This window comes from Falco peregrinus, chromosome 1, assembly GCF_023634155.1.
Source record: "Falco peregrinus isolate bFalPer1 chromosome 1, bFalPer1.pri, whole genome shotgun sequence".
NCBI classification, from domain to species: Eukaryota; Metazoa; Chordata; class Aves; order Falconiformes; family Falconidae; genus Falco; species Falco peregrinus.
This window is the reverse complement of record NC_073721.1, coordinates 88,929,245-89,199,740: the sequence shown is the minus strand read 5'-3', so window position 1 is coordinate 89,199,740 and position 270,496 is coordinate 88,929,245. Positions and strand designations below refer to the sequence as shown.

The 270,496-nt window shown below is 41.7% G+C and overlaps 2 protein-coding genes and 1 long non-coding RNA gene across 8 annotated transcripts; 2 read left to right on the top strand and 1 right to left on the bottom strand.

Annotated features, from left to right (window-relative positions):
* Positions 1–53,112: 53,112 nt before the first annotated feature.
* Positions 53,113–107,540, top strand: PRIMA1 (proline rich membrane anchor 1). 2 transcript variants are annotated; one of them, XM_055817099.1, is made up of 4 exons: positions 53,113–53,421; positions 59,742–59,892; positions 83,462–83,591; positions 103,054–107,540. In XM_055817099.1, exons 1-4 carry the CDS (start codon positions 53,329–53,331, stop codon positions 103,151–103,153), a joined length of 474 nt encoding a protein of 157 aa, XP_055673074.1. In that variant the 5' UTR covers positions 53,113–53,328; the 3' UTR covers positions 103,154–107,540. The 2 variants fall into 2 exon arrangements, with proteins under 2 accessions (XP_055673074.1, XP_027649019.1); XM_027793218.2 differs by lacking the exon at positions 53,113–53,421 and adding an exon at positions 58,294–58,466.
* A 28,603-nt stretch (positions 107,541–136,143) lies between these two features.
* On the bottom strand, positions 136,144–254,316 carry UNC79 (unc-79 homolog, NALCN channel complex subunit). 5 transcript variants are annotated; one of them, XM_055796057.1, is made up of 52 exons: positions 254,192–254,316; positions 248,539–248,659; positions 242,560–242,864; positions 238,933–239,103; positions 235,852–235,944; positions 234,479–234,534; positions 233,715–233,844; positions 232,101–232,165; positions 230,220–230,308; positions 229,028–229,068; positions 227,741–227,769; positions 226,455–226,684; positions 225,950–226,121; positions 223,356–223,586; positions 221,168–221,358; positions 220,146–220,269; positions 218,713–218,853; positions 217,180–217,401; positions 216,351–216,578; positions 214,801–214,942; positions 214,312–214,391; positions 214,079–214,227; positions 212,860–213,017; positions 212,337–212,518; positions 210,859–211,060; positions 208,964–209,143; positions 207,841–207,906; positions 202,600–202,886; positions 198,717–198,899; positions 197,743–197,905; positions 194,643–194,795; positions 191,955–193,172; positions 189,661–189,768; positions 185,277–185,393; positions 183,214–183,297; positions 180,734–180,836; positions 178,805–178,945; positions 174,011–174,049; positions 172,959–173,071; positions 172,787–172,872; positions 171,679–171,852; positions 169,808–169,876; positions 169,091–169,201; positions 161,896–162,000; positions 156,060–156,137; positions 153,497–153,586; positions 148,858–149,033; positions 147,033–147,219; positions 144,847–145,044; positions 142,578–142,655; positions 137,935–137,976; positions 136,144–137,201 (listed from the first exon to the last, which is right to left on the bottom strand). In XM_055796057.1, the coding sequence occupies exons 1-52, from the start codon at positions 254,211–254,213 to the stop codon at positions 137,001–137,003; spliced, it is 8,124 nt and encodes a 2,707-aa protein (XP_055652032.1). In that variant the 5' UTR covers positions 254,214–254,316; the 3' UTR covers positions 136,144–137,000. The 5 variants fall into 5 exon arrangements, with proteins under 5 accessions (XP_055652032.1, XP_055652055.1, XP_055652042.1 ...); XM_055796080.1 differs by having other exon boundaries at positions 242,560–242,705; XM_055796067.1 differs by lacking the exon at positions 153,497–153,586.
* Positions 148,951–221,008, top strand: LOC114013415 (uncharacterized). Its single transcript, XR_008745814.1, has 6 exons — positions 148,951–149,040; positions 156,488–156,677; positions 216,469–216,598; positions 218,784–218,985; positions 219,802–219,926; positions 220,772–221,008. It is a non-coding gene; the product is annotated as an uncharacterized LOC114013415 (long non-coding RNA).
* Positions 254,317–270,496: the final 16,180 nt, after the last annotated feature.

Here is a 270,496-nt window from a genome sequence, read left to right as displayed (position 1 = left end):
TGATACTAACCATGCTTCATTGGCACAGGACAATGTAATACGGGGGACCAGGCTAGCCTACTTTTAACCATTCCTCATCAGAGCCTTTTTTTTTTTTTTTTTTTTTTTTTTTTAAGGGGAGGATGATGTCAGAAAAAGGTAGGAAAGGAACAAATCTCTAAAGAGATGTGCAGATATCCATGGAAAGGGAGCTTGAGCGCTCAAGAATCTTGTCTTTATGTTTGCCCCCTCAATTGAGTTACACAAAAGCTGAATTACCCATTCAAACTACCCGGACAAAAGGATGGAGTTGGATAGTACTCTTGCATCTGTAGTCAAACAGTTAGAGACTTAAATCGAGTCGTCATGATGGAGAAAGAGTTAGACAAAGCCCATAGAATTGCCATCAGCAAACATTTTCCTGTGTCATATTAGTGGGTCTCCATGACTCCCCCTGGCCTGGGGACAATAGCACAAGTTTGCACACTCGACTACTGTCACCCTGCCAACGCTGGCAAGGAGCAGAAACAGGACAATCCTTTAAGGGGAAAGCATGCCCGCTGCAGGGAAGGTAAGAAGAGAGGGAAGAAAAGGCGTGTGAAATGCTAATTGAGCTGCTTCCTTTACTGATCCAGAGTTATGTGAGCCCTCCGCCTTCTCGCAGGCTTGTCCCTAAGGGGTGGCAATAACTTAATAGCGCAGTAAAAACAAGAGCTGGAGGAAGAGGAGAGCAGAAGGACTGCCCTCGTTGTGCATCGGCCACACCGACGACACAGAGCTGGCAGCAGCCTGTGTGCCAGCCCAGGACCCACTGCCTCCCACAGCTGGAGCAGTGCTGCTCCTGCTTTCCAGACTTCAGCACCCTGGGTCTGGGAAGAGTGGAGGGAGGCCCAGGACCTGTGCATCCACCTTCAGGAAGATGCTGCTAGCTCTGGATGGAATACAGCGTGCCCCAGGGGAAGCAGGGACAGAAGTCCAAGCCATTTTGCAAGCAAAATCTATCTTACTGATGTGAGGCACCAAAGGCCTGAGCACTGCGGGTTAAAATCAGCTACATTTTATGGTTATTTTACTGTATTTCTATTACTCCAGTTTTCCTTGGAGGAGGACAAGATCCAGACTGTGCCATTACACCAAGCTCGGGGCAGAGGTCTCAGGGACTACTCTTCAGTGTCCCTAAACTGATGCACCCAGTGTGGCCATCCCTATTCACATCATTTCTCCCAGTTTGGCCTGAGTGACACATGCTGGTGCTCAGACGCTCGTATTTCAGGTCTAGGGAGACTCCAGGGCCAGGACATCCTGCAGCAGAATGCGCAGCAGAGCCTTTGGCACCATGGTGGGCTGTAACACAGTTGCTGATTTGTCACTGCAGGTGTGCCTCTCTCTTCCCAGTTTCTTTTTCAGAAGCAGTTCACTCCCTGGGAGAGCTGGGGCAGGTAGCTCTGCCCGCACCCTCTGTCACCTACCTCATGCCAGCATGCAAATCTCTGTGCAATCTTATCCTTTCAGATCATTTGCAAGGGGCAGTTTCCAGTCACCTGCTTGAGCATCTATTGTGGCATGTGCTAGCCAGGGCCTGGCCGCTCTGTGACCTGTCACAGATCCTTTTGTGCAGCTCAGGCTACAGGGAGAGGTTTTGCCTAGCTCATTGGAAGAGATGCACACCAAGGGATCACATGTCTGCAGGAGCAACCTGCCTCCTGTGCTTGAGCTTTTGAACCCAACCTGGACACCATGTTGCACAGTGCAATCTCCCAATAGAGCTAGTTGGTTGCCCAAAGGGGTGAGCAGGAGAGACAGGGTGACATGGGACAGGTGCCTGGGAGCAAAGGATTGTCTCAGGATGTTAATGAACTGTGTCCTCAGCGGCCTGGGAAACTCATGCCTTGTATTATGAGACTTTATATTCAATCATAGGGGCTCAGGACTTCTGGGCTGTGCTCTGAGACTGAGGGCTAGTGGGTGAGTTAGATTGAAGAGGGTGGATATGGCTTGCCTGCTTATCAGAGGATAAGGGACACACAGCACCCCTCTAACACACCCATTGCAGAAACCACCTCCAAGCCCCCAGACTCCAGTCGTGCCCGTCCCCTCCTGGAAGTATGCTTGCCCAGGATGTGGCTCCCTGGGCACCACGTGGCAGCGGCAGAGGGGCTCCCCATGCCTCCCTGCACCCCCTGCTCCGGCATCCTGTTCCCCTGCAGCTGGGTAACGGTGGGGAGCCTAAGGGGAATGAACTGGCAAGCAGGATTTAAAAACCAGAGCAATCCACCCTTTCAAGGTCAGACTCAGGTTGAGCTGCACAGGGTTTTCTCTAAGAGGCCACCGGAGCCCTTTTGTTCCTCGCTGCTCTTGCCATGTTCATCCCAATGTACATGTGAAAGGAACAATTAACAATAGGGCACTCCTCTCCAAGGATCCAATGCACTTTGAAGTGTCCACCAACCAAAGGCTCAAGAATGATACATCATTTTCCACTGTGAACGTGTCAAACTAGTACAGCAATTGAAAAAATGTCTCCACATGCCTTCCCAGCATGCAGACAGGGACCAGCTGGAGAGCCACTTCATATCCGACATGTCACCCCCTGACAGCTGTCTTCTTGGGAACTTTTGGTATGCAAAGCTTCTAACTCCTTTTTTTAAGTAAAGCACAAGAATAAATTCATATCACTTCAAAGTTGCAGCCAGGCTTCTCCTACACACGCAGTATTTCCTTCAAGACTGAATAAAGAGAAAGAAAAGATTTTCTTACACAATAATACCTGCAAAGTGTTTTTAAAGTGTCACTCATTGTAAGCGATGTCAAGCTTTAGCCACTTCTACATCAAAATCTCCCACAGCTTATTTCCAGGCTGAGGGGCCCTTTCAGCAAACATATTTCAGCATCAGGCCAGCCTGGACCGTGCAAGCAGACCCAGTAACAGCAACGCACACCATTAGCTGGGTTGGGAATCCCTCCACTGGAAGTGCTTTGAGCAGTTCAAATAGCATGAACACCCAAATCACTGCTGTTATTTTAATGCCCTGTAAAGCAAAGAGCAGTTCAGTGAACAGCTGAGTGCTACAGAGATGATATAGAAGTCACTGTTTTGACACTAAATTTACTCAAAATTATTTTTCCTCCCCTAAAACAGAGCTTTTTCTCTCTCCTAGCCTGAGAAACAGATGTTGTCATAGGGTTCACGCCACTGTCAGGATAAAAACTGCATAAGGCATAGTACACTTTCTGGACAGGCCTGGACTGAAATCAGCTCTTGGTGGTTTCTTGCCCTCCAGGTGTGGGATGGCTGTTTGAGGTATGTGTCTGTATGGCAAGCACTGTTATCTGCATCTCTTCCCTATGGGTGTTAAAACTAGGTAATCTCCATTCATTTAAAAAAAAAAAACACAAAACCTTTCAGATTTTTACTTGCAAAATAAGACTTCTTAACAATGGTCAAAAGTTTTTCTTTTAAAATTCTCTACAGATTTTGCTTGTTTGTGTTGAGAGAAGAGGCGAGGCTAGGCAAGGTGAGGAGACGAGGAGAGGAGAGGAGAGGAGAGGAGAGGAGAGGAGAGGAGAGGAAAAAAGCAAATTTCCATTGTTTTGTGGAAAAATTCAGCTATTTTTCCCCATTTGGGTCACAATCCTAAGACTCCTTGTTGAGCTTAATGAATGTGCACTTTGAAGCAAAGAGAAAATGGAGCTCTAACTGTTTTAAAACATAAGAAAATAAGCTAGAAAATTCCCAGATGGGCCACCTGTGAATCATCCATTTACTCTGTCCATTAAGGGCAGATAAAAGCAAAGATATTTCAGTTGCATGCTATCTTTTCATTCACCTGCTGTTTCCTAAGCCTGTGCTCTGCCTTCACACCCAGAAAAAGAGAGAGCAAGAGTTTTGAGGAGAGCCAGGAGCCTGAGGGGAAGTGATGATGGCTCATGGTGAAACCAGAAGTATTGGCTTGGAGAGAAGCGTTGGGATGGAGGAAGACCACTAAAGCTTTTCCTCAGGGGTCCTGATTTTAGATTTGTTGTTGACAGTGACTGAAGTGGAAGGATGTAAATGATGTGCTTATAGCATAAAAATCAAAGATGTTATTTAACATCATACTGCAAGAATTGTGTGACCTTAAGAGTGAATGCAATGGGAGAAGAAAGGATTTTAGTAACTGAGTCATATGCCTCAGGCACTGACAGTAGGAAACTGTCTGAAAATTTCTGCCATGAGGAAAGATGTCACTCTGGAAATGAGAAGGCAAAACAGGTCCTAGGATAAAACTTAATAGCCCCCCATCCTGTCTGACCTTCAAACATGGGGCACTGCTGGTGTTCAGGCATCCAAACAGGTTGCCTTCTGGATTCAGCCTGATCCCAGCCTGTGATGTGAGCCTGCCCATCCCAGGACCTGCAGGTTCATTTGAAAGAGAAAGAAACCCCTATGTTACCTCCATAAATATTTCTGAGGATGAAACTGATCTGTGAGAAAAGTGTGGGCAAAGCTAGCAGCCTGGTCCTTAGTCCAAGGACGCAAAGGTCATCTGGGACAGGCAAATGGTGACAATGGTTGCAGGTCTGTCATCCCTTCCACCATTCCCCGAGTGATGTCTGACAATGTGTGCACAGTGGCACAGCCAAAGCCCTTGGCACCCCTTCCCACACTCCAGCACACAGGAGCTGCAGGCAGCAGCAGGGGCATCTAACCCTGGCACTGATCCTCACACAGCCTGGTCCTGCCCTGGAGCTGAGTCCTCTAAGCTCAGGGAGGGAAGAAGGAGGGAGAATATGGGATTTTTTCATGGATTCATGCTGTGCAGTCATCCCCTTTGCTCTCCCTCCTCATCTCCTTGTTGAAGCCAACACCTCTTTGCCAGGAGAAGAGCAACCTGGCACTCCCCCCAGATGAAGCTTTGACTCTTCCCACCCCTCTCTTTTCATTCCCCTCTTGACAGTCTGCTTTGACCTGAGTGACATCCTCTCTTTGCTTTCAGTCCCAGATTTTCTGCACTTGGGGACAGACTTTGAGCAGGCACTAAGTGTTGAGGCTGCGCAGAGGCAGCAAGGGGGGCCACGGCTGCCCCACAGCCTGCCATTCAGGCAGATGGTGGAGGGGCTGATATGAATAGCTCCTGTCAGTCTCATAGAGCGAACTTTACAATTGTGCTACGTGTTGGACTGCACGTGACTAATGCCATTCTTCTGCAGGCTGCAGGCAGGACACAGCTGCTTCTTTAAGGAAAATTTTGTTTTTCTGGTCACAATAAAACACCCATGGCAATATTGTATCCATTTATCCAATATTACACTCCATAATCAGGCATGATCAAAGCCCATCCTGCCTTTCACCACGTCCCTTTCTGGTAAATCAGATAACGTTCAAAAATGAGCCTGGCCTTGGTTTGGTCCTGCTGGAGGTTTAAATCCTGCCTCCCCACACAGCAGGTATGCACTGAGAAGCAGCAGCAGGGCCAAATATAGGTTTCTTTAAATAATTCTGGAGTAATTAAGTATTTCAAGATCAGTGATGAATTCAGTGACAAACCCTACATGGACCTTCTGCTGAGAAATAGTGCTGCAAAAAGGATTAAAAATATACAGACACGGTTATAAGCATGTGAAAAGGTGAAGCCCTTCTCTTAAAAGCTGCCAAAAGAGAAATGCACAGTGAGCTCTGGACAGGGGCTGAGTCTGGATCTTGAGCCTATGGTACAGAAGAGCCATGCCAGACCAGAAGGGTAGTGCTCCTCCTGCCCATGATTAGGTCAGACTTGCAGCCCTGTTCCCTGCTCCACTCTCTTGGACGAGGCTTCTCCACACTGGTGTGGTTCACTGCAGTGAAACCAATGCCAGACCCTCCAGCTCAGGTGAAGCCAGAGACACAGCCCTGTCACTCTTGCACCTACATTTCCTTACCAGGGGACATGCCCCTGACCCACAGCCCGGCTGGGGTTTCACCTGCAGCTGGGCAGCCCTTGGTTGTGGGGCGATGTTGCGGGCGGCCCCAGGCAATGCAGCGGTCTGCCCAGGAGGCTGCAGGTGGGCAGCTGTCCAGCAAGGCACCAGAGTGTGGTTAGACCCCTAACATTTCCTTGCACCTGCCTCTCTCGTTGCACTTCCAGACACAGCCTCTGCCCACCAGCGCTGCTGAAATGCCCTGCGGAGTGTGGAGCAGGCCAAGAGCTTTGGTTTGGCTGGTTGTGGTGAGCATCACCCGCAGACCTGTGGGTGCATCAGCTCAGTACAGGCCGAGCTTTGCTTAAAGTGCCTTTGCCATCCCCTCTGAGGCTGAGCCAGGTGTTGTCTGAGCAAGAAGGGTATCTTTGATCTCCTTTCCCTCCTCGCATTAATGGGCCACAGAGGCTGTAATATACTGTGTTTCTGTGGCATTGCAGTCCCAGCTCAGACTGCATGATTGCCCTTGGACCCACACTTGTTTGAGGTACTTCATACATAACATCGATATAGAGAATAAAAACTAACTCTAGCTACTATTTTAGTTTCTCTCTGTTGAGAAACAAAGTTAGAATTTTGGTCATTATTGTCAAACCAAAATGGTGACAAGAAATAGCTGATGAACTACACCCTTCTTCTTGGATCAGGTCTTCAAACTCTCCTGGTAGTTTGCAATATGGGAGCTACCAGGGAGCTCTTCCAGCCCCAAGTGTCCCTTCCAGAGGGATGCTAGGATGAAGACTCAGTGTCCAGCCTATATCTGGGCTGAATTAGCCATGCAGAAGCCCTAGGAAAAACTCTAGAGAGACCTCTTAATCTTCTCTGTGCTGTCAGTTGTCTTGGCTCTTAGCACTATCCATAGTTCAGGGAATCTGGCCACCTTTGGCAGCTGTTCCCCCAGGAAGTAGCACCAGCCTGAGTTCAGTGTCATCCCTCCATCTGGATTTTGGAAAAGACTTTCTCTAAAGTTGTCCTTATGTTATAAAGGAGTGTGGAGGGGTGGCAAGGGCTGCAGCTGCTGATCAGGCTCACCCCAGGAACCACTAGAGGGGTCCCTGGAAGGTGAGTCCTGGGAAACATGAACAGCATGCTGCACTTGCCAAGCGACCTGGGAACAAGGAGCCTTGTCAGGCCTGCTTTTCTGCAAGGTGGGTAGATGGAGAAGGTTCCCCAGAAGAGGCAATGGTTATCATATGGACTGGAGAAAGGGTCGTTTCTCTGCAGCGTGGTCTGCTGCCATCTTCAGTGCCCTTACAGTGCCCAAACACGCACCTTTGTGCCGAGCACCTCGGGGCTAAGACGCTATGCCAGGGTCTGCCCCTCAGCATGACACGTTTGATGCACAGGCTGCGGCAGCACAGGTACGTGGCCAGCAGCTGGGGAAAACGCCTGTCCGTGCAGCCTCCGCTCCAGGGAACGGCCGTGCGCTCTCTCAGGGGTGCCCTGATGTGCAGCCCAGGACGGAAGAGCGCTCGTGTCCAGATGAACCGGCTCCGGGTGAGGCAGGATCGTGGCGTTTCGGGAAGAGAAGGTGGGCACGGGCTCCCGAGCCGCTGGCACAGCGGGATGCGCACGCCGCGGTGCCACGGCGGGAGCGGGCGGGAGGCTGCGGGAGCGGGCGGCCCCAGCCCGGGCTGTGGCGCGCCGCCGCCGCTAGAGGGCGCTGCGGGAGCCCGGCGGCGCGGGGCTGCCCGCGGGGTCGTGCCTTGCCGGGCTGGGGCCGGGGCGGCAGCGGGCGGGGCACGGTGGCGCTGCGGCCGGGAAGGCCAGCGCCGGGGGTTAATTGTTATTTATAACTGACCCGGTGCGGGAAAGGTCCCTTACGCTCTTTTCACCTTCTACACCGCGGTAGCGGTAGGTGTACGGAGCGTCCCTGCACGGTGCTGCTGCTCACGGGCTGCGCGGGCGGAGAAGGCGCCGCAGGCAGCCCTGAGCCTCGGTGTGCGGGGGGCCCTGCACCGCGGAAAGCTTCACAGATGCCTGGGCAAAACCCTGAGCAGCCTCAAAGCTCCCTCTGGTCAATGGTGCCTGAGTGTGCTCAGCACCTTCCAGGTGCTCAAGGCCAGCTGTTTGGGACCAGTCCTGCATTCATAAAGCATTAGGGAGAGTTTCAGAGGAAAAGGCAGTACATCTTGCAGTGAAGAAATGAAACGAATCACAAAGCCAATATTAAGCGAAGCATCAGTGATCAGAATGAGTCTCTGCTGGAGCTCAGGTGTTCTGGGCTCAGTACTCCCACTGAAGCCAAATTTGAGGTGGGTGTGAATTCCCACATGTGCCAAACCAAGTTCCCTTATGAGGTTTCCATTAAAAACACAAGAGCTGGATATTTGGAGCAGATTAGCACTCACCTTGTTTGGGATATCGCAGTGTTTATTTCCACTGGGATGCTATACATGGGTGTTGATGGGAGGCAGCGGGGTTTGGTATGTGCTGGTGCAGAACGTAAAGGACTTAGGACAGGAGGCAAATATGCTAAAGTGGAAAAAAAAATCGATTGCTTATTGGCCCTAACACAGTTTCTTCAACGATCTTTTGCAAAGAGAATGCTAATAAAGAAAGAAAATGGATATTTTGTTTCTTTATGACAAATAGCAATAAGAATATATCATCCAATTTGGGTGGTCGCACCAATTTTTGCAAGACTGATGCCAAGTCTATCATTTGTCATCTTTTCTTTCCGCCCCCAGTGGATCTGGTAGATCAGGAAGTCTGTCACTGTTGCACGAGTTCGATCTGTGCATGAATCTGCCAGGCATGTGCAGAGCTCCACATGAAAGGCAGTGGTATTGGGGAGCCTGGTCTGATCCATCATGGGGACCACAGAAATCAATCCAGATAGATGATGCTTTAAAGTAGCACCTTACTCACAAAATTCTATGATCAGTGTCTCATGGTGAATAAGAGGTATTTGTAGCTATTTCGAACAGTAGCTTAAATATCTATCACTTGCAGTGTGATTTGCACTTCAGCAATAAAATCTTATAGGCTTTTATATCTGGGGAACTTTTATATCTGAGGAGGCTTTTATACCTAAAATACTTTGTCAGAATTTGTATTATTTTCTTCATGAAGTATATTGTGGAGCCAGGCTGCAAGGACAGCAGAGTGGTACAAGGAATACTTTGGCTCAACCTTGACGATCCTTAACTTAGTGATTGCTGTTTGTTCTAGCACAGAGGAATGACACAAAGTAAACCAGAAAAGAACAGTGGCTTACTGGCTTGTCAGCCTGACTGAAGCAAAGATCTGCATCTGCTTATCAGAGAAAGATCTGTAGATCATTATGCTGCCTGCACTGAAAGTAAATGGGAGAAGGAAGGTTAAAAATGCAGCTTGCTGCCCTTCTAGGAGTCTCCTTCCCACCTACAAGAAAAGGTACAACCATACCGGTCTGTTGCTATAGATCCCAGTTCAGGGGAACTCATGAGCACAAGCTTATGTGCAACACTACAGATGTCAACACAGACTTACTCAGATGGACCCTACTAAATTAACATTTGATTAGCAGCAGCCAGTTCCCCCTACCCCTCTTTTTTGGACAATAGTTCTCAGAAAGACATCATTCCACTGTGTTACATGCTCAACAATGCTAAAACCCAGCACTCTGGGTTTACAATGTGATATATTTAAAACAGTTCTCCAGTTGTAACTGATAGAACTTAAATTTTGGATGCTGAAGAAGTCCCCAGGCTGCCGATGGTGGATAAATCACACTCAAAGAGCTTAACCTGGGTGTACAGGGCCCTTCTTTTAGGGATTAGTTTTGCTGGAAGATGCAAAAGGTCGACATTTTCTGATAAACAAGTCATTACACCTGCATTATTCCCAAAGTTGGAGCTTTGATGGTGAGGTGGAACATCTTTGATCACAGAAGCACAGACAGCCTCTGGGAAGTAGATCTTCTTAGACAAATTGACCTGGATCAAACCATGAGGACAAGACGGCATTCAACTAAGTGCTAAAAGAGCTCAAATATGAAATTGCTGAGTTGCAAATGCAGAGCTTACAGCAGCCTCCACCCCAAGGAACAAAGGCGGGTAATATGACTAACAGAATAGATGAAGAAAGATTTCTTGTGGACTGGAGGCAGATTTACCAGAGGAGTACCCCAAGGGCTTATGCTTGGTACTGTTCACATCTCTGTATGTGGCATGTCAAAGCCAGTGAATACTGGCAAAGTTTGCAGATGATACAAAATTATTCATAATAATCAAAGCTAAAGCTGACTGTTGCAGAAGGAGCTTATAATATCAACTGACAGTGAAGTGCCAGATGAAATTCAATATTGACAAGTGCAAAGTAAGGCACTTAGGGAAAAAATAACTCTACTTATACATCTACGGTGATGGGCTCTATCTAGCAACACTCAAGAAAAATCTTGGGTAACTGAAACTAAGGTATGACGTTTGTTTCTGAAAATCACACTTATTGCCCTGCAACACTCAAAAGGCAAATGGGATAGCAGGAGTTGCTGAATGAGACAACACAATAAAATACAACAGAAAACAGTATTACAGCACCAAGCTAATAACTTTTTGGAAAATACAGAACATGTAGCAAAGATGATCAGAGTTTTGGAACAGTTTCTTTTTAAGGAAAGGCTAAATTAGACCTTTTCAGCTTGGAAAGGAAAGTACCTGAGGGGACTTGATATATATGTATGAAAACATGAATGACATGGAGAAGGTAAAGAAAACACAAGGTTAATTTGTGTTTTTCCAATGCAAGAATTAGGGGTAACAATTGAATTAGTAGAGCTAAACCATAAGGAAGGAATTTTCTGCATAATGCATTAAACCATGGAACTTGTTGCCAAGTATAGATGAGTTCTAAAAAGACTCAGAGAAAGTCATATAGGACCACTATTCAGCTGTAAAATCCACCTTCAACTTGGAGCTCAGGGACTCCTGAAACTGTTGGTTGTCAAAAGCCAGAAGAGGGTATCAGGTGCAGATCACTGTGCACTTCTCCTGTCCTTGTGTCCTTCCTTAAATAGCCACATAAACTGCTATCTGACGTGGGATACTGGACTACAGAGACTTTTCATCTCATTCACTAGAGCATTTTTTATCTGAAGGAATGGGAAAATACATCTTGGGTATGACTGTGCAGTCAAGACAAGGAAAGGGTGTACTAGAACCATGTGAAAAACAAAGTCCCATTTCCTTCCACCTACTATTTACAAGTTTGTTTGGGGCTATTCTGCATTCATAGCAATTTTGTTTTGATGCTTATAAAAGGAAGTCTGCAACTCGGAAAGATTTACTTATGATGCTTTTTTAGAAGAAATATGAGGTTGCTCTAAGGGGAGCTAACATAATTCCAAGTGTCAGCTATCATGAAAAAATATGGGGTTTTTTGGAGAAGATTTTGTTTCGGTTGTTTTATTATGGTGTCAGTCACAGCATCTTTTCTTACACCAGAATATACAGTACTGAGCCCATCAAAACAAAAGCCCTCATCCAGTTCTGAAAACAGCCACAGACGTGCTTATCTGTGAAGCCTCTCTCCAGCATGGCTGGAAGTCAGGATGGCCATACATTTCTGTACACACGAATGTGCATGTACTTGTAGATTTGAGGCCCAGGAGAAAATCCAAGTCAGAGAGAAATATAGAGGAAAATTACATTCTTTCTTGTTGCTGGTTTGCAGACCCCATCAAGGGTTCAGATACACTGGTATCACAGTGTCTGCATCCAGGGCTGACTATGGGTCTAAGGCATAAACAAAGTAGGCTGTTGTTGAGGGCAATACACAGCTGGCAGCAGCCAGCTGTGGGCCTGGTGGTAGGAGCAGCCAAGCTCCATGTTCATGGGGCAGCACAAATTCAATTTTGCTCAAGTTGCTGCTGAGATTCAAGCTGCTCTGCCTGGTTTGCAAACACAGGGGAGCCATGCTCCCACTGGAGCTGAAAAACACTGAGATGGGGCTATTCCTGCTGTCCCATTTTATTCACACAGATCTCATGACCGCGTTTGAGGACATGTTTGATACATAGCCAAAAGCCAAAGATTTTGAGATTTCCCAGGAGTGAGACAAATACCCATCCTCAGACACATGAGCCTTCAGATACTGCAATGAAGTGTTTGGTAGGAAAACTTTGGTTGCTTTTTGCTCCAAACAGCTCAGCTTTGATAAATGCAGCAGGATTGATCTGCGCTGTGTGTCCCTTTACTGAGTTATGAAGTATAATCCTCCCTGGAACAGAACATTTACATTCCACTGACCTAGTTGAAAAAATGCATTAATTTTAATTTATGTAAAATTCTCCCAATAGAAGAGTGAGAGGAGAGAGGCAATGTCTTATTTGCAGTCCTTGCCTGCTTGGAGCTAGAAGTGAAGTCCAACTTTTTAATCAGGATTTTTGAAAATGCTGAAGCATTTCAATGGGTGACTTGTTCATGTAAATCCAGATGCACCTTTATTACCTTACCTCCCATTTTAGCTCACGGGATCACAAATAAAAAATGTGCCATCAACCTGTCTCCTCCACTGAGGGGTGCCTCTCCTCCTCTGGGGACCCTGGGGCGGTGGGGCACTGGGGGCAGTTTAAGACAAGAGAGAGAGCAAAGGCTTCACCCAGACACCTCATTTCAACTCCCGCTGTTGCACACCTCTGTGGAGGCCGATCCCATAGCTAGGGAATTGGGGAACTTTGTTGTTGAGGGAGGAGGTTAATGGTGCACCTTCCTGCATCAGTGGACCTGAAGAGCCCAGAGAGCTGGTTAGCCCTCAGCCCAGCCCCAGTGCTGCTGTGCCTACAAAGGAAAAATGGCCAGTAACGCCTGTGAGACTTGGCTGTGTAGCCCAAAGTTTGGCTGTAGCATCACTTCATCTGCCTCAGTGAGTCAAACACCACAGGTACATTTACAAAAGGGACGGAGCAGAGGGTGGTTTTGTATTGCTTCAGCATGAAAAAACAGATGGAAAGATGTCTCATGTTACTGTTCTCTCTAGTAAGAATTACTTGCAGGGCCTCACTGTTGTTCCTACTCCAGCCAGCCAGCCCTGTTCCCACATGGGAGGTTGTCAGAGCAAGGAGGTAGCAGAAGCCATAGTTATTTGCTCAGCAGGCTCTTTGGCTGCTACCAACGTCACTGTAGTCACTGTAGCCAGTGCGAAATAAAGCCAATTCAGGAGCTTTTAGTACCAAAATGGCCTAGGATCAGGGGAGCACAATGACGTCCAAGTCATCTTTTTCTTAACTCCTGCATAAAGAGTAAATTCGAGGCAGGTGAGTGTGGGGTCCTTTCTCTACCCCTGGAGGCTCGGGCCCAGCCTGCCTTACTTGTGCTGGCAAAAAAAAAAGTAAAAATAGGAAAGAGGAAAAAAAAAAAGTAAAAATAGAGGTATCTGCGTACAACAACCATGTAATTCCTACATCTCCGTATCATGTAGTACCCCTGCTGTTTACAGTCCTACATGTCTCTCTGGTTCAAAATCATCTCTGTTATAACTCCAGGAATGAGAAAAACTTCCCTTGCAGGGGCAAGTAAGCATCTGTGTCTAATGAAGATATTGCAGGGATGAATTTGATTGCTGATGTGTAAGGGCAAGAGCCACTGTGCTTTCAGGAGGCCGCTGCTCACCTGACACGATATTTTTTCTTGGTTGCTGGTATCTTTAGCTTACAGTAAAGCTCATTTCAGATGGAAAGTACTGTAGATGTTTTCCTCATTACCAATGGAAATGCAATGGTGTGTTCTCAGTAAGGCTCTAAATGTGCTTATCTCCAGCTGTTTAAAGACATGTTTGCATTGCTGAAGAAGGGCAATCCCTATGCTAGACTGCAGCTGCTCAGAGAGATATAGTATCGTAAAATGCAGACAGTGATTTGTGACAATGGAGAAATTTTTATTTTTCCCAGCCAAAAAAGCAGTCATTTTGCACTCTACCTTATGCAACATTAAAAAGCTATTATGAAAAGTAACCTTTCCCTATTTTCTAATAAATGAATACCAGGAACATCAGGGGTACAGTATCAGGCAGGTATAAATAATTAAGGGCAAGGAAAGCAGGAGGAATATTGTCCACAAAAAGAAGAACCCCGTCAACTCCTAGAACATTTCCAAAGATTTATTTGGTAATGAAACCAGCAATATTCATTTCAAACATTAGAACCCAATTGTCAGCTTTTCAGGCCTAGAGAACTTACAAGCTGTCAGATCTCCTTCCAAACACACTCATCCCCTCACAGACCTGTCTTTTTCTGCAGCTGGACTTCGGCAGAGTCTTAAAACAAATGTTTCAAGGGAGAGGAATGATTATGCAATGACTTTCACTAAAGAGAGAGAAAAGAGAAATAAGTAATATCAATGAAATAATGTGCATTACTCTGTACTGTTTAAGACTTGAGAACTCTGGCAGAACAGAGGGAATTTTATCAGCCATTCTTCCAGGTATGGAAGTGTTGAGAAGAGACAAGAGTTATTCCCTAGCATGAGTAGCCAAGGCTTGGTAAAAGCAGTCTGCCGGTTAAGATATTCTTTCAGCAGAATCTATATTTTCCATGGGATTTCTCATGTTCTTCACGAATTTGATTTACTCAAGAGTTTGTAAGGATTTGCTATTATTAACCTAGTTTGTTTTCAGAATCAACAACATGTTAAAGACAATGTCTGCTCTGCAATTCTGCAATGTCGCTCTAAGGGCAAAGCTGACGAGGTTTTCTGACAAAGAAGATTGTTCCAAGATTTTGAACACACCTGGTATTTTGTGCAATCTAGCAGCCATTGCATCCAGATACTTGCAAAGAAAAGCAGCACAGATATGTGAGTGTCCCACCTCTGTCACCACACAGGATTGCTTCAGCTAGGGGTGGCCCACCATGCCAATACCTTGGAGTAGACCCTCTGTGCAGGGTCTCCACCAGTGCAAGCAACTCAGTGGACCAAACTGGAGATGCTGCTAAATGTGTTTCGAGGGAAGAAGCAATAGATATATCAAGAGTCTGGCAAGGCTTAGTCTATCAGCTGAATTGGCCTGGTGTGATCCCAGAACATCTGGGAACAAAACTGCCTCTGAATAATTTTTGTTGTTTAACTTTTGTGTGCCACCTTTAGGACAGGCTCGGTTGAATACTACCAAGGATTTCTGGCATGGTAGCCTTGGTGGCTTGGTGCAGATACATTAGCCTCTTCCTTCTCTTCTTGCTACTACTTTAGTTCATATTTATGCAGACATACTGGTCAGAAAATCCTTGAAACTAAGATAAAGCTCTTTTTCTTTCTAAGAAGTAGTCATTAATTATCCAGTTATGATTCCCTGGACCATTTAGGTAACTCAGGTTCCAACTAACTGGTAATTCATTTTACATCAGTTCAGCTGTGTCACATTGTGTCATTTTTGTTTCTTGATTGGGTGAATGAAACCTTTAAAATGGGATGTAGCAAGTAATGAATACCCTGTTCATACAGTAGAGTAATTCTTGTTTTTGTGTGTGACTGACTACACAAACAAGATTACATCCAGGCCAGTGCAGCCAGCCACCACGGGGTGAATGCAGCACGCCAGCTGCACAGGGAATAAGTGGAGTTTGAAAACATCATTGTAGACCTGGTCCAAATGCTCTGAATGGAACATCCCCCTTCTACAAAGCTTTTGTAGGAAAAAAATTAACTGGCCCTACCAAATGATCAGCTCTATTATCTGTTAGGGTTTTTTATTCAACGGTGACTTTCTAAAACCTTTAAACACTTGCTGTCACTACTGAACTGAGTTGAATTTTGTTATGTGAATGCTGTTCCCAGGAATAGCTGTTGCCAAAAAATTAATTAAAATAAAGGAAAACATAGTAAAACAATTTTAAATTGAACAATTGAAAATTGAACAAATTCAGAAGGATTTTTTTTTCTAAAATTGCTTTTTGTATTTTAATGCACAATCATGCCCACCAACTCAGCATTATTTTTGCAACTCAGGTGCACAGAAGCCTTAACATACCAGGATCTCATTGTCCGTTGCTTTAGACTTCTGTACAGGCTGAGCTTCAGTCATGAAAATATATTTCTCCAACAATTATGAAGTAGGAGGGTGGAATTTTCCAGAAATATCTCAAAAAGTAACTAGTGTGTGGATCAGGAACATGGACGAAACCAGCAGTGCTTGGGGGTTTCCACAAATATTTACAAACACTGCTTGCAGAGTGCAGGCAGCCCTAATCACCAGTACAAAAGCCATATCAGCCTGGTGTTTAGCAACTGTGGTGAGCATTAAAAGCCTGAATGCTTGTTGGCTCTGGAGAGATTGCTTGGTAGTGGGAATATTGATTTGCAGGCAGAAGATTTAGATAATCCATTTTCAGGAAGGCTTGTAGAAAAAATAAGTTCTGATTGCTGTGTATTTGACATGAAAGCAGGCTGCACCTTGTTTAGTTGCATCTGCAGTTTAGACATCAGAAGCTGAAGAGCTTTTCCTTAAAAACTGCCATTTGCCAGACTTCACACTGTTCTGCTTCAGGCACATGGAGGCAAGGCAAAAGGGTATAGAAATCAATTTTATCAGTGCAACTGATACGGTTGGAAAAAGCAGGTAAGCTTTTGAACACACAGATGATTCTTTAGGTCTGGAACAGGCATCAACCTTCAAGTGAAGTTTAACTTAGTTATGGTAATCGATTAAACAACAGTGCAAAGGCTGGTTGGTATGCATGGAGCAGGTGAACGGAGCAAGAGGAGGTATGATGAAGTCCTGTGGCCCAGGAAGAAATAGCTGATCCCAGAGGAGCTTTGTGAGAGGAAGACAGGAGATAATTCTATACCACAAAACTGATGTCTTTGCTGAGTTGGTAATACCTAAGCAGCAGCAGAACTGTGATTTATTTTTTTTTAGGTAGGTGAGCTAACCTGTTGAGCACGCATTATCTGCTGTTGACAAGGAAAATGGAACAGATCCTTCACAGTGTTATATCAAGCATATTATATTAAGTGCATCTGGTCAATGAAACACATCCAGGCTGTCTGACATGTCTCTCAAATGCTGAGATGTTTATTGAGAACAAGATTGTGGGGCAGAATGAAGACCAGTGGGAATATATGTGGCTAATATTGATTCGATTAGGAGCTTGCTGTAAAGCTAAACACAACAAGCTTCCAGGGAGTTCAGCTGCCTGTCTCTGTGTCCCAGGCCCTTCAGCGTTTCTGTCTATTAACAAGTGTCTTGTAACTTGGGGTGAGCTGCTAAAAAGGCTGCTCTGGGTTAGGGCTCCAGGTCCCTCCTCCTAATCCTCCTCTGCTCTCCTGTGCCAGTATTGCTTTCTCCATGGGTCCTTCTTCTCTTTGTATTTTCTTCTGTCATAGACTGATATTATTTCTATCATGGTCTTGCTAGCAGCTCCTGTTTAGCAGTAGAATAAAGTAGGATCTCTCACCCATGTTTATCTTGCTAATGGGAATTATCTGAATAGAAAATGAGCACAAGCAACACTCATTTACCATGAAAAAAAGCAAGCTGGAAAGCATCAGAGAGATGCAATGAATGAACTCCTCTTGCTAATGGCTGACTGGCCTTGTTATTAATACAGATATAATAATGTTAAGCTTCTCTATTAAGTCAGCAGACCGGGACTACTGGTTACACTTCATTTCTAAGAAACAGGGTCATTTTTCAATTACATTATAATTCATGGTGTCTTTAAGGGCCTGGAAAATGCAAGAAGTTCAAGAACATCTCACTAAGGATGCTGCAAAGTTTCACTAAAACAAAAAACTCCGTACAGAAAAACCACATTTGTTGGATTGTGATTCACTTTCTCCCTATTCCAAGATGAAGGAAAGAAAGTGATTACACCTATGCAGATGGGGAACCAAAGTTCATAACAGATAAAGCTGAAGGTAAGCGAAGATCATCTTGACGACATGACTAAAGTCTGCTTAAGACCCTCTGCCAGAGCCCTCCAAAACTAAGTTACCTGGGTGTGCTCAGCAGTCACATACTGGTGTGCAGCTGCAGTTTTGGAGTGCCTGGTGAGGTGAAGTGAAAGGTGTTAGAACATCTTTATCTCTTCCTCTTGCCCCTGTGCTGGTGGTGCAAGCACTGGGTTCACTTTCAGTCCCCGCCTATTGCTGGGCATAGACTGGCTGGAGTTCTTCCTGGGGCTGATGGCCATGCAGGGAGAGCAGGGCAGCAGCACCCTCATGTCTCTCAGGTTTCTGGGTGTGCTGGGAAATAGCGTTACCCCAAGGATGCTCTTGGACAATGATGAAAGAAAAATTCAGGCCGTGCTGTTTGCATCTGAATCACTATACATACACACCGCACATACCTGAGCACCCAGCCTTGCCCGGGTCTCAGCAGCACTATTGCTTCCCCTGCTGCGCACACAGCTGCAGGGGGCTGGCTGTCACGTATAGCCTGTCCCACAAGGCCCGCTCAGGAAGGACGCAGAGTATTCTTCCCTCTCAGTGTCCTGGTTTCCATCTGTTCATTTTAGTGATGTTTTGACATCTAGGAACTGGGAGTCCCAGAGGATGCTGTATTATCTCGGTTGGAAATCTTGTGTGAAGGAGAGGGTTAATCATTGCCCAGGAAGGTGAAGCATGACAGCAGAGGGAACGGTTGGCTCCAACTTAAGCGACAAAGACAAATGTAATGGTGGTTGGCAGGAGAAGAGCATTTCCCTTGCCAGCACCCTCCCTTTGCCATTGCCTGGGGCACCAGACCACACACAAGGCCTTGCTGGGCCTCCTCAGACCTCTTGGATACATGTATTCCTGGGGTGTCAAGGGATGCCCTCCTCCCACTGTTGCTGGCAGAGGAACCTGGCCCAGATCGTTGGAGCTACTGCCTTACTCTCATTTAATTTCAGTAGCAGTAGCTTCCCACATGCTTTTCGCTTTTTCTCACAGCTGAAACCCAGGCCACACTAAAATGCTGCAAACTCCTTAGGTGCCTTTGAGGTCTCAGCATCCAGGGCAACCCCCAGAAAAGACTTCTGCCTCTCCTGACCCTTGTGATACCAGTTCATCTCTCCCTCACGCCACAAAAGCTGCTGCCCTTTGGCTTTGCCCTTTGCCCATCCAGCTGCCCTTTGGCTGCTTTGCGGACCTTCATTTGGCAGAGCTAAAACACTTGTAAAGGTGCCCTGGTCATGGGTTGCCATATTCTCAAACAGGAGATCCCTGTTGCTGTCTGGGGTTCGTGGGTTATCTGGTTCAAGCTCGCCTAAGGTAAAACACAAATAAAGTCATTGTTCACAGCCTCAAAGTACACAACAAATTCATTATTTTTGCAAAAGATGTAGAATAAGATAAAGTTAATTACCTACCTGGTTTAGTTATGCTAATATTAACTCAAGAAGGTGTCTTTCTAGCTGTCTAGCTCTCAGCTGGACACAGGCTGCAGTGGCTCCAGCACTACACCCCAGACCTGGCCGCCGCAGAACCTGCCCAGCTCCCAGCCCATGCCCCGGCAGCCTGCTAGCCTTTGGGAGGGAAAAAGTGTTTGGGGCAGAGAAAGTGCTCACACTTCACACATCAGGAGCAGCTGTGTGAGATCAGTTCATCCTCATGAAATTCAGATCCCTGTAATGCTGCCAAGGTCAGGGAGACCTGCCTGGCTGCCTTGGGTTGAGCAAGGGACAGTCAGGCAGAGGAAAGCTGCCTCTGGGTACAGCTAAGGGCTGCATCTATTCTTCACAAGATACAAAGCAATACTAACAATAAAACTATTAGTATGTGAGCAAACAGTGTGTGCTTGCTCTTGCTGAGGAAGATCCACCTGTTTTTCTGCTCGTGAGGTCTCCTGCACGTGGCTGCACATCTCCTGCTCCTCCAAGACTCCCAGTAGTCCCTTGGAGGTAAGAAGTGGCTTTTGCCTCCCAGCCAGGAAACAACAAAGATCTGTTCCCTAGTTCCCATGGGGATAAGCACTCTTCCAAGGGCCTATTAGAGGTGCTGAGAAACAGGGAATAGGTTCACTTGGAAACAGGGAATGACCCCATAGTGATAGGGGAACAGTGAGCTCCAGTGGTTAAGCTGAGCTGCCCTGTGGAAGGTCCCAGCACTCAGCATCCAAGGAGCAGAAAACAACCATGTTTTCTCTAATTCCTTTTTTATAAGTCTCCTGAGTCCCACCCCAGTTGCACAAGTAGGCTTTATCCTTATGTTTACCTCTATCTTTCTTTCCAAGGCAGCCAAGTCCTTTCTAAAGCTGAAGCTGGCGTTACTCCCCCGCAATGCAGGAGGAAGAGACTGAACTTTGAGAAACCATTGGACCAGCCACAAGTTTAAACTTGAAGTTGATCCAGCTGCACAGCATGTCCATCAAGTACTTATTCTTTGCAAACATGCATCGCAAGTAGAAAAATTAAATATCTGCTCTACACTACTTGGGAGACCCAAGTGGTGGGTCTTCGTCAACCACTGGCTGCTGATCAAAGGCAGTTCAATTTCTTTCGCACTCTTTCTCACTCATTTTGTATTGCTCCAGCGAGACAGTTCAGCTCCTGCCAGCACAGCAGTAGTGTTTTACTGCTCACATTGTGGGTAGGGACAGGGCCTGAGATATGTCCCTTATTCCCCCATCGCTTGGTCTTTCATCACCAGTGACTTGCACTGCACTGCAGACACAAGCACACCTTTTCCTGGTGTCCACCTCAGCGAGACTTACAGTAAGAGACCCAGGCGGTGGCGGCTGTTGGTCAGCCAGTGATCCGCTTTCATTTGGGTGTGTGTGGGTGTCTACGATAACACTGAGCATCTCTGACACACTCGGAGAAGAGCATTGGCTGCAGAGGACAGCCAGCGACATTTTATCTCCCTGATTAGGAAGAAGCAGCCTTTTGAATTTGAGAGTGACTGATGTTCATGACCTTTTCCTTTTAGAAGTGAAGGACTGTCTTTAAAACATGCTCCGCCTGTGTCTGGGGATGCGCAGCGAGCTGAGCTGCTCTTGAAAACAGGACTTGAAAGGACTTCGCTTCCCAGGGTCTTGGTCTGGGACCAAGAACTTACCCTGTGAAGGGAGGGGAGATGGGGTTTTACTTGGTCAGGGTCAGAAATAACACGTGAGGGTTCACTGGTAGGCAGTTGCACTTTCTATCTTGCTCGGCTATGCCTGGCACCAGGCACTCTGCAACACAGGCTAGTGACAGCAGGAGGGATGGCTGGCTGGAGGAGATCTGCTAGAGCCCGAGTGCAGGCTCCACCACAGGACTGCAGGGCAGGACCTGTCCCGGTGCCAGGTGACAATAGTGCATAGCTTGTTGTCCTCCCAGCGTGCCTTGTGCTGGCATTTTGTGGTGGGAAATGTTTCACCCACCAGGAGGCTTTGAGAGCTAATGCTGCCACCAGCTTGTCCCACTAACGGACTTGAAACCCTCGTAGCTGCCACAAGCGCCTGGAAAGCTGAAGCCACATTTTGAAGATCCACCGAACTGTTGCAGTCTACAGCCTGTGCTCTGCTTGAGGGGGAACCCATGCGCTCGGTGCACGGGATGAAAATGATTCCTTAGCACAGATGAAAAATTACATGAAGATACAAGTTATCTCCACGCACACACTTATAAAAACAACATGCACAACTGAGCAAGGGGGTGGAGATCTTTATTTCCTATATACCTGTACAGAAAAAAATATCTGAAAAATTATAGTCTGATTCTGGTTCCTTGTAGGAAATAGCAATGGCAGTATTATTGCCTGCAGCCTTATCAAAATTACAGCAAGATACAATTTTCTATTAAATGGTTTAAAAAAACTCAGCCAAACAAAAAATAAAACCAAGGAGTCAGTGAAGATGATTGTAGAAATCTTATGACCACAGTGAACCTTCCAAACTTTAAAATTATGGTGCTAGAGAAAGGTTGTTGCCTTCTATGCAACACAAAAAAAAAAAAAAAAAAAAAAAAGTCTGCTCATTGCTACAGCATTATTCTAATCATTAGCACTAGTGATGCCTAAACCAAGGCAGTTTGTTTCCTGTCTACATAGTGGAGGGGAAGTCCTGAGAACTGCAGACCCACAGCTGAGAGTTAAATTAGGCTGAAGATATTTTTATAGCTTTTGGCTTCTTTCAGTGTACCTCCTTTGGATGGATGCTCTTTTCAAGCTGGAGCTCTGCAGCTGTAAGCAGGGACTGGGAAAAACCCAAGGAAACTTTCTCAAATACATGCATTAGCAACAGTCCTGAGGCTCATCTGAGGCTGTTGTACCTACTTAGGCAGTGTTTGAAGAGCTTTCAGATCATAATGAATTCATGCACCCTACTTCATTTAAATACACAGAGACGCCATTTTTCAGTGCAGAATCCCGAGAGCTCCCATTTCATTTTGCACATCAAAATGAAAGTATTCAGGATCAGTCTGACCCCATTCACACCGCCATTATGAGAGAATAAAACCTCCTGCTTCGATGAATTCATGTAGGGGTGACGCCTCAGGATGGACTGTTTGGTGCTGTTGAGCAGCCTCCAAGGGATTAATCCAGGGATCCTGGGACCCAGTCAAGTCGGGGGTGGGGAGCACAGCAGAGGTGCTTTACGTGGCTCTCCCTGCGAGCCCCCCGTCCCAGTCTGTGCCCAGCTCCCCAAGGGACCCAGCCCTACAGCAGGGCAGGGGGCTTTCTGGGCTGCGTCTTTCACTCCATTCATCCATCCACCAACCTTCTGTAGACAGTGGAAGGGATGACAGACTGTTTAGTGCAGATAGATAATGCTTTTCAGAAGGTGGAAGGCTGGGAGAGGACTTTTGCAAGCATGGAGGAGGGTGTGTGTACTGATAGATCAGTTGGTGAGATTCACAGCATCTGGCTCTTTCTTCCAACTGGCTTCCCATCTGGCTACTTTTTAATGTAAGTCTTTCAGCTCCACCACCACCTTGTCCTAGTGGTGGACCTTAACAAGCCCCCATACAGCTTTTGGACACACACTGCTCTATGCTAACGTGGCAAAAAACCTGTCCCTGTGTGTGCAGAGGAGCCTTACAAGAAGGCAAAAAGTTACACACTAGACACACTTTCTGTGCTTACTTATACCTAGACCCAAGCTTTTTATCTCCCTTTAGTGAATAGAGGGGCATCCCCACAAGCATGGGGTGATGTGTGCTCCCCGCTTGCAACTCAGGGCTCTCTGCAATGTAAAACTTATCTCCTCCATGGCAGCCTATAAAGCTGCATGGAGTGTCCCGTAATGCTAGTGGCAGGGGCCTGGTTTGGTGTAAGAAGTTCTGACTGCTAGTTATATGACCCCAAAGATGTCCCATTCTCCCTTTACATCTGAACCTGGCCCAATCCAGACCTCTCCCCAGCAGGGAAAGTAGTAAAAATATGAAAGAAACCCAGGGAGAAGAGATGCCTGGTCCAGAGGAGTTGCAGATGGCCATGGTGTATGGTAGAGAGCTGTCTGCAGATGTACAATGAGCCCTGGACTGGCCTAACACTGCTCCCATCACTGGCAGGGAGTGGTGGGGGCTGATGGCATCTAGTCCACCCTCAGTCCCAGGTGCCAAGCTCCCTGCCTCCAAAACACTTGATTCTTTAATTACTCCTCACCAGACCTTACTGCTATGGCAACTGCGGACACTTCAGACCCACCTGAGTGACTCTAGTCATAAATATTGTTGTTACTAACTGGTATTGTGCCCCTGGTGAGATGTAGTAGTACCTTGGAGTCAGGTAACTTTGAGACGGAGGTGTGCATTAGTATTACAATGAGATTATTTCATCTGAGGAAAGTCATTTCACCACAACAGTTGACTCAGCCATGGACATCTTGTGGATTCTTCGTGCAACAGCTGGTATGCAGCTTGTCAGCTGTGTGGTGCCATCAAGCTCCCGTTCTTGCAGGGAGCAAAACAGAGCATGGCTGTGGTGCCCCCACTCTGCTCCAGCCTCCATCACTCCTATCAGCCTATGCTGAGCTGGCAGGGCGTGTTGCTTAAGGAACCATGGTGATGCAGATTCCGTGCATGCCAACCATGCTGAAAGCGATAGCTGTGTTTTACCCTAAAAAAGCTCTGTAGTACTACACTTCTATTAGGACCGAATATTGTCTGATTTCCCCACCCCACCCCAAGGTGATTTTCCCAAAGTGGTGATCATGGACGGTGAACTGGCTGGAAAAGATGGATCTAGAACAGCGTCAGCAGGGCCCATGCACGATGCTACCAGGAAGACCACTTCTGATCACATACAACCTGCAACTGTTTTACAAAAGTAAGCACAATGGATGGAGCCTAAATGCATGAATCCAGAATTTGCCTCCCCATGTAATTTTATTAGCTGTAAATCATGAGTCACAATCAGGTGTGCCAAGTATTGAGTTCTGTGCAAGCCCACAGAGAGTGGCCACACCTGGAAGACCCAGGCTTTGGAGCTTTTTGAGCACAGTCTCTAAGTCACGTCCATAGCTTGGTCTTTTACACTCAGCAATCTGCTTGAAAAGGTTGTCTCAAGCACAGCAGATCTCCCTCCCTACATGTGCCCTATTGCTCTGCTTTTGAGCTAGTGGCATCCAAGCCTTCCCAGTGTCTTTCAGCACCCTTTTTCCTATCGCCAGGATGAAGGATGGGAAGAAGGGAGTGCTATTTTTCTAGACATTTAGCAAAGCATGTGCATCTTTCAGACTTAGGCAGACTAAAGTCGCCATGCACTTCAGGTGCCACTGTCCGTCTCACAGGTGGACAGATCCAGACAAAGCCTTGTGTATGCAGCTGAGGCTGACATCTGCCCTGTGATGCGACGGGGAACAAGGCCAGGAGATGTGCAGCAGCTGCACTATGAGCTGGCAAAGCAGCAGCAGTGCCAAGCTTGCCCCAGCAAGCTGGTTAAAAACACCTTGGGTACCCCTACATTACAGGGCAGGCGTGCCAGCATCCTTCAGCCTCTTTTCAAAGTGTAGTGGCCTCAGCTTGCCCCTTGGTCCATGCTCTGGTTGCCTCCTATCTAAAGGAGAAAGTCCTTTCACAACCTCCTGCTCCCCTCTCTGCCATTGCCCCTTGCCTGTAGTTAAATAATAATGGACTAATGGAACATGGCATGATGGTAAGTGCTTGAAAGATTTACCTTTGTTTCTTCATTTAAGACATTTTAGTGCAAGCCAGCAGTTTCCAGCCATCATGGTAATTTATTTAAATTCTTTTTGTGGAAAAACAAGACGTTCCACAATACCTCTAAGACAGCTCCTGGAGCGTGGCTGTTGCTGGCTAACACTGCCTATGGGAACCAAGGTACTCATTTGCACCTTGTACTTCACATCTCCGCAGGGGGGTGATTACCCCTGATAACAACACCCCTTGCCAGGGATTTTAAGCATTTCTGCTCCAACAAGTATGAAGCTGCATGGAATAATTTCAAAAGAACAGTGCACAGGAACAACATAGGAAAGAATTATTTCAACAGTGTTCAACGTTGCAAAATGAGATGACAAGAAAAGAAACACCCCCCAGAAAGAGATTTCCCCATAGTGAAACCAAAATGTATTTAGGAACTTTAGAACAAAAACTGGGGGGAGAGGGTGGCTGGTTACTCTGTGGGAGCAGTCAGACACCAGACAGTGACACATTAAAGCTTTCAGAAGCATTGACTGAAAGCAGCTGCAGAAAGTACATTTCTGTTCCATAAAATAGTGGTAAGCCACTCTACAAAAACAAACAACCAATTTAAAGCATCACCCATTGCTTCTAGAACTGCCTGGTTTATCTATCTGCAGAGAAATATTGCCAGTTAAACAAGACGGCAGTGTACTAAAGGCTGACTTATCCCATTTTTGAAGCCCTTCGGTGAGAAATGCCACCCATTCCTCCCTGGACTGCATGCTATGACAGTTTGCAGCCTGGGAGTCCACCACCTTCAGCTTTACTGCAGATCACTTCCCGATACCAATGACATGACACATGCAGCCATATGACTTCCTCATCTGCATGCACCGGGCTGAGGGGACTTTGAGACACATCCTGCTGCCAGTCATGAGTTGCCCAGCTGGAGCCAAAGCAGTATTCAGTGATTCCTGCCTTGCAAAGACTAGGCGCAGGAGCACAGAGCAACGGGCTGGCTTGCCTGGACCTCGTGCAAGGAGGAAGGCTGAGTGGCGTGAGGGACAGAGCCCAGGGTCAGGATGCTCAGCTCACACCCGGGGCACTAGGGAGCTCTCCCATGCACCTGCAGATGGGTGTGCGAGCAAGCATGCTTCCAGTTTAGTGGTGGTGGCACCTCAAACACCGCGTCAGAGAGCCTCGGATGGAGCTTGCTCAGCTCTCCTCTATGCATATGTGTTTTCCGTCCTCATTTCATACCATCAGTGAGTAAATTAAGACCTTCAGCAGGTGCCTGTGACTTTGTTAGGGCCTTGAGCCTGTGCTGTTACAGTAGAAAAGGGACAGGCAAGAGACACTCGGCCCACATAGGGCACTGTGCATCCCCCTGAGGCCCTTCCCAGAGCATCGGTTGCCCGACTGCTGGCACAGAACAAGTGGAGCACAGAACAAGAAGGGAGCATTCAGCCTTGCTTTGCGTCTGCACTTGGAGGCAGCTGGCAGAGCAGGAGGACTAGTCAGAGACCTTCCAAGTATTCAAATGTATTTCCAGTTACTAAGTACGAGTATTTCCCAGATTAAATAAAAAGTTGTTTTTTCCTGGGGACCACAAGGCCTGTTAAGCACTACAGAGGGCAGGGCACGTTGAGTAAATCAGTAGATGCAAAGTCTTGCCACAGACTGTGCCCAAGCAGGGGGTCTCCAGGCCAAGGACAGAGACTACAAGCCTGGGGGGACCTGTCCTTGCTCTCCTGCTCTCTGCTGGCTTCATGGGACTGCCGAAGCTTTACTACTGCAACCTGAGCAAGCTCTGCTGGTGCTGCCAAGGGGCTAACATGCCCTGAAACTGCTGCAAGCATTTGCCATGTGTCTCCCCCCATGCCCCACTGCCCCTGGTCCCATCTCTGAGAAATTTCAACAGAACCAGCAGCAGTAGCCTTGCTAGATAATACCTGTTCCCCAAGGCCACTGCTGATGTGAACCAAGTCAAATATCCTTGCTTCTGGCTGGGGACTCTGTCCCTGACACACTTGCAGTTCAAGCATTTGTTCTCATTACACTCCATAGCATGTTCCACTAGTGTAGGCTTTCACAGAAGTGATTAAGTTTTGATCTAACTCCTTAGCTTTGATGAAGCTGTGGGTTTTGATAATAAAAAACCCAACTCAGAAATAGCTATTAATTATTCACTGGAATAGCAACTGCAACCTCAGTCGCCTCATGTCCCAAACCAATACCCTGGCCAAGGGGGAAGGACTGGGCAGGGGAACAAAATAGAACAAAATCAACCAAACAAATAAAACCAAAAACCAAACCAACCCCCCAGTTTGTTTCACTCTGCTCCACAGCTTATTGAACCTGTGTGCTTACTGCTTCAGCATTCTGGGGCAGAGCTATGTGTTTATCTCTGGCACATCCCAAGGAAGTGACCATGCTGTCACCAGGTAAATGAAATCAGTTGTGTCACCAGGGCAAGCCAGTGCAGGTCCTTGGCAACTGAAGACTCCATGTCAAGGTACCTCAGTTGCAGTCCAACCAATATTATTTGTATTAGCTCTTGCAAGAAAGGAAAGCTCTGAACAAGCTCTAAATTCCCTTGTAGGGACTTTGGGACTGCAGTCAGGCTGCAGTGTTCCTTGAGAGAAATTGGTAAAGGACCATCAAAGCACAAAGGATGAAGTAGTAAGATAGGGAAGAGACCTGACATTTCAGAACCATTCTCCTCATAATATCTCAGTGCACACCGTAAGCATGAAAAAGCCAAAAACCCCCACACTAGTATCTAGCTAAGCTCATGTCCATTAAAAAAGTCAGGATGTGCCAGCAATTTATCAAACTATGGTAGTGAGAAGTGATACCTGCCACCAGGCATTGATACTTTTCTTAATGACTTCTTCTGCATGAGTTATTATCCCTAGTTTAGAAATAGGGAGGATGAGCACTATGAGGTGAAGTGATTTGTACAGATTATTTCAGCTGTTATGGAAAGAAGCAAATGAAAACCACACCATTTAGTTCCCAGGTTGTGTGCCGGTGAGTCTTTGCTCTCTGTTACTGTCCTTTCTTCTAAGTACAGGGAAAGGGAAGGGGGTTGAGGTATGAAGACCTGCATTCTCTTTTTTCATAAGTTTCTTCTAATAAGAAGGGAGGTTTATCCTAGAAAGCAAACTTTAGCCCTGATTATTGCTCAAAAAATTTGCAAGTGTATAGATTTGTTTTAATGTGTTGTGTTGTTCGCTAGTGTATAGAGGGGGCTGCAGGGGTGGGAAATTGTTTCTTTTTGCACAGAAGGCTCCCATGGAAGAAGCCTCCTAATTTAGCCAGAGACAGCAGGTAGAGCTGTACCTGGCTCCTATGGTGCAGCTGCTGCAGAAGCAGCCACCAGCCACAACAGCACCTTTGGTCTTCTCCAACTTCCTCCTACCCCCAACACATTATACTGAGACATTTTCATTATATGCTTCAGAAAGACATTTGTGCCAACTTTTAAGTCTTCATATGCATCAGTCATTCCTCTTGAGATAGGAGAGGGCTTTTGTTACTGATTTAGGGCTTTGTGCTTAAATTTTTTTAGAAGACAATGCTAGGAATATTTGAAAGAGTAAAATATTTAAGTATTTTTAGCACATGGGACCAATGCGGGGGGGGGGGGGGGGGGGGGCGGGGAGCGAGGGAAGCCCACACATCACCGTCTATACTTTCTTACACTTAAGGAAATACTTCTTTACTTAAGGAAATCCACAAATCCACTTAGTGGTCTCTCTTTCTTTCTCTCTCAAGCCTGATTCTCCTGTCATTTACACAGCTGTAAATCCAGATTAATTCCTTTGAAGTCAGAGGAATTTGAGGAGTTCAAAACACATGAAACAGGAGAATAATTGGTCTCTCTATAAACAGAGACTCCCCAGCTGGCCAGAGCCTGATCCTGTTGATTTAGTGGGTATTTTCCATTGTGTTTAACAAGAGCAGGAGGAGCCATTTCATTTAGTTAAGTTACACTTGCAGCCAGATCTGCTGACTCCATGGAAGTTACATTGGTCTCCAGTGCCAGAAAACTGGGGATCTGATTTTGTGCGTGCTGGAGTAATTCAGCAATAATCTGAATAAGCAGGTGAAGTCTAATTTAGGTCCACTATTTGCAATGGTAAACACCTGCATTATTTGTCATAAAAACACTGATTGCTGGTTTATAGCTTGAATTGGGCAAATGACTAGCAATAAAATATCGTTAGGCCTCCAGCTGAAAGTTTGATAGCTGATAGGCAATTTGGAATATTAATTGGTGCAATTAAAAGATAAGAAATACTTTAAGGAGATATCCTACGGACAACTCTGGCCAGGCACCAGAATGAAGTCAATAATGAGGTGTCAAATGGGTACTAAGCAGAAAAGGCAATGGGGAGTGTGCTCAGATGCAGTAATAAAATGACACTCTCTAGAGGCTGGATAAAACCCTAGAGTTCTAGAAGAGAGTATCTTAGGTATCAGAAGGGCTCGTTGATTTCTATAGGTATCATACTCATCTGTAAAATCTACCACCTTTACACTGTTTTTTTTTTTAAGAAACACAAATGCTTTTTTACCTTTTTAAACAGAATTAATCTTTTGTATTTAAAGACTAACAGCTGGTGGAAACCTCAGTTATCTCTTGGAATATGGGCTGTCAAAAAGGTGCAGAATTTGAAACCAAAACATGATTTGTAGAGCTGAGAGTGCTTAGTGTTGTTCCCCTGTCTGCACGCACGGCAGTAACTGACTTTATCTTCCTTTAACACACCACAAGATACAGCATTTTCCTCTCACCATGCTATCTCCTAAGCTTAGATAATACTGGAAATGATGGCTCTTAGAAACTATTGACATGGTCTAAATACTGTGCATATTGTGTTTGCTTTGACCAAACCAGGCAGAAAGTCAGAAATGAAACAAGCCAGTGTGTCTGGCTAGGAACGGGTGTTCCTGTCTGGGCTGACACAACTACTGAAGGGAAGCCCAGCTAGGAGGGATATGGTAAATTCATACCCACAAAAACTTTATAACACCAGCACTGCCATATTGTCCAGTTTGGAAGGAAACCATATAACCACAGATTTGATTGAGCTTCTGCTGGGAAGCCAGTGTAATCACCACCTTCAAAAACAGGTCTGGTGTCTGTAACATAAAGACAAATTGCTTACAATAGCTTTGAGCAGTTCAATCATTCTTACTTACAAAAAGATTGAAAAGAAGTTTCTCGGGGTGCTTTTTGTCTCTTTCCTTCCCTTTGTAGCACTAGCAAGGGTGCTTGGCTTTAGCATGTCTTTTGACTCCCTGAGTGGAGGAAGTTACCCTTTCCAAACAGCTGGAGCCAGGGCTTATTGTGTCCCGTGTTGCTCTACATGGTCCTTTGGCAGCTGGACACAGGCAGGCCAACATGAAAAAAGGTGGCAGGGATCTGCAGGATGTCATTGGCTTCAGCTATTTTATCGGCACATATTACACAAGGCAGAACCTGCCTTGAATATTCTTTTGCTGTTTTCACAGCAAAGGGCTAGATTATGCCCCCTAATATGTGTAAGAAGTTTTTAAGTTAACTTTCTGATGCAAATTATATCATTTTGCATTATCCACTAGTTACCTGCAGTTTGAAAAGTACAGGAGATGTTGAGCAAAGCCTTTATGTCAATTCTCTCCTCACCTGAGAACAGCATCCAAGTAAGCAAAACTGAAACAACCCCATGGTGAATTCAAGTTTAGCTGTAGCTCAAGGCTGGAATCAGTCTGGGCTTTAGAAAATTTTTTAGGTATTTGATGAAACTGGGATTAAAGGGCTGTGTGTGCCCAGCTCAGCACCTGTGTGTATACCTGGTCGGTTCCAGCACATGCATCCTCTCCCCTTGCTAGATACCTATATTTAGGACAGTGCATCATTACACTTAACAGGCACTTCAGGTCCATTAGGCAACAGCCCAGTGTGAGATCTGCCTTCAGCTCTCAATGCACAACACAGAATAAGTTGCATTTGATTGTGGCAACATGCCGACAATGCCAAGGTTAATGAATTAAAGATGTAAAACAAAGAATGCTTAATGAAGTCAAATTATGAGTGATTGATTTATAAGGTGCCATTTAGTATTAAGAATAATCATTACAAAGTAAATCCTCTACCCACCTCTGACTGGGTTCTTGTAGGGATGCACAGCATTTGAAAACACAGCTGAGTTGAGAAAAAGCAAATACTCAGATCTGCAAAGCAACATCAAGCAAATGGGATATTACTTATTGTTTTTCAGGAGCAGTGATAGGAATGTTAGGGAGCAAAGAAGGAACAATATCATGACTCTTTGCCTTTATTATCATAATGTGGATAAGCCATCTTTCTGGTTTTGCCTGTGTTAAATCTCACCTAACTGGCTCCTTTGCAGGTTCAAAGTTTTGTATGTCTATACCATAGCTGGGGACCATAGTCTACAATTATTAATTTAATGGTGGTTCTGGACCATATCTTATTATCTAGTCAGAGATATTAAATTACGACAGAAGACTTCTCCAGAAGTCCACTGAGAGCACTTCCTCAGAATAAGAACACTGCCAGATTGTCCAGCATCTGAGATGGGAAGGAGTGGAGAGGAGCCTTTTCACCCAGTCCCATCTATTGCTCTGAAAGTCTGAGGTTTTGCCAAACTCACACAGTCCTTAACTCATGAAAGCTAGGGAAGATGTGGCTCTGTAGGGCTCTCCTTCCTCCTATACTGAACAACCTACAAGGTTGTAACAGGACCACAACACGCCTAAGACAAGCCTTGACCACACATCAAAGGGCAGGGTATGTAAGGCAGCTGCCAGAGCTGGAAGAATCAATGTCAGCTCCTTCTCTTTGCCAAAAAACTATTGATTCTCTATGCTTGCTGCTGTAACTTGGCTGACAGGTTCTTAGGACAGCAAGAATCTCAGCTAACAACAGTGCAGCTTCAGCCAGTTGTTCTTAATAGCCCTGCCAAGGAAAGATTTATAGACAGGACCTGAACAAGGCAAGAGGATATATTTTTTTTTAATGTAAGTATGTATCTCCGGACAGTTTGCCCGAGTACCAGTTTTCTCATATTCTTTTCCACAAAGGTGCAAGAATACAGTTTCTCTGGAGTGTTTTATGCGTAAGAAGTGATATATGAAGCTGGGGTAAGAGGATATATATAAAGCTGGTTGCTCTATGTGTTCCCTCACATAGGAGTAGCTTACAATAGCATGGGTTCTTAAATCATGACCTTCTAGACTGAGAACTAACCCATTCCCCCGTGAAGTTAATCAGAAATCTCTTGTTGATCTATACAGAGATTATATACTTATCACAGTCAAGGTTTGTCCCTCAGTATGTCCTCTTTTCCCAAAGCCATCAGCTTCTTTGGCTGTTATTGCCATGTGCACACATTCGTCTTCAAAATTAACCAGGTCCTTCCACACGAGCTCTCTGCTTTGTCAGACATCTATACCATGACCTTCTGTTTTAGATACACTACAAAATCTGGCACAGCACACTAGAAACTAAAGGCAATACAATAAAAATGGGAACTAAGGTGATTGATCGGGTGCTACTAGAATATGCGTCAAAAGAAGGAATAAGCCCTGCTGAATATAGGATAGCTCTGATTTACTATGCTTTCAAGCCATACCTTATATACCTTGTGCTTTTGACCATGGTCCATATTATTTTTCCTCTCGCCTTAACATAGTCCCTTCTATCTGTTATCTTTATGTACCCTCTGTCCTCTGGAGGATATCTGGGTAGAAATATATGGGAGCTATAAAGAAGATGCTCAGCAAAAATACATTGATATCTGAGACAGTGCCTGCACATGCTTGATTGTGACTGTGACAATGCCACAAGGTGGAAATAGGTGTTTCTCAAGCTTTACTCATAAAAAAGAAGCAGAAAGAAGCACAAGTTTCATTCATTTAATTTCCTTTTTTTCTTTTTCTTTTTTTGTTCATGAATCACTTTTCAGTAAAACACATGAGTGAAAGTCACTTTTATTTTGAACTTGTTGGGCAACATCAGGCAGATAATGTTTGGAGTACTTATGAGGACTTCAAGTCTCTTGCTTTAACTTCTACAAAATATATTCAATACTGGAGCAAAAAGGCAACATCTTTGACAGCAAAACATCACGATCTCATAAAAAAATTTACCCCTCTTGGATTTTGGCAGTGCACTGAATGGGGAGTGAGCTTTGAACTCTGAGATGACAAGGTATGCCTGGTTAGTTTTAGTACCAGGTTGAGGAAGTCCCCTGGAGACCAAGTATTGCAGGAGGAGAATTCAATTGTTAAGGTGTTTCCAGGCTGGATTAGGCTGAAATACACCCACAGAATGTGATGACAGGTTTCCTCCAAGCAAGAACAAATTATAAAAGAAAGGCCATTTGTTTCTCTAAGTGCAAATCTAATTTCTGGTTGTTCTACTGAATACACAATATAGAAATTAGCCTACTTTAGTAGACAGGAATGGATCCTAAATTGTGCCTTAGCCTCCCAGTACTAAGCAATTATTTTTCCCTTTTTCCCACCCAAAAGCCTTAGGCCAGTATATTAAAAACAACAATGCTGTTCTGAAAGATTTGACTGTCACTTTGCTGAACAGTGTTTTCTGGCTAATAGGACACAGTTCACATTCAACCTTAAGAGGCCTGTGGTAGAAACTATTAAATACTCCAGTTAGAAATATGATGGAGCAGTCCCCTAGGGACCTTTGCTCTCTGATGTTCTCACTGCCACTGGAAGAATAAATAAATGCAAAGCCTGTCATCCTGGCTAATAACTCCCCCAGACAGAGGTTACAATTACGCAATGGGAGTTAGCCCATGTTTCAATGATGTTTTGCTATTAAATTTGCCTCCCTGAAAGGCTTTTTATGACTGCGAGAAAAAAAAGAGGTGGCAGACTCAAAGCATATGACCCAGCAGTCTGGGTTTCATGAGAGCCAGCACTAATCAAGCAGAGACATTTTTTATTTATAATGTACCAGAACCTTTCCTTTGGAGGGCAATATGAATCAGAATTGACCAGTCTACAGGCAGTATGGATGTTCCTCAACAAGGCAACGTCCCGGGCTGCACAGGACCCTCGGGTCCCCAGTAACCACAGCAAGCAGGAACAGGGGAAGGACAAGAATTCAGCATTGCAGTGCTCCATGGCAGCAGACTGCACATGAGGCATTTGAAGACATACTCCTTTTACTAGGATATTCTTCATGCCATAATGTGGTCTTGCTACAGTTTTGGTCACTGATGTATGAACACTCAGATTAGCATCTGATCGGTCATGCTTAAAAACATACATTTTTTGCATGCTCCAAAACTCATATTTAGATAAATGTGAACAAAACCCAGTGTTCTGGGGCTATTTTTTTTTTAAGTGGAGCTGAATTTTATATACATTACCAGAAGACGATGTGTACATCAATTTGGCCTCAGAGATACAGAACATTTAGGGTGGAAATCTTGCTGATGAAAAGTTGGGAAAGGAATTCATAGCTGGAGCCTGCAAGGCTGGGAAGGGTGACGTTAAAAATGTTTAATGCTTTTGAGGGTTGCCTGTATATGCATGAATCAAAGTCAGCTAAGAAGGCAGCCAGTGTTAAAGCCAGTGCCAATTACTAGTTCAAGGAGTTAAGAAACGGCAATGGAAATTAATGATTTAGGACTTTTATAGTGCAAGAAGAATGAGTGAGCTACAGTGCTGGTTAGAACAGCACTGGGTACACTGGGAAGCTGGTTTTAATCAAGAATGGAGGAACTCTGGTTTTCTTACAAATATTTTAATCCTTTACCTCCATCACATGTCTTTTATTAACTTTCAAGTTAAAAAAATGATCTGGATGTTTCTGTATGGACCAAATTGCAGCAGAAATAAACAGAAAGGCAGCTTTACAGTGTGCAGGGATTCCTACTAGCTGTCCTGTGAAGGCAGATTTACAATCTCTGCAACACAGAAGCAACCTAAAAGGGCCAAATCTGAGGATCTGACCCCTGCTTACAAAAAATAATTTGAGACAAGTAAAGTTGTTAACACTTTTCTGGCACCTTCTCCATTTGCAACCCTCAAAGTGTTTTACAAACATAAGCTTAGTGCAGACCCTAGGAGAGCTTCATTACTTTCCCCCTGCTCTCTATTTTACAGGTGAAAAAACAATGCAGAGGTGAAATGTCTTCTCAAGGTCACATACCACCTGCCTTGTAACCACCAGCTTCCATGCTCCTGCTCATACCCCTAGATCACAATGACAAGTTAGTGTGGTAGTTCCCAGTGTGAAATAGTCTCCTGGGAATGAAATGTGTAACCTGTTAAATATACAGCTTGCTTATATTTGCTTACTTCTAGAGTACATCTTTAAATAATACGTTTTCAGTGGACAATTTGAATAGTTCATAATTTATAATATTAAATCATGGCAAGGTGTTTTTTTGAAGTCAAATCTAATGAAATGACTAACTTCAAACAGGTTGAGCCTGTGATTCATTGAAGAGTTTATCTCTGTCAGATTTGTAGTTACACATATTAAAAACTGATCTACTTACCTATATTTTGCTCTAGTTGAAGTTATCAAGTTATAAATTCCGAATAGTTCCCAAGCTTGTGGTGAGTAATACCAATTTTAGGACAATATTTAGAATAACCTTTCTTTTTGCACTCAAATGCATTTTTATCTGCAACCTGCATCTTTAACTTCTGGTATTTCCCCTTCACAAAACACAAAGACTTCTGTTTTACTTGTGTATTTTAGGGATCACTAAGAAGTCATATACTTTCTTTTTCTTTTCCTCAATGAGTGATTGCCTTTGAAATCACTTTAAATGAAAGGCATGAAATGCTATTTGAGTTTACATATCTCTTCCAAAAGCAGTGGAAGTGTCAGGCAAACACATTCAAAATGGATTGGGTTTGAGGTTGTTTCCATATTTAGTTTTTATTTATATTTAATATTTGGTGTTTCCATAATTATTTCCATATTAGCCTGATTTGGGGTGTCTGAAAAAAACCTGATTCAAAGGGTGGATTTTCAATTTGATACGTGTTCTAGAACATCATGTAAATTTATATATGCAGTATGGGTGCCTACGCATTGACCTTCTGAGCGGGTGACTTTTGTTTCTGCTGTGAATGTCCCCAACCCCACTGAATGGAATCAAAATCCCAGATTCCAAATGCTGTATTTTGGTGGGAGGTGAGCTCAGGTGTCCCGTCTTGTCTGGCCATCTGGTGTTGAGCAGTTCTGGGTCACCTCCTAGCTCACAGCTTCTTCCATTCAGAAGAAACAGCATCATCCATGTGAGCATCCTTCATGGGAGATAAGATTTTTCTCTTGCTGCAGATTCCTCCCAGTCTTGTTTCTCCTGATTGTTTATCTCAAGCCTTCAGATTTTTCTCACTCTTGGATCTATTTTTAAAACTTTTTTTCTCCTATAATATATAATCAGCACTCACCTGACAGGAGAGTGTACTCAAGAATTATGAAAAAGCTGCTTTAAGACCACATGATAATAAATTCTCCTTAATCCCAAATATATATGAGATACAGAGCAGGGCCCACAACAACTTTTATAAAGAGCATTAGTGTCAGCAGTTTAAAGAGAATTAAAAGGAAAAGTAACATTCCATCCCTGAGGAAAAATCAAAGCAGTGCATAAGACTAAAAGAAACATTTCTATAGGGAATTGCTTATGAAAGAGATTTTTAGTTCAAAATAAGGAAATCGCTAGGCAGTGCAGGAGGACTATATTGATCAAAAACAGTTTCCTGAAATACCAGAATCCAAAGAAGAGCTCAAATAAAAGACACAAATTAAAGAAAAGTAAGCAAGCCCAAATGAGGAGAAACTCCATCTTTCATTTGCAGCAAAGATTGTGATCAGACTCCAGAATAAGACAGATGCTACATGTGGTTAGGAACATTTGAAAACTGATTTATAGCTATGTTATGATGATCCATAACAATGCTAGATTTATCGACCACCTGCTGTGAACACAAACCTCTTTTTTTTTCCAGCAAAACTTCAGCTCGCCATTTATGAAGTATCTCATGTGACATTTTCACAATTTCCTGGAAGACATGATTGACCAAGGTGCCAGCACTGCTCCATTCCTGCACGTTCACCAATCAGTGCAGATGCCAGGTGAGACTACTGAACCTCCTGCTGAGCTATTGAAAGTGAGCATGCTAAAAATATTTAGAGACATTTATTTGATTTCTCCACATGAATTCCTCTATAATTTATCACTTCAGCTCATACTTGTTCTGTTTTCTGCTTTGTTTTATTTTAGAAGGGGTGCCTTCTCTCCTGGCTTTTACTGTAAGCACATCAGAGGTTTGGATCTATGATGGTTATCAGGGCACACTATGTTTAGCTATCTGTCCTATCTGGTAAACTAGCAGACTTCTCCAGTTGTTTTGATGAGCACAGAGGGACTGAAAAGATACACATTTCAAATGTATACATATTGAGCAATAACGTTACAGTATTCTCTTCTTTGCAAGTATGTATGGTGTCCATAAATACCCAGAGATATGAATGGGCATGGTGCTGGGGCAAGCAGGGGATGGATGCTTATTATTCTGAGCTGCAGAAGCAGCCTGCTTTGTTTAGCTAAATCAATGAAACAGTGAAACAACCCCTGCATCCAGTGTTTATTTAATTTAATCCAACATGTCCCCTTGGAACAGACAGGTTTTCTGTGAGAAGCTGAAAGCAAAATTAAACATGACATTTTGGGGTATTCATCAAAAGCAGCTGAATGAATGAATGTCTGAAAATAAACACCAGGTTTTGTCCAATATTTCAATACCCAGGATTGGAGACATGACAGATTTCAGAAATAAAAAGATTCTTGGGTTTCCATTGTAAACTGCTGACAAATAAAAGTGATCTGTTAAGTTTATTTGAAAACTTGTGTTTACTTAGCATTGTAACACGAAGTCTTATATGTATAGTGGAAAGTCTTATAAGCATAGTAAGAGCCCTGTGGAGTTGTTTGATCCGTGTATGCAGTAACAGCAACTATTTTTTGCATGAAGGTATGTCACGAGCAGTACAGACTACAAAGTGCAAATATGTGGATGAACATACAGGTAGTGGGTGAAGTTGCCATACTGGATGACCCACAGCTGGGTTTCTTACTACGTTTACTAAGCAAGGTTACAAGGCACATTTCTTTCTGATGCTTCTAAATGGACACCAGAACAATGGCATAAGGAATAAACTGCTTGATAATAGACAATGAAATTAATTTTTTACTATAAAGCAAGTCCAAAATGGCCTATCTTATCCAGATTGTGATGTCAATATATATCTAGCTACCTCACAGGTGATTTGAAATAGAAAAAATGGTAGATTTATATGTGCTTGGGCGGAAAATTGTCTGAAAATGTAAGCAGTCAGACTGGTACTGACCTGGTGTAACACCAAAGATCTAAATGATATTCACAAAAATGTTTTGGTGAATGGACTCATCACTGTTTTGAGATATATCCCCAAAGTCTCAATGAAGTTGACACTGTTGTGTTGAGCACTCAACAATGCTACTCAAATTTATCAGCTCTCTTTGCAAATCTTGATCCTTTTATGTGGAGAGCCATTTCTAGGTGAGTGGGCATTTTTTTAAAACAAATGCATATATATGTGTATGTAAGTGAATACATAAACAATTGCATTTATTCCATTCAAGAGAGGGCTGTGGGCCTGTTATTTTTGTCTCCACTGAGCACAGAATAAGAGCCTAAGAGCCTGCGGAAATCAGGGTGAGTGCCCATGGAAAAGGGAGGCAGGCATGGCCTGCCCTGTGTACTGCTTACTGCTCTTTTACTGCTCGGTCCTACTTTCACAGGACTTAACCACATACAGAGATTAAATGGCAAGAGTTTAGACGCTTACTGAACCCATCACATGAAGTAGGACATTTTCTTTCAAATGTGATTTATCTCCTCTATATGGCTGGAGCAATAGATACCCTGCAAATGAACTCCATGCTTGCTTATAAAATAAAATCCACATTACTCTCAGCTATCAGACACAACTATAAATTGAATGAAAGTGAAACAGCGTAAAGAGGGTTTGGAAACAACAGTTCTATCACCAGCAACAAGCACTGGGCAGACATCATGGCAACACCAGCTGAGTTCAGCTGTCAAGAGGCCCCAGAGAACCGACATTTACATCACCTTTGACAAGGTCGAACATGAAACTTCAGGTCTCCATTCAGGTCCTGGAGATGACTGCAGGGAATAATTACCTCTGGTCCAGAAAGGATAGCTGAATTTTTTTGTCACCAAGAAGAGGAGCAAGTCATTGGAGAGAGGGAATAGGGACACAGCAGACACAAATTGTGACACAAGGCAATATCAGTCATCACAGGTCAACAGAACAGACGAAGTTCACCTTATCCAGTTTCTGTGCATGAGTCATGGGTACGCACACACTATGTGTGAGTTCTCAAAGCTCTATCCTTCTGTGGCCAGCCTTCTGGGAGAGTCACATTATTTAAGTCTCCTATCAAAAAATGGTTCTAAATGTCCTTTCTTGGGTTAAAGGTCAATACTGATTTTTTTCAAGCTAGCTCTGAGGAACCTCCCACATAACTAAACATACAGGATTGCCTACAAGCAGTGCCTCCAGCTGACACCAATGGGATGGCATGGATGGAGCAGGGGTCATTCCAGATTTGAGAGCTAGAGGTAAGGAGGAAAAGAGGCAGAATACATTGCTGTTTCAGAGTTTGGGTGGTTATTTTTACTGGATTATGAAATGTGGTGAACTTCCTATCATTTTCTTAGCCTAAGTAAATGTATTCGTCAGGGCCCCTTTTCATCAAAGAATTTTGTAAGCAAGTATCTGCAGGTGCATGGCCCCCTGCATCCTATGGATGATACGTGGATTCAGTGCTAGATATACACTTATAAAGCCTGCTGAACTGCCATCTAAACAAGCATCATCTGCTATCAGATTTGCAGCACTGATATTCTGTGCTCCAAATCTGTCCTGGGCAAATTCCATCCCTGCAGCTCACCCATTTTTCTATTACAGCTAATCCAATTACCTCAAACTCTTATCTTCCTACTAGCAAGCACATATGTCATCTTCCTCATGCAAGTCATCCTGCAGAAAAGTTAATGAGCATATTTATGCGAGACAAGTTATGGACCAAAGTGTTTATGGGCACAAGAGTTTATTATGTTTGTGGTAACCAAGGCAATATATTGAAAGAAAAGATGGATGAGTGTAATTTAAACAAATTAAAAGCAAGCATGAATGAGGACCTGAAAAAAGGCTAAACCTAACCCCCAGTTCAGACTGGAAATAGCACAAAGAAAGATGTTCTTGAAAGCAGATGGTTGACACTGCAGAAAACTTTTGGACACAAATTTTCCTCCTTTCCAAAAGGAAACTATGCAGAGTGCCCATTGCTGATGGACTTTCACACCCTGTAGGTGCCGGTGGGCTCTGACATGCCACCAGAACTCTGCTTAAATCAAGCCAAAGCTAAACCGCACCTAAAACCTGGCTCTAGCTAAAACTGGTTGTGAAGAGAGAAGAATCAGTCTTTTCTTGCACTTGAGCTAGTTACTAGAAATGAGTTTGAACTGTGAGAGACAAAGGATGTCAGCAGAGCTGAAGGTGCCAGAAAGCCTCTGCAGACAGATGGCTTGTGCAGACAGGTCACCCTGCTGAAGCCAGCACATGAAAATGCACCTGGAGAGTTTGTTGGTTTACCCAAAGTTATTCCAACCAAAATCATTTTGGTGTAATTATTCTCTTTCTGCAGCTGTGTGGTGGTTTATTTTCCAATCTGGCAGTGGCGAGTTCAGCTTCCAGATTCAAACAGTGAAATGAAAGCCTGATGACTGAGTTACATTTCAAAAGATAAGGAGGGCAAGACCTGTACTAGCTGAGAGCTAATCATGCTCGAATGCCATAAAATTGGTGAAAAAAAGGAGTAATGCACACCCTGAACTGTTTTGCCAAACCCCACCAAGGAAAGGAGGAAGGAAAAAGGGGGAAGAGAACCAGCCTGTGGGCTCTGGGACCCAAAACAGCTCTTAGCTACGCTAAATAGCTCTGTGTGGGATTGTCAGCATAGTTGATGTTGGATTATTCCAGCAAAAATGAGCATTATGAGAATATATTCAAGTGCAGGAGATGGATGGGATAAACCAGCAGCTGGTAAAACAGCTTTGTTGAGAGACAAGTCTCTTACTCAAGAGTAAACAGTTGTTCCCCAGGCAAGAAGTCATCACAGCTAACATCCCCCATAATGAAAGGAGCCATAGGATATACCATTTTCAGAAGTTTATTTCCTCTCCCACTGGGAGGACACATGGCAAAGACCTTCAAAAGGACAGTGGGTGTTTGTTATGGAAAGCAGCATGGCAGGCTCAGGGCTTCTCCTGGCTAATAAGGTCCTAACTCTGGTCACATCCCTTTTTGAAGGCAACAGGCTCCTGCCTGCAATATCCAGTACGCAATGGCAGAATTATGTTCCTACACGTCTAGGACAAGTGTGTGAAGCTGGGTTTTGGATTTCCAGTTCACTGGACAGTGCTCTACAGGTGTGGGCACACACAGGCTGCTGCAGGCATTTCAGCTCCTCTCCCACAGCTGGGACTCTGCAGGACTGCAGCTGTCACCTGGCCAATTTATTTAGGGGAAAATGGAAAATGGCAGCTAAGGAGCCGATTAGATAACTAGCATAGTGTTTGCAAGAAAAGTTAAGTTGTCCTTTGCAAATGAAGATACTTCAAAGACAGAAAATTCCTTATCACTTTCCATTAATACTTGCATTTTATACCTTCTCAGTGGCTGCCTGTTCTGCTCTTAAGACCATAGGTGTGCTGGGGCATCACTGCCTATTTCTCAGCATTTCACCACAGCCTTATTAAGTGAAGCCCCAATATTAGTTCATCTCTTGGCACTGTAGTAATAAGTACGAGGAAGCAATATTCATATTAGACCGCCACTATATCTTTGGATACAAAGAAAACACAATGGATGTACTTGTTCATAAACAGAGCAATGTTTCCTCTGGCTACTGGTTTCCTCCCTGCTCGTTACAAACAACTGTCAACTATTCCTGCCTATAGGTATATCAAGATTGCTCATCACCAAGTCACCAGGAAGATGATCCACATTGCTTCTGTAACTCAGATTTAGGGTTATCATAGCAGCACGAGACAGAAGGATTAAACGAGAAGGAGGGTATGCTGAATACAGGAAAATATTACATGCAAATTGTGATTATTCATGACTGAGTCACAAAAAATATGTATTCAAAATCTGTCATGGTTTAAAGTTTTAACAATACAATGATTTGCGTTATGTAATGACTTTCACTGGAGAATCTCAAAATGCTTCAGAAGCACTGAGATGAATGCAAAATAACAGTCTCACAGGAGGGCTTTGGGTGCATTTGTTTTCAAATCAGCAGCTAGTGCAGGGTGGTGCACTTGGGATTTGAAGCAAGGGATAAGGCAAAGGACATAGGAAGTGTCGGCAGAGGCCTAGTATTCAGTTAAATAAGACTGGACCTTCAAACATGGGGACAGACAAAACAGTGCCATGGGCAGTCAGCAATGTAAGAAGTACCACATGTTAACATGTCACCTCCCAGAGAGTGAGTGTCCCCAGCCAGCACTTCTGAGACTGTGCATCTGTGTGCTTAGGAGGATACTGTGCTAGGAGAAGCTGAAATGTGTCATCATTAGCAAAGATCGGCTGCTGTTGCCTCAATTATCTTTTAGTAACACCTTGCACACCAGTTATCTCACAGCACAGCATCAGAGAAATGGGTGGGAAGGTTCCTCAAAACAGTGGATTCCAGTAGTTTCTAAGACATCAGAATGTGGAAAAACAAATTGTAAACTTAAAAAAAAAAAAAAGCACACAGACTCTTCCTCCACTTCCTGCAAATGGGACTAACAAGAAAAAAAAATGAAAAAAGTGAAAACATCAACATTCAAAACCTAACCCATTTTGAAATGAAAACCATTGCGAAAATATGACACAGGGTGATACTTGGTGGTCTGGGGAAGAAAAAGCGCTGACAAAGATCGACCTGATCCATCCTCTAGTCTCCAAACAGGTTCAGCCTCTATTGATCATTACAGATAAGTTTCTAATATCCTTTAAAAAATCCAGTGATAGAGTACTTGAAAATAATCCAGCCTCTTTTGTCATTCTAATCACATTCTTACCTACAGGTAAGCAGCGAACAAATACATTGCAAACACAGTAATACCCTAAAAATGTACTCAGTAGCTGAGTGTTATTTGTGCCAGTGAAGACATGATGTGGTCTGTCACTCATCACAACAAGAAATCCTTTCCCCAAAGACAACATGGGAATTTTGCAGCACATTCCCTCATCCCTTTTCACATAGGTTGAGCAGGGATGGTGGAAATTTAAAGCAAAACAGAGTACATCCCCATCTGTGTGGAACAGAGTGTGGGCACTGAGGTTAGGAGACATGGTGATGGAAACCTTAACCACCATCTTCCTGGGACCTCCTGAGGGCTCTCTCACTGTTTGGTGAGACAAAGCAGACTGCCAGAGAAAGAGTACTCCAACATCTATGTTCTTCAGCTGGAGGAACTACAGACTGCCAGGCCCTATATTGAGAACTTTCTTCTTCTATCTAGTGCATGTATTTGTTGCGATGAAGAAGAAAAAAGTATCAGATCAAGGATGTGAATGTGTCCAATAATAATGAAAAATAGAACACTATAGTTTCAGAAAACTAAAGATGGGAACTGAGATTTTATTGATAGAAGACACATTTTTTAGAATGCAATAAAATTAAATCCATTGGCTGATCCAGAGCAAAACCAACGATGTACTGAAAGTGTAGGCTGATAAGTGCCTGCTGATACTGGTGACCTTAGTAAGAAGACACCCTAGCATCCATACATTTTGCGTAAGATTTTGTCAGGGAAGCAATTTGGAGTTACAGTGACAACTTGTGATATAAAAAAAGTGACAGGCAGTGTAACTTGTGTTTGATTTCATTAAAACATCCATAGCAGAGGCTCAAGGTAAATTATTTCAGAACTTACAATTTTTTTCTTAGAACTGTAATTTTCTAAACATGTTTTTGTCTTTATGTCTAGCTGAGAAAATCCTTTGCAATGTGCATACCACCAGCCCTATCCCTGCGGTGAGCCTAGCTCCCAGAAAAATGTCTTCTGACCCTAGAAAATAATCAGAGGGGGCAACAGAAACCCACAGGACAGTGCCTGGTAGGACTGCTTTAGGAACACAAACATGGTTGCTGCTGAGAGAAGCAAAATGCTTGGCAGTACCTTTATTTCTAAAATATTTCATAATGTAGATATTTGGAACTTCCACAGCAGCTTTAATCTACGTCCTTCCAAGGCCAGGCAAGGATTAGTGCAGCAGCTAGCCCTGAAAGACCCCTACGTTTGTCTGTCCTCTGCACAAGGGAGGTGACACAGTCTGTCAGGCGGTCTGTGTGTGTTTGGTAGGGGATTGATAGTCAGTCTAAGCCGCGAGGAACCATGTTCCCAGCTGCTGCTTAATCTAACAACTACTCAGCTGTTAATTAGGCTGGCCTAATCTACCAAGATTCCAGCAATATTTTACCAGACATGAAGATAATCTGTCACCTATGGTCAGCAGGCAGATCCCAGCGTGTCTTCTGCATACCAGAAAGCGTATGCACCAGTTTAGGTGTCTCTTTTTCTCTTTCTTCAGATAGATACAGATCACACAGGATCTAAGAAATGACAGCGGTGGCCAGATGGATTGGCGTGCATGCCTCATGGTGACTTCAGACACAGATGTTGTAAAAGACTTGGAGAGATGTAAAAAAGCCTAGAAAACCACTGCCAAAACTGATGGATCTTCCTTCCCAGCTGCAGATGGAACCACAATGTATTTTCAGGAGAGCACAGATGTACCAGACAGTTTGAATTAATATATAAAACAGAGTTCTGTATTACGTACCAAATAGATGCTGGCTGGGAGAACTGGGAGCTGCTACCAGTAATGCCACTGGGAGCTGCCACTGTTTGTCCCAGCATAGGTTTTTGTTCTCAGCATCCAGATGTCAGAGAGAAACTCTTCCCATTAACCCCAGTGCTATCTGACTAGAGTGGATCTCAGTGGCGAGCTCTGCTGCCAGTGGTGTCTTCATGATAGTCTCCCACCAGCTATGACTAAAACCCAATCGATAGTTCTTATGAGACAGATGGACCCATTATAATATGACCTCCTTGGAGTCTGGCTCTTAACTCTTGACCTTGGCTAATATAAAATATTCACCAAAATTCTGTGTTAGACACTGGCACGACCTCATATTTCTTTCCGTGCTATTAACAAATCTTACACATTTGTCAGTGGCAAAAATTATCGCATCCACCACACCACAATGGATGCCACATTTGTCAAATGGATTGTTAAAGAAACTATAGAATGGCTCTTTACCAAAATCCACTGCCAGCTTATAGGTAAGTGGAAAGAAAAAAAAACGACAAAAAACCAGCCACCAAAAAAACCCAAACAAACCTTGGGTTGTTGTAGTGCAATGAAGCTGGGTTAATTAGCACTGATAATATACAGCTGTGGGTTGGCTTCAGGGGTGGTGGCTTGGTTGACGTAGATAAGGGGCAGCTGTGGCTGGTGCTGTTCAGTGGTTGAGAGCCAATGGAGAGGGAGCAGCCGAGGAAGAGAAGGAGATAGAACACGTGCCCTGGCTGAGGTGAGACTAGGAGAAGGCAGCAGAGGGACTGGCATGAAGAGTATGCTGGTATGAGATGGTAAAAGACCTTGTTGCAGCTTGATAGCCTGGAAAGCGCTGCAACAGGTTGTTTTTCTACTCATATTTTCTTAGAACAATTAATAAGACCCTTGTGATTTCCTCTTGAAGCTGAAGTCAGACACAACTCATGCTGATGAAGTCCCACAGAGTTTAGTCACGCTTTGCTAAATGGCAAAGGGCCCCCATATTGCCTGCCTGAAGAAACGTTGGTTTGTGTCTTTGCTACAGCCTGGAGTGCTCTCGGGAAGGGATTGCTGTGGAGGAGGCTACAAACCCATCCATCTGAAGGGACAGAGGTGGCACTGTAAGTGGTGGAAAGGGGAGGTTGCTCGCCCGGTAGGGTGAGTTCTCAGAGCTGCACAGTCTATGTGCACATTCAAAGCATGGTTGTACATGTGCCACAGTGATTCAAACCTGAAACTCCTTTTACTCAGCTGTCCGCATCAGGACACGCTCCTGCTTTTCCCTGGGTACAGGCTACACCTCACTTCACACCACTTCAGCATCCAAGCATCTCCCGCTCTTCCTGATGAGGCTTTCAGGGTAGGTGGGATGGGGAAGAGTGAATGAAAACATTGTACACACATCTCAAAAAAACCCTCATCATTATAAAATTACGTTTTTTTCAGTGATTGTCCACATATCCGTATACACATGGTTAACTCTCTCCTTCCTCCCTGTACATGGATATTCCTCTCAGAGCCCCTTTGCACTGGGGGTAATCCCCAGGTGAGGGAATGGCCCAGTGCAATTTTGCGCAGGATTTTCACAGTCAACACCCTCTCCGACAAGATGCAGGTCTGCTGTGCACTAGCAGTAGAAGAACTGAGGGAGGCAGACCTCCGAGAACAACTTATCCTTTCCTTCCTAAGCCTGTGCTCACACAGAGGTGAAAGCAGTGACAATCCATTGCTCAGTTCTTCAGTGAACACAGTTGCTCCCTCCTTCTGCCACCTTCAAGCATTAACTGCTTGCTAGCCAAGTCATCTTCTTGTCTTCCTGTAGCAGATTTAAATTTTTTTTTTGCTTATCTGTAAAAGAAACAGCTATTGCCTGGCAATAAGTGAATCCCCCACACCTATTCCCCCATACCCAAATATAGGCAGAGGTGCTAAATCAAAATGGACAGACTTTGCCATCGTGTTTCAAATGTATCTCACTGATGAAAATAATAAGGAAAAAGAAAAATAATGGTGAGAAACTAATTGCAAAGCTTGTTTTCAGTGGCATTTCTGATTATTAAGTATTGAATAATTTCATAAGTTATTCAAGCTTTTCCTGCAGTCTATGCTACCATCAAACACCCTTACACACTGGAATCAATCAACCAGTACCTTGTGCTCCTGCCTCCTGTGTAAATGGTGTGCTTGCACACGGAAGTAGAGAGAGAACCTCTATGTTCCAGGGCTTTGCTTTGCTGGTTGCCGTTTCTCCTGCTACCTTCTGTCTCAGAAGTTCTTCTCGGATTATTTACAGTCACTCTTTTGACCCCACACAGCAGCACGATGGTCTGTATTAAGTGCAGAAGATGTAGATATTCATCAGCTCTTCTCTGCTCTCTTTTATCCTCTGAGGATGTTGTACTGTGTTACTCACCCTCTCACTTGAGTGCTCAGGTTGAAGCATCCCCACAGCCTGGAACCCAGCTATGAACTCAGGTGGTCTGTGTGCTCGCAGCCACAAAGTCAGGTTGGACAACGCACACCTGAGATTTGCAGGTCAACAGCTTTCTAAAATCTGGTTCCTAATTTTTCAGCCTGGCAATCATGTCAATTAGAAACATGGGTAAGAGGTGAGTGAAAGAGAGCAGAAAGAGAAAGCAGTGTTCTGTGAAATGAACCATCTTTCAAGCATGTTTTAGTGAAACATTGTCAGATATACAGACCTGCAGACAATGGTTTTAGCCACCAATTCAATCATTTTTATTTTTTTCTTGTAGCCAATAGAAACTCCTGTATTTGTAGTTTTGGAAAAGATTCTGATGCTTGGGATTCGCTAAACTGACAATCAAAATTAGATCAGCCAGACCAAACAATAAGACCAAAATATGTGCAGGTTTCTACTTTCAAGGGGAGTTAAAAAAAGAATCTATACTGACAGGTTTTTCTTAGAAATAGTGATTCTCTGTCCTTGCCTTTCAGCTGGAACTACTTAAACTCTCATACATTTACACAGCCTTGTCCTTGCCATCTATCCATTTCCGTAACGGTCTGGGCAATCACAGTTCTGCTCTTATTTCATTCTTCATCTATAACAACTTCAAGGATAGTACAGAAACATATCCTTCATCGTAGTATGGAACAAAAACCAAGGTATATTTCCCGGACTTACTAAGGTTTGACAAACTTCTATCACCTCATCAGCCATTTTCCAGTGGAGCATCTACAGACCACAACCTATTAGGCAATTGCACCAGATCTCCACGGCAAAGCAGGTAAGGAATTCCTCCTGGAAATGTGTCACCAGTCCTGCCTTTTATATCAGATCCACAAGGGAGCCAGAGTCCAAAAGTAAATGTGAAGGCAATGTTTTCATATTGTCTTTTGCACATTCAAATAAAAGCATTTAATCTTCTGTAAAGACAGATGAAACCTAAGCAGCAATGAATATTGAGTGTAAAACTGATACAGCACTTAAGCGATTCCTGCAACCTGCAGCTCACTCAGGGTGTAGGGCCTTCATTATAACAGCCACAAGGGACTAAGAATGTAATATATGTAAGGAGAAGCAACATGTAGGGCAAGCTGGAAAAAACAGGCATATTTGGGATAGACAAGCCCTTCCTCTCATCTGGGACTTTTCTGAACACTTCAGTAGCTAATCCCACACATTTTAGCTTTACATTTATAAACAAAGAACAGTGATACTGCTGAGGAAATCCATTTGCTGAAGAGAAGAAATTGTGAGAAACTACCAAAAGTGAGTAAGCAGGAGGCCTGTTTATCACCAAGTGCAGCATTTCAGAGTTACAAAACTGAAAAGGCAAGATCGGGCTTACATGATGCACAGCCGCAGCTTTTCTGGCCATGAATACAAATGTGCTGTGTCCTCTAAATTTCAGGTGCTGGAGCACAAGCTGAAGATTACATGATGCAGCTTTCCATGTTGGTCCTACTCACCTCCTTGCCTAAACTGACGTGGATCCATTGATTTCAATGAAGATATTCCTGATCTATACCAAGGGAAAGGAGACACCCTGCCTTTGTTTTTGAGATGTAGTGCAATAGCCCATATTTATCTGGGAGAAAACGTGAAGATCACTTCCTGAAATTCAGACACTTTTAAAAACTTAAATGTCACTTCCAACATTTGATCAGCTATTAATTTAATATAATGAAAATTAAAGAAACAGTTGTTACAACAATTTATTCTAGAAGTGCTCAAAGTTGGGAATCTTTTTGCACAAGCTGAAATTATTGAACAATTGAATGATCAAGTCTTCCAAAAATCAAATCTGTTACTTGCATGTGTAAATACAGTTAAGGGTTCTCATGTTGTTCTGTACTCTGTAAAATAGTTGGGATCATCAAGAAGAACCCTCTCCGCTCCCTGAGAAATGATGACGGTGTTTGGAGAACTGCAGATTCCTCCACTGTTTCTGCTGCTGTGACCTTTACCAATTTGTGATTTCCTAAAAACTTCCCAATAGGGTGTGGATTAAAAAAAATGCTTTCCATATGTTGAAAGCACTGCTTTATATAGAGAGAGCAATGAAAATATCTTTGACAGAATAGCAACAAAACTATTTTCGGTGCAAGCCACAGTGATGCTGTACATTTAGCAACCCGTTGACGGTATTCTAGACTCAAACCCAAAAATTTATCTGGGAGATACAGTGCTTTCAGGCTGCAGAAGGCTTTGAAATCCCAGTGCTGAAATGTTTATGTTTTGCCTAGCGTTTCACCAGGTCGGACACTCTTCCTGAGTTCATTGACTCTCATCCAGAAATGTCATTAGCAAAAACAGCCTAAATGGATTCTTCCTAGGCCTGACTGACCACAAAGCTTGAGCAGTGGTTGCCTTCACTTCCTTTGCTGCTGGCTCCAGCTAAAAGCCCACTCTGGTGCATCACAAGACACAGACAAATTCTGCCTAGAGTCAGACTGGGGAATACCTATTGATTTTAATGAAGTTTTGACAAGTCAACCTGGAAAAGAACCTTCTCCTGTGCCCTCTGAACACTTCAATACATGTTGTAAACTCAATCTATACCAACAAAATAAATAGCCTCTTAGAGTCCATTATAACCATTATGGCTACTTAGATTAAAGGAGTACGATAATGTTTGTACAGCTAATCAGTGATGCAGTCCTTACTAATGTTTCCTGAGTAGTTGCTGTATTGGAGTGCTAATCATGATTGTTCTGATTATCAGCGATTGTTTAAAAAAAAAAAACACAGAGCAAACAAGATAAACACTCTTCTACAATAATCAAACCAAAGAGGAAAGGGAAAAAGACTAAAGGTCATCATTTTGTGTAACACCATCATTGAGTGTTAATATTCATCTTACATTTTTTGAGACTGCTTGAACGATGCTGTTTGTGCAGTCTTTTTCTGAAAACAAACATAAAAAATCTTTTCAAATAGCTTAAGTTACTATTTTGAACTGTGACACTCATTTGTAAGGCACTTTTCATGTCCAGAGCCCTAAGCCAGAGCATGGACCTGTGTTCATCACACTAGCAGAGGGTCGGTCTGGCATTGGTCCTGATTTCTGTTATGTTGTAAATACATCTTGGCGGACAGGACCCCATTACTGCCTCCACCACCAAACACACTGCAGCCTTCAGATATCTGGATTTGGTCATGCTGTTTTGACAAGCAGGGAACCTGGTGCAGGTAATTTATAAACATGCGCCCAAGGTAGCAGAGGAAGTCATCGCTAGTAGTGGGACTACAACCCAGGAAATCCTGTTTCTGGTTCAGGGATGGCAGCCCTAGCAGCATCCTGGCACTTCAGTAGTATGACTGCTGCAGACAAATCATCATGTCGTTCCTCGCACCGGTCCTGGTGCTACAAAACACTTGTGTTATTAAGCAAAGCATATTTCAAGCCTGTCACTGATTCGGGGCCTGCAGTCTTGCAAGCACCTTAATATTTATCTTCCTTTTAAGTGGGAAAAATTCCTGGACTCTATTATTTCTCCACAGAAACTGCAAAAGAGAAGCCAGCGCAATTGATGGAAAGGACTGGTATCACACGGACAAGAGCAGGGCACATATTCAGCCTTTCTTCAGCCATTCAGTCTAACGGGAAATATGCCTGTGTGCAGACCGCGTGACTGGGGTCAAAGACTAGATTTAATATATCCACACACCAATCATTTCCCCAAGGGAACTGTCAATTACCAGTGTGAAACAGAAAAGATGCTGATCACCTGGGCCAAACTCTGCTCTTGTTTATGTCAGAACAACATCCCTGATTGCACTTGCTTCCGTGCGACTGCGGCTTGAGTTTGGCTCCATCTCCTCCATTCCCTGGGTTGTCTTTGAACCACAGGGACAACGCTTTGAGACGGCTACTTGGACAATTGCTAATGGCAGGAAACTCCACAGTTCTTCTGACATTAAGGCATTGTAAATACAGAAAGGGAAGAAATCTGTGTTGTATTTTTTTGGCGTACAATGCCTAAAGCCTTATCTCTCATTCTGTCAGGAACCAAGAACTATGTATACAGATGGTGCAATTTATTATGTTCTGTACTGTGACCAAGTGCTGAAATACCTTCAGGAAATCACCAGAAAGCCTGAAAAGCTTTGCTGTCTCTTGTGACTCCAGCGCACTAAAACTATAATTGAATGAGCACAATATATTAAGCACTGCATGTTACACAGTCGACTTACAGAAAAGGACGCCATCTTTTTCAGCATCGTTACAGAGAATATATTAGCAGGACAATTACTGCCTATACCCAAGGTCGTAATGTCTCTGCCTCTCTCTATTCTGCCCTTACAAACCCACAAGATGGGGACTTAAAAATGAAAGTCTAGGCTCGATGAGTCTTCCTCAGCTCAGGTGTAACTCCATTAAATTCCGCTGTGTTGTTCTCATTTGTAAGACATTGCTGGGCCTGACAGTCCTGCCATTTAAACTGGTGTCTGTCGGGGCTGAAATGAATGGAGACATGTAGGTGTAAACAAACAGTGGTACGAAAAGAGGATCTCAGCCCTGTGTCAGCTGAAAGGTTAATGTGTTTCCATTCCTGCTTCACTGAGCAGATTTTTATGAAACTGATTATTAAACTTGGCTCAGTGGGTGCCAGAAATACCAAGAAAAACTAAAATCAGTATCCTCAAACTCATTCACCTCTGGGTGTGAAATACAAACCATGGGCCCGACATTTTGTTCAAGCCCATTTGCTTACTACGTTCCAAACACTGAAAGCAGGACCCCTGTGCCACTGACTCAACAACAGGCATCTACGGTCATCCTGATACACACCAAGCCCAACTTGCAGCAACAGCCGCCCATCACAGAACAGCTGTTTCACTCGTTAACTGCTTCACTGGAAGCAAAAACATCTTCATCTTTGATTTTCTGCTCTTCACCTTTGATTTTCCAGTGTTTCCTTTTTGTGGGGAGGCCGGGCTGCGGCACCATGATATTGGGAAGTGCTTTACCCCTTCCCTGCAGGCGCTGCTGAACGTTTCTGCGGGCTGTGTTATTACATAGACACACGAATGCCATGAAACATTTGCCTTACTGCATCCCAGAGACAGCGGGCTGGGGACGCGGACCCGGCAGCTCCCGCCTGTCACAGGACCAGCCCTCGCATCGCTCGGGCGGGGGGGGGGGGGAGGGGAGAGACCCCAAACCCACCGACCCCAAAACCACCTGGCTGCGGTTTGGGATGAGGAGCCTCCAGGGCACGAGGGGGCCGGCTGGCCCCTCGGCTCGGCCCCGCTCCCGCATGCGGGGCGGGCGCGGGGAGCGGATGCGGTGCTCCCGGGCCCGCCGCAGCTGCCCGAGCCCCCGGCGGCCACCCCCGTCCCGGGGCAGCCCGGCCGGGACCGAGCGGAGGGAGCCGCCGCCGGGAGGAGCCCGGGCGGGGAGGGAGAGCCGGGGGGAGCCGAGCGCGCACGGACTGCCTCGATGGGCTTGAAAAATCACTGCAGCAGCGGCGGGCAGGGGGGAGATGCATCTCCCGGGCTGCGCGGCCGCGCCGCTCTCCCCGCCTCTCCCCGCCGGCCGCGGCAGCGCCCGGCCCTCCCAGCACCGCGCCCGGCTCCAAACTTTTCCCGCCGCCCGCTCCCCGCCCCGGGTGTGCGGGAGCCCCGGGCTCGGCGGGGAGCGCCGGCCGGGGAGCCCCGGCGCGGGCAGGCTGCCGGCGGCGGCAGCGGAGCAGCCCGGGGAGGGGAAGCCGGCGGGGCGGGCCGGGCGGGAGGCGGGCCGGGCGGGGGTGGAGGCACGTCTCCCTGCTGAGGGAGCCGCGACTCGCAGGGCGCTGGGTTTTCCCGACCACCCTTTCCCCTCCCCACCCGCCCATCTCCCTCCCTCCCTCCTTCCCTCCCTCCCCTCCAGAATTAAAGTTGGGACGGTCGCGCTCCGGGGATGGGTGCGAGCCACCGCCTCTGCTGCCGGCTCGCTCCGCTCCCTGCCCACACCGCCCGGAGCCCGCGCCCCCGCCCGCCCGCCCAGGAGGGATGCCGCTCCGGGAGCTCCTGGCGCTGCTCCGCCGCTGCTGGCCCTCCCTGCTGCTGCACTGTGCCCTCCACCCGCTCTGGGGCTCCGTCCAGGTAGGGCTGCCCGGGGCCGCGCCGCGCCCGCACGCCCGCCGGCGGGGAGCGGGAGCGGGGGCGGCAGGCGGGGCCCCGGCGGCGCAGGGGAGGGGGCGCTGCCGGCGGGGGGCGGCGGGGTGGTGGTCGCGCAGGCGGCCCCGGGGCAGGCAGAGCTGTTGCTCTGCCCGGCGCGGTGCCCCCCTTGTCGGCGCTGCGGGACGGAGCGTGTACGTGTGCGTGTCCGTGTGTGCGTGTCCGTGCGCGCGTGTGCGCGGGGCGGCGCGCGGCCCGGGCCGCCGGCAGCGCGGGACGCGGTGCGGAGTTGACTTTCTCCGCGCAGCGGCAGCGGGCGGGTTTGCGAGAGCGTTTTGCGGCGCGGCGCGCAGGAGGCGGCAGCACGGAGCCGGGCGCCGGCAGCCGGGCTTGGGCCGTGCCCTGCCGCGGTCGGTCGGCGCTGCCTGCGAGTGGTGGGTGCTCTGGGCGAAGGGCTGGATCAGCTTGGGCCAGCTCCGGCGCTGTGGTGGTGTGTGACCTTGGTTGCAACGTGGGGGGACCGGCAGGATGAACTGGGAGAAATTCCTATACGGTGAGGGAGAGAGAGCGCCCATCCAGTTTGGAGAATCAGAACAACAGCAAAGCTCAACTCAAATGCGTCACTTTGGCATTTCAGAGTTTATTTATAATACGTCTTCAGAGGGGTGATTGATGAGCCAGCCAAGTGCTGTTCAAGAACAGAACAATTACAGTTTCTTTCTTGCACGGTGGTGACTCCAGGGCTTTTACTCCCTGTTCTAAACTTAGTGGCTCCCAAGAGATTGAAGAGAGAGGTTGTTTTATCATCTTGTCCCTTGCCATGAATGACAAAGAGGATTTGTGCTCCTTACAGATTAAAATGAACAGAAATACAACAAAACCAACCTCCTTTAAACCAATGCCCCCATCACAAAAATCTCCACTAGCGCTACCTCACTGTTGTCCTGCTCAAGTATTCAGGTGGCTAAGCTTAAGTTCAAACTGTAATTGCATTTTTAAGGCAAGTGCAACTGTGTAATAAGAGAAGCCACCTGCAACCTCTCTCCTGTAACCAGTCAGTCAATCAAGCAGACCAAAAAAAACCCAAAACAACCAAAACCAAACCAAACTTGCATAAACATCTTTCTGGCAAACTATACAGATGAGCTAAGCCAATCTTTCAAAAAAAAAATGCTTGTAAGAATTAAAACAGGCTGTCAGAAGTGCAAAAGCCAAGGGGCCCATCCTTTCGCTGCAATAATTTGGAAGTTTTGTTGTCCCATTCATCAACTATACTTGTGCTATTGCCTGCTGTTCTGTGGAAGAGCAATCAACAAATCTGCTCATGCTCAAGCTTTTTTCCAGCTTTCCCAAAAATAGGATATCTAAGGTTCCCTTCAGCAGGTACCAGCGGGAAGGGCAGATGTGAAGTGCTCACCGGCATGCTGACCTTACATGACGGAAACTCCCTCATCTTTAAATCCCTCCCATGACTCCCTTCCCCATGTTGAGTTGTAATCCTTGCTCTTATCTTCAAAGTCTAGCTAGCCATACTCTCCTCAACTAATTCAGTAATGTCACAACATGTCGCTCCCCTGCCCCTGCACCATCTATAGCAGCCATCGTGTTTTCTCACATCTCTTCTCCCAGCCCCTCTTCACCCATTCGTCTGTGCGATGCGATGACTTACATGTAGCATGGCCTTCGCTCCCACATCTTTGCATTCCCTCCTCAAGCCCTGCCTTGAGGCACTTAAGAGAATCAGTCAGATGCTAATCAGAGGAGAAGCATTTATCTTATTAAAAAATACAAAAAAAACCCAAACAAACAAAACAAACCCCACAATCTTTTCTTATTAGCATCTCAGCCAGCACTGTGACAAGAAGGAAAGGATGATTCTGTCTGAGGCTTTTGACATAATTAAAAAAAAGAGCAGTAAGTGTCACGATAAATAGCAGGGTCACGTTTTTTTTTCTGGTTTCATAAACATGGATCTGGATTAACTCTGATGTGAATTATGCAGAGCCACCCTGGGATTTATGCAGCGGTGTTGACATCTCGTCTCTGTAGACTGCTTCCAAGAGACAAAGCTCTTGCCACATCAGCAGGCTTTTAGAGGTCCCTGTGCCTTTTCAATCAAATGCACTTTTCTTTTCAAGCATTCCTCCTTTTACCTGATTCAAAAAGTCACAAGAGGGCCACACTCCAGGGACAGTATTAATCCTCTTTTCCCATCCCACTCTGTAGAGCATGCTCAAGGACTGCTGCAGCCCCACGGGACTCTACTGAAATACTAAACAGCTCTGACCAGATGCAGATTTATTCTTCCACTCTATGCAAAGCAGGACTAGGACCACTGTTTCTGAAGGAAATCTTGGATTAAAAAGAAATACACCACAGGCATGAACTTCAACAGAGTCTGCAAAAGGAAACCACCAGTTGCCACGTTCTGTTTGCTTTTCCCTGAACATTTGTGGATCATATTTTCATTTCCATTGATATTTAAACACATTTGTCCTTGTTGCAAGGCATATTCACATTAAACGCACAAATCCATGAAGTCAACTCCATGTGTTTTCAGAGCAGGGCAAAAAATGCGTCAGCTTGAAGTCCAGGCAACATATATGTTCAAACTGACCACCTGCTGAGTGTGTTAAGAAAGCCTCATGCCAAACAAGCAACCAAGTTTTAGACAGGCCAAGCAGACCCCCATGGCATGCCCAGCACCTGGAGGAATGGCTGGAAGGTGCGGAAGTAACAACGAAGGAGCAAGCCCTGTGTGGTTCATCTCTGGAGATGACCCCTTGCCAAGGCCACCTCTGCTACAAACTGCCTGGCAGCCTGGGGGTGTCTGATTACAGTCATTACCTGCAAAGTGCTTCCAAAGCCATTCTGGGGCCATGGTAGTGTAGGGCAGAACAAACAAGCAGTAAAGTCTGAGGCTGGACTTGAATTAGCAGACGTGGTCAGAGAAAGATTAGGCTCTTTCAACATGCCTTTTTTCTGCTGCCATCTCCTGTAAAGGCAGCTTACCTTGAATTGCAGACAGTAAGAAAGAAACATGGAGTAATTTATTTCATCATCCTCTGCCAGAGCAAGATTGTTCCCTAAAGCATATTTTCTAGTGATTTGTTCTGCTTGCCTTTAGAAGACACAAGTAACAGCCTTCATTCCTTTCATGAGAAGGCTAATAGACATCAACAGTGGGATTTTTTTTCTTGAAAAGGAGCCAAATGTCTTTTCTTTTTTTCTTAATTCTATCTTGCTACTGTTAGTTAATCATCTTTATCTATTTCTCTCTTCCTCGAGGCCCTCAACCTCGATTCAAGCCTTTCCCTTTCTTGCCAGATTTCAGCCAACTTACAACATCTTTGTTATTTTAAACTAACCCTCTAAGACAAACCCTCAGTACGGTAACATCTGTGTTCCTGCAGGTATCTTCTAACAACCAGACATTTTACTGAGTGACAAGAGAAGGGAAACAAATAGGTGATAAAGCCTATGCTTTTAAATGTCAGTTCTTTCACAAATGTTTAAAAGTGATCATGGGGATTTTCTATAAAGGTACAGTCTAAGGTATTGAGAGACAGAGCAACTCCTCCTCACCCCCCCACCCCACCCCCCACCTGAAATAATATTTTAAAAATACACAGGAGCAAGGAGTGGCTGGGCATGTATAGGGTTAATTTTGTCTGCAAAGTAATTGAGAAAAATAACCACTGGTTTCTGAGGACATTCTATTACCAGCCTAAGGTAGGAGAGCCTCTAGGGATTTAAAAGCAGTCAATAGCTCTAAAAAAAGACAGAGCAAGCCTTTGGTTCTGGTTGATGTTAAGTTAGAGCAGTAAGTCAAAGTAGCTTTTTCATACCAGCGCTGTCTTCAGACTTACATACACAAAGCTGCTTCTGGTCTGCAAGTGAAGCTGGCTCCAAGTCTGCGCAATGTTACTCTTCCCTGTCTTTTTACTCTGCCATTGCACTAGTTCCTGCGAGACTGTAGCGAGCTGTAGGATTCAGCAACTGGGGAACTAGGTAGGGGACAGTAATTGTAACTAGGAGTAAAGAGTTGCTTTCCTAATCAGCTGCCAGGACCAGCAGAGAGATGTTACCCTGCCTCCTCTATCAGCACAGTAAACGCTGTCACAACGGTACAACTAGGAGGTACCCTGGGTGTGCCACTGCCACCGCATGGAGCAGGCACGCTTCCTAGGGGACTGCTCTTGGGAGAGTCCCTAACACCCCAACCCAGCGTGTCAACAGCACTGGAAGAGCTGAAGCAGTATGGAGGATCTTCAGTTGCCTGCAATCACTTACTTTAAAAAGAAATCAGCCTGTTTAGCAGACAGATTTATTACCAGCCATGAGGGATTATGAAGCTGGACCACTTTGATTCATTAGAGCATTCAGAGAGTTTGTGTAAGTTCCTGGAAGCTGTCTGGGATGGTCTTTAACCATCCTCTTACTGTTACCTGATGGTGGAGGGGAATGCTGGAAAGCACTTGTGCTGAATTTGTTCTTCCCTATGTTTGGTAATAGATTTTGACAAGCTGTTTAAAGAACTGAGCCTTCTGACTTGTGCTGTGCTGAGCAATCCTTCCAACTCAGCTACGTGTAACCTCTTCTGTTCTTTCCTCCCTCTCTACACTATTTAATCAACAAAGCCCTACCTCCATTTCCCCGAGGCCAGAGTAATGCATCTTTCTGCATTTAGAAACCTCCTACGCATGTGAACACATTCCTTGTGCAGTGATGCTGTTTTAATTAGCCTCGCCTCTCTTTTTGGCCAGGAATAGAGGAAAAGATTGTGTGCAGCTTTCCTGCAGCCAAGAGGCAGCAAGCACCCTTGGTGCCCAGCTGCCGGGGGTAGGAGAGGTTTGCTGACTGCAATGTGGGCTGTGGGTTGGATTGAAAGAGGAGAGGAGACAGACTGTGTGCCTGGACCTGACAGGGGAAGGGAAGCAAAGCTTGGGCAGAAGAGAGGAGGGAGAAGACTGCAACCCCGGGTGGCCCTGGGGATCAGCAGGGAGGCAGAAGAGTCCTGCCTAAAACAGGTCAGAAAGCATGGCATGGGGCATCTTCTTTGTAATGACCAACGCGTCATGGAAAAAAGCTAAAGAAAATGATGTTAAGTCAAAACTATTAGGACAATAACCCAATCAAGACCAAACTGCAACAGTTGAATCCTGGCATAACTGTCCTTAGCTTCAGCAAGACACAAGTCTGTCCCAGGTGGTCTCCTAATCCTGCGTTCAAAGTGCTTGTTAGATAACATGCTTATTCATCTTTTAGACTTTGCCTCCTTAAAATTGTATCCAGTGTTTTCCGTCTGGGTATCATTCCATTCAAAAAGAGCTGGCTTAGAGACCTCTGAAGTTAATACCTCTCAGAAGCTCCTGTGATGTTCAGCAAATTTCATTTTCATTAGGGACTTACTCCATTTTGTAGCATTAGATTAGGAATTTTACTGAATATTACTTAAATCCCTAGTCATGTGAATATGGTAAGAAAAATATGCTGCTAATAAATGGTCCTTGTCATGACTAGATCAAGCTATTGAATATATTGTATTATATATATTGTATTGAATATATTATACTGGCTAAATTGGTGTCCATGGCCAAGCGACGCCTACAGCTGGTTTCTGCAATGCCTCATCTTCAGCTTTATTACTAGCCAACACTGCATGTTACGGAGGCTACAAGTCACAGTTTGTGGCATTTCCATTTTGACCGTGTCATTGCTGTGGTCCACAGATGAGTAAATTGTGGGCTCTCTCTCCTTTTGGTGGGAAGTGAAACGCTCTGCGAAATGCTCTCTAAACATCAAAGCAAGTCCAGCAAAGCTGAGGAGAGCTTTCCTTTGGCTTTCAGTTCTGCCATAAGGAAAATGAACATAATCCTGACTCTGTCTTGTCATTTTTGTTAGCTCTCTTCAGCTTGCAGCAATGACCCTGTGAATAATGCATGCTGCTAGATGGCTTTTGTAAGGAAAGAAGACTTATGCAATGGTATTGTCTGCCACTACTGCTGCCTTCTTACCCCATAATAACTCAGAAATCAGCTGGCCAATTTCAACCAAATCTGACAGAGAGGAAAGAGGTCTTCAAGAAATTATGTTAAGTAAAAAAACAAAATAAAAAACTCCAAAACCCCCAAAAAATGGGACCATGTAGGGAAGAGTCCTCCTTGTAGTAGACTTAAGAACATGAGCTTAGTTCTCACTACCGGTCAGAGGTGCCGCTTGGGTACTCAAGTCCTAGAAACACATTCATGGAAAATCAGTTTTCACTGTTTCTACTGCTCATGCAATAACTTGTTTCTTCACAGATCACTCAGGGTGAGCCCCAGAAGTCATGCTCCAAGCCTGTAGCAGAGAAAGTCACAGAGAGCTGCCAGGAAATATGCCAGTGCAGGCCACCACCACCATTACCACCACCTCCTCCACCTCCACCGCCCCCGAGGCTGCTAGTCGTGCCAAGTAAGTAGCCGCTGGTACGGTTGTGGTGTGCTGAGGGAGGGCGAAGCAACAGGGATGCCTGGACAGATGGAAGGAGAAAGAATGTGGGAGAGGGCACAGCTAGTTCATTTGTCATCTTCCACTTAGCAAATGGAGGAAAAAATGTTCTCTGTAGAGATGGAGATCTGCTTTCTGATCAATGAATAATGCTTGGCTTTTGGAGGAAAGCCAGAGAAATTCCCTCCTTTCATTGCATTATATGTGATTCCTTAGCTTTAAATGGTTCCCTGATGCCCTAGCCCTGGGAAATGCTTTCCTACGGAGACATAGGCGCTGTGCTTCCCCCTGAGTTACACAGCCTCCTGTTTCACCAGGTGTACAGCTTGGAGGTCCGGGTACTCCAAGGCAAATTAATTTACAAGCAGGCAAAAATTCTAACACTCTGTCTAGATCATCCTGCAGATTTGGCTGTCTTCAAGGCACTGGAGCTTTACTGGTTTACCATAGCAGTTAATAATCAGGCTTACTGGTTTTAAACTGCTTACAACTGTAGCAAAAGTCAGAGGCATGTCAGGGGTTAACGGCAAGTGAGCAGTTTTCCCCCTAATGTGCTTACAGGCTAAGACTCATCCCTTTCTCTTCACACAAATTGATGCTCCCAAGCCTTATCCAGCCCATCCGAGCTCCCTCCTACTTTCCAGCCATGCATCCCCATGGCTGGCACACCTGGTGCCTGCAGTTCCTGCTGGCTAGCTCTGCCAGCTTCCTTACACATCAGTATTCCTGGGATCCCTGATGCACAGGTCCTTTCTGGAAAGTGATAGCTGTGCTGGTGGTCCCCAGAGGGGCAGTCTCTCCACAGCAGGATGGAGCTTACCGGCACTACCTGGGCTGGCTGGGTGCAGGGACAAGAGCTGGACCCTGCACAGACACTTTTAGGTCCCAGTAATTTGGTATTCCAGCAAAGCTCTTTAACACCTCTATGTTCTTGCAAATTTGTCTCTCCCTAAAAGGCTGCTTATTAGTTCTTCTCCCTGCTTAGATAAACTCCCCAGGGAACAGTGTTGCAAAGTATATCCAGTATCCTTCTCAGCGTTTCCCCCAAGGGAAAAGAAATCATTCAGTAGCATCATTTGGCTGTTTGTCTTTACCAGTGCCATCCCCAGATGTGCAAAAGACACAAAGACGACTTCTGCTAGTTTTTAGCCAGGCAGAGGACAGGCAGAATTTTGCAGGGTGTTTTCTGCCAAAAGCACACTTCGTATTTGTGCCACAATGCAGAAATTTAAGGCAAAGACAGGAAAAAACCAACAGTGAAACACTTGGGAAAGGAAGTACAAAGACAGCTTGGGAAGCAGAGATGAAGGTTTTTGTATAGCAGGAAAGATCACAGTCAGAAAACAAAGTGCTTTGCCATTCTGTTTTCTTGTACGTGGGGTACCCTGTTGCCCTGAGATTGCTTTTATCCACACAAAATGTGGCATAGCACTGCTTCCCCTTCCCAGGCTGCCATCAAGCAGCTGGTCTGAATGTGCGGATTTGTCTCCTGTGAAGCAGGAAGGCAAGCAATCATATCAGAAAAAAAAGAAGTCTGTCACACATTGCAAAAAGAGGAAAGAGAAATGAAATGGGCCTGCAACTGGGATAGCCTGATGCTTACTCAAGCTGGATTGCCAGGTGCTAACCCAGTTCTAAAAATGAGCTATATAAATCCAGATGACTAATATTTAAACAAGTTATCTCATTTCAAATGCAAAAAAAAAAAAAAAAAAGATTACACATTCCTTTCACCAGTAAGCTTCAGAGTAGCAATCAAGTGCCTTATCTTGAAAGATCCTTTCGTTATTATCAGCTGTCTAGGCACTGTGATTTAGCCCACATGTACAGCAATCCCCATCCTTGTCAGAATGAGCAAGCCTCACGGTTAAATATCGATGTTATAGACACCACTTTTAAACAGCATTCAGAGGAGAGGACAGTAAAGAGACAAGACAAGCTATTGTAAAGTAGTTGATGCTAGAGTTGCACTTGCACTTTTTAAGTGGTTGAAATGAAGTACTGGAAAGACCTCTGCAAAAAAGCAGCAGCCCAGGAGCTGCAAGTTTTCTACCTTTACAAGGTACAGTGTCTGCACCATGAGGCACTTCATAAAGGTGCTGGTATTGCTTTCAGAGCTTTGTGAGCCACAAAAGATGGCAGCCTGCTAGGTGCTATCCTTAAAAGCTCTTTTTGCAATCAAACTGAACGTTGTTGGAGGTTTAGATCATCTCTACATCCTTCTAAAACAGCTGCTGTGGTTTGGGTTTGATGGTTAAAGCCAATGGATATAAATTTCCTGTCCATCCAGTTACTACAGACACTGACAGCTTGGTTATCTGCTAAATGAAGCCATCTAGTGCTCCTTGACATGTCTTGTCTGGTCCCCAGCTGCTGCGGTGGGAAAGCAAGGGACCCTCTTTGTGTCCTCTCTCTGAGTCCCACTTGAATGTTTTGCAAACTGTAGCTGGATGGCACTGGGTAACTGTGAGCAGCTGAATCACTCCCTGAGGGTTTTCTTATTGTGCTTGAGGATAACCGAGGACTTTCAGGAACAGTTACAGTGCATTTAATGTCTCTTTAGGCATTTCAACATTGACAGGTTGATCCAGCAACAAATCTTTAGCTCTGCTTCCTGCAGAGAGATTTACACAAAATCTGTTAAATTTTGTGAATTCCGTAATTCATGTATAATAACTGGTAAACGTTGTGTTTACTCTGAGGGATGGTAAGTCAATTCCCTCCACATAAAATCAGTAGAATCCCACACAACTTAGCAGCCAGTCTAAATACATGAGCAGTGGTAGAAACACCAACTTTCCAGACTTTAGGAGACACCTCACTCTCATAGTCATGTATTTACAACAGGAATGTGTGGGGTGTGTTTCAGTGCACCCTGAGGAGGCATATCATTCATTCAACAGTATGAATATGGGAAACTGAATTAGATCACGTGGCCCATATATTTCCAAATGTGGACAACAAAATTACGGACTGGTGAATTCAGAGAATGCCTCTGCCACCGGAACTCCAGGCCACGGGGAAGAAAACAAGCCTGCTTTTGTCCTCCTTCAGCCATGACCCCAGATCTCTTTTTCCCACATCTCTGACTCCATGCAGACCACTGGCATTTCCAATGTCCCTTCCAACCCCATCCTTGCCTTCACTGCATCCGCTCTGCAGCTGTCATGGGACATTCCCTCGTGGCAGCATATCCATGTGCCTCTTCCTCACTAAGCAGAGGACACCTGGTCTGCCCCAGTGAATCCGTCTGCTTTACAGTATCTAAATGAAGGCTAGGATCAGCCACGCTGGTCCCTGTGGGTGCTGGTTCTCTCAATACTGCCAGTTCAGCCTTTTCTCCTTCTGTAAAGTGGGACACGTGGAGCATTTCGGCTTTGAGTTTCTTGAGCTTCATTGCAGGTGCAGTTTGTTGATGGCCTACTGTGATACTGCTGTCTTGTTTGATATAGATGCATACCACACACGTATGTGTTCATAGTTGGACTTGAAGACCTTAAAGGTCTCTTCCAACTATGATTCTATGATTTTACCTTACTGAGGGTCTTCAAGGAGAGGGCCCATCTTAGAAGTAACTAGGATGGTGGGGACTGTGTGACAAAGTGGTGGGGACCATCAGGAGACATGGTTGCTGAGCCAGTTGCAGTTCCTCCAGACCATCTGGCATATTGATGTTTCTGCAGTAGCTCTCCTTATGCCAGTAGCAGCCTGCTCTTTAACCTGTGCCGAGAAAACTGCTTGCTGATGAAGTGAAGGGAAAGCTCATGAGGCTCTGAGGGGCATAAGGCCAGCAAAGCTTAGATGCTGACAGCGAAGAAAGGAGGAACTTTCAATGAAACTGAGTGTGTTCCCCAGATGTGGCTGTAATGACCTGAAGGAGACAGAGATGCTCAGAACCTGGCCTTTAATTAACTGCTGCTTTTCCCCCCCCGTCTGCTTTCCTCCTTGCTTCTGGATTTCAGCCAGGACTAAGGCAAGGTGGATGGAGTACTTGTGTAGGCAGCATTTCTAACCCAACTTCACAGACCCGTGAGATTAGGCTAGTTCAAATGATGTTGACCCTTCAACATCTAAAACACTGCTGTTGTCAACCCTTAAATACTTTGTGAGCATGCAGGTTTCTCCAGGGGCATTGCAAACAAGAAAGGACTTTGTTTGGAAGTAGAAGCTAGGCTTTCAAATCAGGAAAGGGTTAACGCAAGGCATACAATGCAGTCAGTATCAGTTTTACCCTGTGTGAGGTTTGGGGAAAAAACATTTCAGATGTGACTTCCAAATGGTACAAGAAAGAGAAAAGATGTTCAGCAGGAGCTCCTCACTCGCTGGTTAGCAGCATCTGCTGTCTCTGCTCTACCTGTTTCTCCCATTGGGCGAGTTCACAGCACTTCCATCCCCTCTCTGGATGACCGAAACGTCCAGTCAAACTTTGCTTCAGTCCAAATTTAGAGGGGGAAACTTAAATAAAAGCTTGTATCTGAGATCATTACAAGCTGTAATAGTACAGCTGAGTCTGGATACATGAACCAACCTCTGACTCATTGGATGCTTGCACATAGGTACACAGTGACATCTTTGCGGCTCCTGACCTCAGTGAAAGTTTACCCTGAGCTATCAGTTGAGATAAAATACAATCATGTCGATGCAAAGCCAAAGTGAATGACATCACTGCAGAGGACTCTAATCTCCAGGCTGTAATTGTACGATTTTGTTTTTCAAGGTGAAATCTTTTCCTGTATCTTTGGAGACAGTGAGTCTAATTTACTAATTATTTGGGCTAGTGAAAAATGCCAAAATAAAAATGACCAAGTGCATTGAAGGTGCAACTTTTTGGCAACTGTATAAGCACAAATGTGTAGCTTAATTTCAGAAAGTGTCCAGGGTCTGTTCAGTGCAAGTTGGAAAGCTAAGGGCATTTGGATCTTTTAGGAAAGATGGTTACTATGCGTGCATGTAGGCAGGAATCTGAAGTACAGGAACAGTCTGGAACTTCTTAAACTTTGAGTAGGTTTTAAAGCAACTAAAAGTTGCAATTTCGGCTTGCTGACCATTAACAACATAGCCTTTCACAGCAGGAACTTGTGATAGAAATGAAAACTGTATGACTCTGGGACATAAAAGAATAAGAAATGTTTTTTCCTTAGGCTTTTCTGTGACCTAAATCTTGGTGGCAGAATGAATGGTCAGGGTAACCCAGCATGGATGAGTGAATGAGTCTGAGCCCCACACCAAGCACTGTCTCCACATGGCCATCCAAACAGGAGAGCTGGGCATGGTCCTGATGCTCGCCACATTGCTTCTTGTATTACCTGGGTACAGATGGTGATGTGCTTGCCTACACAATGCCAAAAGGACTTTTGTCCTTGGCAGAGATCTGTGATTGTCCCCCAGGAGCCGAGAGGAGGTTGTGATTGCAAACTGACGTGAAACCCTCCTGGAGGCCACCACATGTTTTAAAATATAAGGTGCCAAAGACTTTTCTGCAGGCAGTCTGGTGTAGCTGCTGCAATACGGTTGAGTGTCTCAGAGAGCAATGACTCTGAAGTTTCCCTTTGGGTAGGCTTTTTGTCTTGTGAGTGCTTTGCATCTTTCCAAATGGCTGCGGCAAGGGCAGTTCTGGCCCTAAGGGCTCAGCTGGCAGGGCCAGCTTTTACCTACCGCCCTTCTTCCAGGAGAACCTGTTCTGAGTAGTTTTGAGTTATCTGGGCACACTTGAGGAGTCTTGGATTAACTTCACCCAAGTGCTGATGCCCAAAGGAATTGTTAGCAAACAGATGGGGGTGGTTTTGTTGCATAATATGGGGGAGATGTTCTCCTCCATACTTCATACAACATAGTGACTATCAAAACCAAACAGTAATGAGAAAGAACTACAGTAGCAGCAAAATGGCAGGGGGCACATCATCTCCTACACTAAAACATTTATGGTAATGACAGCTACTGAGAAAATACTGTTTTACCACAAGTCTGGTCTAGACAGTGATTTTCTTAAATGCAAGCAGAATGCTGAAACAGGGAAGCCCTTTCAGTTTTGGTAACACAGCTGTCATACTGTGATTTACAGTCTTGTGTGAGAGCATTGTTTATAATTTACAAAGCAAAACCAAAATTGAATTCTTGTCTTCTCCCACATACACTTTGATTTTTCTGGAGGATTGTGACTCTAAGAGCTGGCAGTAGGATTTTGAGGCTTTCAAATCTAAACTGAAATCCAGCCTTGCAGTCTGGAGTCATGGATTATGGCACATGAGGAGTCTAGTCCAGGTCCGCATCGTGTTGTTTTTACATCACAGACACTACCTTCTCTGTTAACACAGTGAACTAAATCATAAGCATCCAAGATGGGATTTAGGCAGAATTCACCCACCTAAATCAGAAGTGCAATTATTAGATTTCCTTCCTCAAACTGCAAGCATCTCTGATTTTATCGCTAAAGATAGAAAGACTTCAAAATCCTGATATTTTTTTGCATTTAACACAGCTATTTATGGTGTAGGAATAAAAGTTACAAGTCCTCACCTTCTAGTCAAAATGAGAAAATTATTTAGGGTGAGGAGATCTCTTAAACAGCGATCAAATATGAAGTTTGAAATAGTTTGGACATCTGGAGTATTATATTAAGACTGAAGAGCTGGATTAGTGACCAGAAAGCAAGTAAGACTGGAAAAGTTCATGCTAATACTTTCATATTACTGGTGCACCTAGCATCTCCTTATATTGGACTGTTGTAAACTCTCTGTCTTTGTAAAACACTAGTTAGATCAGACTGTCAGTCACAGCTTCCAATGCTTTCCCAATTCAGAATTTTTCACCACAATAAATTCTGAAATGTTTTCTCAAGTCTAATTTTTATTTAGGCAAGTGATGGATCTTCCCTCTGCTCTGGGACCTTGCAGATTTGTTTTGAATTTTTCATGCAGTCATAAATCCATATTATGGAAAAATCCACTCTCTTGAAAATGCACTCGTTCATAGATTTTGAAGTATTTAAAAGTTAAGAGCCTCAGGCCAGATTTTGCAGTGCAGGACTCAGTGTGAGTTCTGTTATCTATAGATTAAAAGCATTATCTAATTTTGAAAAAAAGAAGCATCAGTTATTAAACTGATTTTGCAGTAGCACAGTCCCTTCTACTCTAAGACACATACTCCAATAGCTTAATTTTTTTATTTTTTTTTTTTAAGCAAAAGTAGTTGGCTAAGCTGAAGACATCAATTCCCTGTGTGGATGGCAGTCCATTTGTAGATGCCTACCATTTCACTGATTAAGAAGATAACAAATCTTCAGTGAAGTTACTGATGAGTCAGAGGCGGCTGATTTAGAAGTAATTGTAGGTTCCCCTGTCTGTGGCAGTAAGAGTTGTGCCCCATCTCTACAAGTCAGAATAAACTCTTAATTGGTTTAAGTTGTTCTGGCAGGGAGGGCTAAACAGCAGACCTTGGTAAAGCAGACCCACAGAACTGTATGTTCTTGCAATGGTTTTGTGCATCATCTTTGTGCGAAACATGATATAAAGGTGTTGCACTGCCTGTGTAATTGCAACTTACGGGTAGTTTTTAAGTCAACGTAGCAGATCAAGGAAGCAGCAGTCTGGACGTGTGGGGTGTTATCCCAAAGTGAGTACATAGTGTCCATTCACGTAGTACAGGCAGAGGTTGATAACTGATGCCACTGCCAAAAACTGTCATTAATAATTATGCAAGTTAATTTGACACTTCCACTAGTAAATCATATCACATTATAACCGCATATATATATATATAGCAAACTGTGAATTCCTGATTGTTATTGAAATTAATCATTTTATAATTTTGAAGCATCCTTTAAATGGAGCTGATATTGTATCGGCATAGGAGAGTTTGGTTTAACCCTTGGTTTGATTTGGCAAGCTGCAGGTGCTCTGCCTCAGCTTTATGGGGCATCATTCTGCAGCTCTGGCTGCCTGCTGTTGTAGGCTTCAGTAAGGAGTGATGGGGAGCAGCATCTCTGCAAAAGCTCGCCTACCTGTGCAGGTCCAGGGTTCTGTGTAAAGCCTAAGGAAACTGCAGATGGCAACCAGTAGCCAATTTGCTTGCTTTTGTGACTGCAAGGTAGCCTGTGCCTTGTCTTTCAGCTTTCAGAAAACTCTGCAATGTTCTAACAAATGTACTGAGTGGTGATTGAGGACTTCATGTTGGGCATTTGGCATGGGGAAACAACTTGATCTGTTAATGTGGTGTAGTTGCCATTTTAAGTATTCTATATTTTATGGACACTGCATGAAAATTTATCAGTTGATAAATGTACTTTAATTTTTATTAGAAATAAATTTACTCCTGGCTTGGAAGGCATTTCATACTTCAGTTCCATTTTATTCTGGGTGGGTTATCAATTTTATTTCCCTTAAGTTGAACTTGAATACAATTTGGAAAAGGAACCTGAGTGCACTAGGGATGGGAATTATTAATTGGTCTCCTCAGGGACATTTTTCACTGATAGCTGTAGCCCTTACTTCCAGCAATAACTGAAACATTGAAGTGATACAAGGAATAAACTGTAATATCAAACAGGAGGATTATGTTCATATAGATTCCGTACACTAACAGAAGTATCTGCTACATAGTCAGCCAGCTATTCCCTAAAACTCAAGACAGAGGACTTGCGCTATGGCTTTCTTTGTAAAGTGAACTCTTCAAAGCCATCTGGTACTTACCAATGTAAAATGTATGTCTATTATGGTCACTCTGTCTGTACAGTATCTGAATGCACAACAGGCAAACCGTTAATTTTTCAGAGATGGACTCAAACCAGTGCCTTAGAAACTGCTGCTACTATCACATTAGGAAAATATTCCAAGTATTTCCAAGTCTTCCACGATCCGTGTTAGGAAATGCAGTCTGCAGTTAGCTGAAGCTGGAGTTTGTATCTGCTTTCCCTGAAGGCACTAATTTTGAGAAAGTTTCAGCTCTAAGATGTGAGGCTTGTCCAATCTTTGCTATGACCTGGAGGTGCCTGAGCTCTTTAAAAAGCTGCTAAGGATCGAAGAGATAATATCTTAATCATACCAGCAGCACTTAATTTTACTCATATTTCATAGCCTGTGACTTTGATGGCACCGCTCATGTGAATACCATTCAGTTTGAAGAAGTGCTGATCCGGACCTTAATTCAATCTATATATAGAACATTATACCAAGGAAATCTGTCATCTTTCTGTGGGATTGAATCTGCCAGCCCTGAGGTATCTTATTAGTCATTTGCTGGTGAAAGACTGGTCATCAGTGCAGGAGCTCAGACTTCGTATTTCAGCTGTTTGAATTTCAGACTGTATCATCCCCCCTTTGAAGACCTGTTCACTGCAAGAGCTGAAAGATGGATACGCTTTCAGAAGACTTGATGGTAGCGTACTGTGACTCCCACAAAGGAGGCGTCTTGCCCCCCTGTGGAGAATGGTGAAAAGAGACCCCAGGGTGCTGCTTGTCTCTCTGTCACCAACCTGCTGGGAGATCCCATGGGAGCCAACCAGCCTGTCAGCCTCTCAGAGTTATCATATCTGAAATGGAGATACTTTTTCACCTCTGTAAACTTTGGATTTGAGACAAATGAATGTCAAGCACTGAAGATTATCATTATTTTTAAGCTCAAAAGTAAACAGTAATTGCTCTAGAACTGATCACCTATGTCCTGTCCTACCACTCACTGAAGTGGAGGCTGCACCACCACACAGAAAGGGCGATAAGGCGTTTACCGTGCCAGGAGCAAGAGGCAGAACCTATAGCCATGCCGTCACTGCATGCTAATGAAAGAAAGGAGGCAGCCGGAGGGGCTGGACAAGAGTCCGTGGTGCAAAATAGTGCTATGTCATGTCTTATTTCTCCTCTGTCAATGATGATACAGCTTCAGCAAAACCCTGACAAAGGAGTGTGCATCAGCAGGTATGGGAAATTCACAGCCTAGAAGGGCTGTCACTATATGTATTTACAGTGTCCGTATGGGTGCCACTACCACAGTACCTTAACGGGCTCAGCTGTACCTGCTTCACAGCACCTGTTGGGGTATGGATTTTATCCAATGGTGCCTGAGGCTCAGTAAAAGCAAGGGCTAGCTTTTTAAGGGCTTTTATCACCTAAAAATGCAGATAGGTCTTGAATGAGCTCTCTCAGCAAGTGTCCTAAGATATGGCCTGCTCCACCTTATTTTGGAGAGGACAGATGCTTTCTATGTGCTGTTTACTAAGCACTTCCTTGCTGCTGATTTGAGGTTGGTGGTGGCCAGAGGATACAGGGAGGATGAAGCCAATTTTCTACTCATGTCTTTGCTCCTTGGCAGTCATTTCTTTATGAGATGCCCTTTGCAGCTGCACCACCCCATGTAGGACCCTTTCCCCCAGAAATGCTTGGTAGCTGGTGATGAATTCATCTTCTGCCCTAAAACAGCCTCTGAAACAGCCTGAAAGCCAGCTTGACTGGGGGACACAGTTGTCCAGAAGACTCATTTCTCTTCTTCCCTATCTTGCTGTGGTGCATCTAGGAGCCTGTGTGGTGGAGGAGGAAAGCTCTATGGGAAAAAGCATCTCCTGTCCCCAGTGAAGTTCCAGTTTGGAAGGGACCATTTACTTCTTTCTCTGGTCCCTACTTTTAACTGTTGTCAAATGCCTCAGGGCTCAGTGCTGTAAGGCTGTAAGAAGAGGTAGCTCTTTTCCCAAGAAGCTTGAAGAAGTCTCCACATATTCGATTCATAGCAGCAAACCGTCTCCTGCCCATGCTGAAGTTGCTCACACCTGTACTGAGTTCTGTGGATCTCAGCAGGCAGGGGCTCCACCACAGCAAATGCCAGAACAGAAGCTTCTGATTTTTTTGCAGCCTTGTTATGAGATGCAGCGAGGAAGCCAGAGCCCTGCACAGCGTTCCAACAGTTCCAATCCAAACTCTGACTGGCTCCTGGCAGAAGCAGCCACACGACAGGCATAGCTGGGGCATGCTGACAGGGAGTGGGCTGCAGCGCTCACTTGGTCTCCGAGGCTGATTACAGACTATTGCACGTTAAATTCATTCTTAGAACACGTTGTGAGTTCGCTCACCTCTATGTATTATACTAGTTTTCAGATCCTCTCTAGGAAATCTGTGCCAGCCAAAGCAGAATGGGGGAGGAACATATATAGATATGCGTATGTATGTGTGTATACATGTGTGTGTGCTTGTTGAACACTGATGGAAATACACTAATATGCTTTCAGGTATCAGAGTGCCAAAATGGCAAAGGCAGACTTACTTAGCATGAAGGTTCAGTGTGTTCAGGCATCTTTTTCTCCAGGATGCTGTTGTCGCTGCTATAATGCGATGAGGTCCCACAGTTCGCTGGGGCAAGCAGATGATCCTCAGCACTTATTTTTCCTTTCTGAAGAATAACTGGTGCTCTCTGTGCACGTCACTTGCTGCTGGAGAGCCAGACTGTGTGTTTGTGCAATGAAGTGGATGGTACTGTGCTGGCACATCTCTCTGCCTCTCAGTGGTGCCTCTGTTCAAAAGAACTGAGAGTTACTGTCCCCAGGTCAGTGCCGTGCTGCTGTTGTTCTGCCATAGACCATGGCCTCGCTGCTGTGTTTTCTTCCATAGGTAGCTGATGGGAAGGTCAGGGAATTACAGCTATTCATGTAGACATATAGGTGAAGTACTTATAAATTTACCTATTTACCCTCTTAGAGAATTGGGAAATGAATAATGGTACTGACACGTGGTCTTATGTTGCACTTTCTGTCCCTGCACCTTGCAACAGTTTGGAAAGCTGGGACTCCTGTCTCTGTCCTGGAGAAGGAGAAACAGAGGCGGGGAGTGAAAATCTTTCTAAAAGCACCCAATAAGCAAGGGGGACAGCTGAGGCTGGAATGTCCTGAGTGGAATGTCGGTCTTCTACTCACACTCTGCCTAAGAGAGATTAAAACCTATATCCATAAAACTCAGAAGTTTAAATTTAACGTTGTATCACTACACACCCAAGTTAACTATCCTGGCTTTCTGAGTGCTCAGAACCCCTGGAAATCAGGTCACCTTCTAAAATAAATTACAGGCTACTAATTTTAACTGCAAATTTTCAGGCCCTTGTAACCTGTTTATCTTGGAGAGACCAGATACCAACTGATCTGCTTGACGACTCCCGCATTTCAGGAGGCAGACCACCAAGTATGGCAGGGTTCGCCTGAGCGCCTGCTCTGATGGGGAGGCAGCACTTAGGACCACCTGGGGGTGTCACTAGGACTGTCTTGGTGCTGCTCAGCCTGGCGCTGATCCAGGTTGCGGAGAGCGGAGAAATGTGACAGTGCCCACAAGGCTCTCCAGAATGACCGTGTTGCTGCAAGGAGGAGGCTGCCTTGCAAGGCACAGGCTTCAATTCTCATTTGCTCAGGACATAAACCGATAGCGTGTGAGTTAATTGGGATAAAAACAATTCAGTCATTTTTGCTGAGAGAGAATCAGATGGCGAGGGAGAAATGGCATCTCACTGGGAGACTGCTGGTTAGAAAAGCATGTGATAAAGTCAGATCAGAGGGCAGTGGCTGACGTGAGCATCCATTGTAAAGATAAATGCCAGAGCTAAGTGTTAACACAGAAACCAGGTATGATGTAATCTCCTTAAAAGCCTTTTTTCCACAAGGCCTTTAAATGCTACTGCTTCTCCAGATCATGCTTTAGAGAACAGACTCTCCCTCTGCGCTTGCTAACCCCACTCTCCTCCAAAAGACCTTGGCGGCTGAAACCATGTTTTGCTCCTATTTGTGGGGTCGTACCTCAGTTCTGGCAGGTCCCATCAGGTTCACCAACAGCCTAATAGAATTAAAGCTGGCAGATCTGGCGCCCAGCCTGCCAATCATTTGGAGCACAGACTTCCCCTCCCTACTTTTTTTGATAGTCCTTTGACTGCTCTGTTGTATGCATCGCTGTCCTTTCATAAGCCGGTAGGACTCTGAACTGAAATGCTAGCTTTCGTCTGCAGCCGTGCGATGTTAAGACAAGTTATCCCACAAGCTTAGCATCAACACTTCCCAGGCACCTTATGGGATCCCACCTCATTTCTGTCCATAGGTATCAGCTGCACAGAGCTCCTGGGCTTGGCATCGGCATGCTGGCTTGGGGCAGGGATCTATCGCCTGCCCGGGAGGTCAGCAAGGGAGTTTGCTGCTTCCACCCCTGTAATGTAGTTACAGCCAAAGCCAGTGTTTGCATCTACTCCCAAGGAGGAGGCAACACGATCCAGAGGGTAGAACTGGCCAGGAGTCAAAAGACATTTTGTTTACTGGCTTTTTCACTGAGTTGCGGTGACTTTGCACAAACTGCTTCCTCACGATGTGCTTCACTTATGCCTGGGAGACCAATACTTTCATCTGCTGTTATTTTTATTTTGGTTCTAAGGATATATTCATTTTCTAAAGGACTCTCAAATCTGCCAGGGAAAAGCAGCTGCACGAGACCTACCAAGAACAGCACAGCAACATGGGGCTTTAGTGAAATCCACGGCAAAACCCAAACCTAAATGCATACAACCTCTAAAGCTTAGATCTTGAGCGCCACACTTAAAACTCCCCCACCCAGCTCCTCTCTTTTTCACTGGCTGTATCCAGGCTCAGGTTTTTTTACCAGCATCTCCAGTCCTATTTTTTGCGATGAGCTACAAACTCCTCTATTGCCCGTGACCTTCAGTAAACTCCTGCAGAACTGCTCCTTTCCTCCACCTCCTGCAAACTCTGGTCTTCAAAACTAAGCACAAAACTGAGCGTGTTTCTTGTTTCAGAAGGCAAGTATTTTTAGAAAGGGGGAGAAAACTAAGGAGATGAGGGAACCAAGAGTGTAGAATAACAACGTCTACAGTGTAGAAGCTGCAGAGGAGGGAGTTTCTCCAGCATCATCCCACACATGTTTTTATTATAGCAGAAGTTCCCACTGCGTTGTGATTGCAGTATCCCCCTTAAAAGTGTAGTAAGAACATATGCACAGAGCAGCTGCATGATATAAACTTGTCTGCAACATAATGTGGGTAAACAGAAGTATCATCTGCTATAGGAATAGCTGATTTCCACCAGTATTATTTAACCTAGCTACTCTGGGGAGGCAGTAAATCAGGACAGGCTTTCTGCTGAGCACACCGCTATTGCCTGGTAGTAGTTGCTTACCTGACTAGCTCATGGCGCTCTGGAAATAGCCCGAAGTTTACAAGCAACAGGGAGGAGGGCACAGAGCTATAAGGAAATAAAAAAATGAAAAAATACAACATAGATTTTTTTTCTAGACAAAATTTTGCTCCAAAATTAGATGATCCTTATTTTCTTTAAGCCAGTCTATTGCACATCATGTACAGTTACAGCCATGTGCCAGAGGTGAGGGTGGTGGGGTAGAGTATTGCTGGTCTAAAGCAGTTCTTTGGTCTTTCCTTGCTGGGCAGAGTCTTCCTCCTCTGCCTGTTCTCTGTGGCAGGATCTCAGGGAACAGGTCCAGCAGAGCAGCTTTCTGGGTCACTGCTCTTTGGGGACTGTGATAATCCAAATCCTTTCCATCATGTTCGGATTTACTGGAGATGAAGTTGCCCCCAGTGGACTTCATCTGTTACTGGAGCTGTCATCCATTCCTGCTTTACATTCCTGCTGCATTGGCCCGGTCCCTCGAGTTAATGATGGCTGTTAATAGATCTGGCTTTCTGTGCTACCCATCCTGTGCCCTCTTTCCACCCAATGCTCTAAACTGGTAACAGTGTGTCCATCACTTTGAGCAGAACAGCCCTGGGAAGCCATGGTGCTCTGGGAATCTCGTATTTTATTGCATTTGCTGGATTTAATGCACTCAACACTACTTCAGTGTTTGGTGCTCTCCTGAGGAGCTTACTTTGTTTCTGCTTCTCAGGAAGAAGCAAGGACAAAGCAGCATCAGAGCTGGGACCACGTCCCAACCATTGCACTCAGAAGCTGCAATGCCAAAGCACCTCCATGCTGGACATTTAAACATCATTGAATCACAGAATTATTTGGGTCAGAAGGGACATTTAAAGCTCATCTAGTCAAACCCCCCTGCCATGGGCAGAGATCAGGTTGCTCAAAGCCCCATCCGAGCTAGCCTTGAACACTTCCAAGAATGGGACATCTACGATTTCTCCGGGCAAATATGTGCAAGCATATGGCAGTGCACATGACACTGTCTTGCTCCTCTAAGGTGGTCTGCTCCCAGTATCTCCTCTACATCATTTCATATCTCGCAGGGGGCAAGATTGTAGCTGCCACTGGGATACCAGGAGGGGGGCAGTCTGTGCCCAAATGCCTTTGGCAAGCAGCTGGATGGGTTTGGTTATGACCATGGCTTACCATAGGGCAAAGAAGTTGTCCCATTGCAGTTGTGGCCAAATCCAGTTTTTCTTTCTTCAGGGTTTAATCATAGGTACATGCCACTGGCAACAGCACCTCATGCCACCACCAGCTCATGTGGTTGAGGCTGGACCTGTTCAGCCTCCTCCTGTCTTGGATCCACCATTAGCTGAAATCTGGGCATGGCTTTACCTTCCCCTCCTGAGTCTGCTCACAGCCTTTGCTCCGCATTCCCTGCGCATCCTGGAGGCAGTGCAGAGGAGGACTGTGGCTTTCACAGGCTGTCTCTAAGGCCACGTGCAGCTAGTCAGGGAGCAGGGGCTGACCCAGCCCCTGGGGCTTCTGTTGATACCAGAATTGCCTTTGGCATTTGGTGTGATGTGCTCCTCCATCTCCCCTTCAGCAGTTCAAGCATGGCCAGGTGTGTTGTCGGCAGACAACAACTGTGAAGGGAGGTTGATGAGGTGATTTTTGGACCTGCCCAGGAGAGAGCAAAGTGCATCCATTCATATCCGCAGGTCCTGAAGGAACTGGCGGGTAAAATGGCTAACCCACTATACATCATATTTGAGAAACTGTGGCAGTCCGGTGAAGTTCCCGTGGACTGGAACAGGAGAAACTGGAGAGATGTGGATTTAATGGGTGGACCGCTTGGTGGATAAGGAATTGGCTGGATGGTTGCACTCAAAGAGTTCCAGTCAACAGCTCAATGTTCAAGTGGAGACCAGTGACAAGTGGTGTTCCTCGGGGGTCCACGGTGTTGTTCAACCTGTGTGTCAGGGCAAGCGTGAGGCTGGGGCAAGTGGAGGAGCCACTGCATGGCACGCATATATGCATGGCACACATGCATGCATGCATGGCTTTCTGCCCCCAGGGGAGGTGCCAAGGCCCCCCCATCTCCTGGTCAGCTTCCTCTGCCCCGTCCTCCCAGGAAATTTTCCCCTCAGACCCAAGAGTGTTGATAGATATGGTTCAAAGGGAGCACATCCTTTACCTGTTCCTGAAATGCCTTTTAGAATAACAGCTGAAGACCTATATTTGCATCAAGGTCTAGCAGTACCACAAACTTCATTAGAGGGCTCTTCTAAAGGCTTTCTTTTTCCATGCTGGCTGCCTCTTACTGTTAGCAGCCCTGGGTACACACAGTGTGTTCCTACCGCACAGATTATCCAAACATCTGTAGCAGTTCCTACGTGACAAAATACAGCAAACAGAGGGGATGCTTGAGCTGAGACTGACTCACAGATCTCTCTCTGTAGTGAAACCAGAGTCTGGAGAGCCCCCAGCCCCCAGGGCTCTGGGGAGTGAGCTCCTGACCTTTGGCAAAATTTGGCAGGTGCTGGGACAAGGTCCTCAGCTGGCACCAGTCTCACGGCTGCGTGGACTTGTACTAGTTTACATCACTTGAGCTCTTGGCCCTTTTATATTAGCCAACTAAGGCTTCATTCTGAGGTACCATTGAGTTAATCAGCACTCACTTTGGGGTGAATTTACACTGCCGGAGGGAGTGAAAGGCCTTGCGTGAAAGTACGCAAGACACCTCAGGCTCAGCGCTGAAATCGGCTTTCTCAAAAAAGATGTGGGCATGTATGTAATGGAGGCTCTCCTGTTTCTCATCTTTTACACAACACAACGCATATAGAATAAGTGTCTGTCTGAGCCTCCGTGTCTGTGTGTGTAGCTGCTCCTCTGTTGGGTTTCTCCTCCCAGAACCCAAGTGATGTCACATCAATCAGGGGATTCAATGAACTCCTCTGTTCCTCAGGGGGCTGGGTGAGGCACCTTGATGTGAAGATATCCAAACTCTAACAGGATCAAAACCCCTCTCCTTGTTTAACTGGGCATGGAGCTTCCTGGGAGTCTTTTCATATACTTCACGTATGAAATCACATCTAAACCTTTCTGCGTTTTCTGGGGAAACCTTTCTGCGTTTTCTGGGGCTGTTCCTGCATCCCGGTGTGATAATGGTTGTGGCTTCTTTCTGTCTTACAAATGGAGATGCCAATGTGAAAATTATGTGAATATATCAAAATAAGAAGGCAAATAAGGGTGAAGATGAGAGTAGAACCTCAAACCCTGCCTTGTCCAGCAGTTCAACAGGTCTCTAAAGTATGTGACATACAGAGAGGTTGCTAGAAACACATTGCCTGCATCTCCAGTTCCTTCTAAGTTTCAACCAAGACTGATGAAATACTTAAAGCCTTTAGAATATGAGCCTGCCTTCAAAATAAAATCCTATCTCACTTCCTAGCATGCTAATTAAAAGTTCATGGCTGCTTCAGGCAGCCCTACAATAGCAAGAGGAGTGCTGCAGGCGCAGAGGCAGCAGGGTTTAACCTGTTGCGAGTGTACAATATTAAAAACAGGCAGATGTCTCATAAAGATGATTACGCCAGCAATCGACCTTTCTGCAAGAACTGGAATAAAAGTAGGAGGAAAATCAATAATCACTTTTGATTTGTCTTGAAAACACCCTTCCTTTTTTAGGCATGAAGTTACTGTTATTGTAGAGATATGAGAGGGGTCACTGTCACCCTTCCATGTCCCATCAGTGCACACTCACCAGCTGCTTGGGACTGAGCCTGTAAGTGGATTGACACACTCAGAGCTTGGCCAGAGACACTTCCCCTGGGACTGCACATGGGAGCACAGGTCACTGCCTCCCTTAGCTATTTGCCAGCTCAGCCCTGTGTATGGTTTGGGTTAGGTTGGGTTTGTTTCATTTTGTTCTGTTTTGGTTTGCTTTATTTTGCTTTGCTTTGTTTTGCTTTATTTTGTTTTGCTTTATTTTGCTTTATTTTGTTTTGCTTTGTTTTGCTTTATTTTGTTTTGTTTTGCTTTGTTTTGCTTTATTTTGCTTTATTTTGTTTTGCTTTATTTTGCTTTGTTTTGCTTTGTTTTGCTTTATTTTGCTTTATTTTGTTTTGCTTTATTTTGTTTTGCTTTATTTTGTTTTGCTTTATTTTGTTTTGCTTTGTTGGGCTGTCTGATGGGCAAGAGCTGGTGGAAAGACATGCCCTCATGCAGGCTCTGTGCTTCCACATCGCTGCTGAGGGCTGTGCAGAGGCACCAGCTCAGCCCAGCGTAACCGCCACAATGGAGCACTTACTCTGTCCTGACAGACTTCATGGTGTTAGTTTCTAATGTCCCGGCATTCCCATGAAAACAGCAATCAGCCTACAACCCATATTGCAATGGAAAGTAATAACCCTAATCAAAATAAATGACGAGAGTACTAGATTTCTGAAATTTGAGCTTCATAAAGTATAGCTGTGACCACTAAAGATAACCTGAGGGTGTATCCAAGGATTTCAAGTCCTGCTTCTATATTCTGTCACAGACAGTACAAGCATGTGTCACTTTTATAACACACACAAAATTATGTAATGCTTAATCCAGAAGATTAAAACAGCTTCATCACTGGTTTTTTGGTTTTGGTAGCTCAGGGCAATTTTGAGCATGACCCACTCTGAGATTTGCTAAAAAGAAATTAGAGACTACTTTGTAATTTTACGGAAACTTCTTTTCTAGTGGCACAACCTCTATTTTTGTGCCTGGACATTGAGGGAAACCCTCTGTAGCTGAGCTAATCGTTCCTGGTATGCACATTTCTGGCTAGAGCCGTGTGTGTACAGAGATCTGCTAACATTAGAACTGGAGCTCTGTCTTTATGCTGAGCCTTCAAAACAAATTTAGTCAAAGAAAGCAAGTGTGTAAGGCCTTTGTGGTGCTGAAATAGTTTGCAAGATGCCTTTGTTCTAAAAGTACTTTTCCATGAATTTGTTTTCAGTAAGTCGGATCCAGCCACCCACTGCAGGTCTGAAATGGGTCTGTTTATTCATTGTGTTTATTTAGGCCTGGTGCTCTGGGGAATAGGAGGTGTTTGCCCTCTAAAAGTAAACCTAACCAACATTTGTACTTTATAAATTGTAAGGCCAAGAGAAAAAAGGCATTGTGCTCATGTGGCCTTCCCAGGGACAGAGCATTTTCTTTACTTATTTCTTATTCCGAGTCCAGTCTCTTTAGCTGAATTTAGGCATCTTTTAGGAAAAATCAAGACTTTACATTAAACTAAATTTTTCAGTGAAATACTTTACCAGAGCTGATAGACTATTGTAATAAATAATTACCGTATAATGACAATAATTACCCTACTTCTAATCTAAATATGCTTAGCATCCACTTGAAGTACATTCCAGCATCATTTACAAACTCTACACCTATCCATCAGCCTGGTTTTGGGGGAAAAGAGGAGTAACTGTTAATAAACCACATTCTCTCAGCAGTGACTTTCCTTTTATAGTTAGATTTTCAGACACACCAGTTCTCTGGCTTTTAACTCAATTGATGTGTGCCACACTGAATCACATGGAATTAAGTGAAATGTCCTACCAAAGTCTAAAGCTATCACACCAGCACTAATGCATCTATTTAGCAAACCTGTAAGCTCCTCAGAAAATATCTAGTTACTTTAACAAGATGTATTTTCCTAAACCTATGCTGTTTAGCATCAATTATTCATTTTAATATTTTATTAATTGAATGAGATCTTCATTGTTTGGGCAGAATTTCTGTCAGTATGACAGGCTGTGATTGCTTAGCTCACCTGCTTATCTTCTTTAAAACATCATCACTTTCCTACCACTTTCCACCGACAATGTGTTCAACGTGCAGAATGATGCTTCAGGGCTTAGGAGAAAAAGCGTATTTTCCTCGAGTTTTGCACTGTGAAAACCACTTTCTCCATTCAGCTAATTTTGGGACCAGTGAAGGGCAGCCACCCATGAGTCAAACCAGGACACTATCACACTGTGAGCAGCTGAAGCTCGGTAGTCTCGTGGTGATGACAAAGGGACTCCCTGTGCCCAAGGATGTCCTCTACTCCCCATATACACCACTGCAAATGACAGCAGTGCACAGCTCATTGTTTCTTAACAAGACAAGGGAAAGGGCAGAATTTGGTTCTGAAACCATACATCTGCTGGGGGTTTATATCAATTTGAAAGAGGTGGTACAAAGAAGGAGGTGATCATGAGAACTATTTTCCTACATTTCATCAAAGGTTTTGTAAGACGATGAAACAATTAGGACATTGTCATTGTTACAGGTAACGTGGGACATCTTCTGCTCAGTCTTTTTTGTAATAATTTCACTGTGTCCTTAGAGGAGGGGTTTGGACCCATGTCTTCACTCCTCCAGAGAGTACCCAAGAAATGCATTGCTATTCTATGCAAAGTGGCACAGCTGCAAGAGTGGGGTGCAGGTGTCCTCACCCCAGGATAATTTCTGATCATTGAGGGCATGGCACATGTGGGCTTAGCCCCTCCCAGGTGCAACCTGTTTTTTCTACACTGTGGGCAATGAGCTGGGGTCTGGGACAGGGTGGGGAGTCTCTCCAGCCCTGGGCTGCCCCAGGGAGTAGAGTTATGAGCCCCGGTGTAAGAGGAGAGAGACATGAAAGCCTTCCTAACATCAAGAGCTCAGTGTGGGACTTGCTAAGAGGCACATCTCTGAGGACGTGGTGTTTCCCAGGCACCTTTCTGGCTCTTCAAGAAATTCCCAGCTGCACACAGAGGCATCCATGTGGGCCAGGCTTGGGCTTCGCATCAGTGCAAGAGGATTAAAAGCAGTTCTGCTCTTCCTCAGAGGACAATTGTGAGTAGAAATGCATTAAGGATGTAGAAATGCCACAGTAATGAGGGCTATGTGAATGTGTACCGGGAGAGGCAGAAAAAGCACGCAACCAAGAGCTTATTGGGAAAAGAGCGGGTATTTCTAAGGAAAACAAGACTACCTAGCACTGGAATAATAAGGGGTAGAAATAGAAAATAATTTTTAAAGTGATGTAAACCCACCAGCCACTAAGAAACATGTTTTGATAGCTTGTAGTGTGATTTCTTGTGCATTTTTCTGAGTGCCTGGTCTGGACCGGTGGGGAAGGGAACTGAGCCAGATGGATTAGGGGTCACTTCCACATCAGCAGTTCTTATTATCCTGTCATTAATAGCTACACATAGGCTGTCAGGAGTCATATTCACTATTCAATCCCACATGTATCTGTTTATTCTCCGTGTAAAAATACTGTGATAAACCATCAAGGAGCAATGGTGCACAGGCATGTGATAAGCCTTGCTTTGTACCCTCTCCCTGTCATTTGTCAGTCCTATTTGTTGTGCTGAGGAGCAGCCCAATCTCACCATCTCATTCTGCTTTATGACTAGTTTGGCTGATCCTGCCTTTGAGGAAGAACAAGGACTAGATAAGGATAGCCATACTTGTCCTATTTTTTATGATCTCATCTAATTTTAATGGCATCTGCTGATGGATGTGTTCCCTTTGATTTCACTGAGACCTTTTGTTTGCTGGGACAGCACCAGGAGGGTAGAGTTGGACCTGAGACTGCCTGTCCTTCATGTATACATTTTATCATCTTTGGAATAACTTCTGGAATCCTAGAAAATAACAATATTGAAAACTTTCAGAGAATATTAAAAATGTTAGCTTTATCACAACACAATCAACAGTTTCATCATCCACTGAAAACTGACTTCTGCAGCTGACATAGTAATAAAGAAATTCTGTTGCTGAGATAGTCTGGGAGTGGACACATTGTCAAAAGAGGAGCCAGGACCCACTAGTTCTTCAAATCACTTGTCAGCTTTATTTTTCTCTTTTGTAAGATACACCACCCCCACCCCCCCAAAATTTTTTTTTTAAAAAAATCAAACAACCACAAAACCCCCCAGCTTCACAGTCAATATATGTACAATAAATTGAAGGCAATATTTCTAGACAAGTATGATCACAGTGATAGCATGTGTTGAAGGCTGATGTGTGTGAGAAAGATAGGACCTCTTATGTGGCACCAAACGCTGAACTGCCTATAAATTACCAAGCTGTTTGCTTTATTATTTTGATTGTTTCTCACAGTTCCTTACCTAGCCTTTTTCTAAGGTTTTCCTGCAGATTTGTGGGCATGAATGTTGGCAATTCTTCTGTAGATCACGCAAATGGAAAAAAATTTCCCAGTAATTGTGTACTTCAGGATTTAACCTAATGAGTCTTAACCTAAGAGTATGTGTATGTCTTTTCCTGATGAATCACAGGAGACACAGGAGATGTCAAATCACAATAAGAGATGCAGGTGTGATGACTTATTTTAACTAGTGCAGCTATTTGTGATGTGTGTAACAGGAAGTTCAGAATATAGGATGTATCAGATGAAATAATTGGACAAAAAAAAAAGGCTTTAGCTGTATTCTGTTCTCTCCCCTACTTAACTGAACATGTAGATTTAGACAGTCCCATTGATAGATTCATTACTAAACCTCATTTAAGGTGACCCACATTCTCATGGAGTTTATTTGGTTGTGCGCACGGTGTTAGTGGTCTCTTCCCCCTCTACAGTACACTGGTACTGCTCATGGCATTGTCTGTTGCTCACCATACTTCTAAGTGTCTTCTGAAAGCATGAGGAAAAGAATATTGCCCTGAAGGAAAATATTTTAACTAAATGCCACCAGTATTCCTTCTGATGCAAAATATTGCTTGCTTTGAGGGGTACTTACATAGACAACTCTAGCCCTAAATCGAATAAGGAAAATGTAACAATAATTGCTAATATTTTCATGAGGTAACATTTCTTAATGTTAGTATTTCTTAACTATTGGACTTAAAATTCAAAGGCAATGTAACGGGAAAAAAGCTTGTCAGCTATAGTCCTCTAAAAGCAATTAATAAATGTAATAAAATTCCTGTTCTTTTAAAACAAATTCCCCTTCCATGCTCCAAGGTTACAGTGGTAGCAGCTGCAGTACTGATTGGTAGGCTCTGCTGCGGCTCCCCTAATGGGGTTTGAAAGTCTACCCTTATCAGCACAACAACTCTCTCTAAATCTGATGCAGCAGGAGATGGCAAATGCAGAGGAAGAAGAGGTCTCTCACAGGTAGCAGAACTCAGCCTTTCTCCTTCACGCTGAGCACTGTGTTGTGGACCACACAGACACAGAGAACTTGGTCGTCTGGGGACTGTGGCAAGAAATATCTAGTACCAAACAGAGGAGTTGCTTGGGAAAAAAATGGGTCCTAAATGTGAAATAACCTCTTTGCATGTATCCGTGGCCCTGGCATAGTGCTATTGCATGGGTGACTGAAGCGTATCTGATTACACACTGTTCATTTGGGAGAACTCATATATTTTTCCACACTCTGTTTACAGCTCCCAAGTCTACGTTTTGTCCCACTGAAGAGACCTGGTGGCCAGGCCTGGTTATTATCATTGCAGTATGCTGCGCCACACTAGTGTTCCTCTTCATAGTTGTCATCATTTGCTACAAAGCCATAAAAAGGTAAGACTCCAGATGCTCTTACTGTGCTTAGGGCAATGCAACCCCGCAAAGGTTGACCCCAGACGTGGCTGACACCTTGTTTTGTTTAAAGGCATCCTAAAGGCCAAATGCATCCTGTAGTCAATGTGTGTTTTCATTGGAAGTTAATTTTATGTACCATATCCTGCCTGTGTAAAGGGTGACGTTCAATGCATGAGGAGGATTAAAACTAGAAATGGGATAGAGCCACAATGCTCAGATTGATAAGAACTTCCCTGAAGTCAAATTGTGGTGGTTTGCTGGGGAATGCCAATAACTGTGGCTTGGTCGAGCACAGATGTAGGTAACACTGTCCTGTCCGCTCCTGGTAGTATTCAGAATTTACATGTGGGATGTGAGATTTTTGGCCCAGGACCATCCTGAGTGTAGTATTTCAAATTCACGTGAGGTCTGTTAACTCAAACTCTAGGGTAATTTGTGTAGGTTTTCATTTGGAGACTACTTCTAATTTATTCTTGCTTCAAAATTATCATCTACAGAATCAAAATCAAAACCTGTCTCTTTGAACATAAAGCCTATGTGAAGCCTACATACAACACGGTGTGTAGCAACCGTTTCAGCTCACTGGTTTTGCAATAGATGTGCTTGCATAGGCCTCTGGTAGCTAGAGAGTATTGGCTTCAGTTACATAGAAAAATAGAAGTGGGAAGAATTTTTTCACCTAAATAATATTTCATATTTCTGGTGGAAGAAGTCAGAACTTGAACATTTCTGTATGAAGGCTCCAACTGCAAGTCCAAAGCGTCAACATAGAGAATAAAGTAACTTGTGGGAAGCCGAGATGATTGGAGCTTCTTTTTTCCTCCATTGGTTTCAATACAGCTCTGACAACATCCCACGCTTGTGGCTTTGCACTGTCACTGTTTTACATGTGGGGCTCTTGGGCACAAGCTGTTAGTACGGCTGGGTGGCCCAGCCTGGAGTACAGAATGCAATACACAGTCCATAACGCTCATGAGATACTGCAGTGACCTCTGAATCACAGCTTGAATTAAATGATGGTTTCTTCAACTTTGTGATTTTTTGACGGACATTTGAGGGGGGAGGCAAAAAAAAAAAAAAGAAAATAACTGAAAATACCTTTCATGAAACATGTTATCTGCACGCAAAGCAATTGCAAGATTTTTTATGAGCTTCAGCAGGGACATTTCAATGGTGTAGCGTTGCACATGCGTTGTGGCTGTCTGAAAAATTTATGTGGGATTGGAAGGATAGTGTATCCAAGAGCATCCAAAAGGGAGAATTCAAATGAGATGACAGAAGTCTGTATTTAATTTCCTATTAAATTTACATAAGTATCTTTGCTTTTCTAGTTTGGCTAAAATGAATGCTTATTAGCTTTGAGGAGCTGGAAAGCTTTCACTCTAGCCACGGCACTTTTAAAAAATCATTTATGGAGGACTGAAATTGGAGTCCAATTGGATTGGTACCACAGTGAAAATTCTAATTCTATGTGGAAAGTTGTATTAATTTCAAAACCAGCTATTGTATTTTTTGCCTACTGCCAAATTGTGAACGATTTCTGCAAAATATACCTAAAGAAGCAGTAACTCTCCAGGGCAACTTGTGCCTAGTGAGGAATTGCTCTTGAAATTTACTGTGGTGCTGGTAGATGGGAGGAACAGAAAAGAAATACAAACAGACAAATTTAGAGCTGCCTTGAAAAGGTTTGGGGAGTTCACATAAGACAATAGTCTTATGCTTCAAGTTGGCAAAGGATAATAGTGATACTTGATGAAGACACCAATTTTTGTCAGCAGTGTGAATATTAACATACAAGTCAGCCACCTGAACAGGCATTAGGCTCAGAGCAAAGTGAAAATTCCTCTTAGATCTTCTTATTGTTGACATTCCCACCACTGGCTAACACTAAGCTGAAAACTGCTCAGATGTAGGATGGACAGCTATAAAATAAAATCTTATTAATTTTATTTTTACAGAGTAACTAGAGCATTTCTTTTCATCAATGAGTCCTTTCTAAAACAGCTGTGCTAAAAGGATGCCCTAAAGTGCCTGGCAGCATTCCCCAGTAGTTCAGGTTCCTTGATCCACTGTAAATGATATCTGATGATAAATGCTGGGAAAGGAGATAAGGTGCTTCACAAGAGAAGCATCTCTGTCTTAGACACAGAGTATTACCACATATTGTTGAGCTGAATTGGCTTTAGCTAGTGTGAGAAATCCTTCACTCTATTTTTTGCTGAGAGGTAGTGATGGCTAGAGAAAGAGTAGGGGTATTAATCTGGGTGATGCTGAAGCCAAGAGTCCCTCCAGTGTGTTCCCAGTCTCCAGCTATATAACCATGCTCTGCCCTGTCCTTTCTCACACCCCCATCCCACCAGCTCTCCTCTGCAATCTTCTTCCCGAACCCTTGTTCCTGCACATCTCCTGCAATATGGACCTCTGTCAATGCAGCATCTCTGACAAACCTGTCTCCCACCTCCCCTGAAGAGATGCTGAAGAGTGCAATAACAGCAGTCATCTGGTTGTAGGGTGCAGCAAAAGTTAAATGTTTTAGTGGGAAAGTGCAGGCAGAGATTTATTTGCAGAGCTTGGATCTGTTGTGTTAATCCCGCACTTTCATAAGAATAAAATTTGAAGTAAAAGAAAAAAATCTATTGTGCTTAAGTTAAATTCTCATTTACTAGTTTCAAAGGGCCAGACCTAATCAAACTCTCTCATGACTGCTTTTCTGTAGCAGGAAGAGAAGGAGTGACTGTCCTCCAGGTATCATAACTCAACTGTATTTTTATTCAACCTGTATAAAAACTCTTTCTACTGGGTTGGCTTGTTTTCCCTCATGAAAGCTAAAACTTCAACATATCACCAATTTTAGACACTAAGGGTTTTGTGCTAAAATACAACCTGGTGGATTGGTGCTTCTTTGTATAAAATGACTACCAGAACCAAGCAAGCATGCTGCTACCTCCACCCCTGCATCTCTGCTGGAAATACTCGGGTTCTCTGACTATGAAATAGTCATAAGTAATGCTGAAGTGCATTCCAGTGGATAGATTTGACCTCTCTGGTCTGTGAGGGAACTAATACCAAAATGTGTCCATCAGTTTTAATACTCAGAGACCTGCTGGACAGGTTAATTCTTGGGAAGGTACATATGGGATGAGTCTTTGAAGGCTCTTAAAACAGCCTCTGAATTTCCTATGTGTGATGCTGATGTCTGCAGTGTTGGGCACTGCATGACTGCCGCACTGGGTACAGATGTGTGCTGCTGCATAAACCGAGCACCAGAGGAGATGACACATGATACTGTGTTGTGCAGCAGCATGGTTATACACAGGGTGGTAGCACCCTCAGTTTGGCAGTGTAGAAACAGCTATTTTCTCTGGGTTTGGTGATCAAGAGGTATTTCCACTTTTTAAAAAATGTAGATTTTCTCTTAAGAAACTTTTCCATGATACATTAGAAAAAAATTAAGGATTGGCACTTAGCATCTGCAGCAATCAGTCTGTGATGTTTGTAGATTTCTAGGACAGGCTTAATGACCGGTTAGGGCTCAGACCCACTGTAAGCAGTGGTATTTTTCTGCTCATTTTGTGGATAAAGAAAGTGATCTCACAACCAGTGATTTCTGTAACACATAGCAAGAGCAGATGAATAACTGGTTCAAAATCTGGAATACCTCCAGGTATTTCTCTACCATGTCTCTGTTTGTACAAACCTGCCATTCTTTCTCTTTCCCTGGAAGACTGTCACCAAGAAGTAAAAGCAGGAGGTCCAAGGACAATTTATAAACTAGCACAGGCTGGAGGAAGCTGGGTCATTTCAGTATTACATGGTTTGTGGACTTGGGCAAATGCACTGTGAATGCCAGCAGCTCCAACAAATCTTCATCTGGTGTAAATCACTGCATATTCAAAAACAATCAGTGGGGGTGGATTCATTTTAATCAGCTCTGGAGGTGGTTAACATCTCCAAGCACCTGAATAATAGTAAGACAGTAAGACTGGAGGGAAGTGGGAAGTAAACACAGTAAAGAGGATTAACAAGAGTTGTTTGGTAAATAAGCAACTGAGATGGGGGAGAGAGGGACCTGCAGTATGTAATCCTATTTCTGCAGCTCACTAGTGTGTCACTGTCTGTGAGGGGAGTGAGATATTTACATAAAAGGGAAAAATAAATCCATGGCTCCCTGTATAAATTTAAGATATTGGAGCCATCTCTCAAAACCTCACAGGGGGAAAGCAAAGCTGAGCATTCTGGTCTCCATGCCAGCTGATGCTCCAGCTATGCAGCCTGGCAGGATGTATTTCAGATGGCTTTCCAATATGTGAAAAAACTTACATAGTGTCTCCAGAATATTGATTCAGTCTGAGATGACCCACGAGCAGCCCCTTGTGCCTAGGGATGTGACTCCTTGGCTCTGTTGGACTTCAGGTAGGATGTACCTTGCTCTGAGATGAGTTTGCTGCCAAAGAGCCCACTTGCTAAGTCAGCAGAGAAAGCGGGCTGATGATAGGAAAGTTTTACCTTATATACCTTTTACTCACTATTCTTTGTCAAGCTATTGTTTTGTATGTGTCCCATAGCCTGAGAGAGAGGTACCATAAATGTCTACATATGCATTTCCTTAAATAGGCACCGAGTTCACCTTCAAATAATAATTAAATGGAAGAAAACATTGTACTGAAATAAAATGACAGGTCATATTTAAGCTGTCTTAAAATTCATTGCTCAGGTATTTTCTAGGGTACTTAGCATTAGTGTATGATTTATGAACCCTGTATGCTGCAAGGTCTAGTTTCAGTAGCCGGAGCAAGGTTCTGAAAGTTGGTTTTATTTAACAAAATGAGGCAGGTACTTGCAAGGGGAAAACACTGAGGCTTTCTTAAGGAGGGCAAAAAGCAGCAGTGAGGGCTGTGGTGAGGTTGTCTCATGGTGCAGGGATGTACATCCCACGAGGCAGGCCAGAGCCCTGCACATGTTCCCCAGCCCGGTTTGTACCACTCACTTCCCTAAAGAGCAAGGACCCTGTAGTCCTCCACATGGCCATCTGCCACATGCCACTGAGGCTAAGCTCAATCTAGTCCAAAATCATTATTAATTGCAACACAACAATGCTTTTCAGTACAGAGAGAGAAGACAGAACAGTGTCCTAAACTTACTTAATCACCTTAAAGTGGATATTCATAGCATGACTGATGACAGACAGGTCAAGGTGAATCAAGATTGTTATTCTCTTCTATTGTCCCTGGCATATTAGAAGGGATTGTACTGAAATGGTGCCTTAATTCTCAGCAGGTGCCTGAAAAGACAATAATTACTCAGAAGATAAAGTGAGATAGTTGGTGGAAAAGATCCTTAGAAAGTGCTGTTGGGGGGGGGGGGGGGCACCCAAAGGGAAGAAGGAGGTCTGTGGGGGGCAGATCTCTCTGTCTTTGATGCAATTCATTGATGTCAAACCAGTTCAGGTCTGCAAAAGGGGTTAACTCCTAAGAAGTGCCATTCAAAAGGGAATACGGTCTTCATTGGGAAGACCTGGGAATGTCACTGAGGGTAGCTGAAAGAAAGACAAACTTCAAACTTTTGGAAAAGCAAGGAAAAGGCAGTTACACTGTAGCTTGATTATCTTTTCCACTGGCTGAATGTTGATGCTTATCAACAACAGGATCACCATCTACCACTGAGCGCCACTGTCCAGGTCTTCTGTCACCTCTAACCAAAGCTCAACATCCTCATGTGTTGCTTAGCCTCTATGTCTAACCATCTCCCAGTAGTGAATTTACTCCCATCCTTGGAATGAGGTTGCACATGATCTACTAATGACAATTTAAATACTCTGAGCAACCAGTCTTTTAGAAGGAGATCCCATTTTTTTGACCATCAAGAAATGAGTTTATAGAATCACAGAATGGTTGAGGTTGAAAGGGACAGCTTGAGATCATCTAGTCCAAACTTCTGCTCTAACAGTCAGCTAGAGCAGGTTCCCCAGGTCTGTGTCCAGCTGGGTTTGAATATTTCTACAGGTGAAGCAGCCTCTCTAGTTCTTGTTGGTTTTCTTGTGCTCTTTCAAAGCTGTCTGTGTTAATTAAACTACCTGTAGCCCTGCTTGATGAAAACTTGAGTGCTAGTACAAGGATAATCAGTTGTTCTTCCAAAGGGTATTGATGTCTGGGTGTTGGTTGTACAAGAATTTCCAGGGTAGTATATATGAGACAAGTTGTTGAACAGCTTTACAACTCGACCCAAGCCCACTGCAGATGCCAGAGCTCTGCTGTATCCATTCTGTTGATTCAGTGGCATCACTGAGGATTTTGGATGGGGGACTAATAGTTGGCACTGCCCAGTATTTTTTGGGTGCATCAAGATGAAGGGTTGCCCTCATTTTTAAGTGGAACAGCAGAATTATTGCTACTGCTTGCAAGCAGGTTTATTTGACAGATCAAGGGCTGATAAGTGGATAAAATAGCCTTTCATTTGGAGAGATGGCTGAGCAAACCCTCAGGCGGTGCTGTGCAGAAAAGTTTGCTTTGCTGTTGCCTGTGCAGTACATGTTGGTCAGATAAGCAGGAGGAGCTGCTCTTCAGTGCTGTCCATCTGGGTTTTTTATAAACACTACATGTTTGCATACCTATTATAGGGCAGGATTTTTTTGTCTCTTAAGTTATACCAAAGACACATTCTACTAGGGAGAAAGTGTGCTGTCATAAGTGGATAAAATGCTCCGCACGGTTTCTCATAACCAGGAATACTGGAAGCCTTCAGGAGGTTTTAGTCTTTAACATAAAATAAGAAGTCCAAGTATTTCACAAAATACTCTCCTATGGATCATTTTTCACTTCTTTACTCCTAATTTGTGATCTATTGACAGAGATGCCAACAGCAATCTGTAGGGCGCTATGGTCTATCCTGTGATCGATTAACTTTTCACTGTGACTAGAAACAAACTTGCCATTTTTCTGTGTTCTGTGGCAGATGAGGGTACCACATCAAAAGGCAGCAGCCTTGCGATAGAGTTAAGTACTGCTCAGTTACTGCCTCAGTGCAGCTCTGTAATAGCCATGGGTGGATTTTACAGGCTTGTGCCAGAATATAATGCTCATGCTGTTCCAGTTGTATTGATCAAAATATTCCTCATTTACACTAGCTCAACTAGAAGATACAAGTAGATGCTACAGTTCTGAAATATATAGACTTGCCGGGTTTACCATGAGGTTTTTATTACATTTCTTCCTGAAACAATAACTTCTGAAGAAATGTGAATAAACATAAGATAAGCGTTCTCTTCACCTACCAGTCAAAAAACTGACTTTAATCTCAAGACTCTTACATAGTCAAAATCCTGCAAGGCAAAGAAATAAAGTTTTCTTAGAAATTAATTTAATTTTTAAGCCAATCATAATTTTTGCGAGCTGACATGAGGGCATTTGTGGCTGACCCTGCTGGTGAAAAGCCACAGCTGTGGCTGACACGTACCCAGCCCAGTACCTAGTATGCAGGGACACTTGAAGAAGGATTTGGACTTGATTATCTGGGATATCTCAGCTTAGGACTGTGTTTTTTACAGTCTGCAAGAACCCAGCAGCAGCACCCCGGGGTGCCTGGCACAATCTTTTTTACGGCTTAGAGGAGATTGTACGCATGGTAGTAGGGTAGGGATGTAGATATGTTATTCAGCACTGTATCACCCAGAAATTCCCTCTACACAACAAAAATCTCTCAGGAACCCGCTGGGTGCCTTTATTGCCCCTTTTTGCTTTCCATGAAGGATTTCCAATGCATCTGGAGTAAAAGCAGCAAAGCCTGATTTCTCCTGTGGCTGAACAACTGCAGCTCCCAGTGGGTTCAGCAGACATGACAGATTTGCAGGAGCATTAAAACCCCCAAAAGAGAATAAGCCAGAAAAGTAAGAGAATACCCAGGTAGTTGCCCCCATACTGCCCCAGGCAGGATCTGCCCAGACTCATTCTGCTCTGCCTTGAGGTGTCAAGAAGCCAGACCTGACCATGGAGCAGCTGGCACCAGCTGATCCCCACCCATCACATGCATCCAACCATCTTTAAGATGATTGGAACTGTTCAGCCACCTCTCAGCCCTGTGTACGTGCCCCATTTGCCCCCGGTCTCTGCCCGTTCTTGTTTCCTGCAGTACTTTTGTTTCCCACATCACCCCCACGTTGCCCCAGATCTACCATGCAGAAGATACCCCCTTCCTGCCTGACCTTTTGGCACACTTCTGGCCAGCAGGCTTGGCTCGGTGCCACCCTTGGCTTCTCCAGTTCATGGCTTCTGCTGCCTTTGATTTTGATGCCTGGCTCTAACCTGGACTTCTGTGCACAGAGACCCTGGGGAAAGGTGGAGCTCAGGGAATGGCAGGTGCTGCGCTTGGATGCGCCTCCTCCTGTGCAGAGAATCTGAGCCAGAGGTAACAAGGCATCTGACCACAGCAGTGTTATTTCCCACTGTAATTTATGTGCATTAGTTTCACACCTTTGTCCAATTAGTCACGACTTGGTATGGAACCAAGACATCAGCTTTTCCATGCCCTAGCTGAGACCAGGTGTTGATAAAGGAAGGCTCAGGGGTGCTTGTCCACATGAGCTGCTTTCAGGGGTCCCCACTGCTCTGGAAGGGAGGTCACATCACACCCACCCCACCTTGCTGTGCTGTTTGCTGCCATGCAGCCACACCGCCCAGGGGCAAAAGGGTGCAGACAGGGCCCCCCTTTGCAAAGATGCGACACTCCTTGGGCACACGTTGATCACTTGCAGCTGCCCTCAAGCTCCTTGCAGCTGTGCTGCCACCACTTGTGTTGGCTGCAGGGTGTGATTTCTGCTACCTCTGTCCTTCATTCTCTGCACCCCCCATACTTACTGCTAAATATTTATCATGCTCTGGGGTTGCTAAGCAGCCCTCAGCTCCCTGCTCAGGAGAGTCTTGCCGTGAAGGTGAGACAGGCAGTAGGTCAGCATGGGCAGTGCTGGGGCAGGGGGAGAAGGTGGCATCAGCTGAGGTGGTCCTGCTCCACCACACACTTACCTTGCTCTGACTCCATTATCTGCTCTGTCAGCAGGCACGTGGCCAACCCTGCTGCCAGGTGGGCTGGGCTGGAGAACAGCTCTCCTGGTTTGTCCATCTCGGAGAGCTGTTGGCTAAATAGCTGTGTCAGGGAGCACTTGTGGAGGTGAGCCTCACAGCATCCATTCCCCAAGCTAATGCCAGGTGATGGAGTGAAGCACTAACAGGGGGTCTGACGTAAATGGCCTGATCCCAGCTGTATGCAAGACAAGACTAGGAAAATGGGGTCATTCCTCATTTTGCCTTTTGAAAAGAGGCCATGCAGGGAGGTCACAGGTGGAGAAACGGTGCCTTCTTTGGTGTCTGCTTTTTGAGGCAGTAGCGTGAAACCTTATGAAAGCAACAGAAACTTCAGGCTAACCTGATTCTTTCATTTAGTTGCTTTGAGCCCTGGAAAGCCAGTGTAGAAACTGGCTGAACTCAAATCCTTCCTCAGAAATTGTCCCCAGTTCCAAACTGCACAACACTAAATCTCTGTGTAGACATCAACGTGTGCCAGACTTGCTGGTTTCTCTGCCTCTGTATAGACTTGCCCTATTGCACACCTGGAGCATGGGAAGGCTGGGACCACCCTGTGCAGTCCACTTACAGTGGGTTTGCCTTTATTCTGCAAAGAGCAAGGTCTGGCTCTGCAAACTCTTCTTTGTGAGTGGACAAAGTCAGAAGAAGCTCCTTGGAAATCAGTGGTCTTACTGTAGCTGGTGACAGAGACAGATTGCCTCAAATGCAAAGTGATCTCGATAGTTGGAAAGATCAGTTCATTTTACAAGTTTTAATTTTCTTCTCAGCTCCCTGCATTTATTTGTGTTGCAGACCCTCTTCTATGAAAGACATTTTTATGACAGAAAATCTGCAGAGAATTTTGGTTCATCTGCATAAAAATTAATCATTATTTAAATAATTTTGTGACATTCTATTTAAATGATTCTGTGAAGTAGCAGTAGACTTGTTCTTCTGTATGGATCAAGTCCATCATCCAAGTTGTTGCCTATGATTGCAAGGGATCAAATGGCAAGGTGGATATCTACATTCAGCAAAAGATCTGGGCACAGAGTAGCACAGAAGATCAACTTTGTTTTGGGGATGGAAAAGTCCATTGCCTAAAATGGCAATATCCACAGTCACTTGGCTCATGAAAGACATAACGTCCTTCAAAGACATTCAGAGCAAGACAGCAGTGAAGAGCAGCCCTTGCTGATCTCCTCTCTCTGCCCCTTATTCCAACCCCACGTTTTGCCAGCACTGATGTCCACCCTGTCCCAGAGCATGGGGCACCAGCAGCCAGCCAGTTTGCAGACATGGTAGGGGTTTCCTGCACCTTTGCCCTCCTTCGCTTTCCCCTCCAATATAGATATCTGTTTATAAGGAGAATTTCTATTTATGAGCCCAGCTAAATAATAGCTTATAAATGTCTTTTATTGGCCTCGCTGTAGCTGACAGAAGCAGTTAGGCAGTCTTTATCAATGTATATGTTTAGATGTGTTGTCTATATAAAAATAGTGAGGTATTGATCAGGACTGGTACAGCTGGGCACTTGAAAAGCAGGTTTCAAATCCAGATTTCCTAAATAATATTTAAGCACTTTGAAGATAAAAAGCATTGAATAGTGATGGGTGGTGTTCAATCTGTTCCAGAAGGACTGGGGAATTTTAAAGGACTAAGCGAAAGATCTCGGTGTGGGCTTCCACTGGTGTTTTTGTATTACTGAGTAGCAGAGGAGTGTTTGTTGCCTTCATGCCAGCACCTGTGAGAATGTGCATGTCTCGGTTTTGCGTGGGTCACAGAGAGCTCTCACAGATGTGTGCAGAAATGAAGGATCAAACCTGCCTGTGCATTCAGCTTGTGGGCACAAAAGCTCAGAGAGTGTGCACAGCCCAGGTCAGAGGAAGCTGTACATTTTTGTCCGTTACACAAGCTCCGTGACTTCAGTTTTAGTGAGATGCCACTGCTGCAGTAATGCATCCAGCCTGCGTCTGTAATGCATCTGGAGGCTTTTCACAGGAGAGCTCTGGGAGATGCTACTCTCTTCCTCCTACTGATCTGCATGAAATAGGGAAAAAACAAAGTAGGTGTCCTGCCTTCATGATTAGCTGTTACCTATTCCCAGACCTGGTGCTGTGGTAGAGCAACTCACCCTGTGTCCAGCTCTGACCATAGGTATTGCCTTTGATCACTGAGGATCAACTCAGGGAAACTGAGGCTGTACCTGATCAGTGAAATGATTTCTTCTGTAACTCTGGTTGTTTCAGTTCCCCAAAGCAGTCAGTATTCTTTCTTTGATACTTCACGGTGGCAGCCTAGATATCTTAGTAACATGGGACTGGAACAAGACCAGTCACCCTGTCTGTCCCTGATATTGTGAGCACTGTGGCATTTGATCCTGTTCACAAACACACCAGTCTCCTTCTTGAAGCTGTGTAGTTTTCCCTTTCTTCCGGCTGTCCTCCAGGAGTCCCAGTTCAAACTTACTCTTTTGAGAGTAAAAGAACTTATTTTGCATCTCCAGCCTAAATTTACCCATGGCTTCTTCCCATTTCTTTCTTTCAAATGCCCTTTTCCTTTTCTAGTGTTCCCTGAGACAAACCCCATCCCCTCTTTCTTTTCATTAATGATATTGTTCCAAGTTTGTTTATTGTCTTCTATAAGAAATTGGAACAGACATTTGAGCTGGTTACTCCCTGTAAATTATAGACTTGTTAGGGCAGATCATGCCTAATGCAATAGAGTTGTATATAATCCTGGTTATCTGGGTGCTACATATATATTGACGATCCCAGGCTGTTTCTGTACTGCTTGGCTGAGCGTGGTGTGCCATGACTTGAGGGAGCTCCATGAATGTACCTCAGCTACCTGCACTGCTCTGCGGCCGGGCAGGCCTTTGAGGAGCAGGAGTGTCCCCAGCTCATCCCCAAAGGGCACTGCCAGTGTGTAGCACACCGCCAGGCATGGCCATGGCCATCCTGCAGACACGTTTTGGCACTGTTCAAAGCAGGGACATGTTGATTCCAGGCATTTAATGTCTTTTTTTCTTTTTCATTTTTAGTGGCTTTTTGCCAGGCTGGAAGGCTGGCAACATGAGCTCATTTTTTAACATTAGGTCCATTCATTTTTTTTCCCTTTTGTCACCAAAACATATCAATGATGTATTCCACACTGAGAACACCCGACTGATAACATCAGCTGTAATATCCTTCCAGTCAATAAAACCTTTTAAAGATCATTATAGGGAATGCAAAGAATGGGCTGTAACGTGAGGGGTCACTGAAAGTACTTTTATCAATTATGTCAATTAATAGGCCAGTATCCTCATAATAAAGATCCTTCTCTTCCTTAAGATTGCTTTTGTGTAGGAGTGTAATTCTGAAGTTAGCTTAATTGAAGACCTAGTTGGAAATGTGGTTGTATCACCTTAGTCTCCCGGGGACAGATCTTCCCCTGTAAGATCAGAACAAATCCTCCTCAAGTCCAACAAAGCCTGTGGAATTACTCTGACTTTGCAGTGCTGAAAATAAATGAAGAATAAACTCCACTTCTTAAATTTCACGTGTGGCTCAGCAATCTACTGCAATTACTTGCAATCTGAACAGGCCAGATCCTCCCTTTAGACATACCAGAGTGACTTCAGCAGGCTGGGATAGACGCACATCTGCAGAAAGAGATCTGCCCACTACATTTTGCAGCCTGAGTGCACCAGCCCAGGGAACCTCTAAGTGCTGATGAATGGCTGCAGAGCGGCTCCATATGGATTTTTTTCCCCAAGAGAAGCACTCAGCAAAGGCTAGATCTTCAATCCATGCATCGTGAGGGGCATTTGACCATCACAGGGGAGCATGAACCACACTAAAACAGAAGCTGCCCACACGCTTGCAGGGCTTGTTTAAATATACACCAGATACTGGTCAGCTAAAAATGGTTGTAAGGGAGAGCTGAATTAGCCATAAATTGCAGGCTTGAAAATGCTCACATGAACAGCCAGAAAAGAAGAAGCTGTCATTAGGAGATGGTATCTGGGGGTAAGATCAAAGCCTATTGCTGCAACATGACTTGCAGTGCTGTGAGAGAGTCTTCCTACTTTTGCGTAGTGGTCCTAGCACTGCGTGCTTGAGCAGATCTTCTCCCCTTCTCCACATGTGAGAGATAGACAGAAAAGTCTGAAGATGTTAAAAATTGTATGCTTACTTTGTCTTGTAAATCTTACTTATCAGCTGTTTTTTTGGGCTAAGACTGAAGTACTCAAAGGTCTCTAGGGAAAGAACAGCCTTTTCTGATTCACAAAAGATGCCTTTATTTTTTTCATAAGGAGCAAAGCAGCTTGAAGGAGATCTCTATCAAATGTCCGAGACTAAAAGTAACCCAATATACTAGTCTTTCCAAATGGTGCAGGTAATATCACACAGGTTACCTATAGTTTGGAACAGTAAGTAAAAAAACATCACATATTGGGATAATAAGTAATAAACACTGGGGCAAGACTGTTTTTCTTTTAGATGCTGGATTATCTAATTTACCAGCCTGGAGATAGAAATGCAGGGAATACGTGTAAACGCCCTGGGAGATTGAGAGTATTGAACATTGGTACTCGACAAACACTGAGCAGAAGTGAGTGCATTGCTGAAATTTCTCCAGATGGAGCTCCTTTTTATTTTAACTGTAAAACATTTGCTTTGTACGTGGGAGGTAGTTGAGCCAGTAACCTCTTCCTACAAGTAATGAATAGTATGCTGCTTGGTTTCTGGACAGATAGATGGTCCACATATAGCTGTTAACTAATTTAATAGAGAAAATCTAAGGTTTCAGAGAATTCTCATCATTAGGGTTTCTTCTTTGATTTCTGTCTTTACGTTGTAAAATAAAAAATATTCAAACTGAATTTTTCTGAGCATTCTGGGACAGTCAAAGGGAGAATTCAGAGTGTGACTCTCTTTTCATGACTGTGAAAACTATCTCCAAAGAAGTGTCCTTCTTTAACATGAGCCCCATACATTTGGCCATAGCACCAGGCTGGCCAGTCCAGGTTAGTCATTAGGCACTGCTTGTTGTGGATGGCTGCACACAAATTCCATGTCTGTATCCTGGAAAAGCAACTGTTGTCAGTACAGTGAGCCCCTCTAGCAGGGGTCGTGTTCACAAACCAATCCTAGAAAGCAAGTTCACTTCTCTCACCCATTGCTGTCATGGGACCTGATTCACCTCTGGTGGCTGATGGCCAGCATGAATCAAATGGCTGTTTGATGAACGCCCCCAGTACTGAGATGTAAACAGCCTCCATTCACATCCTTTATGTTCTTATAAACATTCAGGTTATTTGGAGAGATGGTCTAGTAATTGAATAACATTACAAAATTTATTCTTTCATTCCTATCCTGTATCTGCTAAATAAGGATGTTTCTGAAGTGTGACAGTAGCTCACACATCATCTTGTCTGGGCTTCCAGCAGTGAAGTCTAGCAAAGAGCTGTAAACATAGCCACCACAGGTACTGCTAGCATCCTAGCCTGGGAGATGAAGCTGAGTGAAAATATACTTACCAGATTTTAGTCTGTTTCTTGGACAACTTTTGAAACACAGGAAGGTGCTGCTTCAGTTGGATCTCTACTGGTACATAGGTAGCTTGGGTATTTCTGCTGTGTGCTGGGGACACATCAAGATAGACCTATGGCATGTATAAACAATCCATCTTCAGGTCTCTGATTTGTCCCTTCCCTTCTACTGCTTCGCCCAGGGATCAGCGGGCACACACAGGACCTGGCACACGCCACCGCCAGTGCAGGAGGGATGGGCGAGCCACGGTGATGCTCACTGGCAGGGCAGCTCAGGGCTGCTTATCTTTCCCCATGGCTGTGCCAGGTGACAGCAGGGCTGCCCGCAGAGCCTGGTAGCAGCTTTGTTTGTGGTAGGAGCCACCTCGAGGTGAAACTGCTTTGAGAGGAGAGATAAGTTCTTAATGTGTTACTAAAAGCACCTTCATGAGAGGAACTGAAAACAAGAAAGGTTTTTTTTGGCACAGGTACCATGTACATTGGCACAGGTACAGCTGTGCAAAGGCAGTAGAAGGATGTCTCATAGCTTTCACTCTTGCTAAAATTATCAGTTGATACTGATACCCATACAAGCCAATCTGGGTGGTTTGTTTTTTTGGGGGTTTGTTTTTTTTTTTGGTTTTTTTTTTTTGGTAGCTGCCTTTTAAGTACAATTTACAATTCTGTACCACGGCTCAGGAAAGAGTGGAGTTGCACTGTGGTCTTCTGAGCACTGAGCATCTCCTCCAACAACACACAGCAGGGAGGGCAGAGCAGCCTTTCCTCCTCTAACTGCATTTTAAAAGAGGAATGACCCTGTTCCCATTCTGTACGAAACAGGATAGGTGTTTCCCTGAGAGGACAATCCAGGGCAGCAAATCCTAAGTGGAGACAGGCATCTTCTGGCAGTGCTGAGTCAGGTATGGGAGCCCCAGAAAGAGATGAATTTAAGATCCCTTCATTCCCCTGCTGCCAGCCCAAGGTCATCTCCTCCCAGCTTAGTTGGGTTTCCCCGAGGTCCTGTCTTCCCAGATGCTGGCAAGGGTGCAGTGGCACTCAACAGGGATATTACTATGGAGGCAGGCAGTAGGAAACAGATTTGTAATGCTTAGGCTTGTCTCATGAAATCAAGTTTTATCCTAAACTCTCATCCCTTCCAAGCACACAGCACCTTGAAGAATATGAGCATGTGGATTGTATTGTGTCTTTTAAGCTCTGTTGCAGTTTACTCTTCTGGACAAAACTTCTATTCCCATTTCTAGGTAATCTTATTCTCCTCAAAGCTTCAATAAGCCTATAAGTAACAAGGCATTAAAAAGTCCTGATTAAATGAATAGTCTGCTTAGCTTTTGCTTGATTTTGTCTGAAAGAGAGAATATACAGATTTTCTTAAGCATTTACAAGTGAGACATGAGGTGAAACCCTCCTCCAGTAGTCTACCACACAACAGCCTTACAGATGGTAGATGAATGCCAAATTTACACCAGTAGCCAAAGCTGGTAGGAAGGGTGTTGTCAAATATACCAACCTAGTTTTGTGACTAGGCATGCTACAGGGCCAAAACATGTGTTTCCTCTAGGAAATTTTCTAAAGACAGAACATACAAATTAAGTTTGAATGTGCATTGTTATGTTGACCTTTACACAGGACTCTGCAGAGAACTGGTACAAGCCAATATGAATTTCTTCCATAAACAAGATTTGTAACGTGGTCAGAACCTCATCTGAAATTTAAGCTTGATGTGTGAAATACACTGTTAAATGGCTGTTTGATGCTTTCTTGATTTTAGGATTCATGCAAATTAATGCATGCATGGTGGAGAGGTCATTATGGACTCTGATGCATCATTTCAGGCGTGTACTAAGCTGTACAGAGTTGCATGTCCCTTTCATTCGCAGATGTTTGGCATGAAGAGTGCGCCAATTTGTTTGCCAAACATCAAAGCACAATGTATAGGAAATCATACGGTAAAGCAATGCAACCCACTTGTTAGTGAACAGCCAGTTTCGCCTGCCACCAAGTGAGTATGTCACAGATATGAATAGTTCCCTACTCATTCCCTCACTAATTTGAAACATCGCTTTTACCAACGAAGAGCAACCCTGGAATGGAAATGCATAAATACCTAACCATAGGGCTTCAACTGAAAGGAGTCTTGGAGCATTACACACAGGAAGATCACATATAATCTTTGTTTATCAGGCATAAAATAGGATAAAAGGGTTCCCCTTGGTGTGTAAGAGGAAAACTTGCATGCTTGGAACTCAAGAGTCAATGAAATTTGAGGCAAAAAAGAGCTAGTGACACACAGAGCTAGTGGCACAAAAAGAGCTAGTGCCCTAATGCAAAAGGGCAGTTGAAAAATCACAAGCCAAAGTGACTTTGCACATCTGAATACATAGATCAGTTTTAATCACTGTGACAAGTGCATACAGGTCTGCCAAACCAGTGATTTAAATGGTGTAATTGAGGCAAGTTTAACCTGAAATCCATGCCTGATGTACATTTGGTAACAAATCGAGTGAAGGAGTTTAACGGAGCAGTCTCCAAGCCTGAACTTTTGTGTCTGCCAAAAATAAGTAAATCAATGTCTCACACAGCCATTTCATTGAGACCCAAGAAAGTAGTTGCTCTGGGTTTTTTTAGCACTAACCCTGAGCAGTTAATAAGGCAGAAGCAGAACCCTGATAAAATCTCCATTCCACGATTTGCAGGCTCTGAAAAAATACACTTCCAATGCATACTAGTGCCCATGGTGTAGTATCGCCAGCAGCCTCTCCAGCAGTGTCTGCAGAGAGGTCTCGCCGTTGGAGGAGTCTCCAAACTGCTGAGGTCTGTGCTGGGAGACCAGCCTGGGGAGGGCAACAAGCAAACGGCAGCTCTTGGAGAAGAGAAACTGAAGCAAAAAAAGGGGGAGGAAAGGAAAAAGAATTTCAGGCAAACTGAGGAAGCTGGTCTCGAAGTCACTTCTAGATACCAGGAAAATGTAGATAAAAATGAGAGGAAGACATTTTTTAACATGAAGAAAGAAGAGGAAGACTAAACAGAAAGAAAATGGAACTTGAGAGGTGCAGAAACACATAGCAGACCAAAATAAAGGAGTAAACAGGAGACAAACAGATAGCTAGTAGAAGTGGCCAAAAATGTCATCTTTTTTTGACCATTCGTAGAGCTGATTATCAGAGTTGGAACTGGGCAGGGGGGGAGAAATTTTTGAAAGCAACAGAGAAATTTAGACAGCCACACCATTTTTCCTGCCCAGGAAAAAATCAGAGAAGTATTGCTGTTAGATTCTCCATTCCTTTTGCCAGGGAGGTGACAGGGTGGGTGGGTGCTTTACAGTGTCGTGAAAGACGGGGCCACAGGACCTTGTGCCAGATACAGACAGGCACAGTGTGTTAATGGCTGAAAAATGGCTTAACAGACCCTTAGTCTCAACAACTCTTCGTCTCCCCTTGCCTTCCGTTTCCATTCTCTAACAGCTGGAATCATGGCTAATACTAACAAGCCTTAACTCTTACCAGCTAGAGAGGCACAAGATATCACAATCAGAAGTATTCTCTTTGAGATTACAAGCAAAACAAATTTATCTTCCTGTAATCATTCTCCATAAATCTTTCATTAAAACTTTGCTGAAATTAAATGTCATTAACCATTTTTTTTATTAATCATTGTTTTGTTAAACAATGTCAAGAACAATAGCACAGACTGACTGTTGTATTGCGTTTATCTGTTCCTCTTTTTGCCCTCAGAAACACCTTAAACTCAAGGCACTAGTATCTGAAATATCCATGTGGAAAGCACAAAGCTTTTTCCTTCTACTAAGATTAAAGCTTGAGTTTTAAATAAAGGTTATGCCACTTTTGAGAAGTTGTGAGAGGAAACACATGATGTAACATGGTCTGTTACGGAACTTAAGCTCACGTCTCCCTTTTCAGTCACTTCAAAATCTCAAATAAGATCATTTTGCTCTGTGATGTGCAGATACTTGTTAGTTTTCTGCACTTTCTGGGCATTTCCTGCATTGTCTCACAATTAGCATTGGTGGTCCTGGACTGTGTTACCAACTGGTACCAGCGGCCACCAAAAAAAATAAAAAGGGTGGTTGTGCTGAGGAGCTGGTAGATCACAGCAGGTGCCATGTTTCATTCACTAACAACTCAAGACACCTAGAACACAGACATTTGTGTCTGGACTAACAACCTACCCTTCCTTCACAATGCAGAGAAACATAAATGCCTTGGGCACAAAGCATCTGACTCATTTTGCGTATCCACTTCAAGCTGTTCTGAACTGTGTTTTAAAAGTACCTGTTTCTCTCCATTGGCTGTGAAGGTAGTTTGGGGTGGTTACCACAAATGTACATATCTACACTGATCAGATGAGTCCTCTCCTAGTCACCAAACACAGTGGTTTTATGATGACTGTTGAGTTGGGCCCTCAGTGGACACATCTGGTCATCATCCCAGTTTGAATTATGTGGCACTTGGAGGAGAAAGGCCCAGGACTGCCCCAGGGCAGAGCCTGACCCAGGGCCCAGCCTCTTGTTCCAGTGATGAAGATGGTGGTGGAGCCTTCGCCTCATGCAACAGGCACACTTGTATCTATACACAGACCAGCATGGGCACTCCAACAGCCCATCATGAGGCCTTAGGACCAGACCCTCCAGGTGGATCATGAGGCTTGACAAAATTTAACTGCTGGTTTGGCCTGTGTTCAGAAAGGGAAATACAGACAGAAAAATTTCAGTATTATGACACATTTCACATGTCTTTGCTTTCAATCTGTATTGACAAAGAAGATGTTTATCTCTGTCCTTTCTTCTTCCCCCCACCCTGCCTATACATCACCGAACCTGGGATCACCCAAGGAAACCAATGAGAAAAGAAGAGAATGGAACCAGTCGGGCTGAATATGCAATGACCTCCTCTCAAAACAACAAAACAGTTGATAACAATGCGGTTGTATAATCCCCGAAACCCCGCCGAGGTGCAGGAGGTGGTAAACTGTCAAAGCACACACACAGAGCAGGCAAGGTGGGTGAGATAAGGCAACGGAAGGAGCTCTGTGGCCAAGGACTTCATTTCAGAAACAGTGCACGCATCAGTGATTCAGAAGAGAAAAGCAGGCTGCTCTTCAGGCTGCTGCTTCTCCAGGGGAGGATAAACTTGCCCACCTGGGCTGCCCAGAGAAAAGGCCTCACAAAGGCATAAGCATTGCATGCTGCATCTCATGAAAGCAATGTCGCAATGCCTCCCGCTTCTTCTTCCTCCTCTCTTCCCGCGCCCCACCCCTTTCCCCCCCCCCCCCCCCCCTTTTCATCTTGAATTCAGTGTCCACAAAAAGCTGCTGAAATAGGATCTTCTGAGGAGAAGGTGATCTGCCAGACTGGCAGCAGCTTATTATAAATGGGTCTGAGGGTCAAGGATGGGAGGTGTCACCTACGTGCTTCTCCAGCCTGTGCAGTTCTGTACACTTATACTTCATCCTTATCATCCCTATTATTTCATTATTAAAAAGGGAACAAAGGTTCCTGTTAAACCATCAAGTAACCAAAAATTGCATGACCTTGTGACACCCCAGGAAATTCATCTGCAGTCTGATGACTATGCAATTTCCATGGCTGAAGACTTTTCAGACAAAAGAAATCAAAATGTAAGATTTTAGCAATTAGCATTGCTATTGAAAGAGAGAGATTATTAAGAGGTGCTTTGAACGTTATTATTTCATAATCATCCTCCTTTTTTGCATCACACTTTAATTTTTATCCTTAAAAAAGCTTTTCCTTTGTGAAATTCCACACATTTCTCTGTGTTTGCATCATGCTGATTCCCCAGGGAAACCCTGACAGGAAAGATGTTGTGTCCATCTTGGCATGAGTATTTGGGTGGGATTGTGATGGAAGTACTAGCAGCCCTTTGATGTCTTCTTCATTCACTGACTAGTGTCGTTTCCTGAAAGCGTTGAGTCTTCTGAACTGACCCACCGAGGTCATTGTAGGTCTGGCTTCGAGGACCACTTTTGAGGGTCTGGTAAGCTAGTTGTGCCCACGTTAACTCAGTTTCTGCCTCTCCTGGGCAGAGGCTGCCGATTGTGCCAAATTCAGCGTAGTAGCTTAGTGTTGTACTTTCCGTGACGTGGATTGCAGACTACTTAAAGCAAAACTGAATCCACCCAAATTCCTTTCACGTAGGATCTCAGGTTAGACTCAGTAAGGAACCCTTAGGATAAAGGCGATGAGACTAGCCAAGATGCTGGTTTTTCCCCACCTCCTGAAAGCTGTCCTTCGTATAACACCACCATGTATGTGTCTCCATTTACCTCTGTGCTGAAAGTCATGACGCAGTGAAAGACAAATTTCCACCCTGGCTTCTTGTCTGGACATTCAATACCACTCAGTCTCCATGTCTGTGAGTAACTACCAGGCTCTGACCTAGTCTCACCCCAGGGCATGGCTGCGCCCCAGCCACCATGTCCCTTGGTACTGCAACACATCAATGCTTTCAGTTTTATATAAGGATGTGCCTGAACTGCAGAAATCAGACCTTGATTTTGAACACATCCCTGTCTGTGGTTGGTCTGTCGCCAGGATGTAGAGTTTGGGCTGATGGCAGAGAAAGACGATGGTCTGCAGACCTTCCACAAAAAAGCTCCAGGATGTTCAGATCAGCACTTCCAGCTCAGGCCCATCTGTAGTTTTCTATTACCTATTGAATAATAGGGTGTATGTAAATATAAGTATCTTTTCAATGATAAAATGAAATGCTGCTATATACTGCTGTTGAGGAATTTATGGAGTTATTAATTTAGCTTTTTAGCCTGTCATCACTATGTAGAGGTTTAGCTACATGAAATTATTTTTTAAAGGCTAGACTTTCTTGAGAAGTGAATGCAATTACAAAAGTGAAAGGGAATAAGTAACCCTTTGCCCAATAGTATGATCATTCCCTGCCATATTCATGTTGTGTGCTTGCACAAGACACAGTTATATATTCCTAGATCCAAAGTGTGATTAAAATGACAGAATTTACATTTTGAGTCTAGTATCCCAAATGTCGATTGCCTAAAGCACTTAGCCCCTAAATACTATAATAAAAATATTGCAAGTATATTTCTAGAATATTTTTTAAGCTATAACATTTATTTTGGTGTAGTTACCTATGTTTGCCTTTCTTTTTTTACTCCAGTTGTTTCTGCCTAAACATGGCATAGTTTGAGACTGGTTGCATGTTTAGCTGAGAGTATAAAGTATGAATGCAGATGAGATTAGCATGATAGGGGCTCAGGATTAGCACTTTCTCCTTAAGGTTGTTGATTTTATTTATTTCCTAATACAGCTTTAAAGGTATGCTCTGTAAGGCCAAAATCACAAAAGGGATTTGTAGCTCATCATGTCCATCAAAATGTGTCTGTTTTTGCAAGAAAAAGTCTAAAGAGATGGTCACCAAACACTGTCTGATTTTCAGCGATGTCAATGAGAAAACGTCCTCACTAGAGAAAACCCTGGTGCATGACATAACCCACAAGCAAACCCACCCCGGTTTCCCTGAGGTCTCCTCGGGAGAACATACACATTAAGGAGCATGGAGAGCCAGGAGGCAGGGCATTTCAAGGAGCAGCACATGAAGACTAGGATCTGTTTTCAACTCTGCCACTGATCTGCTGTTTACTAGCAAGTAATTTTGCCTCTCTGTGCCTCAATTTACCCATCTGTATAATCAAGATAAAAATACCAGCTCTGTGGCAGTATTTTGAGAGCTATAACGTGTCTGATTTGCATAGGCAGATATACACTATAATTATATCCAACATGTTGATATTAAGTAAATGTATTAGGGCACATCATTGCTATAATATTTCTTAAACAAACATTCCCCAGTGTACTTCTATAATCTGATGGCCACAGAAGTTCAGCAGCAGACAGGCTGAGAGCTGCTCCTCTGCTTGTCCAGAGCCTTTGCTCTCAGCACTCACACAGCTGCATGGCAGGGAGAGACGGGAAATCTTGCACGGGGTAGTTTTGCCTTTAGATTGCTGCCTAAGTACAGTTGACTACATTGCACCAAAATTTAAGGTGATCTTCAGAAAGGCGCTTGGAAAAGTGTTCTAGAAGCAGATGTAAGACTTCAGAAAAGAAAGGCCAGAAAGGCAGTGTCACTGCGGAGTGGTTTCTGAAGTATGCCGATGTGGTTTAAGGCTGTGTTTAACACTCTGCAGACTACTTGCAAAGCTTTTATAAATGAGGCTTCTGTGCTTCCTTATTGTGCTATAATTAAATACAAAGGGAAAGGAACAGTCTTGATGGATAAGGGCTTCACTAAGCAGTGACCCTGGATTTGAGGAACTGGCAATCCAAAATACAGCTTTACAAGTATTTCAAGTTTAGTTTTAGCCATCAAAATATCAGGGGTAGAAAGGCCCTGCATAGCTCCGTTCACAAAATAGCCAGATCCCCGACAGACACAGAGGTGGCCAATTCCTACTCAGACATTAACTGCTGTGCTCTGACCACCACCAGACAGACTCCACAAACTGCTGTGCTCAGTCTGCAGGAGAGCATCAACTCCAAGTTTCTTCTCAAGGATCACCACTAGCAGACAAAAGCAGGGAATGCACTTTAATGGCCTGAGCTGCAGAGTGTTGAGTTTCCTCGGTCCTCAGCAGCACCGGGAAGGTGGAGCTGAAGCCCCAGCGCTGCCACCCTTCCTGGCTCAGGCTGGACACAGTGGTGTGCCCAGGAAAGCATCTCCACCTTGGATAGATGCTGCAAAAACAGACACGGAAGAAAAGAGGAAAGTTCCACTAAGTATAAGATATAAATATATTGAGAGATATATATCTATACAGAGACCTAATTGTCCAGTCTTGCATGCCATATGGTCACAGCATGTGAAGCAAGTGTGGGCCTCCTGCTCCAACCAGGTCATGACCATAGATGCTGCCAAGCAACGGAGAATCAGGCCTATGGTAGATACGTATTTATAATACTCCCTGCACCTGTACAAACAGAAATATATTATTTTAAACTGCAAAATAGTGTGTTTAAATCAATGCATGAATGTAAATATTCTAAGATCTGCCTTCTTGACTGTGCACCACATGTACAGATGAAAACAAATATTGTTTATAGGAAATCTGTATCAGTGGTTAAATGACTAAAGAGAAAAAAATTATCAGAATTAATGTTGTCATGTTTCTCAAACAAGCCATTAATGTATATTTAGTATTTAAGGATATTGCTCAATAAATATGTTCCGTACCAAAAACTGTGTTGCATATACAGATTGTGCAGTACCCTATTTTACAAAGGCACATAATTAATTTTTATTTTAAATAAATATGTACTTGTAAAAAGTTTCCTGTGTCCTGTCAGTTACATAGCTGAGAACAGAGTCTACACATTGAAGAGAAACGCTGAAAGGAGGAATGGCTGCGGTGCCTCTTGAGGCACTTCTCCTCCTGCCCAGATTAACCCTGCTTGCTTGGATACTTTCTGTTCCGGTTTTGGAGAAGCTCATGGCTGCTGCTTGTGCCCGTGTCTGGCTGGGTTTGGTTCTGTCTTGCCTAACCTTGCAGCTTTAGTCCCAGACACATGCACTGCGGGTGCTTCATAAATGAAGGAATTACATTCGTACATTCCTGCAGCCCCTCAAAGCTCAAGAAACCTTTTCTCTTTATGCCGAAGGTGGTGCAAGTTTCCCTAACAAGTTTCTAGGTTTAGATTGATTTCTTTATCTTTCACATAATACTTTGAACTTTGTTTATTTTGATGCGAGAGATAATGTGCAGTGTTTTACATCCTAACTCCCTGCACAGACTCCACCCTCCCCTTTCCATGCAGGAGCAAAAGCAAATTATGGACTAGTCCTTCAGCAGGTCAACACTCTGACTTACAGTAGCTAAACACAGATCCTTTGGCCGGGATTCACCCCTCACAGTTTTATGCCTTTACCAGACAGGAGTGAAGAGCACAGTCTGTGTGAAGTCCTATGAAGTCAGGGGGTCCTCACAACCTGAAGCCTCCTTCACAGCTGGGCTCTTCTTTCCCCAGCCACAAAAGGAGCCTAAAGTAACTCCCTGGGGACTGCCAGCAGCTGAATACCAGCCAGGGAGTAGGAGGATGGTTGCCTTTAATTCCCATGACAGTACACCCTAACAGTTTTCGTTGATTCCTTGGGAATTATTTCGTGTCCCCATTTAAAGAACCCCTTAAACAGGACAGACCAACATTAATGCAAAGTGATCAGGTAGAAGTTTAATGAATTAGTAATAATCAATAACAATAACCATTATGCCATATACTATGATAGCCATCAGCCTTAAATATCAGGCGTGTTTTGTAAAAGAAAACTTCCATGTTAAAACCTCCCTGTGACCACTGAGAAAGAAAATGCCTCTGGAAGGCATCGGACCTTCTTCAGGCATCAAAGCCGCCAGGTCAACATCTGTAGCTCCAGCCTGCAGCAGAGGAAGAAGGATGTCACTTTGAAGAGGAAACTGCCACGACTGGGAAGAGACCACTAAGAAACGAGTCTTCAGAAAAAGGTAGGGTGCAACCCTGGGGAAATTCGGGTTAGGTCCCTCAAGTCCTACTAACAGTAAAAATATCAGCCCAGAATTTGCCGCCATTTGGCTGAGCCCTCACGATGCTTTAGTCATGGTGAGATGGTCACAGGAATCAATGCATAAGCATGATAAAAAAATGACCCAAGTACCAGTGCTCTTCAGCGAGAAATGCAAGTACTGGGTGCAAATGTGTTCAGACTGGAGCGCAGCAGAAGAGCTCCAAACCTAAGACCAGGGTTATGTCTTGTGCATAGTTGAAAACATTGCTAAATCATATGAGACACAGCAACTTGGCATGCTGAAGAGCCTGGTGTTGCCTGTTGCACTCTTCCTCCACTGCCCCATCACTGGGAAGTGGCGTTATGGTACCAAAAGAGGAATTAGATTACTGGGTCTTAATAGTATTTGGAGAGGGAGCAAGAGATTTGTTAATGAGAAAGATGCAGGGTAATCTTTGATTTCGGTAATATACAATCATTATCAAGTGCATTTCACTGGTTTCATCTGGACACATGCATTGCCAAGGTCTACCTCATTTTAATAGACGTCTACTACAATTAGTTTCAAATCACAGCTTTCTCCATTTCTGAAAGATGCTCTGATCTGGGCATGCTTGATTCACACAGGTGTAATCTTCACCACCAAAACAATCGGATGTTTAAAAAGACCCCACAACTGATGATTTAGTATATGCCAGTCTTCAGTTACTAAAGTGTTAACATTCTTAACATTAATGGATATTTCTTTTCTACCAAAAATATCCCCTCAGAGCTGATCTTGCATTTAATAAAGATTTTATCTAAGCCATTTCCTTAAGGTTCTTTCGTAATTGTTATGTCTTCAACAATTTTTGTAGCACAGAAACAATTGTCTAATTGCAAGCTAATAGAGAAGTTGCCCTTGAAAGTGGCCTGAATCTAATTAATTTTTTTAGTATTCAGGAAAAAAATACTGGGAGTATTAATACCAAGATTCCTGGCATGTTCTGAACTTGTTTTATTTTTGGTTCCGTTTAAAACAAAAGCAGTCACTGCCACATTTAAACACTTGTCCTGCTGCTCCTGTCTTGCACCGTGGCACAGTTTGGTATATCCATGGGGATTAGCAATTCTCCTGATTAGACTGAGCATCCAAGCAATGCCTGTGCCATACCAGTGTCCTTCTGGCCCAGCCCATCCCGGTGTGAGCACCCACAAGGTGCTGCAAGCCCTGGCAAGGGCTCCTGACCTGAGCAGCTAATATACAGCACATAGCATGTCCTGGAAGCCACAGAGGGAGGCACCAAAGCCTGGAAGAAGTATGTAGCCTTTGAAGAGATGTTTTCTGGGGAGGGCTAGGGCAGCTGCCGGGTGCAGGATACATCACCAACACCCACTTTGTGCCCCCAGTACAGGCAGTCACTGAATAAGTTAAGATATAGCAGCGGCAAGATGATTGAGGCTGGGGGTAAGTAGTCAAACCCCCTTTATCATATGTTATAAAATGCCATAAAAATATTATACCCATGAAAGAAGCATTATTGCAAACTGACCAGGGTTTCTGATCAGCCTCAGGTGCTGCTGAGGCGGCGGCTGGACAGGGCAAATGTGATGCATGGAGACCCAGCTCTGCCACCCTTAACAACTTACAAAAGAAAATCCTACAGACTAATTTCTACCTCGCTGTATAAATGGCAAGGCTTTAAGAAGCTCATTTTATCATGAGTGCTGGCTAGATACATCAAATCTTTTTTCTGGCTTGTTGGTTTCCTAATCTGTAAGCTCTCATAAAACCACAGTTAAATGGTATTTATATATATATCTGTGTGAAAGTATTTTATATTATATATCACTGTGGCTGAAAGAGAAAGGAAATTTCTTTGTAAATAGCAGCTGGCTGTTTTGCTTTCCTATGTATTGATATAAATTTAACAAACTCGTTTTTGTGTAGCACAAAAAGAACTAGGAGCTGGAACGTGAATAAATTTCCCTCTACGTTCAGCATCACTTCCCTCTGCACACGCAAACAGAAATGCTTTCAGTATTTAAGGTTTCATTTAACTCAGTCGTAGTTGGAAACAGAAAAGAAAATATAAAGAAAAGCAACGGTATGGCAGACACATCCCAGTGAACGAGCCTGTGAGCTAGAGACAGTCTTTCCTATTTTGATTTGTAATTTGAAGGTAATTCAATTAGACGTTTCAAGCAATTTAAACATTCATGCATTGTCCAGCACCAAAGCTTGAACTGTTCAGTAGCAAACTAGACCTGACAGCCTTAGCAGGCTGAGTAAAAATCCCAATGTTTAAAATGAAAAGCCCTCACCTAATTGATGCCTACCGGAAAATTTTAAAAAAAACTGGGGTGCAAAGGGAGACAGGGGGGCTGGGAGAAGTACAAACAGCAGAATGAGGCGTATATCCTGGCTGGGGTCTTCACACCTCATTTGCAGCCATTTGCTTAACAGAATATTTCAAGGCCTGTATTTTCCTTTTAGAGAGAGATCAAAATACAAGCGCACCTGCTCATCCATCTGCTCCACCTCTCCGGTGGTCGCTGAAAGGCAGGCAGGCATTTAGGAGTAAAACGGAAGGGAGCTGCAGCTGCTTAGGAAAGCTGGATGCTTCCCACCCACGCTCAGTAGCACCGAGGCATCAGAAGGCATCACCTGGTGCCACGGCCCCAGCTCTGTACCCATGCAGCAGGAGAAAGCCCTGCCCAGACCTGTGGCTCGCTCAGAGATGGCAGGGAGAAGTCAGAGAGCAGGAAAACCAATCACCATGCCCATTTCACACACAGCAAGGCATTGCACGGCCCGTTGCCCAGCAGCACGTGTGGAGCCTGCAAGGGGCCAAGGGGCCAAGCCCACCACCCACTGCCCCGCTCCGCCCAGCTGGCCACCAGCAGCCAAATCCCTGCGGGGGGTAACCATGGGGTGCATGGCTCTGTGCCCACAAACAGCGATACTGGCTCCTCGGGTGACAGCTTAGTGATGTTAAAACACTGTATAATAACAATGCAAGAATTCATAGAGTCATACAATGGTTTGGGTTGGAAGGGACCTCAAAGACCATCCAATTCCAACCCCCCTGCCATGGGCAGGGGCACCTTCCACTAGACCAGGTTGCTCAAAGCCCCATCCAGCCTGGGATGGGGCATAACTTCAGGGGGAACTTCAAACGAGGATGTTTCAGAGCCTTGTTTGCTTTGAATGTGTTGTCCCTTGTGACCTCTGAATCCAGGAGAAGGAGAGCGATTTGTCTTTTCCCAAACAAGCTGCCCTGGAAGCAGAAGGTCATGCTGACCTATCGACTGGCTGGCTGGCAGGCAAGACTGCTTTGATGGACACAGATTTGGGCTGCTCAAAGTCATTCTTTCAGTAACGACTTCTAGAGGCAGGTGATGAAAGCATCAAGAAACATCAAGTAAAATTTTTCTGGCAGGATACATGCTTTCGGTGTCCCTTCAATGCCTTTTTAGAGAATGTCTGGAGCAGAAAACTGACCTGCAAAACTTCTCAGGAATGTATCACACATATCCCCTCTTCATTTTAAGCATGATGCGGGACCAAGTTTGCCTAAAACCCCAAAAAGTATATATAGTACATATGGATAGAGGGTACCATGGTAATTTTCCTTGAGCCTTTCTATTTGACGACCCAGTGTTCAGTGTGCTTATAACTTATTCGAGTGTGAACAGTTTGTGCTGAAATTTCCCATGCTGACTGTATGCTGCAAGCTGACCTTTGTATTTGCCTATGAGTTGCAGAAGAACAATTCCGTTGGTTTTAATAATGGTATTTGGAGAAAAGAAATGAAAACAAAACCCAGCAGTAACTTCTGGCTGTTTTATTAATAATCTCTAATTCCTCAAGCCTTTAGAGAAGGAATTAAATTTGACAAGCAGATCAATGCTTTTATTGCCAGTTACAAGCCTCCGGAAACTCACCATTTCCCTTCTTTACAAGCTACTTGAACTGGACAGGTAAATCCTCTGAAAAGTCTGTCTGCAGTGAGCTTGCTCTACCTCTTGGCATTCCTACTAATGAACTTAACTCAGGTTAAGACACTGGATTTCAGTCAGTTCTTGTCCAAGAATTAATCAATTCAGTATCTGTGAATGAAGTAGGGGTAGAGCTAAATAAAAGCAATTCAACTCCTTTTTTTAAAAAAAATATGGTTTGGGAGGATCAAAACTATTTTCACATTCAGTTCAGAATTAACAGTGAGTTTTACTCCAAGTATTTGCAATAGTTAGCAAGTCAGATGCTCTCATGTTCAGATATCTTGATAGAAACAGACCTTAGTAGAACAGAAAAAACACTTAGCAGAAACAAACAATCTCAACAAAGGAGAATCTTCCTACCCACTGTGTTAGTGGGAATGAAGAATATTTTCAGTGTTGCCTTCGAACAGGTGATGCTGATCATACACGCAGGTAGAGACCCTCAGCATGAGAAATCCCTTGATGAATGACCACATGGATCTGCTCTGCCCTCCTCTTTCCTGGTACTGTGGGCAGCACACAGACAAAGCTGCAATTCAAAGGCTGTTCAGACGTGCCTGCTGCATGTAGGCACAACAACACACACGTGCAGATACACATACATACATGGTGCCTGTCTAGAAGTGCACAACTATTTGCAATTGTCAATGAAAATGCAGTGTAAACTGTTTCAGGCCATGTTTTGAAACAAGCTTTGCTCCCTGCCCCAATCACTAAGGCAAAACTGTTAGAATCTGGTGCTCTGAAAAATGATGGGGGGGGAAATGGACTAGGAGATATCCCTGGGTTTATCCTTTTCCCTATATTTTTTAGTTACTGATGGTACTCATCTGAAGTCTACGTTGTTGGGTTTTTTTCTCATGCCTCATCACCTGCAATATGAATTCAGGTGTCCAAATTGAGGTTTTGTCTGCATTTGAGCAACTCATCATTTTCAGATTATGATCTTTCTGACCCACAGTTGTACTCAAGGAGGTTGCCCAGGAAGTAAATAAATGCAGATTTAGCAATCAGTTCTGTAGCTGAAGCATCAGACTGTGTGGTACTCACAAGGTCACCTGCCAGCTTCACTGGCCCTACTAGAAGCAGTAGAACTACTCCATAACAATAGGCATGGGAAAAAGCACCTGAAGTTTAATTTATTAATTGTAATTTCATGTAGGAATTGTGTTGTTAAGATAACATGGAAGATGGAGCCAAGCACTTTTAAAATTAAAATTTACCATTTCTGAGTCAAAAATATAGTCTTCTCTGAAATGCTTTCTACTGTACAAACAGGAGACTGATCCACCGTAAGTTTGAGGAATGTTCTAAATTCAGCATTCCCTTTGAAAGAGTTTTAACAAGATGAGTCTTGTGATGAAATTCCATTTGGTATTTCTACTGTGCTGGCTGCTGTCAAAACGCGATGAGACATTCTCTGCCCAGCACCGTGTAATGTGAACAGACTCAACTTTTGCTGTCAGGATGCTGAGGGATATCAATAATATTGCAGTTTCCCTTTTCATATGGGAGAAGAGGTTTATTCTCAATACCTATGATTTATGAAGCCCGACTTACGAAGCCACTGAATACCTGAGGCAGGATTCCGCTCACCTAATTTTAACCAAACTGAAGATGTGGTGTTTAATATGTTGAAATTATCTAGAATCTTGTGAGCAGTGGAGAAAGACAGCACCTCCAAGTGGCAACCCATCTTACCCTGAAATTAGTACCTACACGTGGGGGGCTGAGGAGCCTCAGCCCGTTTGGCTGTGCAGGACAACTGCTGAGACACGGGACATCGCTCCCAGGGTCTGAACTTATTGATGGTGAGAGGGCAGATGCTGCTGCATGCAGGCATTTCAGCAGGCAGGTATCATTCAGTCCAATGATGTCAGACACTCATCCCAGTGGGAAATAATGAAAAATTAAGTAATCAACATCATCATCATCATCATCATCATCAATAATCAGACTAGGAACAATCCATCCAAAACTGGACACATTCATACAAACTTATACAGAAGATCCAGCTTTATTCTGGAAAACACAGTGGGCTAATTAATATCAAACGACTAGAAAATTTGATGAAAAACACTCTGTGTGTTTGCGCACGCATGTATGTGCACACATGTATGCAATTTAGTTCAGCCTGGGCAGAAAGATGTTATTCTGAAAATAATAATTCTTGGGCAGACAATAGCTTTGAGGTCACTTGCACAATCTGGTCAGGCTTCCACTGAACAGGACAACTAGAAAGCCTGCAGCACATCCTCCTCACCCCCGGTTAGCAGCAGCACATGCAGTGCAGGATTCCACAGCAGCCATGGGGTTGCAGCTGCTGGGAGGCTCAGCTTCCCTCTCTGGAGACAGACACCTAAACTGGGACCTCACAGGGGTCTGGAGAGCAGGCAGGAGAGGAGCCCAGGGTCCCAATCCAGCTTTCTAGCAAGGCCATCTCTCCAGTGATGAACATGGAAATGCAGGCTACACATGGATTAAAACATGAAGGCTCTCTCCCCACAATCCATTTTCTTTTTTTATTAATAATTAAGATATTTATGTAGTTAAGAGAAAACTGCAGCAGCCATAGGACACCTCCTTCAAATTGGTTTTTCCTCCTGGTTTTGAGCAGTTTCTCATATCAAGGAAAGCTACTCGGCACGCAAATGAGGAAGCAAACGCCCTTTGAACCAACTCACTTCTTCACCTCTAGGGTGAGGGGCTGCATCATCTGTCCAAGCTGGCTGGTCACACACCATCGACAAGAATGACCAGAGGTGCCTGAAAAGCCAACTCATCCCTTTTGATGGCTACAGTCTGTCACTGTCTCCTGAATTCAGCACACATTGCACAGATGTGCCCTTTCTCCAAGGGAACCAAGCAGCTGAAAGTAGCATGACACTCCATCATCTTAGGAAAGCTTAAAAACAATCAACACTGAGTTTGTCTATGAGTTTTCAGGGATTTTCTGCCTTGACTTACACCTAATCAGCAGAAATAATCAAAAAAGAAAGAGATTCTAGAATAGACCAGCTACCAACCCACCTTTCCCAAACATTTCAAGATCTCAAGCCCCATTTACTCCAGGAAAATATGCCTTTATTCAACAAATATTCCTGGTGATGTTTTTTGTAGCATGAAGTGAATTTTTTGAAATAGCTGTTTCACTATGTTTTCCAAACGTAGTAACTGTTTTCCTGTTTACACAAACAACTTGTCTATACAGGATGAGATCTGCTTCAGAACAATTTCTCTTTGTCAGATTATGCACCAGTACCTCTAGAGTTTGTTTGGAAAACAATCATAATTTAAAATCTTGCTTTGACCTGTATTAACTTTCACCTGTAGTTGAATTAAGACAATGACCTATAAATAATGTGCATGAAGGAGATAGGTCATCAGCTGAGGCTGCAAACCCTCGATGCTAGGTGGGAGAAGGGGATCCCAGCTATCAAAGGCATTGCAGGAAGTACAATGCCCAGCAGATGATTCTGGCTGCTAACAATTACAGATGCTGCCGGATCTGAAGAACTGAGTAGGGGAAGCAGAGTTGTGTTGTGTGTTTTTTTCTAGGGTGGTGCACTACGTGTCCTGAGTTCAGTGGCTGGGTGCCCGTGGACTTGGCTGATGTAGGATCTGGATTCATGTTCAGGTTTTCCAGACCAAAGAAAGTGCTGTTATATTTTGTGCAGAGTTCTGGAGCCTGAAGCACATAGAAGGATGTTTTTTGAAATGCAAGTACAAAAGATTTGTCTAAAATTTCCTTTTGCATAAAGGAACACATTTTAAAACGACACTGGAAACTAAAACAGTTATTTCCTATTATGTTCTGCACATCTTATTCCAGACTTAATATACCAGGAGACAGACTAAGGAGATACGCAAATGATGAGATTCTTATTTGCAGGAGAGGAAAAAAAAAACCTTCGGCAACGAAGACAGAATTCACCCACATGTCGTATGACAGTGATAACTAAACTAATATAAATTAGACATGACATTTGGATGCTGAAGAATAACCTACATTCCACATTTGTTGTGATGATTCACACCAATGAGCTTGACCCAAAAAATGCTACACGAGTGCTCAGTATTGTTAATAATAATCATTATTCAGAGAATTCCCAGCTGGATTAATTCAACTTCCTTTCTGCAACAGCTCCAGTCTCCTTTTATTTAGCATGTTCATTTTATTCACTTCTAAGTAAATGTGATTTTCTCAGCAGATGCCTTTATTTTTGTATTTGAATATTTGACTCAGCAGAGCTGAGCAATGGGCATCCTATCCCCGCTCGCTGACTTACCGCTCTGGCTGTGCCTCGCAGCCCCATGTGCCGCGTGCAGCCATCCTCAGAGAAAGTCACAGCTCTGGAAAGGCACTGAAGGGAACAGCTGTCACGTTCTGATGAAGCCCGTGGGTGCAGATCATATCCTCCTGTCTGACTTGATGTCAAATGATAATCACAAGGCCTGTGCATTTTGATACAACTTTTAGGGAATCAGTCTTACCAGTATGATAAAGTGAACAGGCTATGAGTCCTTGAAAACACAATTTGAAACTCTCCTGGGAAAGGAAGGTGGTGGGGTTTTCCTGGTTCTTCATCTTTGTGATTCAAAACAGCTCAACAAAAAGACAGATTTTTAGCTAAAAGCCACGCTTTCAGACCACATTTTAAACTCTCCTATCTGCTGTTATAGCTGTAGCTGTATCCTTGATAGACCTCGTCTGCATCCACAAACCAGCTGTGGAGATTGGCCAGTGGCTCAGGGAGCATCACCAGCTGTATGGAAGCTGAATTTAAAGAATTAGGGACTGTGGCAGGAGCTTTTTCCCCATGACCCCTGGCAGGCTTGGGGGGACCTGTGCAAGGCTGTAGAGATACATTCTCCTGTACGTGCCTAGTGGCACAAGAGCCTGTGGATGACACCAGGCTCTGATGGGATGCAGGTACCAAATCGCTCGTCTCCAGATAAAGCACTGCAGCTCATACAAGCATCTGCCACTTCTTTGCTGGTTGCTTACCTGGCTTTCATCTCATAGAGGGCTGAAATTTTTTTCTTGTTTTTTTTTTTTTTTTAAAAAGGGTAAGTGTTTTCTGGATTTAGCTGGTACTTTAAAGTTTTGGACAAAGGAAGAATCAAAGCCTTGGTTCCTCCCTGGACCATGTGGGTAAAAGGCAACAGGCGATCACCTAGGCTGAGTTCGCATTAGCTTTCATTAGCTCACAGAGAGCATGATTGGTCTCTCTTAGTCAGCATCAGTGAATATAGTCTCAGAGTTGAGGTACACTGAGATAGCTAATTTGGAGACATCAATGTAAGGCTTGCAAAGAGCATTTGCTGGAGTCAGGAGAATTTTTTTCCAGTACCCCAGGGAACCAGAGGTAATTATTTCCATATACCCCCATCACCTCCCTGAAGGCAAATGAGGCTCCTTAGACAGAGCCCAGTCAACTCCCCAGTGGGGACATACACCCTACATTTACTGGAAATGAGTGCTGTAGGAAGGGATGAACTAGGCAAAAAGGTCATTTGTCTGATCCCATTTCCCAGGTACTAATTTCAAATTATAGAAGTAACAGAACTGACACCATTCTTCAGAATGTTGTTCTCTTTTGTTTTCTCTTTTATCTCTTTTATTTAATATTTTGATTATTTATTGGTTGATCCTGTTTTCATAGGGTGGGGAGGGGGGAGTTCCCCATTTATTTTTTTTCCCAACCTCCTGGATGCTACCATGATTTATAGCATTTTTTTTCTTCACAAAACCCAAGGTACTGGAAGAAAGAAGTGTCTTATGGGTAACATCAATTTCTGATAAAGAAGAGTCACCCAAGAACAGAAATAACGTACAGTCCTGCCCCACTAATGAGTGCATGCTGCAATCTGTCCCTCCTATAGAATTATACTATTTGATGCAAAACTGAGCAGCTGCCATTCATACAACAGAGCTGAGACCTTCACCTGGTAAATAGTCATGTAGTCCCACTGGAGTCAAGGAACCTCAGTTTTACTGAAAGCAAAGATCCATCCCCTTCGCTCCCTTCATCAAGTGGCCAGAAAAAAAAGTGGTGCCGTTGTGAACCAGTATCTGCCTTATTCCCTCTCCCCAGCTGTGTTGACTGTGGTTGCTCCTGCACAGCACTATGCCCTCTGCCTGAAGCTTGAGGATGGCTTCCAGCCTCCCAGAGCTTTTCATTACCTTATCTCCATTATTTAGACAAATACAGAACACTTCTCCAGACAGGTTGCAGGGCACCAGTTTATCTGCATTATTGTAATAATGAGCCTTTATCCACAGTATCCAGCCTCTCCTTAAACATCAGTCACTGCCTGATTAATGTTCTGTAAATAGGGGGATCTCCATGCCACAGTACTAGACGTACTGCCCTCCTCTTTTGATCCCACTCCACTGTGTTTCACTGCTTGCTTCTTGTTTTGCTCTTCTGACACCACCTGACCACTTGCCACCTTTTTTACTGTTAAATAACCAGTCAGAGGAACATTCACTACCTGTTTAATAGGACCTGTGTCACACATTCAAATTAGTTGAGCTTTAATGCGTTAACCTAGCTGGTCAGGGCAAAGAGTAGCTGAGGTGTCCTGAAGCTGTGACATGTTAATAATAACTGTTATTTTGGTGTCTGTACAGCCCATGAAATATTGCCAGGGTCAGGATGTCCCAGGGCTAAGCATGATGCTATGTAATTACATGGAAGGCGAAAACCCATAACCCATTGATTTTATTCTGGGAACTATATGAAGCTATCCTGTAGCAAACCAGTCAAGTGATACAGAGCTTTTGGGGTGACATACTTATTTTACATGGGGTTTTGAGGATCACTTTATTTCTTTTAAATTCCAGGTTATAAAAAATGATCAGAGAGAGACAAAGCTGTATATTTTCCCTGTGCTCTGGCTTCTCAGAAACATAATCCTATAAATGTAGCCATATGTGCAAACAGCATTTCAAATGCCTTCTAGGGGCTCTCGCTGTGCTGCTCAGGACGAGATATGCTTGTGCACTATCTGGAAGTCTTGGCAAGAGGAAGACAAGAGCAATTTCAAAAATGTGGTAGGTCATCATGTTTCATTAAAACATGCTAAGATATACAAATCTAATATAGATAGCGAAATAAGATGGAACACAGCTTCTTTTTGAGCCAAAGACAGGAAACAGGATTTATAAGAATCAGTCCCAATTTTCTGAGTTGTCTGTTGGAATAGAAGTTCCATTCCTGGCAGAAGGACATTTATCTTTGTAGAGGAATGAAGCTGGGTTAATTAACAATATACAGCTGTGAACTGGCTTCAGGGGCGGTGGGTTGGCTGATGTGGATAAGGGGCAGCTGTGGCTGGTTCCTGCTAAGTAGTTAAATAGCTCTAAGGGGTATGGAAGAGGAGCAGCCAATAAGAGAGATCTAGAAGAAGCAGAGGGAGGTGAGAGAGAGCCCTGGATGCAGCAGAGGCAAGAAGCAGGATGCAGCAGAGGCAAGAAGCAGGGTGGACTGGACTGGCCCGGCCTGAAAAGTATGAAGAAACAGCACAAATGGTAGATGAACTGATGAAACCTTGTGGGGGATTGGTGACTGCCAGGGCAAGGTGTGGGAACTACTTACTGAAGTTAACCTGGTATGGGATGGTAAAAGCCTTGCTGCAGCCAGCTAGTTTTGAGAGTGCTGCGACAATCTTCTTTTGGCTCCATGTGTGAGGCCTCTGCCTCATCACAGATAGGCATGTCATGAGAGAGATCCAGTTATGCTGGGCGCTGTGCATACACATAACAGGAGATATTCTGTCTCCAAAGAACTGAAGAGATAGCAAAATCTAGGAGAAATGGAGAAATCTTACTCCATTTGAAAATGGGAAAATTGTGGGACAGAGTGACCTGCACAAAAAAAGAAGGCTCACAAGAAACAGCCCAAAAAGCTCACACTTCTTGGGATGCCCATAGCATCCAGTGAGCTGAGGAGGCCTCAGCAAGAGTCTGGCAAGTTACCCCTGTGTCCAGAGTCCAACCATGTCAGTATGGTCCTAAAACCTCAGCAACTACCTCTGGTGACAGCTACATTCTGAGCCACAGCAACCCGCAGTCTGTAGTGGAAATCACTGGCATGTGATGCTTCCCCCCCAAAGTTTTTCCTTTTGGAAGAAATGCATTTTTCTTTCAATGGAGAAAGCAGTTCAAAGGCAGGGTAACTTTCCTTAACTTTCCTAAAGAGGAAAAGAGGTCATATATCCTGTCATTTTCTTACAACCACTTTAAACATCTGCAGACCTCATGGTTTGCTTGTCCAAACCAGTTAGGACTGGGAGGTTTCTATTTTTCTTTCTAGCTGCAGGAAAAAGCTAATAAAACAAAAGGAACATGCCTCAGAGCAGCATTTCAAACAGAAAATTATCTACCCTGAAGATGTGAAAACCCATTTTGCTATATTTATCAGTTTCATAGCAGAGAAAGGTCAAAATGTGAATTTATCCAGCAAAATCAGCAAAGCCTCTCAGGCTTCCACTGTCAAACCAGCATAGAACTAAAACTGCATCTTACGGTTTAATGTTGGCAGAGCTTGCCTTTTTGCTGTAATTGAAATCTTCTATAGAAGGTTTGGGGTATCGAGACAACACAGGTTCAGGAAAAATCTGATTTTCCACAAATTCGGTATTAAAAAACCAAAACCCAAACCAACAACAACAACAAAAAAACAAAAAAAACCCCACCACCCAAACAACAACCAGGAAAAATGATGCAGAATCACTTCTGCTCTAGAGCATGCCAAATCCATTAAGTTAATTAGTTAGGCAGTTGACGTTCTGACTGGACATTTTTTCTTTGTTTAGAATCTTTCATTCTTCACAAAAGATCTCTCATTATTTCTTATCTAAACAAACACTAATATACAAGAATTCTGCAAACAGTTTGCTGATAAAATTTTTGTCTAAACAATCACAATCTGAAATTTGAACAGTGTGACCTATGTGACCCATTACGTAAATTCTATTTTCTCTTCTCTTGTAAACCAGTGACTCAGATGTTTATAAACAACTTTGTTTATCCCTCTCTCAACAATTAGTTTCAGTCCAAAATAAGTTTCCTTGTAAGATTTCTATTTTTAAAAAACAACAGGGAGATGAATGACAGGACACTTGAATGTAAATGTCCGTTCTGTCATGTACTTCTCATAAGACAGGACATGACAAACAAAGCCAGATCCCCAGAAGACATCTAACAGATCAGTCCAAAAGGCAGGGCTTTCAGATGCCTCATCACCTGTCCCCTGGCTTGAAATGGGCTTCAATTCCCAGGCTGCTAGGATCCTCCCAGTACAGTAGCTCTCTTCTGGGCACACACACGCTTCCATCTATTCAAGCAGTGCTGAGTGCTAAAACTCATCAGGAATCACAAACCGGTTATTTCTTCTGCCCCAGTTTGACTGGGATGTGCAGGGATGCTGGCTTGGCAGCCCGGGGCTGGAGCACTGACAGGAGGCGGGAGGGCATTGCAATCAGTGCCCTGCTCCAGTCAGTATTGTGCAAAGTGGGGAGAGAGGAAAGAAAAGAAAGAAATCCCTACCCAAAAACACTGGGGGAGGCCACAGACTGCAGGTAAGAGCCAAATTCAGACTTTGGCAAAGCAGCTGCTTTATCTGCCAGGGAAGTAGGAAACACTGCATCTCCCCATTCCCCACCACGGCGTCTGTACTGCGTGCAAGTGGAACTGAAATGGGCTAGGTGTTTACCTAAAACTGGCTAGGCATTTAAATATGGTTTTCACAAATGCTAACTCTGCACCAAGGAAGGCAAATACCTCCAGGAATCATTTAGGCACTGAAGCCCACGAGCCAGACTGGTGATGGCCAGTTATTTCTCTTTTCTGGGCTCCGTGGAAAGAAGCCCCTAGAAATATCAAACACCAAGATTCCTGTAGGTATATACAAGCTTGCTTGTCTTCATCAGCCTTCACAGCTTCCCAATAAGTATTCTGCAGGCTCCCGGGGGCCTGGTGTGTTGAAAAGCGTTGAGTTAGAGACTGAAGACGTGTCTGTGCCCTGAGTGCAGCAGTGTACAGAGGTACCTTCGCTAGCACCGAGTGAACCATCACTGGGAGTAAACACCTCCGTTTTCATGACACAGTACGAGTGGCCACACGGAGAAGCTACATGCCAATGGCTACTGACCCGCTTTATACGGCACCAAGGAAACAAAGAGCTGTCCTTCAGGGTGGCTCCTCTGCACTGGATTTGTAGCACAGCAAGCAGGCAAGGCAGCAGACCCACACTCCCTCATCCCATGGAGAGGGAGAAGGGAGCTGAGGAGCGGGGCAGGCTGGCAGGCTGCAGTGGGCTCACCACGCCTCCATCCCTGACATCACCACCATGCCAGAACTTAAAAGGCTTTGCTGTACAGTACATTTCTGCTCCTTCCCTCCCACAGGGAAGTTTATGAGATTAAAAGCTTAGAAAGTCTTCTAGTCACGGCAAGAAAAGAGGGCCCATTTCACAGGGTCCCTTTAGCCTCTGTCAGGATCAGAGGAGAGGAGACTGCTCGCATCCAGCCCCAACCTAGCCCTAGGTGAAGTGCATAGCATCCCCAGCAGCACCTCTGGGATGGGGAATTATACTGTTCCAGCACAGGCTCACACAACTCCCAAGGCTGGCACAGAAAGGATTTAGCAATAAACAGGAGTGCAGCAGGGAGCGGGTCTTCCAAGCCCAGAGAGCTTGTTTTGTCATGCTTTTCCTACTCCATCACACTCTCCAGGAAATGAATGACCATGACCTTTAACAATTTAATTTTCTGAGTGTGTTTTGGCATTGATCAAGAAGTTGCTTGTTTTGGACTTCAAGTGATTGTCTCTGAATTGTTACTCTATATACACGCCTGCAAGTGAGGGGCCCTGTGACATTCTTGCTAAGCTAATCAGTGTCTGCCACTGAAGCTTAGTAAATGTTACAACCCTGCCATGTGAGGCCTGAGGTTGTTCTACTGAGGAAAAGAAGGGTAGGAATTGAATTTGAGGAGAAAACATTTTCTACATGATCAGAATTTGATATAAGCCTTAACCCTTGAATATTTCTTACTAAAATACCTCATCAAAACTAAGAAAATAGAAACATCTTCTACTTTTGTAAGCAGCAATATTTTTTTTTCAAAAGAAAATTAGTTCACTTATATGTCTGGACAAAAGATGCAGGCTGGATTGCCTTTATGGGCCAGATCCTGCCATCCCTCTTACCTTGATCCCGCTCTATGGCCAACCCAATTTGAATTATCACTGCTAATAACTGTAAAAGATAGCACTGGATTTTGGTCTGGCATTTGGTAAGTTCCTTCTTTTCAGTCTTTTGGGGTGTTTGATGGCTACATTTTAAACCTTTGAAAGAGTGAAGAAGTTTGGATTTTTAGCAGAAGTTTCCCCTAGCAACAAACCCTGCCCGATAAGCAGGACCACACGCACTGCTCCTCTGGGGGAAGGTGGGCTACAGCTCACTTGTGCAGCAGCAATAATTTAACGCACCCCGCTTGCATCACAGGTGGATGTCCTACATATACCAAGGAGCTACTTCAGGGATATAAATTCCTCTAAAGGGATCAGACACCTACTGTGTCATATATGCCCGTTGGTAACTGAGGGTCCAGAACTTTAATGATACAAAGCACCGAAGGGATCAGACATTCAGAAAATGAAGAGCCACCTCTCTAGACAAAATACGAACTAGTCCAACAGCCTGTCACACTATTTTTCATGTCTTCCTCCTTCTGCCTTTTCATTGCTAAGACCTTTCTTTCCCAATTTTCCCCTTTGTTTAAATTTAAGAACATCTCTTTGCTTCTTAACAGGAAGAAGTATTTCATCCCAGAAATGTTTATGGGTCACTGACAATGATGCACAATTTTTGTTTTGCACGTTAAGGACTTCCCAGCCATACTTCAGCTCTTCCCTGCCTATTCTTTCAATTCATCATCCATTTGGCTGCCTATTAATGCTAACAAAATATTGTTATGAAAACATATCGAGTTGCCCTTCTTAAGCTATAGTCAACCTTTCTGGCATGAAGTACAGTCAGGTTCAATTTGGACCTCAGGTTACCTTCTAAATTTCAAAGCATGATGCAATCTGTAGAAGTTCAATGAATTAAACTCCTTCTGCTCATCTGATATGTGAGCTCATCTACTTTTTTATTTAATTTTTATATGCCCTCAAAGCCAGGTATCACATTCAGAAAAAGTCACATCTGAAATGCTGGTTCAGTGGACAATTTCCCCTCTATGAGTACTGGAATCTACTAAGAATAGTCAAAAAACCTTTTGGTTGGAATTTATTTGTTTTGCTTACAGGTCCATGTGGAATTTCCTTTGCTAGCCGCATAGCTACCTCGGATCTCCAGCTCTTGGGCCCTTCAAATTCTTTTTGAACCCGCTCATTATCTTTTGTGCACATATCTTTACACAGAGGCTCGGGGGGTGGGCAACTTCCTACTACATTTCTTAGAAGGCTTCACAAATATAAACCTCATTTTCATAAAATTGCTCTGAGGGAGGTCAGTCTTACCTCCCTCACAGTATGATGAAGGAACTGAGACACAGATGCTTTGTTTAAGACTGGTCCCACTCCAGGACTGACAAGATGGAAGCCAGACCTCCCTTTCCGACGTCCATCTCGGGGCATTCCCACACAGGTCATTTGGTTGCTGACAATTATTCAAATCAAAGTAATCACTGTATCTCACTTAATGAATACCACAGCTTAAACAAAGGGTTTTTTTCCTGTATGTATATTATATAGTAGATCTATACAAGTTCTGGATTTAGTTTGCCTCACAAAAGCATAAAACAGTTGTTTCTGTGCTTCAGGGACAACTTAAACCTGTGTGTGCTGGAATTGAATGTAGTATAAAAGTATATATATTTGAAAATATGACTCTGTGATGGCAAAGGAGATCAGATAATTTGAGGACAAACAGATTTAATTATGTAAATATTACCTCTTTCATTCCAAATGTTTTGTTCCTAAGCATTAATTTAGAGAGGATTTTAGCTTGGCTAATCCAATAAAGAGCAATGACTTGGAATAAAAACAGGAACAATTACTCCAAGTCCTCTGCTTTCTATTGTAGCAAACATCCTATCCCACCATTAGCTTTTAAGCTTTCAGACACATCCTTTCCATCTCACCCACTGGTGACATTTCCCAAATGAACCACCTCCATGGACAGCAGTGTTTCAGCATCCAGTCGTTCTCTCCTGCCACAGGAGAGCTACAGCTGTCTTATCCAGTGAACCTAATCAACCTGCTGCGGAGAGTGGAATTATTACTGATGTAAGACTGATTGAAATTAGTGAGTCCCTCCACTTAATCCCAGTGTAAGAAAACAAGAAGTTGCACATATAAATGCCAAGTTATCTCAAGCAAGTATGGAGCAATAACGACCTGAAATACCTGCATTGTTCTGTCAGTACAGCATCAGTTAATGGAGTACTTGGTAAACCAGTTGAATGCCGATTCCAAATTTGTTTCAGATTGTCATCCTGGGTAGAGCTTTGTATATGAATGAGTCATAACAATTGCAACTTATTAGATTTCTTAGGGAAGATTTTGAGGCTCTAGCCACAACCATCCACATCTCATAGCAAGAAATCTTAAATAAGCTTTTGCAGATCTGGCCAAGAGCCTTTGTATTTATCTTTGTGACTGCATCTGATGCTGAAAGAAGACCCTTCAGGGACAAAGGCATCACAGATTCCCAGCCTTAGACAGGGCACCCTGGATCAGGAATAGAATAGAACAGAACAGAATAAAGTATTTCAGCTGGAAGGGACCTGCATCAACCACGTAGTCCAACTGCCTGACCACTTCAGGACTGATCATAAACTAAAGCATCCTTTTTCCACGGCAAAAGGAAAAGATGGAAGTCAAGAAAGACTGCCAGACTTCAGAACCAATCCAACACCACCATATCAGTCAGAGAAGGAAACTGCCCAGGCTGCCCAAACAAACAACTCAGATCCGTGGGAAAGACATGACTTCACAGGTGTCTTGAGATACAGGTGCTCACTATCAATAAAGCTTACTTCCCTTCCCACGTGGGATGAACAACCCACTATGAATAAGCCCATGCCACCACAGCTAGGACATGGCTTGCTGCAGCAGACAGGCAAGCCTATAGGTATCACCAGGATGGGAGATCATGGTCCCAGACAGTGTCCTCATAGCTACAGGGCTGCTGCTGTTTACAGGAGTCAGGTCCTCTGAAAGCATTGCATGTGTTCAGCAGGTGCTTTTTTTTTTTTTAATCATAAAGACCTTGTTTTTTTCACTATGGGTTCATTCTTAGAGAATACTCCTCCTTAGGTTTTGTAGCCCCTATAGGGCAGATGGTGAAACTGCTCCTGAGAGTATTTCCTGAACCACGAAACCAGTGGAGGACCATAGTCCAATCACCCTATTTGCTCCAAGCAGCGCCTTGTATCTCAAGAGACTGTAATGAAGTCGTTAGGCCTACTGGAGAAGAAAAGAGCTATTTAAAGTAGATCTAGCACCAGAACTGGACTGAAGTGGAATTTTCCATTTTATATATGTGAAAGATTAGGCTGCGACTGTGTCTCACGGCTGCAGAATTAGCCATGGATCCAGTTATGACTCTTCTCCCTTCAGCCTTGTAAAGCTCCCTTTCTGAATTTGCAGTCAGCAATAAAGCAGTCAATGTTTACCTAAAACACTTCTAATGCTTCCCTCTCCCTTGTGCTACTTGTCGGTTTGGCCTTAAGCCGCAAGAAAATATATTGTTTATCCACCCTGGAAGCATCTTCCCGACACCTAGGGAAGACCTTCACACATACCAGGTACAGCTTTTAATAAGTAAGGCTTTTAACCTTTGCAACAGTGGTGTCACTACCAGCGTTGCTATTTGCTGCATGCTGTGGTTTAAGGGTAAAAAAAAACCAACAACAAACACGACAACAGTAAACACTAACAAGAGTCTGAGCTCAGCACACGGCCTCTCCCTTTCCTGGGATGTTGCAAAGAATAAGCCCTCTGGAGGTTACTTCTCTGCCAGTTTCAAATATTGACCTTGATGTCCTGTCCCTTACAATATTCTTTAAAATCCATCATCTGCAAACTAAGTTTAGGTCAGAAAACCTAATTAGTAACAGAGACAATGAATAACAAGCTTAAGGGGAGGGAGGAGAGAACCTCTTGCAGGTGGCCAGCTCTTAGCTGAATAATTCTCTGTGCAATGGTCATGCTTCAAAAATTTAATTCTCTGTAATTCCATTTAGGATGGAGAAAACAAAGCAAAATGAGCAAAGTGATATAGGATTTCATTTATATTCTGACAGGTACATTCATCTAAAGTTTACCTATAATAGCTGCAGTTACTGTACCTTTCTTCCAAAGCATTTAATGGTGTGAAACAAGTGGCAATAAAAAAAAATAAAAATACAGGACATACTTGGCATTGCTATTTGCTATCTTTATACCAAAAAAAGAAGTCTCCCTACTGTCAGACTGATTGTATTAATCTGAGATTCCTGTGGTCCTTCAGGCTTGATTGCTTTTTGATTCTTGCTTAGCAGAAGTGGCAATAAAGAAGCTGAAATCATAATTCCTACTTAGAATGCAAAAGGGAGGCCACTTCACTTCTGTTGTGAGTGGCACATTTTGTTACTTTAATTTAAAAGTTGTTCTGAGAAGCTTAACAGCTTCTGCAGTTTTCAAAGCACAAAAAGGATGGTATTTACAGAGGCACTTCAGGGATCACCCTTGCAATTTTTCTGAGCCATGTTGATGTTGCTTAAGAATGCTAAGGCAGAGAAGCAGTCATCAAATTTGAAATATTCTTTCTATCTTGAAAAAAAACCACAACAAACCCGTCCTCTCAATGATGGAAATACATTTTCCTTTATGTAGTTTTTAAAGTGCTATCCATTTTTATTAAGTCTCCTAAAGGGAGATTTTCAGCAACAGAACACCCTTTAAAACCAAAAAAACCCACCACCCTTAAGTATCAAGTAGTAATTGAAGGCCTTTAGCCCAGAACTGCAATGATTTTCAAGTGTGTGCTCCCTTTGAAATAAATGCCCAGGAACCTCTAAGGGTCAAGGATTTTATTCCCTGTGAGTAAGCCAAAGTGAGCACCCCCGTACAACCATGAGCTACCATTCTTTTCTGGAGACAGCAATGGCTAACAGATTCATCAGTGTATTATGCAATCCTCCGAGCTAGCCAGACTCCCTTGAGACTCAATTTTCACTTTTAAAAAAAATCAATACACTTCACTGGTACTTTCAGCTTTTCATATGACAACCATATTGAGAATTAATATTTTACTGAGATGAGTATCAGTGGACTAAGGAGGGCATGTAAGATCTGGGTCCACTTCAGAATCATGTGAGTAAGATGCTGTTGGTTTAGAGTTACTAAGTTAAATCACAACTAGGTTTTTCTATTTGATAATGCCAGGATCCTTCACGTTGTCTGTGACCGTAAGACCAACTGTTCCTTTTGCACTGGAATCATATTAAAGACCCCTGTTAGTGTTACATCTAAGCTGGACGCAAACTACACAGATGTGTTTGGGGTGCCTGCTATGTTTCCCTCTGCTCTGGGTACCAGTAGAAAGATCCTTCTCAGTCAAACAGTAAAATCAGCTGCAAGAGATGTAAATGTCTCAATATCCAAGGTTCATTTCCTAATCTCTGAAACTCTCCTTTACTAGAAAAGTTAGTTGCGAGTTAAGATTGTTCTCACCAAATCTTCTGCTATAGCTCGGAGTTGTCCAAACCTACAGTTTTCACCTGCTGCGACACTGAACAGGGAAGGAAAAAGCTCCATCTCTCCCACTCAGCTCTTCCAGTGGGACTCTCAAGTCCATCTCCTTCAAGAAAAAGGGCAGTGATCAGTCAGAAATCTGTCAGAATCGGCAAAAAATCAGAACCCATCCTGCTGCCTGCAGATGGCACCTGAGAAGAGGGTACAGCTGGAGCAACTTCATTTATTCAAATTACCTAATGAGGGAGGTAATTGCTTTGTGAAAGTGAAACCCTTAGGGCTAGCAAAAATCAACACATAGCAGACACGGGCCTGCCTCGGACCAAGCAGCTGACACGTTCCAAAGGAGGGCTTCAGATGGGAAAGCTTGCTATGCCTTTGCTACCGAACAGGGGCCCAGCTCCCGAACAACCCACCCAGCACGCTCTGGAGGGACCCAGATCCCCCTGTTCTGTCAGGCATGTTTGCTCCCCAGTGCCCAGCAGCGCCTCCAGTTCCTCACCCTGTAGAGGAATGAAGGTGGGTCAGTTATCATTGACAACATACATCTGTGGGCTGGCTTCAGGGGCGGTGGGTTGGCTGATGTAGATAAGGGGCAGCTGTGGCTGGCTCTGGTCAGTGGTGGGGCAGCCAACGGAGAGAGAGCAGCCGAGGAAGAGAGAGGAGGAAGAAGCAGAGAGAAGAGAGATAATAGAGAGAATGTGTGCCTTGGATGAGGAGAGACAAGGAGAAGGTAGCAGAGGGACTGGTACGAAGAGTATGCTGGTATGTGATGGTAAAAGACCTTGTTGCAGCTTGATAGTTTGGAGAGTGCTGTGATACCACCCTACCTTTTCAGGGATATTGGTGGCAACTAACACTAGGTCAATGGGACAGCCTAGGGTCCTCCCGTGCCAGGTCTGAGTGGGGAGTGCCACAGAGGCAGCAAGGATTGGGTCAGGCTGCCTAGAAGTACGGAGGAGGCTGTGACTAAGATGTACCTTGGTCTCAGGCCCCATAGGCAGCTTGGACACAACTCAGACATGTGCTACTGCTCCATCCTGCTCATGATATGCAACCTCTGAGGCTATGTCCCTCGGCCATGGGAAGGACAGTGAGTGAATGTCTGTGATGGGAGGCAATGCCCTTACAGTTATGAACGAGATCTAGCTTGAAAGGCTTCCCAGCACCTTCAGATGCTATCTGACCTAGGAGAAGCTGACCCTGTGCTGATTACATTATTTATGGTGCTTCTCTCTAGCTTTTTGCTTTGGAAATTTCTCCTAACACCTCAACGGAACCTTAGTATGTGTGTGCTTTTAGATACCCCCAGCTGCTATTCCTTCCCTGAAAACTAATCTCAGTCTAAAACATCAGCTGGAAGAGTTGCTCAGGGAAGCCCCAGACTGGCACAGGTCTGTCTGCACATCCCAAAGCAGCTAAAATGCGTCCTCTTTCACTCACACCTGGAACAGGGCGGGCACAGGTCCTTCTTGGGTCCTCAGGTCTCTACAAGGCATATGATCTGTGCATTCATGAAGAGGTAAGGGAGACCACAGTCTCATGAAGCCCTCTATCGCTTTGTGGAGTGGTGAGGGAACAGCATTATGTCACACTTGGGGCTGGCCCTTCAGTGGAGGCCATAAAGGGGACTGGTCATTTGTCCCACTCTCCTTTGCATAGCCTAACTAGCACGCGCTCACTAGGGAGCCCAGGAGAGGTGCCACATTACGTAGGCAAACACTCAAGCTGGGACCAAGCAGAGCCTTGAAATGTTGCTGTGGATTTAACTTCCTAGCCATGTCATCCTGCTCCGCCTTGTGACACTTGGGGCAATTTTATTAAATCCCCTACTTCCAATACTCTCATCTGAAGCAAAGCATCTTCAGCAGCCCTAATGCCTGATCTCAGCCTCACAGCTGGGGAAAACTAGCAGCTGTTTTGTGATTCAAAAGAAACAGAACAATAACCCACTGAGGCTACTTCTCCTATATGTGGATGAGCGAGTCAGATGAATAATTGGACAATGCAGATCAGTTAAGCCTAATTCAGTTAACAGAATTAATTTGCAAATTAGTATACATTAGGTGAATCAGCTGCAATTCATTTTGATAGAAATGTTAAAATATTAAACTAGTTACAATGAAACATAGAAAATATTGCTGTTGAAAAGGTTCTGAAGAAAGCAGTCACTACAAGTTTTTGTCTTTAAAGGCTGGGGATGCTTAGGTTTGAGTTTCATAAGATCAGCAGGAAGCATATTTTCTTCCTGGCTTGTACAGCTGTTACCACCCCGACAACTCCCAGAGGATCTTAAATAATCATTAGAGGCAGGCTAAGAAAGTTCTGACTGGGGTCCAGGCATAGATGTTGTTGGGATTGATATAGGTGTCTGGTGCAAGGAAAAGGAAAGAAATGATTTTAAACTTGAAAGCTAGCCTAAGGAAATCAGTGGTAAAATAACCTGCCCCTCTTACACTCTTCCTAGGAAAACTTGGAAACATGTCTGGGCTATTGTTTTTAAGTGACAGACGCTTCGAGCAGATAAGCATCTGATATTTGAGCCAGCTCGGTGTCTTCAGGGTGGTGATCACTGGGAGGAAAATGCCCCTGGTATTATTTTATATGTTACTGAAAGGCTGAAAAACACTTTGGTCAGGTACATTTAATAGGATCTGCTGAGCAAAAGTAGAGATGCAGTTACTGGAGCACCAAGATGATTAAGGAATATGCTGAGCTCCGAGATGTGTGTGATCAGAGCAAATTGAAGAGACAAGATGAACACAGGAGAATAAATGTCCCATCCCGCCCTGTGACAAAGAAGAAACATTCCATTGATGGATTGATTGTGCAATGACGGCAATAACCTGGTGTTGAATAAACGTATCTGGAGGAAGAAGATCAAACCATGGCTGCATCAGTTTAATCTGATACCTCCCTGGAATCAACTAGTAGCAGAAACACATACTGCTGCCGTGCTCCGTTGCTTCACAGTACCAATCCTTGTTCCTTCTGAGCTGTAAATACAAGGTTTGACCCTTAACAGGTATAAATCATACCTCTCTGTAGATTTCAGTATGTGTCTGGCAGTTTATACTTGCTTTGGATCTCACTAATCAATACTAGGCATACAGGATTTCTTCAGTAGTGCAAAATGGGTAACAGTTTTACTGAATTATTTATTTATTTTAATGATGGTCCTCTTTATTTTACTGGCACTTCCCAGCATGGAAAGGATTCACAGGTTTAGAAAAGCTTTTTGAAAAGAACTCCACTGCAATCAATTTGACTTCACATGAAAGGCTGGGAGCTGCCAGGAAAAACAACTTGCCTAAAGAAAATATTACTATAAAATTTTTGTTCTGTGTATAAAACTTCACAGGCATGCTATTGTACCTTTATGAAAGGATTTAAAGTAGTACAACAGCTGTAATACTTATGTTGCGCAGCTGCTGAATTATACATGCAGAACATTGACCCAGCATTACGTTGTGTCTATCAAACTTAGAGCCTGCCGGCTCACAGTCATGGCTTGTCAGGTTTGATGGGGAGCTGGTTAAATGCGATGTCAGACTAGGTTACCTGGGGCAGTGCAAAGAAGCCTGCTTGCCAGTCAGCTGGCAGCCCTCTGGTATCTATCAAATCCAGCAAAACACTGGAAAGTAACTCATGATGTGGACTTCCAGCAATTGAGTCGTGGGTTCTGCTTTTCCGTATTAATGCTTTATAACTATGAATGAGAAACCAGCCACCCTTCCCAAGCACTGCCAGCTCTTCAGAGCCTCCTGCTCCTTGCACACCCGTTATGATATCAAAACACAGGACAATAGCTGAAAGCCCCCCTGGTTCCCAGCTGCAGGATGTAGGCACCGCAGCAGCTCACCAGGCTGGCCAGGCCTCATCACTGTGTGGCCATCAGCCATCTGACCCAAGGCACTGCCAGGGGTGGCCCCTGACTCCCCACCAGCAAGCCCTGGGGAGGGCAATGCCAAGGGTGTGGGGGTGTGTGTGTCCCGGTTCTCTGCCTGATCCCTTTGCAGTTGGAGAGGCATCAGGACACCTTCCCCTCCAGGTGCTGTTCTCACTGCCGTCCCTTGATGCTCAGCCTCCAGCTGAAACTGTGTTCAGCAGGGACAGGCAGAGGCGCGTGGGGTAATTCGGTTATAAATCAACAGAGAAATGCAGAGCCCTTCCTTTCACATTTGCATCAAGCCAAACAAACAGCGCGGCAACTTCCAGCCGACTGTAATGCTGCTGCCCCTGCCTGATCTCAGGTGGACTCCTAAGATGAAGATCCACATCGTTTAGTTAACGAAACGACCCTCGTTCAGTCAAGATTCAGATCCCGCTGAAAGAATATCAGCTTCAGCCCTGCTGAAGTCACATTAAGACGCAACAAGAAAAACAGCGGATGAAACTCTCCCAGGGCTGCGTGCAGCGGGCGACACGGCCCGGGAACCTTGGCTGCAGAGTTCTTTTCCAGGACACGCTAGGGAAGGCTAAACAGCCCTGGGCTCTGGTAATCTTCATCCAGCTTGAAAGGAGGACGTGCAGGCCAGAGTTCAGAGAGATCTTCGGGCCCAGAACATTCATCAGTCCTAGAGCACATCAACGGTTGTCACAGCATGAAAAACCGCCAGAAAACCGACTGTGTGTTTTTAGGGCCTTTGACCTGCTGTGGCTTTAATGAGATGTTACAGAAATGTTACGTATAAGATAAGGCACGTATGTAGATAGTAACCGACGTGCTGCAAAAGCCTTTTGTCTGTGTGACCCTGAGCGTAGCTGAGGCAGCGGCTTTCTCAGCAGGCAGCGGGCGAGCACTCAGAGGCACCCAGCGTAGATGTTCACCTCGCTCTCGGGACACCACGTTGCGTAACGTAGCGGCAGGACGGCACGGTGGTGCGGGGCTTCAGCCGTCGCTGCACCCAAAGTGCCCAGCATTGCTGCAAACTTCACAGCTCAGCACACAGTAAATTGATTCTTTTACTGGGTCAGGCCTGGTAACAGGCATTGATTTAAGCAGCTTATTGCAACAGATGACTAAACGCTGTTCCTAAACGGCAGCTCTCTGTGAGCAGAGGATGTATTCTGCTCCCAGTGACATATCCCCAGAGACACAGCTGTGCTGGGAGCGTGGCAGAGCAGGGAGATTGGCCTCTGCTATTTGGTAGCATTTTCGGGGGGCACCAAATGTTGTTTACTTCCTAATCTTCCTACAGAATACAAAGAATTGCTGCTTTGGGCTATTTCAGACAGATAATGAGAATGACTCACTTGAGTTGCGTATTGACCTCAGGCACTGTAAAGATACATTTTACAGTGTTTTTAAAAACAATCAGTGCAGATTTCTGCACTTCTGAAGAGGCCTAGAGTGCACTTAAGAGATTTCCATGAGGTGTTAAACCACGCATATCTGGCCAAGCCCCATTTTACTTGTTATTATTAGTCAACACATCCCTAATTATTGGTCATACCATCTTCCAGGCTGTATTCTCTATGCTAGAGCAGCTTCCCAATTCATAGTTACAGTTTTAATTTGCTTCCATATAACAGCGCTACAAGAACTGTATTAATTATAATCAGTGACTAAACCCTGTCTTCAGACATGGAAGCAGATTATGTCACCAGCTCTTAACCTCTAAACCCTGAACCAAAACCAGATCTAAATTCCCACAAAGTCTTAAAAAGTGTTTAGTTATGGACCTGGATTCAGCAGGTCTGGTTTTGGCTTGTGTTTAATTTTAGTAACTACCCACCACTATATCTGCATTCTTCTTGTGTTTTGCCAGTCTGGACACTAGATACTTTGCAGCAGAGATTTTGCTAGGCAGGGAAAGCGCCTGCGCCACATTGCCCACACTCATTATCTACCGAGTGAGATGCCCAATCATGGCTTCTGCTTTCTGGAAGTGACTTTTAAAGACAAACTTCCTCAGGCTCTGCTCTTTGCTACAAACCGTCTGTCTTCCTGCTTTACGTCTCCACAACCTCCATTATACCCATCAGAGTTCACCCACCCCAAACCAAAGGGCCTCATACCCTCCCTCCCTGCCTTTTGCCCTTCAGCTGTCCTTCAGATTCACCAAGTCACAGCAGATCAAAACATCAAAAATATCTCTCTCCTACATCATTCAGGGGTCCCATAGCACTTTCATTTCACTAGGGTGACCCCAGACCCTACAATAAGTGAACCTGGGCCTTAGGCAGACACAAACACAAAGAAGATGCATCCCAGGAACGGAGGAAGTCGGTTCCACTGAAAACACAGTCCACATCTCCTTTTTGTCCAGAGGCCAAAGTTACAACTGCCAACTGCTCAGCTTTGAACTGCAGCCCTGTGAGGGAGTGACAGACACGTTCATGAACAAAGGGCCTGGGGTGACGTGACTGGAAGAGATCACAACTGTGATTGCACAGATTTAAGTATTAATTACAAGACGGTAAATCATGGTGCTCTCAAGATTTCATATAAAATCCACTCAATTAATTGAGTCCCCTTAGAATCCAATGGGCTTTGGTAGAGTCCCTTAATGGTATTAAAATCAATTGTTAATAAACATCACATTTAATACAATAGTATGCAAATGCTGTGATTTTTAAATATCATTATGCAAAAGTTCAGATCCAGTCATGATGCTCTTGAAGTCTGCAACATAAATTCTGTAGACATCAATAAGAATAGGTCTGGCATATCTATTTTTAATTGCACTGTATACAAGTATTGACAGAAGAATACAATACAGTAGTCACAAAATAAAAGGTTTCTATGAAACCTACAAAGAGCAGCACAGAGTCAATGAAGTAAAAGCAAGATTTTAAAAAACAATAAACCAGACTTGGCAGTTTTCGAAAACAGTACTGAAGAAAAAGACAAATGAATTGGCACAGTTTAACAACCTAATTTCTAAGTGCACTTTATAATAACTCTCCTTACAAGCTGCTGTTTTCCCAGAAGATGACAAAAAGCCTCATTAGAACATCACTGTTTTATAGTGACAGGTTTTATTGCATTGCCAGCTGTGAATCTAAAAAAAAAAAAAAAGATACCCCCCCCCCAAAAAACCTCCTATAAAGGTTCCTAAAAACCCTGTTTTCTTTTGTTATTGTCAAAAATAGCAACATAACACTTCCATATGTTTGTGAATACCCACAATTCTATTTAAAAAATATATAGGTTAAAGAAAATGGATTTTTGTCTTAGCTTCAAAAATAATGTAAAGAAACATTTAAGAACAATGTATTTCAATGACCAGAGAGTTACGTATGATGGGATAGATTCTAGTCCAATCCTGCAAATAGATGTTCACGAACACATACTTGAGAACCTGTGGATCCTGAGTAAGTGTAATTAAAGACTGGCAGGATCAGGCTCTTAGCTTCACCCATTATAAGCTTTTCCACAATCTGTCCTAGGCTAAAAAGTATAGATACAGTATATACTCTGTATACTGATTTATACAAAAGGTCTTTTACAGCTCTAACCCTGTTATTGCTAGGCTAAAAATGAACATTTGGAACAAATTACATGAATCATAAAGGATAAAATTGAGAGGCAGCTTCTGACGACTGAATTTCTACTTGAGCCATTTTAAATTGGGTACACTGTAGCCATTTGCGGAGCACAGATGAGCTATTGTTCATTTGCCCTGACCCCTGTAACATCCTTAGGCTGTGATGGTTGACGTTGCTCTGAATGGCTTGGAGGCGTAGCTGGAGTCCAGCAGATAAATGCTGTTGAAATAATGCAAAACAATCAGTTTCTTTCCTTTAATGCATAGATTAATACAACACTGTGAAAGGTACTGGTTGCTGGCCAGGGAAAGTTCCTCTACAGTGCCAATGTCACATGTCTTTCTTCCACATCCTGCACTGTAGCATTGCCATGAAAGGCAAATGTGCTTACAGAAACAACTCCATACACAGACCAACTCCAACACTTTTATTTTCACCACCAACATTCTCTTGACTGGCAAACCACACTGATCCACCTTGCTCTCTCTTACAAACAGGGCCAGCTGCCACAGTTTTTCCCAAGCAAGCAGGTCTACAGTATCTGCTACAGAACCCAAATCCCACTCCTGAGTCAAGAGTCCCACTCCCGAGTCAAGAGTCCCAATCCTGAGTTCTCAGGGGACTCTCAAGCCTAACACATCAAGAAAGCCACAGCTCAGGGAACAACTAATCTCAGTAAACATGGCCCTGCCACAGAACCTGGTTACAGGAAAGCGTTTCAGAAGGGAAAGGGAGAGCAGTACTGATTACAGAACAAGTATCTTAGCTGAAGATGCTCTGTGTACGCTCACATTTGAGACCTTCAGTGCTGAGCCATCCAGTGCATCTGGATACACTACAATGATCTATTTTCAGTGTCTGAAGATCACATCTAGTGATCTTTCTTATTTCTAGAATTTACGGAAATTTATAACATCAAGAATAAAAAGATAAAGTACTGGAAACAACTTACCTTTAGATTTGACTGTATCATTGGCAACCACATTGGTATGAGCTGTAAGAAGAGAGGTATATTTTGTTATTGTAGAAGTGACTGTAAACATGAAACAGTTACTGTGCAATAGAAGGGTGTATCTAACACATTCAGATGTCCAAATGGACATAGCCTGAACCAAAAGTCTGAAAATGTGGTTATTTTTAAATGATGCATATAGTTTGGGACAGATAACTCTCAGAGGTAAAGAAACCAGCTTCCTTTGTTTGTAGCTTGATGAATCACCAATAGCAACTACTGATACTTTGTTTAAGGCAACCATGAGAGTACAAAATAAAAACCTGTTAAAGGAAATAATTCCTTAATTTCCTTGTGAGGGTGTTTCTGTATGTGCAGGTAAGCAATACTGGAATAAATACAGTAAACATTCTGCACAGTGAGGTACACATCAAAAAACGCAAAAAACATGCAGCAGAAGTTCCTAATAATAGGCTGGATATTTAAATGGTAACCAGCATTTTATAAGCCACTAGTCACACCAATGCTTCACTTCAGAACGTGACCTGTAGGCCTGGGAGCACAGGTAAAAACTCTATCTGGAATACCAAGGTGAGGAGGTCTGCGAATCTGTCACTCATGACTGGACTGATACGTATTTCAGTCTCCTGCTCTTTAGAGAACTTTTCTTTCAGAGTAAGTATAACATGACAAGCTATGGAAGACAGAAAGGCATTTCTAGCAAAAGCATTCATGCTCTCCAATATTAATTTAACCACTGGGGTTATTGTTCTAAAATGTTCCTCCAAATGGCATTAAAATTTGCAATTTGTCAATTATGCTACCGGGACCTGCAAGTTAAACCTAATCACTATTGACAACATTAGATAAAGTGCTGTCTCCCTTGCGCAAGGAACGATAATTGTTCCAATTTCAGTGCTGTTTTGCTGGAGAATCATATGCAGCTCTGTCAGGACTGATTACTTAGTCTACCACATGAAGAACCATATTCAAACCTCAGCATTTACAGATAGATGAATGCCAAAACAGCTGGAATGCAGCCAGACGCAGCAGACGTGCGACTTCTGTGCATCCTTCAGTGGGCTCTCACACTAATGAAGTGCTTAGTAAAATCCAGCAACCCCAAGTCCTGATGGGTTTCTTGGAGAGCAGGGCACAGGCAAGCATACTAAGAAGCCATGCTCCATGCCCCACTGCCATCAACAAAATGTCACTGAAAATTTCATCCAGCATTAATGAAGTTCCTACAGAGCTAGCCAGGGGTGATAAGACCAGTGTCAGAAATAAGTCAAGTGAGGAGGGAAGCTAGGCAGAAAACACAGGGTACCCCTCTGCTTCAGAACCAAATCACTTGACATCTTTTACAGTCAGCTGAGGGATTCAACCACTTCTCACATCCAGTTCATCTCGTCCCAAAGCAGGTATCTAAAATAGACCAAGATGAATCATGTCCAAAAATACCTGTTTATCTCCACTGACTATAAAGGGCACTCACAGAAACTAGCTCATATTGATATCTACGCTGTAGGGGTCTAAGGTTAGATACAGATCATTGCCCTCCAGCACTGCTTCTGTCTTCCAGGGTCTGGACACATTTACGGAAATGCAACATTCTGCTGCAGGCACAAGCAAGCAAACTCTCCACTCCTACAGCTGCCAGTTAGACAAATGAGACAAGAAGACATTTTTATTGAAGCACTTGAGTTTTATTACCTAATCCCTAGCCAGCCTTTTCTTCACAAAGGAAGAATACATAAAGCTAGTTAGAAGGAACAGCTGGAAGAACAGAGTGCTGTCACACACTGTCAATTTTCTGGAGTTTATATTCAACAGAACTATGTTGATTCCAGGGCAAGTTTTGATGGAAGCCAGGCTCGAGAACAGGTTGGTCACTTTGCTTTTCTGACTCCCCAACTCTGCTGCCTGACTAGTTCCTTAGAAGTCTACCCAACAGCTGCTGGAGCTGCCCAGAACCTCTGGGTCTCTGGAAAAGATGCTGCAGTTTGCTGAGCTGCTCCCTTCTCTACTGTAGGCTCCCAAATTCCGCAGACATACATCTGATGGTTAGACAGAGCGCTGTGATCAGCAAGGAGCTGTCTTCAGATGACTATTTTCCCAGTTCCTTTGACATAGAAAACCAGGAGGAAAGCTGAACACTTCATCTCAGCCCTCCTTAATGGGTAAAATGTTTTCACATGAAGGAAACTTGATTTTCTTGCCAGACTGGTAACGATAATCTAACAGCAGATCCAAAAAAATATCCTCTGAGGATACAGGGAATGGCTCAAAGACTACAGGAAGCAATCAAGACATGTCTCAGTGCTATCAACGTGACCTTAATTTAATAGCAAAGGCCAACACAGTACCAGGAGAAGGAAACCTCACAGCACCAACACAAGGAGGAGATGGACTGCTTAACATGCATAAAGCTCTTCTTTCAGTGAAGGAGAGCTGAATTGTTTACATCTTCTCTTTCTCTCTTGTTTTAGGATATATTTTCCTTTTATTTGTCATACAGAAAATGGCCACCTAAAATAGCTATCCTATAAACCACCTGGCATCACATGACATGCACCACCTTCTTGTGGTGCATTAAAAAATGTGTGTTGAATGATGCAATGACTCCATTAACAAAAGAAGGTTTTGGAGCACCAGAATCCTTAGGTGAAATAAAAGACACTGCAGTAAATATAATTATATGAATGATAAATGGTCATGATTTATCAGTGCTACTGTGCTCAGTTCCAAGAGGAAGTAACTGGGTGTTATTAATTTTGTTGAATTTCTGAAAGAGTATTAAGAACATTGTTTAAAAAAATCTCTCTCACTACAGTATGTCCTTTCCTTCATGGAAAACTAAACTTTGTTTGACAGGCTTGTATCTAAAATATATTAAAAAAAAAGCTTTAAAGCACAAGAGAAAATTGTTTCATTATCAAAGGCAGGGCAATAAAAGATTTGTCTAGAATAAAACAAGCTACCAAAAAACTGCCCAGTCAACAAATATTCAAAGACTTGTCATCCTTGCAGATCTTTTTTTAAATTATGGAGATGCCACTCACTTACTGGTTCCTGTGTGAATAACCTCTACACTTCTGCCTCTTTGAAGGACTTCAAACATACAGTAAGTCTTTCCCCAAATCATGACAGTTACTTTTCAGATCTACAATAAATATTTTTACAATTAGTTAATTTTGAAAAAAATTATTAACCTGGGACTATGAATCCTATAATACTGTTATGTATGTACATTGTTCCTGCAGGATTTCACTTCAGGGCTAAGTAAAGAGGATTTGGTCACCTAGATTCTTCTGTTCCATCTCCCACCCACTGAATATGAAAGAAAGCTTAGCAACTTAGCTCTGAACTTCACAGGTTTATGAGCTTGATTTTGTAGTAATAACGTTCTTTTAACCTGACTTAGCGTATTATTGATATATACTCTCAAATATCCTGAAAGCATTCATTTGAATTGGGACAGGAATTTGGCCCTAAAGGCCTCTCTTCACAGCTGTAAAGCTATTCCTAATCCTTGTCACATTCTGGACAACCTGGACTGGCTGAAAAAGAAGCCTGTATGGCTTCCAGGGACAGCCACGATCACTTTAGCATCCCATAGTATCAGAGTTTCTGTAGTGAATCAAGTCATTACTATAAATCTGTATTTTCACAATAGGTGCAAATAGTTTCATGCCAGTTGACATCAAGACCTTCAATATCATCTACTTCAATTTCAATTCCTGCTTGACCATGAAAGACTGGAGTTAAATAACAGTCACAAGTTTCCTTTATGGTAACAGAAGAACTATATAAACCAACGTATTTCAGTTAGATTCACAGTGTGTTTCACTACTTGATTTGTTGTTATGTGAGCGTTTAACTACTTGATTTGTTGATATTTTATGTGAAAACTCCCTTCAGAATAATGCAATGGGAAAATATTTGAAAAAGGCTAGTAAAATCAAATTATGCTTGTGATACTACCCCAATCCTTTGCAAATCTGTTCTGAAAATGCTGTGGTGACCCACAGGAGACTGACCACTGGTTTCCAAAACCAAGAATTTCACATGAATGGAACACGAAGGGTTTGATTCTCTAACCAAAGAATACCCTGTTGCACATTCTAGGGGAAGAAGATTTGCTATCAAATAATATTTGACTAAATCAGACATGTAGGCATATAATAACAAGAAAACCACTGTAGCATGAAGGTTTTGTTGTCAGCCTAAAAGAATGTGAGGATTAGAACAGCGAGGTGATCTGCAAAGGACCTACGATGACGAAAAGTTACAGAATGGCTGAAAATTTAGACAGTACCTAAAGGTTCTCAAAGTTAGTGACACCAGTTGAGTCTATTAGAGGAATAAGACCATTACAACAGTGGAAGGAGGAATTAGATCAGAAATACTTTTTAAAACCATCAGGAGAACTTGGATTTGAGATTATGGTCTGGTCTTACTTCTTACCAGACATTTCGTTTTCTCTTATGCTCTGCTAGATTTTATTTCTGCATTAGCATTCAACCTCAGCTTCTTTCACTTTCTTTTTTTGAGTGGGAGGGGAGGCAGAGCACAGTATGTCTAGAAATCTCAACAGACAGGCAGTTATCGGCAACTAAATATTCACAGTGTGGTTTGCCTACCTTTACAAAGATAGTAGAGTTGCATTCCTGTAAAGCCTCCATTAAACTAATCACATGCAGGCACACCATTTCCACCATCTTGGAAAAAAAATAATCAAGCATAAAACCAAATTAGTGTCCAGCATAACAGTGTTGTAAAATAAACCAACAGTCTCTAAAAACAATCTTCCCATATTTGCTTGGCCACTATACTGAATCACTAGATGTGCATTTATTAACAGATTAACAAGATTAAATATTACATGAGCACACAAGGGACTTCTTTATTTAGTTTTCCCCTGATGTGGCAACACCTATCTGTTAAATATTCCAAAGTGCCTGATGTACTTTAATTTGCATCACACATCAAAACAAGTTCCCTTCAGCTCTGTTCTTTTCAGACATAATAAATCCTTTTACATGCCTTTGCTGTGTAGTTCTCATCAATCAATGTGTCAGAAATTGATATTTTTATTTACTGAATCTTTGAAAATTAACATACCCACAAAACCCATCTTTTTATTTTCCCCTCCATCAAGAGACAATTCATTGTTCTGAACTGGCAGCTAGTCCATAATTCTTCCATTTTGTACCATGAATTATAACAGATGCAAATATCAGTTATTTGGCCACAGACAACATTTTATGTTTTATATTGTGTAAATTCATAGGTACAAGACAAATACCATGAGCCAGCAGTGAGTATTTACTGTGCCTGTCTGAACTATGTGTAAATTCCCCTTGATAATAATAAATTTAGCTTTTATGTGGTGCTTTTCATCTTCAAAGTGCTTTACAAACACTGACTAATTAACCTCACAACACGCCTGTGAGACGGGCAAGTATTATTATCTACATTTCACAGAGCAATAGTTGAGGCAGAGAGTTTGATAACTTGCACTAAAGCCACCTAACGAGATACTTTAAGACTAAGGATTGGAACTTGGGACTTCCAGGTCATATTCTTGTCCTAAGGCCTGACAAGAAGCCTTTGTGTCTGACTAAACAACTGGCTAGTTTGAAGTGTTATGCACACTTCCCATTCACTCAAATGCAGCTTCACTCCCAGCAGTGGCTTGTCAACCACAGAGACGTCACTAGATGTCAGAGGCTAAAATATCATTTAAGACAGCTTTAGGTGGTCCTTGCCTGATACAGACGAGACAGAAGGAAATAGTAACTGGTTCAAAGACATTCAAGTGCAGCCCACACAATTACAATTGAGAGGGCAAAGGTCCATACCTGCCTGGGGTGGAAGATGTTTCACATAGGGAAAGGGGAATTACATAAAATAATTTCCATATAAATAGCAGGTCTCCTTTTAAAAAGAAAAAAAAAAGCCAAATAAACAATGGAAATCCCAAACCTTAAGAGCACCTGACTTGGAGGACTGGGCCACGTGTAAAGAATCTTTCTCTCTCAAAGGTATTATCAGGTTCTGCAGAGCTAGAGCTACTAGTTACAATCTTAGTTAAAGTTTAAAAGTTTTGGCAAGTCATGACAAGCTTGTCATGACTTTCTGGGAAATGGGAAACAATGTCTTGCCCATCAGAAACACGCTCTCAACCCTAAGCCTGCAGGCACAGAGAATCAATAGTCAATGCAAAGCAAAGGCAGCACCTATGAGAAGGCTGCTGAAACCCCTCTGGATTCTTACTGTACAAAGCTGCTCCAACACCAGTGAGTAGTGAAGATAAATAAGTGCTTAAAAGTTATTTCCAAAAAATGGTCTGGACAATTTCTTGACAGAGGGAACATTTCGCTTTCAAACCTTATCTCTAGAGATACCTTCTTAAGTCATTCATTACTCAAACATGTTTCCAGAGATATTTATGTAGTTTATTTTTGATAAGCAACCAATGGGTTATGAGTAGTCAAATGTCAGCATTTGTGTATTTTTTCTACACCACATGGTAAAAAACATTTAAATGGATATTCATAGAATTATCCTAAAACACTTAGTTGCTCCTGTACAGCAGAATCAAGTGAAACAACAGGGCCCCTGAGAAGAGCAGGAAGACATATGAAACGCGACCTGATGCAGGGAGCCCTTAATCCAACGAGCAGCAACTCTAGCTCTTGATACTGTTTCAGGCAGATCCTGGCTAGATCCTGTTTCAGGCCCACTGCGAGGTTAAACACTACTAATTAGCTTTCCCTTTAATTTCTCAAAAGCATCAATGTTGCTTTATGACATTATTCATAGTCTGATGTATTTCACTGAAACACCAAAACAAAGCCAAATCCTGAGTTTAATCTGTACTAAATCTGTACACAGCACCAGACTCACCACTTTGTTATGTGCCATTAGCTGTAGGATGCTAGGTGTCACTCGGCTCCAGAACTCCAGGGCTGTAAGGATTGCTGTAAAGCTAAATTCATTCTGATTCTGGACTGTTGGAGCTACTGCTGTTTGTTCACAATACACTGTCCAGAGCTGAGCAAATATAAATGCATGGAATAGGGAACACATGTGCAGAACAGATGTCTGTAGAAATAGAAAATAGAGGAAAATGTTTCTTTAAATAAGTGTATTGGGATACAGTGCAGAGGCCTTCATCAAAGCACTTCTCTATGATGCATCCCACTGTGCAGTCTTGCCCCTCACTTTCCCATGTTTCCCTCCATTAGTAAACAGTAAGTAAACACTTGATAACATCATCTTTGTGTTTAAGAACTGTTTTTATATTTACAGACTAAACACTGCATTGGCAAACACATATTCCCATGCAATCTTAGCGTACGTCATTAAGGTCAGTACATTTAAAGAGGTTAGTTTTGCAAACAGCTAGTCAGGACTACTAGGACTTTCTTGATGGAAAACTCCACTGCAATCTGTGAAAGGCCTGGAAGATCTTGCACAAATGACTCCACTTCAAAAGTGCTGCTGGGGTAAGTCATTCAAATTCTGATCACCTGAAAGGAAGGCTATTGTACAAAATACATCATCTTACATCTGTTCTCATTATCTGTCATCCATTTCTACCTTGCTGGGACAGAACTGCTCACAGTCAAGGAAAGTAAGCTTTGAAAAGCTAACAGAGAATTCATTGTGCATACTCAAGCATGGCTCTGCTAATACATGTTATTTATCACAGTGTCTGAGCCTCCAGGAGTGCTGGACATTAACTACTTCATGACGATAAAGATGCTTCGGGTCAGAGATGTTTTCTCAATTTACTAGTGCAACAGTGATTCATGCTCTGTGGCAGTATGACTGCACCAAACATTGCAATGGTTGCTTGGCAACCAGAAAGAGGTATTTGAAAGAGCAATTAAAAGGCCCAGGAAATGAATGGGAAGCAGCAGTGTCTTGGCCAGGTGAGAGGACGGGAAGCAGGATTTTATGTACGAGATATATGCACGAACATTCTGCTTCTGTTGCTAATAAACACCTGGTTGGCGTCAAAGAGTGCTGCTATATCTGTGTTAAACTACTGTCACAAATGGCTTATGATTCGCAACAACTCTTCTTGTCCAGAGCACCTTGAGAAAAAAAGTTATGCTTGAACCATCACTGTAATTAACTTTTTATCACAACATTATTTATGATATCCAATTCTACTATATAACTAGAATAAATAACTTTCTCAGGGGATTTGCTATAGAGATGTTCATTGCTAAAGCTTCAGTTTGGAGTTCAGTTTTTCCTTCCTCACTCCTGTGCTGAGATAATTTGAAATAGTTGAATCTCAAACTTAATTGTAGTGATTTCATCACCAGTATTGCATACATCAAGAGACAGCTACGCAAGAAAAACTACAGAGATTTCTCTCCCTAGGTCCCAGGTTTTATTAAGGTGTACTGGTCTGGCTGAGCCCCACAGCAGCCCCCACAGTGCTGTGCTTGTACTGGTAGCTAGAAGGGTGGTGATAACACACCAGAGTTTTGGCCGCTGATGAGCAGTGCTCACATAGCATCAAGGCCATCTCCCCCATCTTCCCCCCCCCCCACCAGTAGGCTGGGTCTTAGGAGAGGACACAGCCAGGACAGCTGACCCAAAGGGACCATGGGATATTCCATGCTATATGACATCTGATCAGATATAAAAGCTAAGAGAAAGGAGGAGGAAGGGAGGACAACAGTTATTTATGATGGTTGTCTTCCAGAGCAACCATTATGCATACTGAAGTGCTGCTTCCTGGGAAGTGGCTGAACATCACCTGCTCATGGGAAGTAGAGATTAACTAACGTCTTTTGTTTTCCTTCGCTTCTGTGGGCACAACTTTTGTTATTGCTTCATTAAACTGCCTCCACCTTGACCCACAAGGGTTTTTTTCCATCTTATTTTCTCTCCCTCTGTTCTGTTGAGGAGGGGAGTGATAGAGCAGATTGGTGGGCACCTGGTGTCTGGCCAAGGTCAACCCACCACATAAGGTTTTACCCCTCTTTTTTTCTTACAAAGAAACAGATACATGTTTGCAATAATAAGGCAAATATATAATGCATTTCCACTTAAAACACAGAATCCCTTACCTTTGATTGCTCTGGAAACCCAATCAGAATAACAATAAGGTGGTCAGCAATTTGTGAACCTGCATCCAGTGGAATAGGCATGCAAGATGATGGAGAATTTGGACAGACAGCATTGTGTGTCAGAGACCCCAGAAGTAGCCAGGACAGCAAACGAATGTGTGAGACACATTCTATGAACTCTTTGGGCCTGTCAAGAAAGAGTGGATTTTACAATGATGCTAAGTTTTCTTGTTTTCCCCAAAATATGGCGTCTCCTTATGCACACTAGGCAGATGCAGTCTCAGTGTGCTGGAGGCACAGATCACTGATACAGCTTATGGGAAGACTAGAACCACACAGAACTTATTGGACTTGACATATCATTAATAAGTCCAACAGAACATATTTTGTGGGTCTAAGGAACAGTCTCTATAAAAGCCTAAAACATCCACAGATTCACTGGTTCCATATGCAGTGATTTTTCAACAGAAACCATCAGATGGGAAAGGCTAACCAAGCAGAAATGCTCCTCTCAGCTCCCCCGAGACAGCACACAGCTGACAGGGCAATGGCAGAAGATTCTCCATTCCACAGCAAGCTCCGAGGCAGGTGCCATGCCTTATCTCCACCGTGTTCCACTTCTCCATTGGTAAAGTGGAGTTAGTTTCTCTTTTCCTTAGCCTCTCCTTGGACATTTGGACTTTTGAGGGCAGGGACTATGCTTTTTTGTAACACTTAAGGATTCATCCACTATCTAGTGCAATGTCTGATTGTAAAAAAAAAAAAAAATAATATATGTGCTTATATAATCTAAAAAGGAATAACACTTTTCTGCTGTCATCCTATCTGTCCCCTTGCTGCTACCAACTTCATATTACATACTCATTTGAATTCATAGATAGAAGGGGGGGGTATTTGTTTTCAATCAATAATCACTACTTAATAGACCACTCTCACTACTGTTTTTAATTTCTGATTTGACGTCACTGTCAAGGACTCATAGCACCAGAGAGGCATTACATTATTTTTTTAAGTAGATTGCGATATTTTGCTCTTCCTCAAGTACCTATAAGGTCTCAAAGGAATTCACTGCCTTCAATTGAGAACACATAGTCCTTCTTTTACATATAAGAAACTAAAGCGCAAGGAGATGATAATGTCGTATTTCCAAAACTAGATATGCCCTACATGAAAGTACATGCAGATATATCTACAGGACTGGAGCCTTAGCAGCTTAGAACTTAGCCTAAGAATCCTGGGGCAAAGTCTGGGACAAAGCTGGGACATGAATACAGGTTTCTTGAAACACAGTCCCACAATGCTCTACATTCAAAACATTTTGTTTGCTGTCACTGTAAGACAAGGGACAGTCTCTCCCTTCTTTCTGAAGATAAAACACTGCAGATTAGGATTTCTCACACTGAAAAGGGATAAAAACCATGTCTTGAAGAGCAGGATTTCTCTTATCTAACTTTAAGCATATGAAGCATAGTATAGAGAACCACTGTATTCTCAATTCCCAACATATTTTCTGTAATTCTAGGACTGATCAAGTACCTGTGTGCTTTTCACTGTCTGTATCTAGATCCAGAATCAAGTTAATTTCCAGGGTAACTCCAGTCAAGCCAGTGGAGTTACCTCCACTGTCCCTTTGGCATGTACTTTAAATAACACATTGATGAACTCCTCGGTTGGGGACCAGGGAGCTGCTGACCAGCTGTTTCCATGTCCCACACCCACCATTTCCTACTGCAGGTCTTGTCTATGGAATCTGGCAATAAACACAGAATTTTGTGAAGATTTCTAACTCATTTTAGTATTCCTTTTGGTGGAAAAGTATTCTTACCCTTGTTGCATTGCAGAAGGAGGATGGTAAAGCCAAGGCAAGTATCGGATCACAGCTTTGTTGTCTCTGTGGTTTCCCCGTGTGATTTCCATAGCAGCAATCTGAGCTAAACCAACTTTCAGATGTCCACCAAACGTGTCTTCATGCAGTGGCTGAGAACAAGTCTTCATGTGACTCTGCAAGGTAAAGATCTGATTTCCTACCTGAAAAGAGTACTTCACTGGAACAAGTTCTTGCAAGCAACAGTATATTGTATTTCATTTCCCTTCAATTCCTTTCTCAGGAAGGAAACTGAAGAAGAAATTCTCTTCTCTAACTGTGTCTACAAAACTACAGAACAAAAATCAGAAATAGATTTTTAAAAATTCTCCAGTTCCTATATTAGTAACAGCTTTATGATGTAGATCTTTCCATGGAGAGCCACGTTTTCAAGAGCTCCCACAAAACATGAGTTGCGTGGAATGTATAGGCACCTTTTGTATCAGCCAACTCAACAGCTGATGAATACAAACTAACAATTGCACATCCAGACAGCTTAAGTGAAGATGAAAGAATCTAACATCTTAACAAGACAGCATATGGGCAGGAAATGCCTTCCCTGTGCAATATTCCATTTACATGTACAGAAATAAGCTGTCACTCATTCATTGGCAGCGTGACTATGTTGCACTATTCAACTGCTACAAATGCCTTTAAGCCCTGGAAATAAAAGAGCTAAACCTTTTATCAAGAAACACGCAAATATTTATGCCTGGAAAGATAATTTATCATCCTGCTTTGTCAGCTCTAAGGAATGTTTCATTGGTGCTTCTTAAGACACTTCTGTATTTCTAATTAAGCTAATTTTGCATTACTTTTGTTACTAGACTAACAAAACACATGCCGAGTGTTTTTCCTTGCTTAAAGGACAGCCATATGCTTTGCACAAGAAAATCCAGGTCATCAGTTACTAAATTATTATAACAAGACAAATAATATTTTGTAACAGATAAGTATCTGACCCCAGCAACTTACACTCTCAGAAATTACCTACCTGAAGTCTCTTTCAAGAGGAAAATAAAAACCAGTACCATCATGAATATCTAATAGAGCCAGATAAAAAGGATAGACAGGCATGCAGGCAGATACATTATACTTCTTCAAAAATTTGAATGGAAAATTCAAAAATGGAATTTTCTAAGTAAAATGTTGCTGAGTTTTAACAATTAAAATGTTGTCCCAAAGGAAAAAAGATAATAAACTGGAATGTGATTACCTTGAGAATTAACATTTATATCTTTTTTATAATGCAGTAGTTGCTGATATGCAGGACAAATTAATTAACCTCTTTCAAATAAACTATTCTCAGACATGCAAAATGAGATATTGGAAATGAATAAACAACTAACTATTTCTGTTTACTGAATTTCTACAGAAAGTAGAAATTTCAAAATTTAAAAAAAAAGATTACACTTTTGCTGTTGGGATTGTTACTGGTCATATAAATTATATAGTATACTTTGGGTTAGTTTGGTAGTCCAGATGCAGTCAATAATACATACTTGTAGTAAGAAACTGTACAACTCTATATTCTTGGGACTCACTTCTGAGAAACACCTTCATCAATAAAACATAAGTAACATAAGTAAATATATTAAATGAGCTTACAAGAATGTCAATCTAGATGTTGATGATTTCTTTAAAGTTCTGACTGTTGTAAACTTAGAAAGGCTTACAAATATTTTCCCAACTATGTTGGAACTACAGAACAAGTTTATCTGATCTGGTTAAGTAAGATCTGCCTTTTCATTTCCCAAAGACAGCCAAAGCTTATTCTTTACAGTACATAAAATTAGTGTTGTATTTGACTCCCCTGTTACGTTTATCTTGTTCTCAGATTACTGTATTACACGGCTAAATCAAACCAACATGACATTGTAGACCATTTGGTTCTGATTTAGTTTTAAATGGCCAGACTACGCATTTGGGAAGCTTCTTGTCTAATTTCAAAATATAAAGGCGAAGAACTGGGTAAATTTTTAGTTCATGTCCTACTTATATCCATGTATAACATTTTAAAAAAATAAATAGTCCTACTGAGCTTAAGAAATTATCATCTTATCAGACTTCAGCATTGTAAGAGCACTTCTGAAAACCAGATTACAGTTCAAGGGAGAAATGGGGCAGAAAGAAATAGCGCAAATGGCAGACAGCTTTCTACAGAAACATTTTACACAGGAGAAAAGAGACCTGCAAGTATTTATAAATAAATATTCCCCACTCCTGGTTTAAGATAAGTTCATGTTTTCTTGCGGAACTGGCAAACCAGATGTCTCTCTCCCTCATTTATGATTCATTTGCCTACCTATTCTGAACTGTAAAAGAAACAGGTGAATAACTTTAAAGAATAGAGTGTGAAGGCAATCCATTTCATCTGAAATGATTTATTAGTCTGCGCTCCGAAGTAAATTTCTACTCCAGCAAAAAAAGGCTTCTTCCCTTAATAAAGTTTTGGGGTTTTCTTAAACTCAATGGGATTCAGGGCATATGGCCAACATGGTAAGAACTTAATAAAGGGGATATTCTGTCCAGTAAAACAAGGTTACTGCAGGTGTCAAGAGATGAGTTTCAGTTTAGTTGGGAATTCTTCCTCCTCTGTAGTATTATTAACTTACAATAAAGTATCCCCTCTGGAGCATGAAGTGGGGTGGAAGGAGCAGGGGGACAGTGAGAAAGTCACTGTGTGAGAAACTAGTAGGGTAAAAGTACTCATTTCATTGCTCCATAAATAAACTCCAGTATTGAAATTCATAATTAGAGGTTATCATTGATTCTGTCTTGCCTACCACAATGCTTGTGTGAACCTGTGGCATGAAACACTGCAGTGCATTTCCAGTAACTTTCAGCTGAGAACTAGTGAAGTAGTAGAGGGGCCCTTTCAGGGAAACACTACGCTGATTTATCAGGAAAACAGACCATCAAAAACCTTTAATAGCTGATGCACCCCATGTTATAAAAGCACAGTGACTCTTGAGCTTAGAAACAAATGCAAGACCTTGGTCAGAGAACTTCCCTAGACCACATACACCAAAGACCAGGCATATAAGTAATGGCAATATGATTCATACTAGCCAGAACAGGACAGCACTGTTTTTCTGTACCTGTCAACTGAGCTTTAGATCACATAAAAGCAGCTTGCCAGCTACTTGACTGTGCCCAGTGATGAAATGACCTCTTTCAGTTGACGAACTCCCCTTGGATCATTGAGTTGCTGGTGTACAAGGGTTAAAACTCTACTGCTAGACTTCACAACTGGCTGCATCTTTGACAGCACAGACTCTCCTCCGTATCTGTAACAGTCCCTCTGCTGCACTCCCACAGCATTCATTTGTCTTGCCAGCTTTGCAGAAGTTAGAATCATCAAGGCCTAGTCACACCTCTGCCTCCATTTTACGCGCTGAAGGAAATCCACCCTTGTGCAGAGTACCGGTGTGTAACCCAAAAGGATACGCTCTAACTTCACCTGGCATAGAGAAGTGGCACATGGTTCCACTGTAAGACAGGTGTTTTCCCTCTACAAAAAGGAGGATTTTAACCACCAAACTTTCACCTCCAGCTCAGTGCTCACTTAGTACTCAGCTTCAGATGGTACAATAAAACTACCTAATGAGATAGCGTTACGCTAAATAGAACAAATACTGCCCCCTCCACAACATTATGACTACTACTGGTATATTAGTTGAAATATTACATTAATTATTTATCTAAGCTATTAACAATAGATACTACTTTGCTAGCAATTGAAACAGTTAGACTTCTATTATTTCCTATTATATAGCAGCAATGTTAATTAGCCTAGTTCTTTTTTAAAACATCATAAAGAATTTCCATTTTGCAGGAAATTTAATAGGTACTGGCTTCCCCTACGACACAGAAATTCCAGGTTTTGATCAGGTAATTATTACCAGGACATTTTCATGAAATTCATTCCTAAATATAATATTTTATGTTGACAGAAATATTTTCCTATTGCTCCTCTTACAATTTGGCTCAAAGTAATGAAGAGAAACCAAAAAACAGTTTGGACTACAGAAGTAAGAAGTACTCAGTTTTCCCCACCTCAACATAATATAACCTGACAATGAACTCCGCAGCATCCATAGGAAAAAGGACATACACACACCTTTTTCTTTTTTTTTTAGGTCAATTACTGCATTTTAATAACCTCTGAACTTACAACTAACTTAAGTGTCTGTGTATATAACAGACATGGAATTCCTCCAGAAAGTGCAACTAGTTGTACAGGCAAGGACTTTTATGCTTCCATGGATTACATTAAATGCAACTACTTCTCACAGTGATTTTGGTATGACATTAGCTTATCACCAACATTTCAGGAAACAACAAGCCTGCGTTTTTATTGTGTGCTTACTATATCTGAATAAGCCCCCATTCCAATACTGCATAAGCTACTTTTTAGTGATTCCCCAGAAATGTCTAATCTATAACAGTACTAACATTTTTTTAAAAAAGAAAGAAATAAAACCTTCAGTCATCCTCAAAGACTTCCAACCATTTTTTCCAGGCAGGTTCATTAGAGAAAACATACTTTTGTTTAAAAAGTACATGTGTTTTAGATCAATGTAGGTCCAGAACCAACCTTTAATTTGGTTAAGGTATGCATATCTGCAATGAAATCCAGCACTTCCCCAACATATTGCCTCATGCATTCCATTGCTGCTGTTCCACACTAGAACATAAAAAAAATAAGTTTAAGTACCAGGTTTGGAATATTCATGGTTTTGTCTTTGTTTCTTGTTCACCAGAACACAGATTGTCTGCCTCAAATTCTCTATTTCACTTTTTAATTAGATCACTTTAATTAGGAATAGGTGGTACTCTTTGAGGGTTTTCTTCTCACTGTAATATGCCCTCTTATCTGATGATAGTATAAAAAGATAGCCCAGTCACTGCAGCTTCTTCGTGCATCATAAAATACTCTTATCTGTGACAGCAAAAAAAGATTAACTGATGAAACTTTCAAGAATATCCTTGTCAGATTATCCTGAACTTTACAGTGGTCCAGAATCAGTCTTAAAAAGTCAAAAAGAGTTTAACTCAGTTCTTCAAGCAGCTGAGCACTACTGCAAGTGGGACCAATCAGCTACAATCCCAGTGAACAAAAATTCAGTCACAGGCACAGATGCCCTTATGTTCACATTAACAATGAGGGAAAAACAGTTTAAAGACTGGCCTCAGGTATTTTATGTATAAACATCAGTAAAATGAAAACCACTGAAATTTAAGAGTTACTTCTTTTTTCCTGAAGCAAAATCATTCAAAATACATGACTCTAATAGCACCTATGCTAGCTTCAATTTTGAAAAGGGGAGGCAAGGACTACAAGGGATAAATAAAATCCTTCATGAACTGCTCCAGATTGATCAAAAAGGTGTACACATTGAGAAGTGATCTGTGCCAGAGCAAGAACAACCTCAAAGGGAAAACAAAAGGATTTAATGTGGTGCTTGTACTCCCACAGTACAAATATTCATAATCCTTTTCCTAAAACACAGTGAGAAATGAGAATCTGGCCTTCAGCTAGTACATGCGCCCAAGGTGTGCAAAGCAGTCAACTGAACAAAGCTGTCAGATTAAATAAAGGCTTTGACCAGACCAAAGAACCCCGGAGAGAAACTTCTAAAAGGTGATACAACTGACCCACTAGGTATCATATAAACTTCTGTTTACATGTTAATAGTCTGAGGTGAAGATAATGCTAGCTGAATTCAAGAACTATGAATGCTTCATTCTTAGGGGCCAAGTAAAAGCAATGCTTAGCTTTTGAGACTAAGTGATGGAATTATCAAATTAGATATCTTTTTGAAGCTGCCAAAAACTACTGTATCCGAAGCCACAGGCTCAGGGCAAGTCATTACAATGAAGTTTACAGGGGAAAACCACTCTTTGACCTCATTACCTACACTTTGAAGCACGGAAGCCAATTACACTATCTGAGTATACAAATGAACCAGATTTAGTTGTGATCACAAAATTATTAAGCCATAATTGAGTTTTAGTGTCTGAAGTTTGAAAAACTGTTACCATTCTACTTTGAGCAACTGACCTGGGTGCTTCCCATTTTTGTGTATTAATATCAATCTACACGGTGTCGAACTATGCCACCTTCTGGCTTTTCAAATGCTATTTCAAATGCCTGTCAGTTGCCTTGACAGCATAACAACCAGTAAAACAAGGTCACTGGCAGCCCCGTCAGCATATCCTCCATCCAGTTTATGTGGAACTACGGATTCCACATGGGTTCTAAAATATTGAATAACAGAATTATACAAGATACTATACTCAGACCTCTGAAAATAATACTCAGTTGCAGAAGACTTCTCTCCAGCCATCTGTTACGATTCATTCAAGCAGCAACGCAGCCTGATTCTCTACGATTTCTTCTGAAATGACCACTTTCCTATCATACCTTGTAACACCAAAGTTACTCTATCTAAAGCAAGTATAAACTAAAATATTCTGTTGGGAGGGAAGGTATTATTGAAGATTTGCTTTTAAAAAAAAAATCACAAAATTCAGAAGATATATGGGAAAGATCCTATAAGGTCATCCCTAAAGCTGACAGACGCACAAATAAAGGGAAATGAGCCTTCCTCAGCTTGTGGAGCAGACCTGAGCTAACCCTCATCTGTTTGGGTACTCAGTCACACGTGTCATGGAACAAGACCTCCAGCTGTGCTACTTCCTCACATATTCACCAGGTGCATATCCAGCACCTGGGCAATTATGAGTACTGGTAATTTAGCTACACTCATCAGCAGGATATAATGAATGTCCAGAAAAATACTGTTAACTCCCTTCATTAACTGGACAATCTTTTGTCAGAATGGAGCCAATAGCTTGTAGCTTTCCTCCCTGTTACCACTTTTTGAGGCATTCAGCTGGTCTGTTCCTCACATGCTGTCTTCTTGAGTACAGGCTCCAACTAAAGATGATCAGTGAAAGAAAGGGAAGATATATCAAATTCAGAACTTTTCCAGCATTAATAAAAAGGAAGAAGAATCTCAACCTCTGCCTGCAATACACCTTGACAACCAGAAAAAAAATGAAAAGAACATTACAATGAAGGAAAACAAGCTGAATAAGATACATTTTTTAAAAACCAAAACTAAGAGATGGAGTTTGATTCACTCAGTACTTACACCAGGCATAGAGGCAATCATCTGTTTATGCAAGATTGTAGACTCAGCTAGTTTTGTTCCAGCATCTGCACAAACAAACTAAGAAGAAATTAAAGAAAAGTTATTTTTTCATTATTTTTGGAAGAACCTGAAGACATTAATAGTTTATTCATGACTTTATTAAAATCACTTCAGATCTCTTCTTGCTTTTATTCATGGTAATTTGCCTTTAGAGCTCTCTTTCTTTATAAACAACCTACTTAACACACCATTATAAATGAGCTAATTTTAATGAAAAAACATATGACTTTAATGTCCTTAATTAACACATATATGCTGTGCAGAAGCAATTTGAAGAATATTATATAATAAATCAGCCTTTCTTTATGAGTAAAAATATACATCTTTGCTATTCCTTGCATATATCAAATGTTACTCTTTCATTACAGAGTAAATCATGACAGTGGATGGCAAGGCAGCACGCCATTCTTCACTGTGACATTACAATACTGTCACTGAAGTTCTACAATGATGAATTATATGAACAATATTGAAGTTGAGAACATCCTGGTATAGTGTGGTATAACTTCTGCATAATACAGACCACAAGGCTACAAAAATGGAAGCTGTTTCTGAGAGGTCAGTATGATCCTGTTACAGTAGAATCTTTCTAATTGGTTTTCTTATGCTTTTACTTTCCTTGCCTTTTTTTTTTCTTATCTCCAGATCCCTTGACCCAAAATCTCTGATGTATATATCATTCATATGTTAGACCTGCTAATACTGTTATTTAATTATCATAAGCTTCATTCACGCATTGGACATCTTGGAAATGATTTGCTTGTTCCTAAACTTGTTGTCCTAATACTGTATTTGCACTTGAGAAATTTCTGTCCATAGTGATGCAATGCAACATTCCAAGAAACAGCAGAGAGAAAAGAAGTTAGACTAACATCTGACCCTTAATCTTCTTTCTTGAAAATTAACATCATGGTACCTTCACAAATTGAGACAGATACTGACTACACAATATATTTTACAGTTGTCTGATGCATGTGTGTTAGCAGTACTCTCAATGACTGACTGCTCTTGAAAATATTTCCAAATATTCTTTACAGACCTAGAATTTACTCTCACACTTCTACACACTTTACCTTCCAATGACAGACTTAATCTGAACTCAGACTGTCTACCAAGACTACTTAACCTATGTTTTGATGAAGAGTGTCTGTTCTCTGGGATAAATACCAGAAAGACATACCTGAGTTTAGATTAGTAATCTAATCAAGTATCCTCAAAAACAGGCCTGGCTTCAGTTGATTCTTCTTCTGGTTAGAATTTATTTTACACCAGAATAAGTCAAATGGAAAGAAAACAGTAATCTAACTCATATTTCAGTTGAGAAGGCCTGGTGCCTGGGTTATGGGCTGTATCAATCCAGTAAAGGCAGTTCAGTCTTACTTCACACAGCAGCCATGACTCCACTTCTCTTTTAAAAGAAAGGCCATCAATGGACTTAGGCAAATAGATGACAGATTTTCTACTACTGCACCCTATCTCAGAAAGAGCAATGTTGACACTGGGTCTGCTGGACAACAGATATGTTGTTTTCCTGTATGAAGGATTTCTCACTCAACCATTTGTGTGTAGTTTAGGGTTCCCTTGTACGACATCAGATGCAAAAAAGGACCATAATACCCTGAAATATCTGGCTCAGTGTATATATAGCATCCAACAGTGAGTTCAGTGCACTGCTACAAACATTGTACAGCACTCAACATATAAGTCAACCAAAAAACCTTGCCAAAGACAAACGTAATTTATTTCAGGCAACATTTTCTCTTAAGAGCAATAATAAGAAGCCGCAGTTCAAGCAAGCTCTACTGGCCTTCCATAAGCTTTCTACATCGGCACAGAGGAGTTTAAAATTAATATCTGTTATATAACCCAATCTGACAAAGTCTAATCCATGTCTAACAAAAAATTAGGCCTTGTTTAGTTTATCTTTCTCATTATCAGACTGCCAGTTCCAAGGATCCTTCCAAAAGTTGCAATGCAGTCAAAAGAGGATGGGGAAACCAAACTCAAAATGAAAAATTTCTTACATTTCCAGTCCAATTCACTGTCACTTATGTTGTCTCCCTCTACAAATACTATAATATATTAAGACATCACTGGCAAGAGATTTAATGCCATATGTAAAGAAGAAAGGAAAGAAAAATACCCCCATCCTGCAATAAGACGAAAAACAGGGCAAATAATTGCCATGCTTTTTGTTAGCATTGTCTGTTAAGATACAGCTGCAAAATCATTTCTAAATGGGAGTGTCTGCTGACAGTAGTGAATTACCTATATACCATAATCATCTGTATTACACCTCCATTCATAACCAGATTTTTAAAATCTATCAGATCTGGCCACCATGGAGCTAATTTTCTCCACAGCAGCCCCCACAGTGCCGTGCTTGTACTGGTAGCTAGAAGGGTGGTGATAACACACCAGAGTTTTGGCCACTGCTGAGCAGTGCTTGCATGGCATCAAGGCCATCTCCCCCACCTTCCGCTCCAACCCCCACCAGTAGGCTGGGGGTGGGCAAGATCTTAGGAGAGGACACAGCCAGGACAGCTGACCCAAAGGGACCAGTGGGATAGTCCACACCATATGACGTCTGACCAGCTGTAAAAGCTAAGAGAAAGGAGAAGGAAGGGAGGACATCCATTATTTACAACAGTTGTTTTCCAGAGCAACCATTATGCATACTGAAGCCCTGCTTCCTGGGAAGTGGCTGAACATCATCTGCTGATGGGAAGTAAAGAATAACTTTTGTTTTCCTTGCTTCCGTGTGCAGCTTTGTCATTGCTTTATTAAACTGCCTCCACCTTGATCTATGAGGGGTTTTTTCCATCTTATTTTCTCCCCTCTATGCTCTGCTAAGAAGAGGAGTGATAGAGCGGCTTGGTGGGCACCTGGCACCCAGCCAAGGTCAAACCACCACATTAAAATATATATTCTTATAAATGTATTATATGTAACTTTAAATCCTTCCATTCAGTAATTAGTAGATCAGATCTTCACAGAAACACAAGTGGAACCACTAGACATACACTGATTTACATTAGCTGAAGATCTGGCCTAAAAAAGGAGCCATCTAAACAAAACAGATCAGATATACTGAACCTTAGAGCCTAGCTGAACAAGCAAATCTTAATGAGACACTAATATAATTTTAAGTAATGGAAATCCTGAAGATGTGTCCTGGTGAAATGTGAGCAGGAGAAAAATCCTGGGAAACAAAATGCTGGGTGAAGCAGCAGTTCCTATGGAAACCCATGGAACAGCAGCACGTACTTGATGGCTTTCATGTGCTAGGACAAATCAAGGAGACAGCCTTTCCGTACCCTTTATCATTCAGGACATCTGTGCAATAATGGGGGTGATCTGGTTAAAATTCTCATTCTTTGTAAAGTGTGATAAAGTTAAGTCTCATCTTAGCACTGATGTCACCAGTGACACTAACGGCACTATGTAATCTGGATGCATGCGGGTGTCAAATGTACATTCCTAGGAATTCCTTTGTTAGCCAGCCTACGACTGATCTATCATTAAATTAAAGGGCTCCTAGCTCCTTTATTATCTCGAACATTTTGACTGTGTTCTGTGTGCACTGTCTGTATAGAATCTTGTATACAGGCTAACATGTCCGTGGAGACATGACTGTCCTGGAAATTAAAACCATTTCCGTTTGGTGCTGTATTAACCGTGCTATAGCTTCATGGATTCAAAACCATGCAATCTGAATCAATATTGTAGTAGCTTTGTGTGGTAAAGAGGTGAACCAATCCCTTCATTCTATTAATGACAGCAAAGAAAATAAAAATAAGCAGAAAGATATGGGGTTTTTTACTACTAGGTTTCTTAAATTACAATGCTGCTTAAGATGGGCTTAATGGTTATTGCAGTATTTAAATTCAAGAGGCTGTTGAATGATTCAGACCACATACTACCAAGGGCTGCCAATTTACACAATCAATGGGAGAAGTAGTCATCATGCCTCCAGTAGGCATCGATAGCAGATGGTCTGAATACAACCCCTATTCTTTACCATTGACTGCATAAAAACAGAAGCTGGCTGCTTTGGATAGCAGGAAATATGAATCACTTCATCAGCCTCTGAAAGAGAGACATCATAAAAGACATTTATATCCACATTAGGTGCTGTTAAGGTATGAATACATCCCAAAGTGAATACAGCGTATGGGAAGAATGCTAGGAGGAAAACCAAGCAATTATCATTTTATCTTTATGAGATGATGTAAGAGAGAATTTTGCTTACTGTGTCTATCAGGCAATTGGCTCAATGTGAAGGACAAGTGTTTACCAGCTAAATCCCACTGCCAAAACTCATCTGGCATGTTCACATTCTCAAATGAAGAGTTCAGGATTGACTAGACTGTGGGACTGTCACCCTTTGGGGCAGCCATGGGACTAAGCTATACAATGGAGCTAGGCAGAAAAATTGATTTTGTAATAAAAATAAAATTCAGTTCAATTCAACAGACAGTGATGCACATGGTATCAATCTGCATCACCAGCTGTAAGCCAGAAAAGAGGCTGGTGGTTTTTGTCGATGGTCTTGACTGCAACCAAAAAAAGAAGTATTCTGGGCTTTAAAAAAAAAATTTTTAAAAAGAATGCTAATTTCAGCTTTTTAGACTAAATTGGTTTTACTATCAAAATAAAGACCCTGAAGTGTTATTCTTCCCCACGCCAACTTCTTCCCCTAACACTGATGGCATTGTAATTGTTTTCGGAGTTATCCTAACTGCTATATAATTTCACCTGTCAGTATTATTTCTCTGTCAACTGGCAACCACTTATTTACTATGAGTAATGTACCAGTGCTCAAAAGAAAGCAAGCCCATAGTAAGCTATATGAACCTTTGACACTTTGACACCATAATGAGAGGGGAAAGAGTGAATGGAGCTGTGATGCTGGGAGCATTATGAATGGTCTACATAATGAACATCTTGCTTGAACCTTATGGAGTGCTGTTGTGCTGGTCCCCTGTCATTTATAGTTACTAAACATATGTAATGGTTAGATCATTGTAAACAATGAAAGCCCGCTACCTGCAATTAAAACTGATGGACTTCAGTAAACTGTTTTTCAAGGACAGGCTTGAAACAGTGCCAGACAGTGCCACACTTGGCATGTTGGAGGCAGAAAGATTTTTCACAAGTTTGTATCTTACTCAGATTCTCCTATGAAAAAGCTAGCTTAACTCCTACCTCAGCAATTCACAGAATGAAAGGAACAGAAATACTGTCTATGTATTCTTTGCTGGAAAATTCCATGTTTAGAGAGAATGGTCTGCAGGGACTGGTGACAGCTTACTGCCTGCCTAAATAGACAGAAACTGAGTTCTGGCCCATGATCAGCTAGCACCTCCTTCCCACACAAACTGCTCACCGGTTTCGGAGCTATGATATGAAGACAAGCACCTGGGGCAGCCTGGGACATGGTATGAAGCTCAATGGACTCGATACTTATGGGTCCCTTCCAACTCAGGATATATTCTATGATCCTCAATACATCAGCAATGATGCACAGGTCATTATCACCTTGGGAAATGTGGATTCCCAGTTTAGTTTCATAAATTTTAGTATGGGAGTCTAAAGGTATGCACCTATGGTTACAAGTGTAACTGGATTTTGATTCAAAAAATTCTTGCTTCCCCTGACATTGCTGGTACTTTCTGCAACCATGTTGGATTCGCCTCCACCCCCCATCCCCACCCCACCCTGAATTTGGGCTGAGACAGGATCGGTATGAGAATTACATAAGAGTCTCCTGTACCTGCACCAACAGCAGCAGATTCATGTCTGGTAAGGGTGACTTTAACTTGAGTGCCTGCAGTAACTCCAATATGACACTGCGCGTCAAGTAGAATTTGTCCCTTTCCTATAACAGGAAAACAGAGAATTATGAATGTCCTGAAATTCACTGACACCCACTAGTAAACCATAAAGATACTTTTTATCTAAGTTTGAGAATAAAAAAGTTACAGCAGTGTACTGGTTTCTCCTGTCTTGAAAAAAGTAGACATCATTCGTCGTTTATGTAATCCTACAGACTTGATTGAACAGACATTAATGAGGGTGATTCTCTTTTGACTTTGTATCAGGCACTATATCCAATATTTCAATATTATGCCTGTGAAATATAGACAGATGTTATAAAAGAGTTATAAAGTTTAGGCGTGCAGTGTAGTTTTCACTACGTAGGTCCATATAAAGGGAAAAGGGGAAAGCAGTTAAGGATTGACACAGGAGAACAAAACTGGCAATAGTATTCAGCATTATTCTTTCATTAAACCTGTCAGAACAGGTCTACATTTTACCATACTTTTTTTTCTGTTGTCACTCCCCTTAAAATAAGGGTGCTTGCACTAAGACAGCTTGTGCAAGTATTATTAAAGTAGCAGTACTTTTCCACTCACACAATAAAAACCATCTTGGCTACAGCTGCTACAACAGAAACATTTTAAAACACAGGGGAAAACCAGCCAATGGAGATTAGAACACAGAAGCCTAAGAATAGAGCTGTAGAGCTGAGACAGCAAGGAGGTACCAGAGATAAGACGAGCCTGTTACACATCTTACTTTGACATTCTCTGACTTTGGATGATAAGATAAAAATGTGGAACAAAAAGTCAAGAATTTTGATCAGCAGGAAGACGTACACTTTCAAATGACCATTAGAGATGAAATAATATTGTCTAAATAAGATAGCATATCCAAAGTGTGCTTAAGATTTAAAGCCTAGTATCGTCCATCTTGTAAATCTCAGGCACTTGACTGCTCACTTAACTTAAATGTGTGGAACATTTCACTCAGCCAGGGCCTCTGTTCCTCTATGACATCTATAAAATGGGATAATAAAGTTTGCCTCTTCCTCAGAGAAGTCTTGGGAGGTTTAGTTAGTGAGGGTCAGTTTGAAGGCCACATCCAGCTGAACACAGTAGCTAAAGTGCAGCTACAAAGGAATGAGTTGGAGGCGATGAATAGCTGGAAGTGAGAGTAAGCTTTGGTTGCAGCAGTCCAAGAAGCCAGTCACCAGCATTCCTCCTCAGAAAGCTAAGGTCACCACGTTGTATCTGCCCAGCATACTGCCGAACAAAGCTTACAGCAACACTGTCTCCCACAACACCCACATACCTTTTAATGAAAACAGATTTTAAATATCAGCCCCTGATTTGGGAAAAGGTGCCAAAACAACAGAATGGTATGTCTTTCACGGATGTTATGATGACAGCCTGTGAATCAAGAGAACTTACTTCAAGCTCCTAGTTTGATCTTCAATTACATGGAATGTAAGGACAGATAACACATTTAGCTGATGGAATCAGCTCCAAACTGCAGCGGTCCTTGTGTGACTACATTGCTGCAGTCTAGACAGCTAAACTCACAGGAAGCTAACACTTCAAAATTAAACTTAAAACAATAAATAAATCATTCCCTTATGGGAGCAGCAAACATTGGACCAGATCAGCTGTATTATGAAACCATTATCTGAGGGTAGAAGTGCTCGAAAGTCACACATCCCACATGTGTGAGTGGTGCTCTGGTAAGAATAACACAATATAAGAATATCCAGGAGAGGTCAGACCAGAACAAATGTCCTCAGTAACTTATCTCCAACAAGGCCAGATGCAAAAGGAAGAATAAAAACAAGGCAAGCATGTATAACTCCACTACTGCTCTCCTAGCCACCATTTTCAGCTCAGGCAACTTCTGAGCTCAGAATGGTTTCTGTGTAATTCATATCTCTCAGTGGATTTCTTTTCCATGTATGTGTCCATTGACATCCTGGATGCATGTCAACTTTCAGTACCCATAGTACTTGGCAAGGACTCACACACTGTTGAAGAACCACTCCCCTTTACTTGCTTTGCCACTGGTTCCTACAGTCTCGCTATGTTCTTGTTCTGGAAAGGCAAGAAATTACCCATCCCTGCCTGGGTCACTTGTGACCTCTCTCACATTCCCATCAGTTGTTTCAGACTGAAGAGCCCTAACTTAGTTGCTCTGTATGTGGAACTCATCCCACTGTTTGATCATTCTTGTTACCATTATCTGAACTGTCTCCAATTCTACTATATTCTGACTGGGAATGTGGAACCAGAACAGAGCACAATAGTCAAGGTGCAAACAGACCCTGATTACTTGGCTAGAATTCACCCACAAGAGTGAACCTTCCTGTAGAGGAATGAAGGTGGGTCAGTTATCATTGACAACATACAGCTGTGGGCTGGCTTCAGGGGCGGTGGGTTGGCTGATGTAGATAAGGGGCAGCTGTGGCTCGTTCTGTTCAGTGGTGGGGCAGCCAATGGAGAGAGAGCAGCCGAGGAAGAAGCAGAGAGAACATGCACCCTGGGTGAGAAGGCAGCAGAGGGACTGGCATGAAGAGTATGTTGGTATGAGATGGCAAAAGTCCTTGTTGCAGCTTGATAGTTTGGAGAGTGCTGTGACAATTGTTGACCCGTGTGAGGCCCTTCAGATTATGAGACTGAGTGTAATGAGCAGCGACAGCGGTGATGGCTGTGCTGGGGGACATTTGAAGTTTTGAACAGTGACGGCGGTGCCCAACGTAGCAGAGACAGGCAGGGATAGCCTGCGATCCAGATCATGTTGAGATAGGCGGGAAGAGCCTGGGGATCCAGATCAGATACCGGTAGAGGTGAGCCGTTGGGATCAAAGAGAAGGAAGCCTGACTGCCGTGGAGTTAAAGAGACTGAGGGTAATGGGTGATAGCGGTGAAGTACACGGCCAGACGTGGCAGCAGCCTGCAGCAGCAGCAGGTCCAGAGCAGGTCTGGCCAGACAGCGGTGATGGCTGTGCTGGGGGAAGGCGTGGGAGCGGCGCAGTGCCACAAGCGGCTCCTGCCATTGCTGCTGCTGCTCGGCCTGGTGGTATTCTTGCCAGTGTTTATGTGCTCATTGAAGGTGTCTCCAGTCGTAGAAGAAATGAGCGACCACAAGGATGTTGAGAATCTTGTTGGAACACTGAGTAATGTATTAGTGCTGTATTCTAGATCTGCTGCTGTTGAAAGCTCATTCAGGTTACTGTCCAGTGTGACCCAAGAGGTGAAAGGATGAGGTACTATAAGTTCATCAGAACCCCACTCTGAAGAAAACAAAATCCCAGATTTCAAGAAAGCGGATGAGAAGAGAGGTGATCACCTTGCAGAAGCTGAAAAGCTCAATATAAAATTGAAGAAGGGATATGTGTATAAGTTCAGGGACAAATTGTCTGGACTGTATGAAAAGTTTTTGTGAAAAAGTTGTGATGATTGTTAAATACATAAGGCATGAAATGTTAAGAAGAAAAAAAGAGTTCAAGGACAAGTTATCCAGACTGTAAGAAAAGTTTATTTGTAAAAAGTTTGTGATGATTGGTAAAAACATGAGGTATGAATTGTTAAAAAGGAGAAAGAAAAAAAAAAGAAAAAAAGATAAAGGGGGGAATTGTAGAGGAATGAAGGTGGGTTAATTATCATTGATAATATACAGCTGGCTTCAGGGGCGGTGGGTTGGCTGATGTAGATAAGGGGCAGCTGTGGCTGGTTCTGTTCAGTGGTGGGGCAGCCAATGGAGAGAGAGCAGCCAAGGAAGAGAGAGGAGGAAGAAGCAGAGAAGAGAGAACACGTGCCCTGGGTGAGGAGAGATGAGGAGAAGGCAGCAAAGGGACTGGCATGAAGAGTATGCTGGTATGAGATGGTAAAAGACCTTGTTGCAGCTTGATAGTTTGGAGAGTGCTGCGACACCTTCCAACTGTCATATGCTTTCACAGTCTTAAGACACACATAATGCAGTTCCATGCTCAGACAGCTGACAACCACATCCTGCAAAACACTGGACAGAAGTTCCTATTAGTAACTCACTACAGCAGCCTGCACATACTGGGAAAGAAGAGAGGTAAAATTCTTTCAGAAGCATTCAGCTATTTTACAGATTAACACCTATGCTACACAGGACGTAATTAGACCATACTGGATTGCTTTGTCAGAACACGGGGAAGGAAACATAACCTTCATGAATCCCAGCTTTCCTTGGCTCTAAGGATAATACAACACTGAGCTACCCTCTTTGTTAAAGAAGTGTCCTGTCTCACAATCTAAACTCTTAATGTTTAAGTACATGCAATGCAGAGGGGAGAAGCAAAATCAAGCAAAATGTTTTTTTGGCATCTGACCTCTTGCTTCCTGCACTGTAAATCAAGAGTGATGGCACTGAAGTCAATAGCCCAGAGTACCCTTCCTCTTGAAGTCTACTTATTCTTGTCATTCTGCTGGTGATAAATATGTATAAACTGTGTTTATACATATTTAAGAACTTTATACTCTGCCACAACACTGTGAATGGGTACTAGTTCCATAAGAATGAAGTCCAGGGGAGTCACATGTGTAAACCTGGCACCAAAGAGTCAAGAATACAACCTCTTTAGCCTCTGTTCAACTAAATTAACCCTCTCAAGTGTCTACATCTCTATAAAAAAATGCCTTGCAACCTCCAAACTGTGACTTGCCAGAGGTCTATGTGTAGAGCGTGAAACTACTAAATAAGTAATTTAGTAATAAGAATAGTATATTTGGTTCTTCAATGCAGTGGTATGTGATCCTGCAAGTAAGCCAGTATAAAGCAAAATTCTTTATTTTATCTTTGCTGCTACTACAGTAGAGTAGTAGCAAATCACAAATACTGAAGAACAGCCACTTCAATATTCTTTAAAGAAATTAAATAGCAAAATCATGTCATGTCCAATGCAGTGGCATTCTGATTTACTTAATAAGGGTCAACAGAATGCTAGTCAAAGGTTAAGTTTAGGTTCAAGCTGTAAGAGACAGCAAAGCCAAAAAGTGTCCATTTCTGACCTTAAGATACTTGAAAGTAAAGATTACTACAATCCACAGAAGAGATGATGCCACTCTCAACTGAGAGTTCTAAAGGTGCTGAGAAAAATCAAATTACTGACCTGGAACAGAAACTCAGACAAGGAAATATCAGACTGATGTGAGTCTTCAGGCTCCAAGACAAGAGAAACTGAGATATTCCTGCCACAGGATATTAGGAAAACTTTGGAGATAAAATAAGATTTGGAGTGGTTGTACAGCATGACCTCTACAAAGTGCATGTCAGAGTAGCTTGGTCTTTGAAAACACAAGGATCCTCCACTGCTTAGCTGAAAGCTGGTGGTTTGTTCCAGCCAGCACATTCAAAGTTGCAAAACAAGTAATTAAATCAGAATAGTTTCAATGGTTACAAATTATTTTCCTTCTGGAGTTCACTTCTATGTGGTATTCTATCACAAACAACACTCTTACTTGGCTACAGTGATTTCCACTGTAGAGAAACACAGACATCACAATGGATATTCTTTCCTAACAGCAGTCATCAATTTGATATTTCTAATGCAAAACCATTATAAGCTTTCAGAAATAACAAAGATAATGTAGTGTGGAGTTCCACTAAATTAAGCATTTTGTGGCTATGAATTGCAGACCATTCACTAATGATTCCATTTCTGAGTCACCAGGTTGTATTAAACTAAATCAAGTAGGAGATTTTACCAAGCACTATAATCCAAGCTTCCTGTGTGCAATTAAGTATGCAATATATTAACAGAACATTGAACCAGGAAGCAAGCAAGAAACGCATGATACCAGGGGCTTAATAAATTTTTTTTTGAAATAACCAAAACTGTAGAGCATGAGGGAAGTAAAACTGTTTTATTTCTGTATTTCACAATTTGCTTTAGCAGGCATATGTGAAATAGTCTTATCAGACCATGAATGCAAGAGGAGTATTTTTGCTTCAGTTTTAAATGGCACATTTTTTGTTTCAATGAAAAAAAAAAAAAAACATGTTGGACACTATTTTTCTCACTTTGCCTTGCCCAAAGCCTTAACTATAGATCTGGTAGCATTTGCTTGCTGTAATTAAACATACTGTTAGTTTCTATTTAATGCTTCAAACTATTACATCCAGTAAAAGTTTTACTTATTTTCTTGTGGTGCAGTTTTTGTGCTAGAGTTTCGTTGCTTTTATCATTTCTTCTTCACTGTTTGTCCAGCGATACTTTGTCTTACCAAGACTGAAGCAACACATGTTCCAGTTGTCCATTATCAATATAGAAAATCATGTAGCTACTTATGAGAGAATGTTTCCTGATGATTAATTACTGTTTTGACAATGTACTGAGGATGGAAAAGTGTGCACTTTAGCAGTTGAAGCAACATTCTTGTTCAGTACCTTAACAATCTACATAATGGAGCATACAGGGCCTGAGTGAAAGGTCTGATTGGTTTTTGTAGATTTTGTTGTTTAACTTCTCACCAATAGCTACAAAATGAACTTGAGTGTTAACTGAGTGTTATTTGTACACACAGCTTTCACCCAGAAATCTTACACATTTTTTAAAGGTACACACATACTTACTCTCTTTTCTACGCAGCTTACAGCCATGCACACTGAAGTGAGATACCTAATACAGGATGAAAGAGGATCTAATCTGGGAAGCTCCTGACTTGGAGTCTTCCACTTCACTTAGCTATCTGTTGCCCTCCCTAACAGCTGTGCTCTCAAAGGCATTACCAGAAATATTTAAGCTTTTACTGCACAAGTTATGTGGCTAAACTTGTGCACTAGGAAAGATATGACTGTATAGACATTTCAAGTCACGCATGAATACCAGGCATCATCTCTTCAAGAGAAAAAAAATTCCAGGTCATGAAAACACACCAAAATACTTTTCTAAGCAATGTTTTCGGCAGGTTCCCTTTATCTGTGTCTATAGTGTAAATGTGAAACTCAGTAATAATAAAAGGCACTGAATCAAAATCACTTGATTAGCCAAACTACATTAAAACTGTTGACACACCTGAAACCTGACACTGATTTAATCTTAACTTACAAACATATTACTTGAGGGAAGTAGGACTTTGTCTGTCCTATTTCCGTTATCCCTAGAAGTAGACATAGTCTTATTTTTACCTTAGTGAAGGCTCGGTAGCACAAACCACACAGTTCCACCAGGTAGGCCAGAGTGAAGACAGCATTCTGAATTACAAAGCTTAGTAACTTTGAAAAAGGCTCCAGAAGACTCTGCAATGACATGATTTAGAGTAATCAGTAACCTGTCGCTCAGCAAAACAAAATGCATTCAACTCTGAAACGCCTGAAAGGAACAGCTTTATTGTTATCTCAGAGGCTGTCTTGCTGGGATTTACACTGTTGCACTCAATGGCTATTCTATCTAGCATTTGCCTTCATGCTCGTATGAGAAATTAGAAGCAAAACATCAGAAAATAGTTTCCCCTCTGACACAGTGTTTACAAGATATAAGAGATTCTATTGTGTTTATGCAGAAAAACCTCACTGACCTCAGTGGAATTGTACTGCAGAACTTCTAAGGAAGTTCATTACTATTTTTATTATTTTTTCAAAAGAAAAGAGGAGGAAGAAAAAAGGGAAAAAAGAGACTATCAAATCTTTAAGAAGATATAAATTCACACCCACACAGGAACGTAATCTCACCCACACTTTACTGTAACCTAGATTCGTAAGCTCTTTTCATACTCCAAAGGGTGTCGGACTGCACAATTTTATGCTTATATAGAATACTTTCCTAGCTAGGTGATAACACCACATTCATAGAACGGCACAGGCTGGCTAAATCTGAGGCAACAGTTTTCTCTTCTTGGAACTTACCCTGGTGGCACTAGTGGTAGATATCTTCAACAAGCAAATCATGATTCTTAAACTAGAATCTAAAGAACACTGTGAACATATTTCAAGGCAGGAAAGAAAAGAAAAGAAAAAAAGAAAAAAAGAAAAAACCCAGAGTTAGTACCTTTCTGTACATGTCTTGCTTTTAGTGGTAGCAGCTAAGAAGAAGTTATAGGTGACGTCTAAAAAATGATCCCTGATGATTGATCTTTACTTTGCCAAAACTCGCTGATTTCTGAATACACAATCATACTCCTTCAGTGGTAACACACTACAGCATAGGCCTTGAGATCAGAAAATTTCACTAAAGGGCTAGTTTAGAAAAGTCAACTTTATACCTTTTATGACAAAAATTTCCTAGAAATATATTTTCACTGTAATAAAACTGGTTTGGAGGAAAAAAAAAAAGAGAGCGGACAAAAAAGAGTGAGTTAGCAGGACGTACACACCATCTACCTCATTTTATATTTCTGTGGTTGCCCTGGGCTATGAAGTTTTCCCTCACAACCCAAGACAGGGCTGCAATGAGTATCCCATAACATCACAAAGCCGCCTGGCAATAGCTGCTCCAGGTGCCCCTCTAAAGTCATTCCTTATGGTATAATTGACTTTTCCCCTGAGTAAATCACACAGGTGGCAGCAGTGAATGGGACTTTTCAAGGTCTATCTGCTGTCTTGCCTCTTCCCTGCTGTAAACATCTAGAACAGCCAAGAGTCATTTATGACCCTAGAGGAAAGAACAGGAGATGGAAAATTCAGGAGCAAGCCTCCCATGAATAAAAGGGAAAAAAGGTAAACACTCCATCTAAACGTTCCGTGAATGGCAGACATGCAGCTGGAACTATTAAGATTCAGTGTATTTCTCTTTATTTATTTCAATTAGATGAGATACAACAGATTGGGGTGGCTAGTACGCAAAGGGAATGGCTATTGCCTGTTTGGCTTAGTAAGTGTTGCAGGATAGTGCCTCAATTTACCAAAGCCTAAAGAGGTTTCAAGATCTGACTATTGCATAGTAGTGCCAAGGAATTTACTATTATTCATGTAATTTGGTGGTGACAGCCAATTTAAAAGACAATGTTATAAGTCACAAAGTTAGATTTTGGATTCCTCAGCTCAGGCTGAGCAACACTGCTTTGCACAGAAGAAATTTCCACTGGGCTCTTACAAGCCATAGGAAATAAAGTCAGAATAAAGGCATCAGAATAAGGGCATCAGAATCCCATGTTTACTGGAAAGACTCAGAATAAGTTTTTGCTGTGTTTACTGAAAAGACATCTGGAAATACACACATTAGGAGATAAGATTAGGAGGAGGACTCGGAAATCAGAGCCCAGTTCTTCTAGATTCAGTTTCTGCAACTATATTCTTTTTACAGCCAGAACTACAACCTGGTCAGCCAAACAGGCTAGGCTCAGTTCCCAGTAGTCTCAGTTCTCTCTGCCTGTCTGACTATTGTGTACTTTTAGCAAATTAATTAGGTGGTGTTGCTCTCCTCGGGAGTTTTATTTTCTTTTAATAGTTAAAACAAGATGGACTTTCATTGCCAAAATGCTGATTCTCTCAAATGCAGTATTCTAATCCGACAAAGACAGGGCATAGAAAGTACAGATGAAAAAAGCCAACAAAGAGGTGAAGAGTACTCTGGTCAGAGTTTTTATGATTACCCATGGAAAATATAATTAAAGGGATGGATCAGATATACAATAAATCCAGTCCTCTGGAAACATTAGTCAAAACATTAGAAAATATTCATAACAATCCGCTCTGATTTCTCTTTCACAGCTTTCCCACTGTTTGGTATATCCTGACCTATGGCAGTATAGCTCGTTTCAGATGTCCATACATCATACCTTAAGCGGCAAAACACAAGGGAGTTTAGTAAGGAAGGTCTGAAACTGATTACTAATTGTGGTCCAGAGGTTGCTGGGTGAATCCATTGGCAAGGCTTCCATAAAGGTAGCAATATTTTCCAAACAGCGTAGCATCGCACCCCCTGCTGGTAAATTCTTTTTGTTGTTTAAACCCTGGGAAACAAAACAAGAACTATAAACAAATGGACATGTGCACAAAAGGGCCCTTAAACAGTATTTGAAATGCTGAGGTTAATTTGTTCAGACAAAATACTACTTACCTCTTCTATAAGGCTACAGATAAAATTTTGTGCCAGCAATTTGAACTGTGTCTGTGACAGTTAAGTCTATTTCAGTTCCTTAAGTATTGACCAAAATATTTCGAGCCAAAAATGTTATAAGTAGAGTCCTAACTCATAACCTCCTTAGACTGGAATAGTAGTAAAAAAAAAAGCTGAACTCATAAAGTATTCATCAGGGGATTGCCCATGTTTTCCTTTGAACAGTTTTCAACAAGATATGTTCATTAATGTTCAGCAGACCATGTATGCTTTTTTGGCTTTTCTACTAGGATCAGGCCTGGAAAGATATAAGCAGTTTTAAAGTGATGTCAGTATCTTTGTATGAAGCAACCACCATGCTCTTGGAAGAGCAGGATACATGCAAGTGACTAGTGCAAGTGGGAGGATAAAAGTTACAGTAGAAACAAGCCAAGAAGGCAGTCAGTGAAAGGCAGGCAATAAATCTTTGGACTATTTAAAGAAAATGCCATCAGATACAGCGGAGAGGGAGAAGCAAAAACGTTCCTGCAAACCAAAAATTGTGCTAGGGGAAGGGATGGCCCACACTACCACTGTGTAGGACAGATCCAGGAGGTGGTCTAAGGAAAAAGAAAAAAAAAAAGACACACCAACCTATCAGTGAGAGCAAAACCCACAAGGAAAACTGTGAGGACAGTTTAATCCTGCTTCCAGGAAGGACAAAACAAAACTTCGCATTGCTTTAGGTGACACAAGTTTGAACTCTTAATGAATGAGGAGAAATTATCTAATATGCTTGATAATGCTAATAAAACTAGCACCATTAACAGAGCTGGTAGTCAACATACCTCTAACAGCTGGCTCAGAGCAGCAATGGAGCTCAGCTCACTGAAGTCCATAAGAGACGTGGCCAAGGTCCGTAAAAAGCTTCCATCTGAAATTTGAAAGACATTTTTGCACTGGCTGTCCATACGGAGGTAACTGAAAGGGTCAGAAATGCACTCAGATACCACACATTACCTTTAATATTGCTCTGGAAGAGCTGAGGGAAGATGCCATTGGGAGCCAGCTGATGGAACACACAACGGAGGAACTGCTTGGCCACACCTGCAGCATTTCCAGGGATCATCATACTGAAACGAAGGGAAGGAAAAGGAAGAAGAAAGAAATGCATTCTAGATGAAACACTTCTCGAGGCTGACTACACAGAGAAAATAAAGATGATGCTATTCTTTTTAATTATGGAAGTATTCGATCAAAAGCAGAACTGTCCTGATACCAAAAAAGAGTTCAGCATGTTGATTTTATGACTTCAGCTGGATTATGCAGAGCTGAAAGTTATGTACACATAGCTAAGGTATTTAAGTCCCAATAAATAGCTCACAGTTTTATTTGTGAGTCACCTGAGTCTGAATATAGTCCTGCTCTCTCATCGTGTATTTCAGTGATAACGGATGAGGTTCTTGGCGTTAACATAAAACACATGAAGAACAGGTCAACACACATTATTTATATATTAATTTGCCTCTTGCATTTTCCTTCAAGAGATGAAGTACTTTCTGATCACTCATAAAATGAATGGTTTCATTTAAAAAGCTGAAGTATTACCAATTTACTCATAAACTGCACATGTTAACATGTTCTACAGCTTCGCAAAATGAATTTATCCTATTCAGCATCTGATTTACACAATGAGACATCACTACCAGGGGTTCTCCATGGCCAAGGATGATTCACTTGATTCAGTGTATGGAGACAGTTTATTAAGACAAATACTGAACACAGAACAGGCTAGAAAAAGCTGCACTGAAATTATGGAAACCAGAAGGCATCTTTAAATTATGTCTGAACTTGATTTTTTACAAGTTCAATACATATGAATATGGGTTCCTGTTCACCTTCAGAACACATGACATATTTGAAACAAGTGGGAAAGGACAGGTTTTTCCTCTTACTGTCACAAACCTTAAATAAATTTTTAAAAAGTTAAATTTAATTGATTTCAGGGCTAGGGAGGATGATGCTTTAGATTAATTGTTTCATTTTGGCCAAGGTATCTTTTGCTACCATACCTTTCTGCTTGATTAGAAAAACTGGTACTTGATGCCAACCTGGAATAAAAATTAAAAAAATAAGTGAAGCTCTCACGCTTTTTTTTGTGTTTCATTTTAAAGTAAGCCAATACATCATCTTTTTTCTGAAAGAATAAAAAAGAAATTTAAAGAATATTTAAAATAACCCCATAAAGGTCTTCAGAAAAGCACATAAATTCAGTCAAATAATGTTTGCATGACATATAAACTCTGTTCAGGCTTGCAGTCTCAGAAATACTTAACAGCTCTAAAGACAAATCTACTTGCTTCCCTATACTAGCACGAAGATAATGAAGTAAAGCTATTGCCTTACATGCACATCATGGATAATTACTAACCTAGAGAGATTTGGAGAAAAAAAAAGTTTGCCAGAAGCTGCCTAATGACTGAATTCTTTCTGATTAACACACGAACATAGACTAAGCCCAAATTCTCTACTTGGCAGTCTGAAGTGAGGCTTCTACTTCCAGATTTTGACACTTAACTGGCCTAATTTCAGAAACACTAAATACCTGTGAGCTCTTATAAAGTCATATAAGAAATACTGGGTTCTCAAAAATCAGGTCATGTATTTTAGTACCTAAATATAGACTTTGAAGGCAAATATGGGCACTCAGTGATGAAAACACTGAACACAATATTAAAGCAAAATCATGCCCTTCAATATCCAGGACATGTAAATAAACAGAATTGGGGCTTATAATACCAAAGCAGCACACCTTTAATACTAAAAAGCAGTTACAAAGATGTACATTGGCAACATCTCTTACACAGAAAATACCATGCAATTTTTACTCTCATCTGCTGCGCATCAGTATTTCAGCTGGTATAAATGGATAGCTACCCAGAGGGACTTTCACAGGCTGGAGAGGTGGGCCTGTGCAAACCTCATGAAATTCAACAAGGCCAAGTGCAAGATCCTACACCTGGGTTGGGGCAACCCCCAGTATCAATGCAGGGTGGGCAGAGATTGGCTTGAGAACAGCCCTGAGGAGAAGGACTTGGTGGAACTGGTGGACCAAAAGCTCAAGGTGGCCCAGAAATGTGCACTTGCAGCCCAGAAAGCCTACTGAATCCTGGGCTGCATCAAAAGAAGCATGAACAGCAGGTCAACAGAGGTGATTCTGCTCCTCTACTCAGCTCCCACGAGACCCAACTAGATTACTGCACTCAGCTCTGGGGCCCCCAACATAACAATGACATGGAGCTGCTGGAGCAAGTCCAGAGGAGGGCCACAAAGATGATCAGAGAGCTGGAGCACCTCTCTTAGGAAGACTGGCTGAGAGAGTTGGGGTTGTCCAGCCTGGAGAGGAGAAGGCTCTGGGGAGACCTTCTAACAGCCTCCCAATACCTAAAGGGGGCCTACAAGAAAGCTGAAATAGGACCTTTTAGTAGGGCTTGTAGTGATAGAACAAGGGGGATGACTTTAAGCTGAAAGAGGGTAGATTTAGATTAGATATTAGGAAGAAATACTTTACTGTGAGGGTGGTGAGACACTGGCACAGGTTGCCCAGAGCAGCTGTGGATGCCCCATCCCTGGAAGTGTTCAAGGCCAGGCTGGATGAGGCTTTGAGCAACCTGGTCCAGTGAAAGGTGTCCCTGCCCATGGCAGGCGTTTGTAACTAGATGATCTTAAAGGTCCCTTCTAACACAAACCATTCTACGATTCTACGATATGTCTAAATGGAAAATTCATAGAGCTACACTAATTTGCTCATGATATGGCCTTCAATGTTTATCTTTGATTCATGATCCTTTTAGGGTGGATTTAGCTGTAGCTCAATCCTCAGTCAGCCTCTGTTCTGAAAACAGTGTCCTCTCTAGTCACCACTGCAAAATCCAAAAATTACTCTAAGGCAGCTCAGTCAAATGCATAAGTGTAAATCAAAATGGATGGTGATTTTCATTAATGATGCATGACATGCTGGGAATACAACATACTTTCAACAGTGCAATACTCTCAGGGGATTGAAGATTATATTCTTTTCAGTTGTCTCAGCTTAAATCAGAAAAACTGCCTGACTCCATTACTGTTAAGACGAGTCCACACTAAAATACAGCATATTAATTCTGGTGTGCAAAGCTAATTCTGGGTGAAAACAGGTCGGAAGCTACCTTCAAGCAATACAGACCTTGATTCTGGAGTAACTGTAGCATCTGCTTACATTAAAGAACATGAGGATTTCTGTAGAATGCAGTGAGAACAATCACATGCCCAATGGACATTACATTTATTTTCAAAAATCTACTGAAGCATTCAAATACAACAGCGTACAATATTTCTTCTAAAATAAATAAAAGTCCGATGCAAAGTTTTTCTCTCCTTTTGAATGCAATAATGCAAGTGTGGTTTTTATGATAAACAGAACATTTGTTTTCTAACTTCGGGAAAACTTCATGAGACATGAACTACACTTAACACTTGGGAACATCTGAAACTTTTTGAAATGTACAGCCTGTATGCATTTATCATTACCTCTCTAAATTTGTCACACAAAGGCCATGAAGCCCCATCATTACCTCCACTTTGCAGACCACAAAGCAGAACAGTAAATGGACAGTAGACAGTAAATGGATGCGTTCAAATTTGTAAATGTTAAGAACAGAAATTTTTCAAAGCTCCTCACTAACTCAAGAGCCTAAATGCCATTTTCAAACAGGACTTTGATGCTTGGAAAGCTAAATCTCACTGGATATCAATAAAATACAAATCAACAAGTCAAAAATCTTGATTCAGGAATGAGAGTATAAAGTTAAGGGCATGCCAGAGTCCTATCAATCTCTAATTGTCAGTAACTTGAACCTAGAACTTTTTCTCTTCTGAAAATCCCAATAGATGCCTATGTGTACCTGCAGGTACCCAAATAACTTTTGAAAATCTGTGTATTCTTTAGCTATTCTGAAAGGCCCTGGATTTCCTACTTCCTTGTTTCCTTTTCTAAGCATGAAAATAGTAGTTCTTTTTCTAAGAATAAAAATGCAAGAAGTCCAATTCATTCTCACCTCTGCTGGAGGTAATGACACAGCACTGCTTGCTGAAAGACAGTGACTTAGGTTATACATATGAGGCACCTGAATGCCTCTTTGCTTGTATATGCTACTTATTTTGCATGTATTGAAAGTAATTCCTTTGTGAGAAGCCTCTTACTGGACTTAGAATTTGTCAAAAATGACAGAAAACTCAGGACATTTACCAGGAATATTCATGTTGCATGCCATCTGCTGCTCTAAAACAATCAGCTGTCTCCCTCTAAAGATGCAGCATTTCCTCCTCAAAGCACAGAAAAAAGTAGCCCACTTGGCCCTCATCCCTTGATAATTTATCTTCCAAATGATTTCCCCTCTGTGGCTGTAGTACTGTTGTTTTTACAAGAATCACAGAGAATGGATAGCATCTGTCTAGATTAGAAACTTTGCCTCCATCAGAGTTCATTAGCAATGACAGCAGGGAACTGCAGCCTTGAAATTAATGGAAATGGAGGACGTGAATAGCTGCTGTGTTTAAATGGAATTTGGAGGTAGTGGAGAGGCAGGGATGTGAAAAGCTGTACCCCTGCAGAAGTCACAGTCAAGCAATTTTAACTTCAGTCACTGGAAAGAACATGGAAAAGGAAATCTGTGCATCGTTTCTGCAGTTCTCATGCTGCTCAGAAGTTTATTCTGGAACACCCCCAACACATCCCTCCCACCTCTTAGGCAGGAAGTTGTGGAAGTGGCCAAGGCAGCAACAAGAAGAAGAACAATAGTAACGGTGTAATTCCCTTATCCCGTGCACACTGGACAGAAGTAACAAGAGAAAAATAATAGACACCAAATGTTTAAGACATTATCAGAGACAATCTCATGCTGCAGCTAGTTAGAAAGCCTCATAAGGAGATGCAGCTCTTTACTTAATTAGCATAGAAAATATGGTCAAAAAGCCTGAAGAGCTTCAGGTATGCTAATGAATAATTATTCCTACGAGTCAACAGTCCTCCAGGAGGAAAAAAAATCCAGAAAAACTGACCATATTTGTGCATAACTTATAAAGCAGGAACTACATAAAAGTGAAAAAGTCTTTCAAAGCAGCAAAAAGGGGTAGCCAAGAGAATTCAGTCTTTACAAGAAGCACAGAAGCTCTTTAAGAACATAACACTACAAAGACTGGGCCAAGGTACCCCACTTGTTAAGAAAGCTTTCAAGAGAGCAGAAGAAAGGAAAGGTGAGGGAAGTTATTAGGAAAAAAAGGCAGCTTCTTTCAAGAAGCTGAAGTCATGTCTCAAATAAAAGCAGAAAAGAGCATAAATTCTGACAAATCCAGTGTAAAAACAAAAGGAAGGTGGACCAAAAAATGGTTCAAGGACCAACTAGCAGAAGGAATAAAAACAAACAGTAAATGTTTCTTCAGATAAAATGGGATCAAGAAGCACACCAATTATTGCATCAATTGCTGTTCAGGTAATAAACAGGGTCCTCAAGGAAGATAAAGGTACTGCAGAAAAACTTAGTTCTTCACATCGCTGCTCACAGTGGGACAAGTTGGGGAGATTCCCAAGCTGGAACCTCCATTTGGAGGGTTAAAAGGGAGGACATGAAAGGAGCTGACCAAACCTGAAGCGACAGTGGAAGAAGTTACATAAGAAATTGATAAAATGAGTAACACAGCAGACAGAACCAGGTATCATTCAGTTAAGAGTTCTAAAACACATAACTTTATATAGTGTAATAAATTTACCCAGCTGCAGGCACAAAACTCTTTCAGTCCTATCAGAGAGAGGAAAGTCCTGAATTTACCTTCCTACAGACTGCATGATGTCCAACAGCAGAGGAGCAGCCAAGTCTGGACTAAGGTGAATGAAGGTTGAGAGCACAACTATGGCCAGGCCTAGTGTTTCTTCATCATATTCTTCAAGAATAGCCCCACAGTCATGGCATCTGCAAAGAACAGTTTTAAAAACTGACATTAACAAATTTTAAACAAAGTATTACTATATATACACATACTTGTATAATTATGTCTCTTTAAAGTACTATTACTTAGCGCATCCTGTTTAAAATGTATTTAGAAAGGTAACGCAATTGTGATCTTTCTATAATTAATAACAGTCTGTGGCTTTCAAATATTAATCAAGCTTCTCACTAGCTGCACTGGCCGTTTCTTCACTAACAAATGAAAGAGGGCCACAGGGCAGGCCTTCTTTTCGGTCCTGCATTGGCAAGTGTTGGCCAATTCCCTCACTGTATTGGACTTCTTCAGTTTCCGCTACCCAAGAGAAATCTGAAGCAGTGAAGACCAGCCCTCAGCAACGTGAACACCAGCCAGTTTATGCAACTCAGGCTCAGGCAAGGGCTCAAATCCCTGGCACTCCTCTATTTAGCAGCATAGACACAAACAATGACACTCATGGATGATCTTAAAGAGATGGAACAATTTCACACTGTCCTTCCTGTCAGTCACAAATTATGAATAACGTATTATACGATTAGGAAACAATGATCTGATTGGTTCCCACAGCAGTTATAGCTATTAAGAAAGAAATGAAAGGACCTCTCAGGGGCACAGAAGCTTAGATTTCAGAAAAGTCTGCTTTCTCAGGGCTGATTTGCTGCTGAGTCACTTACCCTTTCTGAAATGCTCAAAACCAACTGATGTAGTTCTGAAAGGGCTCCATAATGTCTAATTGTAAAGGGGATGTCAGATTTAGAAGAGATGAGACAGGCTTTCACAACCCACAAAAAAGGCAAACCAATGTGGGAAACTGGCTTATCTCACCCCAGTAGGAAGGCTTGCTTAATTGGATCAATCAGTTGCTAACGAGTCCAACAGATTGTGATAATTTAAGTTAATGGAATTGTATAGGCAATTTTCTTACCTTTGAACAGTAAGAAAATATGCCAACAGAATCGTGAAAATCAAGCTCACCCAGTCTATATCTTAATAGGTGGTGCTAGAGCTTTGGTGAAATGGCCAAAGGAGGTGCCAAAAATAAGCCTAACTTTTGGGATGCTTCACTTTGCTACACATTAAGGTCCACTTCCAGTCACAACCTGCACAATGGCCCTGTCTTTCTCCAGTGATCACCCTGGCACATCCGTCTTACTGAACTGAGCACAAAAACACAAGCAAGAACTTCTGGCTTTTCTTCCCAATTTTTGACCAAATCAATGCATGGCTCCCTGCTGACTGCTTTACTTCTTCATTAAATGAGCACACTTAGATTTAACACTTCCTTTTGAGGCATTTAACCAACCAATTTAGGTTTGCAAAAGCTTTTGGGATCAGTGAGTATCAGCATTAAAAATGCCACATTGGTTACATATCAACAGTTACCTATTCCAAAAGAAACCCGAAGAAATTTTAAAAAAGAACTTTTATTTTTCTTACGGTGAAATTGGGTTTTGATGGATCACAAGGAACCCTTGATTTAAAATAGAATGGAAAGTGCTTCCCCTGCCCTCCATGCACACACAATAGCCTAAGCCATCATGTCACCTGTGCAAACTCACACAGGTGCTAATTAATTAAAAGCACATCTTGCTAGCAGTGTTTAGAAAAATGTTAAACTTGGGGTAAAAAAAAAAAAAAAAAAAAATCAATCATACAAACTTAGCATACAAATAAATTATATAATGGACTTTATATTTCCATAAAATATATCTACACTTTACTTGACCTATTTGAAGTTCAACTAGTTCTTTGAGAGGAACAGGAAAAGAACTTACTTGTCAGTCATCACAATGGGCTGGTCATCGGCAAATTCTTCTGGTGCTGGTACAAACATACTGACTATACTGGGTGCTGACAGCAAGCTAGATTTTGTGGCACCTTAAGGTAATTAGGAGGAAAAAAATAAAAAACAAAAAAAAAGGAAAGAAATTCACTAAACAGAAATCCAAACTGCTTGAAGAGCAGACTTCTAAAAAGCAGCCATAATGGTTTTACTGTGCACAGAAATAAGAAATAAAGTGTGTCTAAAAAGGATATAAATCACAGTCCTTGCTTCTCCCAGATTATTCTTATTACTTAGCACTATTATTTAAAAAAAATACCAAAAAAGCAGCCTTGGAAAAAAATTAACAAAGAACAAAAATTCCAGGAAGGTGGATGTAATTGTATTTAGTCATATTTAGGGAGAGAGGATGATTCTACAGTTGCTACGAGACTGGACACGAGATTTGCAGTCTTTCCCTGTACTTCTGGGGAATTACCTTCCCATAGTTCTCCGTGACATGAAGAAGGAAACAAGTTCATATGTCTCAACACCAGGTTATCAATCTATTCCTACCATCCCTAAGAGAAACATAGGAAAGAAATCAGGAAAGGACAGCTAGAAGTAATTCATAAGGAGTTGAGAAACGTTGAGAACACTGGAGGCCTAATGATTAGAAATGTTTTCTGTTGAAAGTCTTCACAAGCATCTTTATTCTCCACAGATGAGCTGTTCAGCTGGGCATAGCCACTGTGATCATGCCAGCTTATGGGGTTCCCTTTGCTTTTGGCTCTTTTTGTGTACCTGATTTCTGATAGATGCTTGTTTCAACAGGAAAAGTTATGGATAATGGAAGATTCAAACTCTTGGCTTCTCCGAGTTCTGCTTTCCTGAACTACAACAATATAGGGTAGTCCAACAGTCTAACATCTCTCTAGTATGGTGGTTTTCCTCCCTTGGTCCCTTTGTTTTCATTAAACAGAAAATAGCAATTGCAGGAAATAAACACAGAAGGAGCAATTCTCCAGCTCATCTGGTTGCTAAGAAAACCTCAAGAAGAATAATCAGACTCATTCATGAGCTATCAGAAACTTGGATCAAAGCTACTATGATGTACAAGCTATGTCATTGATCTGAGATGCTTTGTGATGATCATGCAAACAGTTAGCAGTTTCATTCTCCAGGTCACTAAGACAGAAAGTGATTCAATTCCTTAAGAAAAGTATCTGTTTTGGTGGCCACATGTAGCTGAAACGATTGCGACAACATTACTCTTGTTCCCAGACAGGTCAGCTCCATTAATGACTTCAGGGAATTCAGCCATTATCATCATCATTAGGTATATAAGATTAGGTATATATGCCCCAAGGGCATCTCATTTTAAAGACCAATCTATGAAAAGTTCATTTTGTGAACCAGTTTTTAGAAGAGTACCAATGCCCTTTTGATGCCAATTCAACCACAGATTAAGTAATCCATTTTATCAACTTTCTTGCTGGATGCTTCAGTCTGCAGATTCGGATTTCATGTTAACATTAGCCTGTTCTGATAACTTTTAACTATGGAAAAAGGAGGAAGGTTCTCCAACTAAGCTAGGTTCAGGTGGAATTTATGATGAGATAATCCCAGTTACTGCAGGAAAAGCAAATTTAATATCAGGTTTCAGGAAAAACAATCTAACAAGCTCCCACAATTTCTGAACTCAAAATATGTGGAGTGATGAGGGCTTGTTTCACAAGAATAAGATAGGTTTTAAACAGTCATTTTACTAGGAAGAAAATATTTCTTTTACATATAGAGTTTGGTACTTCATAACTGTCCCCTGAGATTTTGGTGGATATGAGCAGACACTTCAGGAAGTCCAGAATACTCTTCAGAAACATAGGACACCATCCAGAACACAAGGAATAGGAGCAAATTTACGCATCTTTCTAGCCAGGTTTTTTTCTTCCCCCCTCACAAATGAATAAAAACCCTCTACCGTGACTTCGGAAGTTTCGCTGTCATGTTCTCTAGATGTAAGTCACATTGCAGCACACAAATACTAAAAGCTGTCATAATGCAGGTTACAATGTTGGAATAAGACTTAACTACTTAAAATAAAAATGTCCTCTCTTGTGCACTGAACAGTGAGAAAAATCATGATTTAGGCAAAGAAAGTAGGTCACTGCCCCATTCAAGGCTCTAAGAAAGTCTGGATGTATTTCAGCTGTGAAGGAGGAGAGTTCATAAAGAAATGAAATTTAACCACACTCTACATAGAGTCTTTTATTTCCAGGTTGACAGCCAAAACAAGAACTAGCAGAAAGCCAGTACTTCTTACCAGTTGTCCCTGTCTTGCAGTAAATGTCTTATCTAACAATTTTCAATAACCTACATTCTGCAGGACAGTACAGGCAAACGGAACATACAATTCAGCACCATTTAGTACTAACCAAAATACTTCCTGACAGTCTTAGCAGAAAGATTAGGTCAAATGGACACTGAACTAACCTCTGATTCTTAGTGGTGGTCCCTCCAAGTCAGGGTTTAGGCAAACGGGGACATTGCATAGCCGCTTTCCATGCTGTATCTGCTCTGTGAATAAATACAGAACTTCAGTCTCCAGAAATACGAATCCAGCATCTGCCACCAGCACCGCAAGACTTTTAACAGTTAAAACAAGAGAAAGACAAACAAAACAGATACTGAAAAAAGGAAAGAGTTAATTTTTTAAGCACAGAAAAGGGGGGAGAGGGAGGGGGAGAAAAAGATGAAAGAAGTCCACAAAGGAAAAAGACACAGATAACCTAATACCAAAGAAGGCATTTTAGGGAAGTGTCATTAAACAAGAAAGGAAGTGCTAGCCATAAAGATTCAACAAGATATGGAAGGAGTCACAAAAAGAGAAAGACAGTGTTTAGAAACACCAAGAGACTAGAAGTCAGGTATAGTTTGTGCTGACAGAAGCAAGATACAAAATTATTTCATTGTACAGATAGCAAGCTTGGGGAAAGAGTGGTTTGGAATAAGATATTAAATAGACACAGACACATGCTACCTACCAATGTAAAAAAACAAACAAAAAAGCATGCATGAACCAAGCATGCATCATACACTTATGTGGGATAAGACTATTTCCTAGTTGTTATACCTGCAAACAATGAGTACTAAAATTGTGGTGTGACATTGAAATGACAAAGCCACATTGAGCACTTGTCCTGAAAAAAAACCACCTGTTTTCTGTCCAAATATTAATTTTACTTTGAAGCTAATTGTTGAAAGAGAGACTGAGATGCAAAGCTTTCCAGAAAAGAACACTTCATTTTGCATCTCCATGCCTGGAGGCCTTTAGCTGGAATGAATGTTAGAGGGAAAAGTCATAGATGTTGTGAAAAAAGCTGGTGGACTCGGAACAAGATCAACACAACAGGGTTCCTAAGTAGTTTTGAGTACTGACTTGTTCCTCTTGAATACAGGCTAACTACTTTTTGCAGAATGAAAGCGATAACTTTTTCATCTCTAAACCCTTGCCTGAGAAAGTAGGTGATACCAGCTAAGTCTCTTCAATAAATAAACTTACCTGCTGATATGACAAAGAAATCCGTTGTTATCATTGAGAAATTCTGACCTTCATGATTTAAAGATCTCATGCTGAGCATGCTACTCAGACTGCAGTAGAAAGGAGAATCCTGAACTATATACAATACCTTTAGCCATTCTTCAGCTACAAGATTTAGTTTGACAGAACTTTATGCTGAAGACTGAATTAAGCAAAACTTTTAATTCAGCTGTCCACAACTGGCAATGAGACATTCATTCAGCATGCTAAGTTCCATATAATGTTTTAACCATTGCTTTCAGTGGATGCATCTGGACCTGCTGATAAATTCCTAAGAAGCATGACTCTATAATGTCACTAATAGTAAAATGGGCATTAAACTATCTAGCATTTATTATAAACTAGAATGAAATCATCATCTAGTGACAACTGCTATGAATTTGGCCATAACAGAACATCTTTCGTAGAAGAAAAAAATCAGAACACTTGAGTAATAAAGAAATTATGTGCTTAATTCAGTTTTCATTGCTTTGCATTCATTTTAAAGGGAGCAAAAGCAGGTCAGTGAGTGAACAGAAACTTCAGGTGTTCAGCATGAGCTGGCAGAAACTTCTCTAAAGAGAAACAAAACGCTGATACGAGGCGTAACTCCTTGGGTACCAAGACCATTGTAAACATACATGCAAATAAAGGATTCCATGCACCAGGGATAAAATCCTATGTCTAATGAAATCAACAGTGATAGTTCCATTTCATTCAGTGAGGCCAGGAAATAATCCAAGTGATATGCAAAATTGCAGGGACATCACTGTACTAGAGAGACTACCTCCCAAATATCCAACTGCTCAAATTCACACCAGGTGAGAATCTGGTACTCACTATAAAGTTTCACTTTAGACTTGAGACTGAATACTTATCTGCAATGGTAGAATAGAAATAGTCACTTTTTAAATGGATTGATAAAGAAAGTAATTGGTTTAGGAAATAGAAATAAAGAACAATAAATGCAGCTCACCAGTATCCCAAGTGCTGATATTGTGGGGAGCACTAGACTGGTGTTCCAGCTGCCTCTTCATTAGCTGGTTCATTGTCAGAGCTCCCAAAGAGCCTCTTTTCATTTGTCTGAACTGAGCTGCAAGTCAGAAATGCAAAAGGATTTCAGGGGCTCAGACAACATGTAAAACTACCCTTATTTCCTGATCTTACAAGACAGCATGAGATAAATACTGAAAGGGCAATGACTGCTTGCTCTAAGGATCTTGCTCAAGTCAGTATGTACTTTTCACACAACTACACCAGGTACAGTTCTGGCCCCAATGACATTAGTCATAAGTGACTTGGATTCAGGATCTTATCCACTGTGCCAACTGTCAATACTTTTTTGTCTCCAAATATCATAAAAGCTCTTCAAAATACTTGGTATCTATGAAGTGTAAGATAGTACCCCCAAAAAAACATGCTGACAGGTGATAAACGTACACTTGAATCTCACTCACATACAGTGTACCAAGGAAGGAAACTCAGTGTCTTCCCTGCGAAGTTATGGAGGACTGCTCGGTCTGTGCTCACCATGGGAAAACAAATTCACTGACTCTGTAGCACCAGCACCCTTCATGGGTGATGCAGCCTGAACAGGACTCCTAAATACCCACCACTCAGGCATAACACCTGCACATCTCTCTGAAGTGTGACACCAGCATGCCTTTGAAGATGGGTCCCTTTTGTAAATTCTCTGTCATTCTTCTTCTTACACAGAGCTATCAAGCAGCAAGCAATCAATTTTTCCTCATCCGACTATTTACAATACTTCTTTAAATGGATATTACTGTTTGCTTTAAGAGATGTGTCTTCACTGGATAATGCTCACACAAACACACAAAAAAAAAAAAAAAAGAAAGAAAAAACCCAACCACCACCAAAAAAAACCCCACCAAAAAAAACAATTGTAGATTTAAAATTTAAGACCTTTTTGGTCATGTATTTTCTCAGTGCTTAAATGGAGGAAGAAACACTTCATATATAACTCTTGACTCTCCTTTTTCTCCATTCATAGGAAAATTCAAATTGAATGAAAATAATAGATTCACTTTCACAATTGAGTCTGAGCAATAAACTTCCACCACTAAAACCAAAATCACTGTTTACGGTATGAAGACGGAGTTTTAAGGCCTGCTTGAACAAGGCATGTGAGACTGCTGAGTTGTACCTTCATGCAGGCAAGTTTTTAAAATGTTACCTTAAGCGTATGTTTACCTGCTTTCCTCAACAGGGCCTTAAAGCAAGGGCAAAAAAGCAAAATCTTCTCCTAATGATTATTTTCAGCTGCAACTACAGTCAACATTGTTACAAAGAGTATTAACATAGTATCAGGTAGTTCCATTCTAAAATTCCTAACACCACCCAGCTAAGCTCTGAAAACAATCCACATTTCCCATTATTAAACTTGATGAAGAAGTACAGACAAGGGATAAACTACAGCTTTCAGAAAGCTCTGAGGGGTTGAATGCCTCCTAAACTTGCTCTAGCTAGTTTCTTTCCAAGAGTTTCAAATTCAGAGAAAGCAGAGTACTCCCTAACAAAAGAAATATGGGCCTTCAGTAGTAGTAAACACAATGATAACTTCAGTGGGAATCTGCACACTCCAATTATTTTATTAGGTAAAGTATTTTACATTTTCCCTCTTTATATCCTTTCAATATATCACAGTTCATTTAAACTCTGTTTTTGGTCCAAGTACAAACTTCTCCAGCATTGCTGCAAACCAGACATTGTATAACTGAACTTCTGAGACTGAGCCAGACCAAGAGACCATTCCATGTTTCACTTTTAGAAGTTACACTGCAGCTGCCTTTTACAGCAAATTATGAGAAAAATAAGATTTCCATTGTTTCCAGGGCAAGGATTTTTAAATAGATGCTTTATCACTTTATCAGGCATAGAATTTCCTGATGAAAGAACAGCAATTAATGTTAGAACTGACAAGACTGCTTGGAGTGCAGATGACTGTCAAAATATAGAAAATTATCTCTGAATTTTCTTAACAGCTTTTGCAAATGTAATTAAAAAAATGTCATGCATATTTCACATAATCAGGCTATTATTGAGCAGGTCTGGATTTCCAGGGTTATTTACTTGATTTCTCAAGGACAGCCATGATTTCAAATACTGATAAGAAAAAAAAAAATCTAAAAAACCAAAACCCCAGGTTGCTGCCAGCCCAGTATTGGAGCCAGGCTGATTTCTGTGGGCCAGTACATGACTTTTCATGCCTATGACTGACTATTGGCATAGGGAGGGAAGTTTTCCTTGATCAGGTTTTCTACAAGAAACCTGAAAATCATGACAAGATCAGTTCATTTAGTAGCTGGTGAGCCTTTCAAATGTTAGCTAGCAATCTGGTCAATCATCCCTCCGTTGCTGTGGAATTCTCTACTCCAGAAGAGAAGTCCAAAGTCAAAATCTTCCTATCACAGTTTGATGAAACATGCCTTCTATGGCCAGCCACTGGCTGTACAAGTAGTGTTATCTGTTTCTGTTACAGAAATGCCTTGTGCTCACAGTCCTGATTAGGGCTTATTATGCAAAGCACTGTAAAAACACATAATAGAAGTTAAAAAATATTTCAGTCTAAATGGATAAGAGACACAATGGAAGCATTCATGTCCCTTTTTGCAGTTGGAAACGGAGGCATACAGAAAGAGGAAAGGCATTTTTACAAAGGAATGTAGGCTCAATGTCATATAGATACTATTCCCAGTTTCATATATGAGAATTTACAGGAACACCTAGCACTCAGTGAAACCAGAGAGAGATTGGTCTTAACGGGCACCTCTTAAGCTGCTTTAGCAAGTGACATCTGGATCATTAGGTGGCCAACAAATGTACTCAGACTACGAGATGCACACGAGACAAGATTCTTGTGGTAAAACTGGAGAGGCAACCTCTAATTTGGAGTGCTCATCTAGCATGTCTAAAACAACATCTTCCTTTAATAGGCCAGACACCCCTTACAATCAAATCAGCAAATGCTGAATTCCAGAAACTGAAATTCAACATTTCTACAGCAATCTGAAATCACAGCTTAGCAAGACAGTTGAGCTGATCTAGCAGCTCACTGGTATCAAAGCAGGTCATCACATCCCCTCCCTTTTCTACTAGTCAGTCTTGTCTCACCAACCTTCAGATGTGTTACTTAACTTTACCTAGATTGACACACCATTCTGGATTTTGTCAGAGTTCTAAGATGCCTGCACTTTCCAGTGTTGCCTACATCTGCTCTGTTAAGCCATGTGTCAATATCTCCTTAAACCAACCCAGTTCACTTTCCACTGAAATGGGTATGGGAGTGCATTGGGTCTGGCTGAGCCCCACAGCAGCCCCCACAGTGCCGTGCTTGTACTGGTAGCTAGAAAGGTGGTGATAACACACCAGAGTTTTGGCCGCTGATGAGCAGTGCTCGCACAGCATCAAGGCCATCTCCCCCACCTTCCCCCCCCCTCACCAGTAGGCTGGGGGTGGGCGAGATCTTGGGAGGGAGCACAGCCAGGACAGCTGACCCAAAGGGACCAGTGGGATAGTCCACACCATATGACCAGTAATAAAAGCTAAGAGAAAGGAGAAGGAAGGGAGGACATCCATTATTTACAACGGTTGTTTTCCAGAGCAACCATTATGCATACTGAAGCCCTGCTTCCTGGGAAGTGGCTGAACATCATCTGCTGATGGGAAGTAAAGAATAAGTTTTGTTTTACTTCACTTCTGGGCACACAACTTTTCCTATTGCTTCATTAAACTGACTTTATCTTGACCCACATTTTTTTCTCATCTTATTTTCTCCCACCCTGTTCTGCTGAGGAGGGCAGTGATAGAGCGGCTTGGTGGGCACCTGGCATCCAGCCAAGGTCAACCCACCACAGGGAGTCTCAGATAAATAGTTGCTGTATTTCAGTGAGCAGCTGAGGAAGTAGCATTTCAAGGCATTTTAAAAAAAATTACAAGAGCTTTTTTTCCTGAACTACAGCAAGAAATGTACTGAAGACCATGCTAACAGCCCTATGGAACCCTCATCCTCTGCTTCTGTGTACTGACAGTTACCAATGCTTTCGCTCACTGGAAAATAAACATTCAGCTTTAATGAAGTACTGCTTTTAGCAGTTACCTATTCTAACTCAAGAAAACCACATTTGTCAGATTTACCACACCACAACAGAAAATCTTGCAGCCACTAACTGCTAAAATCCTGCTGACCATCAGAGATTTAACAGGTCTAATGATATCCAACACAGCTGTACTTCCAAGAATCAATGAAACTCAAGGGAAGGCATTTACCATACATGATACACATCTGATGTACAAATACAGCAACTTAGATTTAATCCTCAAACCAGAGGTAAACTTACTTGATATGGAAGAGTGACTACTTGTCTCTGGGACACCTGCTTCAAGAGTCGGTGCAGATGATGACTCTCTTGGCATTTCCAGTGTTGAAAGTCCTTTGGTAGCAGGATCTGCGTGTGAAATTTGTGCTTAAACTTTCAGTATTTAGAATCAGTGTGAATGTCATAACAATTTTTATAGAGGCACAGGAATCTACTGGTTAAAAACACTTTTATAAGGAGATTTCTACCTGTGCTTTTTAGAGCTCAGAACTAATAAATGCACAAAGAGTTTGATTTTGATCCCACTCATAGAGCGATTATCAGAACCACCAACACAGAAATAAGAAAGGTACCACTGAGGTAAATTAAAGTGACAGCTTAGCACCTTTTAAAAGCCTTATCCCCAACATGTTACCAGTTTTTATTCAAAAGGCTGCTGATCAAGCAGTTGATCCTTAAAGAGTCAAAGAGTTTAAGATTCTATCATTAAAAAGAAAAATAAGCCACTAAAGCTAAAGTTTTTATTTTATGATGACTGATACTGTCAATATGTGAAGAATAAAGCAAAAAAAATTTCAAGTGATGGCTGGTTTCAGCATAACCTATAAAAAGTCTGTGCTGTAAAAAGTCTCAGGCAGGAAACTGTGTAGCCCAGCATCACGCACTTGAAGAAACAACCTGTTTGGATATTTAATTCAGAGATCAGTTCTTCTGAAACATATGGAAGTATATTAGCCAGAAAAAGCTTGACTAAGACTGAAATCATCATCAGCCCATTATGATGGTGATATTAAGCCTACTAAAATGAATTACAACACATAAATTTTGAAATAGTAATCAATAAAGCTAAACAAAGCAAAACAGAACATAAGAGATACATTAGACTACCCAATACCTAGTTATCTGAATTGCTAAGTGAGCACTTATTAAGTCATTGTGAATGTTTTATGCTCCCTTTGGATGACATACTTAGATGCATGCAGCCAAATGACCATCATATAATCCTAGGTTCCATGTGCTGTTTCAGAACTGGGACAGGTCTCCCAAGCAGTTTCAAGGATGACAGTCTCAGTTACTGCATGAAAACTGGCCCTTACTAACAGTTAAAAAGGCATTCTAGTTTAACTGCTCAATTATTTTCATGGCCACTCTTCTCTAAGCACCTCTGAACAGTTCAAAATCCCTTGGCTTTTTGTTTTTACAAAGCTCCAGTAGTTCCTCAGCTTACTGGAACCACAACTGGGATGACAGGCCTGAAACATAAAGGGAACAGCATAACTATGATCACACTGAAGGATTTCTCCTTGTAAATGTGGAATATTGCAATAGGAAATTATAATATGGTTCCCTCTGAAGCAATTAAGAAAGAAGTAGTAAGGTCAGGAATGCATAAATACTCCCCCTTACTTCACCAGCAACAAAGAACTGAGGCCTGAAGGACTCTTTCTTTTTTTAATTAGTATGTTAAAAAAAGACTAGTACAATTCTAGTAACTGGAAAAAAACCTGAAAAATCCCAGCAATAGAAGTAAAGAGGCAGCAGCATACAGTTCTTGCATCTGTTTGACACATCCAGTTGGAAACAGAGGAAACAGCTAGAACACTTTCTTTCCACCTGAAAAACTTAGTAACAAAACCCTGTATTGAAATGTCCTGAAAAAACTTGGGATACACAGAAATACTGTATGGCTTTCCCCATGCTTGAACTTTAAATCTTTAACAAGCACAAGCCATGTAAACTTTGTGGATACCCAATACAAAGAAGGCTACAAAAAAGTTTTACTGTAGAAAAACAAAATATCTGCGTGTGCCTGATCCTAAATTCAAACTGTGGTTAATTCCAAGAGCTCTTAGTTCTGAAGTCTAAAGCCAGCTCAGCTTTACACTTCGTCATCCAGTCTGCTTTCCACTGCCTTGATGAATCCACTTTGCAGATGAAATGAAAGCCAAAATCACTACACATAGAAGAGAATCAGTGTAGCATGGACTAGATTAGCAGGATAAAAGGCACAGAAGTATGACAATTTTTATGACTCCCCACATAAAGAGGCCATGGAATTTCACTCCCTAACTTGGATATCAGAGCCAATATTTTTGTCACTGAGCTCTACCTCCTTTTCAAGTGTGCCCTCACACATGCACAATACCCATATGGTTAGTACCCTCACTGTGAGAAGCAAACACCTGAGAACATTCAGCTAGCTCAGGCCACATTAGATGCTATAGACACATACAGACATCTCTCCTTACACTGGTCTGTTACTAAAACCTTCATGCAGTAATAAGCCTTTTGACTGAGTCAGTGATTGAGCTCACCTGTCTCCTTCTGCTCTCCCAGCTTGTCAAGGATGTTAAAGGAAATGTCCAGGTATTCTCTCTGAATAGCACTCACAGCAATCTTCCTCTGCTTCCTCTGGCGAGGAACAATCTGAATCTTAAATTCTGACTCCTCAGCCTCCTCTTCTTGTTTCTGCTCCATGGTTTGTTCAGTGTCAGACTCTGCGTTGGTATCAAGTTTATCACTTTCTGTTTGGTTTTCAGAATCCTCAGGGACTTTAATAAGGACTGTCTTCACATTTGGGCTTGGAATTGCTCCACTAGGTCTAATTTCTTCCACACTGAGCTCAGAGTTATCATCAAGGGACATTTCTGGAAGGGCAAATGACTTCTGCAGCAGGTCTCTTTTCTGTTTCAGTGTTAGTGGGTTCCCACAGGACATGTCCTGAAGTTCTGGCTTAACTGACTCTGAAGAGTCCTTTTGATCTTTGGGAGAATTGGAAAGGGTGTCTTCTATTCCTGCTGAAGTACTGTTGCTTGTATCCTTAGAACTAAAGTCTTTGGAGCAATCTTCAATGCTGAACTGGACCAGTGGAGTTGTGCTGAGGCTGAGTGCAGAGACATTGATAGGAGTTGAGGGAGATGACACAGTGGTTTTGCCAGAGACCTCATCAGCCAGCTGGTTTGTTGTTTCTTCTTCATCGCTCTCCACTATTCTAAGGGGAGGAAGTGGTTCAAAGACTAGAGAGTCACTGTCTGAAGTGGAGAGTACTGAATGCTTTTCAGGACCCGATGTTGAGTCAGAGGACAAATCTATCAGATCTAAATCTTCTTTGGGGCCAGCAGGCTTAACTGGAGAGTCCACTTTCACTTCATAGGTTTCCATGCAGTTTAGCCTAACTTCTGGTATGACAGGTCTTCTTGTTTCCTGGAAACTCTCTGTACGAGGAAGATTTTCTTGTGTTTCTGCATTTTCAGCTTTAGTAGAAGAATTCTGCCGAGATCTTCCATAATCACTCTGCCTGTGCATGGCATAAGGAGCAGGGACAGGTGGTTTTTCTAAGTCACACCGGTCTATGCAGGACTTCCTGCGATGTTCATCTAATGAAAACAACAGGGAGTCTGCATTCCCTATATCAAGAGATTTTTGTTTTAGAGAGCGTAGTTTTTTTTTCTGAATGCTTTCTTCTCTCACACAGCGTAGAATACTGTCTTGTAAGGCCCCAGTCTCTCTATATTCAGCCAGCTCTATTTCACCTGATTAAAACAGAAAGAGCTAATACTACCTCAGTTGGAGACTTTTGGCAGATATCTTAAATTTTATCTTACAATTTAACATGACTGGCATTTCAAATACAAACTCAGCATTAGTCAAAATTGTCTAGATTTTGTTTTAACCTTTAAGCCACATTACATAGATTTTTACAATGAACAACAAAAAAACTACTGTTTGGATAACAGGGTTTATCTAAATTCCATCCAAATTATAATAATCCTGGACAGATGTATCCTGAAGATAGACTGTTTAACCTTACGCATTGAAAAGAAGATGGCACAGGCAAGCAATTTCTACAAACGCTTGGGGACGGCTGCACGTCACGGTTGAGGCATGAGAGATGATGGAAGAAATGAGCTACACAGAACACCGAAGAGGTTTCAAAATAATTTTGGACTACAGCATTATGGACATCATTTGAACACCAGCATATTTTAGAGTGCACCTGCATGTTATTTACTGCAGCAAAGTGGGCTTGAAATGGATGTTATTAACTCAAGAAACAAGGGTAGCAATAGCAGTGAGGATGTAGCAGCACAAGCCTGAAATCAGACAGGTCTTTAGAGAATTCTTCCCCCAGTGATCCTAGACCTCAGCAGAGTCTAGCAACTGTGACACCAACATAGTCATACCTCCCCATCCAAGGGAGGAGTAAAGTGAGCAGTTATACTTGCTGGTACTACCACTGCATTGGTATTTTGGTAGGTGAATACATTCATTGTGAACATTTTAATAGGCTATCACTGTTGTTACTATGAATAACATATTTTCACATAAAGCTGAATATTCCTGATCATTATTATCCCAGTATTTCAAAACGCTCCACATATGATTTGCCATGCAAAAAAAGCAGTGAGAAAGTTGATGTAGTTGTTTGCTCTAGTCAGAATCATTCCCCACCCTGTACAAAAACCTGGAAGAAAAAAAGGCAGGTGGGTGATGGTGGAAATCTGTCTGACTTTTTTAGGGTATTCATTTCAGAAACCTAAATTTGAAAACAAAATCCCTCCTGTTTTTTGAAGCTACCAAAGGACCCTTATTACCAATGGAAAACTGTAATATTTACAGCAGCAATGACAAATTTGCTTACCCTAGAGTCCCACCTGCTCAAAAAAAAAATTAATTTCTGAGAAAAAATAAATTTGAGGAAAAATCTTCAGCCTAATGGTAGAAGAACAGTGCAACAAATCCTCTTCACATTTTTACATTCAAAAGAGCTTGAATTTTCAGAAAACAACTGCTGATCTTAGCTATTTTTGAGTGCCTACTTTGAGATTCCTGTAAGAAAATTCATTCAGGAAATGAAGAGTGCATGCTTTCAGAAATCAAACAGAATACTTGTATTCAATTTAGGCAGTGTAACAAGCTCTACAAAGAAAGATGGTAGCTTGAAACTAAAGAGTAGGAAATTGTATTTCTGCATAAGTTTATACCAACAAAACAATTCATACTTCTCTGAACATTCATCTCAACTGGTTGATATTTCACCATTTTGCTGCCACCAATTCTTTTCAGTCTTGCAAAGAAAGTTTGAGATTCTTTATTGCAAGGTCCAGTTGGTGTATCATGAATATCAGATTCATCGAAAACACTGTCTTCCTCTGCTGGAGAAAAGAAAAAAACTTTATTACTTTTAAGAGTGTGCACTTCCTGAATGAAAAGCTGTCTATGTAACAAAACCTCAGCTAGTTTCAATTAAACATGAATTGGAAAACTAAGAAGCACCTGAAGTTTGCAAGAAAATTTATATCCCAGGTACAATTTTGCCACTTTTGTTACATCTTGAATTAAGGTCAGAAAGGACAGAGATAAATGAAACATGGGTTACAATGCAACAAAATTATACCAAAACTTTTACCATTCTAAGCTGATTTTTTTTCTACTGGTATAAATACAGATTCTTTAGATGGAAGAAATACAATAGAGCTGAACGCTAACTTGAGTAAATAACTTGTATAGTGCTCAGTGAGAAGTGGTAAATTGAAGAAGATTGAAATTAGTACAAGAACTGCGAGGTCAGTAATAAACCAGCAAAACAGGAAAGTGAAAAAGGAAGAAAGGGATAATCTTGGGAAGCTGGTAATAGTAATAGAGTAAGACCTAAGAGTATCAGTTATGAAATTACTGGTTTAAGTAGTTACAGTAAAACATTATGCTCTAATTTGAGTCCTGCTAGTTAAAAATGGCAGAGAGTAAGAAAGATCCAAGTCTATTATCTATCAAAAAATAACCACATCACCTGTATGAAACTGCTATCAAAAAAAGGAAACAAAAAGAACAAAAAAATCCGTGTCTATCGTGTCTAGTGATTCATATCCAAGGAAATAAGAAACTCTAGTTGGAGGATAAAGAAAAGAGAGCACTCAAGAGAAGAAACAAAAAACTTTGCCTTGTTTATTCTAGTAAGCAAACATGGACAGGAAATGCATTTGGTGTCTAGGAATGAAGAGGCAAGTAAGCCAGAGTTAGAATGGCCAAAACCTGAAGAATTAAAGTTTAATATCTTTTAAGAATTTTTAAGAATTAAACGTTAATATCTTTTGCTTTGAAATTGCTGGAAAGTTTCTACTACACGTGAAACTATGGAACCTAAAAGCATCAGGGATAAGATACCTAACTGATACAAAAAATCCAGAAACATCAATCAAAGCTGAGAGTAAGAATTTCTACAGGGACTGGGTTTAGGAAGTTAGGAGATCACTTTTAATATCATGTCCTGTGTGTCTAACTCCTCGCTCTCCTTGGCAACAAATGCGTCTTCTCACAACATTTATCATCAGCTCTACAACACGCTGTACAGTCGCCACGATCCCCACAACAGTCTGACAAAAAAAATTAAGGAAAAGATTCAACAGTGGGAAAATCCATCTTTAGCATAGGGATTCTTGCTGCCTGACAATGAAACCCTCATCTATTCATCATTTAAACACCACCCTTGATGATGACAACAGCACACACACTACCTGAGCAGCACTAAACAAGCCTCCTTAGAAAAGGTGGGAAAGGCTTCAACTTTGCAGCTCCCCATGGAATTATACTGGCTGCTTCTTGCAAGTGAAAGAAAACTTTTCTACATCCTCTTTTTTCTGCAGCACTTCAGCAGAGGAGAATCAGCCCTATGATTAAGTCAGCATTTACAGAGCAAAATTTGCCCATTTATGGTCCTTTACCCCTGAGAAGCCCAAACCCCTTCAACAACAGCTTTGAAAAGTAAGTAAATATTATTCCCCTTACTTTAAACATAGGGAAACAATGATGAAGTGAGACACAAGGCCACCCAGGGAATCAATGTTGGACATGCGATTGGAACAGAGTTTTCTAAATCTAACTTGGCACTTACTGTGAACAGCAAGCTGGGTACTTAGGCACTTCGCTTTGTCTTAGAAACATCTCAGAATCAATCCAGAAACTGAATGCATTTTATAAATGCATTATTATTACCTTCAGCATTATTAAGTCATTATGAATTAAGTCATTAGCTCAAAACAAATTCATAGTAAGTCTATAGTTATCTGAATTCTCTTAGCCTTCCTCTAGCAATATAAAACGTCCAAGTGAGTGTGTATATGCAACACACCATTTACATCCATTTTAAGGCTGCTTTAATTTGCTAGAGCTGAGTAATAGAGTGTTCACATAAACAAAATTTTGTGTCCTTGTTCTGCTGGATATCTTTTCATGAGCAACAAGCAGGAAAAGAGGAAAAGGTATTGACATGCATAAAAGGGGTGCTTCTTGTGTTCTTTGGAAGAAGAGTTTGCTGCACACTAGGCAGACTGTTAGAGAAGACAGATGTAAATAGCAAATAGCAGCTAAAAGGCAAAATAGTTGAGAGGCAGCTACAGATTAACATCAAAAGAACCTGTTAAACTTTGATCATAAATACTTATCACATAATAAACTTTGCAATTGTAAGGAACTATACTCAGTGACACAATGTTATTTCAAGCCCCAATCTTACACCAGTTCACACCATGACAATACCTCTGCTACAGCTAGCAAGCACATACAGAGTGAACAATTGGACACAGACTCTAAGGGTTGAACCATTCTCTTCTGCCTTTAGACAACCACATCATACACATCTGCATGTAAGCTAGTCAACTTCACCTCCTTTTACAGAGAAAAACAAACTATAGATTGAATTCATAATTTTCTCTTTTCAACATCAAATATTTGCTACTATGCCATGTTATTATAAAGCATAATCAGAATGCGGTGTCAGGCTGGTTGGACAATTAGCGTGAGGGCACGATCAGTTAATATTGTCATAGAAAAGGCCAAGGACTATCCAGGCATGGCAACTGAACTACTAAGTCTAAGGTAGTTAGAGAGATGTTAGACTGCTGTGCTATGCTTAGCCTACAGAGAAATTGTGAATTTCTTTTACTCTAGATGGCTACAGCTGGTCGGGTAAGTCACATCTTGGACTAAATTTTTAGTATTACGTTCCAAAATTCAGACCATATTTACCCATCTTTACAACATCTGCAAGACTCAATGAATTAAAACAATGGCTATCATATAAACGAGAGTGTTAAAAGTAAGTACCTTTTTCCTTTTCACTGTATCGGCTTATGTTACTGTTGTCACTATACAAAGGACCAGCAGTTGCATGGGGCTTGCAGCTGTGATATTGAGCATTGAGGGTATTGACTGTGATGTGGATTAGGTGAAGTACAATCTTGCTGATTTCACAGTCTCTGTAGGGGTACTGTTCAGTGAAAAAGAAAAACTTCAGCTTTTCTCCTTAGATAAACACAGGCAGTAAAATAGAAAAATTACAAGAATATTGTCAGCTTGATGCCCTTTGCCTTCCTTTGATCATACATTTCTAAATACATCATGAGAAGCAGGACTGCTTTCAACTTTGTACACAGAATTATTTAAAAATTTAAAAAATATCCCTATTAGTAACATTCAATGTATTGTTTTCTTGACTTTTATATGACAAAGCCAAATAACACAAAAGGTCTCTCATCAGAACTGTTCTCCAAATACTCTATTTCAATCAGCATGTTAACATTCATTCCTAGTGTCTCTACTTCCTTGTACACTCTACAGACCTGCTAAAAATTTGTTAAGCTTACCAAAAGTATTCACAGCTCCATCGTAGGGCATAAATACATCATATTTTAACAATACTTCCTAAAAAGCAACACTCAGCTAAATACAAGCTGCTAAGCTGACCCCTCCATTTAAAGCTACTGATTTTTTTGTAAACTAAGTCTAAATTACTCAAAATACTGTTTATTGGAACTTAATATAGCATTTTCCTATTTTCAAATCCATATCTTTCCTTTTCAGGTAACCATGTCAAAGACTATAGGCAGCAGAAGTAATAGGTCAGTAGCACAGATGAAAGCTTAATTACTTCAGACAGTGAAATTAAATGTAATGAGTAATCAATCAAAAGTGTTCTTTACAGTTATTTTCACTTGCAGTACAGTTATGCATTCCCTACAATAAATCTCAAACTGAAGTATAAATTTTAATGTGGACAGCATCTTTTTAAGACCACTTACCTTATAAAGAATGACAAGCAAAGCCTTTAACCACATCTGCCGGATGTGTGGTTTGAGGGACCAGAGGGAGCAGCGAGGAGGCTGCTGAAAATAATGCCTTAGCTGAGGACAAGTGCAATATTTCAACACCTGCACCACCAAGGGAAGAAGGTGTTTTCCCAGGTTGATGTTATAGTCCATCACCTGAAAAGAATATTACCACAGGAGTTAGCTCACCAAAATAAAATCCACTGATGTTGAAAAGAAAAATTATTAATACAGTTGAGGTACTAGTTAAGTGAAAAGAAACAAGATGTTTTTAAGGAAGTCTCACAATCAGTTAGAAACTTTCTGCCAGCTTGGCGTGTTCTCATTTTAGCTAGACAGGTACAATGGAAAAAAAAAAAAAAAAAAAAAAAAAAAAAAAAGGTGACATGTTCTGAAAGCTCTCATCCTGCACAGTCTAAATTTTAACATACATTGGCAAGTTCATAAAACATATTATGCTGGGATAGCCTTGTATTATAGTGTAAGTTGATCATGCTTCAGGAGTCAAAACCATATTAGGTACATCCCCTGTTTAACAGATAGGATGCAATTGTGGGGTTTGCAGCGAGGTGTGTGTGTGTATTTTGGTTGTTTGGGTTTCTTGTATTAACAATGCATTTCCAGTTTTCATTATTTTCTCATCAGGCTTGCAACATTAGCTGCTGGGGGGTTTTAAGCCTCACATTTTGGAATCAGGCAATGAGACAAGAATCCCACTCTTCACTATAGCAAAGGTAAAAGTGTGTCTGCAATGTCACACAGAAAGCCTAAGCACGCAAATCCTAAAGGATCCAAGAATAAAGCTAATGAAAAATATCTTGCTTTAAATAAAATGCTCAAAAATTTTAAGTGGTAGTGTTGCTGTAGAAAGATTGCTGTTATTACTACTAGTCATAAGCCTTGCCACCATCATGACCTTTGAAGAGTGTCATGCTATTTGGTGCCTATCCTAGAGGTTTGAATCCCGATGGTTAGGTGCAGTGTGGCCACATACTCCCACTACCGTGACACAGCTGTGGTTTTGATTGAAACCGCATTGCTATTTTTCATTACGTTCTCATCAGTCTTGCAAATCAGCCATTTTTATTTAAAACCATATGTCCTGAAATCAGCAGCTAAACTACATCATAACAAGGATCCACAAAGCCCTTGTCTTACACTAACCTAGACTGGCTGACACCCAGGAAGGTATAACATCGAGCCAAGGAAACTCCAGCACAGCCCCCAAGATCTAACACATCCGTGCAGTTTCAGTGGCCTTAGTGTGCTTTGTCAAGAGCCCTGGACATCTAAACAGACACGAACATCAGTTTCATCCACATCATTCATTTCCTTCAGGTCTGTACTTCTTTTTTTAGTTTTATTTTTATTAGAACAAGGGGAAAATCCTAATTTACAAACACAGAACTCATCTCTCAAGTCCCCTCCTGAACAAGCTGACATTTAAGTTTTTCCCTGAAAAATTCTCTAGTTCGATGTGCAGCTGTCTCAAATTTTTGTGTTACAGGCATAGAGCTAAACAGATGAATCTCATGTCCATCCATGTAGGGTTAGCTTGTCGAACAGATGATATATAATCACCAAATATGGTCCTCACTGTGATGCCTTCTCCCCTCAGTGTGTGATACAGTTACATAGCATGGTTGGGAAAAACTCCTCTGTACAAGGAAGACAGAACCCTGCCTTAGCACAGTACAATACTGTAATGCAGACGTGTCTGAAGCTGAGCAGACCCATTTTTGTCTGTTTAGTCACAGTAAGATCTGGAATAAATGATGTTGCAAAAGCTAAGCAGAGCCCAGCCTAGGGTGCTGAGCTGAGCCCGCACCCCGACAAGGCTGGGACAACATTGCCACCATGCGGGGCAGCACCGCAGCGACTGCAAACACCAGAACGTGGCCACTCCTGCTGCGGGGAGAAAAAGGCATTGTATGCTTTCAAGCATTCCAAATACTCAGATTTCATGATGCCAAATACTAAGAATTTTTTTTTCTTGAGCTGACCATTCCAGCCAAGATTGGAATCAAAATCAGCCTAATGAACCAGCCTAGTGAACCAGCAAGTCAGCCTAATCCCAACCTTTATGGAGCTGACTGAGGAAAGCAAATATTTATGACTAGGGGCGGAAGTGTATCCAAAATTGATCCGAGAGCCCATACTGAGTTTTCACTCTGTAAACGCATCTTCAGATTGCAAATAGCATTTTGCTAGCATCAAAGGTGATTCCCAACACAAAGCAGCCCTACACCTAATAAGAAAAAAAAAACCACAACCCAAAATATAAACTAAAGTTTTGATTTTTGCTACATGGAGAAAAACCCTGGTCTACTGAAGTTTTCAAACTCTATTTGGCATCAGGGGAGTCAGGATTCAACTATGAAACTTTTCAAACAGAAATGGTGAATTTGGCTATCATGAGACATTTTAAAGGCAGAAGAGGAAAGGCAGGGGGTCGTATTCAGAGTTGCAGTAAGTAGTACTTCCAAAAATCAGATCAATTATGAACACTAAAGTTTGGGAATCCAAACTTGGAAAACGTAGCCAAATGTGGAAGACACTGCCCTGTGATCTGAACTGCCACTTCCAGACTCTCAATATAATGGTAAGCAGCCTCAAGGTCCTTTTACATGCCTCTGCTTAAAACTGTACAAAGATGATTACTACCATGTAGCAATGGTGTTCGAAGACAAAGGATCACAATGCATTTGCAGCTACCCAGTTTACACTAACACCTATCTGGCCTGCTGAAACATGGATACCTGACTTCTTCACTTCTTCATAACTGTGAAAGTTTATCCAAGTATCTACATTACAACTGACTTAAAAAAAAAAATCACTTATTCCAATGTATAAACCAGAAAATCCTGGTAAGAATTGCAGATACGGAGAGGCCAGGATAGCTTTGAGCAGTGTTTGAAGGTTATAGTGAGTATTTTAAGAGCTGGGGCAGAGGAAGAACTGAAATCACAGCCCTCTCTCTCCCCTGAGTCTCTTTATGAGAGACTGTGTTAAGGAAAAAGTGTGAAAGTGATGATGATGATGGTTCACTGCAAGTAATAAGAACACTTCCCTAAGTGTGAAATGTTTTTCAGCCTAGCATCACCAACTACTCTATTAGTAAGAATTAACTGAGCCTTAGGAAAGCCTTGTGAGGTAAGAAATTACAGTCCTTCTTACAAAATGGAGAAAGAAGGCACAAGGCAAGGATGTGCTCAGCCATTTATCACAGCAATATAGGTAGAAGTTCACCATGGTGGCACCACTCCCCAGGGAAGGGAGAATAGAATGTCCAGTGCACTCTGAGGAAGAAGGAGAATGAGTCTCCTGCAAAATGAACAATTTACAGACCATTCATGCAGCAAAACAAGCAAGAGCACGTGGGTCCCAGGTCTTCCTGAATGGGAAAGGAGGAAATGACACACAAGGTAAGTAAGGCATTCAAAGGCTAGGGCAAGAGGGCAAAGAGGTTGGGAGCAATCTGTAATTCTTCATAGAGTTGTAGTATTTGCATGCCTCCAGGCACACAAAACTGTTTTCTCTAAGCCAATGATGCAGCAAGTTTAGAGTACTAGTAGGAAGATATAGATTAGCATACTTCTACTCAACTGTTTACTTTTTAACTGCAAAGCAAAAACCTACAGAAAGCACTGTTAGGCTACACAGAGTCTTCTAAGACTGAAGAACAAGCAGTCATCCTTGTTCCCAAATTCTTTCACCAACTGATGAGGTGTTAAGAAGTTTTAAGTAGGATTACCACACTCAGCAATTATTTTGGTACAAAGAAGCCTGTGCTACCACCATTTCAAAATCAAGCAATTTGAAATAGCTGCAAGAAGTAGTAAGTGCCTTCACCTACTTGTGCTATTCCAGCAATAAAGGCATTAAAGCAGGTTGAAACACGCATTTTTTGTGGTGCAATCATGAAGCATCCTTCCTGCTGATCATAACCAAGCAGGACGTACAGATGGCGCTTGACTGTGTTGAAAGCTTTAGCACTGCTGATGTCTGACTCAGCGCTGCTCTCATCCTTTGCCATGAACTTCATTAGCACAGTAATGAGCTGGTGGACAGTCTGATGATCAATCCCAGCATCCTCTGGCAGCAGGTCTTTTATTGTATTATCATTCTCTGGAGACGGTTGTCCTATCAGCACAAGAGAGACAGTGGCATCAGACACTGGATAAGACTGTAAACAGGGTACAGAATACACCAGAATTTTTTTCCACGATTCATTGCTCCATTTCTGCCCAAATACACCTGGTGAAGGCACAGGAGACAGGCATGCATTTCTGAGGATATTGTTTCTCTGTTCCCTCAGGCTCAGCGGCACAGTAACACCTACTGTGTACACTGAATTCCATTCCTCAGCTTTCCCGTGTTTAACGGAGCTGTTCATCTTCCCATCCCAGTGCATTTCTGCCAAAGGGAGTGTTGTTATTCCTTCACATCTATGCACTGAAGAAGAATCAAATCCCACTGCCACCAAATTCTCATCTGGCATAGTTTCCAGTCATTCGTCTGCAAACATTAGTGGACATTAGCCTTTTTCAGTGGAGGAGGCACAAAATGGTAAACGTAAGAGAGAGAGAAAGTTCTACCAAATAATGATTAAACAAAGAATGAAGACTTCCCCTTTTGACATTGACTCCATATTTCTCTCAAATAACTTGGGCCAAAACATAGGCACTATAAATTATTAGGTTTTGGAATACTATGCATTAATCACAACTTCGATGACTTTTTCCCACAGAACAAGCTTAAGACTTGGTTTATAAACACTGAATCGAAATAATAATCAGCAATACTTTGTGTGGAAATACGATCATGTGAAAGATGAGAGGCTACCTACAAAGCACAAGGAAGCCTGGGTGCTAGCTATTGCTATCCAAGCAAAACAAACACACTGCAAATAACAGTTGCCCACTGGGCAAGTATTTTCATTTTCATACTTCAATATTTTTTAAATTCAATATTTCCAGTTACTTTTAATAGCATTTATCATCACTAGAATTCTCTAGTAATTTCCTTTGGAGTTACCCTCTTCCATTTCACCATGTGTGTAAGGCCTTTTTTTCGTACTTAGCAGTTCCTAAAGACCTACATTAAACTAACAGTAGGAACCGAATTCACAAAAAAGCAGAAGTTATTTCATGTATCAGTATATCAGATTCTTTTTATTAAATAATTCTGGGTAATGCATAGCTAACGCAAAGTATATTATTCCAACATGTTCTGCTTCAAAACAGTAATTTAAATTAAATGCTTCTGTATAAATAAAATCCATTCTATATGCATTATATGCAAAATAAATAAAAATTATTTCCACTAGAGAACAGAAAATACTATTTTGACAGCATCAAAATGGAATAATACTTGAAAATTCAGTTTTTATTACACCATTAATTTTAGTTTCTTTATTAAACACTATAACTGTTAACATTAAAATTAATTGTTACTAAAATGTATTGTGGTGTATTTTCTGATTTGTGGTTAAAAGTCTAACATTAAATAATTGAGATAAAGCAAGCTGGTATGAGGCAGAATTATGAAACTATCTACTTGTTTTCATTTCAAGGATAAATCCTATCAACTAAACTATTGGACATAGTACTTACTTTTGCAAAAACACTTTATGTTGAACTTTACAGTACAGACTCTACAAGTAAAATTAGCTCAAAGTATAATCTTAAAATTGCTCCTGCATGTCTGTGTTAGGGTTACTAGTCATCAACTAATACCCACTTAGTCTGTCGGAGTTACTTACATGTCTTAGGGTTTATGTAAATTCATACCTATATATTTATAGCAAATACTAAAAATTATTGAAATGCTCTATTTTACCCGTATTTTCAATGTGATTCTGACAAGGGATTCCTTTGCTGGTTCAACTGCATCTGTCTTAGGTTATTCACCAGCAAAACTGCAGTGTATACATTTTTTTTTAAATAATTTCTAAATATTTTTTATTTTATTGGTGGCTGCGCAAAGGGTTTTTTTCTGATTGGCTGTTTTGCTGAGCAAGAGAGAAGGCTGCTATTTCTATGACAGGTGAAAAATAAAACAGGGTGGGGAGGGGAGGGAGCAATTTTCAGAATCATTTCTGAAAGTGTGACTTTTGCTTAAGAATAACTTTCCTTTACCGGTCTCATTTTGGTAAAAAGAAATCATGAACTTCATATTATGTAATATTTCTCATTCCAAACAGTTTTCACTGAGATTTTTGATTTACAGAAACCCTTTTCTTCAAAATGAAAATTCTCTCTGGACCAAGATTTGCAGATGCAAAAAGAAAACAATAAATTCTGCATTAATTAGAATCAGAGGTACTGCAAGTACTGTTTTCAGAAGCATGTTAAAAATGCATACAGAAAATAACTTCAGCTTTGTGGACATCAACTGAGAAATAATCTTTCCATATATTTCCAGGTTAAAATTTTCCATGAAATGGTATCAAAAAAAACCACCCTTTTCATAAAGATGCTATTAAACTGTTTTCTTTAGCCCTACTTATTTTCATCTCTATTACATGTTGTGAGATTTTCTATGTGAAAAAGAAGATAAGATGAAATGAGACAAAGGATCAGGCTCTAAGCAAATCCTGGTACTCCAAAAAAAAAAAATTCAATGAGTAATCAGTCTGAAAAGATTAACTTGTTTTAGTTTCACTTGCTGAACAATATAATTTAAAAACTCAGTGATAAAATGCTCAATTTTGTCAGAATTTCATAACATTAACCCTAGTTAAGAGACACCTCACAGGACTTTTCCTCACATTTTACCTTCAGAAATACTACTACACTTTCTGAAGCCTTAAAATCTTGTTTCTCATACTTTACCCTTGCTGAAAACTATACAGCAGAACAGTGAACAGAGCTTCACCCTGAGCAGTTTGTCATAGGTCTACTAGGAATCAAGTCTAGGGAACGTCAGTCACCTCCTGGTTTTATTTCTAATGCAGAAACCTGCAACAAACCAGCAATGGAAAACTGCTTGTTTAAAACTACAGAACCTCTACAATGCAGTTTAATCGATATACCTTCAGAGTCCAGAAGATCTTCTGCTTTCTGAAATGGGTCTTAAGTTACACCAAGCCTGAACTAAACTTTCACTTCATTAACACATGATACAGGGTATCCTGTACCAAATCAAGCTGTTTAGATTCAACTTAAAAATGCACAACAAAGCAGCTCTGTCTTTACAGTGGCTATGGTAGCTTTTACCCCTCAAAATGTGTGTATGTACCTGTACAATTTCTGTGTATATGTGCCTATATAGGAGGTGTGTACATACGCACACACATCCCCCCCAGGAAAACCATCTGACATCACCAAACACGCAACAGCCACCATTCCTGAATTCAGTCTAACTTTACGCCCACAGATTCACCTCTTTATTCACATCCTTTATATCAGACTCCTTCATGTCCCTTATATCAGACCCCTTTACTTGCAAATTACTTTAAGAGATACCAAAATGTAACATAAAGCCTCATATCAAAATTATATTATGCTTCATCTCAATAGTGATCTCTGTGCCTGTCAATGAAACTCTCTGACTGACTGTCCAGGGTACTGTAGATTATATGAGAACAAATACATGATCCTGGTGTTTAATTCATATAGAACGCACGTTGAATTTAGCTTGCATTTGGATGGTGCAAGGATGACAGTTTTAGATCTGGAAAGAACGGATGAACATAAGGACCGGTTCATTCAAGTGGTATGTATAAAAAAAAATGGTTTTCTACAACAGATGTACAGCCTGCATTTAGGAGTCTGTTAGTTCCTTAGACGAATCAGATATGCTTAGTAATGCCAATGCAAAGTGTTAAAAACTATGCACTAAACCTTGAAAAAAATTACAAAAAAATAAGATTTTAGAAAGAACTAATTAATATGGAAGAAGAGGGACAGTCATTTGTCTCCTAGTTACCAAAGCATCTGTGATAATTTTGGATCATATGAGACTTTTCTTCATATCAGTGGTTACTAGCTACATGCAACTTTTTATATATACATTTTTTAGTGGAAATTTAATTTGAAACTTGGGTGATGAATTAACTAAGCCTGGAAACTGAAGCTTTGAAATACTAAAATACATCTAATAAAACCACAGTGCCTACTGTGACACTGACAACTTCTTGTGTGACAAGTTCCTCTAAGCTCAGTATATAGCAGGTGAGTGATGCCATTAAATGAAGAACAATCACTCACTGTCACATCTGTTCATTGCACCATTATTTCACTTGCTCCTTCTATGAGCCTGTGACAACACACATACGTTCTGTAAGGAACGGGTTGATTTTGAGCTCTCACTGGGCTAGTATGACAGGGCTATACACTGCTAATTCAGAAGCTCTCCTAGTCCATTTCACATGCTGGCAACGTATTTTCCTTTCAGCTGATCACCCAGTAAGCTGATCTGTTCTGATTTTGAATTTGTATCTGTTGGAAATATTGCAAGTCTTGAAGAAGGAATGTGAAAAGATTTGAATCTGAGATTTTTCACTTCCAGATGGTCAGTCTACACAGGACTCAGAGCAAGAGCTGTCAGTAGGCACAAATATTTAGAGATTACTGGGAGCCTGCTGAGCTAGCTGTTCTACAAATGCCTAACAAAAGGGTGACATCTTCACAAAATATCAGTAAATATAAAGGACTTAAGATGTCTATAAGCACACAGAGGAGACAAGTGCAATTTACAGTACCAACAATCAAAAGCATTCTGTCTGCTGTCTTTAAAACCAAAAAATCAAAGATCAGCCTGAACACAGGTGACCTATGGGGCCAGCCTACTAAAGTTTTACGTATTCCTGTGGGCAACTAAACACATGAGGGTGAGGCACTGCCAGCATAGCTGACTGCCTGTGAATAGCCTCCTGCCAGCCACGAAGTACTATTTACAGCTGGGGGCAGTTTTCAGTACAGATTGAGAGCAAAACTTCAATTTACACCTTTTGGAACCACACTGAGACATGATTCACTGTGTCTTTAGACAGCTTCCATCTTGCGTATATTTATCTCATGAGTCAGCAAGAAAGTCAGCTCTAGTGCCTTCCTTTTCCTGTTCCATCAAAATACCCCTTTGTCAAACCCACCTGGTGTTTGCTCTGGTGTTCCTCCAAGTGCTGGAGCAGACTGCTCATGTCTGGTCAAGCTCACAGCTTAAAAAAAAAAAAACAAAAAAACAAACAAACAAACAAACAAACAAAAACAAGAGCAACTGTTTAAGAAGGCAGTACTGACATCTTATACTTCAGCATACATTCAGTGCTAGCATATTTATATTCACTTACTCATGCACTGTTGCCAGGCAGTGAGTGTAACCATTTGAAACATGCCACTGTTGTGCCCTACAGTTTTTGTGTACCATGTTCTATAACTCTACTTTTCTCCATTATTTGGTTTTCCTGGTACAAGAGTCACCACACAGGAGCCCTTATGCAGGATCAGAACTTGGTCAAGAAGGATTACCTAAGAGTCCCAAAATACGGTGGTGTTTGTTCTGGAGAAGAAATTACCTTTTAACTTAACAGTTCACCAGCACCTAGGTTTTAACATTTTATCAGTTCCTGTTATATGGATAGGAGCAATGTGAGAGGTCCAATTTGAATATAAAGACTAATCTGTGTTTGTAAAATTCTCCAATGAGTAAGCTTTATTTCTGCTTGGAAAGGCATCTGTACAGCACTCCATACAGGCCTACGGTTTTCCAACACCTAGGTCCTCCTATACAAGCTGGCAGGAAGCACGTGTTGCATGGACATTGTTTTCTTAACAAAGAAATTCTGAAGATATCCAGAAGCCCATTTGATACATTAGTTGTTTTTAAGATGTCTAGCATACACTGCATACACTGATTAATAATTACCATTAATAAATAGATTAGTTACAGAGGAATTTTTCTGTAAACACTACCTATTTTAGACAAAACTACTGTGTATTATCCACAAATAAAAGTTAAGATCTACCCATAAACTAGTCTCGGAGCACTTCATTCTGGCCTTTTAAACAAGCACAGCATAGACATAATGTTTGTCTATGTACTTTGTCAAATTCACTAAGCTGTCATTATCTGAATAATGCCTAAATCAGTCAGAAACCTAAATTTGCTATCCCAATTGGATAAATATTGACAATTTCGATGTGTACCCAGCAATAGGATACGACCCTAAGGGATAAGATACAGGTGTGTCACAAAAATATAAATAGATACTCAACGAATTTTGGTGGTTAAGGTTTCTGGAAGGGAGAGCGCTCTCTTTGACTCCACTGGTCCCTTCACACTGTCCCTCAGGGAACGCACACTCTTCTGACGATTACGTGCGAAACGAGCCCTCTTGATCTTCCACATTGCTGCATCACTGAGGTTGGCGACATTTGTCCGGACAGCAGTGATAGCTTTGCAAATGCAATTGACCAAGTTAGGATTCATTCCACAGCATGGCGAGGCCCTAATGCTGCCAAGTGCCAAATGCAACTGGGCCCCAGGTCCCACTCAAGTCAAGAAAGCTCCATATGGGCTCAAAGGGTCCATCTGCAAGGTACTTGTTTGCATGCTCTCATTCTGAAATCCAAAAAAAACCAAATGGCATAACTGTGTTCAAAAAATTATGCTGCTACTTCTTTCTTTAGAGACTGGACAAAAACAGATTCTTGAAATCAAACATGAATTTCAGGCTAACGGAATATGAGCTGCCCCCTATTTAAAATGGCAGAAATCTCATGAGTATGGATCACGTTTAGTGCACTCATACCTAAACATGGCCTCTATTTTTGCCTCCCTGACCTCCTGTCCTGCCTATGCCTATCATCCTGGATTTGAACAGCGTCTCCAAAAATCAATGTGATTATGCATTTACAGTGGTGTTACCAACAGTATCACTGCATACCTTAATGGGGTCACCAATACTTTTCTATACTCATGTCTACGTTTTTGTGCATTCAAACCCTTTGAGTATAATAATCTGAGCAACTAAATCCGGTGAACCCACCCTTTGCACCACTTATGTCTTTGAAAAGGCAAAGAGAAAGGTTAAAAAGAAACTTCAAAAATATCTTTTGCATATTTTACACTTTAAATCACTCCCAAATATTTATATTTAAAGATATGACCCTACATTTGCAGCCAGAGGTGCTAGAAAATAGTGCCGAGATTCCCTCCTCAGGCCACGACAGCAGCTCCCAGTTTTGGGTCAAGCTACTCACATATGTAGAAAATATGTTTGCAGTTCCACTCATCTCCCGTCTGGATGCAGCAGCAGCACCTGGGCTTTTTTAGGCATTGGGCTCCGTGCAAATGTAGGAGGAGGCATTAGGCTGCTGAAGGAGCACATGCCACCCAAACAGCTGTCCCCACCTCCTCCAAGGAAATCAGATGGAAATAGATCCACCTCATGGACCACCACTTGGGTAACAAAGTTTTCAATTGCATGTTAAACAACAGCACATTAAACAATCACACACAAATCATTTTTTAGGCCCCTCTGGTGAACAGGAGATGTGGTATCTTACCAAGAAACTAAGTATGAACAGGACAAACATTTACAAACATTTGTCACTGTAGCATACATGGACTCTCAGAGCCAGTGCTCAGTTAACTATTACTATAGTGATTTACTATTACTGTAGTAATAGTTAACTGAGCACTGGCTCTAAGAGTCCATGTACCTCTTGTGCTGTGCCCCATATATTTGTTTTTCAAAGGTCATACAGCTCCTAGGGCTGTCTTTGTACAGACCACTACAGAACAGAGTCAGGCATGACCTAGGCCTTTGAGAATAGCAATGCTGATAGCATAAGAACATCTACAAAAGAACAAGTGGGTTAATGCAGGTTGCAGCTGACCGTATAACCAGACCACATTTCAACCAAGGCTGGCAACCACATCCTATTGAGAGTAAAACATGACACCCAAAGGTGTGACAGAGTATAGCCTAACCTGTGTTCGGGCAGTCAAAAAATGCTCACTCTGAATTATCCTCTTTTGGCCTGAAATATTACTTAATTTCAGGGAATTTATACAGGTGAGACCTATATCTCTCTCAGACCCTTGCAGGCAGCTGAAATTCCAGAAGCTGATAAAAAGTGATCAGATCAATTTGGACTCTGCTTACTTGTTGGGAAAGGGAATTCTTTGTTGCAGTCCAGATGAAGCTGTGCTTCCAGAGACAGGGTCTCAAAGCGATTCACAAAAAACTCCCAACTCAAAGCTGGAATATCTGCTTTTAGGAAATGAAGTAGCAAAAGCTTACTAAGAATTGTGGGTCTGTCCTTGACAACTGTGTCAAACTGGAAATCAAGGCAGAGGCAGAGACCCTAGAGAGAAAGAAAAAAAAAAAAAAAAAAGAAAAAAAACCCCAAACACATAACTGAGATGTGAAAACTTTAAACATTTTTTAAAGCAAAGGGAGCTCAAAGCTCACAACTTCTCCTGTTAATTAGTACAGGATAAAGTTTTCCTACCAAGTCCTTTAAATCAGAACTAATGCTACTTATATCAATGGAAAAGTAAGGTAAGTAAGGAGATACATGAACACCATATTTAGAATGTAGAATTTGCTAAGATTTTGAGGAATACAAAGGTATAGGCAAAGTTCTGTCCTAGTGCACATTTGGTACACAATATCAAAGTATTCTCTTCACACACCCTTGCCTGAGAAAAAGCTTGTATTTAGGCAACTGAATCAAGCCCTTAGTTACAAAAAGAATGAATCACCAAGCCCAAAGCAAGGAAGAAAGACTGTGTGGCGAAGTGTATCAGAAGCACTTTGCCTCAAAATGCTTCTGTATTTTATTTGCACTAGATTTTGGTTGTAGTGTCAAGGCTTATGTTTGAGAAGAAACCCACATATTAAATATGAAAGTGCAGTATACTGGTAACAGTCTCAGTGAACTCCATGAATTCAAGTCCTCTGGAAACTGTTTTGAAAAGGCACTACATAGAATAAAACTAGCAAGTATTAACAGCTTTTCATAGGCAGTAACACATATTCATTCTATTATCCAGAGAACTAGAACTGAATTATGTACTATGACATTATTTTTTTTAATCTTGCTTGTATATGTAGGCCCTGATCCACTTTCATATCTGCTTAGTTTTAATCATGAGAATTCTGATTGGCAGGGTCTCTCGCACGCTTAAAATTACATGCCTAAGTGAACCTTGAAAAATGAAGATCATGTTTGGTTTTGCTTGAATATATTTTATCACTGTAAGCTCAGCAGGGTGTCATAAAACTTACAATTTAGTATTTTTTTAAATTGAAAATTGTCAATAAATTTTAAAATCATAAAAAACATGCACCACTTTCTACAATAGCAGCTCAAATGCAACACTAATCCTTTGCAGTAAGCAAAGTTTTTACGGTTGGACTTGATCTTAAAGGTCTCTTCCAACCTAAATGATTCTATGATAAATTGGGGGTAGGGCAGTATCATTTCACTTGGCTATTTTGTGCATATGTCAATTACCAAGACCCATAAGGCTTGCTTGAAAAGGTATTAGCAGTGACTGTACACCTGAACACTTTGAATTTTGCATGAAAACTCAGACTCCTGTTTGAAAGTATTTTTTCCCATATAATAAACCTACCTGTAAAGCTGGCCTCTTTATGGTGTCAAGTAATAGCCCAGCTCTTGTAGCTACTGCTGGGTTGACATCTTCCACAGCAGTCAGGAAACAGCAGAATGCATGAGCCAAAGAGTACTTCAGTAGGTGGTTTTTTGTCACAGAGTGAATATCCAAAAACCTGCACAACACAGCCACCTTCTCCACTGCAGCAGCCATGCCCCCAGAAAAAGAACATGCATATTAATTTAGGCAATGGCTTCTTTATGTCCTGATTAATATATCTCACCTAGAAATATGCACATATGATAAAGTAACAACAAAAAATAGCTGGCAAATGTTTTAATTTTGATTATCAAAAATGTCTCACGTTCTTCTCTATTTTACTGCATCATTGTGCCATAGTTATGCACCAGACTATCTCCAAAACTCCTGAAAACAGCAAAAACATAATCAACTATTACAGGTCTCCTCAGCTACAGCAGAGGATGCTCTACCTCTTCAATGAAGCAACAAAGAGAAAATAGTGCACAACACTCAGGCCTACCTGCTTCAAATCTCATCTTCCAATCCTTGCTGTTGAAATTGCTGTTTATGATTGTCCAGAAAATGTCAGCGCCATGGGGAAGCGAAAGTGCATGAAGAAGAAGTGGGACTGCCAGGGAAGAAAGCTGAGAGAACTCAGACTTCACAACTCCCCATAAGCTGGAAAGAAAAGCAAGCCCGCTTACAAAACTACTCCCTTGACATCCTCTCTTCTAAATGTCTACACCGTCTTGGTGGTGGGAATGCACTCTTCATAAAAATCTCTATGAGCCATCCTGGGCATTTATGTGAATACTACAGAGCTGCTGCTAGGAGAACAGAGCTACTGGTACATCTTCAACTACAGCAGTTTTTCTTCAAAATCGAGGTTCCACTATTCCTTACATTGAAACACTTCAGATTTGGCAAGAGTTTGCCTAATTCAAGGCACAACTGCCATGGAACATAATCTATGCTATTAATTAGCAGTTTGAGCACAACCAGCTTCAGCACATAAGCCACATGAGCTGTCTTGGCACCACGAATCACGTGTATCCATGAATGACTAAGATGTTGGGTGTTTACAATTTGCTGGTATTTAGATTCAGGACAGATTCTCTAGTCTGCTAAAACCATACAGTCTCAGGAGATGCTCAGTGAAATTGATAGAGCAGCTCTAAGCACTGATGAACACACTCTCTTTCAGAACATCATATGCTGGTATTTATTCAGTGAGTTTTCTGCAGAAGTCCCTTTCTTCAAAGAGAATCTTAAAATCCACAGATTTCAATCCAATTCACTCTGACTCTAAATGAAAAAAAAATCCTTTACCTCTTAAAAATGAGGTGCAATGCTGTTGTTCTCTCAGCTTTAATGCTAAAGCCTTATGAAGTGTGTGCCTGCCTCTACATCATCCTTTATTTTATTTTATAAAGTCAGGAAAGATAGCTCAGTCTCATCTCAGACAGTGCCTATTTTTCAGTATGAGAAACTCTGACTCACTGCAAAACCAGTGGTGCATGACAGAGTGGCCATGATGGACCATGCAGGGCATCTCGGATTCATTTGCAACTTCTTAATTAGCCTGTGCAATGTGCCCTTGTACAGCTGCTTAACCTTTCCACACTTCCCTACCACCCTTTGTTAATTTTCCATACCAAACCTGCAAGTGCTTTGATGCCAACAATGAACGGTTGGAGAACTAATGCAGTATGATAACAAAATGTGCAATAAAAACCTACCTTGCAATCAGCATGTGATCTTGAATATAGGCAAGAAATTGTGGATGGTCCTTTCTTGCTATATACAGGCATTCCCCATGAAGACACAGGATCTTCAGACAGTTCAGCATGTTAAAAAGAATGTCTGGTTCTTCAAACCTTGACATTTCCTGTGTAAGCAGATGTACGACTCTCAACACAATGACACCACTTAACCAAAAATTCACACTAAACAAACAAGTAAACAATATTACCTGCAATATAGTGTATATGAGCTTCAAGGTAACTGGAAGCTGCTGATAACAAAATTTTCTTTCTGTGTCATTCTTTATCGCTGTTAAAAATGTAAGTTACATAAGAAGTTGTTAAAATTCTCATCTGTGGATTCAAAATCAAACTAAAGAATGTCAAAGTAATGAGATATAAATTAATTCTAGCCACAGTAACCCTGAAGTCAGTAAAATTACAACAGCACGGAATTTGGCATCCAATGATTTTGCTACGTTACATGTTCAAAAAGCCAAGATTTCTTCTAACACTTATTTGAGAGACAGTCATGCTGGCTATCAACATAAATATAGCCTTCCTATTCACTTACTATGTTGAAGAATTAAATGCATGAGAAAAAAGTGATTGTGCATTGTTCGACTTGAAAGACTGCTTCAAAACCTTGTATTCTGTATGAGCTGAAGCATTTAATTTAAAGCCTTACTGAAATACTCAGCTTCTCACCCTCTACCTACCAGCATTTTCTGTGGTCTCTGTGTGATTTCCTGGGTTTTCTCCATGTTTTGGTGCCGATTTGTCTTCCTCTTCTCCCTCAGTTCCTATAATAAACTCAGGTCTAGTATACAGAAGACTATCCTCCAGGTTATCTGTGGGCTCCTTGAAGAATATAAGAAGTTAAGTTTATTTCTTGATGTTATACATCAAGAGTATAAATACATGAGGCCATATCTTGCTGTTTAGTTCACATGTGGTGTGATAAGCTGAGATCAAATGAGGCAGACACTGTGTAATTCCATGTACACTTGTGCATTCAAATCACCTGCATATCTAAAATTCTGCATCACCAAATGCATACCGACAAGAAGACTATGTTTCTATGTTTCAAACATGGATTTAAGTGATACCACTTAACAGAAACTTATATCCATATTGGAACTGAGATGGAACCGGTCACAGGGCTGTGGTGTCACCAAACTTGCCATCCTCGCCTCAGAGGAGTATCAGAGAGGAGTATCAGAGAGGAGCAGGGGATGTTTCCTACACTACTGTACAGTTACAGGCTTAGAGGCAAGAGCTACCACAACCACCTTTACATTGAAATAAGGGACTGGAGTTACTTCTGCCTGTGGCCAGAAACTCAGGATTACAGGTTGCCATTGTGACCGTTGTGTTATAAATTGCAAGGTGGATCCTAGGAATGGTACCAAGCCCCAGCGCTCAAAAGACTGCATCACTTGCTACTTTTCAGTTGAGGTGAGAATCTGAACAGAAAGGGCATGAGACGATTTTTCTAGCACAAGTTACTGAATACCACATGCACAATACCTACTATTAACATACACATTCAAATGGAATTCTGAAGCTTTTACACATCAAAAGGCATCACTAGGCTCACCACCAAAAAAAATTACTAATAGTGAGCACTCAGAGTAAGGAGAACGATGCTGTCTTCTGAACTATCTGATGGAACAGTTATGTATAACCAACATACAGCTTAAAATAAATTCATCAGGCCACAGGTAATACCTCAATTCTTATGCAAAGCTACAGAGGACTTTAATAATGACTAGTGATTGGAGAGTATGTATGTGTGTCTGATAAAGGTGGATACTCAACCTGAAGTATATTCTGTTTTTCAACAGTGCTCAGCATTTTCAACAATCAAGCATCAACTTGCCCACTTGACAACTGACTCACTCAAAATCATTAATCATTTCAAAATATCCACTCTTAGCTTTTAAAATAAGATAAAGTGTGAGATGTTAATACTTAGTGCTTTTCATTTAAGACACAGTATCATAAGAGTGTCCTTCCAAAGTAAAACAGCACTTCAAGGTTGATGGGGGAAGAGTTCATACTGGTTGATTATTGTCATCTTCCCTGAGTTCTTTCTATCAATTCAAACAGGAAATTTTAGAGTTCAATGGCATTTTGCTTTAACATCCCAAATTCTCCATGCCAAAGGTCAGCACAGCTTTACTCCCTTGTGCCCAGTGTAATGAGAACAATGAAGAACAGGGGTTTCAGCACACCAGTACTATAGGCCCTTTCCTGCTCTACTTACCACAAGCCTGATTTCTTCTTTTGGAGCAAGCTGTTCTAGCAGCTCAAAACCCAGCTGGTAACACAGAATGCTGGACTGACACAGACCACATTCAACTGCTTTTTCATCTTTCTGACAGGTGTGAGAACCACCCCAGGGTGCCTGGAACACATTGTTTATGATGGATATTACATCTTTTGAAATGCTGTTCTCTAAGCCCAAAGTGACACCATCATCCTGGAGTTCCATCTGAAAGAGCGTGAAAAAGAGTAAAGATTTGTTATTTATTGAAAAGCCACAGCACTATTCTGCCTCCTTCTACATTTCTGCTAGTGTTATATTACAGTACTGCAAAGAGCTTGAGGTAAACTGGAGCTCACAATTTCAAATTGCCACTGGTGTTGAGGACCAAGTTCAAATAGCTAGAATAAATAGACAATTTCAAGCACAGGATCCATGAATTTTACCCAGAGACAGTTATGCAAAACACCTGGCCTTGGATTTACAATGTACAAATGTAGCTATCAAAAAGTTATGCATGTAACCTAAGCATATCAATAAGCCTCTGCTTTTAGTCTGCAGAAATAAACATATCTCCAAAGAGAAGACCCTTTCACTCATACAAGCTATCTAACATGAATGCGGAGGTATCTAAGTTCTCTTCATTTAACATGAAGCTGTAAATCCTACAAGGGTAAAGGCAGATGACAGCTGTATTGGGATACAAATGTCGTATACTTCATTCCAGCCCCTTAGCAGAAAGGGATTCAATACAAAATTAAATGAGAGCCAAAAGTGACTACAGAACTTCAGGGTCCCCTCAGTGTGGGTGTTTTTCTTCTGTGAGTACCTGCTTCAAGATGAGATCAAACATCAGAATGAAGCAATTAAGATTCATTTCGTCATCTTCACAGTCAAAATCAATTGTCTTTCCACTGGGGTGTCCAAAGTTCTTGAAAGGACTGTGAAAAGGACTACGTATTGGACTCCGAAATGGGCTCTGGAAGGGGCTTGGGAAAGGACTCAGCATGTTGTGCTGAACTCTGCGCCCAGGGTCAGAAGCAACGCTTACCTGAAAACACAGAGAATCAACATGTCCAAATGACTGTTACACATTTAAGCAATCTCATTTTATATGAAACTGCAGAAAACTGCATGAACTTTGACAGCCTTAGTATCCCCTTCTGTAGCTTCTTTGCAAAGTGGACATATGTCCCTTAATGCCATTAAATGATAAAATACTACAGAAGTAGAGGAATCATATTCTGCATAGATACATGTACACATTCTCTTAAGCTAATTGGCTGACATCCAGAAAATTGGTGCAGGCAGTAAAGTGGCCATCAGGTTACAATGATCTGCTCCATGATCCAGGAACACAAACTGCAATAGCAGGAGGCTAATAAAGCAGGCTATCTCAACAGTGTAACTAAGGTTATACCAAGGATACAGGTAGTAGGAAATGAACTGGACACAACACCAACAAGATGTACATGTCTGCACTGACTTAAGTCCATGCCACAGTAGGGCACTAAGCACTGCAAGGAGAAACAGCTGGATGACACGAGGTCTATTTTGAGGCCAACTATGGTCTGAAAGACCAGACAGTAAGTTTGTCCACTTTTTCTGCATAGTTAAGAAGTGGTCATGGGCTAGGTGTGGGAATGCTCTCTGTAGAGCTACATCAGAAGGCAGGCAGACCACATGTGAAGAATGACCAACTGCCTAGACGCTGTAATTCCTTAAATCTAAAGATCTGACCTTTCAAGCACTCTGGTTCCTGCTGTCCTTGAAGCACTTTGTCCAAGACTACTGAGAAGTTTGGTCACATCAGTCCAAGTATGTAGCGCCTACAGATTTTTACAGGTTTTTTTCCAGAGCATAAGCCTGTGACAGACAACTTTAGACCAATTTTTGCATCTCTTGGATGGGGAAAAAATGCAGGGAAATGGAAATAAACTCTGCTTTGTCACCCTTCCAAAACATACCTAGGCCCACCAAATTTGTAGTAGAATACAAAGGCTCATTCTGGGTGACCAGTTGTCCATAACAACTTGTTGTTGATGGCTATTAATAGAAGGTGCAGAGAATGAAATGGTTGGAAAAGATACAAGGAACACTAAAAACATACCCCAAACAAACTAGCTGACTAAGGAAAAACTACACAGTTTTTCTGCAGTTTCTAACTGCATTATCATTACACTGACCACGTGATAAAGTGGTACTAACTGAAGAAGTCATGCCAATTTTCTTCCATTTTCAAAATCTATACTGTTTCAAATCAAATGCTGCCATATTGAAAGATAACTTTTTAATTCTTCACATGCATTCTATTAGGAAAACTGTTCTAAACAAAAAAATAAGTAAGATAAATGAGAGTTACCCTCCGAGCTGCAAGATTTCCTGCCAGTTCACTGACTCTCGATTTTCTTTGATTTGCTAACTCTTTTACAGAATTAACTCCATCAGAAAACATGCTGATTAGTAACTGAAGAGGAACGACAATGTCTAGTTCAGATAACACCTGAGGAAAGACAACAAATAAAAAAGCATGAGTTTCAAGCTTGACCAAAAATGCCAGCTACTTTGTAAGCACCTTTATCATATGATCCTCAGTTCAACAAGTTCCATACATTTCATTTTGGGATTCAATAAGGTGAGTTGCAAGCTTAGATTTCTGTTAGAATCAGGGCAAAAGAGAACTGGCAAAAAAAGGCTATTTTAAGAATATTTGTTGGCATCCACTTGGTGCACTTTGAGATTAGTTTTATGCACAAACACACACACAGGAATGTGAAGTTGTTCCACAAAAATATTTCTGTAAACCAAAAGTATTACCAATACTTGGAAGATACATATTTACTGTATTTATTATTACTTAAAACTGAATTCCTCTATTTATTCTAAGAATCTAGTCAGAATGGTAGCCTACAGGTGTCAACATAGTGACAGGATGGTTAACTGCAAATCACTGAGGGAATATTCATGAATTTTGCCACCAACAGTCAGACAAATATAAGCTCTTTCGTACTTGTCATTAATTGTTATTAGGTCAAGATAAGTCTAAAAAAATCATACTTTATTTGAAAATTCTGCATACCTGAAAATTGCTACAGTCATCAGATAAACTGGTCTTTGCAGAAGCTTAACCAAAATAACCCTCAGCAGAAAAGAAGCAATAATGAAGAATACAGGTGTTATTCTGAGATGCTGTGAAAATTTTATACCCTTTTAAACTCACTGCCCCCAGCTGACAAGATTGTCCCTGTAGCTTTTGAACATAAATATTGGTTGAATGCCAGCTCTGTGGGCAACTATAGCACAAAATAGCTGGGGCAGCAGAAAGCTTGATGGCCACAGAGTTAGTCTAATTCAGTTCTTCATATGCAGGAAAAACTACAGCTACTTCTGCCTGGGGCAGCAGAAAGCTTGATGGCTACAGAGTTAGTCTAATTCAGTTCTTCATATGCAGGAAAAACTACAGCTACTTCTGCAGTCAGAAATTAATTTTGGAATCCAAAGACCAAATTCTGTGGAGACTGAAAAAAAAAACCTCAGACAGCTGAATGGACCTAAAGATACAACTGACATTCAAAGGTAAAAAGAATTTCAAGGCTTCCATTACATTGCCCAGGATAGGCTAGTAACATGAAGCTTCCTGGTTTCTGCCTACCAGTGATCCTTACACTGGGGCTAAGCAAAAGGCAGAAAGGTTCCATGATCCTTGTAAAAGTGGCTTCTTTTTCCCCCCTCTTTTTTTTTCTTTTCCAAAATCATAAGCTGCTTCAACATGACTCATCAAGAGAGGACACTTACATGCAGCCAAAGTAATGCCTGCTCTTGCACAGAGGATGGATACCCTGTGAATCGACAGCTAATGAAGCCAAACATCTCCTCCATGGAGAAAGGGAGAGGGCAAAGTTCAGTGTCAAACATTTTGCTGAAAAGTAGAACAAGAATATAACATCACTGAGTTACCATGGTATACACTGCGTGAGATATAACAGAAAAGTGGTAGGAAGGCAATCTCACTACCAGCACTGATAATGCTTCTGTAATCTTACTTGCATCCTCACCATCCATGGGAGTTGAACTAGGTTGCTGATACCACCTGTCCTGCCTGGACAAGGTCATCTCTGAATTTGGTGATGCACCTTAAGGATTTACATCACATCTTGTATCATGCACAGTTTCATTTGATAGCAATATCTTTTTCAACATCCAGTGTAAAAATTGGAAAATTTCTCTTCTCACCACTGGTCCACTATTTCATTTTTACACTACAAAAGTTTACATCAATACCTATAAATACAAACTTACAGTCAGTTTCAAAGCCTCTTCATCCGTTAAAAGGCAATGTGAAGTTTTATTGTCAAAGGCATACACCAGACATGAAATTATGACTCAGCCATCATTCTTATTCTGGTATTTTCTTTGCTCAGCAGGGGAAGACATCAGCTAATTCGATACAAATCATCACTCTTTCAGTGCCAGCTCTACTAATCCTCACCGTTTCTCATCAACAGCTGGCCAAGAGGATAAAAGTGTTTATTCCACCATGTTGCAGGAAGCCACTAAAAATGTGCCTTGCTCGCAGCAAAGAAACATCCATGTAGGTGGTTCCTGATACAGATTCGAGGATGTGAGGAGCAATAAAAGGGAACTTTCCCAAACCTTAACTGCTTTAGTTTAAACGTAAGTTATAAAAAATTCAGAAGCATTCACTCACTACTGCCTATTGCACACAGGCATTTTTATTTATTGTCACCTTATTGTGCTAAAACCCTCAACAATCAACATATGCAATGATAGAATGGTTTCTACGTGTGTCTACATACCTCAACACTTCCCGGAACTCTTTCAGTTGATTATCAGGCACTTCTGTCCTTATAGCTTCCAGCCACTCTGGCATGATACATTCCCACACTGACTGGTTTATCACATTGTATGGAATCAAGCAAAGGATTCGATTCAGCCCTTCTTTTAATTGGGTCACAGCACTACACGATTTGTCCCAGTATCCACCAACCTGTGGGTATTTCCAGGAATCATACTGATGAATGATACATCTAGTCTCTGTAACTTGTCCAGCACCATAAATTTGCTCAGTGTGTTACAGCCAGAAAATTCTGGGGGGTGATCATCTGTACCTTCCAGCCTGAATTTAGAATTCAGCCATGGGGATTGCATTGGTTTTTTTCCTCTCTCTCATCTGACCAACAATACACAAAAGCACTGTCCAATATTTAAATGAAGTTTGCTCACTCCCAGGCCATGATGCAGAGTAACCCCTCATTGTTTACAGTTCTCAACACCAGACAGATGTTTCTGGTCAAACTTGCACCTTCAATTATTTGCTCTGAGCAACCTGTTACAGTGCTGGGTCTCTATTGTGAAAAACCTGGTCTGCACCAGGTGTTCCTTTGTGGTTGGTTGGTTGGGGTTTTTTTGAGGGAAGGTTCTAAGTAATGGAAGCCAAAAAAATATACTTCTAAGTAAATAAGTAACTGGCCTACAGAGATTAATTACTCTAACTGACCTCAGATCACATCTGCTGTTCCAGACTAATGGCTCTAGAGATGCCTGCTGTTTTGGCAGCGACTACTGGTGATCTCAGCCAACAAACTATTTTTTCTCCATTCATCACAGCTAATTTCATGGCTGTTTGTTTTCATATTCTCGTGAACCCTTGCAAATCTAGCAAGTTGTCAGTCTAGTCTTAAGTGTTGCAGTGGGTAATAAAACTCAAAAAAGGGGCTGGATCCAAGGCAACAAAAAGATCCATAAGAGATTACAGCATGAGGTTCAGTCCTTCCTTTCCCCTTTAGCCTCAAAGCCCTGATCTCTTTTCTTCAGTCCTAATATTCATTGCATCCATCCACTTCTCAAATTCCCACAGCTGCCCTCCAGCCCTCCCACAGCCAGGTCTATCTTCAGAGTGATGGTTCGGAGTAAGACGTATACACATGCTGGTCTGCGCATGTACAGCAAATCCCATATATTACGTCATGAAAAATCCACGGATGCACAGTGGATACACGGATACATTATTGATGGTGTACTGTATTACATTAAGTCTTTACGGCCCTTCCTAGTCTAGTCACTTAATTTTAGGAAACAAAACCAACATGTCCTTTGGACATTTTAAGTAAGAGAGTCACAAAATGAAAGTCTTACAAAAGCACATGTGGTATAGTTGGCAGTGATAAATGAGGGGGAAAAAATCTTAAATCCCTCACAAATATAAAGTTCCTATTTTCATGCTCATGTTTCATTTTCTGTAGAGGAATATTCACATGCCTGACTTTGTTGCCTGCCTTCACTATCCACGTTAAATAGCAAGTTCTGCTTCATAATTAATGGACAGAAAGAAAGAGTCCCTCTAAAAGTGATTCCAACAATGGCCTCACTTAAGCACCCTGAATGACCTTCCAGATAAGTGTCTTTCTCTCCATCAGCAAGAAGGTGAACCATGGCAGACTAGTCACTTAACTGAGTCGCTTAAATTAGGTATCTGTAGCTACAGGGCATCCTTTCAGCCCAGAACTCCTTTCAGTTACAGCTGTGTGATTTCATAAACTTTAATTCATGTTTTTATTATTTTTTTAATTTTATTAATTTATTAATAAATGCAGAGATGAAGCATGCAAAGAACAGAGAAGCATTAGTAAAGCAGACCATAAAGGGCAGGTTTGTATCTGGGAGCAGACTAATGATACCTTTTACTAAAGACAAGCTTGGGTGCTTCAGCAGTGTAATGGAAACGTGCAGCTACCAAAAATGTACACTGTCTTTCAATATCTACAATATTCTTCCAGCCTGTCTTCATATTACTGTAGATAATCCCCACTCTCCAACACAGTAAAACTGAAAATGCCATGAAGAGGAAAAATTCCTGAACTCCACTGTTCCTTCAACCACTGACACTTCTTTTGCCTTGACAGAGCTGGGGGAGAGAGAGTCCTTACACTGAAGACCTTAATCTCTATGGCAAATAAAGGAACCTTCAGATTAAATTATTCTTACCCTGGCAAACTCCATTGGTTTAGGAAGGAGGCACATAACCATGACATCAAACCGGACATCACAAACTGTCTTCAGCCACTTAGTAACAAACTGGGGTTTGAGCTTTTCAACTAGGCTACCAACTTCATCATCCATCATGTAAGCTGTGGAGTGAAACCACTGGAACACCATGCTAACCAGCCTTGCTAAACTCTCTGTGGGTGTATTCTCACTGGGGGTGCAAAGGCTCACCTGGAAGACAGAAACACAAATCAAGTTACATTTCTAGAATTAAAGGTGGCAAATTGTTTGTCTACTATCATATTCTCAGACATACGAGGATGCAAACTACATAGAAGACAAGTGAGCTGATCAGTTTTAAGTAGAGTTTGGCACAGGACAATCGACAAAACATTTCCAAACCAGAAAATAATGGTAAGAGGGGAAAAACAAGCACTGAATTTTTTGTTTCTTAGTTTCGACACTGAAAATACCAATACAGAATGCTTTGACAAACATTTTGGTTGGAACTTTAAAGTGACTTTTCATTTCAGAAGGTAATATAATGCCTGTTAAAATATATGACACACATATATAAAAAGTACAAAGTAAAAAGACAAACCAAATTAAGAGTTTCAGAAAATGTGAAAGAATATGTGTACTTAATGAATAACCTTTGCTTTGCAAAAAGATTCTGATTTTTTGTCCTCATTTGGGGTGGGAATATGAGTTTTAAGTCCTCAAACATTCTCACATAATAGTTACTATTCTTCCCCCCTTCTCCAATGTCTGCACTGTGAAACTGTCCCAAATTTGAGACCAAGTCTGTACCCCAGTTCACAGAGTGGGCTCACTGCTAAGCCCTTAATTGCCCACTACTTGAGCTCTTGGTAACTTCTGGGGACAGGAGGCATAAGTTTCAAGTCAGGTTGCTGCACTGAATCCAAAGAATGGAAAATAACAAATGACAGGAGATTTAGGAAGCTCCTTTAACCACCTATCAGCTGTTTGTTGCCGCTTCCTAGCGAAAGCTGTACTCTCAGTACTTGGCAACCTGAAAACAGTGGCTGCTGCCTTAAGCAAGCAAATAAAGGAGAAACGTTCATGTCATTTCTGGGGAAACACTGACAATACTGTTTCCCAGAGAAGACCAGAACCCATCTAACAAGTGGTTTTCCTCCACGTTTTTTCTTGGGATGAGGCAGCCAAAGGTCCCCTTGCTAATTCAAAGTACAGTCTTCATTGTTCTGTTTTCATTGCAGGCTGAAGTTAAGGTGTTTGCCTCCTGGTGCTTGTCTCAGTTGAGTGTTAACTCAAAGCCAGTATCAGCTGGCAGCCGTTTTAAGAGGAACTCTTGAGCTCTGTCCCATCTCTAGATGAAAGGTATTCGTTTTATAAAAGAAAACAGCAACCCACTATTTCTCACAATCTGTGCTGTCATCTCTGCCAATACTCACTAGAGAGAGATCAAGAGATTTTATAAGGATAGAATGAAGTCACTGAGCTCCTCCCTACCATAGAAAGACAGACTCTCAATGTCAAGGATAGGGCATGTACAGTGTAACAAAACATTTTCTGTTCTCATTTCAATTCTACTTCTGGAAACGTAGGCCTTCAGTCTTTACAAAACATCATTTGAAACAGAATAGACTAACATGGCACAATTAAAAAATGAAAAAAATAAAAGGCTTTAAGTCAAAAACCACATTAAACAACAAAACCCACGAAATGAGCAGAACATGAAGTTTACTCATGTAGTCACTTGAAACACCAGAGCAGCTTTGTCGGCATTATGGGATTCTAGATCTGCCACCCTGCTGTCCCCATCTCTGTTTAGATGATAGATGAGGGGTCCTACTATTTCCCACTTGCCACTGGGTGACTGAGGTGGAGACAGCTTGAGAGCAAGAGCTCAAGGTGAATTCAAAAGAACCTGAGAAGGAGAATTCTCCTTAAGAAGAACCGCAGAATTCATTCCTGCAGATCTATCATACTCCAGTCTGTACTCTTGTCTGGCTTGCTCATGAACTAGTCAGCAACAGCCCTGCTATTTTGGAATAATCTCTGACAGCTACTGTGAGGGCAGAACCAGCAGGTCTTCATTCTGTCAACCCATATTGAGTGAATTAGCGGGAGTACAATGACTGGGACTGATCCAGGTGGACCATCTGAAGGCAGGAAGGAAAAGCAGGCCACTAAGACTCCTCCAGCCTATTCAGAGGTACGTGAGAAAGCTGATCTTCCAGGCAGTGAGGTTGAAAGGTGGAAGGTGAAAGACAGATCGTTCAGGGATTGTCTTTTAAGGTTAAAAGAATGGCACTTAGCAGGGGGCACTTGGGAGCAGAAGATGATGGCATGTAGAAAGTCAATAAAAAACCTGAGAGAGTAAATTGTTATACACTCTATATACAGTACTCGGAGGCAGCCAGCAGCTCCACACAAACTAGTTCTGAAATCATCAAATCTGACAGCTTCACAGTACTCTTTTTTTGCTTACAAATTGAAAAAGTGTCCAACTAAAGCCAAGAAGTGGAAAAAAGAGATCAAATTGAGGCTTCAGAAAGAAAAGGAGAGGGAAGTGAAAGAAGTGAGAGAAGACAGCAAGAATTTCTCACCAAGAACCAAATTCCAAACTGGCTCAGAAGGCGTTGGTCATGCTTGTCATCATCTTTATTATCAAAGTCTGTGTTGTCCAGGGAGTGATGAGAAGAAGAGAGGCCCATCTGCCTCCTGCGGTTGAGTTCATACTCCCTCTGCTCAGCATGAAACTCTGCTTCCTTCAGCAAGCTACAAAACAAGCTTGTGGTCAGCGAATGCAGCTTTCGCCCACTGGATATAGGCATCTGATCAGAGTAACTAGAGGTTAAGGCATCTGATGCCATCATTTTCCTGATAACAGCAATAAAATAACATCAAATTCTAGGACTCAAGGCTGATTTCTTCCATGAGGACACAACTCACAGCTGATGAATACTCTGCTAAAGCAGCAGGAGTTCAGCGCCCCTGCTCTGAACTTACCCTGATGAAACTAAAGCTAACTTGCACAAGATTTGCAGGCAATATTTACATGAAAACCTGATCCTGCTTTACATATTGATGCCTCATAAGCTGTCATATTACCTGATCACAGCTTCCACAGTACACACAAGTTCCTCTGCCCCACACTCCCGGGTATTGATAGGAGGTGGCGAGGTCTGATAAAGATGGGTTTCTGCAGCTGCCCCAACTTCACTGCTGTGATGATTCGAATGGCATCTTTTGCAATAGCGTACTGGCCTGTTGCCATGGCGGCCACAGCAGCCCGCTGAGAAGCACGTGACAACAGCTCTTCTGACATGTGAACTGCAGTTCTGGAAAATAAAAAAGATTTTCTCAGGCCAGAAGTAACAGGAAGTGGAACTAAAAACAGGGATGAAAGTCAGCACCGGTGAACTGGCTCAAGTGTCGGTCATTTCCAAAATCACTATATATAAGTAGAACTATGTGCAAACTCCTGATGCCATGTGTCACTGAACTTCCAGAAAGATGAGCTGAGGGCTAAATGCTGGGCCTAGAATGAAACGTCATGGTTGCTCTTCTTTTGGAGCAGGCCAAACCAACATTTAAGTTATCAACCTCAACTTTCTGGTTTGGAGCAATCTCTAAAATTTACAGTCGTTCTCTTAATCCCTGATTATACTTCAGAATGTCTTTTTAATTTACGTGTAGCAGCAGGCAGATCCTTAGGAGTGTAATCAATGCTGCTACATCAGTTTATGCTATGTAAGGATCTGCCTTATCATAGGTAACTGTACAAGCCTCTGAAATATGTGCTACCTTTATATTTGCCACCTGGTAATCCAGCCCAAATAAAAGCTTTCTTTACCACATAAAATCTAGATTATGTTATACACTGTATTCCTCATTATTGAAATGTTATTAAAACACACTAGCTGGTATGTGTTGCAAGCAGATTCTTTTTGTCAGCAATCTTTTTAGAGCCAAGCACTGAAGATTTTCAGTCCATACTTTTTTAAAAATATACAGGTTTTAGTAGGATTTTGTCCAATTTAGCATTAATCCAAGACTTCAAGGAGATGAAAAGATACAAAAACTTAGATGTAAAATTAATCTCTTGCTCTATCCTCTTCATAAGAAGAGTTATAGAATAAAAGCTGAACTCAACTGCATAATTGAATTGCTTTACTAATTGCCCCTTCAACAAAAAACTACAAGTCAAATCAAACATCAGCAGTTTGAACAAAAAGAAACCTTGTTGCCAAATCATTCCCATTCACCAACAAATGCATTCATGGATACATTGTGAAAATTCAGAATGATACCAAAAAAAACGCACCACAGAGTAATGGAATGACACTACACACAACATCAAATCATGCCCCGTCACACAAATGACTGAATCTTACCTTCTTCTGACATATAGCAGAAATTTCAGCTGTAAGGGGAAGGCATACAAAACATCAACACAGCATGACGATCCATCTGTTTTACTATGGCAGCCATGGGAAAATGGACTTGTTACAACGAAGTCTCTACATTTCCAAATATTATTGAAACCTCTAAGCCTATTGGACTGCATGAGGTAGTACACTGTATACTTAGGCCTACTGGCTATTTCTACACTGAAATAAAAGAACAGCCTTGGTGCATTGCGTGGTGTGCTCTGCATCCCAGCCACCTTCACCTGTGCTTCTGTCTCTTGGATGGACTTGTAAAAGTACGCCTGCAGGCACACTACCGCAGCACGCTGTAGGAAACATGGCACAGATGTGCCCACACTGCCTGTGAAAGCTCACAGGATGAAAGATTAGTGAATACGAATGAACAGTGTAGAAGCAGTCGCTATGTCTGTGGACCACAACTCCACAGAGAAATGTTTGCAGATTCAACCTGTAAACATTCGTTGTTTTCAATCTTGTCCTGGCAACAGCTGGTTCAGTAAATACAGGTGGCCAATTAAAAATAAGTACTTCCCTTAAGTAAACAAAACATTTTTAATCTGGATTAGATTTCAACTAAAAGGAGACAGCAAAAAAAAATGTCCACTGCCTACGAATTTTCAGCTTGCAGAAGAAAGAGAGAGGGAGTGTCTTTGTCCTGTCCTTGAAAACATTATTTTAGAGAATACGTGACTGTCTTTCTAAACCCAGGAAATTCTGATGAGTCTGTCAACAAGCTTCATCTGCATTCTGGTAGATAATAAAATACCAGGCTCTCTCACTGGCCAAAGGACATTGATTGGATCAATGATCGGATCACTGAAAAATATTTTATGTCTTTTTCTGATATCCTTTACAGCCTATTCATAGAATAGTTTTTCAGCTTTCAGAGCTTTCAAATCAGACCCAGGTTACCAGAAGAATTAGCCCCTTTTTTTGGACACTGCTATGGCACACAAGTACTTTTTAAAAACTTGGCCCCAACTGTGGATTCTTCAAAATCTGAAAATCTTTTCAATTGCCTGTTTCCTCACACATAAAGAATTGCATACTATTTCAGACAGAGGATTAGTCAATCTTCCAGAGTACTTTGAGGACATTAAGCAGTATTAAGTACAAGCTACTTTAAAATTCTAAAAAAAATTCTTTAGAATAGAATGCAGCATTTCAAATAATACAGTATGCAGAAGTATCAGCAAGCATAGGGTTGTACAATTATGATTAGTTTGTACCTACCCTTAAAATACCTCTTACCTTGTGGTAGAAGAACATCAATCAACCATTCACTGTGATCCCTATAAAAATTGTATATCTAATTAGCTTTCCATTTTTTATTTATATATGCATTTGTTTTTGCACAGAGGAAATTTATATAAATTAACGTGGTAGGACTAACATTATTCTGAAGCTGCTTTTTTTACAAATGTAGTTTTATAAACTGCAGGCTGCCTTACATTATCATGCCTGTCATTTATTGCAAATTACCACTTTACTGATGCTGGTCCACCATGTTCAAGGCTTTCAAAAAATTAATTTTAAGGAATAAATTTATCAAATTAAAATAGTGTGTGCTTTTAAATTTTGATGGCTAAGAAATGATAGTGAAGAATAACAGGCAAACAGAGGGGAAAAAATGTCCTAGTACCGTTTTCTGTGAGTCTCCTTAGAAGATGTGCTTCTGCCAAATTCAATTACCTTTTCCTGCAGCTTTAAATCAATGATGACTTAAAAATCTAAGGTAAGGTGTAACGGCTTTTCCTACAGCTGGTGTGATATAAAAGTGTCTTAAACTGGGGACAAAAAACCCCATGTAGCTTCTGAACTACATATAACCTCAACCATTTGAATTAATGATTGGAACTCCCCGTAAGTATTAGCAGATCTTGTAAAGTAATGCAAACCAAATTAGCAATCAAAAAAAAAAAAAAAAAAGCAAGGTTAATCAATCATCTCAGGCTATATTCCTTCCAGGTACTGGACAAGCCTGGACCAATTTCAATTCTTCACTCTGATGCTTCACAGTATACCTTAGAGAATAATCTGAAATGTATGTTACAGAAAAGTAATAAAGTCTCTGTGAAAGAGCATTCATTGTAATATCCTGCTTTTAATGACAACTAAAAGATGAGGACAAAAAATATTTCATAAGCAAAAGCTTGTACATTAATGAGGTGCCCCTGTTATAGTCAAGGCATCCCACAGTGTCTACTCATTCAGTGATTTTAACTTTAAAACTCACTACTGTTTAAGCTAGATGCAAATGCTGATCATGTGGGGTAAATTTCTGTAATCGTTTTTCACACTGAGTGGCAGTGTGCTCCCAATATTTCAACAGGGTTATCTATATAAATTATATGCTAATCATAACAAAATAAAGCATAACTCCAGAGTTCTGAACTCTGGAGTCTGACTCTACCCGATCATTTTCCAGCTTTAGTTTACCTACCCTGCAATTCTCTGGCTACATTCTTCACAAAGGTACAGGGGAGGTGGCTTATCACCCAAAGCTACAGACAAGGATGGGTCAATGCACATCTGAAACACAGAGAAAAAGAATTAACACATCTGTTCATTAAAGCTCACTGAAAAAGTTCAACACATTAATGCCAGTACATACAATGTAACACAACTTTGGTATGTGTTGAAAGCATTTAGAATTCTGAAAGATGGTACTCAGCATCTGGCAGTACAGGATCTCAAATTATTTCTAGCAAAGAGAGGGTTATAACTGAAAATGAGAGCCTTCCTAAGTGGGAAAACAACAGGACATATTTCAATATCAGTACTATCACTCTCTGAAAGACAAGTATATTTTGTGTTACACATTTACATTGCATAATCATGACAGACTTTTTTTTCTTCCCCCCCCCCCCCCCCCCCTCCAAAACGGTCACTTAGAAGATCCATTGCTTAGGACAAGGTAATGTAAAAGTCTAGATTTTTCTCTCAGTACAATTTCTTCCAGCAAAATCTAATTTTCAGTCATCACAGTTAACTATACAGCACAATTCCAGCAACAGAACAAAGACCATGGACCCACAGTTCCCTTGGCAGCACAGGTCCAGACTTTGCCTTGCATTAGCTTCCACATTAGCCAGTTACAGAAAACAGTTACAGCTGACAGCCAGTTACACACACATTTGTTTACGTGTTTTGTACTATTTAACAAAAAGCTGAACAGTAGTACACATACATAATATCTTAAAAACTTAAATCAATATGATTCTTACTCTACTCAAGTGAAAGCTTATTTATAAAGATAAATGCCTCTTTGAATGTTTCTCATCTTCATTAACCAAATTTACATTCATCTATCCAAGAGACAACAGGCTGCATTTTCTGAGTGATGATTAATCAAGACTGGTTCTGTCAAAGCTAAGACATTCAAAAATATTCAGGTATTTCATGTGCAAAGTTTAGAACTGTAAATTTCATTGATATTTTGCTCTACTCAGTGCATCACTATATCTAGTGATGATCATAACATGAAGCAACACCTTCCAACTTTTTTTCCCTATGAAAACCTGCATCATGGAGAATGATTGGAGGGGACAGGAAAGTGGTCCCTTGCAGGACTTGTGAGATACGTGTCACCATTATGCCCTGTCAGTCCCCTAGCCTGTGGAAAAGGCTCACTGAAGAACTGTTTGACTCATGCAGTTATGTTAGTATATGAACAGATACCAGGAAAATTGGTTCTACCTATATATTTAACCAGATACAAATGTAATTAATTAGTACACCTAACTGTAGCATATTCTGAACTTGGGATGTTCTTGCCTCTACCATCAAACTGTGCTATCATCCCAGTCAAGCTGTTTTACTTTGGTACCTTGTGCGTAAACAGGAAAGATACTATTTCTCTCTCTCTCTGAGGGACATAGAAGTAAGTAAAGCTTTGTTGCTATTTGCTTTAGGACACATTCCAAGCAAAGGATCACAATCAGAGTAGATGCATTGTGTGACCTCAATCAAGATACCAAGGTAAGCATGTACCTATGTAACTGACATACTGTTTCCTGTACATAGAAATATTTGTGCAGATATTGACATACATATATCTGTTGAGGAAAATATTTACACGGATTAGCCAGGAGCCAACTTGGAATTTTATAAAGTGCTCTGCAACCCTCCTCATGTTTAATATCAAGACTTGGCCCACAGTAGCTGGAGGAAATATTCCATCTTGCTTTAAGCAACCAAAGAACATATTCACTAAGCTCCTGCTCTTGGTCACCTGCACACAACCAGAGCATATGCCTGGGGTGAAAGTGCAACTTCCTATCCCCCAGATAGTTGGGTTTAACCCCTGAAGAAATAGCAGTACCTTCACAGCTGGTTTGTTAATTGCATTATGGCATTCAATGTGCTGGCAATGAATAGGATTCCAGGCTGCAAAACCAAAACACAGCTGATTAACAAACGGAGAAAACATATTTATATTCTTTGTCTCTATCAAAGAGATCGTGGCATCAACTGAGAACAAGATCCTCTTGTACCGAGTACTATACAAACATGAAAGAAGACCTAGCCATTCCTCAGGAAGTCTAATAATTACAATAAACATTATTATCCATATAATAAACATACTACAATAAACAGTAGAATATACATGCCAACTGACTTGTTTGGGATGTAGTTATGAAATGAACCATGAACTCAGCAAAGAAATGGAAAAAGTAAGATGCAGACATCTCTGTTATAGACCCTCCCTGATCTCACCAACACCTTAAATTAATTATCCTTCTACTCTAGGAGCAGGATGATAGGAGTAGCTGAGTAAATTCATTGACATTCCCAGGCAAAATGAAAACACAGCTATGATAAAGGAAAACTAGTCCAGCCACAGAAGGAACCTTAGCTTTGTAAAAGCTAAACAAAGGTGTGTTCAAGTGGCATCACTTGGCTGCTATACAGGATGCCCCCAGGTCAAAATGCCATGCAACTGCAGATAATACTCAACCCATTCTGGGATATATTAACAGATAAGTTATATATAGGAAAATTATTCCAGTCTACCCAGTGCTAGTAATGGTTGAGATGGAATATCACGCTTAGTTTGCGGACCTGCTTGCATGAAAGAAGTGATGTAGAAGCAGTACAAGAAGAATGATTTTTTTAAAGTCAAGAAAATCTATAAACCCTTCAAGGGAAGGCTTTAGAACAGATCAGACAAACATGTATCAGGAACATTCAGGATGTGCTTCAGTTGGTCTAGGGGGTCTTCCAAGGACTCTTCCAATCCTTTATTTTTATTATTTAAAATGTTGCATTCTGGTCTGGGAAATTTTAAAAGTGAACAAAACATATCCCATATGACAGAGATTATTTAAAGCAGGTTGAGACAGGCAAGCAGGAAAAGCAAGTCGTGAATTGCTGCTAGACAGTCCCATCGGTAGCACTGGGGAGTATGGTGGGCAGAGGACTTTGTACCATCCACCTACTCAGCTCCAGCTGTATTGCTGACTTTGTTTCTCATTTTCACGTTTCAGTCAACCTTGATAACTTACCATTATACTGACTGCAGCCGACATCACCTGACTTTATGACAGTAACAGCCAGATAAAGAGTCTTAGCAACAGCAGTAGTAATAGCAGCTGGCTCAACAAAAGCAACCAAAGCTATAATTGAAAGGGACATAAGCCAGAACACTTGTGAGGCCTAGAAGGCAGTTTCACAGACCATTTGGAACACTATTTATTTCTTCTCCTGTTCTGATTTAGTTAATATCAAGAGTAACAAAAAATATTTACTAGCCACCATCACAGTTTTTATTTTTCATAACATCTTTTGAAAATAATTGTACATACTTATGAAAGTACAAACTTATCAAACAAAAGATTTTAAAATACACTGTAGAACTGTAAACATGTGACATTAACACACCTCTAATTATTTCATTTATATTTATTTTGGCCTATACAAAACCAGCTGCACTGACCTGTGTACTGCAGTCCTCTGTACTCACTGATTGCCCCAGGGGGTTTTAAATTGGGCCAATAGTGAAATAACATTTGCACTGCTGGAGGTTTAACTTGAGATGGTCCATAGGCTATCACATATAGCAAATCCTAAGGAAAGACACATACAAAATGTTTATTTTGCAAGGTAACAAAACACAGTTCAATACATATTACTTGTGTTCCGAGATACCTGAACATACAAAATATATACATTTCATCCCTACCAAACATCCTTTGTACACTCTTACAAGTAGATTAGATGACTAACTTCAACACCACATTCATAACTGGCTTCTGAGTTCGATCGGAGGATCCAACAGCTAACACCCACCCCACATAACGTACTAACATAAAGCAAATGAAGCATCTAGCTATGGAGCAAAGAGATGTGATAAATAACTGGATCCAGATCAGACTCAGGCTAAGACAATACTCACAAAAAGTCCTCATAAAAGTTCAGTCCCACATGAACTAAGAACACTGGTCATTACTAAAAGTTCTGCTAATTGGAGCCACAACCACATATTATTTAGGAAACAGAGCTCTGTTCTACAAAACACGGAGCTGCTTCTGTGAACTAAAAATCAGAGGGACCTTCCCCTCCATAATCCAGAAGGAGGATTTGACATAAAGATAATTTATAACTTCTTGGCACACAGTCAGTTCAATTTTCAAGCCATCTGGTTTTCGTTACTATCCAAATACAATCATTTCCACAAAGTATATATGATCACAAACTTACTTTCCACACTTCTTGCTTATATTTCATTAGGCATTCCAATAACTGGCAGTGATACACTGAGAGAGAAAAGACAGTATAGACATAATGCTGAAATGGAAACTCAAATTACAGAAGTGACATAATTAGCTGACTGCTTTGCTTTGTCTATCCAAAACTCTATAGCTCATTTTATTACTTTTTATTTTAAAGAGTTTGCTGGAGAATCATTGCCCTGAAAGTCATCACAAAAGATTAGAAATTGAATATTAGTAACTTGTTCCTGTCAAGGAACGCAGTAAAATAATGAGTATTATGAGTGCACACCTTTTTGCACAGCAATGGAGATCTTTTTCAAACACATCTAGTTTAAGAACACCTGCTAATTCACTTAAACTTTGTCCCTCTGGCACAATATAAAGCTGTAAATGGGTATCTTGTCATTCATCTTGAGGGGCAGTGGTGAAAGTTACATGTAACAATACATTATTCCCATGTATACCAAAGGCTATAGGAGCCACTCTGCATTAAACAAACATAAGAGCCAAACGACCTACTTTACACGTTTGACTTCCCAAAAACCACAGGACAACATTTTCCTCAGATGGCTGTAACATAGAATTCACAAACACAAATAGAACATGTCATAAAAAAAACTAACTTGTGCAAGTAGCTTTAAAAAATGCTGTGCTGTTTTTATTTACCACTGTTGATTACATTAGCATGATGTGATACTCTTCACATGCATAATGCAGCATACGGTTCCTCCTCACACACACCATCTACCCACGTACATAAAACAGGAGATGGTTGACTATAGTACAATGTAACAGCTCCCCCAGGTTAAATTTTGTTTCGATTTGGTTGTATGATCCCACTGATTTACAGGGACTGTGCCACAGTGAGAGAGAGAATGGCCTTGTGTTTAGATACTTGTAACTACATTTAAATTCATTATAGTTCGGTTGAGCCTGCAGCCGGCATTACCTGTCTTTTTAAAAGAACAGCTATCAGTTGTGAACTTTGTGGGATACAAATCACAGTATAAGACAAACTGTTACTATGAACTTCTATAATCAAAGTCAGTGGTGACTGCTGTCCAACACTGACGTTATATACCAATGCTATTTTCTGATGTCAAGCAAGAGTAGATCAAAGTCTCCAGTCCTTGGTCAAAACCTATTTCTTCATCACAACGGGCTCTCTTATCTACATAATGATTACTTCAACCATGATGCTCAGAAATTCTGGTTTTTAACTAAAATCACTTATTTTTCATCCTGTGTTGGATGGCGAGACAGATTTTTCCCATCGTCTGAACTTTTTTGATTGCGTTTGACAGTACTTCATGACTCAGTTTTAGAGAGAATGATACCATGTTGCATGTTTACACATACCCGGGTTTGATGTGTACTGCATTGCAATCATTAGCATTGATGATGCAGATAGATTGACATGTGCTGGAACACCTTCTCTTTTTGAGGATCCCACTTAAAAGAAAGGAAACAAAACAAAACATTTTCTATTATATAAAAAGGAAAATTAGGCAAGAATAGCATATAATTTATTCCAATTGATGCAAATAAAATTCCTAAGGTACCATCTCATATTAAAAAAAACCCACAAAACAAAAACCCTAAAAAACTAAAAATAATCTGTATTGGAGGGGTGAAACTCCTTTTCAACTGGAAGAGAAAGATGACTAAGAATATGGTATTGCTTCACATAGCGCACACCTGGTTTTCCAGATCAATTAAGATTTCATTCTCAGAGCTGCATTAACCAAAGACAGTGATCTTTTCAGGCAATCTCCTTAATCTCCTTCAGAACCCATGGAATAGCCAAAATAACGTCACTTGCATAGTTAGGTGCACCTAGGCTTGGACTGCAGGAAAGAATAGGAAGAAGTGGAGGGTAAAGAAAGAAGAAAAACTGTAAAGCCTGTTGTTGAGGTATACTGATGAATGGTTAGGGTAGTGGTAGCTGCTGGCTGTTGGTGTATGGCATAGATTACTTCTCAGGGTATGAGTTCAAGTTATAGCTACATACCACAAAAATTAGTCCCCCTTGTTACGTGAACTGTGCTAAGATAATGATAAACGATAGCACTGAAGTGTAGCTAAGCTGTTGTAACTTTGACCAACCTCATACATAAAGTGGCTACAGTTCCTTCTGGTCTCCTATAAAGTGGTTACTATTCAGTGGTATACTTGGAAAAACCTTGCAGAGTGTAGGTGTTTATTTGCTGAACAATAACATGGCAATATGGCTTTGAAGGCAACCTCCTACACAGAGACGTGGCATATTTCTTCCCATCCTCACTCACAGCACTTTTCCCAAGCCTCGCTGCCAGGACCCAAATACCAAGCATTTGGGATAGAAGCACAAAACTAGCTACCAGTTCAGTGAGATGCTTTCAACCCCCTCATCTTGCTCTCCAGCTGCATACACAGTTACTTGCATCCTCCTTTTCAGTTTGATTCAGAACTGAACACAAGGAAAAGGAAAGGTTCTGCACTTGCCTTGTAAAGGGGGCATTATCATTCCTGGTGGGGAAAGCCTAGGTCACTAATTATAAGAGCACTTGACTGGAAAATAAGAACGGAAAGGAAAATGAAGAATTTCTCTTCTATCTGGTACTTCTCCACATGACTCAACACCACTATGGCTCTCTTCATAGCACTTCATAACATTCTTTTTCGAATGTTATCCACAGACACACATAAGAGCCACCAAATTATTGCAGCAAGGTCTGTTTGTATGGATTTAAGTTGCAAAATACCCAGCAGCTCTAACCTGTCAACTAAAACATGGTCATCAGCAGAAAAGTTGTACACAGTACTAGAAGCCAAATTTAAAGAGCAGCAGACTGATTTCGTACAGATTTCTAACCAAAACTGTTTGAGGAAAAAGGCAGCATGAATAAGGTTGCTCCCATGTTCTACATGGATGCAATCTCTGTCAAGAGCAGTTGGGAAATAGCATCTACTTAGGCAAACCAAGGCTTTGGCTCAACCAGTTGTTCTGGAGAACAGTTTTACAGATCTGAAGACAAACAGGACAGCATAAGTCACCTACATCAGCTGCTCATTAACAGGTAAAAGTAAGAGAGAACTCATTAACAGGTAAAAGTAAGAGAGAAAAAAGGAGATTAATGCAACATTCTGTTCGTTGCCCAAAGACCTGTTGCACAGATTTATGAACTATATCTTAGTAATTTTTGTTTGCCTACTGTTATTAAACCTGTCAAAGGTAACAGAGAAAACATCATTACAATGTCTTACAAGGGGCTATTCTACATGGGGAAACTACGGTACAGACGAGTTAAGGGATTTGTCCAAGATCACTGACTGGTAGAGCCAGAAAACGTAGGTGACAAATTTCCATAAAATCTTAATATCAAAACACTGAACTATGCTTCTGTCCATGTTCTAACAGCATCTTCTACATGCTTAAATGACAACAGTGTTGATTTCTGTACAAAAGTTGTTCATGTTTTTTCCATAAAGGTCTGCAATATAGATAAGGGCAAGAATTCTCATAGAATCATGGGATGGTTGATGTTAGAAGGGACATCTGGAGATCATCTTGTCCAACCCCTCTGCTCGAAGAAAGGTACTCAGGACCAATTGTGTCTTGAGCATCTGCTAGGATAGAAAATCTGCAACCTCTCTGGCAAGCTGCTCCAGTGTCTGATCACCCACACAGTAAAAGGTTTGTTGGTTAAAACTGACTTTTAATATTGATCCTACTGCTTCCATCTGCAGAACATGGTTAAATTTCTCACTACTACTGAAATCCCATCAAGCTTTTTATCAGGCACATAGACAAGCACTCAGAACACACCTCAGGATTCACATTGTACAGGGATTATGAAATGCAATCATGTCACACACTCGAGGAGTGGAAAAAAAAAGAAGGAAATAGGGGTAAAAAGGCACACAGTCAGATTCAGTCTTAACACAGATAGAAGACATTACAGGCACAGCTATTTAGTACAGAACTTAAAAGAGAAAATGCTAAGAAAAGAGGGAGAAAAATCAGAAATTCATCACATCATTACACTGAGGAAAGTCACATTCTTGTACACCCAGATATAGTCCTGATGCAAAAAATGTGCATGTAACTATTGCATATGTCATTTCAGGAGGAATTTGTCCATTGAATCTGTATTCAAAACTCCCATTGCTGGCACTGAAAGTTCTATGAGTCTGAAAACAGTGTATGTCTTAAATAAACTAAACTTCACCCTTTAAATGAAGGAAGAAGTCTAACACAGCATAATAAATAAATAAAAATTATAGAACTATTTCCCTTCAAAAAAGTCATACGGAATTATTTTACATATATACATACAGTAGATTGATGTCCAATTACAATTCTGTAACATATCAAACTTCAACTCCTGCAGTCTGATACTATTGTAGCAGTACACTATGTTTCTGAGACACAATAATACTCAAATGAGTTTTACTTACATATAGCCATAGGCAGAAAAGATGTGCTGAGATACTCTATAATATCCTTGTGCAGAAATGGAGGAAAGGTAGCTAGTGTTGAAATCATTGTATAGGGTAAAGTACTCAAAATATCATCATTGAGAAAAGGAAGTAAGCATGTAGTAGTATAAAAAATTGATTGCCCCAGATCTGTTGAATAAAATGAAATAAATACAGAATCATTACAATGGAAAAATAATTATGACTATGTACTTTTTAGTTTATAAAACTATTTAAAAAGTTACACTGATACTCAAGTTTTCCCCTCAAAGTAATTTGGGAAGTTAATCACTACAGATAAGAGACTTCACACATCATTTTTAAGCTCCTCCTAAGATAGAGGGAAACAGCTCTTCAACAGTATCTAAGAGCTTGAAGGGAATACGACTACTACAGCCATTAAAGTAATTGATTAAAATCAGTGTTGATTTTAATCATACAGCTATTAACATACATTGGCCTGCATTTAAGAACAGATTAGTATCAGAATTTGATGTGTGCTTTGGTATTGAAAGGCTTGCTATTGCAAAAAAGCATTCTAGTCTTTATCAGTCATAGAAAAAATAAGATTTGGATCTTAATTACCCTCAAGAGAGCTGCAAAGTACTTCACAGACAGAGATTACCAGAAGCATCACTGTATTTTTCAAACATGTGATTAAACTATGGATCTTGTTTTCCTGGGAAGCCATTGAGGGCAAAAATGGCCAAGGCTTAAAAGGAAAGGAATATTTATCAAGAATTTCCATACTTCTATTTAATTATACTATAACTTTTTGGAAGGGATACTTAAGAAATGTGCAACTTTTCAAGATCTAAAGGGAAGGGGTTAGGTTATTGTGTATCTGGGCACTGTAGAATCTTTACACCCTCTTCCAAATAAGTAATTGAGCTGGGGCCAATAACCCTCCAAGAAAGGTTACAACATTCAATAATCCCCAAATCTGAGCCTGTGTGATGACTCCAGTATATCAGCAGGCCTTTCCCATGCATGACAGAGATTTCTTTTCTTACTCACTCCATAATCTTAAGTGTGTAACACAGGCCTTCAGTCTCACCCGTACAACTAGCATGATTTAAAACTGCCCCTGTGAAGTGCTCAGAGTTCTGTAGCTGTAAACATCATGAGTCACAGTAAGAATTAAAATTAGCACTCTATTTCAGTGGTTCTGGCAAGTTTTCTATGCAAGGGTCTAACCAGACCCTAATGCCACAGAATGCTTCTCTCCTGCAAAACATATTCACCACCTAAGCACTGAGACTTTTGTATAATCTGACTGGACCAAAGCTCAAGACTGCCTAGTGCACCACGTTGTACTTACCCAAACAACTTTAACTGTTCTGATAAAAGAAATTTTTTCTTTTAGTCAAATGCTAAGCTGAGGGAGAAATAAAGAACAAGTTGTATTGCAAAACTTAATTCTCCATACACAGAACCATAAAAATAGCAAGTGACCTCCCCTTGCCCCAAGCATGAGTCAACCAAATTATTCCTGGCAGATACATACCTACACTGTTCTTAAAAATCTGCAAGACAGTTCACTCCTCCTCCTGGCAATTCACCCTAGTGTTCAACCGTCTTTATCATAAAAAGGACTTTTTTTTTTTTTAATTTCCATTGCTGCAGTTTAAGCCTATAACTTCTTATCCTGATCAACTGTAACCACAAAGAGTTTGGTTTAGTTTATTTCTCCTCGCAACAACCTTTACATATTTGTATATGATAAACACGTCTCCCTTCAGTTTTTCTCTAAGCTAGACAAACCAAGTTCTTTCCATTTTCCCTCACTGTTTACATTTTCTAGACCTGAAATTATTCTTGTTGCTTTTTCCTGGACTTCTCCCAAATGGTCTATGTCTTTCTTGAAGGCAGATGGACAAATCTGAAACTTTGACTCCAGCTGACACCTTGCTAAGGTTGTTAGAATGATAAACAAAATGCTTTGGGTGTCTCATACACAAAATACCTGTTTACATATTGCTAGAATAATATTAATATAATAGTGACTTACGGTCTGTCCCAATCTACTGTAACACCCAGATCTCTCTGAATTATGGCTTTCAAGCTAGTACTTCTCCCATTTCATTTCTGCCTTTGACTTCTCCTGCTTAAACATAGTATTTTAGATTTCTCCTTTTAAGATGTTTCAAAATAGAATGCAATTTGCCAAGACTGTTTTGAATCAGGTATATTTCACACAAAGGACATGCTATTCACCATCTTCATAACCCCTGCAAATCAAAGTGCTCTCTCATTTCTACCAGCCAAGTAAAAAATATTTAAATATTTAATAACACTAGACTCAGCATAGACTCCTGTAATATTCCTGCTTGGTATACCCTTCCAGTAGACAAGAGCCACAGGTAATTACTCCTGCAGTGTATAGTCCTCACTCAAGTGGGGACTATATGTCCCAGATTGCCTATTAGGATGTCAAGCCACACAGAAATAAAAGCCTGACTAAGGGGTGGGGAAAACCCCACCAAGAGAACCATTGTGCTGCCACAAAAAGAAATCATCTTTGCTCATTGTTATTTGTTCTTTACAGGTCTCCATTGGTTGATAAATATCACCACGTTATCTATTTAGTAAAAGATTGTTTTCTTAATTAACTCCACTATTTCTAGAAATTGAAGTTAAGCAAACAAGTCTGTAATTTGCCAGGACCCCTCCTTTTTACAAAGTGGTATGCAAGATCATACCACTTCCTAGTGCAGTAGTAGCCTCATTCAAAATATGCTGCTGCCAACACAAAAGGAATTCAGCATTTAACAGAATTAACTTCCCTCCTAAAGAATTTCAACAGTGTATCAGATTGATAACAATATTCCTGTACTGAACTATGTAAGTAATACCCCCTGATACCACAGTGAAAATTAATATTTGGCTTATCTAACATAGGGAGAACACTGGGCTCCTGAATCCCAGTATGAAAAGCCACAGACTAACAAGACAGACATATGCAGAACTTAAGGGAAAACAATATATATACCGACACACCCACAAAAAAATCTTGTGATTAATCCACAACATAAGAAAATACAGCTTTTCTGTAAGTCAGACAGAGATATTGCTGTCTTTTTACTCAGGAATATTTTAAAGTGATCACAATCACCATTACCACCATCATTTCTTGAATTAAAAGTATATTAAGTTCTATTTAGAGATGGACCTTCACCAAAACTCTCAATCTGCATATTTGTTATAGGCCAGGTACACATTTGCAAGGACTCTGTGCCTTTTTAAGAAGCCACCCCAAGAAGACCAGTCTGAGGATATCACAGCAAATTCCAATTGAAAATCCAGACTTTTTTAGACCCATCTGTATTTTTTTTTTTTTACACACCATCAGATTTTAGTTACATACCACCAGCATATCACTAAAAATCAGACAACCTCAGAATTCAAACCCAAACCCACAGCTAGCAAAAATAATCTTTTATTTAAGAAAGTCAAACCAAACACTTGGATATAAACGCATCCTAGGACATTTGAATTCCAGATCCAGGTCAGTTTAGGCCCACCTCTTTTACTGCATTTACGCATCTTTCATGGATTCACAGCACTGAAGTTAAGTGTACTGGAAGGGTTCAAGGGCCTGCTTACCATGCTGACCATGTTGTAGCAAGGGAACTAGATCCAGCAGTGTCACCAGTGTCACGTAAAGTCCTTGATAGTCCAAAGATGGGTAGTCTGATAACTGAGCATCACGACTTTGCTGGCCACGTTCAGATGGAGCATCTCGCAGGACGCTGTAAAGGAGGGAGCGAGTAACAGTAGGGTTGATGGAACTGACCTGTGGTCTTAGAGATGGGGTGAGTGGGAATGGCACAGGAAAAAGACACATGGTCATGGGCACTGTCAAATTGGAGGCATCTTGATTCTCCTTCTTCCCTGTGCGGGACAAAATGCTGTTGGGGGGACAAAGAAAAAAAAGAGACAACAAAGACACAAAGAACAGCACATTACATTGAAATGACACTATAAAACAAATAATAAAAGACCAGATACATCCCACATAAGATGCAATCACTACCAAAACCAGCGTGTCTACAGATCTAGCAGCTATTCACTTTCATGCTTCAAGATAGGAGAATTAAAAATTGACATCTAGGAATATTTCATTGCATCTCATGTGTTATCTGGTTCATAAGGAGCAAAAATATAAAAATGCATGTTTCAGTGCCCTACCCATGTTTCACAGTTAAGAATAATTCTGAGAATTATAAGTGTTTGCTATGGAAAAATAGTTGTGTCACAATAGGCTGATATTTTGCTCTGAGATTTTGAGGATTTTGAGAGATTTCCCCCCCCCCCCTCTGTAATCTTTTGAACCAACTGACTGAAAACATGCAAAATATAGGTGTGGCACTTGCAGAAACATGTTTTAGCAAAGAATAAACATGTGTGTTTGTTAAGATAGTCTTAAAAATCACATGTTTATTGCATTAAAATAATGTCTGTATGTATTTTATGATACTGTTTCATGACCACTCACTCAGTATCATTTGAGATAATGAAGTTTAAACAGGCACATGGATTTAGAAATAATATAATATTTCTAAAATGTTAACTAAACTACATTTGGAAAAGTTGTAAAATAATATATAGTAGATGGTCTTTAGCATATGTTTGTGAGCTAATGATAATGGTTGTTTATGTGTGTTTTTAATTTGCCCATGTTTAGGGAGAAAACATTTTACTTTATGAATACAAACACTTCTTGTGTAAATAGTTACCTTCAAAAATCTAAGGGCTAAGCAAGCAAGACCAATTATGTAACTGCAGATCAGACAGTATGTTACCATACATTCCTGCTGTTACTTACGTTATTATTCAACAAAACTCACTACAAACTAAAGGAAAGATAATTTAAAAAAATAAAAAGGATTTAGTGGGAATCAAAATAAGAGGCTATACGTCAACCAGCTTGTTATGTCGTTTTAAGGATGTTGTAAACGTGGTTGTAAACATGTTAATCTGATTTATTTTTTAAAAAAACACTAATTTAAATAGAAATAAATTGTCACTTAAGCAGTGTTGTATTTTAGTTATCAGGCAATTAGAGGGTTAGTTCATAGTCTTCGTATGTGCCTATAAATATAATACAACTTTTAAATATATTAAACCACACACAATGTTTTTCTTTTTTTTTAAAGCACATTTTGCACCTCTCAGTGGTTGGGATTTCCAAAAGCAGTTGCTGTTGGTTTAACTCTGCTCCCAAAGTCAGTGTTACAATTTATAAAAGACAAGTCAGTGTCATTAAAATTTCCACCGAGTAATGAACAGCAGAGTTATGACAAGAGGGAGCACTTCTGGAAACCTCTGTCCTCTTCAACATTGCAGAAGTCCGTATCATATAATCACCTTAGCAAAGACATATCTTACCTCACACGTTAATTCAAGAATTTATACAACTAAGCTAAACTCTTGCTAAGGTGCTTATAAGAGGTGTCATTCATTTGCCATATATATAAAACATTTTTACAAGTACAGTTCTATGCCAGGTGACTACTATCACATCACACTTGCAGTCAGAGATGACAGACAATCTATTTTAAGAAACTACATACTTCATTTTTTCCCTTTTTTATTGTGCCTTTATGTATTTGGCAGATTATTTTGGTTTCTGTTACCCAATGTCCAGTACAAGAAATGTGGTGACTGTTATGACAGTATTTATGAAATTCTATCAGAAAAATCACCTAAGATCTAGTATGACTTTAAAAACAAATGATCAGAGTGCTGATTCCTTTTAATTTGCTTGATGTTCATTTGCCATACTTTGCAGCTCATGTTTAGAGATATGAGGATAAAAAATTATATTCCTTCCGTGTCTACCAACAGACAACACCAATTGCCCATCCCTTTACTTGCCAACACATCACTCCAATTGCACCTATTTCCAAAAAGGATATTATGTATTAATTGATCCTTGCTTTGGGAAGTATAAGGCAGCGATGGAGACCTTACTCTATAGGCTTCTCTTCCTTTTAACACGGAGCTATGGCTCTTCTATGAATTAGAGGCCAAAGCACAGTCTTGTATAGACTTTCAGACCAAGACTTTTGCCTGACCCATATGTTTTAAAAGCAATAAACAGAAGAGTCAAAACTGAAAATTTAGGAAGTCCCCTAAGATCAAGATATAATAATTGCGGCTTGCTCCTGGTTTTGTTCAAACCAAGTACTGACAACTTGGAGGGCCTGAAGGTCATAACTCCATACTGAACTTGCTCCATAGCAAGTGACAAAGCTACCAGGGCTTGTTTCAAAATTTGAACATCTCTGCTACAATTCCATCAAAAAACTACTGCCTTCCAGGAAAGGTTTCCTAAAACGCCTACAAGAGAATTGCATCTCACCAAGGCTGCAAAACAAGCTTGACCATTAATTAGCCACTGGGTATTTATAACTATTCCTTACGTAAAACATTTTACTTTGAAATACATATGGAGAATTTTCTCCAAGAAAATGTGAAAGAATGAGCTGTTCTGAAAGATGTTTATTAAGCTTTAGATCATTCCTCAAAGGAGGGAGAAAACACGGAAAATGAGCAGGGCATGAAACAAATTCATGCTGTAATGTAAAGAAATGCTTTTCTCAAAGAGAAAAACAAAGAATTAAATGAATCAATGTGCTATGCATTGTGTATGGTGACTTTATGTGATGTTTGTTCATAGAAATAAGGAATTTAATTTTTTCAGCCATTCCACATCTGTCCCCCCCATCCTGAGCTTGTGATTTATTGAGGCTATGTACAGAGCAAAGGAGCAAATTAATCCCTTGTGCGTGCAATCCAACTATAGCTAGCAGAATGACACCAGATATGAATGTGATCCAAACCAGTGGGCATGCCCCACTGAAAAGAACACAGTCAATGTGTCCATAACATGGAAAGGTAAAAAGTATAATAAACAGTAAAAGCTACACCTGTAAAACCCTATCACGATACGGAATTTCTGACTAATCACTATTCCTATAACTACATAAACTCATCAATAAATGTTTGTCCTAAAACTTCAGCTGCAAAGAGAGTACACATCAAACTGGGAAATACTTTTAAAGTTATTTTAAAATAGTAGATGATTACAAGCAACCTATTCTGAAGATCAGATCCAAAATTTCCAGAAATCAATGGGCATTTTTGCTACTGTTTGATCAGTATTCTCTTAGCAGCCCAAATTCATTGCATATGCTCTTGTCTCAAGCTAGAAAGATTATTCTCCACCATGTACTTCTATCACTGATGTGAACCCTTGCACAATGGAGTCTCAGTGTAGGAGGCAGAAAGAAGACTCAGCGTGCAGAATGTTCAAAGAGATTCCTGAACATGCTTTTAAGAAAGGTTCTTACCCAGTCTGGTTTGAGGGTAAATCTTGCAGAGATCTGCACACAGTGGGTGGGAGTTTCCTTCTTTCCATCTGCCACACTAAAGACAGGGTATGTTTTGGTTTGCTTTTTAATCAAGCTTCTTTCTTAGTATCAGCAAGTGTATAAACAACCATAGCACTCAGGCTTTGACCCACAGTTCAAAGTCCCCAGTTACAGGGATTCAGAACATGGATTTGACCTTTCTGAGTATCAGAACTCAGTCCACTTAAATTTAGATTCAAGTCCTGGTTTCAGTTTCTAGTGCCCTTTTAGCTCTGAGGCTCATCAGATCCCAGATCATGAAAGACAAAGCCATTTGCTTAGACCTGCGTATCAGATAAGAGTATCACTTCTGCCCCATGAGGTTCAGCATTATCAACAACAGGATTTTGGTTCAGTCCCATTCTGAGCATGAAATAAAGAAATGGAGCTGCTCAACTGTGCAATTGCTGTCCTGATTTCTGATTTGCTCTCATAGTCACCAAGTACAAAGCTTTCTCAGTCAAGTCTAGAAATATCACTGCTCATGGAGCATGAAGAATTTGTCACACTGGACATCAGCTGTACTGCTTAGGAAGATGAAGACAACAGAGTGGTATAAAGACACTTCATTTAAGCAGCAGACTCTAAATCCATCCTGTCCCAATGAACTTCTGCCCAAAAAGAAACTGATCTTATTATAGCACTTGTTAGTTACAGCTAAGAGAGAAAATGATCAGAATCAAGTCCAATTTTCTTGCTTAAAGGCCCACGGCATTTAAACACGGGCTGTTTTGTCATATAGAACCTTACTTGAATGTGATTTAAGTATGTGTGTTGTGCAAATAATCCATCAAAACAGCCTGATGCAGTAACAGAGCCACATTTCAGAGGTATCTTTAGTGACTTTTTGAACATTTTTTTCCATGCTGCTGCAATATAATAGACAAAATTTAATTTATTAATCTCAAAAAGCCCTACTGGTTGCCATAAGCTTCTTCAACACTCTAAATTATGAAGGAAACAAATTTCACAGTGGTTAAACAATTCTGCTCTTGCAAATTCAAAAGTAAACAGGTTTTTAAGTTTTCAGTGAACAGGTTTCCTACTGTATACATATGTATACACTGATAATGAATGTTGCTGTCAATGTATCTTTTTTTTTGTACAAACAGGGTCAAGGATTTTGATACATCCCATGCACTCGAAATGAATGTTAGAATGAATTACTCTCATTCTTTCAAGTTTAAATGCTCGCTTCTCAACTTGTATACACCATAGGGGTATGTGTACAAATACATCGGTTAATTGTATTTTGTTTGTTTCCTCATCAAATAAAGCAAATAGTTGTATTTCCAAACCAGCTTCTGACAGCAAGGACAGTATTTCCAGGTATAAATCAGGAAGCTATGCATAGAAATGCAGCTTTAACTGCATTTTTCTAGATGTGAAAACTAGTGTCTGACAAAACTGAACAGGCAAAAATCACCTCTTCACTGCCAAAAGCCATTTTAAAAACAATTTGGAAATATGAATCCATCCACGTGGAATGTATGCCATTCTTAATTAAAGTCTCACAATATTTCATATCTTTTTAGCAGACAAGAAGTAGTATTTCCTATTCAAAATGTATTCTGTAATCATATGGTATTTAGTACCATATCTTATTACCAAATATTGGACTAAATCAAAATGCAGGGTCGGAATAATCCTGACCTGTTGTTACCATCCAAGTCCAGATGTGTATACAAACTCTGTGTCTACTCGAACTGTTACAAGGGACTGAACCAGAACCCAAACCTGAAAGCCAGCTGAACTATGGCACAGTAAGAACGTCCTTCTGCTCATCTGCCTCATCATTCTAGGATTCTGAGGCACCAGGACTGTCAAGGAGATCATGAGTACATACATCTAAAACTCTGTAGGTCACACACTCCTTTCTTCACAAGTTCAGCATGCTTGTGCATTCAGTTTAGTCTGAGGAGGGCCAAGCAAATGTGTAATCAACCAAGTTTATTTTAGAATCAGCCACTCAATAAGCAGCTCAACTGGGCAAATTGGGCAACAGCCACTGAAGAGATTAACTCATACCATTCTTTCCTTAAATTATGCTCTGACTCTTTTTGACTGAGCAATGACCCATGAAATCTTGTAACCAAGTCAAAGTCAATCAATACCCCCTACAATTCTTTAGCTCTTTTTTTCTTCAAGAGCATTAGTTAAAACTTACCTCAATAACGTCTGAGAAAAGTATTTCAGAGTATTTGCAATGTCAGTTCCAGAGGGCACAGGGTAAATGTTGTGGAGAACCCGGTTGTGATATTCCTGAAGGTAACGGATTTTGGAAGAAACTATACAAAAGACAAAGAACAAACACAGAAACTTTCATTTAGGTTTTTTGCAGACTTAACAGAATCACATCTGATCCCACTATTTCTGATTATTTTTTTTTAAATTTAAGAATTAAACTGTAAAATCCAGAAAGTCTCTCCATTCCTTCTATTTTGACTGAATAAATGAATGCTCCAGTGCAAGTGCCAAGGAGAAAGCACAGAAGTGAATGCCTTCATCTATATTAGACCAACTCAGTGCTAGCAAATGGGGAAAAAAACCCCAAAACAACAAACCACCAGTAAAACAACAACAACAAAAAAAAAAAACCAAACCCTGCATTTCTTCTGTGTCTCTAGGCATCTCAAGATTCATTTATAATGAATGAGTCATTGGATCACAGGAGGTTCATGTGAGATGGGTAAATATTTCTACAGCCAAAGCAGAGATATAAGCTAAGACAGAAAGAGCTTATGTGATTTACTGTAGGCCATACATTTACCTTATGCAATGTACTAAAGATATTAAAAGACCTGTGCTGTTTATTTTAAGTGTCTTAGGATATCTGGTCAAGTAGGTGAGGGGATTTCCAAAAGCAGTAGGAGCTCTCCATCTTTACTGAAACCATTTTTTTTGCTGTTTTAGAAATAATAAGGCATTTATTTTCTAATAGAGATCCTTGTTTAGTATTGAAAAAAAGTGATTACCCACCATAGCTGCAATGACTTACACTGCCCATATGGTGCGCGACAGTCTCATGCAGACACTTGAGCACACACAACTCTTTTCGTTCTGCTCGGACTAATCAACTCTGCTGGGAAACAGAGCGCATTGGCTGTGGCAGAGGGCCGCACCAGCAAAACTGCACTGCCAGCTACACTGCCCAGCAGTTGTTCATAGCATCACTCTGTACAGACACAGCCCCAATGAAAGCAGAGCTGGCTGGGAACTCTTAATCATGTTAAAAATGCACCAAGACTGTGTAATAGGCAGTTAAAAGGGGAGATGCTTCTGAATGACTTCAGCCCTTGAGCGTATGGATTATGACAGTATTTCACTACACCAAGATATACCTTGTTCCCCTACAGGGCTCTTTCAGTGTGGAAGATAAATCATACTTCCTAAACAAGCAATTAGTCAATACTTTGTTTTATTCTCATTATCAAATGGCATTTATTAAAGAATTAATACCATTGAGTTCTCTGCTTGAACAGAAGGGCACTAACCTCCTGAGAGACATCGCTATGCCTCTCACTGCTTATGTATCTGAACATTTCAAGACCATTCCAAATTTTTTCTGTACCATTGACAAGCTGAATAAGAAGGGGTGACATTGTATCTGTATTACAGAAAAAGACTGAAGGACAGACACCAAAAGCAAAGCGTCTGCAGCTGCTGTTGGAGGCTCAGCTTGAGATACTAAGAGCCATTTTACTATAGACAGCAGTATGTACTGGACTTTCACATCCAGTGAACAAAGCACTGTGAGTACTCAGTCACACAACAAATGAGGTTTTACAATTTCAAGTCAGTTATCCATAAAATGAGGAACACTTAAATAATCATCAAACGAATACTGTTTGCTTGAATTGCACAACAAGAAGCCCAGCCTTTCAGCAGCCAACTGCCCTCATCGTGATCACCCTTTCTCCCATTTCCTGCTGTACTGACCATACCCTCCCAATTTCCACAGCTGGTGAGCTAATGAAGCTTTTGCAGGCAAGTCTCCCTCACAGTATTACCCTGCTTCATCACAGAGAGAAAGGTCATCATGTGACTGAATAGGGCTGGGGTCTATGGGAAAACAGCTAGTAAAAATCAATTAGGGACACTGTCATAATGCATATGCAAAAATAATAAACTAAGGATGCATAAGCAAATTCAATTATATTTCCTCACTTTCAAGTGTTTATTTATTTTATTTGGGGTTTTTTTTGTTTATTTATTTATTGATTTATTTCAAGGTGACATTAAATCACTACTTTTTTCCCCCCAAACAACCAGAAACTTAAGTTTGTCACATGGACTCAGATTGCTTCAGTATAGCTAGGAGCAAGATCAGAGCCTTTCTGTCCACCACAGAGACCTGTGGCATATGAACTGTACTTTGCAGGGGGGTATCCCTGTCTCTGTGAAACCAGCCATAACTAGCTTCCTACACACCCTCAAAACCACATTTGGTCATGATGTGTTTCACTCCAGGTTACAGAAGTTTATTTGAGCAGTCTAAGACCTGTTTTCCTCTCCTCATCTCACATCTCATTCTTTCTGCCCACTATCTCAGTTTTAGTCCCAGATTTGCACACCAGTTTACCAGATTATTTAAAAGATAGACACTTTTTTTTTTTTAACTACCATGAAGACCCCCCATAAAAACTAATCCAGATTAGGCTATCTTAAGAAAGAAATTATTTCATAAATGCATTTTGTGACACTACTTTCTCTTGCCAGGGAAGGAAAAAAAAAAGAAGAAAAAAAAAAAGAAAAAGAGTATGAAAGCAGGCATATTTGCAAAGAACAGAGACCACATTTCACAGTACCCAACAAAGAACAATTCACAGCAAGATGCACAACTAGTTTACTGTGGCTGCCATGGTTTGCTGTCAGATATCTGTAAGTGAATTGGATTAACAAAATGCCAAAGATGATGTCAGAATTCAGGTCTAGATGTATTTCAGAGAACTGTCTGCCTCTCTAGTTACTTACTTTCAATAAAGGGTATAGGGTATCTAGAATCGCTTTTTTAAATAAATACATTATTTATTTCTGTTAATCAGCATTGTCACACAATTGTATCAGGCAAATACCAAAACAAAAAACTTATTTATAAAGCCTAAATATTAACATTAGCTTTAGGCTAAATATTTTTACCTCAGGTCTCAGTTCTGTTTCTCAGAACACTGAGAATTTCAGCACAGCCTCCCAGAACACAAAGAACCTTCTGAAGGCAAGCCCCAGAGCAAACTTCTGCCAGCTTTTAAGATACAGAAGTGTGTGAATGACCCAGTTTTCTGAGTTTCTGAGCACCTAGAGAGCCACAGAGTGACATCAGTTTTTGAAATATAAGTACTTAGCCATTGTCATAGGGTCATCACATAAAAAAAAAAAAAAAGGGAAAAGAAAAAAGTTATTTCAGGATACTTTGCTGGGTACCTCTCTAGGATCTATGCAAGCGTAACTAAACTCCCTAGCACCCTTGTTACGCACTGACTGAACCAAGAGTGAAACCATTAGGGGTCTTTAAAGATGATCTTTGTTGCCTCACTGTCCTGAAGAAGAACAGAGAGGGCATCTGGCATTCCCAGGGCATTACAACAACTAAACACCAGTTACTGCCATTTAAGGTGAAGAAGAACTAATTTTCTTCGAATACAATAAAACACCTCAGGCATGTCATGGTGAGTGAAATGATGAAAGTCACTGTCAATACCACTGGTATGAGATATGAGATGCACGTGGTTACAAGTAAGGAGACTTCTCAAGATGATTTCCCAGATTGCCACCATTTTACCTGTTGTTCATACAACCTGCCAAAGAGCTGTGGGGTGGCCACAGATTCATGTTTAGACCAGTGCCTCTTCTGTTCTGATCAGTCTGTCCCCTCATTCGTAGTGTTTTGCTGCTGTTCTTGGTAAATTGAGATTCATTATTACTTGTGACTTTACTCCTTTCTGAGACATTCTGGTTCTTGCCTGTTAGTCAATGAGGGCAGAAGCAACAACAGCAACAGTCGGGGTTTGAAGGTTTGCCCGGTAGTGTTGTATGCATTTCAATATAATCCTTGTTGAAGTCCATCAACATTTGTCAAAAATTGCAGGTGAGGGAATCTTGACGTTATATAGAGACAAAGACATTTGGTAACACCGTAAGAACTAGTCAGGGGAGCAATCTTGATAAACAAAACACATTCTGTAGGTTAGAGGCACAGGATATGTCCATCAACTAAATACTCTACCTGGAGCACCATAAAAAAGATTGTTAAGAGGCAGAAAGATGTGAAACCTGGACCCCAAGTAAATCTGAAAATAGAGAGAAACAGGGACATGGCAGACCAAGATGCAGTGTCTTAAACAGTACATGGGGATGAAAAGAAACGAGCCAAAGATAAAACATGAAAGAGAAGCTCAAACAGAGCGGACCAGAAACATAAGGAATGGAGGAACAGACAAGGCAGAATAGAAAAGGGAAGAAAATGCCAAAGGCACTGTTGGGACAAAAGGCGCCAGAAATTCTTCCGTGTGCAAGTGTGAAAGAAGCATTGTTAATGTATAAGTATCACAAGAAAGAAGAAACAATTACAGAACTCAGGTAGGGGGTGGGGAATGCAGAAAGAACAGAACAGTACAGATCTGAACACGGCACACTTCAGGGCTGCTGCACAGTCAGAACATTGTCTCTCCATTTATGAGGCCAGAAACGCATCCCTACAGCAATAAATTAGCATTCACGTAATATTTTACTAGCAACATCATCCATCACTGTAAATAGGCAGTAAACCCTAAACGAAAAATATACAAGTATTCTTTCCCTTGGATCAGTTCAGCACAGGCATATATAAAAACAAGGATCCTTCCCAGTGACCTGGAGGAAGGAGACAGCAAGTCTCAGATCGCATCATGTCATCGTGGCAAACATCAGTCCAACCGCTCACAACTGTGACACTATCAGGAGAGAAAGTAGCGACAAGCTCAAATGCCCTGGTGTTTTTCTTTACACCTCCCGCCAGGGCTCTTGCAGAAGCGCCAGTTATCAGCACTAACAATAGCGGGAACACTCGCATGGCCCAGCTGCGGAGGTCCCAGCCACCAGGGCATCTGATCCTGCTCTGACGGGACCGGCCAACAGGGTGGTTAACACATCTGCGGCTGTGAGGAGGCACCTGGGCCCTGGGCAGGGGGGCGGCAGCACCCAGGGGGCTCCTGCTGGGAGACGCGGGGGGCTGTGGCAGGCAGCATGTAGGCAAGGCAGGAGCACCCGGTCTACACTGACCCAAAAGGTGACAGAGCACGGGCAAGGACGAGAGCGCACCTCCCTTCTCGAGCTGTCTCACAGCACCGCCGCCTCCGAGATGCCACCGTGCGGGTCGCCTCCGGCCCCTACAGCCAGATCCCCGGTTTCTCAGGCAGCCACACCGCGGGGCCGGGGCACAGCCCCGCAGACGAGGCAGGCTGGACCCCTCCCGCTGCGGGGCCAAGGGCCGTGCCGCCGGTCTCAGCCCTCACTCACCCGCCGGTCCCTCGTTGCCTCACCTCAGGTGCCCGGCGCTGCCTCCGCACAAACACGCCGCCCGCCCAGCAGGGCCGCCCGCCCAGCGCGGCGCGGGAGGCGAGATGCTCCCGGGGCTGACGGAGAAAGAGCCAGAACGAAGGCAGCCCCCCCTCCCCTGCTCGAGCTGCTACGCCGGCGCCACATAAGGCGGCCGGGCAGCGCTGCCCCGCCGGGGCGGCTGCCAGCCGGCAGCAAGGCACCGCCATCCCCGGGAAGGCGCCCCCGGCCGCCCCCTGCTCCCCTCGGACAGGCCCCGGCCCGCGCCGCCCGGCCCCGCCACTCACACTGCTCCGCCTTAGTGGACATGCTGCCGCCCCGCTCTGCCCCTCGGCCGCCGAGGAGCGCCTGCCCCCGGCCGCGGTGGAGCTGGCGGTAACCGCTCCGCCTCAGCAGCGGTGCGGCTGCCGCAGGGCTGCGGGCCGGGGAGCGGCGAGCAGGCGGGGCTGGGAGCGAACGCACTCTTAAAGGGAAAGCGCGGCTGGCGGCCGGCTGCGGCTGCGGGGCGGGGGCGGCCCGGCAGGGGATGGGGCGCGGGGAACCCTGTCCGCCCCGGGGCAGCCCTGGAGCGGCGACGGCGCCCCGCCGAGGCGCCGGGCTTGCCGCAAGCGCTGGGCCGGGAGCTGCCGAGCCGCGAGGGTTCGGTGAGCTCCCCCCGGGCCTCGGCCGTGCCCCCCGGGGCTTCGAGGGTGTGTGGGACTGCGGAGCGGCGGCGGCGCGCACCGCCCGGGCCGGGCCGGGGCCCCGTTCGGCGGGCAGCGGCGAGAGGGGGAGCACGGAGCTAGGCCAGGGCCGGCCGTGCTGCCGGGGGTTGTTCGCAGGGCTGCGGCCCTGTCCTCTGTTTTATTCTTTGCTTGAAACGGGACCGTTGTTCTCTTGGGAACTTACCCTCCCCTCGGCCCCCCGGGCTCCAGCCGCGTACCCCAGAGGGCACGAAGTCAGGTGCCCTGGGCGGGTTTCCCCACGTTTCCGTAAGGCACCGGGTATCTCAGCAGGGCCATGCCTCACCCAGGAGGCAAGGGCTGAGCTCAGCCCCAACTGTGACCCCACTCCATCACCAGATCCCAGCTACGGTTATGGCCCCAGGCACCGTCAGAGCAGGGCCAAGGTGGGATGAAAAGACCGGTTGTGGTGGGAGCACAGTAGCAATGGTATAATTCATTTGCTCCAGGAGAAACCAGTGCGTGTCCTGCCAGCTTCCCCAGCGTCCTGACTTGGCCTTACCAGGACTCAGAAATGAACGGCTAGCTGTGCATTTCTTCTCTGAAACTTTTTGAAACATTTTTTTCAGATCCTCACGCCTCTGGGAAAGGTGTGTGGAAGCAGTAGTATTTCATCAGCCAGGGCATGGGAGTCTTGATGTTTATAGATAAAAAAACAGTTGCAACATACTCTCCTCAAAGCATTGGGCTGCATAAGATGAGTATGCCAGCAGCAGCCAAAGAGAACTGTGCTCTGGGGGTGGAGGAAAATAGGTATCTTTTATTATTCATCATGCAAGGCAGTGCCTCCAAATTACTGCTGCCTTCGTTTGGGGATGATGCACATTCTGTGCCGGGAAATGCAGTGAAGGGGCAGGTGCTGTTCAGTGGCATTTAACAGGGTGGTTTTTTTTACAGGAGCAATCTTCTAAAAATACTGCATGTGCAATGTTTTTTCAACCACTTAATTAAGTTCAGAATAGAGCTTTCATGGCATTTCCTTGACACCACCGTTCTTTCCACACTCCCTGCTGCTTGTGAGCCCCAAAGAGAGAGCCAAGCCAACATAAACCGCTGCCACTGGCTGGTATGAACAAGCTGCCATGACTACAGTGGGACTGATCAGCAACTGAAAGGCATGAATTAACGGGGAGAGGACTTGCTTCCATTTCCCTGAGCAGTACTTCACAAAAGCAAAGAGCACTGGCCCATTCCCACATGTGGTTTGCTCCTTCCTGTTGAGTTTGCTGCAAGATCATTTAGGTTGATACCTGAACATTTAAATTTTCTCTTTTACATTTAAACCTTTAAGAGTAAACATTTAAGTTTATTCTTTTATTAGAAACTGGCATGTTATATCAGATCCTATTAAAGTCATTGAGAGTTTTTCTATTTATTTTTATTTAATGAAGTGCCTAGGGAGGCCATGTGGTGCTACAAGTCCTGCTTCCCCCAACCCTAGGTCTCACAACATAGAACATAAGTGATGAAAATACAGACAAATGGCTTTCAGATTTCATTGAAATAGGCTGCTGAAGGCAGGTTTCATCTTTAGCTTGAATGTCTTTCTATCGATGCAACAAATCAATCTGAACTGCTTTATTGCTCATTATGGAACAACAGGGAACCTTTTGCACTGAGAGGAACTGAGCTCCCATAGGTATCCTTTAAAATATACCAAGTGTTCACATACCGCAGTGGTGAGCCTACTAAAAACATTCAGGTTGATAAAGCAAGAGTATGCTGAGAAAATATGAATTCCATTTCTCATGTAAAATTTCTTTTTTTGTTTAAGTGCCTGAAAATTGCAGCTATGCCTGCATTTGCTAAACAAGGTTCTATACAATTCAGCATGTCATTCAGATGTATGGAAACCATTTTATTGCTTATGAGTCCTCCTGCATGCCTAAAAAATACCTAAGCCCCAAATAAAGCCTGATACAAGTCATCTGTTGTTTGGTCAAACAATTTGATAAATTTGCCTAGTTTGTGCTTTAAATTGTGAAAAGGAGCAAATACAGGAACATGGCACTCGGAATTAATTTCTCAGGTCTCCGTCCTGAATAGAAATCACGATTTCTCAGCAAGATCCTCATGGATTTACCTAATAAAATGGGTACTGTGCTCCATTGGAAACAATTTTAAGCAGCTAAAGTTTATGTCCATATGCTTTTTACCTCTGCATGCATACAGTTAAGAGAACACATAAAAGCTGCAGGCATCTGAAAGTCCACAAGTCATTAATGCAAGAACATATTTTTAACAATAAATGAATGGGGAATGGAAATCTTACCAACTGATGAGAACCAAAAAAAATCAAATGTACTTTTCTGAGTTCATGAGTGGAGATTCTCAGAATCACAGAATCCCCGAGGCTGCAAGGAACTTCTGGAGTACATCTACTCCAACTTCCCTGCTCAAAGCAAGGTCAAATAGAGCAGATTGCTTGGGGCCATGTCCAGTCAGGTTTTGATTATCTGCAAGGATGCAGACCCACAACCTCTTTAAGCAACCTGTTCAAAGGTTTGACCATCCTCACAGCTGAGAAGTTTTTTCTTACATTTAGGTGGAATCTCAGTTTGTACCCATTGCCTTTGGTCCTGCCACTGAGCACCACTGAGGAAAATCTGGCTCCATCTTCTTACTCCCTCCCCTCAGGCATTTATACACATTGATAAGACCACCCCAAAACTTTTCTCATAGAGACTAAACAATCCCAGCTCTCTCAGCCTCTCATATGACAGGTGCTTGAGCCTCTTCATCATCTAGCTCTTCCCGCACTCCAGTGTGTCTGTCTCTGTCTTGTACTGGTGAGCCCAGAACAAGACACAGCACTCCAGACAAGGTCTCACCAATACTGGGTACTTGAAGGAGATGACCCTTGAAAATCAGTCAGCTGCATGTCTGGATATTAAGTTGAAAAAAACTTATTCAAGAGAGCTAAAAAATATACCTGCCTCTTACAGAGGAATTTGTTATAAACCACGTTCTTTGTTTAACTGACTGAGGAGACTTAATTCTCATATTTTCTTCTACTTTGGCTTTTGCAGGATAAGGTTTGGAAGGGATGGGAAGCATACTGGTTCCGTGTTTGTGATGGCTTTTAACTAAACTTGGTCTGCCATAACAGTGTGCATTGCAGTTACAGCATAATGCAAGAATAAATTAATGAAATATACTATAAGAAGAAAAGTTGTCCAGAGCTGAACTCACTATTTATGTGACTGCTGTCACTTTGAATTACATTTTCAAGTATTCATGTCTGAACATGGAACACAAAATCTAATATTGTTCATTTGTTTTTAATCTCCAAGCATTAACAAATCTACTTTTACAAAGGTAATCCTTTCTGAAAAATGCAAAATCCTAAACTCCTCTACCTTGAATCATGTTCAGAACATTTCTTAAATTGTTCATAAACTAAAATGAATGTATGCATATATAAAAATAAAACTGTCTATGTATCTGTTTACAGGTATATATGTATGCATTTGTATACAGGGATGTTCGTCATTAGCAACTGTTAAGACATTCTCATGGTGTTTTCCTTAAAGGCTCAGCTTCCAGAGTCAGGTAATTACATGAATCTGTATTTGAATTTTAAATAAAACTTAGATTTTGCCATCACATTCAGAGACTCAAGCACAATATAAACAATGGTTGAAACAAATGAGGATTTCAATGCCTAAATGAGAGGCAAGGACCTAAATGCTTTCTAAGTTTTATCAAACAACAAAAAACAAGACCAGATTTAATTTATTTAAAGCCTATGTCTTGATTTTTTGAAATTTGCTCACAATTTGTGGCAGGAGGTTATCATTAACTGCATTGTGATAGAGATGTTAAAACCCACAGTAGAGGTGGGGAAATGTTTGGAATGTCTCAGATTCTTGCTTTAATCACTACAGCCCTGTCGGGATGGAAGAATTTGCCATGAAATGAAGGAGATAAGGGAGAGTCTGCCTGGTGAACAAGTGGTAATCTTGATAAGAAAAGCCAAACATAACAGTCAAATGGAGCAGGAGAGGGTGAGCTTTTCCAGCACTCAGGACTTTCCCAGCCACATGGTGCTCTCTGGGTATTTACCCAGCAAACCTAACACAGCTGCAAGGTGCTTGGTACAGGTCCAAGGGCCCTGGACAGCTCCTGTGTAGGCACTGACCTCCTCCCTGCCAGATTCAATCAGCAGATGGAGTCCCTCAGGTTCAGACATGGGCACTTGACAGCAATAGTTAGACGCCCATTAAATTTAATTTGTCCCTAAACCTTTGCTCTCTGTAAGCATTAATCCTTGTGAATGATGGTAAAATAGATAATCGCTTGAGAAAAATGTCTATCTGGGATTAAACTGAACCATTAGGCTCAACTCAGATAGGCTACAGCATATATCCTGGTTGACACAGGATGATGAGTTCGAGCTGTTCCTCAAGGGCTCAGACACCTGGCATAACCAGGATCAGCAAAGAGACAGTGAACAGCAAAGGCACCTCTTCTTGCTCACAGAAAATCGTGTCTGTGTATGAAAGTAACATGATATTACTGACAGCATAGTCTTGTGCAGGAAAAGAATTTCTTCTGAGGAGATACCCAGTCTTAGCCTCTGTGCTGAGACTTAAAAATGCCAGGAAAACTTCCTCTCTTTCCTTTGGTGTTACTATCACACAGCAATATGTACAGAAAGAAAATCAACCAGAACTGCTGTGGGAGGAATGGAATGCAACTATTCTGAGGAGGAAGGTGTAGAGTATAGTAGGATAGAAATTAGGGTAAAACAGGAATTAGGATAAAGAACAGAACAGAATAGAACAGAATAATAGAAGTTGGCAGTCGTAGCAGAAGTGATTGTGATGTGATGAGAAGTTTGGCTGAAGCCACCAACCCATATCAGTTATGCCACCTGGCATGTGGCAAATGCATTTCAGTCATTACTGGCTTGGGTTGACTTAAAGTGGGAGACTGAGCAATAAAGAGCTCTGGGTCTCGTTGCTAGTACTGTGATCCCAACAGAGTTAATATTTGTTAATATTTGTTCTTTCTCTCCCCAGAATAATTGATACTTCAGTAAAAAAAGAACATCATTAGGAAATACAGTGGTTATTTGGTTGTATTTACAAATCCTTAATTTTCTTCTTATTCTGACAATTACTTCAACTAACTCTGTGGATGTTAGCTTTATTATTACATTTGTCAGTATCCGTCACTGTAAAAAAAAGTCTGATAAATGCCCTCAATTTCTCTTTTAGAGTAATCTCATTAGCCTCTAAGTGAACAAAATACTTCATTTGTTGCCATAGCAGTGGAGTTTTGAGAAATAAATGGTGACCTGCATTAAGAACTAGCACAAACCTGATGAGCATGTACTAGGATTGTTATAAAATCAGAGACTGGTTTTATGAGCCCTAAGAAGCACAGTGTTTGTGACAGCTACCATGACGTGTTTGTGAAAATTAGCATCACCCTGGCTAAATTAGATCTCCTCCCAATAAGTTGAATTTTTTGTCTGACCTTTAATCTCAGGCTTGTGCAGAATTGACTGTACCACCTACCTACATGGCTAAAGTAAAAGCACACTGCAGTTTTAGTAATGCTTTAGGAATTAGATTGCAAGTGTCAAAAAACTGTCTTTCTGAACCTATCACAGCACCGTGGCCCAAAGGCTTAGACATGAACATGGAAAACAAGAAACCCAGAGCATAATTTTCATTGTGCTTTAGTATTGCTACATTGAAGTAAAAATGTTTGGGAATGGCCTCTGCTGGGCAAAACCAGTGACAGAGCAAAAGAAAGCATGAGATTTTCCATGAAGGAGGTGAGGAGAAAGAATGCGACAGTCAGCGCTGATAAGGTCCTCGGCATTTTGCTGTGTGTACCATGTTTTTGACCCATGCCAGGGTGCAGGCCCTGGCTCAGTACCAACTAAAGCTGACTGACCTTGCTGATATGCTTGAAGGCTACCTTTCTAGCAGCCAGTAAGCTAACTAGTCTCTCCTCCAAATTGGTTTGCTCCACATAGGAGTGCAGGAGTTACGTAAAATGAACTTTAAGGGTGGATTATCAGACTAGAGCCTTAGTGTGAAACACAAAGTGAACTAAATTGACAGAACTGGGGCGCATTCAGAGCAGCCTGTAGGAAAGCTGCTGCACTTCACACAGGAATGTGGATATTTTTCTCATCTGCAGACCCTTACAAATTGTCAAGTGGATGTGTTGCTCTATCTATAGCGAATTTAAGCCTACTGACAATTGGTTAGTATTCTCCAGCTACTTTTTTCAGACCCAGTGTGTGTATGGACTATAAGCGGAATACTACTGGGTCTCATTAATTCAGTGAGAGCTCCATTTTTGAGAAGAGGTGATATAGTGGCTGAAAGGCACCATGACCACTTTCTGTCAACTTACTCAGAGCTATAACGAGTATTTTAGCATAAATATGTACTGAAGGAAGTAACTATAATCACAAACCACATAAATATTCTGAAGTTTAATTCAATACAAGACCTTTTGTCTTAGCTGGAATGGCCTTTACTTATGTTCCTATGGAAGGACAGGTTTCAGCCACTTACCCTTAGGCATATACATCTTACCTGTGCTACTACCTGTAGGCAGCTTAAAGCCAGCTTTGGAACATTTGCAAGAAATGCAAACCATTGGTGTAGATACATGATGAGAAGCACAGCAGGGAACCTTCCTCCAGCAGTCTTGTTTCCATCTCCTCCTGCTTGAAGTTGGACAGGCACTTCATGTTTGGTACTCCGCATCTGTAGAATTACCAGAGAGTGGCTCTTGACTCTCTTTGCAAAGGGCTCAGCTGATGTCCACACATAAAGCTCAGCACTGTTTGGGGAGCTCTGAGCCAGCAGGAAGCCCTGGCACTGTAGTACCCACCAGGCTGCAGGTAGGGTTGTTGCTGCTGAAATGCAAACTCATTAACCATTTTGACCAAACAACTCTGGGAGCTGCAGGAACGCTGAGGAAAAAACAGCTGGTAGAGCTGGAGCCCCAGGCACCGATGGCTGCATTTATCAGCCCAGCCCTGGCTGAACTCTGGCTGGTTTAGGCTAGAAATTAAAATCAAAATAAAACCTTTTGCACTTGGTAAAGCTTATTAGCTCACTCATACCACACTAACAGCAATAAATGTGCCTGCAGTGACCTGGCTTCCCTCTTCATCTCGGTTTTCAGTACACCACATTACCCAGAGCTTTCAGTCTCAGGATTAATGATTCATTTGAGATCCATCAGTAAAGAGGGCTACATTAAAAAAACACTATTTTAAAATACCTGTAACATTCTAGGAAGAAATGCTTGAAGTAGATTGGAAATGTGAAAAAAAAAATCTGAAAAAATACTTACATTTTAGATAGCTCTTTAAGTAGTTTCTAAAAATTATCCTTGCTTCAATGTAAACATCCCTATACATCTATATTGCCAGATATTAAACACCAAATTACTTTTTTATCACATTTTATTTAATGCAGTTCTCAGTGCTTCACTCACATACCCCAAGCACACATTATAAGCAGGCAATCTTACTATTCATTGCCACAATTTAAGAACACAAGTACAATGACTGAAATGTCATATCTTAATAATTAATTTAGTTATTACTAGGTGAGAGAAGGATGACAAAATCAGATGCAGGACAAGAAGGCACACCGAAATGTTCAAAACTATTTTCTACAAAAGATTCTGCAAAATAGCCTTACTGGTTTCAGCAGATGTGCTCACAGTGTGCAGGAGCAGCATTTCAGAGTACTTGCCCAGCTGCATTTCAGTTACTGGCATGTTTTTTTCTCTGAATACCAGGAATGTATATGCCTATCCAAAACTCATCAAAATCTGTGGGAAACTTTCCACATACATAACTGGGATTTCACATCAGGCTATTCATTTCAATGATAAAGTTATAGGTTTTTGGAAAAAATAAACCAGTACCACTTTCTTTAAACAGTCAGGATGCCTCCATTCTCACTCTGAAAACTTCAGTCATGGTTATAAAACTGAGGGAAACTCAGACAATTTATTAAAATATCATACTTCAGAAATGCAGCAAGAATGTACTTTTACACATTCACAGCCCTGCTTTCAGGATCTGTTTTGATATTAGCCATTACAAATGACTTAATGAAATTATAAATCATGTTCTACTAATACTTAAGCCTCACAACTAATACTTAAGCATCACAGAAGGTTAATATTCTGTATTTTTTTGCAAGACAGACATGAAAGAATTAGAAGGCATTCCTTTATAACACATGTAACATGGTATAACAAGTATTATTCATTGTACTTATTTCAAATATATTCTGGACTTCAAAGTATTTATCTTAACATTCATTATAAAGAGCAACCATGGAAAAATGTCACAAATGTAACAAATTTTAATCTAAAAATTGAAAATAAATTGAAGTATCTGACAATCATGACCTGCTGAAAAACATTTATTCTAGTGGAAGAATAGATTGGGTGAGGGAACACACCAGAAGAACACATGTAAAGATTAATCTTTCAAGAAAATCATCTTAAACTCTCAGAGTTTTTGTCTGAGAGGAATATAAATTTTCCCCCATTTTTTTAGTTTAAAGCTTTAATGGTACACAGGAACAACCACAAAACCACAGATGAACTGCAAAAAGTGAATTTATTTCTGTTACATTGCCAATCAGGGAAACCCTGAAGCAGCACCCAAGCAGGAGCACACAAGCGTGAACACAGGCGTTGCAGAGCTTGGCCCATGCTAGAGGATCGCTGAACCTGCTGTTTTCACCTGTATTTCAGGGATTCACACAGACGTCATTTACCACTGTGCTTTGATCTTTCCCACAGCAGGGCAGGAGTCTCATTCAGTAGAGTGCCTCTGTCACAGGCCTATGTTATCTAAACACAGATGGTCTACTTGTCCAACACATGAGGCCAAAAAACAATTAGTATGATATACATGTTTTTTGACACTCCAGCCGCAAGTCACTTGCGTGTATTTACAGCCCTCCTCACCAACCTTCCATTAGTTTCCCACAGTACCTGATGACTGATTCAGACTGGTCCATGCAGGCTGGTCCAACTGCAGAGATGATGGAAGAGTAGACTTAGCACTATTTTGCATCACTATGCTATTTTATATCTGGGTCCAGTTCTGCAGTATCTGCAAAACCTTTCTGACCTGGGACCTGTCCCACAGAACTGATGATAGTATGTGAACTGGGACTTAAGTTAGCCATATTCTCTATCAGGAATTTTAGGGTTTTTTCATATGTAAGCAATTTGACATTCATAAAACCTAAACTAATTTTTCAGTCATCTTGTTTTAAACTGGTCTTCAAGCCACTGTGTTCTCCTTTTCAAGAGAGCCCAAGTTACGAGTGTTACAGTATATTGGAGCCTTTAGATCTTAATTTTGAAAGGATGTTTTCTATTTCTTTTTATAGCTTGGAAGGTGGCACAGGAACCATCCAGCTGATCCAAGAACTGTCAGTGAAAGTGCTGAGAATCCAATGATTGTCTCCTAAATGAAAGGAAATACCATTAAAGCTAAAAAAACTGGAATGCTCCCAGGGAATCAGTCTATTGCCAACCAAGTTATGTGTTATTATTAAACTTCTGCAGCTATAATCCCAGAAACATGACAGATTCTAAAGGAAAAATAATCTACAGGGGATTATTTTGCATGTTTGGACTAGAAGCAGTAGCAACTCATAGCAGCTGGAAAAAAACTACCTTAGTCCATACCATGCACAAACATGCTTATACAAGACATTTAAAAGCATAAAAGACATCAAAAGAGACAGAAATTTTCTTATTTTCCTACAGATTCAGCACATTTTCTGCCTATTTCTTGAGTTTTTTATTAATAAAATCTTTATAGAAACATTATTTGCTTAATAGTAACATTAGTGCAGCTCACCGCTAATCATATATGAGCTCTGAGTATCTACTAACAACTGGGAGTTGATATAATAGGGGAGAGAGCTGCTGCTAAAATTTGTTTGTAAGTCTTCTATAATCACATATTAGAGTACTTGTGCTGGGGACTATAATGAAACCTCATAAAAGAGCACCCCACAGAAATGGGATTTTGTGATGACACACATCTCTGTAGGATGCTGTGACAGCATTCCCTTCCTCTCTGGAACAAGCTTGCCATCTAGGAGGTTGGAGGAGAGGTACTTCTGCAAGACTGGAGGGGAGTTCATGGGGAGATCTGGCTTCTAGCTGGGATGAAGAAAACCTATATTGTCACATGGAAGAGAATAGCGAGAGTAAGCTCTTCTGAGAAGACTGGGACTCACACCAAAGCTCTGGGTGAGGAAAGGAAAAGTGAGGGCACAAAGACTGAACTCACCACCAGTCCCACTTTTTCCTCAGATGAGGAGCTGTGGATGCAGTGGTTGCTCCAACTGACAGACCTGAAGCGGAAGAGTCGGGATCCATGGTGCATTATAGGGCCCATCGTTTCATTCCAGTGAGGGGACAGCACAGCTGGGGTATCCTGACCAGCCAGTAACTACTGCTGCCAGGAGTTTCCCACTCCTTTGCTATTTTCTATTGCTCAAAGCCTGTAGGATGCTGAATTCTTTTCAATGAAGGCAAGGAGTCCTTCTGCTTGACAGTCAAGTGCCTTCTATTTTTAAGGTGGGTGCAAGAAGCATCAACACAAACCAAAATATACTGGGAAGCTGCTGTCCTTGAGGCAGCACAGCAGGAGCATGTGTATGTGCCTACTCTCTGGGAAAGGAGCACCTCGGGATGACGCAGCCACCTCCCACAGGCTCACAGAGTTACGGAGTTACACTGCTGAGTTCAACAGATGGGAGGAGTCTGCCTCTGATGATGATGCTGTATGGCAAAATGGAGAAAACTGTCTGTCTTCCCATCTATTAGAGCCTTAACAGTCTTTGTCTGCCTATATTCACATGCATGTGCCTCTCCACACAAATTATTTGCACCCCCAGTCACACACTGTCTGAAATTGCCATTTGCTCACACTTGCAGTTCACTTACCACCTCCATCCAAAAAATGATCTGACCCATAAATGACCAGTACCTCAAATAAAATACTTCCCTGCACCCCACTTCAGAGAATATCTCCTTCCTCCACATCCTACCCAAAACATCGCTAATCCAGGTGTACAAAGAAGCTGTGAAGCAGCCTGCCGGGAGAGCAGCCATCCACAGCAGGGAAATGTCAAGCCACCTGCCCGGTCCAGCATCAAAGCAGAATGTGTGCCAGAGTAACAGACAAAGGCAGAAAAATGTTATTAGCATTACTGTTGGAGATTATATAAGAACAGAAGTAGCAGGCAGGCAGAGAGGGGTATGTCCCCTCCTCTGCATGCAGAGCTGGATGGATGCTGGAGATCTACGGTGCCGTGGCACTAAACCCCAGCTTAGGAGCTCTCAGCCCAGGACCAGTACTGTGCTAATTAAGCAACTCAACTTGCAAACTGGAGCTGGATTATAGCTAGTCAGCTTTCACAAATAGCAATCAGACGTCTGAGGTCTGTGCACATCTGTGTAAAATGCGTTACTTCTGCACTCAGAGGTTAAGAGGCAGGGAAGTAAATAATTGTCCCCCCAGGTACAGACTGTGCCATTTCCAGTATGAACATTTTTGATAAGACAAAATCTGTGTTTGTTACATGCAGACATGAAGATTTTCACTCAGCTGCAGTAAATGTGCAATTTATCAGATTCCCTACTCATTTCTAGGCTTCTCAAGAGTGCACATCCTTGAAGCTCACTTCCAAGACAGCCTGCAGCGTGGTGGTGGTGAGAGCCTCAGCTTGGGGATTTTTGACAATGTGCAGAATATGTTAGCAACGTGTGAAGAGCAAAGAGTTAGCAGTCTACACAAACAAACAAATCAGTGATTAAACAGACACATCTGGCATGTATTTTACCACTGCTGTGGTTTTGTTATCTCAGTAAATTTACTTGCTCAATTTCATGAAGGAAGAGACAAGTTTTTTTCCTGTAAATCCTCCATGAACACTAACTATCCTACCTGTCTGTAACAAATTGAGAATTTGTCCAAAATAAATATGTCTGAGAGGTGTGCCTGAAGCAATGAAAGAACAAAAGACTGATTTGCATTCATCAGCTGGGCAGGAGCAGCTAAGCACAGTACATAACCCTAAGCAACCAAACTTCCTGAGACAAGCCCTCTAACACCAAGAAATTGTCCTAAATATGTATTATATTTTCAAATAACAGTTTTCAAGTTCTGCTACTTGTTTTCTGGTATTTAGCTTTTGGGTTTCATGCTTTCTACATGAACTTGATTTTTCTCTACAGCTGTGAGGATTGGAAACTTCATAAAATTATACTGAGATTCTCCTTTCATCTCCCAGCTGTCTCCTGCAGAGACCTCACTAGCATTAATTCCTGTATTGAGATGAAATCACTGTCCTACAATAGCAGCAGCGTCTCTCATTAATCTTACCAGGCTTGGCAGTTATTTCTGCAAATTACCATAGCGCTCTGCTCACAACAGTGCTGTGCCCTGGCCTTTGCAGCTAGTCTATGTATTTTCACATAGCAGTGAACGCTATTTGTCAAAGTCACCCCAAAAGGCTCAGCTGTTCTCAGCTCAGCACTGGCCCTTTTGCTCCTCTTTCAGTCTGCATCTCATTTAGTGCCTAGGGATGCTCAGCCAGCTCCAGCCTCACCTATACTTGCATTGTTGTCCCTCTAGGCACTACTTGTACACCACTTGTGAACACTAGGAGTTTTCTCACATTGAATTTAGATTTTAAAAGCCTTCTGCTGTTCTTGGGTTTCTTATTGGTCCCTTCAGGGTGGCAGGAGGACTTCAAAGCTCTCCTGGCACAGTTTATCCAGCAGCTTTCCTCTTTGCTACCTTAAAAATGCATTCTGTGTTTTCCCCAACATACTGGTCCCACAGGATGGTCCCTTGCTCTTTCTCTCTTTCAGAGCCCTGCTTTTAAGAGTATTTGCTCTTTAGACTGCTGCCACTGGAATAATTTAATTCTGAGTTGCTGAGGTCCCTTCTTATATGTTCATTAGGCAGTACCACTTCCTCACATCTTAACTGAGAGGGCAGAATCTCTCTCTAGCCAGTAACCAGTGGTACAGGTTATAACAACCCCATCAGTGCCGGAGCAAAGCACCTTCAATGAATGTACTCAGAGATGGCACCAACCCTCTGATGTTGTCTTTCATTTTCTTCCTCATCTGCTCCTGGGGGAAGATTGTACCTAACAGTGTAAGGCTGTTTCAGCAGTTTTGTTTCAGCATGAGACCACTTGTTTAATTTATGTGAAAGGCTGAAGTGTAGGAAGTTAATGCTGGGCCATATTTTCCATGGTATGCAGTTTCAGAATATCACCTGAGGAAACCAAGCCTGCTGCACAGAAAATCATTAACCCTCCCTAGACACAGATATTAACATCCTTATTTTAAAGAGAATGGAACATACAGAACTATGGCACATGTTGAAACTTCTGTGAAAATTATCACTAATCTACAGATCTGCAGTTTTTTCAGTCCTGATAAAATGTCTCTAATGGCATCACTGGAAAGAGATTATTTTTTTTTCCTGGTCTATCTATAATATTATTCCCACAAATAAAACCCTTGATATTATCTTTCAAAGACTATTTCTGATTGTCTTTGCTTTTTCACAGAGGAAAACATTTCAGTCAGAGTGAACTAGTTTCTGAACTATCACTGTCATAAACTATTAAAGATGCATCAAGATACAGAGGAACTCAAAACAGGAGTCTTACAGATGGCAATGTAAATTTAGGACAGTTGTACTGAAGGTGGTATTTAACAAGTAGAACTACACTGAAATTTAATTATCTGATCTGAAAAAGAAATAACCACAATTACCTTGGTTTTTGGAAGGTTTGGTTGGTTTTTTTCTTTTAATAAGAAAAATTAGAGCAGGGACAGTTTCTAATGTAACTTTCTCACCATAGGTTTTATATTTGGAAGAAAATCAATCCTGTTTCTACTGCTTGGACACATTAAAAAAACTGCCTTCAATAAAATTAAATACACTTGATATTTATAAATGTGCCTGATTCCAAGAATATTCTATTTTCCATAAATTGCAGATCAATAATAAGTATAGTAGAATGTAGAGGATTCAGGGGTGATTCTCCTCGTAGCTGCTTCTTCAGATACAGAACAACACACTTTGCAAATAGAAACTATTCTAACGTCTATTTCTAGGATAAGACACAATCTAGGTGTGTTTTAACATGAATTCATGACCTTTCCATTCTGAACCTTACTGGAACACTTGTTTAAGCTGCACAGGCTCTTAGAAGCACTTCTGGGGAAAAAAAGCTGGAAGTGCTTTTTCTGAATGCAGCAATGGGACTTGGCCAAACTGACTCCCAGATAACCCTAAAATGAGCACAGCACGCCCACACACAGGATAACCTGGCTCTGCAAACCACGACCTGGGCTTCTGTGTCTCCAGTGCAAGCACTGCCACCTGGGGACCGCAGAGCTGAGCCTCACTGCGGCTGTAGCATGGGAAAGCTCATCAACTTCAGTGAAGTTGCTCCTGATTTACATGAGTGTATCAGAGAAAGGAGCCAAATGCTGGAATCAGGTGCTGCATTGTTTATCATCCAGAATACACGTTGCTCAAGAGCACTGCCATTGCAAGCTTAATGACACCCAAGTCATCATTGCATTTGAATAAACAAACCATTTACAAGCTAATTATAGATACCATTTTGCCTTGAGCATTTACTCAGTATTTGATATTCTACAGGTTGTTTATGTGCAGAACAAAAATTGAAGGCAGGTATTTCTTTAACGTAATCCTTCTTTTAAGAAAAGCAGCTGAATAATTCTTGTGTCCTTGAACACAGACAGAACGCATTTCTTGTTCATAATACCAAAGACACCTTGGTTAATTACTGATGTTCAATGGGATGACTGTTGCCAGGCTCAGAAAATCAATGAGGCTTTCATGATTGGTGTGGGTTCTCTGCATAGACCTAGCAATGTCCCTACTAATACATTAAAAGTGTTATTTCTAATTATTTATGAGTTTACCAGAAAGAAAGGCTGGTGCATTATATTACTGCAAGTATTGTTTCAACATTTAATAAACCTGCACCACATAGTGTGTATACACAAGGAGAAAACACATTCTGTCAGTGTATTACCCAAAGAACAACAAATATAATAACACTGACATAAGAAAACAATGGATCTAATTGCAAAGACATAAATATTGAGGAGGAATACAAGCAAAGCAGAGGGAAGGAGAAAGAGGAGAGCAAGTGAGGAAGGTTGTGAGGGATCTTGAGATCAGAGCCTGCTGCTTCAGTTCCTATTCTCAAATCCATTTAATTTTAGAAATAACATTAATGGCACATGAAGAAGTCATTCTCTATCAGTGTCTCCCAGAGATCACTGTTAGAGGCTCCACTTGGGCACTCAGGTACTGTAGAAATTGGGAAGCTGCCCTTGCAATCATTCAGAGCCCACCTGCCAGTTTGTGTAGGAGTTTAGGGTAAGTCCACATCCAATTATCAGAAACTCATTCTCCTTCCCAAATTCTCTTTATGACATATAAAGGCTGAAGAGCAACTAGGCTTAGCCTTCTTAATGTGAGACCAGCCGGGGAGAAAGAAGTGAATGATTCAGTTTACCATCATGTGGGGGGAAAAAAAACCAAACCACCAGCCTTTTGATTTACTGCCTGAACAGAGCACAATAAGAGAAGAGATAATGGAGAGAACTTCCTAGGTGGACAAGTTAAGGGCAATAAAATGTTCATGTGCTTTGGTCAAGAACACAGCACTTCAAAAAGGACAACATGCTCCTAGGTTTTGAATGACTGCGCCAACAAGGAAAACTCCACCAAATGGAATTTACTTAGCAGAGGCCTGACTTTCTCTTCCT

Excerpts from the sequence above, each read along its gene's own strand:
- PRIMA1 (XM_027793218.2), top strand. The coding sequence starts at position 58,302 with ATGTGGGCTGTGGGTTGGATTGAAAGAGGAGAGGAGACAGACTGTGTG. Across the intron at positions 59,893-83,461 it reads GAGGCTGCTAGTCGTGCCAA|CTCCCAAGTCTACGTTTTGT; the intron begins GTAAGTAGCCGC and ends CTCTGTTTACAG. Across the intron at positions 83,592-103,053 it reads TGCTACAAAGCCATAAAAAG|GAAACCAATGAGAAAAGAAG; the intron begins GTAAGACTCCAG and ends GGATCACCCAAG.
- UNC79 (XM_055796057.1), bottom strand. The coding sequence starts at position 254,213 with ATGTCCACTAAGGCGGAGCAGT. Across the intron at positions 214,943-216,350 it reads AAGAAGAAATCAGGCTTGTG|GAGCCCACAGATAACCTGGA; the intron begins GTAAGTAGAGCA and ends ATATTCTTCAAG. Across the intron at positions 207,907-208,963 it reads AACCTTAACCACCAAAATTC|CTGTGAGCTTGACCAGACAT; the intron begins GTTGAGTATCTA and ends TTTTTTTTTAAG.